Source organism: Athene noctua, chromosome Z (assembly GCF_965140245.1).
Source record: "Athene noctua chromosome Z, bAthNoc1.hap1.1, whole genome shotgun sequence".
Taxonomy (NCBI): domain Eukaryota; kingdom Metazoa; phylum Chordata; class Aves; order Strigiformes; family Strigidae; genus Athene; species Athene noctua.
Window position 1 is genome coordinate 62,808,690 of NC_134077.1, and position 288,358 is coordinate 63,097,047.

Here is a 288,358-nt window from a genome sequence, read left to right on the forward strand (position 1 = left end):
TGAACATCAAAGCAACAAGCAACTTCCACAAGACATGTATAACATCAGAATGGCTCTCACTAAAAATATCTTGAGAAAAAGTCACAAGTATTTTGAAAGAAATCTTTGAAAAGGGCTAGATTATTCTCTAATGTAACTCAAGGGTGTGTGGTGTGAGTTCGCTTGAACTGAAAGTAGTTACAGTAACAAATATGAAACAAATGTAGGAAAGTCTTTTTTTGTTTTGTTTTTTTTTTTTTTTTTTCCTCTTAAAGGACTAGGGAATTGTTTAGTATCTTAATGTTCCAGGTTCACCAACTAAAGCCACGGGCAGATTATGGCATCCAAAGGGTCCTGCCCCTGCTTCTGTTGTGGGAAAGCACATGCTGATACTCCAAGAGCCAGAAAAAGCCCAAAAGTGACTCAGAGAACAAAACTATTGTCTTGAGCTGCCTACATGTGTACATGCAAAGTGAGTATCAGTCAGATCCCATAGATGGTGTGGACTGCTTGTTTTCTGCACATGACTTCACAGTAAATTTTTGCACATGACATGTACAAGTAAGTATTTGTGATGTGGCTTTCAGCTCAGTACACTGACCCCAAGGTGGGCTCACAAGTCCACTTGCTCCTGGAGCTGCAGTATCCCAAGATCAGCTAAATAGACCTGGAGGACCCTCCACAGTGATGTATTTCAGACTGTCTAGGTGTCCATAGGCACTGGCATGAATCAAAATGCAGCATTCACACTCCTCTTCCCATTCCATCCTTTCTGCTTCATCTAAGAGCACCTCACTACTGACAGGTTGGTTTGTTATTGATATGCTGTGTGATACTCTAGGCCTCATATTCTCCATTTAGTTCTTGAGACGGTAGGACATACACTGCTGTCTGAAGTGGCTTAGACCTAATTTATGCTGCTTGGTTCCTTTTTATGTCAGTAACCTAAGTGACAGCTAAACCCAAACTCTGTTGAATTGGTATGTGGAATCACTAAATCTCATATATGTTTAAAGATCTTGGATGGTGTTTTATAAATAAGTATGGATGGCTATATATCTGAAAGTCCTTATTATTCAGTCAGGCTAGAGGAATAAAAGCTCAATGGAGAGGGAGAGTCTGCTCAGTAAATGTAATAATTTTGACCATTGCTAGTTTTATTTGGAAACGGACAAAAAAAAGACTTTGAGTGGACTTGACTGTCATTAGGGTTTCGAGGTCTTCACGTGGTGTCCAGAATAAAGGAAGATGGGCATTTGTTTTGGGAATTTTATTGTGGGTTTCCCCCATCACAGTAAGTTTGACTCAAGGAAAATGTTGCACAGCCAAGCATTTTCCCAGTAGTGGATGGTGTGAGTGGGGTACCCCCCTTCTGTAACAGGGAGTGGCGGGTGAGGTGACAGAAAGAGGTGGTGTGGAGCTCTTTTTGGATCTCAGCAAGCAATACCTACAGCAAATGGCTTAATAAAATAGCTGACAGAACGGAAAGAGGAATGTAGATAGCAAATAAATCTTGTGTCCCTTCAGATAATGGGAATCCCACGTTCATGCAGCATTGGATAGAGCCTAGATGGATTTTCCTATGGCACACTGCAGATTGCGTATGTGGAGAAAGGTTCCTCCTTTTTTGGTTGTTCGAGCTGCTATACAGTTTCCTCACAAGAAAACAACTCTATTCATAAAGGATGTTTGCATGAGAATTTCATGCAGTGCTTTAGGTAAGGGCAAGGACACGCAGGTCACATAATCGCCAATAACGAACAGGAGCTGCCTGTCGGCTCCTCAGTTACAATGCGTTGCCCGAGTTTGTCCCCAAGGGACTGTGCAGGATAACATGGGCCTGAAGGCTACGCTGGACATGTGAAGTACTGCACGATCCTGAGCCTGCTGATGTCAGCTGTCATGCGGGTCTCTGATTCCTCAATGGACAGTTGTCTCCTGGTAAAGATTGATGCATTCCACCCCTTGATCTACATGCACATTATGTTTTCCAAAGATACTATAAATTACAGATTACATTATGTGTTGGTTTAGGCCCTGCCGGGACTGGAGACCACACTGCCATTGCCCCTCCCCTACCCTCAGCCGGTCAGGCTGGAAGTGAGGCACAAACCCCGGGTTAAAATAAGAAGAAATTTAATACAATAGTGTGATAAATAACAATCTGAACAACAACAGTAGCAATGATAACAACAATAAACAGTAATAACAGTAAACAAGACAAAAGATATACGGAGAAATACCACAAGGATACAGACAGCTCGCTCGTGATGCTCCCCGCGACCAAAGCCACAAAGGAAAAAGTTCCCACACTCCAGTGCTGGACCTGACATCAGCATGGTATGAATAACCTGGCTGGAAATCTCTTCCCCTTCTCTGCTGGGGAAAACTTAACCCTATCCTAGCTGAACCAGGACATATTAATACACCTTCTCTGGCCCAAATTGTAAAGTCCAGTAGAGCAGACATGGCTTATTTGATATCACTGGCTTCTGGGATACAATATCTTCTGCAAGACTCCAAATACAGCTTGTCAGGTCCCTGCCTCACATGCTGCTGGGGCAGAGAGTGAGTCAGTCCAGAGTGTTACCACATCCAATTTTTTCCCCCACCATGATAGAGACTATTTTTGCTTGTTGCCACATAGCATTTTAGTCAACCATATTTTCTTTTTGAAGCTGCCATGTTGCAGAGCTTGCCTAGACAGGTGAAGTGTGTCTTAAGTAACATGTTGACCAAGGAAACTTCTCTAGCCATCTGTCAGCTCCCTGTTACACCTGAGAGAGGAGACCCCTGGTATGCAAATACAGTGCTACGTCTGCTATTGCCCAAATTAGCATTAGCCAAAATGGCTTTCAAATAGGTAAAAATTGTAATGACGTTTCTCAAGGGGAAAGAAGCATATAAATATTTTGATGCTGACAGTTCTGATCCTGTTTATACTGTGAAGCATGTGAGAAGCACCTCACATGAGTGGCTTCATGCTTGGCATCAAGGTGTTAGAGATATAACTTCCGTTCTCTGGATTAATTGACTCTGGTGACTAATTGCCAACACTGTTTTAAAACCCTGAGTTCTGTGCAGGTCATCTAAGGGCACTGATGTATGAGGACATAACCCAAACATTCTTATGAAGGGCTTTTGGTAGCTCCAGAGACTCAGTCCTGGCTTGAGACAAAAGGAATCCATCTCATCTCTATGGAACCATTTACTGCCCTGTGGTCCTGATCTGTTTTAAAACCTTTTTTTTCTATGCCTAGATCTCAGAAGCAGGAAAAAAGCAGAAGATATCTCTTAGTAGACATGCTTAAATTCACAGAAATTGCTTTTGATTGCCTTTCAACTTGCAAGTTTTCTAGAGCCTGGCTGTGAAACTTATATTTTCAGAAGTTTCCTCAAGTGGTGTCCCCAGCTTCCAAGGTCCTCCATTAAAGTAAAAGAAATATTGGGGAGTTATGAAGGCAGCATCAGTGCCAAAGCCATAATTGGGTTTGATTCAAAGCAGTTTATACCAGCAGCAGGTTGTTTTGCAAAATCTGCTTTCAAATTTGAAAGACGTTTGATACCTCTAGGATGTGTCTCCAACATAATTTCCTGCTGGTTTTAGTGTGTCCTGTTACACAGAAAACAATAAAAGTAGAGTTCAGTTGGCTTGAATTGGGCTGCCAAATAGGCTTACCACCCTCCCGTTCCTGCAACAAGAATTTCTACAAAGGTGAGTAAACCCATAAGAACTGCCCTGTTCACTGGCCTGTAAATTCTTGTCCAGTAGGGAAACTAGACAGGAGTTTTCTTGGCTCCGGTTAGTTTTTCTAGGACATTCTGAGTGGTTTTACCAAAGGACAGTCAGATACACTGATAATGCTCTCCAGGAAATGCCAGAGGTTCTCTTGGCAGCTTTTGTAATGTACTGTGAAGTCTCTCAGTAAAGGTTATTACCAAAATGAAAGTCATACAGTAACAGCACTGATAATGGCCTAATCTGCATATCTCATTTCTCATATGGAGTTTTATCCAAGCCAGGAAGCAATTCTAGCTTTAAAAGTGAAGGAAAGGAATAAGGAAAGTCACAGTTTAGAATATATTGCAGAAACCAGTGGCAGCAAAACCTGGTGCTATTAAAATTTATTTATTTAAAATCTCTTAAGCCTGATAATAAAATATAGTTTTAGCAAATGGGCCTGTTCAGCTATGTCTTTAGCCTTTATTGCTAAGATCAAGGCCTATTTAAAATGCATTAAACTTTTAGATGCAGCTGCTTTTACTGCAAACAGTAGTCAGCTATGAAAGACCATCATTCCACACACATAGATCTTCCATGGACTTCAACTGAAGTTCAGTGTAAGGGTAGAATTGAGCAAAATGTCCCTGATTTGCATCCTCAAAACCTGTTGACATTCATTGGAGTTGAAATTGCTTAACACTTGCCAGGGAGGGCTCTGCCACTCACAAGATTAGACGTGAAATGCCTTACTGAACCTTACTCTGCAGCAGTTCATACATAATAACTCACTCTGTATTAGTGCAGGCAGTCCACAGAATAACTAGGCTGCCTAGCTATGCTGAAGGGTAATGTAGAAAGTTTGAGACATATCTCTGGCAACAACTAATTGCTATTGCTATCACCGTTGAAGGATTTCAGTTTCCCATTGATTGTAGTGTGTGGCAGAGAGCACTGAGACACTGAGTATTAAATGCTAAATTTTTCTCTAAAAAATTAAATAATACTCAAATTTACTTTTCTTGTCATTTATTTCACCTGATTTGCTCTTTTGGCTTAACCAGTATGAATTAAAATACAATGGGTTTATGATTTTTATTTTTAGTTTCGGCATGCCTCTAAAATGAATAACAAATTACATTATTTCATCCCTTCCCTTTGGTTAGTTGTTCCAGCAAAATCTAATAAACCTTCAAGGTAGTAATACTTATGTGTAAGAGCATATTTCATGGTCCTGTGGGCAAAGAAGTGGTATTTCTTAGTTTCCAATTCCCCTTTCATGGTCACCAGGGTTTTGAGTTCATCCATCCAGTCATTATCTGATCTTACTTGGGAGCTGACTGAAAATGACCATCTACAACTGAACCACTAATATGGAGTTTTTCCAGGGTTTAAAATATTGAAGATCCACTTTTTGAAATTAAATAACTAGTTGTATTACAAGTGAAGGCTACTTAGGACCATTAGTACATTTTATGTTGAGATTGTGACATTTCCAGACACCTGATGTCTCCCACATTCCTGGATGAGGTCATGCGCTCACCCATCCTGTCCTGCCACAACATCCTATCTCCATTTACTAGATGCTGAGATATTCTATACAACACAGTTCTGCATCACTTACTGCATGCAGACTCTTACCTTTCTTGTTGCAGTTAGGGTCTCCCACACCTGCAGTTCTTTTAGTTAACAACAGGAGAAAGAACCTTATATTTTGCATAGACTGATTTAAATATGGAAAAACCCCAGAAAAAGCCCAAACTTCTTTGGAATTAATATATGTAAATTGAAAAGAATATTCAGATATCCAGTGTAACATAGTTTCTGTTTGCTAGAAGGCCAGCAATGCTAGATTTACAGTAAGAAAATAAATTTAAAACCCCATAGAATCTGACCCTGAGATGCTTATCACTGTTACCTGGATGGAGCTGAGAGTATTTCACAGTTCAAAGGGAACAGCTAAATCAGTTCAACAAAGTCTTTACGTATGACCAGGGAGCAGCCAGAGCAGAGTCCCACCACACTGAAACAAGAACAGCTGAAGAGGCTGGTGAGGGTCAACCACCGCTCAGCAGACCCTAGTGATGAGGCGTGCCTGGGAGCCAATCAGGAAGTCAAGCCTGTGGGTCAGGTTCTCGACGAGCAAGATATGAGGCCAGGCACAGACTTGGCTGCACTGTAGCTCAGGAAGGCCCTAGGTGAGGCCTGTGCTTAAGAGCAGCTCGTGAGCAAAGCAGTGAGGGCCCTCACCGAGGCCCTTTCTCACACAGCTTGTTCCCAGCAGTTGGACCCCACAGAGGGGCTTGAGCACAAACAGTCTAACCACTGGGGAGGGGGAAGAACATGGCTCATTCTACGTGGATATCTGCTCCTTTATTCCTTGGATATCGGCTTCTTTATTACTGTGATTTGCCATCAGATTTGAGTGTGCCTGAGCATTATTAAGACATCTATCTCGGAGCAATCTCTTGGTGTTTATACATTTGCTGATTTGTTAATCTGATTTTGGTTTTGGGCACATAAAAAAGAAAATTGCAAGCAGATTCAGATTGTTGAGGCGTAGCTGCAGTTGAAGAGATCCCAGGAAGCTTTTAATACCGTTCAAGTTCACTGTAAATATTCTCCTTTCTGCATTTTGAGGTCCATTATTCTTGAAAACTCTCATTTGCTTCCAGCTTTCCTGTCTGTAAAGCTGTCATTGGCTTTGGAAGCCCATGGTGGCATCTGTGAAGAGTTTGGTCCCGAAGCAATGTCCTTGTTATCTTGTAGACCACATTTTAAATATCGTAATACTCAATTGCTTTTTGAACCAAACTTGCACAGATGATTTTTCTATTAATTTCAATAAATGTCTTTAAGTAGTTGTACAAACTTTCTGATTAATGATTATGTAATAATGTCATATTTATCTTCAGGTGTTGCAATTAAAGGTACTCCTGAAGTCTGTGTAAAATCTATCTTTCTCTGTAATCTTAGAAATGCATTTGTGTATCGTGTCATCAGAACTACTATCTATGGTCTGACAGAAAAGAGCTGGAACTCTTTTCAGGTGTTATATTCTGTTTATATCAGCTCCCTCCACTATGTGGGATCAAAAGCACAGTTATGGTTCATAACTAAGGTGCAGAAGTGATATTTAATGCTAAATTTCAGAGCATTGTTCAGATAGTAGTTCAAATGTTTTTATCTTATTTCAAAGAAAGGAGAGAAGATTTGTCTATAGCTTCACATTGAAACTACAGCCAAATGAATTGAAGGTCAGAGGTTTGGATTAGTTCCACATATGTTTGATCCTGCCTGTGTGCAGATGTTTATACTAGATGATCTCCTGAAGCTCTTTGGATCCCTTCATTTCTATGATTCTATGATTAGCAGTATTCTCCTTGTGGAATATTTGGTTGTGGAGAGGGTGCAGAAATGTATTTTTCACCAGGACATAATGTGTATACTCAACATAATTTTCTCTAAAATTCACATTCAAAACTAAAAAATTGGCTGTGCTCTGGTGAGTAATTTTGCACTTACCAATGTGGCTAAGATGGAGTAGGCAGACTTGCAACTGTGAGTTCCTAGTACATTTTCAGAACAGGAGAACAATGACTGTCTGATTCCCACTGACAACACGAATTTTTAAGGCTAAATGTATATTCTTTTGAGTCTTCCCAAAGAGTAGAAATAATTTCCAACTCTGCTTACTATTCTCTAGACTGTATTCCATTAGCATGGTTTTAATTGATAGTTATGAACACCCTGTGCATATACGAATGTGTCAGAAACTGATATCCATTGCATTGCACTGACAGGCTCAAAGGTTTGTGATCTGCAGCATGATGCCTAGTTGGAGACCTGTCACTAGTGCTTTACACCAGGGGCTGACATTGGGGTCAGTACTGCCTGACATTTTTCAAGAGTGATTCAGATAACCTCAGCTACAGTCTCAAAGAGGATTTCTTGGATCAGGTTTTTAGAAACAACATTTACTCTATTTCTAAAAAGCAAGAATTCTGCTTTGAAATGAGAATAGATGTTTCATATGCATACTTACTTAAACATAAAGTTAGAATCTCGGTGTTTTTGTAACGTGGGATGATCACTGTAGCAAGATAACATGTCTTCCAGTACTCATTTGTTCTGTGTGGTGATTAATAATTATAAAAAGTCTTTATTTGAACATTGGAGTCCAAGTAGGAAATTCAGACTTGGTAAGTGACTTTCAAAAACATATTAGAACTTTGAACTGTCAAGTGTTTTCAATATATATATGCAAATCCTTGAGGCCAATTGCTGTCTACTTCTATATTCCCATCAGCTTGTGAAGTTCTCTACAGCTGTTATTTTTTAAATGATATTTCATATTATGGTAACACCTTAATCAGTAATGATCTTCTAGATTCTACATTCAAGATAAAAGATTGGCAGCTGCAGCAAAGCAAGCTGTGAGACTGGGATACAAGTAACATCAAAGAACAAACTGCTTTCTACTTTCACTTACACAGTGCAGCACAGGAGGAGTGCTGAAGGAGGATTTAAAGAATGCAATTAAAGGATGCAATTAAAGATGTGATTTAGTTTGTTTTATGTCTCAGCTCCACTTTCAAAACATAAAACTGCCTATTTATAGAAAAATAAAAACCAATTTTCTATGTAGACACATTTCAGGCTACATGAGATTAAAATTACTGACTTCATGATCCACTTGCCTCTGTGCTTGGTAGTCACCCAGTAGCCTTCAGTTCTTGAATAGCTCATCTCAGAACAATACAGCTGCACAATTCTGCCAAATGCAACTGTACAGGTATTTCGGAGAGGAGGACTGTGTTGTGTCTGCCAACATAGGCATTTCAACCATCGAAATCATGCTTTGTAATTCTTTTCAAGAGCAGCACAATCTAGCCAGTTTCTGTGGCCAAGGGTGAAGTGGTATTTATATATTATATTATATATATGAAAAATATATAATTATAAATTGTATATATAATATATATATATATATAATTTATAATTATATGTAAGAGTAAAAAAGCTTATTTTACAAAACATGTAAAGAATGGCCTTTGTTCCTGTGTGCCTGAGAAGTTTTGTTAGCTGGATTAGTTTTATGGGTAGCTTCATCTTGGGGTTTTGCTGGGCTTGTGTGGGGTTTTTTGGTAATGCAGGAGAGGGCTACAGAGGTGGTGCCCTGTGAGAAGCTTCTTGAAAGCTGCCCCAGATCTAAATCAGACCCACCTCTGGCCAAGGCCAAGCCAGTTAGTGATGGTGGCCACACCTCTGCAACAACATATTTAAGAAGGTGAATCAGGGAGGAGGGGTTGGAGTTATGAGGAATTGCGAGGAGGACACATCTGCAAATACCAAGGTCAGTGGAAGAAAGGAGTGGGAAGGGAGTGTGCCAGAGAAGAGGTCCCCCCTGTATCCTGTGGTGAAATGACAGGGCCACCCATGGTGGTCACTGGTGAAGCAGATGCAGACCTGCAGCTTGTGGAGGGCACCATGCCAGAGCAGGTGACTGCACCTGAAGAAGGATGAGACTCTGTGGGAAGAAGCTCCTGCTGTTGTAGTTTGGCACTGGGAGCATTGCAACACACATGGATCCATGCTGGAGCAGCACAAGAATATCTGCAGTCCATTGGAAGGACTCAAATGCCAGAGAAAGTTCATGGAGGACTGTCTTCTTTGAGAGGGACCCCATGCTGGAGCAGGGGAAATTCTGAGGAGTCCTGTCCCCTGAGGAGGAAGGAGTGATGGGACTGACTTGTAACCCCATTCCCTGCTCCTGCGCTGCTGGTGGGAAGAAGGTGGAGAGATCAGGAACAAAGCTGAGCCTGGGAAGAAGGGAGGGGTGGGGGGAAGGTGTTTTTAAGATTGTGGTAATGCTTCTCACTGTCCTACTCTGTCTGTTAAGTGTTGCTGTTGTTAGTGTTTGAATTAAATTGATGTTCTTTTTTTTCCCCTGACAAGTCTGTCTTTTGCCCTTGACTGTAATATTTCAGTCATCACTCCCTGTCCTTATTTTGATTCTCAGGTCTTTTACTTTATTTTCTCTTTCCCATTCCTGAGTGGGAAGGGGTGAGTGAACAGCTGCTTGTGATGCTCAGTTGCCCTCTGGGCTCAAACCATGATAGGGATCAAGGACAATACTCAGAATTCCTATGATGAGGACAAGCCCCTAGGTAAGGTTTTGTACCAAAGGCATAAAAGCAATGCTGATCTTCAAAGGCAGAGTTCCTGGGTTCTGTGCCACCATTTTTCTTCTTTTATGCAATCAGAGTGAGGGAACCGTAAAGATGGTGAGAATGTGGGTGATGCTTGGGGGACATGGGGAAACATGGATCGATCACAGTGATTAAGGTCTCCTTCGTCCTTCCAGTTAATTCATCCTTGCTGATAGATCAGCTTTCTATTAAGGATTTTCCCACAACCAACCCCCCCCACCCCCCCTCCCCCATTAGACTCTACTTTTATTTAAATGGACATTAATTAATGTCATAAAACTGCAAGAAGACTGCTCAGAAGTAATTTAAAATAGACAAACATTCCAATCATTGGTATTGGGGTTAATAAGACTACTCATTTGTTTGGATTTACTCAGTATGTGTTTGCAAGACAAGGTTTTAATTTTAATGTTCTCATTGAAATTCATTGGATTTCACCTGAACCATCAAAGAAAAAATTAAAACTAAGAGCTGATACGAGCTTTTCTTTGTCAAGTTCTGCAAGTACTTATACTTCTTTTCACATAGGCAATGCTAGTGATATGAAATGGACCAGCACTATGAGGGAAGACTAATGACATGAGTGAACTTACTGTTGAAAAATGTTCAGTGAAACATACTATTTTTTCTTATTGCTCAAGGTATTATTGAATTTCTGTCTTTTGCCTTCTTTGTGTTTTCTTTCCATCTTATATTTTTTTTACTGGCAATTACATTCTTTGGGGATCTTTTAGAGCTGTTTTTTTGTGTTTTCTGGGCTCACTGAAGTTCAATTTCCTTTGGTTCCATTTGAGACTGCATTCTGGAACCCCTGAGATTTTAATCTCATTATTAACACAATCACTTGTATTGAAACAATTTCCGGTGTTTGCAGTTTAAATGCTTCTTCTACCTGAACTTTCAATTTTTTGTTGGCCCTACAATGTATCAGTGAAATTTACAGCCACTGAAGAGAGGCTTTTAGAACAAGTAGATTTTGATCCATCTGCCTCAAAACCTGGATTCTGAAAGCAAATAATTTATCATCCAGGTACTCCTCCAAAAGACTTGCAGGCCTCTTGGCATCCATTTTCATGGGAAATGATGCCCCTTTTTACTCCAGTCACTCAAGGATTTCCTTGAGATGGGGATGCAAGTGCAGAACACTGATGAATGATAAATTGGGAAACTATTGCTCTCTCTAAATTTATGTATATAGAATATATATGTCTTACACACACACATATTTATATGTATTTTTAATCTGAAGCAGATAAAATTGATAGTTTTCATCAGTTTAAAATATGCTGTATGGAGAACAGATAAATGCGGAATGGGTAAAAAAGAAGCAGCAGACTGTCAAAAGATGGAAATTACAGTAGATCAGGACAACATGCTTTTAGCATTTGTATCTTTTGGAGAGCTGGGGAGTTTTATTTGAAATTGTGAATATATGGAAAAATATCTGGAATTAATGTCATATGGTGATGGAAAATATTCTCATAGGAAATTCATTGTGCATTGAGGGGTACCTACCATTAGGAGTGTAAATGGAGTGCAGCTGCTCTGCTGCTAATATCTATTGAATTCAGTGGACCACACAGAGCTTAAATGGAAGGGCTTCTGAAATCTGCATGGCAAGTCAGAATATGCTAGCTGAAGCTCCACTGGTCCCTCTCCAGCAGCTGGCAAAGCATTTCCACCCATCTTAATTCTGCTTTGCTCCCCTCTGTGCCTTCATAAAAATTACCTCCATATTGCTTGCAATAGCTGGCTCCCAAACATCCATATGTTGAGCAGTCTTGCTTTACAACTTTATCATGTGTGAAAATAGCTATTTTTCATTTGTATGATTTCTGTTTATATTTCTGAAATATGCCTATCTTCTGCAAATACATACATAATATATTCCTCAAACTTCGCAATGTTCTTTCAAATTCCACGTTTTTCAATGCAATTGTTGGGGACATGTGAATTTCAGTCTCTCTGTTCTCCCCTACTACATTTGCTTACATTTCCCCCCCCCCCCCCCATTTTTTTCAGGGCCAAGTTTTGTCCTCACTGGGTTTAAATGCATCTCTATTTGTTTCAATTCCCCATCCATAAAGTCAGGCTAAAACTACTTTCTGAGTCACAGTGAAGGTGTAAATATGAGTTCATTAGAGGTGAGGGTAACTATGGTCATATGAGTACTTGTCACTGATAAAGAATTCTGCTTTTCCCCATGAGGTTCTCACCAAGGTAATGCTAAGTCATTCCAGCTTCTCACTCACTTTCTGGTGGTACTGGGAATAAAGAAGGTTTGGGTGGTTCATGGTTCTTGCAACAGAAAGTGTGAAGGTAGTGTCAGGCTTTCTGATACCCCTATAACCAAGATATAGCATAAGACAAATAGTCTATGACCAAGACATACTGGCCATCTTATGCATAAACTCCTATCTTGGATAATGATCAGCTTATGTAACTAATACAGTGGACAGCACAAGAACAACAAGATGTAGAGTAAGGACAATTGCATAATTCCTTAAACTCTTTGATTGATTACCAGTGGGGAGATTTCCTGCTGGGCCAGGAACTGAGAACACTAATTTCAGTGAAGTTACTCCTTAATAGCTCCCTTGCATGTATGATCAGACTCTGTCCTGGCTATGGTGGTAGAAATCCAGAACGGGTCCTCTGAACTTGGTCATTACACAGGCCTAAATAGAGTACAGAATTTGACTGTGTTTCTTTGTCTAACAGGAGTATTTCCTCTAGGGGCTACACCACTGTGAGGAAATAAACCCCAAAATACTTCCTTGTAGGTCTCTCAACAAGATGTTATACTCTGAACAGATTTCCTTATGCAACAGTAGAGGCCTTTAAACAATTTTTTTTTTAAACTTTCTATACTGTAATATTGTGCATAGCCAAGACTCCCTTTTTGCATTTATCTTTTGTCATTACTATGTCCCTCTGAGGTAGCTGGTGGTGAGTTAAACTATTTTACATTGTTTTCTTGAACATGCATGCAGCCTTTGCTCTTAAAGATCTTTTCCACTGACTAGGGCTTTAATATGTTACCAGGTAAAGTGCTTATTTTCTATACGATTTGTGATTAGAAATGGACAAGCCAGTAAAACCTCAAAACAGGTGCACGCTTGGCCCAGGCAGCTTGGCATTTGTTCAGCCTATGGAGCTAACTCAGAAAAAGCCACTCCAGAGAGAGTATTTTGCCATTAGTTCCTGGCAGCCAGAGTGGCATTACAAAGCAGCTTATACATATTCCTTGTCTTAAGTGTAAGATCAGCTGTAGGCTCATTTTAAGTTTTGGCTCTGGTTCAGACCAACATCTTAACATTGTAATCAAAGTATCTGGCTTGAATCAGGAATGGGCTATGATTTTATATTTTGTCTGCATAAGGGAATTTAAAGATCTCAAATACAGAGAAATTCAGATTGATGATATATTTAAAATGCACTGTGGTTTCCTTTATAGCCAGTAATACTAGCTGTTTCAGCTAGCTGCCTTTTTGAAACATTTAGAAACAAGGCCTATGTAAGTCAATCCATACATTTGGGTCACAAAGTTTGAACTTCAAATGGAAATTTCAAACAGCTGTGTTTGAAACACCAAAGACAATTCAGTGTGTCCAAGTGAGCTGGGAAGCAGTCTCCTTTTTTGTGACATAAGACATATCTGCCTTGTGTAAGAAAATAAAATAGAAAAGCAGCATTCCTTTCAGCTGTGTGTGGAATCACCAACAGTATAGCTATGAAATATGGCTCTTGTTACATCAGATGCAATGTTGCACTAACATAGCTATGCTGCTTCCAGAGTTAGCAGGAATGTTGACTCATGTTTGATCTAAGGAATCTGGGAGCTGTGCATCACACTTCACAGCATGTTGTACGTATGACTGAAATTGTCTGAACACGGGGACTGGTTCCTACTGGGAAGCCTACAGCTACGTCAGTTATTTCAGCAGACATAAAATGTGCAAGTGTTTTTAGCATTGCAGTAGCTGAATACATGGTTTAGGTAGTTAAATACCTTTTAAGAACATGACCCAAATGCCTTTCTTTTTCCACCAGCTGTATAATTACTCTGTAGTAAACCCTGTTTGAGCAGTACTATATAGTACTACTAGAAAATTGCCTTCACCTTTATAACTCTGTAGTTCTTTGAGCTGAAGTCTTTCCAGTTTCATATGCACATAATTGCATCAATCTGCCGTAATGAGATCAAAGAATATTTATTTTAACTGATAATCCAAAATGTAGAAAATAGTTGCACCAGTTTGTCATTTAACCAGCTCAAGATCATTTTTTGATTCTGCCTGTCAACCAAAGATTATATTTGGAGTTTGTGAAATTGTTGGATTTTTAAATGGCTGTAATTGCATCACTACCCCTTCAGCTTGAATACAAATACTATTTTATTTTTTGTTGTTGTTTAAAAAGCAGCATTGCTTCACAACTGACATACATTAAACAACTCCCTTTTCTTTTCCAAATCTGAGCCTGAATCTTCAGATGTTTCTAAGTAATAATTACTCAACTGAGTGTCTCAGTTAAGTAGTTAAAAAGACTATTAGAATGAATAAAGTTAGGTAATAGAAGCTTTTCCAGTGTTACACTGGTGTGTGATATAAGAAAACAGTTTGTGTTGATTCAGTCCTGTTCTAAGTTAAGAGGAGAATATTTTTGTCCAAATACATAAGAAATAAAAATCAGCATAGAAGGACTCCAAGGGACTATCCATCTCCATTCCTTCCTGTAGAATCCCAAGTTAGGGAGATTAATATGGAGTGTGAGTCTATGCCAGAAAACTCACCCATTTAAGAGATTCTGGAAAACAGGATTGTCTCATTGGTATCTGTTAAGAATAAATGAATCTTCCAGTTACTGGCAACCTTATTTAATCTTATTCTCAACTGTGAAACAAGCTAGAACTATCGAAGAAAAAAAATCTCACTTCAGTTGAGGACTTCTTTTTTCTCTCTTCTTTCCTGTTTCTTCTGTGCATGAAGATTAAAAAATCCAGCAACACTAATCATACAGTGTGGCAAAGGCTAATTTTTGGACACCTCTCTTGCTAAACAGGTTCGGATATCACCAGCTGTATTAGAGCTGCTATTAAAAGCCTATTAGCTACTCTGCCTACACTGTTACCAAAACTTCTCTTTTGAAGTGGCCTGAGTATAAAAGCTGTTCTGTTCATCTACACTCTAATTCCAGTAAAACAAAAATGCCAATGATACCATAAAGTAACAGGACAACCATTAAAATGATTATAGTTTTGTGGCTTTCAGGAAAAATCCCTGAAGTTTCAGAAGGGGCTTTGGTTTCTTGACTTCAGCATAAAAGCTAGCAGGAACATAGACACAGACTTTGTGGAGACAAAAGACAGTTCTTTCACTCATCTGATTTGTTCTCTTTTGCAGTATGTACATTTGATGCTGCCAGGCCTAAAAGAACCCTTCCTTTCTCAGAAATTAGTGTATCAGGAGGAAAGAAAGAATCAAATCGTATCTTTACAGCCTTCCGAGAAAAGCAGGGCAAATAAATAAATCTATGTACAAGTATATCTTGTATAAATATATGTCATTATGACTCATAACTTGCAAAATAGTCATCATCTTTGCAGACCTTTAAGATGGAAGCACATGCTTCCACCCTTACCATGGATCCTGGCAAGTGAATGTACATTCAGGATCAGGCCCACCATGATTTCTCTTCTCTCTAACTGTAGCTATGGATCATTTGTGTTGTTACACAAAGGGAGAAATAAACCTAAGCAGGCAGAAAGGTTATAATTATATTAATGATGATTTCCAGAACAAACTTGGGAAGACTACTTCAAATCTTTGCAGAAGAAGAAAAGCTGGAATGAGGTGAAAAAGAAGTAGAAATATTCCAATTTAGAGTGATGCTTTTATTTTTTCATTTGACTACTTTGTCTGCCCGAGACAAAGTTCCTACTGAGCAAAACTGTGATGTGACTCATACATAAAAATTGTCCATACTGTTTTTTCCATTCAAATTGAGTTGAAAAAAGTGTTGTACCCTTATATGGTACCCCCACAACAGAACATAATTTTCTACACAGAAAGATGGTGTCCCTGACTTCTGCCCCAAAATAGGAAGCAAATATATTCTTCATGATGTCAAACTGGTATGTAAACAAGGAAGGAAAACACAAACAGGCCGTGAATATCTTTGAAAAGTTGTCCAGAAATGTAGACAGATACTATAAAAGGATTTACTTTCTAGTTAACAAAATGTATTGAAGACAGGAGTTCATACATAATAGCATTTTGAACCAAAGTGATTCCAATATACATTTCCTAAATTAAATACTGCCCGTACCTGAATATTTCAGGGCAGCATTCTGTAGTACTCAAGTCTTAAAATTGTGGGTACACAAAGTAAAAAAAGACTCTTAGAGTTGATACTGCAGTCACTGAATAGGAAAATAATTCCATAGACCTGTTTCAGTAATGGATCTGTATCACAGAGCATATTTCTGCTTTCTGCATAATTGCTGTCAGTAAGATAATGTGTTCAACGCATTGAAAGTATCTATGAAACTATATATGTACAAGCTCAAATACCCACTGTGGTATCTAATTTTAGCTGCCTGTCTTTGAAAATCACATAATCTTTATGGACTAAAGTAAGGTTTGCCTATTACTATTTTAAGCACATTTGTCTGGTTTTTTTTAAAGGCAGTAATAAGAAAGCAGAAATAGGCATTGTAACTGTCATATGTATCTGCCATGCTAAGCATGGAGTGGTAGCACAGTTTTGATAGCAGAGAAGCACATCTTCCATTACTTCACTGTGGATTTTACACTCAGATTGGAAGTGTAATGTGATGTTGGAATGAAGGTAATGGGGTAGAAGAAAAGAAAGACGTGTGGTTTGGTAATGATTTAAATAATCATGCCCGGTTACTACTGTAAAATCATCAGTGCTTCAAATTTACTGGAGTAAGAATCAACCAGTATTTCCAGGAGTTGCATTACTTGATAATGAAAGGTCACATACAGTTTGAAAATAAGTAAGTGCCAATAATGAAAGGCAAAATACTTTTAGTGTATATATATTTGTTATTATTGGGGACATGTTATGAACTCAACTCTGCACTAACATGGGAGAGTACCTTGTGATTAAGCACCAAAAAAATTAGTGCCTTCTGAATGGAAAACACCCTCACTGACTCAAAAACGCTTATTTGCGATGAAACCAAAGGGATATAGACAGCTAAATGCTCTTGACAATCTATTCTCCATCATTACAAGTGCCTTAAGTGACTGAACACTTGAGAAGAGCAGCTCAGTCACAGCAAAAATTCAAACTTTGTAGGAGAAATTCTGGGAATCCTCAGCCTGCAGATGCTCTGTTGGGGTGGGCCCTGACACCTGGAAGCCCACTGCAAGTGCAGGAGTGGTCCAACCTTGCTGCCCTTGCTTGCGTGCATAATCCTTGCTCTAGCAACTAGTTTTAAGGGACAAGTCCCAAGTGACTGTACTGTGAGCCCGAGCAATGCCTGGAGAGGGGAGATGAGAAGTAAGTCACGAGGAGGGGCCTGGTGTCACTTCTCTTGATTGACTAGTGTTTCAACCACTCCTGAAACTGGGACAAGAGAAGGTTCCAGAAATCCAGGAACTGGAGCCGTAAATAGGGTCACATATGAGTTTACAGGGGCCTCTACACACTGAACACCCCCATTGGCAGGTCCAACACTGGATGCAGGAGTGGTGCTCGCTCTGTCTCCTCTCTCTCCTTCACTCTCTCTCTTTCTTCCCCGCCCTTCTAAATAACCTTAAAGCTACTAAGTAACACAAGGCTGACCTTGATTTCCCAGAAAGCTTCATAGCTTAGGTAGATACAGTTGTGAAAGTGACAATGTTTACAGAATATTTGTTTCCATTGAAGTTGATACTTATGTACAGACCTTGAGTCTTAGCTCACTTTAGTCCACACATACAGGAATTTGTGAACCTGAGTCACCTACTGTTGGGATTCAAGAGGACTTTCTGCGAGAGAATGGCCATGTGAGCAATCCTGTATGAGAACAAGACTGATAAGAGCCTCAGCCAAGCAAGGATGCGATAAGGATGTGACCCTGAATGAGGGGGGAGAAACTCGACGAGACAAACAACCCCCGGAAGGGGTTGGGACGGAAGAGGAAGTTACCCAAGGCAGGAAGCCTGGCACGGCTGATGTGTCACCTTTTATCCAATCATAAGAAGGTTTAAAGCGCGGGCTAAGTTAACTGTCCAATCTTGAGGACTTGCACTGCATGTTACTCATGTGTGCGGGAGAACATTATAAAAGGGCTTTCTTAGTGGTAATAAATGGGCATTGCTTGATCACATTGGTGGTCTGCGTGCTCAGCTCTCCTGCAACCTACCCCTGCCCCAGAGGTGGGGTGTGACATTAATGTCAGTATCTTTTTTTATTTATCTTGCATGTACAAGGTTTTAAAGTTACCAGTGTGGTGGTTTGACCTTGGCTAAATGCCAGGTACCCGCCAGTTGCTCTGTCACTTCCCCCCCTTCCCCCTTTTTTTTCTCAGCAGGGCAAAAAGGGGAAAGAAAATAAGATAGGGAAAAAACCCAACCCTTGTGGGTAAAACAAAAGCAGTTTTAATGTAAGCAAAGTGAAGCAAAGGTCTGCGCGCGGAAGCAAAAAGAAAACAGATTTATTCTCTACTTCCCACGAAGAGGCGATGTCGGCCCTTCTCAGGCAGCAGGGCTCCGACACAAGTAGTGGTTGCCTCAGAGGACCAAGGGTGACCCCACCCCCTTCCTCCCGGCTTTATCCTGAGCAGACGTCATACGGTCTGGAATATCCCTTTGGTCAGTTCGGGCCAGCTGTCCTGGTTGTGTCCCCTCCCAAGATCTTGCCCACCTCGTCCCACTGCAGGGGGGAAATGTAGGAAAGAGCCTTGGTGCTGTGTAAGCACTGCTCAGCAGCAGCCACAACACCAGGGTGCCATCAACACCCAGCCAGCTCCCAACATAAAACACAGCACCGTGAGGGCTGCTATAGGGGAAAACCAATTCCGGCTCAGCCAGACCCAGTACAACCAGAATCAACTTTGACAGGTTTATGAACTCAGCAGGAGATTTCATGTATGCTAGCTTGCTGGCTAGCCCAACACAGGATTAGTAGAAGATACGTGAACTACAAGATCTGCACACTGCAATTTTGAAACATGGGTATTCATATACTTGAGGGGTTAATATTAATAAATTTCAAGCTGAACTTGAAACAAACTTGTAACTTCCGGAATGTTTACAAATTGTATTCATCCTTTTGGGTTGTTTGTACTGATTTTATTAATTAAGGCTTACAACATCTGTAAGAAAAACGAGATACAGCTCAGTAGTTTTGAAGGAATTATGAAATTATGCCAGAATTTCTATAATGTGTGTTTATCATTCCGAAGTGAAACGAGAGAAGATATAAATCGTGGATAGGTAAGAGACTTCTGGAGAGGTCAAATAAGGACATTAGCACAAGGACTCCGTGCGCCATCTCTGGGTGAAATCTGGGACGCACAGGGAGGGTGTCTCGCGGGCGTGTAATACTTCTTTTAAAAAGGATTGCTGTGTTGATTTGCAATTCACTGAGTTATAATTATCACCAGAAAAAAATATCAAAAATACGACTATAGAACAGGCAAAAATAGTTTTCAGTGTGGCAAAGATACCATGGACAATTTCGTAGATTTTGTACAATTTTGTAGCTGTCAGAAAATACTCGTCTCACGAGTGCCAGTACCGTGATTTACACGCTGACAGTAAATCAGCCCCAGATCCTCACCGGCATAGTCCTGTGGCATGAATCAGCATGTTACCTCATATAGTACGGAAGGGATATGGGAATTGTTTAGGTTAGTGACTGCCGTTTTAAAAGAGTATCAGGCCGTTAGAAATAGCAGTTAGTGCCACAAATATGCGTTAAATAACCCCGAGTGTCATTTCCTGCTTGCTGTCCATCACCACCTGTAATACCAGTGCAATTAGGACACTCCCTTCCCCACGTTGTTTTTGCAAGAGGGTTTATAGGCAGCTTTTCAGAAACGTTCGTTGGTCACGGTACCCGAGACAGAGGCTGAGGTTTGGGGAGGAAGGTCCTTCTGAGGATGAGGTTTGGGGACGAAGGTCCTTCTTTTAGCGTACCTTTGGCACAGGGAGTCCTTATACTTAATTTCGGCCGCAGATCTCTTTGAGGCAGGTCCCAGCAGCGGAAGGCGACGAGGGGCCGATCTCAGCATGTTGCTGTTTCCCAGCTGTGAGGAGTTATTCGCTCCCGCCGCTGGTAACGGCGGGTCCATACCACCGCGACCCGCGCTGTCGCTGACGGCTGGGGATGCCGCCCGCCGGCTGGCCGGCGGGGGAGACGGTTCGCGGGGGGAGCGGGGCGCGGCGCCGCGGCCGTTGGCGTGAGGAGGGGAGGCGAGAGGAGGGGAGCAAACGGCGCGCAGCGAGGAGGAGACGCCGTGCCGTGCCGTGCCGTGCCGTGCCGTGCCGTGCCGTGCCGTGCCGTGCCGTGCCGCTGAGGGGTGCGACGCTGCCGGGGACACCCTCCCCGTCCGGCCCCGCCCCGCCCCCAACCTGTTACTTTAAGGGCCGGGGGCGGGGCCGGGCGGAGGGGCTCGCGGCTGCTCCGCCGCGCGCCATTGGCTGACCGCGCCGGCCCGGTGCCCGCCCCCCGCGATGGCTGTGTCTCGGTGTCAGCCGGCGGGCGACGCGCATGCGCGGCGGGCGCTCGGTCGCCCAGCCGGCGCGGCTGCCGCGGTGCGAGGGAGGGGAGGAGGCGGGGGCAGAGTCGCGCAGCGGGAGCGGCCGGGCAGAGGATGTCCGCGGATGTCCGCCGGCCGCCCACCCGCCGCTCCGCTCCGCTGCGCGCCCCCCGTCGCCTCCACGTCTTCATGAATTAGCGCTGCGGGGTGGGGGTGGGGGACAGGAGCGAGCGTCCCAGCGGAACCGGCGCCCCAGGCATGGCCAGCTCGGTGAGTGCTCGCGGATCCGCCGGCCCCGACCCGCGCTGCCCGGCGCCGCCGGGAGGGGTTTGGCGTGACCGAGGGTTTCTGTTTGCGGGTAGCTTTCTCTGCCTCCCCGCCGCTCCCGGCTGCGGCACGGAGCGCGCGTGCAGCCGGAGGGAGGCGGCGGGTGTCGTCTCAGCCATGTTCCTGCCGCCGCACCGGAGGGCAGCAAGCGCGGAGGCGCCGGCAGGGGCGACGGTGTGTCCCTGCCCGCGCCCGCAGGACGGCACCGCGGGCCGGCGGCCGCGCTCCCCGCGTCCTCCCGGTGGCAGCGAGAGCTCTTCCACGCCCTCGCCTGTGGCGCCGTTTTTTTGCTGCGGTGGTGCCTTGCGATTTTTGTTCCTTTTGATGGGTTCGTGGTCCCGTTTTGTCCGTGTGCCCTCCTCGCCTGCGACGGGGCCGGTTCCCCCTCGGCCGCCCGCCCAGCCCGGCTTCCCCGGACGCTCACCGTCCGCTCCCCGCCTCTCCCCCCGCAGTGTGCCGTCCAGGTGAAGCTGGAGCTGGGGCACCGAGCCCAGGTCAGGAAGAAACCCACCGTGGAGGGCTTCACCCACGACTGGCTGGTGTTTGTCAGAGGGCCCGAGCACAGCAACATTCAGCACTTCGTGGAGAAAGTCGTCTTTCACCTGCACGAGAGCTTCCCCAGGCCGAAAAGAGGTAGGCAGGGTCCGCCGCGGGCCGCCCCGACGGGACCCGGCTTCCCGACTCCGCCGGCGGCGGCCTCCCCGGCGCTGGGCGGCCGGTAGCGGGCTCTCCCCGCAGGCGAGCGCTTCCCACCCGGATCGGAGCGGGCGCAGCTGACGGGTCTGTGCCGGTCTCCGTGGAGAACAAAAGCCGCCGTCAGTGCGGCTGCCGGTGGTCCATCTCCCGCCCGCCTTGGGGCTGTCTGGGGTCGGAGGGTGGGGGGGGCGTTCTTGCCCCTTCCCCTCTGCCGCACTTGCTGCCGCGGGGATCTCCATTCGCGGCTGCCCCCCCTCCCGACGCCCAGGCCAGCGGTGGGTCTGCGTCCCGACTCCTCCCGGTCTTTCACTTGTCGGTGGCGCGGGGTCGTCTGCTGTCTTGGGGTGGGTCTGCGCCGGAGGTTTTTGCTCACGTGTTGCTTTCTTCTGGCTGATGTTGCTTTCTCCCGGTGCTCTAAATGTCTGACCGGGACAGGGATGGCTGGAATTGTGTTACTGCACGGGTTTTGGTACGTGTGTTTGGGCTCCTGCATCACTTTGCTTTCTGCTTAATTCTTTAGTTCATTGTCAGGTTCACTCTTTACTAAATACATGAAAATTTATCGAAAGGTGTGTGTGTGTATGTGTGGTGTGTATGTACCCACAGAAGTTGGACTGGGAGAGGTATAAGAAGCCTTTTGTTTTCAGATCTGATTCCTGAGCCCTTACTGTTCTGATTATTGTAGTTGGGTTAGTAGAGGTAACTGTACAAATAAAAGAAGAGAGCAGGTTTATTTATCTATGCAGACACGGTGGTTAGTAGTTATCTCATTTGATCTGTAATCTTTATTGTCATCTACAACTCCTGCAGTTCATTGAACAACAGCATCATAAATCCTGTCCGTGTAGAGCTAGGTGGGGAAAAATCAAATGTTCAGGGAGCAGAATACAGGAAATTTTTCAGTGTTGAGATAAAAAAGCATTTTTTGTGTAAGGTAAAAACATGTCTTTTGACTAGTGTTTCTCAGTTTGAAAATACCAAGCTGTGACCTTTTTTTTATATCAATTGCTGTGTTTCTTCTAGAATATCTTACTTCTCTTAAGCAATGGAGTGTAAGAAGTGTAGTATTTCAACTACTGAGATTATCTTCGTAAGTATAAGATACTGATTTCTTTTCATTATCACAGAGCTGATACATTTTAAAATCTACTGCAAACCAGCACTGTACTGCACAAACAGTTTTCATTGGATTTTATGGAATACTGCAGTATTTCTGATGAATTAAATTGCCCATGTTGCAGTGTGGAGTCTTCCTCCCCTTTTCTTCTATTTCTTGTACCGAAAAGCATGATTTTAAGTCAGTCTAAACAGTTTGTCAGAGAAACTCCTGAGAACAGGTCTGGGTCTAAATAGGTGGGATAGCATTATTCGTATTCAGTGCATTAGATAGTGTATTGAAATTGGTGGTAGAAAGTGCATTGAATACTTTGAAGCTCTGCCTGCATAGGGGTGTGTTTGATGCTCTCTGCTTTTATTAGCCATGCTTTATTTATTTATTTATCATCTGGCCTTGGGGAACATGATTCTGCAGCCCAGACTTGGGTGTTGGTTGCTAGGTGTGATGTGGAGCTTGCCAATAAGGATATATTTTAATACTTTTGCAAGTGAAAGATGCATGGTTTGCCGCTGGGAGTGCTTTGTCTCCAGCTGCTGAGTTTAGTTATGCAGTCATTTAAGTCATTGTTTTAAAGTGTTTATTTTGGGATTTTATTTGTATGCATCATTTTCATGATGTGGCAATGTCTGGGAAAGATGCCAGCTTATATAGCCCGGGAGGGGACTTATACTATGATTGCACATGACTTGGATTGTAGGAGATCACCATAGCCGCTCCCGTCCAGAGAAGCGTAAACTCAGATGGCAAGCACTCCATTCACTTCTGGGCTTTGCTTAGCTTCCTGAAACTACTGCAGTGAGTGAGAAATAGATGATGAAGAAATTTCATGACCCTGAAACCACAGTGGGCAAGATGAGCATTGTGATGCTGGGAGTGGTGCATGTATGAATTACCTAGCACTTTTTCTGCTGTTCAGAAGTTTTTAATGAGTGGAGATGATATGTGCCTTGTAAATGGGAGTATTTTGTTTGTCTTTCTAATTTAGAAATACAACTAATTTTTTTTCTTTTTTTTACAAAAGTATTCTAGGTTTTCTTGGCTCATTTAATCAGTGCTGTTAGTTTCATTTGACCTCAGATGGCTTTCAGGGTGGTTTAAGTTTTGCATATTTAATGAGAATGATACATTTGCTTGTAGTATTAGTCAAACTACCTGTTTTCCATCACTTTCTCTGAAGTCGTTTATTATTTCAGTGTAGGATAACGTAATACTCGGTAAGTTCTCAAACTAATCCTGAGCCATGGGGTTTAGCAAGCTGAAGTAGGTGTACAATATTAATCAAAAGCAAGTACTAGTACACTGACTAGCCGTAATAACACTTAGTTCTCTGGTAAGTGATCTTTTTATCTCTGAATTCATGCTGTGAATGGCTGCTCTAACACATATGTTTGCCAGGAAAGGTTGTAGTTCATAAGTCTATCTGCGGAGTTCACATATCAATTTGAAAATAATAAATTAATAGGATGTCATATGTATAATTAGCACATAGTGTGTTTCTTTGGCTAAATCACTTTTTATTAGGGGCATAGTAATTCCAAACATCAAGGGGGGCAAGCGTGATGAATTATTTTCAGTGCATTTATTTTGCGTATTTATGAGATTAGGTGGATAAACAGTTTGCTGGCTACAACTCTAGCTTTGCTTATCTGTTCTGGCTGTACTAGGGACTTTGAAAATACTAGAGGCTGATAGTGAGTTTTCAAAGGTGTGTCCAAGTGTTTGTTTTACTAATAGTTGCCACATAGCAAGCAGGGTCCTGTACCCTGAAGTTGCGTCAGTTTTAAGGTGGAAACATAACTAGGGACAGTATTCAGCTGTTGGAGCACAGAGCATGTTGGTTTATCTGTGTGTAGGTAGGATGAGAAGGTGATGGTGGCTGACAGGGAACAGAGTGTAGGCAAGCTAGAGTAACCTTGTAAAATAGTCTCCTTCATCTTTCACTGTCTCACCTTAAAAACTTGAGCTTGGCAGTGGTTTTATTGTTTTCTGTTTGCCATATTGGTGACTGAGTGCTTCAGTTTATCCTTGCATGGTGGAGCATACAGGCTTTCTTAGTGACTGGTTATCTGTACTTCCTCCCATTTAATGGCCTGCTCCTGCCATCTGACTTCTGTGAGTACTAAATGGGGGTGGTTACAGGACTGCTTGTCATGTTAAAAAAGTAGACTCATGTCCAGACTTAGTTTTGAGTAGAGCTTGCAAGAAAAAAGCTCTCTAAAATCATCATGCAATCATAAATACTACTGTTTTCAAATCTTGTCTATTTCATGATGCTGATAAAAAAATTGGTTAAGAGAAGACATGGTGAATTTTTAAGATTCTAGTTTTATTTCAAAGCATTGCTTACCTTATATTACTCATGTGAAGAAAATAGTGCTGTGTGTGGAAGTGCAGTATTTTAAAGCATGCCTATAGGACAAGGTTTATCACCAGGTTATGGTTAGTTTTGATCCGCTGCCTCCAAAAGAGGAGCTGTTAATCTTCTTTGATAATGTGTCTCATTATTTTGGATGCTAAGCAGTGTAGAAATAGTTTCTTACTCTTCTTACTGAACAAATGCTGGTGTTCTGCAACAGCAGTCTGACTTGCTATTTGTCCTCCTACTTGTCTTTCAGTTGGATAAGCAAACACACCTCTGGTGTTTCAATGACTCATTATAAGTACATGTCAAAAACTAAATTGGAACTGGTATGGCCTGAATGGTTGAGTTTCTATTAATTAGTGGTGCATTTTGACAAACTTTTTTTTTTTCTTATAAAAAAAGGAGTGGGCTAATACTTCTTGCTAATAATCAATATGAAAATGGCAGTTTGGACATCAGAATGTTGTAAAAGAGTGGGAGGTGTCGCTTTCCTCTGTGGAGATGAGGGGAACAATGCCTACTGCATCTTGTAGTTCAAGAAGTTTTACAGAGATACGGCAAAGTGATGGAAGTGGAGTTGCTTGTTACTCTGCTATAGGGTGGACCAAACTGAAACATTCTTCTAGAAAGCCCACATTTCCAATATTGGTTGTTTTCATTAAGGTTGTCTGTTAGTACAGAATGAGACTTTAGTAGACCATAACACTTTGAAATACAGTTAGCTACTCTAAAAGCTGACAGTGATTTCTTCCTGGTAAACACATCCTTTCTCTTCTCATACAAAAGATTTACACTTTTTTTGTTCCTGTAATTCAGCTAGGCAATTTTTTCTGAATAGTTTTCCGTAGAAAAGTCACAAAATCTTCTCTTCTGAATCCATTGTGTTATAAGAGTTTAATAAGGAGGAAGAAACTCTGAAAGATGCAGTCTTTATTATCAGTGGCATTTTAAAAATTGTTTATTTGGGTTTTAAGATAACTTTGTCCCAGAGGCCACAGTATTTTGGGCCACGGCAAGGTAAGAATCTTTTGGCACAGGCGTGACATGAAGGTCAGGGGCAGTGTGAGGTGTGCCCTTCCTGGTGGAAGGGGCTCCCTTCGAGGCCACACAAACCCATGAGCTGACTTCAGTTCTGAGGCATCACGGTGTGTGGCGATATGTGCCGTGGGAGTAGCACCCGGTGCTGTCTCTTGCACTCTCAGTACACAGCAGAGTACTTACTTGCAGAGTGGAAGCTGCATTAAAGGCATCCTTCAGTTTGCTTATAAAGTAAAATGGGAAAACATATTTGTAGATAAACCATAATACAGTATGCAGAATTTTATTTACTAGAGGGAAACTTACTTTTGATCTGACAAAATCTCATGGCTTTTTTTGGTGCCCTATACACTACCTTGAAATGAAAAAATGCCAATTAAATTCTGCTTCTGTGAATTTGAATTCATTGTACAAAAACTGACTTAAGTTGACTACATCGCTTGCTCAACTTGTGATGGACAGATTGGTGGTTTCAAGATATAGATAGGCTTCTCCATGGAGATGTTTTGGTCTACTGCTTTAAAGGAGTGTTTAAATTTAGATGAAATTTTTTACGGTGAAAGCACACCTCATGCTATATTTTAAAACGGTGTCTAGTGATCTGTATTTTGGCTGTAAAAACACTTCTTGAAGCTCCCTAAAAGTATTAATTCATAATATGCTGACCAGGAAAATCAATGAGATGTCTTAGAATGAACTTTGATTAGGAAAAATTATGCCTTTCCCCCCCCCCTCCTTTCCCCCCCCCCTCCTTTCCCCCCCCCCTCCTTTCCCCCCCCCTCCTTCCCCCCCCCTCCTTCCCCCCCCCCTCCTTCCCCCCCCCCCCCTTTCCCCCCCTCCTTCCCCCCCCCTCCTCCCCCCCCTCCTTTCCCCCCCCCTCCTTCCCCCCCCCTCCTTTCCCCCCCCTCCTTTCCCCCCCCCTCCTTTCCCCCCCCTCCTTTCCCCCCCCCTCCTTTCCCCCCCTGCCTTCCCCCCCCCTCCTTTCCCCCTTCCTTTCCCCCCCCCCTCCTTTCCCCCCCCCTCCTTTCCCCCCCCCTCCTTTCCCCCCCCTCCTTTCCCCCCCTCCTTTCCCCCCCCCTCCTTTCCCCCCTCCTCTCCCCCCCCTCCTCACCAACCCCTCCTTCCCCCCCCTCCTTCCCCCCCACCTTTCCCCCCCCTCCTTTCCCCCCCCTCCTTTCCCCCCTCCTTTCCCCCCCCTCCTTCCCCCCCCTCCTTTCCCCCCCCCTCCTTCCCCCCCCCCTCCTTTCCCCCCCCTCCTTTCCCCCCCCCTCCTTTCCCCCCCCCTCCTTTCCCCCCCTCCTTCCCCCCCCCTCCTTTCCCCCCCCCTCCTTTCCCCCCCCCCTCCTTTCCCCCCCCTCCTTTCCCCCCCCCCCCTTCCCCCCCCCTCCTTTCCCCCCCCCTCCTTTCCCCCCCCTCCTTTCCCCCCCCCTCCTTTCCCCCCCCCTCCTTTCCCCCCCCTCCTTTTCCCCCCCCCTCCTTTCCCCCCCCCCTTTCCCCCCCCTCCTTTCCCCCCCCCCTTTCCCCCCACCTTTCCCCCCCCCCACCATTCCCCCCCCCTCCTTTCCCCCCCCTCCTTTCCCCCCCCCTCCTTCCCCCCCCCTCCTTCCCCCCCCTCCTTTCCCCCCCCCTCCTTTCCCCCCCCTCCTTTCCCCCCCCCTCCTTTCCCCCCCCTCCTTTCCCCCCCCACTCCTTTCCCCCTCCCCCCCCCCTCCTTTCCCCCCCCCTCCTTTCCCCCCCCCTCCTTTCCCCCCCCTCCTTTCCCCCCCTCCTTTCCCCCCCTCCTTTCCCCCCCCTCCTTTCCCCCCCCCTCCTTTCCCCCCCCCTCCTTTCCCCCCCCCTCCTTCCCCCCCCCTCCTTTCCCCCCCCCTCCTTTCCCCCCCCTCCTTTCCCCCCCCCTCCTTTCCCCCCCCCTCCTTTCCCCCCCCTCCTTTCCCCCCCCCTCCTTTCCCCCCCCTCCTTTCCCCCCCCTCCTTTCCCCCCCCCTCCTTTCCCCCCCCTCCTTTCCCCCCCCCTCCTTTCCCCCCCCTCCTTTCCCCCCCCCTCCTTTCCCCCCCCTCCTTTCCCCCCCCTCCTTTCCCCCCCCTCCTTTCCCCCCCCTCCTTTCCCCCCCCCTCCTTTCCCCCCCCTCCTTTCCCCCCCCCTCCTTTCCCCCCCCTCCTTTCCCCCCCCCTCCTTTCCCCCCCTCCTTTCCCCCCCCTCCTTTCCCCCCCCCTCCTTTCCCCCCCCTCCTTTCCCCCCCCCTCCTTTCCCCCCCCCTCCTTTCCCCCCCCTCCTTTCCCCCCCCCTCCTTTCCCCCCCCCTCCTTTCCCCCCCCCTCCTTTCCCCCCCCTCCTTTCCCCCCCCTCCTTTCCCCCCCCCTCCTTTCCCCCCCCCTCCTTTCCCCCCCCCTCCTTTCCCCCCCCTCCTTTCCCCCCCCCTCCTTTCCCCCCCCCTCCTTTCCCCCCCCTCCTTTCCCCCCCCCTCCTTTCCTTTCCCCCCCCCTCCTTTCCTTTCCCCCCCCCTCCTTTCCTTTCCCCCCCCTCCTTTCCTTTCCCCCCCCTCCTTTCCTTTCCCCCCCCCTCCTTTCCTTTCCCCCCCCTCCTTTCCTTTCCCCCCCCCTCCTTTCCTTTCCCCCCCCCCTCCTTTCCTTTCCCCCCCCCCTCCTTTCCTTTCCCCCCCCCCCTCCTTTCCTTTCCCCCCCCCCTCCTTTCCTTTCCCCCCCCCCCTCCTTTCCTTTCCCCCCACCCGTTACTGGAAGGGAAGGCGAAGAAGCTCCTTATCCTTTCTTTCCTTTCCTAGCCCGACTTTATTAACGCGTTGGACACCACGCAGATGCTGCTGGTTTTAATAGCTTGCGTGTTGTCTTGTAAAATTTTTGAGAAAGTGGCCAAACAGTATTATTTCACCTGCTGTTTCTTTTGCTAATTTTTAAATACTAAGTGGGAAAAAAAGAAAATTACTCTCTTCCTGCTCCATGTAAAGTGAGTGAGAGACTTACTTAACTCTTACTTTTAGCAAATTGAGGACTGTGAGGATAGGGACCCACAAACAGATTCTTAACACGTGACTTGAGTTTTCTGATTTCTGTCCAAAATGCCAGTCAATTATGACTCCAATTTCTTAACTCTTAAAAGATGAACATAGGTTATTTATTTCACATTAAGCTAACTTTGGGTAGCATTTAATTGCTGATACAGTATTTTTAGTTTTAAGAAGCTATGGTTACCTCTTTCTCTATTAAAACTATAGTATTAATGCTCTGTGGTTGTAGTCTTCTGGATTTTAGATGATGGGAAGTGAAATGTAGTTTCAGGGCTGTTGTACAGAAGATCTTATGTAAGATGAGGGGGAAGATACCTCACAATGCTTGTCAGTAGACAGTTAAATTGGTTGGCATTTATTTGAGAAAATGAAAACAGCTGGGTTGTTTGCTGTTTGTTGTTGTTACTCTGTTTACTTCTGTGCAGTTTTTATTCTTCGATCTGTAAGAAAACTTGAAGCCACGTATTTACTATTACAGGCTAGACAATTCAACCTGGAGGTACAATTATCTTTGTTAAGATTTTTCAGTGCTGCATTAGTAAGCTGCAAAATCTTGGAAATTTGATTTGTGGTACTATTCAAGTTATGAAGGCTGTTCTTGTAACAGTGCTGTACATGATGGTTAGGATTGTTTTTTGGTCTGTTGGATTTGGTGGTTTTTTGTTTTTTAAATTGAGGTTTTGGGAAGAAATGTTGGAGGGGGCTATTCTGTCCCTTGTTCTGGTAGAATCTGTGGAAAAGACTGACAACTTGATAGTCGCAACCTGTAAAGCCTGTTGATAATGCTTGTGATAGCACAGATTAATTTATAAAGGTTTGGTCCAGAGTTAAGTGTGTAGGCTGCTGCAGTTTGACTACATTAATTTTTAAGAGATTCTTATGGTGGACACCTGTACTTTCAAGAATTTAGTTCATGTGTGATTGTTCTGTTTCTTCCTTTCATGATAGTGATTGATAGGCATATATGAAAACAAAAGAACAGTCAAATTCTAGCACTTATATATGTTTATATTAAAAGTATGGTTTCTCATCTTTTCACGAAACACTTCTAGTTAAAAATGTTGTTTGCTTTTTGTATGACTTGACTTTTTGTATGACTTGACTTTTTGCTGTGCTTTCTATTACTTAAAGAAGAGGAAGAACTGGCTAGTACTTTAAATATTTGTATGCTTACTTAGACCTCTGTGTGGGAATCTATTTTAAAAATAAATGTATGATACTGCCTAGTATTAAAGAATACAGCTAAAATACTGATTTTTGCAATGTACAAAATAATTTTAAAAACTGTTCAGTGTTGGGTAAAACCTGATGTTCGGTACCTGTTAATGATACTAATTTTTTAACTCCTTTCTGGGGTGCCATTTATTTAAACAATATTAGTGGATGAGGCTGTTACTACCAGGCAGAATCAGTCGGCAGATAGTTTATCTCATCAGTATCCTTGTGATGGTGCTCATAGGCAGAGCATCAAAGCTTAACTCTCTCCCTTGCTTGCCAGCTACTAGCAGTATCATGCTGTTAATGCTGTGCTGAGTTCCTGCACTGACTCTGGCTCTTTTGAGGAGTTCAGGTTTGTTTCTTAGAGCTTCCTGGACAAGCCCAGTGGTGCTGGATGAGTTTGATTTTAAAATCTGTGGCACACCATGGTGACAGAGGTCTCAACAGCTTTAACATCATGTAAATGATAGATCAGATCAATTTCTTTTAATTACAGTTCATACTTCTTCTCAGCAGTTGATGTATATGAATTGCCTTTGTATGGCCTCAGTAACTTGTCTGGAATTCTATGTAAAAAGCATAAGCCTATACAGTAGCATGTGTATATTCTTCATATGGCATCTTGCTCATGAAAGGTAAATACCAGGATAGGTATTTCTGTTTTCAGATCATTATGATGGCAGAGATGGTAGTGCAAACTGCTTTATAATATGTAACGAAAACCAAAAGCAGAGCTGAACAAGGAGTGTGAGGTGTGTACTGTTAGAGTACTGAGTGGTTTGTATAGTAAGTCTAAATTTACTATTTGTGCTGTTCTAAAGTTTGTACAGAATTCCACTTGACTCAGTGAGACACTAATCATTTTGCTTGTTCTAGATCGAAGTGACATGAATGTGACGTGTCTTGAAATGAGGGTTGACAAACAAGGTGTTCTGCATTTGTAGGCTTGCCAGGGAAATCGAAGAAATACTTTCTTTGTGTACTTGGAGACATTGTTTTACCTTTCATGTGCTAACATTAAAGGGCAAATGATCGAGAAAGAAATAATGCAGAGATTCAGTTGAGATAGGACTGTTTGATATTGTGGGCTGGAGGCCAGCAACTGTTGTGTCTTCCATGTGGGGAAAAAGGGCTGGTTCAAAAATGTTCACTGTTCCTTAGAGCAGCCTTTCTGGTAGTGGAGAGCAGAAGTTTTCTTGAGAAATTTTGATCGGTAAGTATTAAATGGGTGAATATAATTTGAATTCCTCTTGGGATTCAGTACGAGGCTCTATAAAGAACAGAAGAAAAAAATTTTCACATTTCATCTTACATAATGTAAAATCCAAGTGAATATTTTATTGAAGCATTCAGTTAAACCATTTACAGAATGACTGTAAGTCATCACAGCACTATCATCATGCCTGACTGAAAAGCAGAAAAGATGGATTGAACTTGAAATCTTGTATGCGCTCTGAACATGGAGATGCACAAGTCTGGCATAATATCCAAGACTAGTTTTTTAACTGGATACTGCCTGATGAATTTTTTGTGGCATTTCTTGTTTCTTTGGTATGTTTTGTTTTTTCTTTTGCTTGCCCACCCTGGGGCACACCACGTATTTGGACACACTTTGTGACTCAAAATTTTTTAATATTACTCCAAGGGAAGACAAAACTATGTGAAAGAGTAAAGTATATTGAAATGTGTATGGTCATGTTAGTGGGACAGAAATCAATCTCACATCTTTTTCTATAAAAATATCTTAATAAAAATAATGTTGTCTTTAAATACCCCAAAACGTATAAAGCTGATGAGCTTTTGCTTTTAAAAGAACAGCATGCCCTTGCGACATTTTTTGAGGCAGTACTCTGGTGTTTTGCCTCTGAGAAGGTAAACTTCTACTTGGGGAAATAAGTGGACACTAATAAGCTCAGATTTGTTCTTTTTAGCCAGATCCAATGCCCAGCCAATATCCAGTTGCTGTCTTTCATTAGGGGACCACTGAAAACCTGGCGGTACTGCTCAGGGTCCAGGACCTGCACACAATGTGTGCTTGCTTGCCGTGGTCTGCGCTCTCCCTGGGCTCAGTTTTGTTTCACTGATGGACCATGTGCTGTGCTCCAGAGCTTGGCTCCAGTGTGCTGCGGGTACCATGTGAGGGACATCCAGTGACCTGTCCTCTGACAGACAGGCTGGCGAGGAGGCTGCTGAGGTGGATGTTTATGGCCAGTGGATAACCACATGAGATCCACGTCAGAGTTTTTAGGTCATGGGGAGGAAGGCTGTGGAAGAGTTTTAGTGTGTTTGAAGACTAAACACCAAAAGTATGCAAAATGTTCCCTAGATTTAGTAGCTGATCAGAGGATAGAAATAGAGTTGTACTATTGTAGTTAACTGGCCTTGCATAAAACAACAAAAAAAGCGCCAGTGAGTAAAATTCAGTCATTCAAAAATAATGAGTCATGGCATGGAATAAAGGCAGAATCTAATGATGAGGGTGATATCTAGAAAGCATATACATATGTTTTGAGAGGAAAAAAACCAGAAGGTGTCTTTCATAGCCATACTGTTTTGCTTAGTCTTTCATTTAAAATACAGTCTTAAAAGAAATTTATCTGTATGCTACACTGGAGTCAGAAAATATTGTTGTGAATTCCTCTGTAAAATGTGAAAGTTCCTTACCTATTTTGATGCTGCTACTGAGGAGGTTATGCCTCTGAGAGCTGCAAAGGTCTGCTCTCATCTGTGGTATAATGCCTCTACTGCTAAGACTTTAAAGCTTTTTGACACTCAAGCTGTTATTTGTTTGCCTGGCTGTCACTAGTTTGAAGTTTTTTAAGTGTGTGGTTTCCGAGAGGCCAAATATTGTCAATGCTCCCACTTGTATCTAGCAAATATTTAACACCAGAAAGTTCCAACTTCTTAAATTTGGTGAGGTTTTTTTCAATTGAGCCAGGTTTTAGCCCAGTTCTGTGCAATATTGCTGTGACATTTTCTCAGCAAAACATATTTTACCCATAACGTATAGTCTACCTAGTAATTCATTACAGTTAGGTTAACAGAAGCAGCAATATTGTAATACAATTGCACATCCTTATCTGAAGAATAAGGATTCTTTAGGAAGTTTGAATTCTCAGATGATAAATAATTTTTTTTTTTTTTTTTCAGACTGGTCTTAGTGTGAGAACCAGTGCACTCCCTTGCTTAATAAAAAGGCAATTACAACACATAAATGTATTCTCTATCTCATGGTCTTAGCCTCTTCTTTCTCCTCTGTGTAACTTTGGGGAGGTAGCAGCCTTTTAACCAGTCTCAGTATTTATGTAGCATCCTTTCTTATAAGGATATTGGCTTTTATTATTCTTTAGCACTATCCTCTCTATAATGCTTCCCTAGATAGTTTCCTTTATTTAAAAAAATTTCTTAGAGCTGACTGTTACAAATGCTGTGAGGTGTCTGTGTGTAAATTACTGTGAAGCAACTCTGTCCAGGTTCTTCGGGTGCCTGTGGCAGTCTTGTGTGAATAGGCCAAGACCAGTCTTTGAACCTAAATCAGGTAAGGTAGGCCAGCAACAGTAAAGTCTTCAGTTTGCTTCTGCGGGCACTGCTGTGCTGTCCTAGCACTGCTGTTCCAGCGGGTGGCTGGAAACATTGCAGGTTGCCCTGTCTGTCCTTAACAGAGGAAAGATGACATTGGAAGAGATGCTCTTGTACAGCGGTGCCCTGAAGTAGTACTTGCTTCACTTCTGGGGTGAGTCGGAGAACTCCAGGGAAGCAGCAGTGGGCTGTAGTCTTCAAACTGGACGCGGGCAGGCAGGTTGTTCTGTCTGAATCCAGGTACTGCACTTCTGTAGCTCAAACCTAATAGGAGCAAAGACCAAATGATTTTAGTGGGAGGGTAAACTTCAGAAACCCACCACAAACAAACACATATATGCATGCACACACACACACACACACACACTTTTTACAAATATTGACCGTTTCATAGACATGGAACAGCATTTTTTGTGTGGATTGTGTAGCTGTCCCACATTTTAAGTTGAAATGTTGCACTTACTGTATTTGAATATCTGGCTTTAGAAAACTGCAAGTATCTGTTGGATGTTGTATTTAATCAAAGGCTGTTCTGAAAATGGTAGTCATCAATTGTTTTAGTATTTGCTTCAATCTTTATTGTTAAATGTTAAATGTCGCCACACACTGGAAAGTTTGTTTTTCACCTGCAAAATTCTTTCCAAACAAACTAAATATGTCCATGGAGTGTACATGAGAATAAAAGTTAATATTTGACAAAAATAAGGTGGTTGAATAAACTATAAATGATTTTAATTATCCTTTCTATTGTCTGGAGACTAAATAGAAACAAAATGGTTTCTATAAAGCAGGTCTACATTAGGTTACTTCCTTGAATTTTTGATAGAGTGAAAACAAAGTTAAACAACCACTGCAGATCTTGGCAGGTTTTGTAACAAAAGTTTAGTTCTATTAGTCTATGAATCTTAGTCTTCAGGGCTATTTCCTTATAGCTCTATCTTAATGCCCAAACTAAAGTTTAACAGGAGTCGAAATACTAATAGACTACTTGCAGATTGACATCTTAAGTGTACAGTTAGAATTATCTATCTGTGTTTCAGGTGGAATATTTAAATGATTTTGGTTTCTTTTTTGTGTTTATAAGTAGCTTAAATCTGGTAGGTTGCCAATTTTATGTCTAGACAATGGAAAACTTTACATTTTGGTTTTAGTTTCTTCCTTGGTGGTCTGTCCTGAAGTCTAGGTAATAGTAATTTCCTGATTAAAATCTAAATGCATCACTAAAAAATCCATTCAAAAACCAGAGGTTCATTTGATATGTAAATATTAAGTTAAACTATACAGCTTGTAAATGTGTTTATATGTATTGTAGTTTTAGAGGCATAACAACCTTTTTTTAAAAAATTTTTTTACCTTTAACAATAAGTGATTTTGGAATCCAGTGCAGTGATAAGATCAGTGTATTTGCCTTGAGGCTTCAGTCACTTAATCTAAACTCAGAAAAATTCTGCAACATTCTTTGTTTGAAAATATTTAAAAGAAAACTGGCATCTGTATTTTTGTATGGAAGACACTGAAGCCAATTAAGGGTGGTTAAGACTAGCATGCAGTCAGGCAGCGAAGATAAAGCTTCCTCCTCTTCTTGCTCTCACTAGAAGGTTGTTTTCTTTCATACATTTTATGCAGCCTGTTGTACTGTACATTAATCTTATATAACTGGTCTCTAACCCATTCCTACAACAGTTTTCACAAAGCCAGTGCCAGGGCATAACAGTTTAACTGCAAATTAGGGATGTAGTAAGTATGGAATACCATCCAGCCATGGCCACGTATAAGATTAAAAGGGTATTTGCAACTTTTTCTTGCTAAAGTTAAGAGTAGTGGGCTTCATAAAACTTATGCAAAACTCAAAATGATCATAAGAAGCATGTTTCTTCAAAAGTGCCACAAAAGAATGGGAGGAGAGTTGAAATCGGGAAAAGGCATGGATTAAACATGACTCTTCCTTTCTTGATTTTCAGTTTGACTGATTATTTTCCTTGCTAGAGATCAGCAGCCTGATGCCTGTTTTTGAAAGGAAGAATTTAAAATGAAATTATAGATCGATTTTTTTGTTTGTTTTGTTAGGATGGTGCTGTTTTTATGTGACATCTCCAGTCTGTGAATTCATTCTGTGATGAGAAAAAATGTCACATGTGGGTATGTGCATCACAGAAATTTTAACTCTAGAATAGAGTCCATAACTGTAATTTAATATTGACTCTGTGAGTATGTGTATTTCTGTGAGCATGCTCACAGTAGGAATTACTGGTAAAATTTTTTTAGCCTTCCACCAAAATACAGCAGACACTTAAAATAAGCAAAGAGTTTAGAAGTGGTTCGTACTTTTTGAGTGTCTTTCAGCCAATGTGAATTATTTTACTCTGATAATGTTTTCCTTCGCCAACATGGAAGTTTCTTTCATGCAAATACATACAGTCACCAGACTCTAATTCCTTTGGTTTCATCTCTCTTAAATTCCAGATCACAAAGGAGGCAAAAGCATTGCTGGTGTTCTTTAAAGGGGTTATAGTGTTGTCCCCTTGCCTCTTGGAGATATTTTATGGATATCAGAAACTGTGTGGGTACAGCAAAAACTAGTTCCCCCTGCTTACATGAGGAGAGGATCCTTTCATAATACAAATAACACAAAAATAAAATATAGCAATAAGTCCTCAGGTAACTGTGATAGTTAACTTTCAATACTGTATCTGAAATTTGATACACACAGTATCAGTACCTTAAGAGGAAAGATAGTATCTTTGCTTCCTCTGCATGCTTAGGCAGTTCCACTATTTTCCTTTACTATTTATGATTATTTCCCACCCATTTCTTTGTCATCTACACAAGAAGGGGTAAAAGCTGAGTATGTAAGCAGGAACACGTGCTTCCCAACATGCAGTAAGTGTTGAGGAATCAGAGGCAGGTGTAGTATGCTCCTTGTCCTGCTTTGTCAAGTTGTCTGTATCTCAGCCTTCTGTGAGGCAGCGTTGATTTAAATTGTTGCTATACCTTACCTGTTTGTTTTTGTTCTAAGTCACTTCCCTTTCAAACATAATCATCCCAGTTCTAAGATTTTGGTATGTTCATGTTTGAACATGTGGGAATTGAAATGTTTCTCTGTGTCTTCTGGAAATTAGACTTTTAGCATTGCCCTAAGGTGTCTTTAAAGCCCTACAGACAAGCTGGGATATCAAAGGGCTACAGGAATTCAGCCATAATTGTTTTATGACTTGCCAGAAATCAGACCTGTTTGTATAGGTAGCATAGAAAATAGCTGTGATTTGACAATTTGGTGCCATTTATATCCACCATAAAAATAATAAAAAAGTTAAAGGGGTATTTTGGAAGCAGGAAATAAGTTGTAAATGCAAATTGCTTCTCCATTTTCTCAAAGCAACAAAAAGGAAACAGGGTTTAGTCAGCTTTTTATTTGAAGCAAAGTTAACAAGGACCCTATCTACTCTAAGGATTTTTAATACTGTACTTGCACTGTGAAACTGCACATTTGTTCATTTTGTACAAGATCGCATTGTCCAAAATGTACAGATTAAAAATTATTTAATTACTAGTAAGTCAGGAGGAAAATTCATGCAAAGTTATGCACAGTGTAAGTAGTCCAAGTGACCTCACTTCTGGACAACAAACAACTTTTACTAGAGTGCAGTTATGTGGTATGCCTTATTAGATCTGGGTGCAACTTGCTGCCAAAACGGACGGTTCATCTCTCCTTCTGTCTGTGTGCTGCCACAGTTTCCTATGTGAAATTGGTGTGAGCTGGGCCACCAGCCTGATTCAACAGAAAAAAACTTCCAAGCTTCTCCTACCACTTCTGACTCTGAACTCTGAGAAGTTAATTTCTGGCGGATCCCTGGGTGAACTGACTTGCTAGAGTGTCATCCATTTTAAGCAGAAGAATGGAAATCCATACCTAAGAGTGGAGGAGAAAAGTAAGACTTTCAGTGGCAGCTTGCAATCACATAAGATGAAACACCATGTTAAAACAAAACGCATCTGTAGAGTTCATGAATACTTGAAGTATTGTTTTGGCACAGCTGCTGATGTATTGGGGTCTTGTCTCTTGACACTTGTGTCTTTGTACAAGAATCTTAACTCACTGTGGAACTGTACTTACTCTCAGTGAATTTCACTTTTTTGTAAGTGTTGCAGACTTTGCAGCATGTTTGGGAAGTACAGGGCACTGAAGTATTCATTTTTAATATCCAAAGAAAACTGCAGAGCTTGGGGAAAAGTTTACATTCTGTTTGACAGAAGGTTATCTACCAAGTAGGAGCCATACCGATCTGTAATAAGGATAATGGAATGCTTTGCTTTTCACTTAAGATAAAAAATACAGTATTTTAAAAAGCTTTTTTTCTTTGGTTTTCCAATGATGGATTTTATTTTCCTTGAAGTGCCCTGTTTACTCAGTGAATAAGGAAGGCCAGTAAAGGGAGATGTCTGTCTTGTACTTCTAGAGTTCTGAAGAGTAGGGAATTCCCTCTCTTTTTGAATGCTTGTGAGGTTACCAGTATGCAAGGCATGTGGTAGTACTCCAGGGAACCACACTGCCCAAATAACCAAGGGATTTAAAGAGAGACCATCTACAGTGGTTATGAGAAAGCTAGGCTTACTCCATATATCTGTGATACCCGTGCAACCCTGTTCCTGCTTTTATGTTCTAAGTAAATCCTTGATTTTTTGCTTTTTTGTTGGCTTGTTTTTGTATGAGAGCATTTAAACTGTCTAATTGGATTCTTGACTGGTAATCTTAAACCCCCAGATAAATTAATTGGACAATTTACTGCATTTGATATTGCAGGGGGGGAGGGGAAATAACCTGATGATGTCTTTTTTCCTACAGTATTCGTCCAAAATGAGCAAGTGTTTTTATCTCCTGTCTCCAGAGACTAAATTCTCTGCCAGAGATGAAGATTACTGCAGTGATACTTGAAGATATGCTGCTTGTTTTGATGTGCTGTTTTAAGAGCCTCTGTTTGGCACAGTGATGAGTGTTCATCAGCTGAATGGCTTACTACTCATGGAGAGTACGCTGAAGTCTCTTGGTGATGTGGGAGCTGAGCTCTTGCCTGCCCAACTCCAAGAATTCTCTCTACCACAGGCTTGTAACTTGGTAGGCTTTTATCACATTTTGTTTGAAGGTGGACATGTAGTTAAAAGGGGACAGTGCTGTTGATTTGGTGTGTCTGTGATAGATTGATTTAATGGGATCCAAACTGTTAAATTTGTCTTTAAATGTTGATCTCTAAGGATAAAGAGGCCAACACTGACTCAGGCAGCTTCTCATGGTTTTGACAGTTGTATATCACAGATACTACTTAAACGCTCTCTACAGAGGAACTGATCCATACGGAAGCTGAACCCACTGTTCATTTTACCACAGGAATTCATAACTTGGAAACAGTCCTGACTTCATCGGGTGTCATTTTATTGATAATTTATCACTTCTTAACTTATACAAACACTCTGAGTTTGATGGAAATCTAAAGTTGAGAGGCTCTTGGTTGTTGTCAAGTCTTAAAAAAAACCCCAAACAACCAGCTTACTCTTCTACAGCAGAAGAAAATATCTTCCAGATCCAAGAAAGTAAAACAAATTTTTGGTCCTGAATCTGCAGGACTGTTTTGCCAATTATGAGGCCTAGCATAAAGGACACAGCCAGCATAAAGATGAACCAATAACCAAATTGTATTTGATACAAAAGGGTCAGTACATGGGCGAGCGCTGGGGGTACAAACAAGTCAGTCAGACTATACATAATCGACATCAATCCCACTGACCCCAACAACAACACTGCACGACCGACAAGGGGTGGAATAAATGGTGAAATGCGGTTTCCTGTAGAAGGAACAGGAGACAACTGAGTCAACGAGCCAAACACATAAGACCAAGGAAGCCACACACTGAATCTCTACACAGCCTGTGTTTGCAAATCCAGACCTGACTGGAGACCAGTTCCAGGGAGGCAGGAGGTCCTTCCCCAACAGGGAACTCTGCAAAGTGCATCCACCCCACAGACAGACACTGCCCCTTCCTGCAAGGGGTCCCAGCTTTTATCCCTAAGTGGGACATCTGACCCTTGTTTCCTTAATGTGGGACACCTGGGGCTCCTTTACCTCATGGCTCTCCCCCCCCCCGCAAGGCCGGCCGCACCCTGGAGGGAAGCCTAAAGGCAAACTCACCCCCACTTCGTGAAGGGCTGTGGGAATCACCCACATGTCAACCTTAATTTGGGGCTTGGGGTTGAAACCCCAGCATTTCAAAGACATAAAGGTGTAGTGCTTCCAGTGCTGATCCTGACACTTGTTACACTGTCAGAGACATCTTCTGACCCTTCCACACCATGTTAGCCGAGGAGCAGTATTGTTAGCAGTCACAGGTTGTTTTTATGTTGCTGGCAATAGTAGGGCTTGGATGGACTACAGTACCGCAAACACAGTTGCTTCACGTAAACCTGAAGACTCATGCCAATTGCTTGGCAAAAACTAAATACTCTTGTCAAATTTCAGAGCAGCAACTGGTTACTCCATTTGCTTCTGTGTCTACCAGTCCAGAAGCCTCTCCCATGTTTCCATCTACCTCAGAATGGATGATTTGATACTCATAAAATAGTATTCTTTTTTGAAAAAAGATGCGGCTTTGGTTTAGTTGCTGTGATCTTTTGGATTATGAATGCTCTTGATGCACTAGTAACAGAAGAGTAGTCTTGACTTCTGTTGCTGAGAGTAAGCACAAGTATTGGGACTGTTTTCTGTTTAGTAAGAGCAGCTGTTATCTTCAGTAAGTATTTGAACAGGTAGAATAGTCTGCTGCCTTCTCCTTTTGCTTGCTCCCTGGCTATCAGTGTTCAAAAGACAGTAATGGTGACATCAGGACAGACTTGAGCAATGGAGATTTCTGGTGACATTGGGATAGGGCTAATGTGCAGGTATGGGATGCAAAGGTGTTTCATTTAAGCAAGGTAAGCGAAGATAAAGCTTTTTAAATTGCATGTCTAAAAATTTGTCTGTCAGGATGGCCAATTTGCTTATGTTGTATCCATACTCATGATATGAGTGAGCCCAGATGCAAACATCTTCTGACAGTTTTTCAAAAAGGCCTATTTAAAGGCTGCATGCAATCCCTCTCAGGTTACAGCAAAGTAATTTGAAGTTTTAAACTTCCATTAGGCAAGTCCTTAGAGTCCACCTGTCCATAAGGCATTTTAGCAAAAAGCTTAAAACTGTATCTGACCTTCTCTGGCGGAGTTGTAGTTGTACCTTTTGAGCATAGCATATAGTTGGAAACAAATTGATTGGACTGTTCAGAAATGAAATACATGGAGTGTCAGTAAAACCGAACCACCTTACCAAGCTCTTTAACAGGTTAACTTGAGAGGGTATGGCTTTGGAATCAACAAGAGTGCAAACAAAAAAAGGTAAAGAGGTTCTTCGTTGTCCAAAACATGGATAATTGGCAGTGGTTAGCTTGTGTTGATCTTCCAGTTTTCAAATTTTTATGCTTTTTGCAGATATTTATTGACTTTTAGAGTTGTCTTAGATAAGGTGACGTAAGAGGTGGGCATTTTTATGAAGGCATGTATAGCAAATGCTTGGGCCTTCTGTATTTCCCCCTTCATTCTCTGGAGGGAAGGCATACTGTGGCCACTTGTCAAGAGCTGAACATCAGAGGTACAGTCTCATCAGTAGAGCAGGGAGACAAGGACCATTAGGATTAGCATTTTTCCTTTTTCATTAAGTGAAGCAGTCTTACCCAATTAATTGTTTCAGGACTGGTGAGTGTCCTTTGACTTACACAACTGCAGATAACGGCTCTGTATTAACTCTCCTGTGAGAAGCAGAAACTACTGTGGCTGTCTACAGGCACTGCTGTGGTTGTGAACTCTGTGCTCCTGTAACATTCCAGTGTGGCGGCAGAGAAATTTCTGAAAAATTTTAGAAATCTGTAACCTTGAAGAGGAAGAGACTGTAAAAGATGATGAGTGGAAAAACTGAAATGGAGATTTCCTTGATTAGATTCAACTGGTAGTTACTTACCCCGTAGCTTTACCTGCTGTTAAAATACCTGGCATAATGAGAACTTGTTCCTAGGACCAAGGGGAAAGACCATACCACAGCAAAATCAAGTGGTGTAAATTCCATCTTCTAAGAGGATTTGAGACAAGTGTAATGAGAAAATCCTTTTGCAAAAAAAATTTTTGAACAAGATTTAATTTGTCATTTTTTTGTGTTGTAAGTCAAGCAGATTCTTCTTTCACTTGCTTTGTTCTAGATAGGTGTGGTAATTTCATTTTTTTAATGTTTTTATACCTCATGTTAAAGAGCTTCCTACTTATTATGTTGTTTTGATTTTTTTTTTTTGTCTGCTTTGGGGAAGATCAAAACTGATTACATCTGTGTGTGATATTGGTGACAACATTGTCTCCTACATAAAACTGTGAAGCAAGTTGTTCATGCCGTGTATGTGACTAATCCTGCTTTATGATAGTTAAATTTCTGAAAAATGTGAGTCTGACTTGTCTTTACTGAGGTTATGAGCTGTTGTTGACAGCAGCTGGAGTTCAATGGTAATAGTACTTTAACACCTGGATGTTATTCTGAAAAATTAGCAGCCCCCCCTGCCTCCCACCATTTTAAAAGGCTAATACAGTAGCATTGTATTTTTTACTTGTTTTGAGAAATTTGTGAAAAATGTATTAATTCTTAAAAAATATTAGCTTACTGAAAACTTGTGTGTCTTGATTCACATAGTTAATTTGCTTTGAAACATCAGGTTTCTTTTAACTTAAAACCAGCAAAAATTACACCACCGTAGGTCCTGAAATTACAAATCCTTGAACATAGCACTAAAACTCTCCAAGGCACATGAATAAAACTGCATACTTGCTTAAGTGTTTGCAGGCCTGAAGCCTTTGTTTTAGAAGTTCAGGCATTCTCTTTTGCCCTTACCTTGCCTTAGAAAATAGATTCTACCAATAATGGCACTTAAGTTTCTTCTCACAATACACTATTTTGGAATTTATTGTTTAATTCTGTAAAATATGTAAAATAGTGCTGATTACTGTGATTGAAAGCAGTTTGTGCTTAATGTAATACCTGATTTACCTCTTTTCTTAAACCTTTTCCACTACCAAAAAACCCTCTTCAGCCTCTTTCTGAAATCTGTTTTTGGGGCCATTCTCTTTCTTCCCTTCTCCTCCCATCCAACAGTCTGATGTTAACAGGAGAGTAGTAATGTATTGTTGCTAAACTTTCATAGAGAGAAAACTGCATCACACTTCATTTTGTACTTAACAGGCAACTTTGGACTGTCTGACTTCCTCAGGTTGTTTGGGGATGATTATGATATAAATGTATTTTTTTATTTCTGAAATATTTAAGAGTTTGCACTGTTCACTTAGTTCATGGCATGGTTAATTTATTCATGAAGGCTTTTCCCAAAACAGATAGCCATTTAGTTACTATGAAATACTTATGATGATGTTTTAGACTTTGCCATTATAACACTGTAACGCAAAGACAAAAGATCCATGTGTCTTATGTTGTGGGTATGTTTTTATAAATCTAACAAATAACTTGACTTCATGGGAGGTAACTCTGCCCAGAAAGTTGAAGTATCTGTGTGTTAAGCTTTAGGTAGTGGTCTAGATGGCTGAAGGTATTGTCCTTAGCTTAACATATTTAAAACAGTTGTTGATATACAATGTATGTATTGTAACTTAGAAACACCCATCACTCAATGTATTTTAAATTTAATTGCAGAAAATGTAATAAAGGTAAGGGAGGTTAACACATGATTAACACAGAAATATTTAGGAATAGCTTCTTAGATTAATGGTAAGATCAGCACTGAGTTTTGATGAGTGTTTCAGTTTTGTTACTGTAGGTAACAAACAGGTACAAGGAAGACGAAACAAGGCTTTCCTTAGTAGTGCCGATGAATGGGACAAGAGGCAATGGGTACATACTGAAATACAGGAAATTCCATCTGAACAGATAAAACCTGTCTTTTTTTTTTTTTTTTCTAAAGTGTGCATATGGTTAAGTGCTGGACTAGGTTGCTCAGAGAGGTTATGGAGTCTCCATCCTTTGAGATACTCAAAGCTCAGCTGCCCAAGTCCTTGCTCCTTTGGACGGGGGGGTTGGTGAGGGGAAGGGATATTGAAGATGACCAGAATTCAGAACAGAGGTGCCCTCCAACTTTGACAGAATAGCAGATGATGTAAATGGAGGCCTGACATTCATGTAAAAATGATGTGTACGACACAAAGCTATCTTCCCTATTCACACCCTATCAAAAAATGCACTGTAAAACTGATGGCAGCAGTATGCTGTGAATATCACAGGCTTGCTCATTTTCAGAAAGTGATGGAAAATGTTGCTATCAGGAAAGGTGATCAAGGCATTACAGCATAGCAGTTAACGTTTATGATAAATGATTAAATGCGCAAATTTTGCCTGTTTAGATTTCATTGTAATTTTCAGTGATGCTTGATTTCAAACTGAGACAGCATATGTTTGAAGCCTCACTGTATGCTTCCTTGTTCTTACAGTTTTCTTCTCACATCCATTTTTGGCTACTGCCAGAGAAGGGATAATGAGTCATCCTATGGCCACTTGGTTTCACTAGCTGCCAGATTTTTTGAATGGGGTGTCTCACTGTATCAACAGAGATCACAGGATTCATTTTTCCTTCTCTGTGACTTTGCAGATTTTCTTAGGCTATTTTGACTTAGAAGCCACACAATGCTTATGGATTATGGCCCTGAATTTTAAGTATTGGCACTTCCCATTACAATTTATAAAAGAGACTCTCCTACTTGGCACAGGATGATTTAGGGTCTGTAAAAGGAACAGAGGATAAGTCTGCTGCTAGAGAACTAAAGGCTTTTTGACAGGTTTTATAAAGAAAAGAAAGATAGGAAGAAGTTAAATAAAAACATGGAGTGACTATTCACATCTATAAGGTACAAATTAAGAGGCACTGTCCCAGGAAATGCTTGGGAAATAGTTGCAAATGTGACAGCATCTTAATGAAATTCAAGACAAACTTCCGTTTTTCTTTCTTTCTTTTTTTTCCTTCCTTTAAGACAGTTAATTTCAGCACTGAATTGTTTCTATGATGTACTTCATGCTGAAATTCACTTTCTAGGGAATGAAAGTATTTCCTGTCTGAAAAGGAATTTTCCAACTATTTCAAAAAAACAAATCCAAACCCTTCTCACCCTTTTTTCCTGTATTCATGAGTCTAATTTGTTTTATCTTCCTGCCTGTCATGTTTAAGTGATTGACTGTATATGAAAAGCTGCCCTTGAGATTTGCAGACTGATCCCTGAAGAAGGCAAATGATGATAAATGTTGAGGGTTCCTTTACATTAAAGAAAGATCGGAGAACTGGAGGGAGTAACAGGGAATTTCATAGGAAAGCAAGTTTCTGCTTGTAAGGTACAATTCTGTGTATTTGGGAGTGAAGATGAATCCGCCCCTAAATTTTGATTTTGTGCTTCCGTGTTAGGTAACACCAGAGTAACTTCAGTAAATTAAAGAGTTATCTGGGTCTCTTGTCTCTTGCTGCTTCTCACCCAGCTCAATCAATTTATTGTTGAAATGAGCTTTTGGCTGAATTTGGGGGAGTAAAGGTGAGAGCAAAGTGCAAGTGAATTTTAAGGGAGTTCCTCAGTGCTGCTCATGTAAACTTCTATTTAAAGTTTCTATGTTTAAATTGCCAGAAGTTTAACTCATGCCTTACCCACATGGTGTGAGAAATCCTTTTATTGTATTCTGAGAATGAGATTAAAATTATACAGGACAGACTTAAGAAAGGCAAAACCCAAATGGTGTAGAACTTGGATGAATATAGTATTAGAAAATTTGATTTAATGCACAAGGCAAAAATTGTTGAATAACTCCACAAGCAAAAAGATATTGTTCATTCTCACAGTTTTGCAGTGAAAATCTGCATGTGTGACAACTTTCGAGGAGCATATTCTGACAAAATTTTTAGGTTGTTTTTGTGTCATTTATTGGTTTTCCTAAACAGTTGGAAGCTACAGCATTTTGGTTCCAAGTCTTCCAGCTGTTTCTAATGGTAATGCTGTACAGTGAAATACAGCGCTGATGTTGGCTTTTTTAGATGGATGGGATTTTTAGGTGTAGTATTAGATTGTTTAAACTTAACTTTTTATGAAAGATTTAGAAATTGATCAAATTTTTCAGTTGTCGATGATTAGCTTGACAGGTTTGGGTGTTTATTAAAGTTCCCTTTCTGTCTTGCTTTTGATGTGACTATCATTTGTAACTGTGTCCATATATATTACTGGGGGGGAAAAAAAAGAAATCCCCCCCCCTTTTGAAACTGGTAAGACATTGGTACTTAACATAGAGGCACATGATGAAACTTGGCTTTGTTTTAGACAGACATGCTTAGAGGCTGATTTTGCTGAGTTTTCTTTTCAGTTACCTCTGAAATATGAGGTGTTCTCATTCCTTGGCTTCCCATGTTAACATTATTGCAGGATACTTTAGTTTAAAATGCACACAAGAGTAAGAGAAAGTGCAAAGAGACTGTATTTCCCTCATCCCTTTTTACACTGCTTTTCATCATCCTTCAGTAATCCAGCTGCCTGTAAGCAGTTGGTGCCTGCAACAGTTGAGGCCTGTAACAATTAGTGATATAAGAAGCATTCTATTATACCTTATACAGTCATGTTGTACCCAATTGTGTATACCTGGAAGTTGACAGTATTAGCAGAATTATGCAATCTGGGTGAGACTCCCAAAGAGATCTTGCTTTGGAAGTCTCAAAGGAGGGAAATGTTGAGAAATTCTTTTACCAAACAATGTTTATATTTAACAAGGCCTGAATGATTGAAGTGTGAAGAGAAGATACCTTATCCCTGAGAACAGATACAAACAAGGTGGATAAGAAAGAACAACTTGGCCAGACAAGAGTTCGAAAACATCCAGGGGGAAGAAACTGTACTCAAAAGACTCATGACTGTAAAAGGAAAAAGGAGTAGGAGCCAAACTCTCCAAACGACTACTGACAACCACTTGAGACCCCTGTTCATGCTTCGTGTAGTTTTGCAATGTCACCATTATGTAAATGTAGTAGATAAGTGGAAAGGTGGAGACTTCTTGGAAAATATATGAATGTTCATGTCTTTAAGGTATATTAAAAATTAACTTATTTTAGTGTATGCATGTTAGGTGGAGTGATCCCCTGTGCATCCAGTGTTGCAATAGGAATGGCTGCTTTCTGAAACTTCAAACTAAGTCCTAGAGGGTTCTCTTCAGATTTATGGTAACACAGCTGGGGTGATAAAGTTGAGAAACTGAACTGAAGTAGCTGAATCCTGCTCCCATTGCGATCAAAAGTCACTTTCACAGTCATCTGTGGATCTAGAATTTGGCCTTGTAAAAGGGAAAATCTTCCTGTCAAAGAGATAATTTCCTAATGGAGTAGACATGGCCACAGTAATTGTAAAACTTCAAAATAACCTGTGCATAAATGCATTGTGGTAGAGCTGGTATTGAAAAGGTGTGAAGATAGCCTTTCCAATGACATCCTTTGAATTGGTAGTGTGAGTATATAAGAAACCTCACAGATTTAAGGATATTCTGTTGTTATCATACACTACTTAGGAAATTACAGGAAGAAAAGTGGGTGTGTGTACAGTGTTTACATTTGTGTGTTCAAAGTTGTTAATCAAGAAAAACAATGCTTCTTTTCAAACCTCTGTGTTATTGTGTAGGCTATGTGTTAGGGAAAATATTGAAACTTTTTCTGGAAGTCAGGGAGCTGTTACGGATATGGCTTGTCTTCAGGCAGTGCTGTTAGCCAGGACAAGTAAATGGAAGAAAGTGTAGGCAACTTCAGTTTCCAATTTGTGTCTTGATTTGGCAGTTAAGCTGAGAGAAGCAAGTACAATTTGAATGTAGATAGGACATAACATGCAAGGAGCCTGCCAAGCAGTGTCATCTTGCCTTTTTATGACTGTTTTTGTGTGCTGCAGATGCATGCTAGGGTCTCTTAATGTTCATGGTGAAAGAAGGTGTATAAGAACAGTGGGGCTTCTTAGTCTGGGCAGAAATTGTATGCAAGACGAATTAGACTCATTATGTATATACTTCAGCATTATAAATGTAAAAGGAAGAAAATGGCAGTGGTCCATTTTGTGCATAGTGATAAGTAGTCTATTTACTAGCATAAGCATAGCTCAAGAGTTGAAAAAGGTCTGATAATCTTCCCTTACCTGATTTGGTCTATATCCTGGAATTTATTTAATTGTACAGCAAATATAATCTTTTTTATATTTAGTATGGAGAATATATTTGGGGCATTTAGAGGAATGAGGGGTTTTATGAGTCAGTACCACATTGTGTAACTTTTGGATACTATTGCTGCGGTTGAGCAAAGTGGGAGAAATATGGAGTGTGCGAAGTTTTGTCTGGAAGCTAGAGAAATAAAATAATAGAAGTTAGGGATAGATTGGTTATGATGGCATAGAACATCTTTTTTTGTTAAGAGCATTCTGCAACGTATACTACTTGTTACTGATGTTAGATATCCTCTTTGATATGTAATGACAGTCAAGTACAAAAGCTGTAATCCTTGCTGGCAGGGATTCTTTACCTCTGCAGATTGGAGGTGTACACAGGACCTTAGCTGGAGGGGAAGTAAACCCACCAGCAGTTTGGAGACGGTGGGAAATATCCAAGACGGGGAACTACAGTCTTAGGGAATCAATCCAGAGGAAACCTGAGTTCAAATGTGAGCTTATTAATATGACTGCTGTATGCAAGCATGTGTTGTGGTCTATATGGATCCTCCTTTGAGATTCAAGAGGTGTTGAAAGTGTAATAGCAGTAATTTTAGTGCTGCTCTCCTAGACTGCATTAATTAAATTGTAAAGCAGTAGGGAATTTTACTGAAACAGAGATGCAGGCTAAGTTGCTGTGTGATCACCAGGTTACTGATGTCAGAATTTGAAGAGATCAAGTTATTCTTGGCAGTTCCTGTCTTCACTCTCATGTGTGGAGAAAACTTGAGTATGAACTCCTTAGAACTACAGTAGAGGCAAGGCATGTAGGTGCTTGGTAGTAGTTGAAATAAATCCACTTCATAGACTTAGGTGTTGATGATGGGTTAGGAAAGGGAGGACAGAAATCCCAAGGAAATACAATCATTAAGAAATGGAACTTGAACAGAGCCTGTTAATGACACTATAGATTTGCACTCCAAAATCCCAGCTGTACTTATTCTGGTGTATGTGGTAACATAGTGAGCTAGTAGAAGCTGGACAGCTATTCAGAAATGAGACCAAGATGTCCTCACTCATTCCTGAAACATGTCAACTTGCTGTCAGCAGTTTTCAGTATTGAATTGCTTGTTACTGTTCTGCCTTCATTGCAGGACTGCCAGTCTTGCTGTGTGACTTTTGCGATGTATATGGATATCTTGGGCTGCATCAAAAGAAGAGTGGCCAGCAGGTTGAGGAGGGTGATGCTCCCACTCTGCTCGGTGCTAGTAAGATCCCACCTTGAGTACTGTGTCCAGCTCTGGGGTCCCCAGTAGAGGGAAGACACGAACATGTTGGAGTGGGTCCACAGGAGGGCCATGAAGTTGACTGGGGGACTGGAGCACCTCCTCTATGAAGAAAGGCTGAGAGAGTTGGGCTTGTTTAGCCTGGAGAAGACTCCAGGGAGACCTTATAGAGGCCTTGCAATACTTAAATGGGACTTGAAAGAAAGTTGGGGACAGACTTTTAAGTAGGGTCTATAGTAGTTGAACCAAGGGATGGTGGTTTTAAACTAAAAGATCAGATTTAAGGAAGAAAGTCTTTACTGTGAGGGTGGTAAGACAACAGAACAGGCTGCCCACAGAGGTGGTAGATGTGCCATCCCTGGAAGCATTCAAGGACAGGTTGGACAGGGCTCTGAGCAACCTGATGTAGTTGAAGATGTCCCTGCTCATGGTGTGGGGGTTGGACTAGATGACCTTTAAAGGTCCCTTCCTACCCAAACTATTCTATGATCTTTTTGTCTGTCTAAAAACTTAGGTTCATAAAATTTTTCTTTGGTGATCTGAAACACTTTGAAGTCTTGGATGAAAAAGAGTTGATTCTTTATCTTAGAGTGTAAAAGGAGACAGTTACATGTTTGTGTTATTCTTTCTTGATAGAGTGGGAAAGCCAAGTAGCCTACTACTCTTACAAATAACCTTTAGACAGGTAGGTTTAAAAATCAAATTCTCAAGCGCCTTTCATATTGTTTTGGCAATAAGTTACCAGTCTCAGCATAGGCAATGGGAATAGAGTACGCTCTCTTCCCTCTGCCCCGCCCCCCAACCCCAAGACCCCCCAAAACCCAACAACTTAGGGGGAGGGCTGGTAATAGAAGCTTTTTTGGTCACTGTTACTGTTTTAAACAAAGGTAATGTTTTTTTTTTATGCAGTCTGAACCAGTAAAGAAGGGCTGTCACTTGCATATCTGTGTAATTGTATTTATTGAAGCATTGCCCTGCAATGCTAGAGAGGAATTTATTACTTCCAGTTCTGAATTGACTTTTTCTAATTGTTTTCTGAGTGAACTATATGCTCATGTAAATTGCAAAACAATTTCTGGAGCTTTCTGACTGATCTCATCCAGCAGCTTTGCCCGTCATACAGTAATCATGCCTTGTAGTACTGTAAATTTATTTTATGTTTGACCTGCCCACAAATACACGTACAGAAACCCACAGCCAGCAGCAGTAAACCTAATGCACAGATAAGCTCTGCCATGCACAACCATTGTATGTCCACATAAGTGTACAAGTTTGTCAGCTGTTGAACAGATTAAATATGGGGCATTTTAGAAGAGTGTCCATTTCCACAAAATAATTCACAAGACCATTTGTACAGTCTCCTTCACTGTAGCTAACAGGGCAGTCTGTTTGCTGTGTTCCCTTTTCCCATTCATGTGTCTGTAGTCAGTTGCATGTGGGCTGCTTCATGTTTCAGTTTACTCTGCCTTCACAACCCTTCTCACTATCATAGCAAGGAAGATGCACATGCTTATGCTGTGTGGTTAATAAAACACCAGAGTGCCACTCCCCAGATTTATGCAGGATTTCTGGCACAGCGTGTCCACTTCTCTAAACCAACACATGGAGGGTTCCTTTGGCACACTTACAGCTTTAAGAGTAACTCTCTTACAGAGAGAAACAGCTCTTACCCAGCCTTTTGTATTAAGTATGTTTAGCATGGTGAATACAGCTATTCTGCTGGCAGGTGATTACCACTGGCTGTTGCTGGCTCTTGGGAGGAAAGAAGGTGAGGGGAGGAGTAGCAGGGTATCGGCATATACCTTTTCTTTCTCATTCCTGGTCTTCATGTTTCTGACTGTGGTGTTCTGGAGATAAGGTCTTCCCTGCTACATATTCCCTTCTTAAACCCCAATTGGAAGCCTGCACCACATTGCTGGTCCTTAGAAGAGGCACTTGTTGATTTCATGTACTGTGAACAGCCTTTGTCATTTCAGCAGTGTTATACACAGTTCAAGTCCTCCCCTTGAAAAATTCTGAAGTACAGCCACTAGTTTTATTACCCTATAGCAGCCTGTGACTGAAGTGGTGAGAAGGTCTTTGTCCATATTTGTTAACAAACCTTCCACACTATGGCATGGAGAGGCAGACTTTGCACTTCATGCTGCTTGGGTATCTTTCCGGATGTGCATGTACACATAGGGGGTTAGGCACAGTATCTTGGTGACAATCCTAGACTGAAAGAAAGGAGAGAAGATCAATTCTGCTTGGTTTAGAGGTAGTCAGCTGCTCACTGGCTGCCCAGACCATGAGGTGTTCTCAGCTGTAATGTTAATGTACAGTTTCAGTGGAGTCAGTGATAGGATGGTTTCCTTAGAACAGAAAAAAATGGGAGCTTGACTTAAGCAATTGACATTGATAAAATGGTTCCCATTCTAAGAATTCTGCGGTCATGCTCAAGAAGCCACACGGCTGCTCAAGAAGCCAACTGCAAGCTAGTTGCACCAAATACAGTTTATTCCCCCTGTCTCCCTTGTTTCTTGCAATTGCCAAAATTTTGTCTTAAGTAGTTGCAGCTAAGACATCTTATTTCTGGGAGCTGTGATATCTTCTTAAGATGGAGTTCCATTGAAGACACTGGGATAGAAGTAAAATTTGTGAAGTAAACCAAGGAAGATTAGAAATAGAATCACTTTCATATAATACATTGAACACGAAAACCCTTCTGTCATTCATTTTCTTTTACATGCAACATGTATGCCAAGACTGACTGCCCTGTTCATGAGCAGTGCCAAAAATTAGTATTTTCTGAGGTTATGCATCTGTATTTAGTTTAGAGTTTACTGTTTGGTTGCTTTGTTGCCTATGTTCCAACTCTGGTAAAAGTTTAGCTGAACAGAACCAGTCAGTTTTTGTTTCTCAGGTTTTGATTTTTCAACTTTTTGAGTGCAGGCCTTCCAGTGTAGGGACTTTGAAATGCTCTTTTTTTAAAAAAAATATGCTATGGATATTTTAATAGTATGAGTGCTTTCCTTTGAAGTTGTTACTTGGCTTACTGCTGGGCTGATCAATGCAGGGTTCAACAACAAACATGATTGACTTGAGCATTTCTGCAGCTCTGTTTCAGCAGGGATATTTAGGAAGTTAGTGAGTGACAACTGGTTACAACAGGCAGGCTGGCCATGCACCAGCCACGAGAAGCTCTCTGTTACAGGGAACAGGGGCCTGCTGTGCAGTCCTGGCTGAGGAGGCTTTCAAAAGTGAACTGAAAGCTGTACTGTACAGGAAATTGGGCAGGGAAGTGGGGTTGAGGTGGTTGCAGTTATTGATGCCCCTATAATGAGGGGCCTGGAAGGAATGTTACACAGCAGCTGTGATGTGCCTCATGCAGTGCCAATTAAATAATGTGAATGTGAAATTTCAAGCAGCTAGTACTTGGACTTAAGCAGCAGGAATGGGAGGTTTCTTACAAAGCAGGGATTAATTGCCGTATCTGAGAAAATGTGGGGTGGTTGAAGTATTCCCTTGTGTAAATGGGTTCAGTAATGTTGCCTTTCATAGAAACATGGAGAATTTTGTGTCTGAAAAATAATTTTGTTGGGGAACTGACTTTGAGGGACGGGCGTTGTTGGGCCAGATAACTGTGTGGCAATTTGACTTCACTGCCCCCTGATATCATCATACAACTCTTTGGGTGTTGCTTTTATTTTCTATTTTATTACCAGTCTCTTTGTTTCATTCTAAAATGTAGGATCAAAATAATGACTGTTATAAATGCCAAACTTTGGATTGCAGGGGTATGTGTGTCTCTTCTTGGTTTGCAGTGTTCCCTTTAGTACTTACTCACATGTCCACAAACTAGTGATTATTAAGTGACTGTGGTAGGGAAAACAAAACTTCTCCAGTGGATCTAGAACTAAAGCAGTGTAATTCCAGACAACAAATAGTGCTGATATCTGCCTCCTCTCAACACCTCCCACCATAAGTTTTGAACTATACTTTTTAAATCGTTACCACGTTTAGTTCTCAATACAAATGTCTAGAAGTGTTAAATTTTTAGATTAATAAAACCAACTTGGAGTAATCCTCACTTGATCTTGAACTCTTTACCAAACAATTGCAATTCCCATTTAAACTTTTTCCTTTCTCTCTTGCTTTTGGGTTAAAATAATGTCATTCAAATAAGATCTGTTCAATTTAGAACAAGAGCTTAGTGATTGTTTTACCTTATTCACATTCCTGAATGTTATTTTGCTCATACCATGTGGCTTTTTCATATTTGAATATTACAGGAGTGTTGCAAAAGTTGGAGATGCTAGGCAGAACTGTGCTTAACAATGTCATGAAATATTGCTAAGTTAGCATAGTTGTGGTTTGTTTTTTTCGGTGTGTCATTCTCAGTTGTGGAAGTGTGTGGTGTTCCTTAAGGAACCACCTTCAGTGTCAAATTAATCTCTGGGTTCCCTTTCAGCATCAGTGCATTTGTGGAGGAATACAGGGTCTCACTGCTGCTTTAGCAGGACCCCTTTCCTACATCAGTATGCTTTGTCCCTGAGTGCAGGGGTGGAAAGGGGAATTGCAGACAAGCTTGCAACCTAATGAGAGGTGGAATTTAAATGGTAAGTATGTCTCTTCCTCACTGACTTTTTGGCTCTTAAAGAGAGTGACTTCTCATTTTGTAGTGTGTTCACAAGAAGGTGGATTTTGTTCGTAAACTGCTGACTTGTTTTTAAAATCTTCATACTAAAATCATATGTTCCTGTCCTGGTTTGAGCCCAGAGGGCAACTGAGTACCATGCAGCTGCTCGCTCACCCTTTTCCCCTTAGGCATGAGAAAGAGAAAATAAAGAAAAAGGCTCCTGAATTGAGATAAGGACAGGGAGGGAAGACTCACATGAGGCAGAAGACAGACTCATTAGGGGAAGAGAAAGAACATCAATTAAATTCAAACACTAACAACAAAAACACTTAACAGACAGAACAGGACAGTGACAAGTATTACTACATCTCAAAAACATCTTCATCCACCCCTACCTTTTTCCTGAGCTCTGCTTTGCTCCCAATTTCTCCCCTTCCTTTTTTCCGTCAGGGCAGGGGGGGCAGGGGATGGGGGGTGCAGTCAGTCCTGCTGCTTATTCCTCCTCAGGGGAGGACTCCTCACGTTCTTCCCCTGTTGCAGGGTGGTTCCCCTGTTAGGGGAGACAGTCCTCCATGAACTTTCTCTGGCATGAGTCCTTCCAACTGGCTGCAGTCCTTACTGAGCTGGCATGGATCCCTCCTGTGTGTTTCAGTCCTCCCGGCACCGAACTACGACAGTGGGATTTTTTTTTTTTTCACTACAGAGTCCCAGCCTTCTTCAGATGCAGCCACCTGCTCTGGCGTGGGGTCCTCCAGGGGCTGCAGGGCATCTACTCCACTGACTTCTATGAGTGGCAAGGGAGAACAGCCTGCCCTTCCACCACGGGGGATACAGAGGAGTCTCTGCTCCAGTGCTCCTCCCCCCCACTCCTCCTTTCTCCATTGACCTTGGTGTTCAGAGAGGTGTCCTCCTCGCAACTCCTCCTCACAACTCCAATTCCTCCTCAAAGATTCCCCTTCTTAAATATGTTACCTCGGAGGCACAGCCACCATCTCTAATTGGCCCAGCCTTGGTGCAGAGGTGGGTCTGACTTGGAGCCAGGGGAGCTTGAGAAGCTTCTCACAGGGGCTGCTGCTGTAGCCCCCTGCCTGCTACCAAAAACCCCACTACACAAACCCAGCGGAGTGTATGATATCATTATGAACTGACTTGCAGATGAACTTTTACTATATATTAAAACACTTTATACCTGAGAAATTTAGTGTGTTGATGAGTATTGGGAAAGGACTGTTTCTGGTTTTGTTTGCCTTTTTTGGTCAGTGGAAGGTTAGTTGAGATAGATGCTGTCCTGTTATGCCAAAGTTTTTGGTAGAGAGGTGAAGGTACCTTGCAATTGACCTTAGAGGTGGGTGAAACTTTGAGAAAACCTTTTCTGTTTTAAAATAAACCCTCTTTAAAAGTTATGGATTTTTTTGATTATGCAATTTCTTTTTCCACCTTTTAGTCTTCTGAAAGAATGGAGTATAATTGAATTTAAAGTTGATGTTTAGTGCTTTCAAAACCAGGGTTTTTTAAATTTTCTTCTCCCTGTCTTTGTTCTTCAGTGTATCTGGATGTATTTTGGGGGAAAATAAGAACCCTTGTTTTTCAGGCCTTGTTCTCCCAAAGCTAGAACAATTTTGAAGGGAGGGAAGGAGTGGACTGGCTGAGTTTTAAGGGGTGAGGGGGAGGCAGGGGAGGAGAAATTTTACAGGAAGACATCAAAACGCACTCTAGAAATCGTTTCTAAACTTATACGTCCAAACTAATGCTTTGTTATATTTGAACAGTTCAACTACAAATATCACCTCTATATAAAATTACTACAAAAATGATAGATGGTCTACAGGTGTCCATAGTGTTGAGCTCACTTCAGACTTGCGTGCTTGGTGCTAAAATCTCACTTTGTGCTTGGAGAAGCAAACTGTGATGTCTCACAGGAGCGAGAAGGTCCATTGTGTTAGTAACACTCAGTTCATACATTTTGTGCACGTACTTCTTGCTTGGCCTAAAAATTGGTTGAGGTCACAGCAGGGTCATTGGCACTCCCAATGATGGCTGCTCTTTTTCTGTGAACTGCACAGGTAAGAACTCTGATTGTTCTATAACCTGCCTTTTAAGAGTAGATGTAAACAGGATTTTTTTTGGTAACAGTTCTGGTCTGATCAAAGAAAGAATTATTCTTTGCTGGAAGAAGATATGGGTGCATGATCTTCCTTATCTCTGAGTTGCAAGGTGTGTCAGCACTAAGAGGTTTGTGACATTGTAATTAGGTCAGCTGCCTATCACAGAGCTTATGCGTGCACGCTTCCGTAAGCCATATGCTGAAGGTGACTGTGCCCATGTTTAAACCAATATCCTGAGAGTGTAAGGCTATGGCTGTACCTGTAATTCATACCCATAGACATGAAATTCTGCTCATACTCATTTTAACTATAGTTTTTGTATAAATCCTCTTTACTCAGGATTTTTGCTGTTGGAAACTTCCTCAATCCTTTCAGTTAATGTTTAAAAAGCAAAAAAAGACAAAGTAATCAAATTAAGAACATCACAGAAGAAAACTGTCTACAGATTCTTAATCTTCGAGACCATTGGAAATTTGAAATCAAGGTAATCATTCAGCAGACCTTATAATGCCCCCTGGAAAGAACATTATTTTTTTCTGTAAAAGAAGGCATCATTCAAAAGGTATTTGAGCTCACATGTGGTGAAAAGTATGGGAAGGCCTGATGTCACAGGGAAAGATGAAGTTTGCTAAAGCTCTGATGCATTAATACAGTATGTTTTTCTTTAGTCTTTTAGTTTAGGCTTTCTTGATGTCTTTTGGGTTCTGGAATTTTGAGACCATGGTTATATCACATGCCAGGATAACGTCAAAGTTCAGAGACTGAGACATTCCATGTCATTTTGCTATTTTCTGTCTCCCCTTCACCCTGAGTGAAAACATGCTGCATGGTGTCTGCTATTAGAGTCAGAGGGAAGAATGAATGAGCTTCAGGTATACCATCTTCTTTTGATATGACTGACAAAGATAATCAGTGTTGTAAACTTGCTTGTTTTCTGGGTTTGTAAGCTGACTCTTGCCACAAACTTATGTCATTTGACTGTTGTGGCTATAACTGGATACACATCTGCAGTAAGGTTTAAATGAAGCTTTGTGCGGATCCCTTGTCCTTTGTCTTGTTAATGGATGCTGCTTCTCTTAATTAAACGTCATTCCCCATCTCCTTTAAGAGGTTCACTAGAACATAAAGGTAGCCTGAATGTCTTCGGTTTTCTAGTTCTAATCTTCCATTAGCCTTTGTCCTTGAAACTGAGTTCAGTGCAAGATTGTGTTTTAACAGTGTAGTGAAATGAGGCAGGTTTGTAAGGAGGCCAAAGAAAATTACGCCAATGCCATGAATTGTTAGGTGTACGTTTTTGTCCTAGTTCAGCTAGGATAGGGTTCAGTTTCCCCAGCAGGGAGGGGGAACGGATCTCCAGCCGGGTTATTCGTACCATGCTGATGTCAGGTCTGGCGCAGGAGCGTGGGAATTTTTTCCTTTGTGGCTTTGGGTCGCGGGGAGCATCGCGAGTGAGCTGTCTGTAACCATTGCGGTATTTCTCTGTATATCTTTTGTCTTGTTTACTGTTATTACTGTTTATTGTTGTTATCATTGCTAGTGTTGTTGTTAAGATTGTTTATCACACTGTTGTATTAAATTTCTTCTTATATTAACCCGGGATTTGTGCGCTACTCATGTTCGAAGGTGGGGGAGGGACAACACAATGTGGTCTCTGGTCCCAGCAGGGCTTAAACCAACACAGTTTTACTTGTGGGATCTGAATAACAGATGTTAGTGCTTCTCATAATTCTTCCCTTTAAAGTGAGAGATTTGGAGTAGGGTGTGGCAGGTAGTAGACTGACCAATTTTTCTTATACTGCTGACAGTTAAACTAGTCTTTATTTGTGGTGTTCCTTTTCTGCTTAGTTTTATGCTTAGAATATATTTTCAAGCATTACTTGAAAAATAGCAAATATATTTCACAGGAATGAGGTCACAATCATGAAGTGAGGTTTGAACTTCTGAAGCTGTAGATAAGACATACCTTTTGCAAGAGGGGATGTTTCTTATGTTCATCTTGGAGAAAGTGCTATGCAGTACTTTGTGCCAGGTAGTACATAAACTGCATTAAGCAGACATGGCATCAAATGTGTAACAAGCACACTTGCTATGCTAATGCTTTATTTGTATAAGCTACACTTGGAAGACTTCTAGCTGCTACTTTTCCTTCAGAAACTTTGTTTGGATGTGCAGAAAGCAAGCCAACTCATTCTTAACAGAACAGCTTCTGAATGTGGCAGTATGACTTATAAAATATGGGGATTTTCTCTGGAATTAATCCAAACCTTCAAAATACACATTTATAATTGCTACTCATTGCAATGTTGGTTAGGAAAGTGGTATCCTAATTAAGCTTATCTGATACTTAGTTTTATACAATTTCATGGTTGTAGCATGAAAAGGTTTATTAGAGGTGCAAAACAGTTATGTACAGTATAATCTGAGAAGAGGATCAATCATCATAGCACAACAGATCTTCATTAGGATGGAGATACAAAATGTTTAAGTGGTAAGCTCTTTTTTGCCTGTGGATAACATGTATATGCAGTGCTTGGAGGGTTCTTCTTTCCGGCTGTGTCTTTTGCTTGATTGACCAATCTATTTCTTGTGAAGCTGATGAGATGTATAATAAAGACACTTAACAGGTGGAGAATAAAACAAAGAGCTGGTGGGATGTCACTGCTTAAAAAATAGCAGCTAGTTAAAAAGAGCTGATTGGCCAGTCTGCTGAGCTCTGTGAAGACTTGTAGGCTCTGTTGATTCAAAATTGTCATGAGTACTAAGTTTCATCTCCCAGCAATAGCAAAATGGGTGGGAAGTGTAGATTAGGGCAAGCATAAATCAAATTGGTTAAACTGTGGTAGCCTGAAATAGAATTAAAATTAGAAATCAAGATGAACATCAGACAGAGCAGACTCTTTGAAACAGTAAATCCTGGCATTTCTATGTTGGATCACTCCAGGAATGTAAACAAGAGGGGAGGATGTACTGAGTTTAAAATTCAGTAGTAGTACTTCTTTAGCAAAGAAGAGGATTTACAGTTTTGTTTGGAGGTAGGGGACTTCACACAACAGGTAGACATTCCCAACATCTTCCATAGGCACATGTTTATATGAGAAGCTTGCCTGCTAATTGGTTTTAACATCAACAGAATAGACACTTTCTCTCCTTGCCAGAGGTGAGTTTTTCTTGTAATTTTTTTAATTAATGTTTTAAATGTAGCTTCTGTTCACTTTCTGTTCCTTTTTGTGTGGGCAATGCATAGAACACATCATCTTCATGAAGTACCATAAAAGTACAATGGAAATAATAACTGGGGAAGCACCTGGAGTAACTGGAGAGCAAAATCTTTGTTAAATAGGAGAAGGAAGTAATAAGAACAGGAGCAAAAATGAGGTTCACTGCGAAGTGGAGGTAATCTGAAATCAAAGAAAGGAACTACCACAGTATAGCATTGTGACTTGGCTGGTGTTGGATTGGGAGGAGGGAGCTAACTCAAAGGTCACATAGTTTGTCATATGAAATCTGGTTTGTGGAAAAGGTGGAGTCAGACATAAACTTCTATAGTGATTTGGCTGTATGTTGTGGTTTTCCTCTTGTGAGTCAGATGTAGCAACAGGGACATGAGTTGTCAAGAGCATAATTATCTACCCATCTCTTGCACAGATCTAGTTAGAGGAATGGTCTCCTTTGTGCCATTCAAAATACAGTGCTAGCACATTTTGTGCATAGTTTTTTCTAAGTGGCTGTGAACTAGTTTTTTTAAATAGCAGTCTTGGAAGATAGCAGTTACACTGCAATAACAAAGGCCTACAAGGCCATAATAAAAGGCCAGTAAGGGATTTAAAATAACGCGGTGAAAAGCCTTATTGTTGCTTTAGGAAGACTGAAAATCCTCTGAAAATGTACCAAAACTGCTTTACAGAGAAAGGAGAAGAGAGAGGTATGTGTGTTTAGTGACCTTGGGACTGAACACTTGCTTTGGGGATTTGACAGGAATGGTTTGTGGATCAGAAAAATAAAAAGCATGTGTAGTAAGTATACAGTTACGTTCGTCTGGAATGAAAAACAGAACTTCAGCTCATGTTTTAAAGTTCTCTGCACCTTTTTTTAACTACAAAAATAGTGATTGTTATTTGTTTGCCAAAGTTGTTTTCCTCTTCAGTGATAAATGTGCTTTTAAGCATGTGAAAATAACTATGCAATTTGGAGAACAGATGGACATATATATGTCATGTTCTTCCTCTCCATTGGTGTCCTTACAGTGGTTTTTATTTTCTATTAGTTTTTTTTCAAGCCAGAATAATTTATATGAACTCTGCTAGTAAGCTTTTAATAATGAACTGTATACTCCATAGAGGAAACAGAGTAGGAGAGTAAGACTGGGTGTGTAGTGAGTAATGAGGAAGGGTATTTTTTCATTGGATTTGTTTACCAGTTTATGTAGACTGCTATAGTATTAAAACCTGGAAGAAACCAGCAGGTTTTTTTCTCTGGTTGTGAATGGAGGATGTGTTTAGGTGTTTCAGCACCCAATGCTTAATGTACATACTCAGCTGAACAGGGAAGAGTATTCTTCATATTTTGTCTCTGTTGCTTATTTAGCACATGACTGTGATTTAATTGCTTCATTTTCATATCCTTTCTGCCTTCTGTACACACATCTCTTGAGTGCTGTGATGTAGTTTTAGGAAAGGTACTAACAGACCAAGCTCTCTCATTCCCTCTTCCATTTGGATTTTTGATCAGTCACAGCTGGAAATGGAGCTTTCCTGCAGGCCAAGGTCTCAGTCTTGGTTGTGAACTGATTTTTATTTTCAGTTCACTTGTGTTTAGTGCTCAGATATGTTTCCAACTTCTCAGCCAAAGAGAGCTGGTGTTTAAGAATGTTGAGATACTCTCTGCTTGCTAACCATCCCAAGAACTTTTGGTAGCTCGCATTCACCTCACCGCTAGAAACAACTGTGGACAGTTAGTAGGAAATACCTAGTCATGAAAGGGACTAAGTGAGGATCTGTCTTCTGGTATGGACGGTGAGGAGAAAAGAAAGAGTTTATTTAAGATGATACTTTAAAAATTTATGGGAGGGTTTGGTTGTGTTACATATTTACTAGCAACCTCTGCTCAATAGGCTAGACTGCCTTTTATGTTCCCAAATTCAAGTTCTGCAGTGTCTTGTGACATAATCACATCAATCACTTGGAGAAAACTATTGGAAAATTTACCTTTTTTTCAGAACTGAGGATCAGGTGAAAATGTTTAATCACCTTTTGCTAGATGATATATATATAGAGAGCAATGTTTGTGTTTGTGGATATGAAAGCAGTTTCTATTTATTTTCTGTCAAGTACAAAGGTAGATTATAGAAGGTCTGGTGTCCCTGGTTTACATTTTGATCTTGAACTGGGGGGTACTGTTACTTTTTGCCAAAAAATCTCTATCATTAGAACATTCTGTTTATTGTGTATGAGAGTAAGGTAGGTAGCTATGACGGTAAAAGCACATAAAAATAGCCAGTTCTGAAAAAGGTTAGTTTTATCTTGTTCTTTAGTTAAGTTCTGATTTCTGCTTAATAAAGTAATATGGAATGTCTTGCAGGATGCTGTGACCTAGAATGTGTTGTGAAATCATTTGTTGATAAGGAGAATTTGGAAATGAAGCATTGTGCGGGAGAGGAATAGAAAAATAAAGGGAGTTTGGAATGAATTCAAGTTGCAAAAATAAAGGGGAGAAAAATTAAATCATCCTCACCAATTACTATAATGCTCTGACTACATACACTTGTATAATATTTTGCTGTGTCCACCTGATAGCTGACCTTGACTGTGAGGGTCTGCTTCTAGAGATTGACACTCTGATTGCAGTGGGTGTGGGAAGGGTGAGGGGAAGGAGAGAGTATGTGTGTGAAACCGTAGTGCCAGTCAAGATAGTTTGGGCCAAATGCATGTTAAAGGAACAGTGCTTCACCGAACATCATTGTTTTGTAGAAGGGTACAATGTGTGATAAATTCTGCATGAAGGTGAATGACCAAAAAAATCTGGGCTTGTGAAAGCAATGTAATAGGTGATTTTAAAATTTGTCCAGCAGTTACTGGTCATTGTGGCTCTAATTAGTTATAAACCATTTTGGAGTAAAATTATAAATGCATTGGCTTAAATTTTATGTCACTGGAGACCAAGTGTAAAATTTCGTGGAAGCTTTTGTTTGTACCATAAAATCAAATCAGCACCTCTATCTTCCTATGTTTTTGTAGAGTGCATTGGACTGCACAGAGATGTTGTGGGGCCTCCTCAGGCATAAGTAATATGATTTGATATCTATCTGACCTAACATCTTATTATTACTCTGTCCTTTGCAAACTGACTTTCATTTCAGTAGTTGATTACCATCAGTGTTGGTGTGAGTGCCTGTTTTGGTGGCATCATTCTGCCTTAGAGAGCATTTATCCCAAAAATGTGTTGTCCCGGTTTGAGCCCAGAGGACAACTGAGCACCATGAAGCCCCTCCCTTCCTCCCTCCCTCCTTCCTCTTCAGGAATGGAAAGGTGAAAAATACAGCAAAAGGTTCAGCAATAGAGATGAGGACAGAGAGGGATGACTCACCTGTTATGGTCAAGGGAAAAAAAGGCAGACTCATTAGGGGAAGGAAAAAGAATGTCACTTTAATTCAAACATTAGCAAAAATGACACTTAACACACAGAGTAGGACAGCGAGAAGTATAGCCACATCTTAATAACACCCTACCCATCCCTCACTTCTTCCTGGGCTCAGCTTTGCTCCCTATTTCTCTACCTCCTCTGCCCCAGTACTTCAGGAGGCAAGGGAACAGGGCATGTAGTCAGTCCCACCACTCCTTTCTCCTCAGGGGGAGGAATCCTCACATTCTTGCTGTTGTCCAGCATACAGGAAATGGTCCTCCATGAACTTTACCTGGTGTGAGTCCTTCCCACAGGCCACAGCCCTTCCTGAGCTGCTCTGGTGGATCCCTCCCATGTGTTTCAATCATCCCAATGACTAACTGCCCCAGCACAGGCTACCTTCAGAGTCCCAGCTGCCCTTGGTACAGCCACCTGCTCTGAGGTGGGGTCCTCCATGGGCTGCAGGTGGCCATCTGCTCCACTAGTGACCTCCATGGGTGGCACAGGGGCGGGGGCAGCCCTGCTGTCTCATTATAAGATGCAGGGGGGAGGTGTCTCTGCTCTGGTGCACCTCCCCTCCTTCCTCCTCCTTTCTCACACTGACCTCAGTGTTCACAGAGGTGCCCTTCTCACAACCCCTCCTCACAACTCCAACTCCTCCCAGCTTCCCCTTCTTAAATATGTTATTGCAGAGGCGCAGCCACCATCACGAATTGACTTGAGCTTAGCCAGAGGCGGGTCTGACTTGGATCTGGGGGGCTTTGAGAAGCTTCTCACAGGGGGCCACCTCTGTAGCCCCCTCCCCTACTACCAAAAATCTCTGCCGCACACATAAACCCAACACAGGTGTCCAGTGGGCAAAATCTATGGGTAGTGGTTCACAGAATCAGCTGACATCCTTAGAGAAAAATGGCTAAGATTTTAGGCAGATGTAGTGAGTGGCCATCCTAATACTAGTAGTTGGTAACCTAGCACATGCATCTGACTATACTCAGAGAATACCATTTAATGTAATTGCAAAGATCAAATTGATAGGTGGTGAGGGAAGGGGGTGAGAAAAAAGAATATTCTCCATCAGGATTTGTCATGAAGTGAAGAATGTGACTGAGTAGTGTTTGGTACTTTTTCTTAAAATGCTATGAAACAATTTGCATCGTGCAAATGATGACCCTGAGAGTTTGCCTTCTGCAGTCTTCCCTAGAAATGGAAAATGGGTTGCTCTGGATGCATATCAAGATGGTTGTCATTAGCACCTCTACAAAGGAGACATAGATTACGCTATATGGCAAATAGAAGGTGGAAGAAAAATTGGAAAGCCGTGAATGCTTTTGGGTAGGCAAAAGCAAATTTTTTTATTGTTGAGCTACACCTAAGCTGTAGTAAATTTTTTTCTTCTCCTTGCCTTTTAGATATAAAAGTTAGACTATCACAATCATGAAATAATATCGAACTCCAGCATAGTATGCTATTCACATGCCAGACCTACACTTCCATAACCATGAAGATACCTTCCTTCACTGTGCACAGTAGCATATGCACATATGATGGCAAAAAATGAGAAAATACTGTAAAAAACCATTCAAACATCTGTTTTACTTTGAAGTGTGAGAGGAGATAGTGAAAGTTTGGAATATTTATGGAAGTGAGTGAGGGAAGGAAGGGTTAGAGATGCTTTAACAGAATCGTAATTTTACAAGTGAGCCAGCAGTGAATTCATAGCAATATTTGTGGCACATACAGACTAGCCAAATTCCAACAGTAAAACTAAAGAATCAGAAATATGTCAGCAAAGCTGTAGGATGGGAAATGGGGTGGAAACTACTTCCTTTTTTTACCAGTCTTTTGCTGCAGGCTGGAACTGAGGGAAAGAAAACATATACCTTGACCTTATTGTATTTTGCTGCAGCTTGTTCAATTTCTCTTATCAATGTTGATGTCTTAATTGAAAAATGGATAATTTTTGAATGTGTTGTAATCATCTAAACTATGAATGCAGCTGTTAAATAAGACAATGAAGTGTGTGGTCCTTTCCTAAAGGAGATACTTTTCTGTTTGTGATTGTGCTTTGCTTTTAGAATCATTGTTCAGTTGTGCTATTTTCCACACCTTGTAATAGAAGCTATTAAAAACAATTACACCGACCCACTTACTGTCTTTAGTGTTGGGTGCAATAAGTGGAAATTGATGGCAACATGCAAATCTTCCTACTTGTCTGATCTGTTCTTGTCACAGATGATTGCTTTGTTGATAGACATTAACCCCCTTAAAGTATAAATTGCAAATTGCATGGAACTGTTTTAAATAGCAAGAAAAGGCTTCTTGAGTGTGACTACTTTTATAAAATAGACTAAGAGAAAATTATTAACTGATACTTCAGCTTTCACTTAATCATGATAGCTTTCTCCTTGCATATCCTGATTACAGACTGCTTCCCAAAATATATTTTTTCTTGCACATCTCCTTACTAGTTGTTCCAAAGAACAAATGTAAAGTTGAATCAGGATGATTTTATCCTATGCAAATGCAATTCACCCCAGCAAAGGGAACTATGCAAAATACTGTTTCTCCCTTGAAAGCCTTGAGCTCCCATCAATGGCAGCCAAGCAGTACTGTAGCTTCTTGACTTTTAGTGGAGCTGAAACAATCACAGCAAGCTTTTGCCTCTGCGTTGAGCTGAATTAGAGTTTTTAAATGAAATGTTTCATAGGAAAGGGCATAACTGAAGCACCTATTGCCATTGCTTAGGATTCTGGCTTCCCTTTTAAAACTTGTATCAAAAGCTTGAAAGTTTCTTTACTTATAGGAAAACATACTTTACCATATAAAAATACTTGAGTAAATGGCTTTTTAGGGAAACAGTTTACTAGTGTAAATCTTGCAAATAATTTTTTTACTTAGTAACAAAACTGTCGCTCTTTGATACATTGCTTAAACAAACCAGGTAGAAAACAGGTTAGTAATCTCTAGTGCTGTCACATTGTGGAGAAAGCTAAGTGCTCCCTACCATTTAACCTTGTTTAATGTGTATAAACATACCTAACTGTAGTATCTATTGAGTATCTCCTCATTCCATTGCTGCTAATATTTTGGTGATAATTACAGGTCTTGTGCTGTGATTTAAGAACATGTTGGATTTGCAATGGTATACCTCTTAATGCTTCATTATCTTTCATTCATTGTTTTAGTAATGATAAATTGTGTGCTGTTCAGAGAAAGCATGCTGTAAACATTTTGTTATTTTTAAAGTGCTCCCCCTTAACACTTTGGGTTTAAGAAAATAACCCATATCTTGCTGGGAGAAGAGGTTTGTTGTCTTTTAATTGAGAAAATTGTCTCTCTCAAATCTGCTATGTCCAAAATTAGTTGGGTTTGTCACTGATGATTAATAATGCTAAGACTGACAAAATATATGCATGTGGTTGTATGATACATTCCCAAGCATTAGCTCAGAATTTGAAGCTCACTTTGAAAGGAGTGGTAGAAAATGTCAGGTAATTGCTGCCTAGAAGGCATGTTACAGTCAAAGCAGCTTAGGGGCAGGTGTGTGTGAAAGATATATTTGTTTGCGTTGATTTACTTTTGTACCTTTTGGCAATGTTGAATGTGAGGCCAGGTTCTGGTTCAACTTTGTAAAGTCTAACAAAATGTAAGGTTTTTTTATGGATAGATGCATGTGTTAATAGTAGTCAGCAGCCTTTGCATCTGTTCTCGACTCTGCCACTGATTTGGTGGATGACTTAGAACAAGGTGTTTCATCCTCCAAATCCTCTTTTAAGTTCGTGCCAATAATACTAGTTTCCTTGGTCAAACACTTTGAGGTAAACAGCATTACTACTGTACTTGTCTTCAAGTGGTTTAAAATTGGTGCTCATTTCGTGTTCAGCTGAATACAAATGTGATGAGATTCCACATTAATGTCATCCTTACGGTGAAAGACTGCTCCTGTGTAGTTCCTCTTTCAAACTGGTGTTGCTGTATACTTTTTTAAAATTAGAGGACCTTTTATCTTTTTTTTCTTTAAAAAAAAAAGGTCCCTCTTCAGTGATCTGCAACTTTTTTTGGGGGTAGGTTGAAGGACTGTGGGTACTAACATGTGCCCAGCATGCAATAAACAAAATAATATTTTACAAAATAGTCACTGGACTAATTAGCAAACAGTAATTAATGAAATTAAAATTTGATAATTGATGTAAAAGAAAATAGCAAGACTTGGACTGTGCTTGCCTAAAGGCACTAAAACATGTTAATGACCTGTTCATCGGTGCTGATGGTATGAAAATAAAGTGAAACCTAATATTTCTTTGCTTGTCTTGGGTTTTCCTCAGTTTTAGTTCACTTGTAAGGGTAGAATTTCATATGACTGCAAACCTTTTTTAATGTGTCTTTTTTTTTTTAAAGCACTTTCTGGTGTCTTTTGAACCACAGGTTCAACAGCAATTTTAGAGTTGTTTCTCATTGATTGTCCACCATCTTTCCATATTTTTCTCCCCAATATTAAGATGCTTAGCACATGTGCCAGCTGTATGTTGTATTTTTCATAAGTGGTGTTAGGTAAGCATGTAATGGGAGAGTTGTGCTGTTTAACTCTGCCATTAATTTTGGTGGCTTGACTCTAGTATGAAGGAGGCAGAGAAAATTACTCTTCTTCAGAAGACAGTTCAGGAAAACAAAATTAGTTACTAACCTCTCTTCATTTTCAGATATGCCCACAATAGATGTCTGCAGCTACAATATTTCAGAGAAAGTAAGGATCCTTAGTGCAAAGCACTTAGTCTGAATGAGCCACAGACACAAGTTCTGTATATATTGAGAAACTTATGAAGAGAGGGGCTCTGTTGTACTTAGGATCCTATAAAATAGGGCAGTGATAGCTCTGAATTCAATGGGTTATCTGCAGATGAGAAATGATGATGTGTGTATGTCCTGGTTTTGGCTAGGATAGAGTTAATTTTCTTTTAGCAGCTGGTACAGTGTGTTTTGTATTTAGTGTGTGTATGATACTGATAACATAACTGATGTTTTAGTTGTTCCTGAGTAGCACTTACCCCGAGTTAAGGATTTTTCAGTTTCCTATCCTCTGCCAGCAAGCAGGTGCACAAGAAGCTGGGAGGGAGCATGGCCAGGACAGCTGACCTGAACTAGCCAAGGTATGGTATTCCATACCATAGAACATCATACTCAATATATGAACTGGGGGAACTTTGCTGTGGGTCCAAATGGCTCCTTGGGCACTGGATATTGGTCAGCAGATAGTGAGCAATTGCATTGTGCATCACTTTTTTCTTCTCCAGTTTTATTTCTGTCTTTGTGTTATATCCCTTTTCATTACTGTTGTTAAAATTTATTTTCGTTATTAAACTGTTCTTATCTCAATCCATGAGTTTTACTATACTTCTGCTTCTCTTACTCATCCGACTAGGAGAGGGAAGAAGTGACTGAATGGCTGTGTGGTGCTTAATTGCTGGTTGGGCCAAAACCACAATAGTGTATTATATAGAAGAAGGATAATATAAAGAGCAGCACATACTGTCATGGGAAGTCCTCAAGCTGCACAAATTGCTGCTCATAGTTTGCTTCCAAAACCACAAAAGTAAGTATTTGAGATATTGTATTATTCTTAAGTGTCTAGGGTATTGTAGACTTAATATACTGTGTTAGGGAAAACAAAACACATGGAATTCCGTAGAGTGGCATATTTCACCAGGGGAGGAAGTAGTTTCATAGTTTCCCAAAAGGAGTTTGTTAATCTCTTCTAAATAATAACTTCCTGTTTAAAGCTTCTGTTAGCTTAAGTTGGAAAGAAGCTTTCTTTTTACTCTTAATCATGTTATTATGAGAGGATGAAAGAATAAACTTTTTAAAAGATTGGAATTACTGTGGTCTGGGATAACACACTGAATAAGATACATAACTTCTTTTCATGTCATGTGCCGTAATATCACTTTTGTTTCTGCAGTTACTCATACAAAGTAGTAGTATAAGATGTCAGCCAGTGAGTGAAATTTTCACTTGAAGTGTATTTGAGCAACAAAAACAATCAGTGCCCATGTGACTTTCTACAGAGGCATTTTTCTAGCCTTCAAGGTCCAAGGGTTAAATGTATTTTTAATACTGCATTTACTGCAACAGCTGATGCAGCCAAGGAAAAACGTGTAGGTGCCAAGGATACTCACAAGCTGAACAAGCTATTAGCCTCTGCGAATTTCATCCTGATACACATGGTACATATTAGGGGCTCTTGTGGGAAAACAATTTTACAGAATGTGAAGGAAAAACCAGTATAATTCACAAGATGATCAGAATACAAATGCTTTGTTAAAGGAATTTTAACTGTAAGCAAAGAGCAGACAAGCAGGGGATCAAATTCAGTGGGAACGGATGAATTAAAATTTAGGTTATACTATAAACAATGCATAATTGAATCTTAACCAGCATGGCTGGCTAGAAGAAACATGTAAGTCTTACAGCTTTCCTGAAGGACCAAGGGGTTTTTTCTCATTTTTGCATATCCCCATGAAAGCCAGCCAGTTTCAGCCAAACTTGACAAAAGAGCTGAGAGTATTGAGGATGTTAAGTTTCTCCATATTTCATGAAAACTGGTAACTTGTTGACGGGAGGATAGACCCAAATTACTGCCACCAGTGAAGGACAGGCAACACAGAGGTTGATATTCGCCTTTTCCACTGGCTCTTTTCCTGACCTGTCAGTCTGGATACACATCAGCGCTTGCTAACTTCTGCTCAGGAATGTGGGAGGCTGACTGGTTATCCTGCCAGATGAGAAGCTGGAAGATACTGCTGGAGAGGAGCCTTGGGAACAGGTGAAAATGCCCTGGGCACATGGGCCACACACCTGTACAAAATCTGGGTGAAGTAACTCTGTTGTTTTGAGAACTGTTTGTTGCAGTTAGTCCAAGCAGAAGACCTTTCTTCTCTCTCCTTCATGTAAAGCACTTAAGCTTTAATGGCTTTGTTGCCTTTTTCCCGTTGTCCTCCTGTTGTGTAGCCAGTCTGACAATGTGATGGAAGAAACAGTCTTACAGATCTGTTACCTTGTGTGAAACGTCTGAGTCTAAGACATTGTAGATTTTTTCCACAGCTTCCAAAAAATCATGCTGCTTTCTTGTAATGTTGGTTTTCTCAGCATAGGCCTCAGCAGATCTAGAGAAGGATGAACAGACTATGCTTTCTCTATAGTTCTTTTCCTAACCCCCTCATAGTCAGAAGAGTAAATTTTGAATCCTGTTCTGAATTTCTGCTCTCAGGGTGGTGAGAAGGAGTGGGGAACAAAAGTGTGAGCACTGTTTGTCTATCTGTCTTTGCTTTCTGACAAAGCCCCTTAACTTCTGCTGAGAGTAAGAGGATAAATGAGCCCCTTTTATAGAGAACGTCATCTTGAACTTGTGTCACATGTTCAAAATGTCAATATTAGTAACATCCACAGGGAGGCAAACAAAGCAAGATCTTCTCTATGGGTAAGAACGATCACAGTCAATTAATATTGTGAGGTAGAAAGAATTGTTGGTTACTCTGTATCCACATGTTGTTCACAAGTGAAAAACTACCTAGAAGTATTATAGCCAAAAAACTCTGGGTGAACTTAATTTGGTAACAGATTCCCAGTCATAACTTTTCGTATTAATTATTTACCCATAGCTTGATGGGTGCCAAACTATAACTGGCTCCACCATTTTTCTTTTGTAGTATTCTCATGTAAAAGTGTGGTGAAAAAGATCCTTCTTTGTGCGTCTTAGGAGCAGACAATATGAAGTGAATGGTGTGTTTTAGTTCAAAACATTAAAGTAGAAAGAGAAAGGGTTTATTTAGAAATCTGTAATAAGCAACTTCTATTTCCTTCAGTTATTAAATTAAATAATTTCCAGGGGAGGAAGAGGGAAAAACACTGTTCCCAAAGAGCTGGGGTTTTAGTCACTACCTCTGTTCTAGGAGAGACGACTAGAATAGAGTTTATTCTGTGCCCCCTGAACTCCCAGCCACAAACTAAGGGACCACAATGCTGAAAACAGTATACATACAAAACAGGTGTTTCAGGGATTTGGGGGACCCTGCCTGGAAGAAGATAGAGACAAATCAAAGGTTGTTTAGCCACAGATTGAAGGCCTTAATGCAGGTTTAGTGTCGTGGATGAATTGGATGGATTGACTTGGAGTCCAGACATCACATGTCCTACACTAAATGCATATGCTTTTAAAGTATAGAATGTTACTGGCAGCCATTAAATGTTTGGTGTGAAATGATGAGCATTATCTGAACACCTGGAAGGGTCATAGCTGTATTTTTCATTGTATTTCCGTGCTGTATTTCCTACAAGAAACAGCAGTGGCAGAAGCAGAAGTATGGATTCTTGTACATACTTGTATACTTATCTGGGAGCACAGTTGCTTGAGGGATTAGAAAACAGGAGAGCAGAAAGTGTTTGGTATGGTCAATATACAACTGTAAGGTGTTTTTTTTCTGGACTTCTGTGGAAATTATCCATTTAATTGTGTTAAAGCCATACCCCAAAGTCTGTGTCAAATGCTTAGGTCACTGGCAGACAAAGCTTGGGGATTTCCTGAAAAACTGTACTGTGAAAGCAGTCAGTAAGGATACAAAAGTGAAAATTGCATGGTTCAATAGTTATGATATTTAGATTAACATAACAAAGGAGATCTCTCTACTTAACAAGCACATTTATTTTCTACAAGTAAGGAATAGGCTTGAACAGAAACATTTTTGCAAGCTGTTTTCTGTAATTCATATGCAAAATGGTGCTGTTAAATATAGAAAGATATTGGGCCTGGAGTGTTGTTTAACAGAGATATCAAGGAGGTTTTTGTTGAACAGCATCTTACTTAAAATATCCTCCTTAACCATGTCAGAGGTGTAAGCAGATTGCTAATAAAGTATCAAATGTTGCTATATAGAGAGGCATTATTAGCAGAAGAAATAATATTAGAGGGATGTGAAGTTTAAAGGGAGGGGGAAAGATTAAAATAACAAAATAAGGCTTACCTTGGATTAATGAGCTAATACCTAAACTCACAGTGGCAAGATTTAATTGTAGGGAGATACCAAGAAAATAAATCCAGGAAGGAGTGGGGCAGGCTGAGAAGCTTCTAGTGAACAGCAAATATATTGGTTTGTGTTGGGTATATGTAGAAACAGAAACAGCTTCTGCAGTTTCTTTAAGAAAAGTCACCACAGAATACAGTGAGGAAAAAAAAGTCACTCCAGCCTCGCAGCAAGGGGATACAGGCAGTTATTTCTCCTTCAGGGCTCTGCTGCATGAGACTATGGGAGGAAACTTGTAGAAGAGCAAGGAATTGCCTCGTGGAGGGAGATCACAACTTTAGAAGTTTGTTCTGAGACCATTATTAAAATGAAACAGTTTGCCTTGTGGATTATATTACTTTTAGATGGACTCATCTAGTGAGGCCTGGCTTCATTACTCTGCATTAGATATTACCTGAACATTTTCAGAGTTTTCTCTTGCTTTCCTTTGTAGCCAGAGAGCATTGCCCAAGAAAGTTAAGGTTATTAGTCTTTTCTAAAATAAAACATACAGCTTGATGGTATATGTTGCTTTCTGGCATTAAAATTGAGGCTAGGTAACAAGAATCTCTCTGATAGACCTATACAAACTGCTATGAAGAAATTTAACACTATTCCCACCAAAACCAGTACAGAAGTGCTATACCTCTGTTGCCTATAGGCTTTTTTATTTCCTATGAAGGAGAACTCTTACACTGCTGCTGTATGTTCAAACCTAACTCAATTCTGGGATGTCATAAATCTGAAGTGCAGTGTGTTTAGTGCCACAAGGACTACTGCTGTGAAGTATCTTAGAAAGATGGGACTAAAATCAGACGCTGAAGCTGATACCATTCTTCTTCTGAAAGTGGCATAATTCCAGTGGCATTAAATTATCTTTGTCATATTCTTGCACTTTTATACGTTTCCTACAGCTACTGTATGTCTTTGTAGGGGCTTTACTATGTCTCTGAAATTAATTACAGATTTGAAATATGTCAGTGCTCTGTGTTCATGTGCAAGTATGGTAAATAGAGTTTAAATGGGTTAGGTGGTTTAAAGGATTGACAGTTGCAAGGCAGTATTTACTAGCACATAATGCTCAGTGTCCTCTTAAGATAACTGCTGTGTTCTGAAGTCACAGTAATTGGTACTTATTATTGGGAAGCGTTGTGGGAATCTTTTTGGTGAAAGACAGTTTGGACTAAAAATTCAGATAAATTGGTTTTGTCTGTTGCTGTAAGGCTTCAGCGAGAGCATTGTGAAAGGGCATGCATATCTGATTGTCTTAAATGGTTAGTTTTTGCATGTATGTTGCCTTGTTGGTGGCACTTATGAGCACATGATTGAGCTTGCTGTTTACATTATCTGAGTAAAGTGTTTCACGGATTTATTTTAACATTTTGGTGATGTTGCAGTTCTTGGGATTTAACATTCTGTCCTGGTTTGAGCCCAGGAGGAAACTAAGCACTACGCAGCCAGTTACTTACCCCATCCCCTTCAGGAATGGGAAGGAGAAAATAAAGCAAGGGTTCGAGAATAGAGGTAAGGATAGAGGGGGATGATTTACCCATTACTGTCAAGGGCAAAAGACACACTCTTTAGGGGAAGAAAAAGAACATCAGTTAAAATCAAACACTAACAACAACACTTAACAGAGTAGGTCAGTGAGAAGCATTACCACATCTTAAAAACACCTTCTCCCTACCCCTTCCTTCTTCTCAGGCTCAGCTTTGTTCCTGATCTTTATACCTCCTCCTGCTCTAAGAAGTGAGGGGGAGAAGAGGGGCAGGGGAAGTGGTGCGGGGTGTGCAGTCAGTCCCTCATACTCCAGTGCTCCTTCCCCCTCAGGGGGAGGACTCCTCACATTTTTTCCTCTGCTCCAGCGTGGGGTCCCTCTCATGGGAGACAGTCTGACATGAGTCCCTCCCAGTGGCCACCGCTCCTGCATGTTGCAGTCTTCCCAGCACTAAACCACAACAGCAGGAGCTTCTTCCCACAGAGTCCTGGCCCTCTTCAGGCACAGACAGCTGCTCCAGTGTGGTGTCCTCCGGGGGCTGCAGGGGGGCATCTGCTCAACCATTGACCTCCATGGGTGGCAGAGGGACAGCCTGCCCTCTCACCATGGGCTGCAGGGGGGTCTCTGCTCCAGCACAACTCCCCCTCCCTCTCCTTTCTTCTGCTGACCTCAGTGTTCAACAGAGGTGTTCTCCTCACAGCTCCACCTCACTATTCCAACAACTCCTTCCGGATTCCCCTTCCTGTTATTGCAGAGGCGTGGCAACTATTGCTAATTGGCCAGGCCTTGGTGCAGAAGTGCATCCGACTTGCAGCCCAGAGGGCTTCAAGAACAGCCCAAACCCAACACACACTCCGTTGAGGTTTCTCAGCATTTCCTGTTCTGTTTTTTAAGGGATGGGGAGGAGAAAAGAAAACCTCATGAGTATTACAGCAGTTCAGTTACCCAGAGTAATTATGGTACACTGCAGAAAAGCAGATATATAATTACTGAAATAGCCCATCATCCAGTTTACAGGATTCATATTGAGATAGCCTTGACTTCTTACGTTCATAAGTAGGTTATAGTACTGATAGGTACTTAAAATGGGATTACACTTTAAACGGTGTCTTTATAAAATTAATATTGTAGGTTTGTTTCTACATTAATTACCATTTGTTATTACCTTGTTAAGTGTAGGAAGTTATGTTAAATCACCTGGTTTTCTTCATTATGCTCAGTTGGAGCTTAACCTAATTTTCTTTTATCAAGATTTTTTTTTTTCCCAGTAGTCTACCTGTCTTGCATCCAGTCATTAATACATGTTGCGAATAGCACTCCTGTTTTGAAAAATATCTCATTAAGGATCATGAATATAGAAACAATCTGCCTGTTTGTTAAATGCTGTCTGGTTTGAGTGGTCAGTATTTTTTTCAGTTTCATGGGATTTTTTTCCTGCAGTACATTATGCCTATCTATGTGTTACTTCTTCAGCCCACCCTGATATCTTTCTTGGTTCTGGAGTCTTCAAGTAAGAGATGGTTGTATCATCATGATTCTGCATTGAGTTTTAGACTTGTTTTTAGACTTTGACATGTATTTTCTGTATTACTGTGCAGTTCTCTTCCTGTGTTTATGTCACTTCTCTACCTGTGAAGTGGGCATCCCTACTATCCTTCACTCTTGTTTCTGGTGTCTTAAATACCTCAACTTGCTCTGTCTGTGGGAAAGCTTAAGAGTTTCTGGTGCTTGTGATTGTTCCTGAAATTGAAACTGAATTAGATAGGTCACTCTTTCCTCAGAGTGTTATTTTCAGTCTGTCTGTCTTTTACTTTTGCTATTAACTAAGGCAAAATGTTTCCAACAAGGAAAAGATGCTGTTAATTTCTCCTTTCCCCAGAGTCTACTCTTGAGCAGATGGTGGTTTAATCTTTTGTTCTGTCCCAAGAGGAATGTAAGCAGTTGGAGAGAATCAAAAATGTTCAGTTCCTACTCTCATGTGGACCATAAAACAGCTTATTTGTTTTGTATCCTGCTGTCTTTTGTGTACATAAGTAAGTATTCTTCATTAAGTAATTTCAGGACATTTTGGAAGGTAGTAGTTAGTCCTAAAAATAGGGGTTTTGCTATGTATGTTTTCAGTATCTCTTTTGTTGCTTCTCAATCCTCCTTTTAATTACATTAACAAGGTTTTGCTTGGAGGACTCTTAAAAGTGAATCATTACTAAATCTGAGTGTATCTTCTCTCTCAAAACCTGCAGAAAGCCTATTTATCCATTCCTACAGGTGACACCATGTGTCTGATTTGTTCCATCTCCTACAGTGTTTCCTGTAATCTTAGTCTGTCTAAATGGCACTGTGTATTAACGTGTGGTATCCTGGCAAACTGCCATGAAAACATTTCTGGTTTTTCAAGCACATGGCTGAAGTTTGGCTGTTGACAGCAGTTGTTTCTTGAAGATGGGATTGGAGGTAGGGTGCTGGAACAAAAGCCATCTGCTCCATCTCTTGGTTCTTTGAACCCTTCAGCTGCAGGGCTTGTACTGGTGCATGTTACTGGCTTCGCTTCAGGTTTTTGTACCTATGAACACTGAGAGCCTTCACAGCTTCTATTTGATTATTGATAGTGTTTTCTTTATAGTATATTGGATTGTGGGTGTGGGGATGGTTCTTCAATGCTTGCTCAGCATGAGGCTGTGGATGGGCACATTTCTGACACTGTGACCTTGTTACTGAAGAAAAAGGGGTTTTTTTTCATTTCTCTCAGATGACAGAATAATTACAAGTAGCCCATAATATGGCTGGTGGCAGGGAAGTGATGGAGAGTGCAGGAGTGCTGCTGGGTGGTACAGAGCAAGGAGGAGGTCCTGGGTGTGGGCTCAGGCTGGGTGGAGGCTGCGTATTTTTACTGCTGCAGGAGAGGATGTGGGGCAGCAAAGGTTTAGCTCTTGCTTGCTATGAGCTCTGCCTTAAATGAGAAGTACTAGGGCTTATTCAGGTGTACAGCAGATAAGGGAGCTCCCTGAAGAGGATAGACAGGGGAGAGCAGCATCTGCACAGGGGAACCCCCTTTCAGCATCGGTACCCTCAAACCCAGAGTCTGCAGCTTGTGATGCTGCTTGGCCAACTTTTGGGCCAAATTTAGCTTTTTTGACATTGTCTGTTCCACCTTCCTCTTGTGTTTGTCCTGAATCCTAACACGTGCTTTTTACGCACAAGTTGTAGCTTCCTTACCATTCATATGAAGAGGCAGAGGTTTTAACTTGGTAACTGCGCTTGCAGGTTGCTGTCCTTGGGTCTAGGTGCTCGCTTGACAGCTGCATCCCTTACAAGTCTCCAAAAGTGCCCAAAGGCTCCTGTGTAACTTACCTGCAGTGGATCTGTGGTAAATAGCAGCTGAACACCATGTTAAAACAACAACAGATAAAAGAGGGTAAGGGAGATGTTTTAGGAGGCAATTTTCCCAATACATTGTCTATCTTGTGAGATCTAGCTCAGGTTGAAAGGCAGTTTTAAAGAAAGACAAAAACAAGCAGATGCTATAATAATGCTGCAAACTTGTGCCTGCTATTTGGTCCTGTTTTATGCTTACCTGTTTGAAATTAAACTAATAGGAATATCTTGAATTTAAAAACAAATGTCACCTGTCTTCTATATAGCATGATATTTTTAAAACACCTGATTGGTGGAAAGACTTGTCCTTCTGAAAACACAGAAAAAAAGAGTGGGGAAGCTTGCTTAGAGTTTTGCTTTGATTTGGCTACATTTCTGTAAGTGCTTTCTTTTCTCTTTTTGTTTCTTAATGTAACAGTGGATTGTGTGCATGCTGTGCTTAGGGATCTTCTTTCTTCAAACCTATGAAGATCAGACTGAGAATAAAATCTATTATAAGATGTATCAATATCTATTCAGACAATTTCCTGGGGCAATTTCTAGTTTAAAAAAAAACAAAAAAATCCAAACAAAACAAAATAAGAAAGCTAAGGAACCCACAGAATTAAACATGCTAGATTTTGAAAACCCTTCTTGTATAGTTAGTTACTGTTAATCAGATCTATGGGAAATAATGTTTTGGATAAATTTTGTCCAGGAAAGGAAGTCTGCTTTGATATAGGAAAGTGTTGAGAATGACTCCTTTGAAAGCCCTATGCTAGTATGAAATACTGATTTCCATTTTGGCTAATCTAATGTTCTCTAGACAATATGTCCTCTAATTCCAGAAAGAATTATAAATGGGTGTTAACTGGGGGATATTCTGTTAGATTGAAGCAAATTATTGTCAAGCAAATAATTGCATTTCCTTCATCAAAACTGAAGAGAAGTGTAAAGTTTTCTATTCCTCTGCAGTCTTTTTAAGTCCTGACCACTAATGAAACAATAGTGGTATAAGATAGTTTCCTGCATGTCTGACTGGTGTCCTGCACTTTAGTTTTGTTCACGATGTTTACACTGAATTATTTATATTTTCTCTTTTTCAAGCTGTTATTTAAACGAATAAAATACACGGGGAAAACATGCCAAAGGAGTACCAAGAGAAGAGAAATACACTGCAATGAGCAAAGGAAAAGATTAAGAGTTGAAGTGATTGAGAGTTCAGATTCAGAAGGTTAAGACTCAGAAGGTTGAATAAGCTTAGCTTGCAGATGACCCCAAGTTGGGTGGGAGTGTTGATCTGCTCGAGGGTAGGGAGGCTCTGCAGAGAGACCTGGACAGGCTGGAGCCATGGGCTGAGGCCAACTGTGTGAGTTTCAATAAGGCCAAATGCCGGGGGCTGCCCTTGGGCCACAACAAACCCCAGCAGCGCTACAGGCTTGGGGAGGAGTGGCTGGAGAGCTGCCAGTCAGAGAGGGACCTGGGGGTGTTGATTGACAGCCGGCTGAACGGGAGCCAGCAGTGTGCCCAGGGGGCCAAGAAGGCCAATGGCATCCTGGCTTGTGTCAGCAATAGCGTGGCCAGCAGGGACAGGGAAGGGATCTTACCCCTGTACTGGCACTGGGGAGGCCGCACCTCGATTCCTGTGTTCAGTTTTGGGCCCCTCACTCCAGAAAGGACATTGAATGACTCGAGTGTGTCCAGAGAAGGGCAACGAAGCTGGTGCAGGGTCTGGAGCACAGGTTGTAGGAGGAGCGGCTGAGGGAACTGGGGGTGTTTAGTCTGGAGGAGGCTGAGGGGAGACCTCATCACCCTCTACAGCTCCCTGAAAGGAGGCTGCAGAGAGCTGGGGATGAGTCTCTTTAACCTCATAGTAAGCAACAGGACAAGAGGGAATGGCCTCAAGTTGCACCAGGAAAGTTTTAGACTGGATATTAGGGAGCATTTCTTTCCAGGAGGGGTTGTTAGGTGTTGGAATGGGCTGCCCAGGGCAGCGGTGGAGTCCCCATCCCTGGAGGTGTTTGGGTCGGGTTGACATAGCGCTGAGGGATGTGGTGTAGTTGGGAACTGTCAGGGCTAGGTGAATGGTTGGACTGGATGATCTTCAAGGTCTTTTCCAACCTAGATGATTTTGTGATTCCGTGAATTGCAAAAACTGTTCCAAATTCTTTGTCTGGTTAGGATTTCTCTGAATGTGTAATTATATTGTTGAATAGGTTTGAAGTCCAATTGGATTGATATGAGTGAGAACACAGTTCAGTATGAAACTGTATATCATTAATTCAGTTTCCTTATGTTAGTTGCAATTTAAACCTGGCAAGGAATAACCTGTGTTGAAATTGAAAAGAATTTTCATGTTTTGCTTTAAACTTCAGAATTTAGCTGATCTAGTGCAACTGGAATAAAGTAAACAAGGCCTGATTTGTTTTGAGAGAACAAAATCTCATCTAGAAAATCTGTCAAGGGTAATTTTAATTCTTATTTTAACATGTAATGTCCAAGCAACTACCTCATGTTTGGCCCTTTTCTTATTTCTAATCCTGGAAAATTAAATCATGTGAGTAGTGATTGAAGGAGCTGGGACAGTTTAGTTTGAGGAGGAGAAGGCTGAGGGGAGACCTCATCACTCTACCTGAAAGGACATTGTAGAGAGGCTGGTGCTGATCTCTTCTCACAGGTAATTAGTGACAGACCAAGGGGGAACAGCATTAAACTGCAACAGGGGAGGTTCAGGCTGGACATTAGGAAAAAATTTTTCACAGAAAGAGTGGTCAGGCTGTGGAATAGGCTGCCCAGGGAGGTGGTGGAGTCACCATCCCTGGGTGTGTTTAAGGGTCACTGAGACGAGACGAGATGAGATGGGGGATATGCTGTAGGGGAGAACTCTGTAGAGTAGGGCTGATGGTTGGACTCGATGATCCCAAGGTGATTTTCCAACCTGAATGATTCTGTGACACATCATTTAATGAGGTGAATTCAAGAGATGTTTAAGAAATACAGGGAGGCAAGAGTTTTCTCCTGAAATATTTTAAATACCTGCCATATATGTAATGTCCTAGTCAAAGTCCAAAGACATGGACTTTCCTCTTCAAGCATACTATCAAACTTCAGAGATTCTCAGCAGTTCTTTGAGACTGGTACAGTGTGATTGAATTTCCTGTTTGAATACTTTGAAGGTGGAATGACAACCAAAATTCAAATCATTTGTGTTGGGAAGACTGACAAAAAAATGTAAGGTCATTCCATCATGAAAATTAAGCAATAACAACCTTTAATACCTTGTAATGAATGCTAACAGGAGAAGAAATGAAAAACTGTTTCGAGGAATGAGATACAAAAAGCAGAGACTATAGATTTTTGAAGTGCATTAAGTGCCACCTCTTAATCCTTAAAAGATTAACTCAGATGTTTTTATTTATATAGCTCATTTGTTTTTACATGGCTTTAAACATACTAGCATACTATGCAGTCATACAAAATCTGTTTATTATATACCCTTTAGTTTTGCGAAATACATTTTTCCACAGGATAACCTTGTAATGACTTTTGTCACTTTGAAACACTTTTGGAACACTCTTCTGTTTCATTGACATATTCTTTGAAGTTTTTTTCTATAAAAATGGTTCTGTAGAAGCAGATCACTTTACAGATTAGGAGTATAACTGAATTTGCCTTGGCCGGTGATTCTAAAAATATTTTTCATGTGATAAAGCTGTCTAAACACTGAAGCAAAAGTTTGGGATATTTGGTAGCAAAAATGAATGTTAGCAGTTTGCATATGTTAAGGTCTGTTAGGAAGCACTTCTTTATCCAGATCTGCAGAACTAAAATATTTCAGAGCCCCAAAAAATGTTCTTCCATAATTATCAATAAAATTAGTAACTTATTACTCAATGCTTGCAACTCAACAGTGGAATTATAAAAATGTCAGTGATGGGAAAACTGAAAGAAATGCTGCATGTTTCTTCTCTCAGAAGCAACTCTAGGCTAGGGTTTACAGTTGAAATGTTATAGAATATTATAGAATAATAATAAATAAACATTGGTCATGTTTCATAGAATCATAGAATGGTTTGAGGTGGAAGGGACCTTAAAGATCATCTAGTTCTAATGCCCCATCCAACCTGGCCTAGCCCTCTCCCTGAAGTGTTCATCCACCACTTCTCTGGGCAGCCTGTTCCAGTGTCTCACCACCCTCACAGTACAGACTTTCTTCCTTAGTCTAATCTAAATCTATCCTCTTTCAGTTTGAAATTATTACCCCTTATACTATCACTAACCTCCCTGATAAAGAGTCCCTCCCCATCTTTCCTGTAGATTCCCTTTAGGTACTGGAAGCCTGCTATAGGATCTCCCTGGAGTTGCCTTCTCTCCTAGGCTGAACAACTCCAACTCTTCAGCCTGTCCTCATAAGGGATGTCCTCCAGCCCCCCGATCATCTTTGTGGCCTCCTTTGGACCTGCTTGAGCAGGTCTATATTCTTCTTACGTTGGGGGGCCCAGAACTAGATGCAGTACTCTAGGTGGGGTCTCACAAGAGCAGAGTAGAGAGAGAGAATCCCCTCCCTCAACCTGCTGGCCACACTTCTCTTGATGCAGCTCAGGATACAGTTGGCTTTGTGGGCTGTGAGGGCACACTGCTGGCTCATAATCAGTTTTCCATCTGCTACTGCTCCCAAGTCCTTGTCCGCAGGGTTGTTCTCAATCCACTCCTCACCCAGCCTGGATTTGTGTATGGGATTGCCTTGATCCTGGTGCAGGACCTTGCATGTGATTTTGTTGAACTTCATGAGGTTTGCATGGGCCCACCTCTTAAGCCTGTCAAGGTCCATCTGGATGGCACATCCCTTCCTTCCAGTGTGTCAACTGCACCACACAGCTTGGTGTTATCGGTGAACTTGCTGAGGTGCACTCAATCCCACTGACCATGTCACCAAAAAGATGTTAAACAGTACTAGTCCCTATACCAACACCTGAGGAACACCACTCGTCACTGTTCTCCACCCAGACATCAAGCTGTTGACTGCAGCTTCTTGAGTGTGACTATCCAGCCAATTCCTTATCCACCGAATGGTCCTTCCATCAAATCTATGTCTCTCCAATTTAGAGACAACAGTGATGTATGGAATAATGTCAAATGTTTTGCACAAGCCAGGTAGATGACATCAGTTGCTTTTCACTTGTCCACCAATTCTGTAACCCTGTGTTGTGGTTTGAACCCAGCCGGCAGCCAGTCACCACATGGCCAGCTGTTCAACACCCCCCACCCCCCGTGAAATAGGGGAGGGAAAAAAAGAAAAAAATTCATGGGTTGACTTAAAAAAAGGGAATTTACTAGTAGTAACAAGAGAAACAACAATGACAAAATGTAAATCCAAAACAGGTAAAGTGCAGCAGTAGCTCACTGAGCGCGGTGACAGGTTGCAGCCCATCCCCCCACAGCAGTGATCCAGCTGCACCAGAAAATCCTGCCACGACGCCCTGGAAATGAAGACGGTGTGAGAGAGAGCTCAGTCCGCCTGTATACTGAGCGTGGTGTCACATGGTAGGGAGTGCTCCAATGATCGATTGAGCCTGGCCCTCTAGCTGGGCTCCCTCTCAGCCCAAGGGAAGTTAACTCTATCCTGGCCGAAACCAGGACACGCAGTTGTAGAAGGCCACCAAACTTGTCAGGCACTATTTGCTCTTGGTGAAGCCATATTGGCTGTCAGCAATCACCTCTTTATTTTCCATGTGTCCTAACATAGTTACCAGGAGGATCTGTTCCATGGTCTTGCTGGGCACAGAGGTGAGACTGACTGGCCTGTAGTTCCCCGGGTCTTCCTTTTATGTTTCCCCTTGTCCAGTCAGCAGGAACTTCACTGGACTGCCACAACTTCTCAAATATGATGGATAGTAGCTTAACCACTTTCATCTGTCAGTTCCTTCAGGATCCACAGATGTATCTCATCAGTTCCCATGGAGTTGTGCACCATCAGTTTCCTTAGATGGTCTCAAACAGGATCTTCTCTTGCAGTGGGCAGTTCTTCATTCTCCCAGTCCCTGCCTTTGCCTTCTGCATCTTTGGTGGTGTCGCTGGAGCACTTGCCAGTGAAGACTGAGGCAAAAAAGTCATTGAGTACCTCAGCTTTTTCCATGTCCTGAGTAACCAGGTGTCCTGTTTACTTCCAGAAAGGGCCCACATTTTCCCTAGTCTTCATTTTATCACTCATGTACCTACGGAAGCTTTTTTTGCTGTTGATGCCCCTGGACAGATTTAATTCTACTAGGGCCTTGGCCTTCCTAATGTGATCCCTGGCTGCTTGGACAATTTCTGTATATTCCTCTTAGGCTATCTGTTCGTGCTTCCATCCTCTGTAGGCTTCATTTTTATGTTTGAGCTTGTCCAGGAGCTACATGTTCATCCATGCAGGCTCCTGGTATTTTTACCTGACTTCCTTCTTGTAAGATTGCATTGTTCCTGAGCTTGGAGGAGGTGATCCTTGAATATTAACCAGGTTTCTTGGGCCCCTCTTCTCTCCAGGGCTTTACCCCATGGGACTCTGCCAAGCAGCTCTCCTGAAGAGGCCAAAGTCTGCTCTTTTAAAGTCCAGGGTAGCAAGCTTACTGTGTTCCCTTCTCACTTCCCTAAGGGTCTTGAACTTTACCATTTCATGGTAACCGCAGCCAGGACTGCCCTTGAGCTTCACATTCCCCCTTCCAGCCCCTCCTTCCTCCTTGGTGACAATAAGGTCCAGTATAGCACTTTTCCTCGTTGGCTCCTCTATCACTTGTAGAAGGAAGTTATCATCAATGCATTTTGTGTGTGTGTAGCAGGGGAGGGGGCTACAGCAGTGGTCTGCTGTGAGCAGCTTCTCAAAGCTCCCCTGGCTTCAAATAAGACTCACCTCTGGCCAAGGCTGAGCTAATTAGTGATGGTGGCTGCACCTCCGTGATAACATATTTAAAAGGGGGAACATGGGAAGAGGACTCAGCATTCTGAGGAGAAGTTTTGAGGGAGACACCTCTGCAAACACCAAGGTCAGTAGAAGAGAGGAGGAGGAAGGGTGGGAGGTGTGCCACAGCAGAGACCACCCTGCAGCCTGTGGTGAGAGAGCAAGCTCTGCCCCTGCAGCCCATGGAGGTCCATGATAGAGCAGATTCTGTCCTGTGGCCTGTGAAGGACCCCATGCTGGAGCAGGTGGCTGCACCCAAAGAAAGCCACAACTCCAAGGGAAGCCTGCACTGAGGCAGTTTGTCTCTGGGAGGGTTGAACACGTGGGAGGGACCCACGCTGGAGCAGTTCATGAAGAGCTGAAGCCTGTAGGAAGGCCTCACGTTGAATAAAATTTGTGGAGGATTGTCTCCTGTGAGAGGGACCCCACATTGGAGCAGGGGAAGACCACAAAAGTCCTCCCCCTGAGGAGGAAGGAGCAGTGGAACTGACTGCACCCCCCATTCCCTGCCACCTGTGCTGCTGAGAAGGAGGTGGTATAGAAATCTGGAACAAAACTGAGCCCAGGTAGGGTGAGGTGAAGGTGTTTTTAAGATGTGGTTATACTTCTCCCTGTCCCACTCTGTCTGTTGAGTGTCGTTGTTACTGTCTGAATTTAACTGATGTTCTTTTTGTTTCCCTAATGATTCTGTCTCTTGCCTGTAACCATAATGGGTGAGTCATCCCTCCCTATCCTTATCTCAGTTCCTGAACCTTTTGCTGTATTTTTTTCCTTCCCATTCCTGGGGAGGAAGGAGTGAGGGAGCGGCTGCATGATGTTCAGTTGCCCTCTGGGTTCAAACCACAACAGGACCTGATGGGATTCATCCTAGAGTACTAAAGGAGCTAGCTTATGTTATGGCAGGGCTCCTTTTGATCATCTGTCAAAGGTCTTGAGACTTCTGGGGAGGTCCCTAGTGACTGGAAGCTAGTCAACGTTATTGCAATCTGCCAAAAGGATAAGAGGGAAGACCATAGAAGCTGCAAACCTGTTAGTCTAACTTCAGTTCCTGGAGAAATTATGGAGGAGATTATACTGGGTACTTTTGAATGTTGTTTAAAGGAAAATACAATCGTCAGGCACAGTCAACATGGATTCACAAAGTAATAGTCCTGGTTAACTAATCTGGTATCCTTCTATGATAAGATCGCCTGCCTAGTGGATGAAGGGGAGGAGGTGGGTATAGTCTGGACAAGTAGTCCAGCTGTGGTATGAGTGGGTTCACAGTGCACTGGGTGAAGAACTGGCGGAAGGGCAGAGATCAAAGGGTTGTAGTGAATGGGGTTACATCTCTCTGGTGACCAGCATGTTTCTCAGGGCTCTATTCTAGGGTCAGTTCTGTTCAATATCAATGATCTGGAGGCAGGAATTCAATGCATGATTTGCAAGACTGCTGATGATACCATACTGGGAGGTGCTGTTCACTCTCTTAAGGACAAGAGGCCTTGCAGAGGGATCTAGATAGACTGGAGCACTGGGCTATGACTAGTGGGATGATATTTAACAAATTGAAATGCCAGACTTGGCGCCTAGGATGAACATTGGGCGCAAGTATAAATTGGGAGAGGAGTGGCTACAGCACAGCCCTGCAGAAAGGGAGCTGGGGGTGCTGGTTGACTTTGAAGCTCAACATGAGCCAGCAGTGTGCCCTGGCAGCCAAGAGGGCAAACTGCATCCTGCAGTATAACCAGACGGTCAAAAGAGCTGATTATCCCACTGTATTCAGCATTGGTGTGGCCTCAGCTTGAGGCACTTCATGCAGTTTTGGGCCTCACAATTTAAGAAGGATCTGAAAGTCCTTGAATGCATCTGGAGGAGGGCAACAAAGCTGGTGACAGGGCTGGAAGGAATGTCCTGTGAGGAGTGGCTGAGACTTCTGGGTGTTTAGTCTGGAGAAGAGGAGGCTGAGGGGAGACCTCATCGCCCTCTACAGCTCCCTGAAAGGAGGCTGCAGAGAGCTGGGGATGAGCCTCTTTAACCAAGTAGTAAGTGATAGGACAAGAGGGAATGGCCTCAAGTTGCACCAGGTAAGGTTTAGACTAGATATTAGGAAGCATTTCTTTCCAGAAGGGGTTGTTGGGTGTTGGAATGGGCTGCCCAGGGTGGTGGTGGAGTCCCCATCCCTGGAGGTGTTAAAGAGTCGGGTTGATATGGCGCTGAGGGATCTGGTGTAGTTGGGAACTGTCGATGTTAGGTTAATGGTTGGACTGGATGATTTTCAAGGTCTTTTCCAACCTAGATGATTCTGTGACGTTAGGAAGCATTTCTTTAGTGCCAGGGTGGTCAAACACTGGAACAGTCTTCCTAGAGAGGTGATTGATTTGGATAATGCTCATAATAACATGCTTTAACTTGGTCAGCCCTGAAATGGTCAAGCAGTTGGACTAGATGATCATTGTAGGTTCCTTCTGACTGAAATAATTTATTCTAGTCTACCTCTCCGAGGCAGAAAAATGAAGCTGTAGGGGTACCGTAGTGGTCAGAAACAGCATTGCAATTTTGGTTATTTCTGTTTGAAGAAAATCTTAGTTTTCTATGACCCCTCTTTAGAAATCACTCATCATTAGCCTCACTTGGCTACCTGTTCTGTTCTCTTCCTCAAAATGTCAAGCAGCTGAATAGTATAATTGTTGTGATTGTTACATGCATGCCAACATATACAACATCTGCATTACCTTCACACAAACAAGCTCTTAATCTATTTTTAATGCCTGGAGCATTCATTTATATCATATTCATTATAAATGTTTTTGCAGACAGACTTCAAATCTCTGTACTTTGAGATATTTTTGGTTTTAGAGTTTTGTAGTGGACATAAGTAAAGCTAAGTGAAGGCCAGGAAGAGCAGGCACAGTCTGTGTAAATAATTGTTCCTGCCTTACCAGTACTCTTCTATAGTTTTAAGCTCATATCTTATATGTCAATGTTTTGCTAAAATTAGGAAATCATACTTTTCTTTTCCCCTTTGCTAGTGAATGGTATTAATAAAATGTGTTTGAAGAGGTATATTTCTTTTCCTTCTTTTAGTCTTACTCTCCAATTGCTAAAGTAACTGTGGAATGTAGACTAGCATTCATAATCTTATATGCAGCTGCTCTGAACAGCATCAGGAATACTATCAGACAGATGACAGAAGCAAAATTGATTATGTTTTCCAGTATATTAAATAGGAAGAAAGAGATATTGCAATTAATATTGAAATAGTTTCTTAAGAAGCAATTTCCTGCTGACCCAAGTTAAAATATAGTGCAGTCTGTCTGCAGGCTTCAAAGGGCAATAAAGATACACAACGGTTATTGTTCCTCTATGTGCAGAATGGTATTGCAAAAGATAAGTAATGAGGATGTGCCAATTCTATTGAATTACTGTCTTGCTCTTAGATACTAGTTAATATTATTTCAAATACAAACTTTTTATTGTGAACAGTAACTGAATTATGCTGCTTTCATGGTGATGTACTCTAATCTCTTAGTTTTAAATATTTCATGTCATCTTCTGTGAAGAAAAGTTCTCTGTTACTTGGCTTTTGCTGGAGAGTGCTGACGCAGTCCAGAAGCTGTTCTAGCCGTTCAGAAATCCACTTGCTTTTGCTACTGGAACTACTTATGGGTTTCTTTTTAATTGTCATGTAAAAAGTCAGCTACATCTATGATGACTAGTCATAATGATGAATGGTGAGTGCAGTAGAAGATTTTGTTCTTTGCTACTGAATTTTCACAGAAGTTCTACCAAACAGCATGATAGACATGGATTCTCAGCATTAGGCAGCAGCCAGTTTTTCTGGTTTTAAGCATTCCCAGATGGGAAACCTTACCTTCTTAAGGCTAATGCAAACACAGATTTCATATGACACTGTTCTTTACAAGAGAAATGTTCTGATATTTTTCTAAGTTACTATATGTACTCCATAGAATTAAAAGCCTTATAAATACATTATATTTACTTGATTGTTAATGAAGTAAAATAACCACAAAGAACTGAGAGGTGTGATGGAAAAATTCTTAGCCTTGGCTTGCGATTTAACAGAAAAAGTTTAACACAGGTATGGCATCACTGGAATACAGAGTAGTTTTGATAGCTCTGAAAATATTTGTTTCCAATTTGATCTTTGCATAGGATAATGAAGTTAAAATAAGAACTAAGTAGCTATTTATTTGACTTTCTGAAGTGTCTGGAAGTTAAGATAAAAGATTCTCTATGAAAAGTATTTTTATTGAGCAGGGAGAAGTATATAGTTAATAACCAAGATAGAAATTATTTCAAATCCTGAAATTGTGGGACCTGTTTTTCTCAGTAAAAGAGAAAATTGCAAGGTTGTATTTTGTATACAAATATGAAGATGCATTAATGCACAATTTCGTGGAATTTTTATTACTTTTAAAATAATAATAGTATCTACAGAAGAAATTGATGTTTATAGTCAGAGGTTTTAATGTTATAGCTAATGTTTTTTCCACCAAAAATAATGGTCTGGTTTATTATAGTATTATCCAGACAGCCTTAGCTGCAGTTCAGTTGCTAAGGATCTCTCCTTTTCAAGGATTTTTCTTTTTCTTCAGTGGCATGGTTTTCTAAGGAAGACTTAGACCAGGTACTTTCCTGAAGTCATTTACTCCAATCCACTGATACCTGAGTTACATTTTCTTCTAATGGTCTTTTTTTGTGAACCACTTCATGTTGGAAAGAAAAACTAGAAAGAAAAGGTGAAATATAGTGTAGGAATAACTAGTTTTAAAATACTGTTTTATTTTCTCTCTCTTGTTCCTGTCTTATCTGGAGGAAACCTAAGGGAGTAGATGGGAGGCATGAACTACGAATGGTCCTAGACATCTCCAGTAACTTTTGTGGGTCTTATTAAGGATTGTTGCTTGTGTGTGCAGTGCAGAATATAGCTAAATAGCTTTGTGTATCTTTGAGTCAAGAGGAGGGCCTTCTGTACCATCTGGGACGTGTACTGAAGTTAGAAAGCTTGCCTTAGGATATTTGATGTCTGGGTATGGTGAGCCAGTCAAGAAAGCTGTTCCTCCTGCTGGAAGTCCTGAAAGGGATGGGAAAACACAGTTTAATACGGCATTCCATGGTCAGGTAGGTGATTTGTTGCCACCGGTATTGTTCCAGAGTATGACACATGAAGTGAAGCTTATAAATCCTTTCCCTTTCTTCTTCCATTTCAGCAAAGCTGAACTAGACAAGTAAGTTGTGTGAATTTCAACAGTATAACTTCAATGAGAGAGGGAACTTCCAAGTTAAGGTAGCCCTTGCCTGTCTTCTGCGGGTACAGATTGCTTCATCCTTTACTGTTAATGAGTGAAATGCATTCTTTCCCATCTGCAGCATGTGTACATTAAATGGGCTTGGACAGCATTATGAAATAGTGAGGATACCTTAGGTCCCCCTTTCAATCTCAAACAGTTTATGTCAAAACACTTGGTAATTGTACTTTCAAAGGCCAGGGGGTGTTTTATATGTGCTGCAGAAAAAAATTGAAATTAGGATTTCCTGGATCTGTTCAATTTACAGCCTCATGTTCTCAAAGGTTTCTAGGACTTGCGGACCTAGGTTGCATATGTGCTCTGAGAATTAATGTAAAAAACACTTACATAACAGAAAACCACCTTTAAAGTTATCTAAATTATTGATGACATTATAAATACAAAACTGCAGATTGCTCTGTGAATCAGAGGGTGTAGGAAGCTCACTGCTGTATTTTAGAAAATCAAAATTGTGTGTTCAAGGCCTACTGCTGTCTTTGTGTGCTACTAGAAAGAGTTAGGGTGGCATATGTGGCCTTTTAACCATGTAAAAAAACAAACAAAAAGCAACCAACTTCCCCACACCCCCCCCCCCACCCCTCCAAGCCAAAAAACCCACCCCAATCTTTGTTAGTGTCATTTTTTTGCCATGGTAAGAAATCTGATTGTGAGAGAATGGCTGTTTACTACTCTCTCTGCTGGTCTTTTAGCAATGTTTAAAGGACAGTGCTGAGTTAAGTACTCCAGCAAGACCTGGATTTGGAAGATCTTTTTGGGTGTGATGGAGTCTTTTTCACTTTCCCTGCTCTCCTGTCTTGTGTATCAGTTTGATCTCAATTGACAAATAAGCTATCCAGTGGTCAGGGAGTAGACCTTAAATACAGAAAATGTCACACCGAAAGTTGGTTAGGGTTCACTTTATTTAAGGGCTTAGAAATTGTATCTTGCTATACTATCCAGCTAGTAGAAGTGGTGGGAATCTGGACATTCAGTATATAGGGCAGGGAACTTAGTATGATTGTAAATGCAATACTGAAAACTCAGTTCTCTCTGTGCTTTCACTTCAGGGTTGTATCTGTCTCATGAAATATTTGTCAGCATAAGGTGTTAAGCAAATGGGAATTTCTTGTTCCTAGTGTATAAGGTACCATTTAACTCACACTCAACTGGATAAATTTTGCTAGCTTTTGTTTGTACCTGCCCAGCAATTTGTTGGTATTATTGGCTGAGATGTGCCTGAAGGCAGGGCATGATGGACCTGTTCTCTTCTTCCATCTTTTTGTATAGAGTCCAAGTACTGGAGCTCACCAGCTGGGAAGGTGAGCTACTGAGCAGCAGAGTCAAAGAACTTTTATAGAAATTACAGTTAAATGTTTAAGGCTGACTTCTTACTGAAGGAGGGATTCGGTACCACAGTCTGTTCCTCGGAAAGTGAATGCTGCTCCTTTGTTGTGAGACTTCTTTTAACTGAGATGGTGATGGATGGAGGGAAAAGTTGGTTGAAGGGTGAGAAAATGATAGGCAAGAGTCTATAAAATACCAGTACAAAAAAGTTACCATTAAACCAGTTCTCTATCAGAAGACTTTAGTTCCTCCAAGAACCCACTTGGTGTATCCTGCAGGGTGCACAAAATGTATGTGAATTGTTACAGTCACTATTCTGCATCATCCTGATGTTGTGTCAGTATCTGCCTAAAAGAAACTTCTGCCTTTCCTTACTAATTCTGATTGCATTGTTAATAAAGGAAAGATCTATTCACAATGAAGTGTTTGACAGTGTTCGGTGGTAAATGAATCTCATGCTATCCTTTTTAAAAGCTTTAACTCTTAATAGAATTTTGTTACTGTTACCTCCAAAGGCCTCAGTGTGGTGACTGTTAGTAAAATGCATCATCATGGCTTGATTTGCATCGGTTCCTTAGGTGTCAGTTAATGTCTGATGCAACACATGGGAATGCATGCCTGAACACAACAAATGAAAAAGCAGTGCTTCAGCTGCGGAATAAAGAAGCAAAACGTTTGAGATAAATGGTTTAAGTCATTTATCTGAGCTGTAGAGAAGTCATATCTCCCCACATAAATAGGGGACAGATAGTCTACAATTCATAAATTCCTGTCCTGGCTTGCTGTGATCTTGGTAACTAATTATGCTGGCATTATCAGGTTATAGAATGCATTGAATGAGAACTGAACACTGACGTATCTCTTTCTTATATACAGAATGAATATAATAGGCATTTTTACCAAAACAGATACTGAGATCGTATGGAAAAGAAATAATTGTTAATAACACTATATATTAGCAATGATAATGTTGTTACTGAGCTTTCATTTAAAGATGCACATTGATGTCTTGCAGTGATCTCTGGAAGGTGCGTTTTATTTGTATTGAGTATTTCAGTAATCTTTATCAGCTGCAGATTACTGCACATGCATGTATGGGAAGGATGGTCAAAAGTAATAGGTCGTACAACCAATATGCTTCTATTTCTGTTGTTTGTGAAGTGTTTGCAATACAGCTAGGATTGCAGCTGAGGGCCTAAATAGTTTCCCTCAAGGGAAATTAAGTGACAGTATACTGTACATGAGCACCTGAGGTCTGCAGAGTACTGGAGATCAGTACCTGTGCAGTTGCATGTGTGTGTATGTGTATGCTTCCCTAACATTATGGAAAAATGACATTCCACCTGTGAGAACTACCTCTTGTCATAGGGCCTGAGCCTTCTTGCTCTAGTTTCTACACCTTCCCCTCTTCCCTCCATCATTTAACAGCTGGTGGAGTCCTTTAGTTTCACATAAGTTCAAGTTCTTTTGCAGTATTTGAACAGCTTCTGCTATAGTTACAGCCCTGTTTGATCTAAGTTCCCTTCTGTGGCCTCAAACTTACCAGTGTTGTACTTACTATAGCAGTGTTCACCCCAAAATACAATGAAACATGATAAACAGAAGTGATGGACTTTGCCTGTGTAATTGTGTTGCATAAACTCCTATTTTTATTTCAAAATTACACCTGAAATTGCTTTAGGAGACTCGTCTGTGTTTAGCAAATGCATTTGCAAATACCAAAGATTAAAGCTTTCATTTATGGAAGAAAAAAAATGATCCTGCATTCTGACAAAGGCATAATAACAGTATGTCATGCTTATCTTGTCTTACACAGACAACAAAAAACCCCAGCTTATTCTGTGACTGGTGGGCTTAAAAGAAATCTGCATAGTTTTGCTTTTCTCTTTACTTCTCTACTCCTGGCCCTACAGTTCTTGTAAGAAGAGACACTGTGTTAAAACTGGTTTGTAATTCTGCATACTGCTGGCTGCTTCTCCCTGCATCTCACTGAAGATGTTCTCTGCAACTGCCTTCTTAGTGCAGGCAATAATTTTTAACTGGATCTGTAGGAATCGATAGGGCCTTAATTGTTGTGGAGACTGGCTTGAAGTTGGACCACCTAGTCAAAAGATAGAGCAGAGAGGGAGGAAATGCATTGTGATCATACAAGCTGTTTCCATAAGAAGAAGACCTGACCCAAATAATTAAGTCTTAGTGATAATGTTATGCAAGAGACTTTGTTTATCTCTTGCTTGAAATGCATCTGTAGGTCCTCCTTCAAAGGAGGGAAGCGGTCATTGGGAAGATGATTCTGTCCCCTGAGGAGGAAATTAATTGCTTGTCTGTAGAAGGGGATAGCGTTTTCTGCTTATTGAACTGGTCTAGCATAGCTGCTTTTTTGACAAGCTTTGAGAAGCCTATTAGGGTTTCCGGGTATTTCCTCTTCAAAATCACTCCTTTCTAGTTTCTGTTGTTGGTTTTCTATTGGTCTAGACTTGTAACTTGCTTTTGTTTCTCTTTCTCCAGTACAGGGTGGGTTTTTTTTCCTCTCCTGTTGTTTTTTTCTACCTACCTTTTCTGTGATTTACTATTGTGACTTCTTTTTCTCCACTCAACAAACCTTGCTAGAATGGTTGCCTGTTGGCTGAGCTAAACCACACAGGTCACTGCAGCCCCTGTTGCTACTTGTGGCAGTGTTGCAGTTTAACTCCAGCCCGCAACTGAGACCTACCTAGCTGCTTGCTCACTCCCCTCTAGTGGGATGGAGGAGAAAATTGGAAGGATAAATGTGAGAAAACTCATGGATAAAGATAGTTTAATAGGTAAAGCAAAAGCCATGCACACAAGCAAGGCAAAACAAGGAATTCATTCACCACTTCCCATCAACAGGCAGGTGTTGAGCCATCTCCAGGAAAGCAGGGCTCCATCACACATAACAGTTACTTGGGAAGACAAACACCATAACTCTGAACGTCCCCCCTTCCTCCTTCCCCCAGCTTTTATTGCTCGGCATGATGTCATATGGTCTGGGATATCCCTTTGGTCAGTTGGGGTCAGCTGTCCTGGCTGTGTCACCTCCCAGCTTTTTGTCCACCCCCAGCCTACTCACTGGTGGAGTGGTTTTGAGAAGCTAGGAAGGCCTTGACACTGTGTAATCACTGCTCAGCAATAATGAAAATATCCCTGTCTTACCAATACTGTTTTCTGCAAAAATCCAAAACAGACCCCCATACTAGCTACTGTGGAGAAAATTAACTCTACCCCAGCCAAAACCAGCACAGACAGTTCAACAAACCAAAAAGAGTTTATGCCAGTGAGTGCTGGTTCAGGGTGCACAGAGATGCTGTTTCTGCTAGTACAGATAGTAGTGGCTTCAAAAAGAATGGTGAGGAAAGTTTTCATTTTAGTTGTAGTCTGAATGTATGCAGTAGCATGGAGCTTTGCTCAGTCACTTATTTTCAGGAAGGCTTCTTTCACAAGTCTATATAATTTTCCTTCTATTAAAAGCCCATCTTTCAGTTTGGGAAGTCACCCAAAGTGGTTTCTTTGTGATTAAGTGTTTTGTAACACATCACCCAAGTTTCATCAAAGCCTAAAAGTGTAACAGACTTTGTTTTCAGAACTGTAATGTGACACTTTGACAAGGTACTATTCAGCATGGCTAACAGCTGTGTAAATCTGAAAGGCTAGACATTTGAGGAAGAGAATGAGAAATATTTCATACTGACAGTGTTTTCTGCACTAATTAAGTGCTCGGAAGTTGACATGATAGTTATTTAAAAAGAAGCGATTTGTGACTTGTCACATAATGAAGCTAGAAATTGCTGTTACAGTTAATTTATTAGTATCGTTTCTAAAGTTTCTGTGTTTTCATCTGGATAAATACCTGCTGCATAATCTTTCCCTGTTTTTATATAAGTGGATTTCATACTTCTGAACCTTGTATGGTCATTTAAATAATACTAAGAAGGCTTTCTCCTCAAGTTGTCTTCTGAAGGCAGAGGAGGAGCAGGAAGGTTTCTTTATTTTTGGCTGAAAAAGTTGCCAGTATGTATTCCTGTAAACCTGCCACTGTCCTTAACTAGGACTATTATATTTGCATTTTTCAAATGCTGGTAAGCCCTCCTAAGGGAAGACGTCAGTATAAAGTGAAATACTATTTCTGTGAGGTTCTAACACGAAATGCTTAGTTTCCAACTTAAAAGCTTTGTATGTCTGAAACAACCTCTCAGATTTGACCTATCGTAACACTTTCCTTCAAAATCTTTGAAATCCCACTTTTTCAACTATAGGGCCTCTTTTTTCCTGCCAAGAGAAGCAAACTGAGTTCTGTAGCTGCAGTAGGACAGTGTTGCAGAAAAGTCTGGAAATGAGGTTATTCTTGCTCTGGTTTTGTCATCATTTTGCCTTTCCATTGATTGCGTTAAGTGAACTGAGTAGTGATAGCCAGCTGCTGTAGGTGAGCAAGGACTTGGAATCTTTTTCATTGTTGAAGTCTCTGTGTGGGTCTGGTGCTAGCAGAGCAGGAGGAGAATGGCAAGCTAGTAGGAGAAAATTCTGCTGTATTCATTTACTTGGGGATTTACCAAGTTTTCGTGTCCTCAGAAAGCTGATATACTGACCATAATGTAGCAGCAGTTATATTCCAGGGTGTGTCTGATGGGCCTTGTCATGTTTTCAGGATGTTAGAGGGTGGTAAATGCCCATCTGTGGTGCTTTGCTAAAAATAATAATTTTGGTATTCAGGCCCTTCAGAGTTGATGGCAAGGCATGTTTTGTAAAGTATAGTTTAAGTTGCACCTGATACAGTACAGTGAGCAGCTACCAGGCAGTTCTGAAAAAAGTGTACATCTTAAAAACAATGATCCATTTGGGAGTCTGAATTAATTTTTTTTGTCAGCAAGATTGATAGAGCTTGAGCAGTGTTTCTGAAGAAGTCAGCCTTTTGTGTATGACTTGCATCATACTTCCAATCTACAGTAGAGAAACTGTCACTGTCCTGTGATGACATTGAGATGGTAGTGCACATGGCATGAGTTGTCACGCATATAAATGCAGCATTTGGAAGCATCTGAGTTGATGCTTCAGGAGATGTGTGGTTTCTCAAGCTTAGCTTACCTTTGTGCTTATGTGTTACATGGACATGAATTCTATCATGAGGTTGTCACGCAGCCAAACAGGAGAAGGAAGGGGTGGCTTCTGGTCCAAGTTCTCTAACAACCTGCTTTTGGTCACTGGCTGGAGCTGACGTAGTGCCAGTCTCTTCAGAGAGTTCATGTTCAATGCTACTGAAAACTTGAATGAAAAGATTGTATATTGGAGCTAGTAATACTCACTGTCATGTTAAAGAAATCTGAATCCTATAGGGTAAATCTGGGTACTGTTTCAACATAACACAATAGTTAACCTTCCTGAGGTTCTTCACTATATGCTGGAAAGTTGTGTTGTGTGCCCCCCCCACCCCCCCCGTAATGCAGATTCCAGTTTTGTTAGTATTAGTTCTAATTCAATTAACTGATTTTTTTCAAATATTTATTATAATTAGGATTTTATTAATATCAGGTTACGAATACATGAATGATCCTTCTTCTGACCTCTATGTAACTATCTCAGGGTGGGATCCTATGTATTTTCTGTTCCTAGAGCAAGCCTTGGGTGCATTGCTTGTGTAGCCAGTGTGGGTACTCAGTGGGTCCACCTGGTGTTGAAGTTCCTAGTGGTTCTGCTTTAGCAGTTTGAAGGGATTGGGGGGAAAAAAATAGAATTGCTGTCCCTAAACTGTAGGTTGTATACAGGCAGGAACGATTTGCTTGCAAAATTCACATTGAGTTGTGCACAGCTATGTCCTACTTTGTGTGTGCAGTTTTGCAATAGTGCTGCCACAGATTGTAGCAGATTATTTGCTCATGTGTTTTGCTTGTGCATTTAAAACTTTTTTTTTTTAGTGCTGAATACAGGTTTTTCTCTTTGTTTCAGTGTGCAAGGATCCACCCTACAAAGTTGAAGAATCTGGGTATGCTGGTTTCATTTTACCGATTGAGGTTTACTTCAAAAACAAGGTATGGAATCACATACTTTTCATTTTAAAAAACCCCAACTAATTTAAATAATAATGTGGAAATCAGGGGTTTTTAAAGATTTACAGTTTAATTCATAAAATTAGGTTTAAAGCTATCTTTGTAAGCGCTGTTCTTCAATTCAAAGTCACTATAAATTTTAGCAATGCATAATTGTATTTAGTATATAACTATGAAATAAGGATTACCTAGTAAAATAAATTGAATGTAATTATTCAGAAGAATTTGTAGCCCTACTCAGAAGTGGACAGACCTTAAATAATGCTTCAGGAAGTTCAAGGGCCACTTAAACTTTAAGAAAGGAAACTGATCTTGATTATGTTTATTTCATAATGAACTTGTTCTATTTTAGTGTTGCTGACCTTTTTAATTTATTCAGGTTTTGATCTTTGAAAACAGTATTTATTTTTTTTTAATCCTGCATCCTCAGCCTGAAAAAACATTCTTTCAGACTGCATGTGAATATTGATTCTATTCAACATTACCAGGGGGCACAGTTTAAAAACAAACCCAGTGCTGTTCTACAAAGCTTGCGTTATTGTGGTATCTCAAATTCTGAGTCTAAGTAAATGCTTAGTAAATTACTGTAGGTCTCTTATATAGCAAATACAGAGATTTCCTTTAATGTATGTAACAGGGTCTGTATTGTTAATAAGTTGTTCAGCTAAAAAGAACTGGATTCAGGTGGAATTAGAGCAAAAAGCTTGCAAGGTTTCATGTACGCTGCCTTAACAACTGCAATATTTTAGGTTCCTTTGGTATGTTGTGTGCCTTAGTGGAGCTGTTATACTTCATACGCACTTCTAAGATACCTGTGTGTTTATTTTATGTTACCAAGATGTGGCTTAACATAATTACTTTAATCAAGTCAGAGTTACATCTTTAACCTGTTGCATGTTTGATGGAAAACTAAATCTGAAATAAAATCGAAATGCATAGTAAAAGACTTTTGTTCGAACCCTGGTAACTTAAAATTTATGAGTACAACTTTGTTAGCTGTATATGCCTTCAAATAGATGTTCCAGTATTCTTTTGTCTTTCACAGAAAGATGACAAGGTGTGAGGTGTGGATAGTTCTGCTCAGGCACTTTCTAAGTTGTAAATTTTGAACAGGTAATTCTGAAATGTTCCCTGTATCAATCTGTGAAGAGCAGGGCTTAGGCTACACTGTTTGCTGTTGGAAAAGGAAACAGAACTGCTTCAGTGAGTTGATTGGCCTTTTTAGTATGCTTTTTAGCTCTGTCTCCATTAGGGAAGCAGTTTTGATTCATTCAGGAAACCTAATGGAAAGCAACCCCTTCTCTTTAACTCCTCTGTTAAGAGCTCATCCCAAAACTGGGCAGACAAAAGTGAGAAGACAGTGAGTCAATCTTTGAAGCATCTCTATAGAAAGCTTCCTGCCCGACTTTTCTTTTTTTGTTTTTCACTCAGACTTTTGGCTGCCTTTGCTGACTGTGGAGACCTGCAAATCTCAGGAGTTCTCCAGCAGGAGTTGTGGCTTAGACTGAGATCAAGAGGGCAGCAGTGATTACAACTCACCTCACCCTCAAGCAGCATGTGGAATTAGGAAGTTTGCAAACATGCTTCACCCCTATTTTGGTGTCATGGAATACGACTCACACAGCTGCAGCAGCATGCCCTTCCCCTGGGTTGGTACAATATAAAGGAAAAATGACACAAAAATTGAGCTGGCATTCCTGAGGCAAATTACTGCTTTCTCCTGGCTCAGCTACTCTTCCTCCCTAAGCCACTTCACAGTTATTCCATTACAGAAAAAGAGGAGATAGAAAGAGGAAGAGGAGACAGACCATCATCACTTATCAAGGTAGACAACTTTTCAATTTCCGATTCAGAAAGTACCCTAATGAATAGAGAAGGCAAGCATGCAGGAAGCCACCTGGACCATGGAGAATTAAAGGGTGCCTCTTCCCAAGACTAAGCAGAAAATGGCAGCAAATCTAATTGGCAATTCACCCTGATGGAAAATATTCTAACCTTTAAAGGATTAGGGAAATGACAGACAATCCCCCTCCAAAATTCAGCAGCAGCAAGACTATAGCTGTTAGCCATTGAGACAAAGTCCTTGGAAAAAATGCTTTTAGGTCAAAGGACTCCACTCTGGAAGATGTAGACCATTTAGGATAAGGCTTATGAACTGCAGTGTATAGTGCCTTCACTGCCACACCATTTTGAAACAATAGCAGTGGTACTGGGAGTCCTTTGTGTAGTAAAAGTTTGCTTTGAAATCGCTGGTTATGTTAAACTTTCAACAGAATTCTCTGAAGAGTCACATTTATAATTTTTTATAACATTGCTTTTATGACAAAGCTGGTGGTACAAACTGCCTGTAGCAACATGAGCTTTCTAAGCAGATCGGGAAGTAAATCACTTCCATTTTTTTTCTGCAAGAAATCATGTGTTAATCTTTCTAACAGTAAGAAATATCTTCATCCATGATTGCCTTTGAAAGTGGTCTGTCAAGAAAATAATTCTGAGGGGACTGCTCTCTTCTGTCTTCAGAAACAGACTACTGCAGGCCTTTTATTTCAGGTCCCCTTCTGTTGTCTCTGCTCCAAGTCTAGAGATGGGATGATGAGGATGTCCCTTGGCTGTGTTTGAATCCTCTGATTTACTTTCAGAATAACTGAGATTTCTATGCTTTCTATGCTTTCTATTCTTCATATCCTTCAAATTCTGAATCAAACTGTACATTTTTTAAACGTGAATTTTTAAAGCATCTGTCGCACACATTTTGACTACATCCAGTATTGGATATGTGCTAAGGTTTTGTTCTATCTCTTCCTCCTCTTCCCTCATGGTTCCCCTTTTACTGAAGCTTTTCTAGAGTTTGACCTTTTACTTCTGTTCTGACTTAATACTGACATTGGTTTGATGGCCTCTACTGCACATCAGGACCTCTGGAGGAAGAGCTACTTAATATTGCCTTAAAAGAGCATTTAACTTATGTACAGCTTCTAGAAAGGACTGTGTAAATGTGTAACACAAAACATACTTAGTATCTTTTCTCTGGTATTATAAACAGAAGTCTGTTGAATGCCACTAGTGTCCTTTTTTCAGCTGAGCCTTTCTTAGGGCAGTAGAGCACCGATGATTTCTTCCAAGATAAATTTGCCTTTCCCGTTCTTTCTCTCTCCATATTGGTACAGGGAACATTGAGTTTAATTTTTTCACTGCAGTGACTGAGGATTTTAATTGCTTGGAACCTGTGGTGGAGCACTTGAAATCTAGCTGGCCACACTCATTCAAGGCAATGAAGTTTCGTTAGTGAATAAGCAGACCCAGTAGATAGGAAATCGGATATAATGGTCTGCAGCAGTTTCATTATTATGCCTTTCTACAACTCGTGAAGAAAACAATAATGTTTGGCTTCAATTGAGATATTTGCATTCAAAACATACCGCAGTGTCTTCAGTACTGTCTAGGACTCAGAAACATGACTGTGTTGGTGGCAGAGTTACCTTGTGTCAGCTGAATCATAATACTTGCCTATGTGTATGTCTGTAGCCTGTGCTAAACATGACCTAACACTTTCAATTAAGCCTTGTCAGGATAGCATGAAGTTTGTGAAGTTCATTCATTTTACCGTGTGTTACCATGGGCTGATGGGAGCTTCTCTGATTTACTGTAGCTCAGCATGTGTCTGAGAACACAGAGAATGGTTAAAAATGACAAAATTTTCATTTTAATTGACAGTCTTTATATAGCCCTTGTTTTCAACCTTATTTTTGGTGCTAGATGTTTCTCTCTGCTTATTTTCACCCTTAGGAAGAACCTAAGAAAGTTCGATTTGACTATGACTTATTCCTGCACCTTGAAGGTCACCCACCTGTAAATCACCTCCGCTGTGAAAAGCTCACATTCAACAACCCAACAGAGGAATTCAGAAGAAAGCTGCTAAAGGCAGGAGGGGTGAGTCCTGCACCCATGTCAAAAGCCATCACAATAAAGATGTTGCTGCTTACTGCTGGTACATGATTAGAATAATAAAGATTGACCTGACAGTGAAACAAAGTGAAGTGTTTTTGTGATTAACTTTGTATAAGAGCTCAGTGCTTGTTGTCTTTAAGTGGAATGGGTGAGCAAATGAGCATGTGCCTACCTTAAATACATGATTAGATATCAGTCTTCACATCCAAGTGATTTATGTTTACTTCTGCAAAAGCAGAACTTGGACCTTATACATGAAGCATTGCTTGCTTGACTTTACAGAGATGAAATGCAGGTGGGCTACTGTGATGGGAGGAACCAGTAAGAAAATAAAATGTCTCTTATTTAAGGAGAAACAATTCTATATTAAGTAGAATAAATTCAGTAGTTATAAGGTAGAACAAGTGAGAAACTGTAAGTATAAACAAACTTACTTAAAGTTATATATGTTGCACAGTCTGAACCAGAAAATCTACGAAGATTTCTTTATGTGTTGGTAGAATTAATTGGTATGAAAAAGCCCAAAGGAAGTTTGCCCATTTGGAGGGAAGAGAGGGCTAAACCTTTAGGTTTACACTTTGTTAGTGGAAACATTGCTGTGTTTTGCACAATGCAGAATCATTCATGCTGGCAGGGACCACCAGAGGCTCAGCTATTGGGTCAGCCTAGACTGCTCAGGACTTCACCCCTTCTCGTCTGGGTGTGAAACCTTCCCTGGCCAAAGGTGGCCTAACCTCCCTGGGCACCGGCTCCACCATTGGGCTGTCTTAATGGGGAAAATGCTTCTCCTTATCACCAGCCCAGTCCTCTTGTGTGTCAGCCTGTGGTGTGGCCTCTCACCCTCCTGCCATACATCACTGTGAAGAGCCTGACTGTGTCTCCTCCATTCCCTCCTATTGGTGCCAGGCATGCTGTTGCGTGCCCCCAAAGCTGTACCTCCTCCAAGCTGAACCAGCCCTGGTCCTGCAGCCTCTCTTTGCCTCACTGCCTCAGTGGACTTCTCTCACCATTTTGTTGGTGGTGTTCCTGTGTTGGGCACCCAAACTGAAGGCAGTACCCAGATGGGTTCTGACAAGCACAAAGCAGAGAGTACAGTGCTTGCCCTCACCTGTCTCTTGGCTGGTCCTTGTTGCTGCTCAGGCACATGGGTGGCCCTGGCTCAGCTTGCTGCCCTCCAGTGCCCAGGGCCAACCCCCCCCTGCTGTTTTCCAGCCCTAGCCTCACGGCTGCAGGGCTCTGCTTGCTGGGAAAGGGCTTAACATTTGGCATTTGCGTGACACTGTTTCATGAGGCTGCTGTTAGAGTGTCTGGGTCCCTCCTGGTGGCAGCCCTGCTCCTGAATGTCAGCTGCTTCCCTTCCCCAGTTAGTTGTCGTCTGCAAACCTCATGAATAAGAGCGTGTTCTGTCTCCTCATCCAGGTCAGTGATAGAGATATTAAGCAAGCCTTCATATTGTGGGTTTACTAATGTAAATGCTCATGCTTATCTTGATATTTTTGAACAGTCGTAACAAAAATCGGTAGCCCTGTTTGGCACAATTAGATGATAGTAAGTTCTGGGCTTCAGATAAGAGGGTGCTAGTGAGTGAATATTCACTCTGCTGAAGAGGATATTTGAAAACAAAGCAAAAATAAGGAGTGAGTATAGTCTGAAAGACCTTGTTATCCTCCTAGAGAAGAGAACTGTTGCAACTATAGTTGTATTGAAATAGAAGCATGAGCTGTGTTTTGTGTTTGCATTTATTAGGTGCAAGAGGGTATCCATGTCTGGACAATGTATTGACTCTTTAGTGTGTTTGCAAATAAAACATCAAGATTGTATTCTGGAAAACTTCATGAGCCACTGATTTAATATTAATCATATCAGGTCAGTTGTCTATGGGCAAGTTTTACCCGCAAGTGTAATAAATCTAAATGATGCCAGGAGGGACTTTGGGGGATGGTGGGAGTGATTAAAAAAGGTAAAAATAGGAAGTGTTCTTTTTATTGCTCATTTTCTGTGCCTTAAAATTTTAGGTTTCTTGAGTTAACAAAAGTAAACATGTTGTCTAATTGTAAACAATGAAATGTGGGGTGTTTTGATCAAATTCTTTCCCTGAATATGTCAGCGTAGTCATTCTTAAAATGCCTTGTGTCATTGTCTTTTCTGGAGGCTACAAACTGCTTGGGTTTTAAAAAAAGTTTTCTTCTTCATTTCGCCAATTTCCTTCCAAGAAATGGGTCAAATTTTTTGAAACTGTTGGTGTTTTGTGCTTCCTCTCTATAGGCTTTCTGACCTAGGAGTTTAGTCAGCTTGGCAGAGATGATGTAATAGCCTTGTCTGTCTTGTTACTAAAAGTCTCTGTGAAGGGTTTACATCTCTCAGCGTTGAAAGGTCCGTTACAGTTTTATGAAATGCTGTATACTGACTTTTCTTTGACTGTTGTAGAAACCCTGAAAAGCTGGCTCTCACTTCCAAGTATAAGTAGAACAGACAACTGGATGAATTAATGAAACATTAACACACTTGCAACTTCCATGCTTTAGGCTGAGAAAAGCATTTACAGTATACGAGATGGGGTTTGCACTTATTTATAGGTCAAAACAATTAATACTTCTAGTTTATGACTGTCTTCAAGAAAAAGTAAAAGTAACAAGTAACTGAACTTCCTTGACAGACCACAAGTCAGGCAAAGTGAAGTTAATGCCCTTCAAAATGAATGAGATAACCATAGTAATGTAAAATGCTGAGTGGTAGTTTTAAGCAAAGTAGTCTTAAGATAGTGGACTTATGCTTATGTGCTTTTAAATAATGGTGTAACTCACTTGATTTCTGTGCACCTTAAAACCCAGATCTCTCATTAGTTTTTCTCCAAACAAAAGTCATGTGTCGTTCCACTGATGTAAACTACTAAACAGGATTCTTTATTTCTCATTTGCTTAAAATATGTATATTACAAATAGTATGTTCTTCTGAAGGAAAAAATGCAAGTTCACCCGGCATCTGCATGCAGCCATATTCAGTATAAACTTGTCTACGTGTTTGTCTCTTGCTGCAGATTCCTTGTATTTTTGCTGGGATGCTCGCAACTCCCCTTTTCCCTCACACATACATCTTGTGAATCCCAAATGCAAACTAGTCAGGGATACTTGCTACAGCCAATGTTCTTCTGTCTTTCAGGCTAAGAACCTATTTTTTTGTTTGTTTTAAAATGAAGTTCTAGTGGTCTGCTAGTGTATTTCTCATGGTTAGCCTTCCCCATATGCATTCCATCCTTCATGTGCCAAAGGTCCGACTGGTTATCCTGCAGCTCACTGGGAGAGAATAAGAGTAACATGCAGATATCCAGAATAATTAAACAAACGAGCAAACAACTGTAGCACAGCCTTGCAGTGCCACTGTGGCAAACAGTTAAGGCAAACAGGACATAATAGGGTGGTGCCAGTCATGTAGATTAACTCTATGGAATATTTCCCTCTTAATATTTTTTTTTATATCACCAGAATTGAAGCTTAAATGTGCAGTCCGTCGTCATTAGGAGAAGGTCACCAAATTGTTCTTTTCTCTTCCAAACTGGGAATTACTTTTCCAGCCCCTACAAGAAGAAGGATTTGGTTTGGCTTCACAGGTTGTATTTCTGTAGCCAGGAAGGTAAATAGGAACCTTTGATTCAATCTTACAAAGGCCATATCTAATTTACAGAATTCTTTGTTGAAGTTTTCCACCTTCAGAAACATATTTTTCTGTACTGAACTTCACCCCCACCCCTGAAAAGATTGTTATGCTTAAGTCCATCTCTACAATTTATCTACTTTCAGAACATTTATGAGAGCAAAATGATGACCTTCTTCTCATAAATGTAAAAAGAAATGTTTACAGAGGAAGTAAAATATTTTCAAGAGTATGCTGGGCAACTTCAATCAAACTCTTCTGTGTAATTATTGATGTTATATCTTTTTGTATATATATTCTAAATGACACTTCTTTGAGAAAAGTTTGCTGTGGAAATGATGCCACTGAACTTTTTGCACCATTTACTCAGTGTAGTACCTAATGATGTGAAGCTAACATGTATACAGATATGACATGTGAATTAGCAGCATGTACTATAATCCAACCTGTTGCTTGAAATCCCCAAAGACACCCTGTTTACACATGATGACTTTTAGTTAATCCATTTCTTATCAAGCAAATTGTGAAGCTACTGGTAGTGACAGAACTATATACATGTAGTCTTCTACAAAGCTCATTGTCTAGACACAGCACAAAATTATGCATAAGTGGGTACAGTAGGATTGAAGTTTTTATCAAGTAAACACCAATAAGCATTGATCCTTACCTGGTCATTCCTTTCTGGATTTACCAGTTACCTTTTCTGATTAGTTTCAGCCTCTGAACATGAAAGAGCCTGAGGGAAGAGAGGCGGCACTGTGATTCCTGCATTATAAATATGGGAAGAGATGACGCTGGGAAGTTACAGTAATTAAAAAATAATCTTCAAATCTGAAGTAGATTTGAATGTTGATTCCCACTAAAGCCATTTATAAACAGGGTCTGACTCTACCGATGTATTTTGTCAGTGGTGTTGTATCTATTGCTTTTTTGGCTGTATGTTTTTCAATTTCAAGAAAAATTGAAAATTACACCTCATCTGCTTATTGAGCCAGTAGAAATAAATTAATTTTGAAGATGCTGAATGACAGTTACCTAACAGTTAAATTCGATTTTCCTTCTGAATAGACTTGCTCAGGCATCACTTGTTTGACTGTGATAATAGGAATAACTTAATTTTGATTCTTGCAGGAAAAAGTGGTGAAAATATTTTCAGTCCATGTTAAATAGCAATTTAATACAGCCCTGTCTCCCATAGCTGCAAATATATAAATAAAAATGTGTGTACTGTGTGATAAATACTCCTGCCTTTTTGGAAGGAGACTCAATATTAGTTGTTTAATCCAGGGGTACACAGGCAACATTGAATAGTTGAATTTTCTTTCATAAAAGGAAAAGCCTTATAGATGCCCCTTAGAGAGTAGGTACCATTCTGAACAAAAACAGTGAAAAATCATATAATTATTTCAAATGCATATGGCTATTATGATACAGTTTGAAGCTTCAGATTTAGAAGATGCAAGGAATAGGTCATTTTTAGAGGAGGAATAATTCTTTCTAGCAACAGAGGTATCTTTTTTGTCTATTTTCTGTAAAATTAATCTGGAAATACAAGCAGCTCTGCTTATGTAATAAGGCATCTCTTTCCTCAAAGACAGTTAATTGAGTCAAGAGAGAGAAAGAATCATTCTGATTGGGTGCAATTTTTAGAAAAAAATATCAAGGTAAAAATACAGGTTTTGCTAAAACCCACTGCATTCCATTGTTTGAGGTTTTTTCAAATCTTTGTGCTTTTACCGTTTAACAGTTGAGAAATTTCTTTTCAGTTATTTGAGATGCCTGCAATAATACCTTTTCTGAAATTTACATTCCTAATCCATGTAATGAAGATGAAATCACAGGGATTTTCTTCTTTTCTCTACTCCCCCTTTGTCCTTGCAATTTCTCTGTGTCAGTTGCAATTGTTGGCTTCTGCGTAGAGCCACCCTCAGGTATAATACTGTTCTAGGGAAGGGATTATCTTTAATCTTGTGCTTTTCATAATTAAGTAATTGAATTTTCTTAAAATTTATATAACTTTTAAGAAAATAACTTAAAAGAATTATAAAAGTTTTTGTATTGCCATGTGAGTTTTTTAATTTAAATAGGAATAATTGTTCAGGACAACTGGATTTTTGTTGTTTTTCTTAGTGCTTTCAGTGGTGAATGAACCTGTTCTTCACTGTAAAACGATGTGTGATGGGGTAGCCCAGGACCACACAAAGTCTGTCTGCTCTGATGCACAGTGAGTGTAATTCACCTGCAGTGCTGCAGAAACATTGTAGTAATGGTTCATTTTTCCTAGAATTCTAACATATCTCATAGCTCTTACTGAAAGTACTATTTTCATTTTTCTGCAGCACATTGTGGGGAAGCTCACCAAGCTGTTAGGAGGCTGCTGTATGAAGGTGTTCTTAGATTACCAGCTAAGTAAATGAAATTACAACAGGTAGCTTGGTGTGGTTCTGTTTGAGGCAAGATTATTCCAGCTTTGTTGATAGCCTCCTTTTATTCAGGAAAATGAAGAAGTAGAAGAAAGACAACAGCTTTTTGATAGTGGTTCATTCCCCTGCAGAAACTCTAATGTGCATTAATAAGGAGATTGCGTTGATCTGGAGCAACTGTGACAGGTCATGCAGTTTCTAACTGTGTAAGTATGTATGTGGGGTGGTAGATCTATGACTCCTAGATATCATGTACATTTGTAGAAACTGGCAATAAGAGAAGACCAGCTTCCATAGCACATTTTGAGACTGTTTCTCGTGCTTTCTGTACTGGGATCTGAAAAGCAAAGTTTTGTATTTTGAAAGTGGGTGATTCTTGATGGGTACCTGAGTACTCTTAAGCTGCCAAATGTGTTGGTAGGTAAGTGTTGTTTTCGACAAGTCAGTTTTTCGTAAGGAGACTTCTGAATCAGTTGTTATTAGGTTTATGTACGGGTACTACAATTTCATATTTTTTCCCAAATTGCTGGAAAAGGCATAATGGAAAAGGTTTCCCAATTATATAAGGTTATTAGTGGTGCACAGTTGTTGTCCTCTGATCTCTTCCTCTGTTCAGCAGTGAATGGAACTACATAAATTAAATACATGGCAGTTTTTCATTCCATAGCACTCAGTTGTCTTGAGTAGCAATTTGGAATGCCCTTAGAAGGTGTCTGCAACTCAGGTATAATGGAGACTGGTCACTTCAGTTAGACCAAGCAGATAGGATCATTCCTACCCAATAATGTGAATGCCAATGGATTCCTTCTACCCACTCTTGGGTTTTTTTGTTTTCCTTTGCCATTGCCCAGGAAGCTGTCTTTTATTTAAAGCAACTGGTAGACAAAGGTTTTAAATACAAGCGCCATAGCTGCAGGCTGGTGAAGTGGGTGAACTAGAGGCAAGATACCACTACCAGCAGATCAGTTTGAATGCTTATATGTGTAATGCTTTATTGGTACATGTGACAAAAGGAGAAAAATCTTTCTCTAGGGGTGAACTGGTGAGAAAAGATGGTGGGGACGGGATGGGGAGGTGAGAAGCTGTGTTATGCATCTGTCCATAACAGCAATGGAAGTAAAAGATAGTTTATGTACACTTGTTCTTTTCCTTTGTGGTAGGAGTTGTTTACCATAGTAGATAACACTGGGATGATATTCATATGATATTTGTATGCTCCAATATGATGTTGTCTTTCATTGTTTTAATAAATTTTTCTTAGATACATTATAATCTCTTCCCTAAGTTGAGCTAAAGGCTGTATGGAAAGGGCTTATTAGTGGTAATGTAGGAAACCTCTCAGTTAAAGTGTAAACCAGAAGAAAGCAAAATTAAGAAAAGTAATTTTCTCTTGACCAGGTTTAGTGTTGCGTGTTAAGTAGCTGCCCACACTGATGCTCCAGCTTTCCTTTCACAGAAAAAGTGAAATGGAGTGTGGCTCCTTCTCTCTCCAACATGTTATTAAAATAACTCTTCTCCAAAAACTGTTAAAAAACTGCCATCTTTGGTGTCACTGGAACAGATGAGCTTTGGAGCAGACGCGGAAAAACATCAATGGGGGCATCTACATTTTCTTCTGGTTTTGTCCAGTCACATCAAGTTCCATTATTCAGTGCTGCTATTGGTCTTTCTTCTCGTTTCTTGACTGGCATCCTCTGCCATGTCGACATCTCTCCATCTTCACTAGGTTGCAAGCTGGCTTTCTCAGGAGATCTCTTCACCTGCTGACTGAGTTTCTATATGCCTTGTGGAACAGCTCATCTAACCATTTATCTTCTCTTCCTGGAACATATTCTAACCCAACAATCATATTTGTATGGTGGAGCTACTTCTGGACAGCACAGGGTATCTTTGAAAAATAGTTACCTGTGTATCATCTGTGAACTTGCTGAGAGTTCACTCAATCCCACTGAATTGTTAATCAAAATGTTAAACAGTTGTGGACTAAGTGTTGATCCTGAAGCGGCACCAGTAGTTCACTGGCCTCTAACTGAACCTCACACAGCTGAAGAGAACCATTTGGGTCCAGCAGTCCGGACAGTTCTCCACCCATCTCATCATTCAGTCCATATCTCATAGATCTGGCTGTAAATTGGGCAGGATTGTTCATAGTAAACCTATGCTTACTCCTCTCAGTCACATTCTTGTCCCTCCAGTGGCTGGAGGTAACTTCCAGGAGAATTTTCTTCATCTTCTTCCCAGGGACTAAAGTGAGAGTGATGGGACTGTTATTCAAGGAGGATCCAGGGAACAGTAGTGTAATGTTTGCCTTTCTCTAGTCACCAGGAAGCTTCCCTGATCACCACAACCTTTGATAGAGAACTGCTTTGCAGTGGTACTGACCAACTCCTTCAGTATCCCTGCTTGTATCCAGTCTGGTCACATGAACCTGTGTCCCTGTGGAGGAAGTGCACCCTAACTAAATCCTCCTCTCCTATGGGCACTGACTCACTGATTCTGTGAGGATGCTTGAGTACCTTGGTGTCCTGAGGAAATAAGACCTTACTAGTGAAAACAGAGGCTGAAAGAGCATTGAGTATGTAAGCCAAGTTCTTTGTCAAAAGGTCTTTTGCCCCATTGAGCAGTGGGCCCACACTTTATTTAGCCTTCCTTTTATGGTCTGCCTGGTTTTAGAAGTATTTATTATTGTCATTCATATCATGTAATATTAGCTGCATCCTATAAGTGCAAAGAATTTCCATTCATGAGGATTATGAAGTTCCCACCAACAGCTAATAGCTAAAATACATATTTTTAAAATTTAATTTTAAACAAAACAAAAAGAAAATAACATGGATACATAGAATCATAGAATGTCTCTGGTGGTAAGGAACCCATAAGGGTCTTTGAGCCCAACTCCCTGCTCCTTGCAAGACTAACTAAAAACTAAACATAGCATTGTCCAGGCACTCCTTGAACTCTTGACAGGCTTGGTGCCATGACCACTTCCCTGGTGACCCTGTTCCAGTGTCCAGCCACTCTCTGTGAAGAACATTTTCCTAATGACCAGTCTGAACTTCCCTGACGTGGCTTCATTCCATTTCCTCGTGTCCTGTCACTGGTCACCAGAGAGAGGAGATCAAGACCTCCCCTTTTGCTGCCCCCCTTGAGGAAGCTGTAGACTGTGATGAGGTCAACCCTCAGCCTTCTCTTCTCCAAGCTGAGCAAACCAAGTGACCCCAGCAGCTCATCCTAAGACTTGCCCTTGAGGTCTTTCACCATCTTGGCTGTTCTCCTCTGGACACACTCTAATAGTTCCATGTCCTTATATCGAAGCACCCAAAACTGCACACAGTACATGAGGTGGGTCTGCACCAGTGCAGCACAGAGTGGAACAGTCACCTCCCTCGACATGTTTCCTAGTACAATCTATTCAATAATTCCCGTATCATTTGTACCCTGTTATTAAACTGTGAAACTAACTGTTTGACCATGTTTCTAATGCTTATACTGTACCAGATACTCCAATCCACCAAACTGATTTTTTAAAACCTTTTAACATTTGTGAACAAGAACGTCTACCTGCCTACTTCTGCATGGCCTGCTACTGTCCCCATTGACCACATCAAAGACAGGCTGTGAGATTAGCTAGACTTCTGCTCTGCTTAAATATAGTCAAGCTAAATCTTTGAGGGAACAGCAAAACTTTAACTAGAACTTTGTGCTTTACACACTGGTGAGTTCAGACTGTGATTATATGGCTGTTTAAACAAACATTTAAAGCCCAGTTGTTGTCTCACGTTGCTTCATTAACACCACCACCAGTGTCTTATTCCACCAGCTTGTCTGATCCCACTGAGCCGTTGACTTGTTGAAAGGGCGGATGAGAGTAGTTAATAATGTTCCTCATTTTTGTCAGTGAAATGATTCATTGTGGGAGCAGACAGGTACCAGCCACAGATGGGTGCCTGGCTTAAGCATGGGTTATGGCAGTGTCATCCACCTATTAGCAGGTACTTGTTTTTGCAACTGTAAGCTAGCAGGAAACTTAGAGCGCAGAAAGGAGGCTGACTTTGTCTTGTTTAGGGACCTGCTTGAAAGGATCCCCTGGGAGATGATCCTGAAGGGTACAGGGGTCCAGGAAAGCCGGGTGCTCTTTAAGAAGGAAGTGTTAATGGCACAGGAGCAGGCTGTCCCCAGGTGCTGTAAGAGAAGCCAGTGGCAGAGAAGAGCACCCTGGCTGAACAGGGAGGTTTGGCTGCAACTCAGGGAGAAAAGGAGAGTTTGCAGCCTTTGGAAGAAGGGGCTAGGCACTCACAGTGATTACAAAGATGCTGTGAGGCTATGCAGGGTGGAAAACAGGAGGGCTAAAGCCCAATTGGAAATTAATTTGGCCTCAGCAATCAAGGATAACAAGAAATGTTTCTGTAAGTGTGTCAGTAGCAAAAGAAAGTCCAGGGAGAGTCTCCATCCCCTGCTAGACGCAGGAGGAAACATGGTAACAAGGGATGAGGAAAAGGCTGAGGTGCTTAATGCCTTCTTCACCTCAGTCTTTAATAACAAGACTAGTTGTACTGAGGGAATCCAGCCAGAAGACAGACTGGGAGAACGACCCCCCTGTGATCCAGGAGGAGACAGTCAGTGACCTGCTGCATCACACAGACACACACCAGTCCATGGGACTGGATGGGATACACCCGAGGGTGCTGAAGGAGCTGGCTGGGGTGCTCGCCAAGCCACTTTCCATCGTTTACCAGCAGTCCTGGCTGACCGGGGAGGTCCCAACTGATTGGAAATTGGCCAGTGTGATGCCCGTCTATAAGAAGGGTCAGAAGGGTGATTCAGGAAATTACAGGCCTGTCAGCTTGACTTCAGTACCTGGGAAGCTGATGGAGCAGCTCATCCTGAGTACCATCACACAACACATGCGGGACAACCGGATGCTCAGGCCCAGTCAGCATGGGTTTATGAAAGGCAGGTCCTGCTTGACAAACCTCATCTCCTTCTACGACAGGGTGACCTGCTTATTGGATGAGGGAAAGGCTGTGGATGTTGTCTACCTTGACTTTAGTAAGTCCTTTGACACCATTTCCCACAGCATTCTCCTGGCAAAAATGGCTCCTCAAGGCTTGGACAATCGTACACTTTGCTGGGTAAAAAACTGTCTGGAGGCCAGGCCCAAAGAGTTGTGGTGAACGGAGTTAAATCCAGTTGGCAGCCGGTCACGAGTGGTGTCCCCCAGGGCTCGGTTTTGGAGCCACTCCTGTTTAACATCTTTACTGATGATCTAGACGAGGAGATCGAGTGTACCCTCAGTCATGACAGATGCAGGTGACACCCAGTTGGGTGGGAGTGTTGATGTGCTCGAGGGTAGGGATGCTCTGCAGAGAGACCTGGACAGGCTGGAGCCATGGGCTGAGGCCAACTGGAGGAGTTTCCATAAGGCCAAATGCCGGGGGCTGCCCTTGGGCCACAACAACCCCCAGCAGCGCTACAGGCTTGGGAAGGAGTGGCTGGAGAGCTGCCAGTCAGAGAGGGACCTGGGGGTGTTGATTGACAGCTGGCTGAACAGGAGCCAGCAGTGTGCCCAGGTGGCCAAGAAGGCCAGTGGCATCCTGGCTTGTGTCAGCAATAGCGTGGCCAGCAGGGACAGGGAAGGGATCTGACCCCTGTACTGGCACTGGTGAGGCCACCCCTCAATTCCTGTGTTCAGTTTTGGGCCCCTCACTACAAAAAGGACATTGAATGACTCGAGCGTGTCCAGAGAAGGGCAACGAAGCTGGTGCAGGGTCTGGAGCACAGGTTGTAGGAGGAGCGGCTGAGGGAACTGGGGGTGTTTATTCTGGAGGAGGCTGAGGGGGAGACCTCATTGCCCTCTACAGCTCCCTGAAAGGAGGGTGCAGAGAGCTGGGGATGAGTCTCTTTAACCTCATAGTAGGCAACAGGACAAGAGGGAATGGCCTCAAGTTGCACCAGGGAAAGTTTAGACTAGATGTCAGGAAGTATTTCTTTCCAGAAGGGGTTGCTGGGCATTGGAATGGGCTGTCCAGGGAGGTTGTGGAGTCCCCATCCCTGGAGGTGTTTAAGAGTCGGGTTGACATAGCGCTGAGGGATGTGGTGTAGTTGGGAACTGTCAGGGCTAGGTGAACGGTTGGACTGGATGATCTTCAAGGTCTTTTCCAACCTAGATGATTTTGTGAGGCAACAAGTGAAAAAGTACCTATAGCATGGCTGTACTGGAGAGCTCTTGCTATGCTTTTGATGAGCTTGCATGCTTGCTGTAGAATTAGTGCTTTGCTGTGATACACTCATTCCCACCTTTTGCTTTGTTTGTGTAGTCTTAACTTAATATAGCCATATGCATACACACACATACACACAAGCAGTATATGCTGCCAGTGTGATAGGGGCAATGTAAAAGTAGGGAATTGCTCTGAAAGCTCGTTGAAGTACATGTGCCAGGATGTGTGTTTCTGGTTTTGACTAATGGGAGGACAAAGGGCAGTTACCCACTGCAGAAGTTGCTATAATTTTGTCAGTAAACTTAAACTGGATGTATAGCTGACTCTTTCCTAAATGTAGCCAAAAGGGAAATACATCTCAATTCCAAAAATTGTTTGCACTGGAGGGGCTTTTAACATAAATAATTTTGACTGTCATGGTTTAAGCCCAGAGGGAAACAGAGAGCCACACTCTCACTCCTTCCCCCTCAGGAATGGGAAGGAGAAAATACAACAAAAGGCTCACAGAGGTAAGGACAAGAAGGCATGACTCACCCATTACTGTCAAGGGTAACAGACAGAAAGGGAAAGAAAAAAGAATTATCAGTTTAATTCAAATACTAAAAATAATAACATTTATCATCAGACAGATAGGACAGTGAGAAGCATTACATCTTAAAAACACATTCCCCCAACCCCTCCCTTCTTCTGGGGATCAGCTTTGCTCCCAATTTCTTTAGCTCCTTCCCACCAGTGGTGCAGGGAGACAAGGCATGGGGGCATTCAGTCAGTCCCACCGCTTCTTCCTCAGGGGAGGATTCCTCACAGTCTTCCCCTGCTTCAGCATGGGGTCCCTCTCATGGGAGACAGTCCTCCATGAACTTTCTCCAACATGAGTCCTTCTCATAGACCACAGCCCTTCCCAAGCTGCTGCAGCATGGATTCCTCCTGTGTGTTGCAGTCATCCCAGCACTGAACTACAACAGTGGGGGCTTCTTCCCACAGAGTCCCAGCCTTCCTTGGATGCAGCCACCTGCTCTGGTGTGGTGTTCTCCAGGGGCTGCAGAGGGGCATCTGCTCCCCTGGTGACCTCCATGGGTGGCAGAGGGACAGCCTCCCTCTCACCATGGGCTAAGGGGGTCTCTGATTGGGCACGCTGCCCCCTCCCTTTCTCCCATTGACTTCAGTGTTCCCATCAGTGTTCCTCTCACAACTCCTCCTTACAACTCCAATTCCTCCTCCCAGATTCCCCTTCTTAAATACGTTATCTCAGGGGCGCAGCCACTGTCACTAACTGGCTCAGCCTTGGCCAGAGGCAGATGTGACTTGGAGCCAGGGGAGCATGTCGGGAAGCTACTCACAGGGGACCACTAATGTAGCCCCCTCCCCCACTACCAAAACCCCCCACCACTCACTCAAACCCAGCACATTAGCAAAGAAAACAAACATTTTAGAAGAGTTCCTGAAGAGTTATTTAATATTAGCTTTATTCTTTGAGTGGAAGGAGAAGGCAAGTGATATTTTTTTCTGATATAGGGGACTTTAATGAGGACAGTACCCTTTTTCAGACAGAGATCAGGTTGGAAGACAGGTGTGTTTTTTATCATAGGTGCCAAAACATTAATTTTACCTGAGATTTTTGTTCGTCTCTTGTCATCCTTACAGATGTAATCTGTAGTATGTAGTCTGAAGTTCTGTTTTACTGCAAATGTTGTTAATCACATTAAAATTTTGAATCTATTCATATAAACCCATTTTGATAGGGTTTATAATGAAATAACAGGCTGCAGTATTCAATACACTGAAATTTTTAGGGTGCTCAATTTAGAATGTCCAGATTTTGTCTTCTAAAAACTGTATGGGATTTATTTTCTCTATGTGGAGCTAGATCTGACAAATCTGCCAGAGCTCAGGTGTTACTAATGCTGTTCATCCCAGCACTGTAAATCTTTCTGTAGACTATCATCTTGTTTCTAAACACAGTCTGTAATACTGATACTGTTAATGGTCCAAATAATTGCCCAGAAATTGAGATATCTCAAAAGTCCATACACTTTTTTAAAATGTCAGCTTTCTAAGAGTGTCTGTATATAATGTTGACTATATAAACATTTCTAAACTGGAATGTTTCTGAATTTTAAAAAGAAAATTTATGCAGTGATTGAACCTCAGTTTATTTTAGTGAGTCAGACTTTTATGCTTCAGGGAGAAAATGGCAGCTTCCAACCCTAGGAGAAAGAATCCTTGGCACATTTTTTTTGTTTCTTTCCTTTCAATTTCAAGGTAGGGCAAACCCTGATCCTGCTGACTATATTTCTTTTCCACATGGATGTGCATTTTTTTGTCATGTGACTGTATGAACAAAACTACTGTGTCAATAAAATACCTGCTTAAACTCTATAACTAATGTGTAACCTTATGTCTACTTTTTCTGTAAGATGATTTTAATGCTGTTGGTATTTTCTATGAAGTCTGTGGATTTAAAACATTGCATTGAGTTTAAATTAAAGGAGAACAATCTTATTTAACCATCCATTTGACTTAGTCTGTGAGATGAAATAGTAATAGAAACATGCGTTTTCTCTACCTGTTGCATAGGTTTATGGTATGCACATGTGGCTACAGATTTTCCTTGTCCTTTTTGCTGATTATTCTTTGTTAGCTTGTGCATTTTCTTGTATTCAACTGGGCAAAACCCTTGGCAAGTTGAAGTTAAAAAGTATTTGTTAGGCTAAAGGAAATCACTTACTGTGATTCACAATAGCTAACTGCTGTTGACATTATAATGATTAGAAGAAAGATAGCACTGGTTTTGCCCAGCTGATTTTTGAGAGTTCCGGCTCCTGGCAGGCTTTGGTTTAGATATCTCGGAAATGGAAATGAGGTTGTGGGGAGAAAATTTGTTACATGCCCTGTGTGGAATCTTGCTTCACAAAATGTTTGAATACATAAATAACTTTTAAAGACTTTCTGTTGTTACATGAACCTATGGTCAAGAAAGGAGAACAACTCTATTGCCTTCTTCCTCTACCTTTGGATCCTAGCAGCAGTGTTGAAAAGCAATGCTCAACTTACAGGCCAATGAAAGTCATCTTTATTACCTAGACATGTCCCTTAATATTCTATCACATGACCTTTTGATCAAAGTTGTCTGGAACAAGATTCTTTTGGAGTGGTGTTTAAATAAAAGTTAAAAAAAAAAATTGAATTCCTGTCTTGAAGAAACTGTATGCAGTAAGTATCATCTTGACATGGAGAGGTAGAATGTGCACTATACATATCTACATCCTAGATGTCCCAATTTTGCACTTCCTATTCAATGTGCACAAGACATGATGGGTCGGTCTCTTCCTGTCCCCAATATCAGAGAGTGTTTTGGTCATGTGAAGAGGCAAGGGTGACCATACAGAGCACCCACAAAACCAAATGTTATTTTGTGCATGAGAACCTGTGGAAAGAGATATGTTTCCTTTCAGCTGCACAGCTCTGCAGCTGCTCTCCAGCTTTGCAGGGCTTGTCAGACAGCAGGTAAGCTGTCTCTGGCATTTAGGGTTTTAAAACAATAGATAAATGAAGAGCTGTGCTAGGAAGCAGTAAAATCCAGTTACAGCAGCGCTGGAGCTGAAGACAGGAGCTAGCTGTTTCTCTCAGATGCAAGGCATAATCTTTACCTGTCTGGTAACTGCTTTATGACGACTCATTTCTCTGTGGTCTCTGGAAATGATCTGTTTGTACTTAAGACTCTTTAAAATCAAGAAATAGAGCTAGACCCTTGTTATAGCAAAAACGCTGCTTGCTCACCAGCCATACAGTTTACTCCAGATACAGCAGAAGCTTAAGTTAGAAGTTGAAGTTAGAGGTGTAATGTTTTCACTTTTTACTGTGTATTTTTTGTGGTTTTAACGTTGAACTCCCACCCAGATGTTTGGTCACTCACTCTGGCTCCTCAGCAGGTCTGGGGGAGAAGATAGGATGAGAAAGCTCCTGGGTCAAGACAGACAGGGAGATTGCTTACCAGTTAATGTTGCGGGGAAACCAGACTTGATTTGGGGAAAGTTAATTTAGTTTAATTTTTACTCAAATCTGTTTTAATTTGCAAATGAGAAACAAGAAAACAAAAAAGAAAACACCACCACCCCCCAACACCACCTTCCCATGCTCCATTTCACTATTCATTCAGGACATGTCTATCTCTTCCATCTCACTGAGCAGTGCACAGGGATGCAGAATGGTGTTTGCAGTCAATCTATAACAGTTACTCTCTGCCACTCCTCCCTTCTCACATTTTCCCCCACTCCAGCATGGGGCCTCTCTATGGGCTGTAGTCCTTCAAGAACTGCTCCAGTATGGACTCTCTGTGGGCTTAAATACCTTTTCCTGCACCTGAAGCATCTCTTACTCTCCTCCTTTGACCTTGGTGTCCACACTCAGTTTCTCAGAGTTGGTTTTTTTTTCTTTTTTCCTCACATCCGCTGCCTGTGCAGTGTTTTGCCCTTTCTAGAGCCTGTTTTCTGTGAAGCACCACCATCTTGCCTGAGAGGCTCAGATGTGGCCTGCAGTGGGTCCATTGGAGCCAGCTGGATTCAGCTGTGTACAGCATGGGCGAGTCCCTGGCCTCTCCTCACAGAAGCTACCCCTGCCACCCAAACCTTGCCACCTTGTCCTGGTTCAGCTAGGATAGGGTTAAGTTTCCTGTGTTGGGGGAAGGGATCTCCAGGCGGGTTATTCATACCATGATGAGGTCAGGTCTGGGCGTGGCAGCGCAGGAAGCTTTTCCTTTGTGGCTTTGGTCGCGGGAAGCACACGCGGTGGGCTGGCTGTATCCTTGCGGTATTTCTCTGTATATCTTTTGTCTTGTTTACTTTTTATTACTGTTTGTTATTATCGCTATTGTTGTTGTTCAGATTGTTTATTACACTGTTGTATAAAATTTCTTCTCATTTTAACCCGGGGTTTGTGCCCTACTTGTGTCTGAGGGTGGGGGAGGGACAACGGCCATGTGGTTTCTGGTCCCGGCAGGGCTTAAAACTGTCACACACCTATACCTATTAGAGTCTTCCTTCACTTCACTTTAGTTGAAAGTGAAAACTGCTGCACATACATATTTATGGTATGTCAGCAACCTGCAGAACCTTTTACTGCAGATGGGATGATCTTTCAAGTGTACTAGACATTACTCTGGACAGGATAAAGACTACTAAGGACTCCGGTGCCATGGCATGTAAGCAGCCATAACGGGGCAAGTTATGCCATTTTCTGAGTGTCTTGCATTGTATTTTGCATGGAAATTGAAATGCTATTTGCTCATTAAATACAGGATGGCAGTGTGGTTTCATTAAACCATCCCTTGTTGAGAAGACACTTGGATACTCTTTGTTGGAGAAGTTTTATTCTTCTACAGTGTGATTTGTTAGTTCTTAGCAGGTAAGACTGTTGGTAATGTTTGGCTGACATGTTTTCCCCTCTTATAACAGATCATGGTAATGTCAGATGGCACATCGTTCTCTTCAGGACAGAGCCTTTATCTCCCCAACCTTTCCAGTAACTCCCTGTCTTTTTCTGAAGTGAAGAAGAAGTCATCTCATGGGCCAAAGGTGAGACTTAATTTGCTAGAATATACTTGAGCCAGTGGTGCTTTCCCTGGGAATTAACTTGAGAAAGAAAGTATTTCAAAGTATTTTTGCAATCTCATGGCACAGTCTAGTGATAATAGGTCTCAACATTTCTTTGTTGTGAACTTACTGTTCACCACATGAAAATAATGCAAAACAGGGATGGTTGTGAGAATAGGTGCCAGTAAAGGTCTTGCACAATTGTTTTCTTCCTTTCCGAGAAGGAATTCTAGTGGTCTGTTGTAGTATTAAGGGTGCTGCTAATGAAAGTGTGATTTACAGAAATGTAAAAAATATGAACAAATACTATAATAATTGTTTCATTTATTAATTATTTTAGAATACTTTTAAAGATAATTGTGTAAAGTGGAAGTAAGTTGTATTCTTTAGGATTTTTATTTTTGTTTAAATTTCAGGGGTTAATTCTTACTCGGTGTTTCAAAAACATCAATGTATTATTAGTCTGTAGGACATCAAACTGCATCTCTAACATAGAACGTGGTAAAAAGGTATAGTCCAATGAACCTTCTGAGTAATAAAAATGGACCTTTCCAAAACAGCAGAAAATTACTTCAGTTTCACAAAATGAATTAATGGTGTGGGAGAAAAAAGAGCATCTTGCGTTTATTCAAATAATAAATGCAACACAATGACTTGCTTTGCAAATGAATGAACATACCTACCTTTTACCCAGTCTGTTAAATTGTTTGTGGTTTGATTTTCTTTCTTAGCAGCTTGTGAATTTGAAATATGTTACTTAGTCTTGTATGCACATACTGCAAGGGGCAATACCCAATTTTATCAATGACTTCCATGTTCTCTGGCAGTGACAAATCTTGTAAGAACTGTCAGGTAATGAATTACAGGTATGCCTAAGTGTGTCCATTGGTAAGAACATATCACAGCAGTAAGGAGAGGGAAAAGTAAGGAGAAAGGGGGAAAGAAAAAAGAGTTCTTTGACATGCTTCTGCCTGGTTTGCATTGTTGCTTCACAATCTCTAATGCAGGTTTTCTTGTGACATTTAAAGGATATATGGGCGTATGATTATTTTTATTTTCCTAAAGAGAAGCTGAAGTAGATTGACTCTGATGAAGATTAGACAGAAGGTGCTTACTTTGGCATGCTAAAATGACTGTTTAATGCCTAAAAGGAAGGTACCTGACTACACCAAGTATTACAGTAAGGTGCTGAAGGTAACTGTCTGCTTAAACTAGGATGTATCTCCATCTGCTTGGATTCTGAAGATGAGTTACAGAATCACAGAATCATCAAGGTTGGAAAAGACCTTGAAGATCATCCAGTCCAACCATTCACCTAGCCCTGACAGTTCCCAACTACACCACATCCCTCAGCGCTATGTCAACCCAACTCTTAAACACCTCCAGGGATGGGGACTCGACCACTTCCCTGGGTAGCCCATTCCAACACCTAACAACCCCTTCTGGAAAGAAATGCTTCCTAATATCCAGTCTAAACCTTCCCTGGTGCAACTTGTGGCCATTCCCTCTTGTCCTGTCACTTCCTCTTGGTTAAAGAGACTCATCCCCAGCTCTCTGCAACCTCCTTTCAGGTAGCTGTAGAGGGCGATGAGGTCTCCCCTCAGCCTCCTCTTCTCCAGACTAAACACCCCCAGTTCCCTCAGCCGCTCCTCGTACGACCTGTGCTCCAGACCCTGCACCAGCTCCGTTGCCCTTCTCTGGACACGCTCGAGTCATTCAATGTCGTTTTTAGAGTGAGGGGCCCAAAACTGAACACAGGAATCGAGGTGTGGCCTCACCAGTGCTGAGTACAGGGGTAAGATCCCTTCCCTGTCCCTGCTGGCCACGCTATTGCTGACACAAGCCAGGATGCCATTGGCCTTCTTGGCCACCTGGGCACACTGCTGGCTCCTGTTCAGCCGGCTGTCAATCAACACCCCCAGGTCCCTCTCTGACTGGCAGCTCTCCAGCCACTCCTTCCCAAGCCTGTAGCGCTGCTGGGGGTTGTTGTGGCCCAAGGGCAGCCCCCGGCATTTGGCCTTATGGAAACTCCTCCAGTTGGCCTCAGCCCATGGCTCCAGCCTGTCCAGGTCTCTCTGCAGAGCCTCCCTATCCTCGAGCACATCAACACTCCCACCCAACTTGGGGTCATCTGCAAGCTGACTGAGGGTGCACTCGATCCCCTCGTCTAGATCATCAATAAAGGTGTTAAACAGGAGTGGCCCCAAAACCGAGCCCTGGGGGGCACCACTCATGACTGGCCGCCAACTGGATTTAACTCCGTTCACCACAACTTTTCGGGCCCGGCCATCCAGACAGTTTTTTACCCAGCAAAGCGTGTGCCCATCCAAGCCGCAAGCAGCCAGTTTCACCAGGAGAATGCTGTGGGAAATGGTGTCAAAGGCCTTGCTAAAGTCAAGGTAGACAACATCCACAGCCTTTCCCTCATGCAATAAGCAGGTTGAGCTGTTGTAGAAGGAGATCAGGTTTGTCAAGCAGGACCTGCCTTTCACAAACCCATGCTGACTGGGCCTGAACATCTGGTTGTCCCTCATGTGTTGTGTGATGGTACTCAGGATGAGCTGCTCCATCAGCTTCCTGGGTACTGATGTCAAGCTGACAGGCCTGTAATTTTCTGGATCATCCTTCTGACCCTTCTTATATATAGGCGTCACATTGGCCAATTTCTAATCTGTTGGGACCTCCCCGGTCAGCCAGGACTGCTGGTAAATGATGGAAAGCGGCTTGGCGAGCACCCCAGCCAGCTCCTTCAGCACCCTCGGGTGTATCCCATCTGTGTCCATAGACTGGTGTATCTCTGTGTGATGCGGTAGGTCACTGACTATCTCCTGGACTGTGGGGGGGTTGGTCTCCCAATCCCTGTCTTCTGGCTGAGGAGGCTGGATTCCCTCAGTACAACTAGTCTTGTTATTAAAGACTGAGGTGATGAAGTCATTAAGTACTTCAGCCTTTTCTTCATCCCTTTTTACCATGTTTCCTCCTGTGTCTAGCGGGGGATGGAGGCTCTCCCTGGTCTTTCTTTGGCTGTTGACATTCTTACAGAAACATTTCCTGTTATCCTTGACTGCTGAAGCCAGATTAATTTCCAGCTGGGCTTTAGACCTCCTGATTTCTGCCCTGCACAACCTCAGAGCATCTTTGTAATTGTTGTAGTCACTAGTCCCTTCTTCCAAAGCCTGTAAACTCTCCTTTTCTCCCTGAGTTGCAACCAAAGCTCCGTGGGTGGTCTTCTCTGCCACTGGCTTCTCTTACAGCACCTGGGGACATCCTGCTCCTGTGCCATTAAGTCTTCCTTCTTGAAGAGCACCCAGCCTTCCTGGACCCTTATACCCTTCAGGACCATCTCCCAAGGGATCCTTTCAAGCAGGTCCCTAAACAAGACAAAGTCAGCCCTTTTGAAGTCCAGGGTGGCAGTTCTGCTGCCCCTCTCCTGTCCTCTCTAAGAATAGAGAACTCTATTATTTCATGATCGCTGTGCCCTAGTCGGCCTCCAGCCGCCACATCATCCACCAGTCCTTCTCTGTTTACAAACGGGAGATCCAATAGGGCACCTTCTCTGGTCGGTTCAGTCACCAGCTGTGTCAGGAATTTCTCCCACACATTCCAGGAATCTCCAGGACTGATCCTACTCTGCTGTGTTGTATTTGCAGCAGATGTCTGGGAAGTTAAAGTCTCCCACAAGAACAAGGGCATGTGATTGTGAGAATTCTCCTAAGTGCCTGTACAATATTTCATCCACCTCTCTATCCTGGCTGGGTGGCCTGTAGTAGACTCCCACTACATCTGCCCTGTTGGCCTTCCCCCTGATTCTAACACAAAGACACTCCACTCTGTCTTCCCTATACTTGTTACTTCGACATTCTGCTATCTATAACAGGGATTCTTGTGAGGGTGGGTAGCTTTCTAGATTTCAGTTTCCAATCATTTCTTCAGGTTTGTCTGTAATCTTGATTCACCCACGTCTTGCATTGTATGCCAAAGCAGGCATACTGTGGCTCGGTCTATATAAGCAAGCCAAACACCTGCTGAAGGACTTCAGGAAGATAGAGACAGGATACCGTGTCCTTCATAATGCTCCATCTACCATTGACCATGGTATGTCTTTTATCTCCAGTGTAAATTTTTTCATGAGCAAATACTAACTTGGTATGTCATTTTCTGAACTGTGTTCAGACAGTTTTGTCTGGTATAGAAACCTAACAAGTGTGAACTGTGGTTGGGGTGAAGCAAGGTGAAAGGAGTGTTGCATGTTTGCTGCACACATCCTTATCAATGAACATTTGAAATCTTTCATTTTTGCTGAAACAACACAACCACCTGCAGTGAGTTTAACCCATAGCAGGAAGTTAGGGAGTCAGTAGGGGCTTAGGTGTGTATCACATCTCAATATTTTATTCAATATCTGTAAAATTTTTACCTAGGAAGGCTTTTTTAACTATTTGGTTTCAGAATAGGGATGTTTAGCAGAAATGGTCTCTGTTTGAAATGATTCTTTTTTCAAACATTATGCTGTTTACTGGAGTTTTTAATAGTGGGTAGAGATGTTACATCAATACACTGTTTCTTGCCAGTTAGTGTGAGTATTCAAGTTTTCCCCTCCTCCCCAACAATCTGTCTCCTCCTGTCCAAATTAAAACACACACTAATGAGCAACTGTTCTTGTATCTCATAAAGAAAGAGTTGTAAATACCTGCCTTACCAAGAATCATCAGCTGGTTTTGAGAAATGGAAACATGAAGTAACCTTGGGTTTAGTACAACAAAAAAGTTTGGGGTTTTTTATTATAAATCCTGGGAGCTGAGAACTCTTGGATTTTTGTAGTTAGTATTTTTTTTTATTTGGGGAGCAGGAGAGTTATAGAAGAGTTCTAACCTTCTAGTTAGAGGAGAATTGCAGTAAAAACAGTAAAACCGGTGCAACGAAGTCATATTGTTGGTTTAGCATTCACATATTAAAAAATACAATGCCATATGAAGAGAGAACTGGCAAGTTTGCTTTCTGTCACATGTCTTCTGAAATCTATACTAAAAAAATACAGATGTTTGTATTTCTGAAGTCCCATGATTTTGTGTTTAATGGAGATGGTCTTAGTGAGCCTCAGTATTGTGATTCTAAAACAAAGCTTTAGTCTTGGAAATACAGAAGATGGGCAGAAATGCATGAAAGCTTACTTTATGCATTTTTTTCAGAATATAAAAAAAGCTGCAGGCTAGCTACAGATACTTGTGTTGCTTTTAAATCAGTTGTATTACTGTGTCTGTTTGTATTGTATAAATACTACATGCACAGAATACAGAGAAACAGCTTGATTAGTTTTGTTGAGATTATTATGTCTTTTGGAATGAGCTGTAGTGTCAGCTGCACTGAAATGAGGTTTAATATATGAACAGAAAAACAAAAGCTCTTAATTCCCATGTGTGATGACAAAAAAACCCCAGTTGTTTTATGCTACCCCTTTTGGCTTTCTCTGTTAAACCAGTGAGCCTTGTAATTCTCCACCTGCTTCTAACTCTTCTGATGTCATTGGTCATTTGGTGGGCTGGACAAACTTGTAAATATGTAATACAACAATAATCTGTAAGAAGAACTAGAAGCAGATAAATTAATCTCCAGTACACATCTAACAAGTGGAAGAATACTGCAGTATTTGTGGAAGCTTTCAAAATGTGTAGGGTTTTTTTTCCCCAAATCAGTTAGTGTTTGTATTCAATAATAAACGTATTTATATGCAACAGAAATCTTAATTTCTTGAGCAAGTAATTCCTTTTAGATATCTTCCTCCTTTTTTCCTCTAAAAGCAAGAGACATAATTGAGACTAATTCCAGTCTGTTGGCTTAAAATGGACACATTATTTCAGTAAGCATAATGTATGAAGAAATGCTTTCTTACTACAAATGAAAATAATACATGTTTTTATGATCACTAATACTAAATCTGTAGACTAAAGCCAGAGTACAGTGGACTGGTATGGCCATGCCAATGTGCTCAGTTTAATAACTTAATAAAATTTAACGAACCACGCCTTCCCTCCCCCCAACTGCTTCATTTGCTAATTAGCTTCCTAATGTCTGTCAGCAGCTGGAGAGGTTTGAAATTATTTTCAGAGGATTCTGCTATTCAAACTTAGGTTCAACCAAATTGGGAATGATGTTTTGTGGCGTGAAATCAGATTCTGACCCTACAAGATGTACAGATTGTTCAATACTATTTTTTGCCTTGTAGTTATAGACTTGTTTTAATCTGCAAATGTGTTATCTGTCGAGCAGCTTTCACGGTCTGTTTGGATCTCTCAAATTTACAGGACAACGTAGTCTGTGATTTAAACTTTCTTTCATGAGCTCATTAAGAAATAGAGCAAAAAAACAAGGCAAACAGGACTCAGTCCCCTTTGCCCAGCCTTGTCTATGACATGAATTCACTTATTCACCACTCAAGTCATAAGGTTTCATAATTTATGACCTGTAACTCTTAATCCACGCATTTAGGAGCAAAAAATAATTTAGTTAGCTAACGGAGGGTGAGTGTGCTCAGCCGTCCTCTGTCACGGTGTGGATGTCCCCTGTATGAGGGGCATGAAAACCTCAACAGTCTAGCTACTGATGGATCCACTGGATGGATCCACTTCTAAAACTTTTTTTTTTTTTTTTGCAAACTGATGTTTTATACCTTCCCGTTTGGAGATTTGGTGTATTTTATTTCCAGAAATTAGCAGATTCTGACAAAACTACCAGACAAAGATGATCGCTGCCGGATACAGCAATTTGCAAGTGATCATGGCTGCATAATGGCCCTTTACCTCTTTCTGGCCACTTGTTCTGCCTACTTGATGCTCTCCCTGTTTCCAGCATACATCAGGCTTTAGCATGAGCTGTGTTACCCAATATCTGAGTAGAAATTGAGTGCAACAGTCACAGTACTAGAGTTTTTCTTTGTTGGATTTTTATCATGCTTTCTGAAATATTTATTTGTAGAGATCTGTTAGTACTGTTCTATGAAAGGTGTTTTATATCTTGAAGTACTATACATACATGGTGTTACTTGGCTTAAGAAAAGAAAACATCTGCAGATATTTTAACATGCATATAATTCTCCATATTCTTTTGTTATGCAGTGTATCAAAATTTAGCATTCACTTGGGTTGCTTCAATATTTGATTAATACACAGATGTAAGCTATGATGTGTAAATATATTACCTGTCAAAACCCCATGATTCCATTTTACACTTGAACTTGAGAAAAGACTGTTTTATTTGTCTCTTAGAAATACACAATTTGCTCTTATTTCTTACTGTACTTCTTAAGATGGGAAGGAACAGAAACTTCTAAACACACTGTTAGATTTTGATAAATAAGAAAACAGATTGCAAGTACATTCTGATTTTTTGTAAGGTCTATGCTGGATGTGAATATTTAGCTGCATTTCATCCCCATCAACCTTCCACGTTCGTCATTAGGTTTGATATAGTTTTACCAATCAATATATTTGGAGTTTTTTCCATCTTACAAATTTTATGTTCCTCTTTCTGTTTCCTCAAAGTCATTGTTGGCTTCTGTTAGGGTCATTGCAGAAGCTTAGGAAATAAGGTAATACACTTTTTTTTCTTTTTTTTTTTTTTACTTAGAGAATGAATGCAGATATAAAAGCAATAAGTTGGCTGTCTTAATGAAAGAGTAGCTCTCAAATAACATGGCAGGGGTGTGTATATATATGTCTATATCATAAGTACGTCATATACTTGTATTCTGATTTCTGTGAAAACATCAGCTTCCATGTTGTAAAAAGAGGAAAGAAGGATTTTAAAATTGAAAAGACAAAAAAGATCTCAAGTCCCTATTGGTTTTAATACTAGTGCATCCCAGGACCTATTTCACATCTCTTATCTGTTGGAAAACCACTAAAATGAGCCTCTCCTTTTGGAGCAATTTAAAATTTGTGGTAAGGAGACCAATAAGAAACATAAGGACTCCATCTAGTTTCTTAGTGGCACATATTTTATTCCTCCCCAAGGCAACAGTGTTCTGGCATGATAGAACAAGATGTGAAGATAAAAGCATTAATAATTAGTTCATATGTCAACCTTTGGGGCTGGTGTTGCATCAAACAAAATATGGAGTGCTTGTTTTTAATTTAAAAAAACCCCAAAACCTCACACCAGGAAAGGAGTTTTAACTAAAGTAAAACATCCCAAGGCATGATTATTGGGTTTTTATTTTTTAATTACTGGCCTGGGAAATGAGGAAGTGCCTTACTTTCAGATATTCAGATGTCATCATAAGATTGTTCAGTGTTGGTACTTCTGCCTATGTTAATGGTGATGCATATATATTATATATATTGTTAGATTTCTGAATCTGACTCAAAGATACATTTGCACTACTGATGCAAGAAATATGTGAACAAAAAGCACAGCTGAATAATTTGTGCAGCACTGTGTGAAGATTCAGTGTTTCATTAATTAGTTAAGATAATGAGAAGGGAGAAACAGTTCAAAGTAATTATTTTTAATTAATATTTTACACCTGTTGCTACAGAGAAAAATGGAGATACTGCTCTTTTTCCACAAGATATGTATAAATTGTTCATCTCCTACAGATTAATGCGTAATGCATCCTGACTGGACAAGTTGTAAGTAGTAATCTACCAACAGGGAGCACGCAAGTGGATGTATTATTCTCAGTCTTAATTTCTCCTCTTGTTGACACAATTTTCATTAAACAATCTAATTCTGCTTTATATTATTTCAGTGGTTTTTTTTCAGAGTAGTTCTATTGATTGTATTTTAAAAATTAGTCACCCCACATGGCTGGCCATGTTCTGCTTTGGTCCTTCAGTTGCCAGCACACTGCTGCTATCCCATCTATGTAAAACAGGTAAAACAGTGGTTAAGTAAGGCAGAAGAAAAGCTAAATATGTTTTCCCCTCTGCATTTGTGTAAATCTGTGACAGTGTTAGACACTGTGGTGGTTTGACCTTGGCTAAATGCCAGGTACCCACCAGGTCTCTCTATCACTTCCCCCTGTTCCCCTTGTTTTCTCAAAAGGACAACGAGGGGAAAGAAAATAAGATAGACCAACCCTTGTGGGTAAAACAAAAGCAGTTTTAATGTAAGCAAAGTGAAGCAAAGGTCCACGCGTGGAAGTAAAGAAAAAAATCAGATTTATTCTCTACTTCCCATGAAGAGGCGATGTCGGCCCTTCTCAGGCAGCAGGGCTCCGACACAAGTAGTGGTTGCCTCGGAGGACCAAGGGTGACCCCACCCCCTTCCTCCTTTCTCCCAGCTTTATCCTGAGCAGACGTCATATGGTCTGGAATATCCCTTTGGTCAGTTCGGGTCAGCTGTCCTGGCTGTGTCCCCTCCCAAGATCTTGCCCACCCTGTCCCACTGCAGGGGGGAAATGTCGGAAAGAGCCTTGGTGCTGTGTAAGCACTGCTCAGCAGTAGCCACAACACCAGGGTGCCATCAACACCCAGCCAGCTCCCAACATAAAACACAGCACCGTGAGGGCTGCTATAGGGGAAAACCAATTCCAGCTCAGCTAGACCCAGTACAGACACTCAGACATACCGCATCTACTTATATACTACAGGATTGCTGTGCTTTAGCCCTTGCGGGCAGCGGAGCCCCACACAGCTGCTCGCTTGCTCCTCCCCAGTGGAACGGGGGAGAAAATTGCAAGGGTAAGCATGAGAAAACTTGTGGGTTGAGGTAAAGACAGTTTAATAGGTAAAGCAAAAGTTGTGCATGCAAGCAAAGCAAAACAAGGAATTCATTTACCACTTCCCATTGGCAGGCAGGCATTGAGCTGTCTCTGGAAAAGCAGGGCTCCATCACATATAATGGTGACTTGGGAAGACAAATGCCATCACTCTGAATGTCCCCCTTTCCTCCTCCTTCCTCCAGCTTTTTATTACTGAGTACAACATCATATGGTCTGGAATATCCCTTTGGTCTCTTGGGGTCAGCTGTCCTTGCTGTGTCCCCTCCCAACTTCTTGTGTAACCTCCAGACTACTCACTGGCAGGGCAGCATGATAAACAGAGAAGGCCTTGATGCTGTGTAAGCACTGCTCAGCAGTATCCCTGTCTTGTCAACACTGTTTTCAGCACAAATCCAAAACAGAGCCCTATATTAGCTAGTATGAAGAAAATTAACTCTGTCCCAGCCAAAATCAGTACAGGAGCCAGAAGAGAAAAGCATATTCTTAGCAGTGTAGAATACTAGATGTGGATTGCTGGAAAATAAAACAGAGCTAGGGATTTGTACATGAATTTTATACAGATGAAAGCATATCCAGTCTTACACAGATGAGAGGATTTTGGGCACCACTTTGATCTGCAGCTTACGAAGGACTTGGATGAATAAGCAACTAAATTATTGAAAGTCAAACCCAGAAGTACACTTGTAATATTTATACTGACTAGCACCCTTTTTGAGACTGACTAGCACCTATTTTTGAGATGCTGTGTGCCCACTGCCAGCAGTTACAGTGAAAGTGGGCAGTGCTGAAACTATCCTCATCTTTTGAAAACTGGGTGTTAATTCTCAGAAGAAAGGATCCCATACAACCCATTCTGGACGGTTTGGTTCCCTTATTGATAATTCTTGCTGCAGATCACTACTTTCCTTGCCACTTTGACTTTTTAGATTCAACTGAGTGAGAAATGGTACTGATCTGCTCCTTCTGCTTTTGCCTATCTTATAGGACCTCTGAGTTATCACCCTATCAGAAACCCTTCACATTTACAACTGAATTTTAAAAAATGCAATGAAATACTCAGCAGAGACAACAGAAATAAATACAAAGAAGAAAGCATTTTTGGTAAAGGAGGTTTTCCATAAAAAGACATTGACTACTGAGATGCTGTGTATCTCACATCAAGTCTTCCATAGCCAGGCTGGACCCAGGGTTGTTATGAGGAAAAGGATCTGGCAAGAGCTGGAGACAGGATCACAGTAGAGAAGTTAAACTTTGCCTGAAATATCATCAGGAGCACATGTTTTGCACTGATCCTGAATTAATTCTGTTGACACTATATGGTTCATATCCTGATCACAGAATCATTCAGGTTGGAAAAGACCCTTGGGATCATCAAGTCCAACCATCAGCCCTACTCTACAAAGTTCTCCCCTACACCATATCCCCCAGCATCTCATCTAAACGGCCCTTAAACACATGCAGGGATGGTGACTCCACCACCTCCCTGGGCAGCCTATTCCACTGTCTGACCCCTCCTTCTGTGAAAATTTTTTTCCTAATGTCCAGTCTAAACCTCCCCCGTTGCAGTTTAAAGCCATTTCCTCTTGTTCTATTGCTAATTACCTGTGAGACCAGCACCAACTGCTCTGTCCTTTCAGGGAGTTGTAGAGAGTGATGAGGTCTCCCCTCAGCCTTCTCCTCCTCACACTAAACAGTCCCAGCTCCTTCAATTGCTCCTCACAGGATCTGTTCTCCAGGCCCTTCACCAGCTTCGTTGCCCTCCTCTGCACTCGCTCCAGCACCTCGAGATCTCTCTCGTATTGAGGTTCCCAAAACTGGACACAACGCTCCAGGTGTGGCCTCACCAGTGCAGAGCACAGGGGGACTGTCACCTCCCTGTTTCTGCTGGTCACACTATTTCTGACACAAGCCAGGATGCTGTGGGCTTTCTTGGCCAGCTGGGTACACTGCTGGCTCATGTTCAGCTGCTTGTCAATTATCTTTCCTTATGTTTTTTTGTGGTTGTTTGTTTGGGTTGTTGGTTGTTGGGTTGGTTTTTTTTTTTTCCTGATAGCTAATACTCATGGTTAACATATCTTAAACTGTCTTTATGTTCATCTTATGATGTTTCTTAAAAAACTTATCTAATTTTTAAGATAAAAACTAATTTGTCTTGCAGATACTGACAAGCAGTGGTAACTGCTTATGTTCCACCACTTTGCAGCAGATAAATTGACCAAAATGATGGAGTTTTTATCTGTTCTTATAGAATTATTTGCAGTTTCTGTTTTCAACCTGCAGTACCAAGTTTTTAATATGAAATCTGTATCCATATTGTATCTGTCTTTTGGGGCTTTAAGAGTTTTTAGGGTTTTGGGGTTTTTTTTAATAAAATTTTGCATCTGCTTTTTGCAGGACCCAACGAGGATTCTAAACACAAATAGCAGCAGCAGCAGTAGTAACAGTTTTTCAAAGACTCAGAAGTTAACAAAGGAGCACAAGGAAAAAACCTCTAAAAACTCAAAAGAACATAAAAGTGCCTTCAAAGAACCTTCCAGGGAACCCAACAAATTTTCCAAAGAATCCTCAAAGAAACCCAAAGAAAACAAACCAGTAAAAGATGAAAAAGTAGTTCCCAAAATGGCCTTCAAGGAACCCAAACCCATGTCCAAGGAGCCAAAATCTGAAAACAACCCCATCCTTACCATAACAGGTGGGCAGCAGCAAGAAAAGAAGACCCCCACAAAAAGGCCCTCTGTTCTAGAGTCTGATGAACCTTCTGCAAAAAAAAGAAAGAAAAGTAGCTCGGAATCATTATTTAAAAGTATCTCTAGTGCCCAACCACTGATTCTTACTTGTTCAGCTGACAAAAACCAGACAAAGGATAGATCTCAACTCAAGGTGGGGAGGGTCAAAATTGAAAACGATGCACTGGAAAAGAAGACACCTACTCTGCCACCATTTGATGATATTGTAGATCCCAATGATTCTGACATGGAGGAAAACTTATCCTCCAAATCTGAAGTAAGTGGTGTTTGGTTTTGCTTCATACATGTTGAGTATTCCCAGTTTGTGGGATTGTGCACCATATTTGTATTTTTCCTCTTCGTTTCTCCTGTCTATTGGCGGATTGTTCAGACCGAAGGGTGTTGACTGCCAGCTGTTCAAACTTATGCATGTTGTAGTTGAATTGTATTGTCTGTTCAAGTCTACTCAATTTATAAATGCATGAACATTATGACAGATGAGCATATGGGAGATGACTATAAATAATATCGCTCTTTTGGTCTTGTTTGAATTTCGTGCTGCTTGTGAGAGAAAATTATATTGGTTTTACATGCTTGTATTTTACACCGTAAGTCTTCGTGTTCAGGGGTTAGAGAATTCGGTACGTTCAGGAAAGGGTTGCAGTAAATCAGAGTGTTATTTGTTATTTTTCTGCTAAAAAGGCCAGTTGTGTGAATGATGCCAGTTTTGTGGAGGAGGAGGAGTTCCTAGAGTCCTTGCTCTTCTGAGGAAAATTTGTCCAAAGTAATAGACATCCAAGAACAAAGAGTATTTCTATGGAAGTTTGCTTTCCTGAAAGTATTTGTCTACCATGTCTGCCCAAAAATATTTGTCTGCCATGCCTGCTCATCTGTTTCAAGCATCATTTACTCCTGATGATTAGGATTTCAATCATTCTCCTAGCAGACTTTTCAAAAGCATCTTTTATAGAGAGATGAATAGAGGAGGAAGGTGTGGGTTCCTTTCTGGAACAGACAATAAATACCCTGCTGTGGGGAGGAGGTGTCAACATTAGGTTTTTACTTCATAGAAACTTGAGATGAGGGAGAAAGTAATTTATTTCTGAAGTGGACTTTTAATGACTAGTCCCTTAGGGCATGCAAAGGCTTAAAATTTAGCAGGTGTGGAATAGGACAGGCTCTGCTTTACAGCGTGGCACTGGTGATGCTGTGTTTGGGGTGGCATTCTTGTTCTGGCTTAGAATTTATGAATTTTTCTTTGTCATGGTTTAACCCCAGCTGGCAATTAAGTACCAGGCAGCCACTTGCATCCCTCCCAGTGGGATGGGGAGGAGAATTGAAAAAAAAAAAAGTAGAACTTGTAGGTTGAGGTAAGAACAGTTTAATAACTAAAATATAATAAAATATAATAAAACCAACAATAAATAATAGTATTAATAATTGTAATGAAAATTACAAGAAAAGACAAGTGATGCACAATGCAATTACTCACCAGTGACTGATGCCCAAGGAGTGATCTGCCCCAGCTGTCCAACTGCCCCCGGTTTGTGTACCGAGCATGATGTCCTATGGTATGGAATATCCCTGTGGCTAGTTCAGGTCCTCTGTCCTGGCCATGCTCCTTCCCAGATTCTTGTGCACCTGTTTGCTGGCAGAGCACAGGAAACTGAAAGATCTCCTTACCTTAGGGTAGGTGCTACTTAGTAACAGCTGAAACATCAGTGTGTAATCAAAGTTATTACCACACCAAATCCAAAACACTCTATCAGCTACTAGGAAGAAAATGAACTCTAGCACAGCCAAAACCAAGACAATCTTGAAATCTGAAATTGTTCACACTTGTCAGACTTGGTGTGAATTAAGTTTCAATGTCTTCAGAAGAAGCTGAATCTTCTATTTTAATTTATGTCAGTACCCTTAAGACTCGCTACCTACCCTCAGTATAGACAGGTAATTAGCATAGATTCTGCTTTCAGATTTTCTATTCATTCAAATAGGTGCCGTGTAGTGACACATACACTTTTGGCACACACACTGGCAACGGTTCAAAAACAAAGAAATTGAGAGGAGCAACTGCAGCATGACTGGAATTTTACAAATCCAGGCACTACAGGGGTGTGCTGCATAGCAACTTGCAGATAGCTGATATTAAGGATGTGGATGGTGCTTAAAACCAATCCTTTTTAATTGTTGTCATGTGTTTGCCTCTTTGTTGTCTTGCAGCCTCTAACCCACAATGATATAATGGGTACACCCTTGTGTTTTCCATAGAATGACACAAATCCATTTGCACTTGTTTGTCATCCATCTGCAGCTGACCTGCAGGACCTGAGGAGTTCCTTAATGTTGTACTAAATCAAAAAAGCAGATTCAGGGTTTTCTAGTTATGCAAACCAGTTACTGAGAGGGTAAACTACTGGAGTCTGCTCAAAGAGAAGCAGATCCTGCTGCTCTGGGCTCTGGTGTATTTTAGCATTGACGTCCTGGATCATGAAACAGATAGGTCTTCAGTGAGAGGGCCAGTGTGGTCCACATTTGTATCGGTGAAAAGGATGTCTGCCACTTTAAGGCTGTGCTCATTTATAAATCAGGCTGAGTATGGTTCCAGTCAGTGACTGGATACTATTTAGAATGTCAACACTATACTTTTAGAAAAGGTATCTAGAAAACCCAGAATAATTCCCTAAAATGCCTGTGGATTCATGCAATTGTTAGTGCTGTGGGAGACAGAGCTGGGCAGCCTGGTTAATGAGTGTCTGCAGAATTTCACAGAGTTGATCTTCCTACATTTCATTAGTTTTAACGAGGGAGCCTAACAGAAGATAACAGAAGGTGAGCAGTGTAATAGAGGTATTTATTGTCATAAATGTTGTAATAATTGTTTTAAAAAATAGTTTGAACTTTTTGTATGTGTTGGTGGGTTTCTAAGCATTTCAGGAAAAGAAGTAGATTTTTCAGCTAGACCGCTAAAGGGTATATCCTATAAATATAGTCATATTAAAAAAAAATAGTGAAACAATCCAATGTTGTATAGCGAGTAACAGAAGTGAAAATAGAATAATGCTTTTGCTATACAGGAACCATTATTTCAGGTCTGTTAATGCTTCATGATACTAACTGACATAGTTGCCTGAAGCTGGGGAGACACTTCTTCAGTGGCATGTTCTGACATAATCACATGCTATAAAATTCAGTCAAATGATATTTCTGTCACAGTTATAGTGGTGGACAGAGTAGCATTGATGATCGCAGAATGTATCAGTATTTAGGAGTATATTTGGTGGTAAAGTGTCCAGGATTTATTCTCAAAGTGGCTTTAGAAAAGCAAAACCACAAAACCCAACTCAGCAAATTTGGGTTAGATATAACAAATCAGATTACAAATCAATACCTAAAAGAAAATTTTTAGGATACCACTAAAAAATAAAGTTAACTTTGAGTCAGGTGCATTTTTGTTAGTTTAAGTTAGATTTACAACATAATGCAAACCTAATACTGTATGAGTTGTTGTAATGAAATTTGGTAAGAATTTTGTGAGGACAGTATTTTCTTCATTCCATGAAGTAAGAGATGTTCTCATTCTCAAACACACATGTCCTGAAATGGTGACTGTTCACTTTCCTGGTATTAGCTGTTATACATAACTATGCATATCAAGCATGGTAAATATGTAATAAAGGGTGTAATGTAACAGAGCTGTCTGTAACTGCACTGTAGCTAAGGTTGTATTTCTTCACCTAGAATTATTTTGGTTTTGCTTCTGTATTTTTCGTAGAGTTTGGTTTGTCATTAGGTGCACAAAAACAAGTAGGTTTTGTGTGCATTTCTATTAAAAAAAAAATAAAAAGGCAGAGAGTCTTCCTATGGTAAATGTTTATTGCTTCTGAATTTTGCCTATTAACTCATTTCTTAATAATATGTAAGAAGCAAGCTAAGAAGTGGGACATCAGCACAGTGCTGACATTATTTCTGGAAATTTGTCCAACAAGCCACAAAGAAGTAGATGAACTCATATTGCTTTTATCAAATGTATCTCCCAGAATCTAGAACTTCCTGCAAAAGTAAGTTTCTTCCTATTGCTGGTCACACCAAAAACTGTTTTCAAAGCTACGGGTAGTCCATGATCAATTCTCAATTGCAAAGGCTGGGTTTGGGTTTTTAAATTAAGGATAATATTCTGAGAAGTCCTCATGATAAAGGAAGCTGACAAGTGTCATTAAACAGAGGTGCTGTTTCACTGGGTAGGTGCTACAGGAAGACAGTGCTGCTGCTCCCCTAATTTCTTCAGATACAGCCTGATTCAGTGAATCAAGGTGTGATGTAACCTTTCAACTCATAAGCTTTCATTTCAGACAGAAAAGCAGGGTGTGTTCAACCCTTCTCAGTATCTACCTAGTTCTGGGCATTCAGACTTGAAATACTGGCCTTCACTTTCATGATGTGGAGGATGTAGAGGTTTAGCACCCTTTGAGGAAAGTGGATTGTTTTTCTTGTGGTAGAGCATGTCTGCCAATGGCTAATTCACCTCTGAGATGTCCCTTAAAATTCAGGTCTAAGAAGGAAGCCAGGTTAGCATACTGTTGCTGCAGGGGCATTTCAGAAAGCCATGCACTGTATTCTGATGCCCTGCTGTCAATCCCTGTTTTGAGCTTCAAATACTGTTGTAAAATTACAGTGGGAAATAAATCACATCCCTGCTTAGTGATAAACTTTCTGCCCTTTTTTAATAGCCTTTCTGTGCATGACTTGTAGAATAAGAACATGTATGGTCATTTCTATGTGGTCTATTTGGCATATGCTATAGTGTGGTGCACTGCTGTATTTATTTTAGCTCTGTTTTTCTGTTGCCGTTGAGCTGGTGTCAAGTGAAATGCATGTCTCCACTTCTCTTCACACCACTTTGCTGAGTATCACATTTCAAATACATCCATGATTTAAAGTGTTTTGGGCTTCAATGTTAGTGATAGACTTGATATCCAAAACATTGCAGGTCTTTTTAGAGTCATATGAGCTCGCAAAACTATTTGGAAGTGACCTGCATATTCAGTTAGAAATTACACATGAAGGCTGAAGAATTATTTTACTGGCTTTGGTATGAAGTATGTAAAGTAGGATATGGAGTGAAAGCATGTCAGATTTATGATTTTATAGAGGCATAGGAATATTAGCAAAGTCCCCTTGAAAACTCTGACGATTCTGCTTTTAAATTCAATGGCAGGATGTTTTAGTTAAAGAAAACTCCGTTTGCTTCCTATGTGGGACAGTGCAGCAACATGGTTTAAAAAAAAAAAAAAAAAAAATACTTGACACCCTTGATTTTGCTACCTGTTGGATCATGAAATACGCTGAAGTTCTCATAACATCCGTATGAGCTGCAAACTGGTGTGTGAGATAGGAAAATACAGTTTCGGATCTGAGGGGTGTTTTCCGTGGCCAGAGCTGCCCTTTCTGAGCTGTGGAGTCACTGCAGGAAGGATGCTCTGATACTTCTTGTTTGATTATTAGCAGTTTTGCTGGGCTAAGTAGGGAGGAAAAGGTTGTGCATACCACCAAGTGAAGTTGCTGCAACAGAAAGACACAAAGTAAATCAGGAAGATCATACATACATGTTTAGGGGTTAATAAATGTTCTCGAGTGTGTCTCTGGTGGCGGTGATCAAAATAAAAACTCTTAAATTTGTTGTGCATTAAAGTGATTTGTTGGTGGATTTTTTAGAGAATGCATGTGGTTCTGTTGGATTAATTTCTTCTGCTCATGGTGTGATTATTTTGCTGTGTGATGTGTATTGTTTTTTCCCTTCCTGCTTGTATATGTCCCTGCAATTGTAGCATTGCCATAATAGTAGCAGCCTTTTGGATTGTTGAAGCCTATGGAAAGACAAACGGAGCAGAAATGCATGCTAGCGATTTGTGACAGCTCAGGACTGAAGAGTTTCAGTTATTAAAAGCAGAGTACTTTAGCTGGTCTTTTGCCTTTGGAAAAAGATGCCAACTACTTCTCCCTTACAGAACAATGAAAATATAGAAGTGATCACATGGACTGTGGATTTGCACTTAATTAACTACTTGCATATCTTAAAACAGTCTGAAAGTTACAACATGAGTACCTTTTTAAAGTAATCTATAAAATGCCACTTTGGATCTGGCACATGATATTAATTTGATTGTTACAAAAGTGGAAGAATATTTTCAAACCCCCCATGGTCTTGTAAAACCTCCAGGCCCTTGTTAGCTGAAAAATCATGCTTTCTGACAGGGCTGGGAGCCAGATTAAGATCTCTTTCAGATGGTATTTAAAGTTTGAAATAACAATAGTGATAATAGAACTCGGTGTGGAATTTTCATGTAGTTACCCAGGGGAAAAAAGGAAGCTAGTTTTGTGAAACTGTGACTCTGTTAAGGTCTTTGATGATGTAGAAGGGGATTGGTACTGATTAAACCCTTCATTGCAGGCTGGGCACCATGGGTTTGCAACCTGTTGTATTCTTAAAATCTTTACTCTTTACTTGACATTTTAATGCATTGTTTCCTCATTTGGTTGCTTTTCGTCCAGGTGTGAATGGTGCTCTTAAAACCCTGGCAGCCACTCTTGTGGGATTGTTTGCCCATAGTACTCCTGTGTGGAGGAGGTAATTCAGTAGTCACAAACAGGTGGGTGTTAGCAGGTCATGTATAAATACTGTACAGTCCAAAGTGTTTCCTTCCAGATATGTGCTCAGAGAGAAATAGTTGTCTAAGATAATCAGACCTCCTTAGAGAAATGATAGTAGGCACAAATATTATCTGTGGCCATCAGCATCTACAGTAGTATGGCACCATTCAGCTGCTATGGTAAGCCTACTTTTATTAGCTGTTACTATGAAGGAAGAGATACTTTGTCTTTGCTCACAGAGTTTAGGTGCATATTAGGTGCTGGATGAGGAAGCAGGAAGACTGACAGGTAGAGATTCCTCTGCAGTAGCAAGCTCAGATGTTAAACAGAGATAGTTTTGTTACCACCCTGTGTTAGGAAATCACTGGCTTACAAAAATGTTAAGCATTTAGAAATAAAACTGTGGGGAGAAACTATGTAAAGACGATTAAATGTCCAGGTTGCAAATGTAGTCTTGTGAGTGAGGAGATTTTGCATTCTTGAGGCAAAGTCATGGGTATTGAGTTGTTTTTTTCAATTTTAGGCAATGTCATATTTTGACTACAGAAATAACATCATACGTTGTTAGGCTACTAGTTCAGACTTCAGTATTTTATTTGATTCACAAGTGTTTGCTACATCTGTTTCAGTGGGAACTACTTGTGGATTAACTCAGTCATTTGATGCATAAATGCATTTTTGGATTGGGGCCTTATTTTCTATGTTTCAAGCCTGGAAAATTATATTCCCCTGTTAGGGTGCAGAAATTAAGGCTTCTAACTGGGTACATGCAGTACCAATATTTTAATTATACTCTTTCTTCTGTGGCAAAAAGAGACTTTGTTCCTGGTCCAGTAAAGTCATGACAGTTTTGCAAGGCTGAGATGATTGCTGTCAGAATGCTGAAGATAGAATATTTTATTTTAATCATGATCAGATGAGATCTTTTCGATACAGGTTTCATTCTTTTGAGGTTGCTTTATCTACTCCGATACATTATGTTGTGATCCAGAGAAATGGCTCCATAGAATTAAAAGAAAATCCAACACCTATCAGTTATCAGCTGAAATAGTTTAACAATGTCTATAATAGTTAGACCTATCCAAGTGTTTTATGCCCTTTTATTTTTTTATGTGGAACAATCAAATTCACAGTTGTTTCCTTTGGCAAAAATGGCATATTTTACTCATGTACTTTTGAAGGTTTTCTGCCAAACTCCCCATGAAATTCATTAGATAATTTTCATAAATCTTCCCATTCAGAAGCTTGTAATATAGTGATGACTGATGTGAATTCTCCAGGACACATTATAAACTTTTTACATTTTAAAGAATAAGTAATCCCCTGAAGTTTAACTTTCATCAAGGCAGGATAAAGCCTGCTTGAACTTACTGCTACTCTGAGTGTATCATGTTATCATGCCTGTGTAGAATTTGTGACAATTCACTGCCTGCTTATGAGGCTCTGCCGTTCAGCTCTCCATGCTGTGGAGTCCTGGGATTGTGCTGGGTGTCGGCACTCGATGCCACACTGCGGGGGGGGGATGTTGGGGGGCCCTTTTGGAATGAGCAGGAGATTCTCTGGATGAACATCATGTGCCTACTCCAAACTCAAGGGTGATACTACCTGTGTGTCACTGTTCTTCCAGTATTGAAATGTGCATGTAACCCTGGTACAGGGAATAAGTGAAAGCAGATGTAATCCAGCTCTTTCTTGCTCTCTGTGTGGTTGCCTGTTCCCTCACAGCAAGTGTCCACTCATTCGTTGCAAAATCAAGGCATACCAGGCAGCAGTTACTGTTTAGAGAAAATCTCATGCCTCCAACTAACTTTAACAATAATTTGGGTGTTTGCTGAAGTGGTCCTACATCACTGTAACAGCCATAGTAAAACTGTCATTTACTTTAAGAAGTGTTCATGTGAATTTGTTTTAACTCACTGTGTCATCATTCAGTAGTTCTGTCTTACTTGGCTTAGTCAATACTTCAGTACAGCTGATGTTTTTGTTAGAAAAAGATGTTGAGTAAAACATTCAGCTGTGTTGTTAGTAATTCCTGTAAACCCCAACATTTTCTATTAAAAGTCTCTAAGCAGTCTTGCATCTTCCCTTGAAAACAGAAATCCTTCTGTGCCCAGATGAAATGTGCAGTTTGCGCTTCCTCTGCCCTTCAGCACATTAGTGGGGTTTCTAATATTCCTCTCCAAGCAGCAGTATCTCATGCCATGCATTTCCGTTTGGGACTGAAAACAAGAAGGTGCATATAGGTTTGGTGATCAGACTTTTTGTTATAAGACTGTGTGGCTATGAAGGGACCAAGAAATCTGCTAATATCACATTGAAAAGAATAGTCCTTGCACACATGTGTAGCACAGCAAGACAGGACTGCCTGATTCTAGGACAATGTACATAGGGGTTTTTAGATTATGTTGAGACATGTTACCTGTTCTTGTCCTGGGTGTCTGAACCTCCATGAGGAATTGCTTACTGTGTGCTAACTGTACTGCAAGCCATCTGGCAAAGTGAAGGAAGTTGTTCTGTGTTGTAAGAATTAATGCTTCAGACAGCAGTTAGAAGGATAAATGGAGCTATTTGCACTTGTCTGAAAGTGTTAAATATCCACAAAATTTGTATCATGACTTCAGAGTAACATCAGAGGAGAATGTTTAAAGGTGACTGATAATATATATCCCAGCACCAGCACAGCTGTGTTTCGTAGCTGATGTTAACAGGCAGCTCTACTGGTGCCCAAGCAAGAGATTACTTATGTATCCAGGGATAATGGATATCCAGGGACAGCAGTGACTGGATTGGTGGCCTCAACATTTATTACCCCCATCCGAAAGCCATTATAAAATTTATGCGTTTTAGTATCATTGTTGGTGAGCAGTTGCAATCAGGACAGAAGTCAATCAAGTAACTTTGCTACTTTGTGTGAGGTCATTTTAGGGATTACCTAAGTAGTGCGAGGAGATTACATATGAGTCAAACCTGTGTGTTTTTAATGATTCAAATTATCTACTGCAAAAGTATTATGGTTTAAACCATGACAAGAAAAGAGTAGGTGTATGCTGTGAGAATTGTAATTTCTTTCACTGCATAAACTCTTACCATTGCCAGTGCTGTTTTAATGCAGTTTAGTTATTACACTGTAACTTTATTCTATAGATGAAAGGATGTGGTTTCAAGACAGTGCTGATTGTGTTGCATCTTCCACAAGGAGAGTAAAATACCATGAGTGGGCAGGAATATCAAGAAAAGAACCATGGTCTGAATATTCTGGACAACAGCAAAAGGAAAAAGCCACTCTTGGTGTTCTTGGTGACCTAAATTTGCCCATTAGGAGTAGATAAAATTTTGTTAGCTAAAGAAAACAGTCTGTAGATGTGATGGTTCAACTTGATTTATTTGTGCCATATGCACCCTTTTTGATCCTTTGAACACTGTAAAACTCAGGACTGTTCAGGGTTGTACAACGTACATGAGATCTTAATTTAGCCAATACTTTTAATAATAATAATTTGCCGATATTTTTAATAACTTCACTTACCTGTATCATTTACATTACAAATATATTACATTACATTATAACAGTTTGAGTGAAATGTAAATATAGACAAGTATTAGATACTTATTTTTTAAGGAAATTATCTTTATTTTGTGTTAGTAACTTACTACACCTTATGAAACAGTTGCAAAACTCTTTCTACTAATGTGAAGCTGAGATCACACTATCAAAAACCTAGTCTCCAAAGCAGGGACAAGGAGATTTAAATGAGTATTATTCTTTGTAGTAATTAGTAACAGTACATGAGTAGAAAAATTTATAGCACACAGATGTGTCAGCCATAAATGGTAAAGTACCATTAAGAAGACAGCAAATCTGTTCTGTATTTTTTTTCTTAGAGAATCAGCATTCTATAGATCTCTGTGTTTATAATATGCATGATCTTTTGTGAAAACTGCTAGACAAATACATGATAATATTATCATAGAGCAAGTGCTTAGGAACCATACTGACAGATGCCTCAGAAATACCTATAGAGAAAAATGTCTGTAGAGCATACTGTTGCCAACCATGACATCTAAGAATCATTGGCCAAAAATTATGACATTTTGAAAAATAGTTTGAGGGGCTTTATTTTGGTTTAGGGACTTGAGAATTTTTTAGGGTAAAACATAGCTTTTTGTATTTCTCTCTCTACAACTTTTCACTGAAACTAGAATGTATAGAAATGAAAGCTGAGATTTGCACATAATCTATAGTCTACAGTGAAATTTCAGACATTTTATTTTTTGGGACATGGGTTCAGGAGCCTATAGTCTACAATAGCAAAGACAGTGCACAGGGACTTTGCAGCATCACTTCAGAAGAAAAGCTGTCGTTTTAAATATATTTAGGTCTGTATTTACTTGATGTGTATGACCTTGACAAGATTTCTGCATAGTAAAAGTTTAGTGTAGGGTCATGCTGGGAGCACTCTACAGAGTTTGAGCTACATAAGAAGGGAGAGGAACTACAGTGAATTTGCAAAGTCTGTGAATACTTGCTGAGAAGACCAGATCTCTAACGGTGTGGAAATGTACTGTAGTGCAGAATGACATCCATAAAAGAAGTTTTACGTGTAGTGAGATTGTTCTCGAGCTGCTTCTTTGTGAATAGGAGTGCATGAATTTCTAACATCAGAACCTCAGATCTGGGCGAATGTAGGTGGACAGCCTTCTTACCACAAACAGTGACAGCAAACTGTCTGCTCAGTTTCCCAAACAGTGAACTGGGACTGCATCAACATCTGCCCTTCTCAGTGCTGATATGTAAAGTATGGCACAGGAGAGAAAACAGGGCAAGAAAAGAGAATTAGGAAGTGTTGGCTTCTGATACAGCAGCTGTCGGGGCTGGCCAGAACAGCTACCACCAACCTTCTACCATTGCTATTAGTCCCAGTAGAGCAGAAAATGTAGATCAGCTGAACAAAACTCTCATGCTGGCTTTAATACCGAAGCTGAATTTTCCCAGTTTGTATCTAGTACTAAAATTGAGAGTTAGACTTTCTAAAACACATTTTTCTCCTTTGCTGGCTCATGAGAGCTTTGCATATAGAATATGTGAAGGTTCTCAAAAGGAAAGTTTAAAAATTGTAAACTCCCAGAAAATCAGTATCTGAGTATTGTTTGTCGCTTAATTTGGCCTTTCCACACTTACAGAGTGAGTACAGAGGGGCAGTCACCATTCTCTCATCACAGGGCTTTCATGCCACTGAACTTACAAGATAAGCAATATTCTTAAAACAAGTGGCTTATTTAGAGGGTCTTCATCTTCCATCAATGGGCCTCATTTTTGTGTTTTTTTTTTTCCTCCCATAATTCAGACTTTGAATAGAATATACAGCTATTAACTTCCCACATTGTGCTGTTCATACTATATTAATTGTTCAAATACTGATGTATTTTCACACACTTCTGGGGAAATGTGGTCCAGTTAACATGGTCTTTAGAGCCAATTTTGAAAAGCCCGAGACTATACAACCCTGGATTTGCCAGCATTACCTACATATCCAGAACAGATTTTTCATCCTTTCTGCTTGGGATTATCCAACAAGAACCTCCATCAGTTTGTACTCTGCCTCTTTTAGTTTGTTAAGGACCATGTTCATACTCCTATGACCATACGTATTTTTAGTTTATTTTACCTTTTACCTTTTGTTTATTCATTATCTTGTAGGCATGACATTCATGGAAGCTGTAGTATTCAGCTGCTCTACATGAAGAAAACATAATCCTCTCTCTTGTGCCTGCTTTACTGTGTGTCTTCCACTCTTACCAGTAAGATTTCTTCAAAACTATTCCTACAGGCGACAGCTTTTACTAGTTTCACCTTTCGACTGTATTGTGCAGTGTACTGCAAAAGAAGTTTTTATCCACATTTTAGCTCAGTCTCCTGTGTATGCGTCTTCTCAAAGTCTTATGCTAGCTTGACTATTTCTGAATTTTTATGTTAGCAGTGTCTCAAATTTATTTTTTATTTATAAAGCTGAGACAAAATATGTATACAAATATAGAAGGAAAAGGATTTTCTTTCAAAACTAGATACATGTTTCAGTAGGATGCTCTCTAAAGAAATGCAAATCCTGCTTCATCCAGTGCAATTGTTGAGATGAAACAGTTGCAACGTTTGGCTTAAGGTGTTTTCTGGATACTAATTGTTAAATGAAAGATGTCTTTCGGATTCACAGAATCACAGACTGGTTGAGGTTGGAAGGGATCTCCAATGGTCGTCTGGTTCAATTCCCCTGCTCAGCTAGGGCCATTTGAAGCTGGTTGCTTAGGACCACATCTAGATTGGTTTTTAATATCTCTAAGGAGGGAGTCTCCACAACCTCCATAGGCAACCTGTGCTCGATCACCCTCACATCACAAAAGTGTATCCTGATGTTCAGATGGAACCTTCTTTGTTGCAGTTTGAGCCCATTGCTTCTGGACCTGTCACTGGGCCCCACTGAAAAGACCCTGGCTCTATCCTCTTTGCACACTCCCTTCAGATATTTATATACATTAATAAGATACACAAGGACCCCCAGGTCCTTTTTTACCAAGCTGCTTTCCAGCTGGATAGCCCCCAGAATATGATGGTGCATGGGACTGTTCTTCCCCAGGTACAGGACTTCACACTTCTTGTTGAACTTCATGGTGTTCCTGTTGGCCTGTTCCACCAGCCTGTCAAGGTGTCTCTGTGTGGCAGAACGACACTTTGGCATATCAGCCACTCCTCCAGTTTTGTGTAATCAGCAAACTTGCTGAGAGCACATTCTGCCCCATCAACCAGATGAAGATGTTAAACAGGACTGGACCCAGTATTGACCTCTGTGGTATACTGCTAGCTCCTGGCCTCCAAATAGACTTTGCACCACTGACCACCCTCTGGGCCTGACTATTCAGCCAGTTTTCAGTCTACATCACTATCTGTTCATCTAGCCCATGCATCGACAGCTTGTCTTTGAGGATCAAAAAAACAGTGTCAAAGACCTTACTGAAGTCCAGGTAGACAATATCCACTGCTCTCTCCTCATCTATCAGGCCAGTCATTTCATCACAGAAGTTGATATCAAGTTGCTCTTGGTGAAGCCATGCTGACTACTTGACTACTCCTGATGATTTTCTCATTCTTAAGTGCCTGGTTAGCTGCTTCATCACCTTCCCAGGGATTGAGGTGAGGCTGACCAGCCTGTAGTACCCAGGATCCTTCTTCCTGCTCTTCTTGAAGACAGGAGTGACATTTATTTTCCTCTAATGTTTGGGGACTTCTCCCAGTCACCATGATCAGTCAAAGATTATTAAGATAATTACCTGCCAGCTCCCTCAGCACTCATGGGTGCATCCCATCGGGGCCCATGGACTTGCTCAGGTGACAGGTACAGAGTCGACTTAATTAACAAATAACCTCATCTCCCTCAGTGATAAGGAATTTTTGTTTGAAATGACTATAAATAATTAAGGCAGCTAATTGGATCAATACTTTAGGTTATATTCTCTGCCAGATTATTGTCTCTGCTTCCTCTCAAAAATCAATAATCTGACATTTTCTGTCTAAATTTTACACCTCTTTAATCTTAAATTACTTCTCTAAATTGTTTAGTGCCTCAAATGCCATAGTTATGAATAAATATTTCCATTTCTATAAGAAAATAATTAATTCCACTTCCCACTCCATACCCCTCTTCTTCCATCTTCCCTGTGTGAGCTTGCAATCTGCAAGCTAACTTTTGTGAATGCTTAAAAAGGAACAGTTTTACCCTGCCTTGGAGGTTGGTTGGTGAAGGTGTGGTGGTACGGAATTTGGGCAGGGTGCAGGTAGCTCAGTTCAGGATTATGGTATCGCGGACACTCAAATAGTGTTGGCAGCAACAGAATTGGACACTTGGTGGATGAGTTGTTCTGTCCTTTGGATTACACATGAGTTGGATTAGTTTTACTAAAAACAGTCAGTGGTTAGTGGCAGGGTGCTTAAGAGGCAGTAGAATTTAAGTACAGGAATCCTGTTAAGAGAAAAAGGCTTGTCCTAGGGGGATCATGTTGCTTTTCCCTGAGAAGCTAACTTCAGACAAAGTGGAAATGGAAGTAATACTCAGCTATAAGCAGTTTTAAGTGGATAGACTTTTTCAGTACATATGGCACACGGAAACACAAATCTTTAGATTTATGTAAAAATAGGAAGTATGTAGACTGGCTGATATGAAATGGAATATTACTACAGCACTTGATTCCAGGAAACAAAATATAAGCTTCCCTTAACGATTCAGGGGAAGGCAAGAAAAGCTATTGTCACCCACATACAGATGTTTTATAGTTTTTAATGTAAATAAGGAGCTTGAAACGATGGGGTTTATTTTTAGAAGAAGTTATATGAATCCAGATAACGAAGAAATATTATAGAAACATCTCTAATATATCCTGTGTCATGAACAGATGAGTTTCCCTGAAAACTGGTAGCAGCTCTGGAGTAAATTGTTGTACTACTTGTAAAAACAGACAGGAGTTTGGAAATGACAGAGCCAAATGATTTAGAGCTGGTGAAAAAGTTGCCTTTTCAGGAAAAACTTGAGCCAAAGAAAAGTCCCTTTTCTTGCTGAACAGTTTCAAAGCTGAATCCCTCAACCAGGCCTAATAAAGAAGCAAGTGTCTCCTGTGCATTGGTGTGAGAGCACTAAAACGAAATAGACTGTCTAAGAATGCAATAAATCATACTGGGTCCTTGCACTAATGAACAGTTTGAGCCTGAACTCTCATTAGCTTGTCTGCAGGAAGAGAAAACTAGTAAAACAGGAAAGGCCATATGAGAGAGGCTCTTTGCTGATACTGTCTTAAGCTTTTATTGTTGAAGGACACCCTTTAGCTAATTTCAGACCCATAAAAAAGAAAAAAAATCTGTTTGATTAGTAACCAGTGGATAAAAGGAGAAAGCCCAAGTGAATAAAGCCATAAATTCCAAAGCCCTTGGGATAACAGCCTGTAAAACTGTCAAAAAGCATTGCTTAAGTGACAAAAGATGGTAACTAGAAGCATCAGTGCTGTTGGCACTAATCCATATTCATATATGGAAGGCATATTTTTAGTTCATTCTAAAAAGGCAAGTATTTTCTGTTAATAACGTTCATTCTTATGTTAAATGCAGCTGTTCCCTTTAGGTGTGTTCCCCAGATTTCTCAAAGTCAAAAAAGGTCGGTTTAATTTCAGTTTCATTAACAATTTTACCATTTATGTTAATCTATATTTCTTGGAATAAGTTTTCAGACGGGGCCGCTTAAGGAAATAATGTAAATTGTTTCAAGAGGCATTAAGAACCCTTTTTGAAGAGTATGGGTGATGATTTGTTTCACTGGGACTTTCTGTGGTCTGGCTTCTCAAAGTGATCTTGCTAAAGCAGAGAAAATTTTTTACCAGGAAGATATTACAACAACTTCATATTTATTCATATCCATTCCTTCTTTGTGATCCTGTCTCAGTTAATGCTGGGAGAGAATTTTGACACGGAGGAATTTCACTGGTGTTTGCATGCCTTATAATGTGAATAAAACCAGGCCTTTTCCCTCTCTTTATTTCCAGTAAACTGGTTCAAAAAGAAAGTAGTGAAGTTTCGATAGTGACCACACCTGTTTGATTTTTTTCCTTCAGTTTTAGCATGTCTTCAGGTATTTTAAAATGAATATGATAGTCTTTTGATGTTTTTTTACTTTTTTAAAGGAGTGGATTTTGCATAAGTTAATGTTCATGTTGAAATTAATAAAGGAAAAATACGGTCAATGGAAATCTGGAAACCAGTTGTCAGCTAGTAATTTTGCTGCAAAAAGCAGAAAGTGACAGATAAACCAGATGTTTAAAGAGTAACCTGAAACTGGAAGCCTGAAATTAGTTTCCAGAAGGGTGATGTCTTTAAAGTTTGCATTGACTGTTGTTCTTCATCAGTGCAGTCTGTTTCACATGATCATAATTAAGTTACAGCTAAAAATCCTGTATGGTTTTGCAGTTGTCAGTAAAAACAAAAACCAAACAACAACAAAACAAACAAAAATATTTTTTTAGAATTACTTGATTTTTGGAGCAGTGTCTTCCAAAAAGGTCTGCTGCAGGGGACTCTGTACAAATCTCTCTTGGTACTCAGAAATGGGTTGTTGTTGGTTGAGTTGGGTTTTCTTGCACAGCGTTGGTTCACCTGTATACAAAAGCTGGATATACCCATACAGGCAGGTCCAGAGTTTGTATTTTGACTATGTCAGAACAGGAGCTGGTGTTGGTTTGAGGAGAGCAGATGTTAACGGTGTTTTTCTCAAGCATTCTGTTGCCCAAATAGGCATCTCTCCTTGTGAGAAAGGGCGGTAAAAGGCTGTAAAGCTGCCTGCTCATTCTGAAAAGCAACAGTACATTGATTTATGGAGAAAAAGCAACTGCTAGGCTTAGGAAGCCTGTGTGCATGAAAACTGAATTTTACAGTGACTGGATATTACTACTCTTATTTTTGAGAACAATTTAGTTCTAATTTAACCACAAGGGATATTGTAGAAGCAAGGAGAGTCAGAAAACTTTCTCAGTAATTTAATAGAATTTTAGAGAGAAATGTATACATCTAAAACAATAGAGGAGAAACAATGTCTGTTAAATAATGTAAAGTGATTTAAACAACTCTGTTCTAAAAACCTTGTTGTATAGCCTTCCAAACAAGGTGGTGGGAACTTCTTGTTAGGATATTGGCTTTAGTAAAGAACTAGACATGATGTAGTAGTGTGTACAAAGCGCGTAGCAATTTCCACAATGTTTGCCTCACTGACACACAAAATAAAGATCTTTGAGTATTATTCTGTTCTGTAGGTTGTTTTTTTTTTTCTTGACATGCATGCCTTAGGCAGTGACAAATAGTAAGAATTTTAGGCAAAAATGTTTCTTGCAATGTTATTTATTTTCTTTTTTTTTTTTCCCTTTTAAGTCTGAACAGCCCAGTCCTGCCAGTTCCAGCTCCAGTTCCAGTTCCAGTTTTACACCATCTCAAAACAGCAGACAACAAGGTACCAACAAAGGAAAAGAAATTGAAAGGAACCTGTGAAATAAAGGGGCCAATAAAAACAGAACTGATGACATCTCATTACCACTTTTCTGCTGCCTCTCATAGCCTGAACTGGCCACAGTTTTGCTTTAGAGACTTCCTGGGGTCTTTTGAGATGTGGCTGTAAGCACAAAATGAAAGGGGAGAAAATGTGTATCTGAGGAAAGGGTGTAAAGTGTATTTGTTTGGAGCACTAAATACATGCCAGTCACTTAACAAATGCTAAACTCAAAAGAGCTTCTGTTCCTCAGGTTGTCCTTTTGCAGGGTCAGGTAGCGTGGCACCTGACTGTGTGAAGCCCTGCTCAGGAAGGTGTGGTTTCCCGTGGGAAGTACTAAAAATGTGTTTGTGGATGTTTTAAGAGCATAATATTTACTTTAGATAAATGGCAGGGGAAGATGATGATTAGACTTAAAATTTAAGTTTGCATTTTTGTTTTCTGGCTAATAATTATGGGTTTTTTTGGAACTCAGTAAAGAAATGCATTTTCTTCCCAGAGAACATGCCAAGTATTTACAGGTTTTCTCTAATTAAGTTGAGATTCATTCTACATCATCTGTTAAAATACTTTGTATTCCTCAATCCTAGACTTGATTTAAAGTTATGGAAATACATTAGTGCCTCTGCAGTTTGTTTTTAAATAGATCTACTCGTGATGCATATCTGTCCTACTGCCTTTGTAGGTGACTGGTACTGATTTTCTAATGTGTTCTGGCAGCATTACTCCTGGGGAAAGAAAGCGAGAACTGAAGAGAACTGTGATTGATGACTGGCTTCAGGCACTTGATTTTTACCTAAGGCAAAACATAACCCGTTCTTGCTGAAACCCCGTTTTTGCTCTAATGAAAACCTCATTAGTGGTGTGAACTGTCCATTTCAAGCTAAAAGACTTAGATATCCATTCCTGGATCTGTTGTGTTGGGCAAAAACCTGTTGACTCAGTATTTTCTTCTGAGCAGACTGGATCCGTTCATCTCTTTGGGTCATATACGAGACCTACCACAGTCTGTTTTTCTTTTTTTTGTACCTTCTCAAGAATAGACGGGAGATTTTCCTCTGATGTGAACAACTCTGAAGTGCAAGTGTTACATAGTCTCCTCTTCTTGCCACGGTAAATAGTGATTACTGCTTCTTTCTGGGAGTTCCAGTTAGCTAAATGCATTCATTGTCCAGGCCGTGCATTTGTGTACCAAAGGAATGGAGCACCAGGCATATAGTGGCATGTTCACACTGTATGTGTCAGAGCCCATGCTTTTTTCCCTAACTAGAAGTTACTTGACAGGGCCATTGCTCTTTTTCTGTTGTGTTCAAACTCGAGTGCTCACTCAAGTGAAGTGCAGAAAACCACAGCATGAACTTTTTTTCACCTCCTTTTGCATAAGCAGTGGGCTAACCTAAAATTCTTTCAAGTTCTTCTGCCCTTGGGACTTACTCTAATATTTCTGTTTACTTACCAAGAGTGCTTGCTCTTGGGCAGCTCCTCGTTTTCAGTTTCTCCTTAACTATTCTGACCTTTTAGGAGATAACTTCCCAAAACCCTTAAAAAGGCTGTCATGGAATTTTAAATTAAGTGTTAGCAAGACGTTTAAGATTAACAGTGACATCACTATCAGTGCTAGAAACAAAAGACCTAAAATTTAATGCTTTGCTGATTGTTAGGGAAATTACTGAAAAAGTTAGCTAGCTGGGTACAAAATGCCTGTTCAGAGTCTCAGACATGGTCCTACATTAAGTGAAAACTTGTCTGAATGACAGGTTGGCAACTTGAGACAGGACTGTCTGATTGTCCGAGAACACAGCAAGGGAGTATGAGGGGATAAAATGCCCCTCTGCTATACTTGGAAAAAGAACATAGGCAAGAATGAGTTAGCTTAAGCCTAGGAGAGCAGACTGTATAGGGATCATGAGGAATGTGTGCTAGCTTTCTTTCTACTTCCATTTAAAAATAAAATAAAGGACTGATGTTTTGCGTGTCTTGCAAGCTTAGCTACCAGTTGCCATGTTGTGGAGTTACATGCTGGTGTTTTATGCAAGATCCGCTATTCTTATGTCATACTAAATTTCATTAGGTTATTTTACCTTTCCTTCAACTGACCTTTCCTTCTCCTCTTTCATCAAGAATATGATGATGCTTTCCTTTCACCTGTCCTTCACCAAGTCTTTTCTATCATTTTCTTTCTGCTGTATGTTGTGGAGAGCAGACAGATGTGTCCCGAGAAGCTGACTTTAGCCTATGGAGCGGAGTGAGATTCTTCTGCTCTCAGTGCAGACAAAGACAGCCTGTTCTAGTAGGACTTTGATGGTGTATGTTAGTGTCTTCTCACAGTAAGGTGTAAGGAAACAAGCCTTTCTAGGCTAAGCCTAGCCTTTGGAAATAGCCCTGTGTTCTACTGTTGTATCTCACCTGAAACATGGAATCCTTCTTTGTGTATTTATAATTTAATTCTCTTTTCTAGCCCTTTACCTCAGTGAATTTAGCTCCCTATGCTATGTGTCTCATTCACCCACCTCAACAGTCAAGCCAGCTAATAAGGACATTTTTCAAAAGATGAAAATGGGCAAATTCTTCATTTATCCCTGTGCTGATGCTGCTGACAGTGCCTTCTCACTACCCTTTTAAAGAGACTGTGTTTATTACTGCTCTTATTAAAAACTGAGGAAGGAGTCCTTTCCCTCTTTCAGGGGTCAGATGATTAGATACTCAGACTGCAAGTTACCATTTGCAAATAGCTTAGTGTTGTCTACCTGAGACCCAAGTAGGAACAGAAAATGGAGCATTGGTCATCTGCTGCTACAGATCAGCAGTGGTTGCATGGGCAAGGTGCGCTTCAGTACAGCAGCTTGTTGCCTGTACAGGTGTCCGGTCTACCAGGAATTTGCCTGTCGACACCATCTGTGCTTCTTCCCAGTCACCTATCACCTTAGGGTGTAAAAACAGAGAAGAGAAACCACTGATCTCAACCTGCCCACACTACAACAACTTATAGAAGGTCCAGTGCAGCCTTAGTGGTAAATCATTCTCAACACTGCCTTTGAGGTGGCTTGCACAAAACTAGTCATAACGCCTGTGACCTGAGCCTTGCTAGGTCTGGAATAATCCATAAAGCTGTTCCTCCCATGAAGGGAACACCACTCCTTGACTGTGTTTCCCCATTAACAGATGGAGAGTTGCAAGCTTCATGTCAGTTTGAAGAACACTTTGGGGCTCACTTTGTTCACGTTAGTACTTTTGTGTTTCCTGGGCTGAGGGAATTACAGAACCCCAATAGTAAATGTTCCTGCACCCATCACCGTTGCTTTTACCTGCTGCTTGGTGTTAGGCTGCACTTCAGAGTTAAATGCCCTGTGGCATCAGTATTGCTTCCTTCCCTCTTCTAAGCTGCTTTTGCCCACATTCTTATTTCAAGCAGCTGTAGTTTCGCATTTTGCAGATAGGATAAACATAATCCTCTCCTCTTTCTGTAACTGTCAAACTGTAACAGCAAAATAAATAGAGTAAAATCAGCCCAAAATCCCAAACTGAGTTTAATACAGTTTTATGAGCAAGTCAAACTTTGTACCTTCTGTTAGTTCAGAAAAATAGTGTAGTGTTGCTTAGTATTGATGCACTTTTTACATATGAACATTGGCAAAGTGCTTACTTGACCTGAAATTGACTCTGAAATAAAAGGAGTAGTTAAAGCTAAATATATAAAAAACAAGAAGACAGAGACTGTCTTGATCAGTACAAGTTAGTCAGAGTTTGTTAGACTCTGCTTGTCAATATACGGATTAACCTAACAAATGTACTTTTAGTAATCAGTATGCCCCTGTAGACCTTTACTCACATGTAGATTCCTTTGAGAAAGCAAAATATGCTAAAAGCCAGCAGTGCAAAATTATCTTGATGCTGATAATAACAATACATTAATTTTCAATTTCTCCTGGCATGACAATATTTTACTTACCTCAGCTGTGGTCCAGGGGGCCAATCGTGCAAACACTGGAACATATGAGTCACTTCACTGTCATTAGCAAGTCTGTTGAAGCTGGGTTGCTCCTATGAGTAAACGATTCATGGATAAGCCCCTGCAGCATAAGTGCCCAATACATTACTTCATTTTTTAATGTTTAAGTCTCTGCTCTCCCATCACTGTGTGGGGAGGGTAGTTTTCTGTCATCTACAAAGCTGGGTGAATTGCCTGGAACTCTGCAAAGTGAACTTCATTTGTGTATTTTATTGTCTCTGTTGTTTCAGGTCCTTTGAGGTCTATAATGAAAGATCTGCATTCAGATGATAATGAAGATGAATCAGATGAAGCAGATGAAAACGACAATGATTCTGAGTTGGAACGAACTGTAAATACACGGGGTGGAAGCAGGAGTCACAGGTGAGTGTTGTGATTGCCTGTAGCTTGGTGGCTACTAGCGTGTTTGTTAGTAATGAGGTGAGGTCTAATGTTCTCAAAGAGTGCAAATGAGCAGAGAACTCAAACTCTCTTTTTTAAAGCATATGCGTGTAAAAGTGCCCCTTTATAAAAACTAACGGAATTTGCCATTCCCAGTACAAACTATATCTGTACTAATCTGTATAGTTATGATGATCCTCATTCATTTGGCTTTCCTTGATTTCATGCCATTGTGACTTCAGAGGAGTAGTCATAATTATTCTCTGGCATAAATGAGATAAAATTAAGTCCTTCAATTGCCAAATGAGCTATTCTCTACATAGTATCTCATTTTCTGGATGTCTCCTGAAACCAGTTTTAGATTAGGTGTGTTAAATTGGATGAGAAGCAATGAAATTTGAATTTCAAGTAATTTCTGCACTACGTGCAGTAGGTAATGTGTAAGAGTGCAGACAGAAGGGAAAACCTGAAATAGTCTCTCTCTTAGAACCTTTTCATAGTAGGTTCTTTATCTGATCCAGAGGGTTTTGCTGTGAGTGCACAGCACCGGAGGCCACTGTCAGCTACTGCTCAAATGGGAAGGTAATAGGCAAACAGTGAATGTCGGCTGCTTCTCTGGTGCAAATTAGCAGCTGGAATCAAGGAGAAAAAGACCAAGATGACTATCAGTTTGAGATTTTGTTTGTGTCAGTGATTTCGTAAAGGGTTGTCTCAGGCTCAACTTGTCTCCAAGTGTGGAGATTTTGTTTCAGTTTTTTAACAAAACCCTAAGGTTAATGTTTCTCTACCTTCTTTTTATCCCAAATAACTTTTTTTTTTTCTTCCAACAAATAAATACTTCCTGTTATTCCTAAGTAAATGAAGGGTGAGGCTGACTAGGAGCTAGCTGAGATTTTTCATGTGGCCTCTCCTGAGATACTAAGTTTTTGAATTTTAGCCAGGAAAAAGTGTTATTTATAACGAGAAACAAGGTTCAGTTAAACACTTGTCTGGGTGAGTACAGCTGTTTAGAAAGCTCTTTAGAAGAGCAGAAAAGTATCTCTAAAAAACATTTTCTTCTTCCATGCTGCTATGAACCGAGATACGGACTCGCTCCAGCAACGCTGGAAACAGCAGTGTAATGTTCTAAATATTTAACCATTTCTGTAATGTTAGCTTCTGTTAAGCAGACTTGTCATCTTAGCCAAGTCCAGGCAGACAGCCTCTTTCTCCATGCTGCGCAGAGCTGCTTCCAGAGTGTGACTCTGCTCAGATGCTTCTCTTCCACGTGACCTTGATTAATGATGTCTTGCTTAGTGATGGGTCATTCTTAGTGTCTTACCTCAAAGTGCAAGCTTGGTTCACCCCTGTTAACAGCCCTTTGTCTGGAGGTGTTGTAATCTCTTGACTCTGTTCTTCCGTAGGGTAAGTCTGAGTGATGGCAGTGACAGTGACAGCAGTTCAGCTTCCTCACCACTGCATCATGAACCAGCCCAATCTTTACTGAAAACCAACAACAACCAGGTAAAGTCTCGGAATTTGTAAATGCAGTCCTAGAGAGCTGGTAATGACATTCTGATTACTTCAGTGCAGCTAATTAGTCGGTGAACTGACATGAGAGCTATTTTTTTTCAGAAAGAGAAGTTATTTGGTTTAGCAAATACTATAGGCCAAAGTAATGTTTTTATCAGTACTTTAAGAAATGTGTCCTTTCTGTATGACTTGGCTTTGTAAGGTAAACAATGCAAACTTGCTTTGCAGCAGTTTGCATTAGTAGTAGACACAGATTGCATCAATAGGCTTATTCTCAGGAGTTTATTCATTCCTCTCTTCTCCTCTTCCCCACCAGTGTTTATCTGGAAGATACAATATTTTTTACTTCACTAGAAGACACAGTAGTTTTTACTTCACTATCAGAATACTTGGTCCATATCTGTAAAAGCTGATGTTATTATTTTTGAGTAGGAAAGTAGGGTCATTCTGTTTTTCAGAGAAAATAAATAACCTAGAGATACAAAATACATCAGGGACAAATTAGAACTAGAGTTTGGGAGTTATCTTACCCCCAGTCACCAATCAAGTAAGGCTCTCAAAATATAAAAATTAAACATAAAACCTGATATCCTTTTTAAAAAAGTAATAATTTATAAAATACATCATTTGTCATTGATTTTTAGGGAGCCATAATTCGATCACAATGTCAGTTGAATCACCCACAAAGCAGTCATGAAATTTACTGACTGGCAGTAAGTGGCTGCTTACAGTATTGATATAGTTAAAATAGTGCTTAATGTATTAACAAAAGTTTGTGGTTTAGATGGTGAGTTTTATGGATGAGTCTTTCCTATATCTCTTAGGTTAACTGCTTCAATTACCTGGCAGAAATTATCCACTTGTCTATATTTTGCTAATAACATTTCCAATACAAGCTTACTGATAGTGCAGAAGTCCCCATTATTATTCATATCAGTTAAGTTCCAATACACTGTGGAGGAAAAACCCCTAGGAAGTAGTTTGTACACAGATAGAAGAAGATTTCATGTCCAGAAAGCATTCTTATTGACCAGAAAGTATGTAGCCTTTTCTAAGTTGATCTGTACAAAAGTTTTTAAGAGTTTTTTTGGAAAAAAAAAAAAAAAAACTATAACAATGAAGAATATTGCATTTACTGGTGACATAAGGACAAGAAAAATAAAACACCTGTCTATGTCTTGTTGTTTAATGAAGACTAACTTCTACAGAGGCAATGTAATTGTTAAGTAATTGTATCAGTATTGGCAGCCCACTCAGTCACACCTTTCATGTTCTCCCCCCCTTTGGTGATCTAACAGAAGGTCTTCCTGCACATTTAGACACTCCAAACAATAGCAGTGTGCCAGCTAAATTTGAATGTCATATGCCTTCTTCTGTTTTTATAATTGAGCTGAATTTTTATAATTGAGCTGAAAATTAGAAATTTAGGGAAGCATTATGAGAATTCAAATTCTATGGACTGTAGCCACATTTGAATTCGCTGCTTTGTAGCATAGTGTTGCTTGCCAGGATGATGCTTTTGACTGATTAAATCAGGCTTGTGTTGACCAAGTCCATTCATAGAATAAGGAGCTAAGACAGAGTTAATATTTCTAGAAGCCTCCTCAGATGTGATTAGTGCTGTGTATCATCTAAACAAGAGTGCTTACAATGTTAGATTTCAACTACACATTAAGAGCACTTTTCAAATATAACTTTTTCAAATATACTGTGTCTTTGCTAAGGCCCTATTTGAAACCAAGAATTTTCTTTCTTTAAAAACAAGAAAAGCATCAAAAAGGTACTGGAGCCATGCCTAGATGTGTGTTTTTTTTCAAAACAAGACTTTTTACTGGCCTACACAGCAGTAACCCCAGGGGGTGTTGCATCAAAGAACTGGGATTTTTCTTTGAAAAAGTGTGTTTTGCTTTCTGGACATGCATCAGTCTTGGCTAAGTAAATCCTTACATAAAGTTAATTCAGATCTGCAGTCACTTTATATAGGGAAGTAGCTGCCTGCCTGCTGCATTCTTATGGTGCTGGTCACCCTGGGGAGCGCATATATAATTTTAGTCATCTTTACCAAGGGAAGTAGAAATGGGAGGGAACTTAGAACAAGCTGGCAGTGAGGCTTTTTACTAGTCTAGAAGACTCGCTTTTACAGGACTTGTTGCCTTGTTTTATTTGGTGAGGTTTATCCGGTGTTGTGACTGTCCAGTGTGGTTTTGGAGATAATCATGCTAGTGATGTTAGTCTTACTGACAATGAAGTGTGAAACAAAATCTCCCATAATCTGTGATCATTTATTTTCATTTGATGTTGTTCAGAAGAACTGATCATATTTGATTTTAGGAATTACATGGGATTTTTTTTTTTTTTAATTCTATTTTTAACTTCAGAGAATGTGTGTCATGTGTGGAAAAATTGGAAGAACATTCAACAGTTCTGTTTCCCTAACTTCCTCACCTCAGTCTGAAAATTTTCATATTAAGTATGGTGTTCTGATGCTTGTTGACATGCTTTTCTTGACTGTGGTTCAATGCTCATCCAGTATTCTTGGTCTGTAGAAGTGGTAGTACATGGCTTTGTATGGCATTGAAGGAAGGATACCATATAAGTGCAAGAGAAATTCTATTAGACACTTGTTCTTTCAGTTACAACTCGTGTGGTCATTTCAAAAACTATGTTTCAAAATCTCTGTTGTAGAAGAAAAAAGACAACACTGGGGAAAAAAAGCAGGAAAAATAAACTGATCATGTGACATTTCAAAGGCATTAGAGCGTACTCAGCATCATTTTGTATTTGCAAAATCAGACCTCTTATCCTACCAGCAGGCAAAAGATACAAAAAAGTGTTGAAGAGGCTTTCTGTGACATGAAATTAGTTATTTTAAGGATTAATACTATCGATATCACTTAATTCCAGCAACTCGGCATTTTCTGCTGTAAACTGCTTTTTTTCTGACAAATATGAGTAGGTTGTATGGATTAAAGAATGAAAAGCTCAGTTTTGATTTTGACTACATTTTCTCCATATGCTAGATTCTTTGTGTTATTAACTGATTTTTCAGTTAATTTTTTCTCAGTAATTGTATCCACTTACGCATTTAATTTTTACAGGATTTTCTTTCTTTTCCAGATTTTAGAAGTGAAAAGTCCAATAAAGCAAAACAAATCAGAAAAACAAATAAAGAATGGGGATTGTGATAAGGTAAATGAGAATGAGGTAACAGTAAACTAGTCCAGAATGTGATATTAATGTATTTATTAAACACCAACCTTTGTTACACAATGAAGATCTTAGTAATTAGTATGTCTTTGCTTTGGGTTCCTTTAGGTGCAGATCTTTCTCTCCTTTTTTTCTGTAATTCTTTCTTCTTCTATGCTATTTTGAAAGTGTTTTCCTTCTCTTCAATACATGGGGTAATTTGGCAAATGTCACCAGTTGGGAATCTGTCATCTATTATTTATTTTATCTACTCTCCACCATGAGTTTGCATTGTCTTCACAGTGAAGTGGTACTTTTTGACAAGGAGAATTCACAGCTGTATCCCTAGCCAATAAATGAATCAGTTAAAAATATATATATGTTTTCCAAAATCCTTTCCGAAGGCTGTATATTAGGAAGTGGCAGTGTGATTTAGCATGTTAACTAGAATGACAAGAAGCAACAGTTACCATTTAGCACTGAGAAAGACAGTTTTGTTTAAAATCATGCCCGCTGGCCAAGGGTAAGAGATCGAAGTCCTTGTGTAAGTGAACATAGCACAATTTCACAGTGTCGACAGGTTCCTGAGAGGGTTCATCATTTACAGGTATTAGTGTCGACATTGTGATAACATGAGGCAGGAACCAAAGTTTCAGTATCTGTTGCTAGATTTTCAGTGGCCTGATCCATATGCTTTTTGGTTTCTTAAGCTAGATGCTGTATCTCTCTCTGCTTAAGAGAAAAAAAGATTTCTGATGGCTCAGACTGAAGGAGAAAGTTGGTAATTGGGTGGAGAGGTAGGACATGTTTGACATCCTGAGAAGGATGACCGTGGAATTTACCATTGGATTAATCTTGCTTGATTGTTTTCCCCTTACATCTGCTTGTCGATACAGAAAATTAATTATGTAGCTTTAGAGAGAAAGAGGGATTTGATCGTGAGTGTTTGGGGTTTATGTGGAAAGGTGGAAGATGTTTTCTGAAGATGCTGCTTTGACACTTCTTGCCACAGTTGAGATATAGCGATGATCTTCTACAGTAAAGGACCACCTAATAAGATTTTCATTGGCATGAAGTATCTAAAAACCCACGTATTTGGTTTTATTTAGCAAGAGAAAGCCAAACTACTAAATAAGAAAATTCAGCTCAAAGGAGATTTAAAAGTAAAATTACTATTTGTATTGTTTTTGAAGACATCTGAAGTTTTTGAAATACATAGCTATGACTTAATTAACAAGTTGTTGTTGGGGGGGGGGGGGGGATTTGTTTCTAGGCATATCTCGATGAACTAGTAGAGCTCCACAGAAGATTAATGACACTGAGAGAGAGACATGTACTGCAGCAGGTGAGGAGCACTCTCATGCAATATCACAGTGTGCTCATTGAAATTGTGAAGTCACATCTATTTTTTTTTTCTTCATCTAAAACTCTGTAATCAGGTTTAAAAGCTTTCAAGCCTGTATAATCCATATACAGCCCATTACCACTTTCAGTGCAGCCTAGGGAATTTCTACGCATACTTTAAATTGAGTTGTCACCATAAAAGATAAATTTAAAAAAAAATAAAAATGACTGAGCTAAGTTTTTCACCAATTCATGTTATGTTTCTCAACATACTGTATCAATAATTTGAAAACAGGGTGAGAGAATGGGTACAGCTGTGCACCATGACTTGATAAAAATCGTGTTGCTTTTTCCAAAAAATGACAGGCGTTTACTCAGAAACAATTAAAGATGTTTTCTATGGCAAACAGAAAAATGGAATTCAAAGCAAAACTCACTTTGGGGAAAAACACAATATATTCATTGAGTCTTATGAAGTCATGGAATGAGTAAAATATGAAAATGTGCAAAAAGAAGGGTTCAAATTTATTGAAAGGTTATGCAATAGTAAGAACAAAGAATAGCATTCTTTGTTTTGGGCACCATTGTCAGGTACTATTGAATTACAAATTGTGAAGATTAAACAATAAGTGCTGTTAACAAATCAGATGCAATTGTAGTAAAGATTGTTTTATTATGTTTAGTGCAATTATGTGCCAGTATGGACATGTTGCAAAGAGGGAAATTTTACCATTTGTAAATTTCTCGAACTTGGAGAAGTGTGTTAAAAATGTTTTGTAAGCCCCAGCATTAGTCTGTTTATTAGTTCAGGCTCAGTATTGTGAGTAAAGACAAGAAAATAATTGAAAGGTCAGTGAGAAGGAAGACCTTGGTTAAGCATACTCTTAAAGAGAAATTCTGAATTGTCAGATTTCATAAGTTACAATACACAATGATGCATATTGGTTATTCCTGTTATTCAACATACTGTTGTTTCCCAAGTTCCATTTCGTCTACAAAGGGAACCAAATCACACTTTCAGAATAGTGGCAAAGGCAAATTTTTATCTACATCGGGAAATTACTGTGCAGGAGACTAAAAGGTGGGAATTGCAACCACCTCTCCACTTTACATTATTCATTAATTCTTAGAGAGTGCACATATAAAAAGTCAATCTGAAAAAGCCTTGGAAATTCACATTCTAGCTTTGCTTCCTGAGCACGCACTTCCCCAGTTATCCAAGACATAGCTTTTGAATGGTTTCACTTCTGGTAGACCTCTGTAGCCAGTATTGCACAGTTACCACCTATCAGTACAGAACTGCATTACTGTCCTAGCCTGCACAGTGTGGCCATAAATCCAGATTTCACTGGCGCTGTATTGACAGCTTGCAGAACATAGGGTTTAGGTGACTTCGTGTGAAATTCTGAAAAATAAAAACATCTTCAAAACTTTTTATGCAAAGCAAAGATAAAAATAAACAAGGAATGTTTTTACCCATGAGGGTGATCTAGCAGTGGAATTACAGTCCTGAAGAGGCTGTGCTGTCTCTATCCATAGAGCTTTTAAAATCCTCACTGGATAAGCCTGGAGCAGTCTGATCTGACCTCACAGCTGAGCCTGCTCTGGGCAGGGTCTGGGACTAGCAAAATCCCTTCCAGCTGGAATAATTCTGTCATCCTAAGAGATATTTTCCAAGCAAATAAGATGGTTCAAACTGAATCCATAATCCTCTTTCTCATCAAGGAGTATTTAAGTGTATTATCTTTGTTAGGAAAATGATGGATTCATCCACTAGAGCTTCTTCAGTCTGATATTAGAGTACCGTTGTAATCTGCTTCATGGGGTTACTAATACAAGGGAAAACTGTGTGAAAAGATACATAACGGAGCTGGAAATTTAGAGTACCCTGTTCTGAGTAAATGGAAAAAGAACAGTATATTCTTGTGCATTTTAAACTATAGATTTTTTTCTTTTCTCCTGAATGTATTTATAGACAGAAGAAAACATTCATTCACTTGACCTTCTCCTCACAACTACTGTGAAGAGTGTAATTTTAATACTGTAGTCCATGACTTCTCATAACATAGTGTTTATTTAGTTATAATATTATAAAACTTAAGTTGATGTAGAATCCATGTTGTCTTGTTACCTGGGGGACTGGTTTGGAGTGTGTGCAGGCTGTCAGTACAGCCCTAGTGAAAGCCACTAAGTGTTACGGCCAGAGTGTGCCAGCTAGGACAGTGGTGCAATTCTGTACGTTCTGCAGTTCTGCAGTCCAGTTGATGGCTGGTAACTGCTTAAGACTGACTACAGAGGTCTACCAGAATTCAATGGAAGAGCAAGTTATTTGCCAGTGTGTGTTAGCCAGTCTGCACTAGCAGATGGTCTATGCTGTTATAAAACAAATAATTCAGTTTAGTTTTAAAGCCTTTGATCCCTTAATATTCTGTAATTCACTAATTCACATGATTTTATCCGTTTACAGAAATAATGAGTGGCTAACTTGCAGAGCCAGTGCTTCTCTGCATTACAACTAAACTGTCATCCCATCTTATATGTACTTACTGCTTTGCAGATATGTAAGTAATGGAAAATACCACCAGTTAGCAGAGAAAGCTTTTAGGAGTGAATATGAAATTAATAATTAATATGAATATTAAGAAAGGTTTTAGGAGTGAATATGAAACTCCTAGACCAAGAAACGCAAGTATATAGAGACTACCGGAAGTACAAAGGTCAGGAGAGCAAGGAGTAAAACTGCAGGAAGGATTGGTAGTTACTACATGAGGAGAGGGATTGAGTGCAAAAACATGCAGCAGAAAACTGTAAATAGCTGCAGCAGTTTAGATGCAGTGGCTGTGTTGAAGTGGAGTGGTGGTGGAGTTGTGTGTTTTGAGTGGTGATTGTAATCTCTTTAGTCTATGTCAGGGCAGGCAAAATCTCTTGCACATGTTAAAGTCTGCTACCCACAGACTTTTAGGGAATTTTTTAGAGAAGAGACTTGCAATAGAAGAATTAAGACATTGATCTTTCAGAAGTGCTGGCTTTTGAAGCTTACGCTAAGGGATGTGAAAAGGAGAGGACAGGTTTTTGCAATCTCAGTTGTTACCAAGTCCATAGGCATGACAGCAAACAGGAACGCAGCCAAGCTGGAAATGAGAAAAATATCTCTGAGAATGTGGCTCTTGCCCAAGAGAGGCATTTCTCTTTGAGACACTTCGCTAAAGGAAGCCAAAATAAATCTGAAAAAAATGAGAGAGAAGGCAGGAGAGGTGTGATACTGAACTACAAGTGCCTGGATATATAACTAAGTAATCCTGATGTAAAAGGATACTTATATAAGAATTGCCCAAGAGGGAGAAGGCAGGTGAAAAAGAACATATGATCAAGAAATAAGTCCTGGGAGAATCACCTGAGCAATTTTTATGTGAATATTGGACATGGCTAGATAGAAACTGGTCTGAAATTACATTTAGAAATCTCTCTCCCACCTCTTTCACTGTAGAGAAAGCACTTGGGATTTACAGTGATGAGGCTTTTTTTTAAAAAAAAAACCCTCTGTGGTTTCCTGTGAAATAGTAGGGATAACTTTGTTTGCAATCACATTTTAATGCTGCATGTCTCTTATATTCAAATTTGGCTGGCTAAAACTAGGTTCCTAACTCTGCATTTTCAGTGCAGATGATGTTAACATGACCCTGTGAAAGGCAAGATTTCTGGTAAGACTTTGCGTCTTATTTTGAGGCATCAGAAGTCATATCTTCAGCTGGTGAAAAATCTCCTTAAAACCAGTGCACTAGACAGCACAGGCATAAGGAGGAAATTGAGGGCACTGCTGAAAGTTATATTTCTTATTTCCACAAGGTGCTTAACTTCAGATGGCAACTATCTTCTGAGAATTTTCTGCAAGGGGCAGCTTGCAGGTCTGGAAACTATCACATGGCCTATAACCCTCCATAAACTGAAAAATGACTATGTCATTAGTTGCACTTTGGCTTCCTTAAACACACTCATTTGCTTGTTTAAAGGCAGACAAATAGTTTTACTGTGATGGATAATGATGAAACTGAGCTGGAGAGACATTATGTAAACAGAGATGTACATTACAGCAGAAAAGCAAAGCTTACTACAGCAGAAAAAAATAAAAAAAGAGGTATTTTTGGATTTTGCAGCCTGAACTCTCAGAATAAAACATTTTAATGCTGTGTTTTTAATATTATGACTGTCAGATTTCCTGGCAACTATCTCAACCTTTTATTCTTTTTCAAGTATTTCTGAATCGCATAAGGATGTGTATGCTAATACTGTATGTCATGAATCCCTCATTGACTGGAACATGGGCAGGTGTTTTTCATAGAGCTGTCTGGGTTTATCTTGATATATTTTTGTACATCCATTAAAACTTCTGGGTTTCACTTCAGTCTGATTTACCAGGTGCCCTGATATTGTGGCTATATTTCTTGAAGGCTGAATGAGGGATATGTTTAAAATGTTTATACTTCCCTTGACCTAGAGATTAAAAAGCCCAGAGCAGAACCTGATCAATAAAAGTGCTTATCAGGTGGTTTTTTTTTAAATACACAGTGCTGTTTAAAAATACACATGTTAACATTTCTATGTAATCTAAAATCAGGTATATCGCTGTGGAGGTTATAAGGGTTAGTATTCTTCCACCATAATGCAAGGAAGCATTAGACAGAATTGTTCAGCATAGCTACATCTTCATGGCCTTGACTCCTGTAAACTTTTTGTGCAGTCATTTTATCACACAGTGGATATTTGGAGATCAAGCCTGGGATTAGATTCCTAACTTGAAAAAAAGGGGGCTGGATTGACTCCTTAGCTTCTCTCTTAGATGAGGCTCAAAGAGTGCCAAAAATGAGAATGACAGATAATACATATCAGAGTTTCCTTCTGGTAACAATCTGGTTTGTCCTATTTGATTTTTTTTTCTCGTGTTAATTGTAGACTAGTGGGAGATGAAAAAGTGTTACAAGACTCTGTGAATCAACAAGCGGACAAATTAAATTGGCAATTTTAGATTAAAAATTCCCATATAGAAAAAAATTAAAACCAAGAGGCACAGATTTTAAATGAAGTATTAATAAGAGCAGGATTGTTCCTAAGTACTTTCAGAATTTTGGACAGGTACAAACCAAATTAAGCAGAATTTACTTTTATTTTTTTCCAACCTGTAAAATGGGAAGTGATTGTAAAGGGGAATTTTTATTGTAACAGGCATTTCCCTCTTATTATTTTATCTTGTTTCCATTATGTTTAATCCACCCTGGTCTGTGTCGTTCCATGCCTGACAATACACATGAAGGTATTTAATTTCTCATCAACATAGTATTTTCTTCTGTGATCTTAGGAGAAAAAAACATACGTTTATGTAATGAAATGGGGAGCATAAAGTTACAAAAGATTAGTTTAAATTTGTTGTTCTTTTTCAAGTTGGTTTGTCATTTTAAGGTATGCTCTGTAAGCCACGTGCGCATACACCTGTATCTCCATCAGCTGTGGAAAAGGAATTAGTCAGAACAATAAGCTCAAACATGCAAGCAATATCTAGCAGCAGCGTTTCAGTGGAGGTGTATGTGGAAGCCCTAGAACTAAACAGGTTTCAAATTGAAGGATGCAAACAGGACATTGAGCCTAGCCCTAGTGCCACAGAGGGGGTGGTTGGAAAGACTGAGGAGAAGAGCAATGTTTTGTCAGTCCATGACACTACCTATAGGCCTGCTTCGGGATGGAGTGCTTCCTTGAGGGCTCACTTAGGATGTCTGCCTCTTGGAATGAAATTGCGTAAGAGATTTATAGCCATAGTGTGTTGGCACTATGTTAGCCCTATCTGACATAATGCTTTGTCTTTCCAAGATTCTGAATGTTTTTTTTAGGTAGGTGCACATCCCAGAACTTAATGTATCTGGAGTTACTTGTTACAGCAATTCACTGTTGAGTATGACCACTCTTTAAAAATGTAGACTACAATTCAGAAACTAAAAATGTCAGAACTGCAGAAAGGCACAAGTAATGTATGTATTGTTGATTTCACAGAATCATAGAATGATTGGTTGGAAGGGACCTCTGGAGGTCATCTGGTCTGACCCTGCCCTGCTCAAGCAGGGACACGTAGAGCCAGTTGCCCAGGACTGTGTCAGATGGCATTTGAATGTCTCCCAACAGTGGAGACCCCCACAACACCCTATGCCCGTGCTTGGTCAGCCTCACAGGACAAAAGTGTTTCCTGATGTTCAGAGAGAACCTCCTGTGTTTCAGTTTGTGCCCATTGCCTCTGGTCCTGTCACTGGACACCACTGAAAAGAGCCTGGCTCCATCTTCTTTACACGCTCCCTTCAGATATTTGTACATGTTGGTAAGATCTTCTATGAGCTTTCTCTGCTCCAGGCTGAAGAGTCAAAGCTCTCTCAGCCTTTCCTCACAGGAGATGTGTTTTAGTGCCTATTCTTCTCAAGAACTCCTAACACCTCTTCTGTTTCCTGTTTGAATGAAAGCTATGATTATAGATTAAATAGTCACCAGAAGTGATCTTATGCCACTGATAGGAAACTTTCATGTTTGATTTGGTTTAAAAAAATTGATTTAAGTCTGTTACTCAAGAAATAACTGCTAGTACATGAAGTAATAGTTGATGTGAGAGCTCTTGAATAGATTTTTTGTTTGATATGGACTAGGTTCTGTAATGATTTATTTCCTTCCCTTGCTTGCAGACTCATGCCAATTATTTTCTAAAGTAACCTGCTTAGAAACTATGCACACAGTAAATATTCCAGAGATCTACCAGGGTTTTTTAATTTGCTTGGGGCTGAGGGGTGGGGGGATGTGCTGCCTTTTTTTCTTTTCTTTTAAAGATTGACTTAGAAAATATGCAGATTGTTTTTTAACTTTTGAAAAACATATTCTCAATGGTAGTGTTTGCTGAAACAGCAGATGGGTAGGGTGGCATTATGGCTCATGATGATGTAAAAAACCCAACCAAGGTACTGTAGTCTGGACCATAGTTCATGTTATAAAGGAAGTGAGTGATAAGGACAGTGATTTAAACTGCAAGTATTGGGGCAGTGGGCTTCCTTTATGTTATTTATCTGGTACTTAGTGACATGTTAATAAGTTCAGTGGGCATTTAAAACTGCTGAAGTTTTCAATGCCATCTTTTCTTTCCTTTCAGATAGTAAATCTTATAGAAGAAACTGGACACTTTCATATCACAAATACAACCTTTGACTTTGATCTTTGCTCACTGGACAAAACCACAGTCCGTAAACTGCAGAGTTACCTGGAAACGTCTGGAACTTCATGAGGATTCAGCATAAAAAACTGTTCTTTAAATGAAACATTCAGAATGATGCAACCAAAATGGGGTGAAAAAGCAAAACAACCCTCTTCAGCTTTATTTTTCCTTAAAGCCAGTCATCATCTCTTGATAAGGGAGAAGAAAAGTGACAGGATTCAAGAGGACTGCTCTTCCCAAGAAGAAAATGCTCTGGAACAGTTTGCCTGGATAGCCTTGAAAAACAAACACACAAAAACAAACAAAAATACTTGGTCTTAATGAATGTGTATGGTATCATGTATCTCTCTGTGGTGTTCCTGTCCACAGGATGAATGCATGTTCAACACACTGCCTTATTACATAACTGATCTATTTATTATTGCATACATGTATTCTACAGTCAGTGAGTCACTGAATGACACTACCAGATGAGCAAGTAGTAGGGTCCAATGTGTGCTCTTTTGATGCAGTACTATCACAAGCCTAGTAACCTTATTCATGTTAAAATGCCACTTCCTGCTATCTTTCTCTAGTCACTTTGAAACACTACGGTCTTGTTTCCACTTCTGCAGTTCCAGGAAACAAAGTACAAAGTTGGAGACCAGACAATGGTCCTATATTTTGTTTCCTGTGTGCCACAGTGGGTTGGACCACAGCATGTTGGATCACGGGTCCTTGGTTCTATCCATTTGTTGATCCTGACCATGGCAGAAAATGCACCAGATTATAGGATCATATGACTTGCTGTCTAGCCTTAGTGAATAAACCAGTAAGACTTTAACAGAAAATGTTATGTATACTGTTCTGAATCCATCATCTTTTGCAATCTGCATTCTTGTGTCTGTTTTAATGTTATAAAATTAAATATATATGAGTGAAATATTCTGTAGGATCATGAGAGGAGAAACACTGGTCCTTCTTCTAAGGAAATGTTGTAGAAAATTCTTAATTTGGAGCTATTTATTACTACAAATTTCAACACTCCTCTGCTGTCAGTGTGTGACTCACTTTTAACATAAAACTGCATAACATTTTTGTTTGTTCATTATAGTATATGGTCTGCTTAGTTTGTTTGGGTGGTTTGTTTCTGGGGTTTTTGGGGATATTTACAACTGCTAAATTAAAACCCTTTATTTGAAAAAAAATATGTCGTTATACAGTTACATGTTGGAATAAATACATCATATATATGTGTGTGTATATACACATATACACACAGCTGTGTGTGTATATATACACACACATGCATATATGCTTTTTACACTTTTCAGATTTTGATATCTGTTCAATAACATATTGTGTTTCCAGAAGGATTTCTTGTCTATAAAACTGAGTATTCTTTCATGCCATCCATTATTCCTTAGAATCAGGATCCTTGTTTGTGCATGATCAAATAAGAGGATGTTTACTCAGTTTCACATCAGAGCTTTGTGATGTCATATTGCTGATTTCTTCATGAAATCATAACTCTTCTATTAGAAGTTCAAATCTTCCAATGAAAAAAATTTTAAAATACTTCTGGATGCAAAGGTTTATTCAAGTTTACCAGCCTTAAAATATGTTATCTTGTTTCTGGACAGGCCAGTATGTCATGTGTATGCTTATATGCCACATGTAGTCTGTATGTGTAGAACTGAACAGTAGTATCTGTATGACTTACTGTTTCATGCACACAGCTTGTGCAGCACTGTAAAACTAAATTCTTATTGGGGTTATTTCTTATTCAATGGTAAATCTTAATACTGTTTCTTTAAGTCCAAAGAAAATTTTACACTTTGCTCTTTTTGAGAGGGCGAGATATGGATTACATTGGGGATCTTATTTAAAGTCTTTGACCACACTCCACAGGAAGTCCTTCTCAGGCTTTCCAAGAATAAGTGTACTTTTTCAGTAATGTTATGACTCTTATTGACGATTGGCATGAAGCATACTTGAAGCGTTATGTTGTTCTTTTAAGTCCATGTCTTAATGTGCAATTGGGGAGTGGGGGGAGGAGTGGGAGTGTAATTTTGTTACTTTTGACATAAATCAGGTGATGTGAGGAGGGGGAAGGGGTGCATGTGAAGGGGATAAACTTCTTTTTTTATTGATTATTTTATATAAAAATGTTTGGAAATCTAAAAGCAACCTTAAAAACATTTGGTCTACTAGTGTGTATTCAACTTCCTATCATGTAGTTATACCAGATACATATGGACTTTGTCCATTTTTGACTTTTATAACTAAGTTCTGTGCTAAAAACTCATTGAGTTTCAGGAGTGGAAGAATCCCATTATACTTCTAGTATGACTATTGCACTGTTTTGTTGGAAATGGTGAAATGAATAATTTTACTCTTAAAATACCAGATAAGCTTTATTATACACTGAGAACAGGGGTGGAAGAAAACAGCAAATAGGAGAATAGGCATAAAAGGGAGATGACAGCAATTGCAGTATCATGTTAGTGCTGAATTTCATGCAAATTGTGGATCATCCTTAAATTTTCTAATTTAGTGGGAGGGGAAAGAAAATAGACTGCAGTTTTGTGTGTGTGTTGACTTTTTCACAAAATTCTGATAGTATAATAGAGTTAATAAGTGTTGATCTAAATAAAGAAAAATTAGCTATTTTAATCTAATTTTGTATGCAGAAATAAAATAAATCCTTGTTCACTTAATTTCAGACATTCATATTTGTCTTCAAGATAAAAATATGTTACACTTCCAAGTCTTTAACTTATATGAGCATTGATCTTTGGGATGGGTTAAAGTGTTTTGTCAATAAACGTTTTGGAGCTTTACTTAACATCAAGCTGTTTAAAACAAAGTTATATGTGAGAATTTGGATTAATTCACAGAGCTGACCAGAGGGAGGTTAGCAGTAAGTTGCAGTAACTAAAAAATCATCTGCAGCATACTAGAACAGTGGTTGTATCCAATAGTAAGGACAGTTTTTATCTCGCCATTAGCTTTTCACCTCAGAAAGTGGATGTCCAGTTGAGTAGACAAGTTTTAATGTTTTTAGAAGTTTGAATCCACTGAGAGGCTTTACAAAATTTTCAATGTCATCTAGATTTGAAGGCCATCTTAGTCCATGCTGAAGAAAGAGCAAGAAAGTAAGGAGGCTCATACACTGAAGTGAGGAGAGTCTTCCAAGGTAAAATAAAACCCATGCTCAGTCTTCAGCCTTTGGATTGTAAGAAATGGTTGATCATTTGTCTCTCATCTTTTCATTGGTTGGTTAGGTTAAGTGTATACTTCCAATTCCAGAAGCAGAGTACACACAGTACAGTGCATTTGGCGAGCCCAGTATATTTCTATTAAAGTTTATTTTAGTCAGAAGGAAATTACAAATTCTTGGGTTTTGCGTGAGCTGTTGTCCTTCTTTCCCATTCTCACAGTGAAATAAGGTATGTTCACAATCTGGTTTGGGTCCTTGGTCCTTACCTGGTAAGTATCGTCTTGTTTTCTTAGAAGCTATACTAGTCTTTTGGGGTTTCTTAAATGACCCGTTGATGTCAAGACCTGTTATTTAGTTTGCAGAATTAATGATCTGAAGAGAAAACTGCACTGTTCAGTTGCTGAATGCATTATCTTAGTCCAGACACTGTTCCGATGGTAGGATATTTGATTTGCTTCACACAGTTTTTGTTGATACATATCATATCCCATCTTTTACCACTTGCAGTTTAATGGCAAACTATCTTTTAGCAAACTCATTTCAGTCTATAGAGGGACATGGTATTTCGAGTTTGCTCATTGGTCCGTTGATTTACAGTTTGCTGTAGTGCAATGCACTGAAACTGAGACAGAAAAAACTTATCAGACTTTCAGCCATAGCAGGAGCTAGCAGGAACTGCAGAAATAAGCAGTGCAAAACGTGCTGAAGTTTAACAAGTGCAAGGCATGTGTTTTTATGAGCCTCAATAGTTTTCTTAATTGTTAAGCAGTATACAGTACAAGGTAGTGTACACCAGCAAGCTTTACTGTTAGACATAAAAGGCTTATGAACAGATGATGGGGACTAAAACTCATACATCTGCAGTGCTTTTGTGTGTGCTTGGTAGTTAATCAGTGCATTAACACAGCTAAACCAATGACATTTACAAGGCTGGCTCTGTGTCTGAGTGAGCAGATAAATTAACATCAAAGCACAATCCCATAAGGGCCTTGCATTTACTTGAGCAGCAAGAAATGCCACTGTGACTAGACAGGACAGAGAAGTATTGCCACAGGGAGAACAATACCCTTTGGGGAGGAAACTAAAAAAAAAAAAAGAGTAAAGAAGAGATCCCTTAGTAGCTGGATGTGGTTCCTTACATTAACAGAGAACACAGGTTGCTGGTCAGCAGTTCTGTCTGCTGTAAGATAGGGTGACAGCTTGCAGAGTGGCAGCTGCTTTGGTTCATTGCTGCGTTGTTGCTGACTTGATAAAAGACAGATGTATTGCAGCATCATACAAAAATCTAAGTTGTTTTATGGTTTGAGATGCTAATGTCTGTTTAGCATTTGTTTCAATATTGCATCTTACTTATGCTCTATGTTTTACCTCAGTCAGATTTATTCTACTGCAAAGTAATAATCTTGCATTTTTCATCCTTCATTAACTTTTAATTTTTCCAATCTGGAAATTTCAGCAAAGTCAAACAGATCTGTGAATAGAGCAGAATTATTTTCATCATCATTCAGTATAATTCTGACTGGAAGTAACGCTTTGTTGAACGTTACATCAAATGGGTCATGCATTTTCCTATGTTCCTTCAGAGAACTGAGGCTGTAAAGCTGGAATTTCTGTTACTACCCTTTTCATCAGAGTGAGGAATAAATTATCACCTTTTATCATAGCTCACAGGGACACAGAATTCAAGGTCCAGGCTCTGTTTAGGAAATAGTAGGTTTGTGAAGTTGTCAGTTACATCTTCTTAGTAAGACCTAGAAATAAAGCCTGTCTCTTTAGAGGAGAAAAGGAGAGGAAAAATCCACCAGAAATATTTTCCCTCTGATAATAGTAGTTTTTTTCCAACTTCATTCTCCTTTCAAAAGCATCTAATGTCAGTAGAGAGACTACATACAAACCATTAAGGAATCAAAGGTACTGAAAAGATAAAACAAGTTGTATTAAAAGCCTGGCTGCAAAAGTAATAAGGTCATAATGCTGATATTGCTTTCAGTGTCGGGCAGACATTCCTAGCACATGTGGTTTGTGTATCCACATCTGAGTGGGTGGTCTAGGAAACAGTGCAAAATGCCACAGGAGGGCTTAGTTTCTGAGCAGTGCAGAGGAGACATTCAGCATAGGCTCAGCCAGCATCACCCAGGCTATCCAAGATAAAGCAGTTTTATTTCAGCTTTCATAAGCAGCTAAGTTTTCACTTTGCCTGTTCATCTAAATATTTGAATTCTTCTTTGCAACTACATGAGTTCCCACTCAGCGGTTTCATGCTTGCTAGGGACCTGGTTAGCTTTTGTGGTGGGGTTATTTTGATGTGGTTGTTACTTTCTTTGGGCAGGGCATGAGAAGATAGAAGTGGAATGTGGTAATGACTTCTTTTTTATTATTTTCCACTTCTGCCCAACAAATAACTGAAATATTTTCCCTCAAAAAATCTGTTATGTGTGGGAAGAAGTTAATACTGCTTTTATTAATGTCACTTTTTGTTAGCACAGTATATTAATAAGAGAATGAATTAAGGTGAAGCTTCTGTGAAAATGTACACATCTAAGATTAGGATGTGGCTTGATGGAGCACTTGATAGTCTGTTGAACCTCTGCACTCAGGGTGGCCTAGCAATGCTTATTATTATTATTATCATTCTTATTGAAATTTGTGAATCTCAGCTTGTGTGGCAAGTGATGTAAGTGATTAAGATAGTCAGTTTTTTACTGTCTCTTGCCTAAGCTCCCTTGGATGTCTGCACACTACCTATGTAAAAAATGAATTGAGTGTCTGCTGGGGTTTTTCTGTGCTGAACAGCCTTTTCTCTTTGCATTATCACAGGTAACATGAGTGGGTGGCTAGAATAGGCACTTTCTACGGTCTTGCAAATATGGAACAGAATTCTGCAGTGCCTTGCTATAAATTATGTTTGTGATTAGCAATGATGTTGATAAATTTACTTTATCCTTTATTCTTTTGCAATTACAGATTTATTTTTTGGAGAGAGAGTTGTCCTCACTCTATACAATATCTTCCTTCCTTCCTGGTTCACACTCTTAAAACAGTTAATAAAACATCAACATCTTCCCTTGACGATGCAATGCATTAGACTGGCTAAACCTTTGATGACCTAAATCAACACTATATCTACAGTTTCTCCTTCAAAAGGAGACGAAGCAAGGAAAGCAACATTCATTCTGTTTCACAAAGTTGTTGAGGTTGGAAGGGACCTTTAGAGGTCATCTGGTCCAGCCCCATGGTTTCTCCATGCAAGTCCCATTGTGCTTTTGCCAGACACTTTGGGAAGCTCTTCGTATTGGGCCTTTCTCATGCACTGAATGTCCAAGTAAACTAATGTTGCTTTGAGCATCCAGGCACATGCTTATAAACCTCATGTCACTGTTCCTTTAAGAACAGGCTTTTCTTCTTCATGGATAAGGAGGATTTTTCCAGGGACCAAAGCTGGTACAGATCTCCCTCTTATTAACAGTAAATGGACATAATGTCCAATCTAAATCCTATCCTCTTTCAGTTCAAAACCATTGGTCCTTGTCTGATCATTAAGGCCCTGGTAAAATGTCATTCTCTGTCTTTCATATAAGGCCCTTTTATCTATTGAAAGGCCACAATAAGGTCTCCCTTGGAGCCTTGTCTTCTTCAGGATAAACTATCTCATTCTTTCTTCACAGGAGAGGTGTTACAGCCCTCTGACCATTTTCATGTCCTTCCTCTGGACCTGCTCTAACATGTCTGTCTTGTGCTGGGGACTCCAGAGCTGGATGTAGTACTCCAGGTGGGGTTTCACAAGAGCAGAGGGGTAGAAACACCTCTCTCAACCTTCTTCTCAATTTCTTTTTGTGTAGCCCAGGATATGGTTGGCTTTATGGGCTGTGAGGGCACATGCTGGGTTATGTCCAGCTTTTTGTCTCTCAGTGTCCCCAAGTCATTCTCCACAGGGCTGTTCTCAATCAATTAACATCTCCATCTGTATTGATATGGCGTATTGCCCTGACCTATGAGCAGAATCTTGCATTTGGCCTTGCTGAACCTCGTAAGGATCACATGGGCCCACTCGTCAAGTGTGTCCTTGTTCCTCTGGATGGCATCACTTCCCTCAAGTGGAATCTACTGCATCACTCATCTTGGTGTCATCTGCAAACTTGCTGAGGGTGCACTCAGTCCCACTGTCTATGTTGTTGATGTAGATATTAAATCGTGTTTGTCCCAGTACAACCCTTGAGGTACATCAATCATTACTGGTTTTCACTTGGACGTTGAGCTACTAACTATAATTCTTCAGATGTGGCCCTCCAGCCAATTCTTTATTCACATAACAGTCCATCCAGCAAACCCGTATCTGAATGGCAATTTAATGCCAAGAATGTTGTGGGAGACTGTATCAGAGGCCTTACGGAAGTCTAGGTAAGTGACATCTATAGCTCTTTCCTTCTCCACTGGTACAGTCACTCAATTGCAGAAGGCCATTAGCTTAGTCAGGCATGATTTGCCCTTATTGAAACCATGTTGCCTCTAATCACCTCCCAGTCTTCTATTTGCATTGACATAACTTCCAGGAGATGTCTTTCATGATTTTACCATGCACAGAGGTGAGGCTGATTGATTGTTGGTTCCCATGGTCTGCCTGTTTTCCCTTTTTAAAAATAGGTGTAATGTTTACCTTCTTCCAGTTTCTGGGGACTTCGCCTGACTGCCATGACTTCTCAAATATGGTGGAGAGTGCTGTGGCTTGGCAGTACATCAATCAATTCCCTCAGGAACTTGGGATACATCTCATTGGGTCCCATGGATTTATGTACGTTCACATTCCTCGGTTGGTCTTGAACCTGCTCTTCACTTACTATGGGAGGGACTTGATTCCCCCAGTTCCTGCCTTGAGGTTCAGAGGCTTCAGAGGTATGGGAAGAAAGATTATCTTTGAAAACTAAGGAAAAAAAATGCTGAATACCTCAGCCCTCTCAGATGTCACTGTATTATCCCTGTATTATCCATGAAGGCCTGGCAGGTACATTTTCTTTCATTTTCCTTTTCTGACCAACATACCTGCAGAAACCCTTATTATTCTTTATATTTCTTGCCAAATTCAGCTCCAACTTTACCTTAGCTTTCCTGATTCTATCCCTACACATCCAGACAGCGTCCCTATATTCTTCCCAGGATATATGTCCCTGTTCCACTGCATCGACATTTTCTTCTCATACTTTCATTTCACTAGGATATCCATACTCAGCCATGCTGGTCTTCTGCCTTCCTTTCCTGATTACTTACACATGAGAATTGAGAGGTTTTGCGCTCTAAGAAAAATATGCTTAAAATATTGCCAGATCTGTTCAGCAATTCTGTCCCTGAGGGCAGTTTCCCAGGTGGTGGCATCCACTTATTTCTTAAACAACTGGAAGTTTCCTCTCCTGCAATTCAGTGTTCTGAGATCTACTCTCACCTGGCCCATATACCTCAAGACTGTGAATTCCACTAGAGCATGATCGCTGGACCCAAAGCTGTCACCAGTCTTGATGTCTTTAATTAGTTCATCTGTGTTGGTAAGCAACAAGTCTAATAACAATTCTCCTCTGTTCGCACTGTCTGTCACCTGGATTAAGAAATTATACTCAATGTACTCCAAGAGCCTCCTGGACTGCTTATAGCTTGCTGTGCCTCATTTCCAGCAGATGTCAGGGTGATTGAAGTCCCCCAGCAGGATCAGAGCCTGTGAGCATGATGCTTCCTGAAGGAAGAATGCTTTGTCAGCAAGCTCCCCTTGGTTGGGAGCCTGTAGTAAACACCAACCACAAGGTTTCCCTTGTTGGCTTGGCCCCTAAATGTTACCCATAAATTCTCAGTCTGTTCATTGCTGATTTTCTCTGTGCAGTCAAGGCTGCTGGTTTTGTTGGGTGGGGTTGTGTTTTGTTTTTTTTTTTTTTTTTGTTTTTTTTTTTTTTGTTGTTGTTGTTTTTGTTTTTGTTTTTCCATAAAGAATAACCACTCCACCCCTTCTTTCTTGCTTTATCCCTTCTGAACAGTTTATAGCCATCCATTGCAGGACTCATTGTGTGATTCATCCCACCATGTTTCAGTGGTAATGATAAGATGGTAGCTTTCTAGCTGCACAGAGGCTTCCAACTTCTCCAATTTGTTACCCATGCTGAGTGCATTGGTATAGATGCACTTCAGCTGGGCAAATGACTGTGATCCCTTTGTAGAGGAACATGCCCTAATTCCTTTGAGGAATTTCACACGTGTTTCCCTGTTGGTTCTTAATACATCAGCAGTCCATGGCTCTTCTCTGTTGCTCAAAACTCCATCCTCTTCCCCCACTATATCATTCTCTGACTGAAGAAATTTGGCAAAGTACTCTGTGCTATTTCAATATTGGATCTCTCCTTGGAACTTGTGAAAATCTTGCTCATACTGTTTTGTCAACTCAGCTTGGGGAACCAACTTCATAGAGAGTTATCCTGGTCTTAAACACACTATAGTATTTTTCTGGTAGGAATTTCTTACAGTCAGCCCATTTGCAAGGTTATAGAAACAGAAAAACACTTCTGTTTCTGGAGGAAATATCTAAAATACTTTCTTCACTCCATGACATAGTCTTATGGGTTTTTTTTCTATACTTTGGAAAAGACAACAGTGTATGCCAACATAATCTCAACTTGGCATAGGATAGATTAACTTTGATATTTCAGAATAATCTTTCTCTTCTACCTGGATCAAATGTCCTTGAAAGGGACATCCTTGCTGGTGGATGAAAAAAAAAGTCAAGCACACCAACACAGATAGGAGTTCTGATGAACCTGCAGGGAAGTTTGGAAAAGCTTGTTTTACTGTCATTTGTCAGCAAGCCTCTTCATCTTTCTTTGCTTCGGTTTCCATTAGGAATCTTCACCATACAGCTGTGGAATTGTAGGTCAGTTTTATTGTAGTGTTTTGGAAAAAAAGGGCTCCTTTGATTAATTTATGGCTGATGTAATCTGATCATACTAGCCACAAGGTTTCTAAAAGGAATTAAATGAAGTGTCTTACCAGATACCAAATACCTCTCTTACATTATTAGTGGATAGGCTGGTGATGCCCCCATTAAGAGACTGTAGCCTTTGCTCTTGTTTGGTGAAAAATGCCTTTCTGGTAGTCATCACCTGGAAGACTGAAGAGATCAGTGTTAAGGGAGTGTCCTATAAATACAATTTTTTTTGCTGAGAATCACTTGTCCTTAAATCTCACTCAAACTTGTATCTGATGACAGCCTCCCATTTTTACACGGGTGGTGTTAGTGACGTTCTTTGCAGAACTTAATTCTACTTCAGATGTAGTGAAACTGTAGTGTCACTGCCTAGTTGCCTTTTTTATCAGCTTGGACAGAATCTAGCCTTTTCAGGTGTATGCCTGCATTCCTTGTTGTGTTTCCTAGCAGAAATAGCATACTGCTCCAGAAATTATCTCAGATTGGCTTTTTTATTTCTGACAGTCATGTCATGGTATAGTCACCTATCTTCAATAGTCTACCTGTGCTACTATTCAGAAACTTGCATTTTCAAAGATTTTTATTGTCAAAGAGGATGGCTGCCTTGTGACTTTAACTGCCATGCTACACAATGTCAGAAAGTTGCTGAGAGACAAGCAAACTTGCTGGTATGCTTTCATGCATATATATGCGTGTGCCTTATGAATGGACCACATATCTCAAGGAACTTCATTACTATGAAGCAAACAACTGGTTAGTTTCACCATATATATCCTGTGTGATTTTCAACAAGGCATTACGCCACTTTGCCTCTTCAGTTCTTTTGCTGTAGTAAGAGACTAGCACAATTTTGACATTCCCCTCTCAAAACGTGTATCTGCAAGATACCACTTTATAGATGAATGGTATCTAGCAGAATGGATGTCACAGAGTCACAGAGTGGTTGAGGTTGGAAGGGACCTCTGTGGGTCGTCTGGCCCATGCTCAAGCAGGGATACCAAAGAGACAGTTGCCCAGGACCATGTCCATACAGCTTTTGAATATCTCCAAGGGTGGAAAAACTGCAACCTCCCTGGGCAACCTGGGCCAGTGCTCAATCAACCTCACAGTGAAAAAGCATTTACTGATGTTCAGAGGGCTGTCCTGTGCTTCCATTTTTGCTCACTGCCTCTTGCCACTGGGCACCACTGGAATGAGCCTGACTGTCATTTTTACACCCTCCCTTCAGGTATTTGTATGCATGAGATCACCCTTGATTGTTATCTTTTCTAGGCTGAACAGTCCCAGCTCAGCAGAATGCTTCACTGAGTTCATGTATCTCTGTCATTATTGTATGATGATTGATCTTAAAATATCTATTGAAAAGTTGATGAAGCTATGTAATCTTCCAAATTTGTGAAAATAGATATATGCTCCTGAATGCTTTTTGTTTCAGCAAGGCCTGATCGTTTTAATTTCTTTCTAATCCAAGACTGTAATCTGTCTAAGTGAAGAAATAAAGGGATAGCATGTAGGTTAGCAGAAAAACAGACTAGTAGAATATTTTAAACAGGAGGAGACCTAGGGAGGTCTCCAGTTCCTGCCCCTGCCCAGAGCAGGCTCAAACTGGAGGGCCCAGACCAGGCTGCTCAGGGCTTTACCCAGTCAGTGTGAGAAATTCCAAGGGTGGAGACAGCCCAACCATCCTGGACCTTGGCTCCGCCACTAGGCTGTCCTCACAGGGAAAAGGCTACTCCTTATCTCCAGCCTGAGCCTCTTCTGGTTCATCTTCTGCTGCTGCCTCTTTCCCTCCCACCATGCACTACAGTGAAGAGCCCGGCTGGGCTGTGTCTCCTCCATCCCCTCCTGTCAGTGCCTGCAATGCTTTCGTCTACCCCCAAAACTGTCTCACCTTCCAGTTGAACAAGTTATGGTCCCACAGTCTCTCCTTGCAGGACAAGGGCTCCAGTCTCATGATCTTGGTGGCCTCCCCTCAACTGCGCTGTGTAACATAAGGGATCAGAGAGGACTGTAGTCTTCTTTGAACTTCTCCAGAAAGATTAAGGAGTCTCAGAGATGGTACAGAAAAATTCCTGGGCAATATTTTTCTTATGCTAGGAAGTTCTCTCAATAGAGAGAATTTTTGCTTTTACCATAAAAGGTGAAATGTAAAACTGGAGTGAAGCTATAGGAAGCCTTGAAGAAATCTAGGCTGATGATATGATAAGTAAAATACTTTAAAAATAAGGGAAGTATCTGTTTGGCTCTAGGAGATATACTGAATGAATTTTAATGTCCAACATGTCATTAGTGATCATTTACTTTGATTATCTCCGTAACATAATGCTGAATTTCTCCTTGTAGTTGTTCCCAATTGTGTGTAGCTGAACTACAGCCTCATGTCTGAATGACATTTGGTTTTAACCTGAGAAAGGTACATGACAGAAAATTGTCTGTGGTTCCCTGTCCATAAAATCACTAACCTTCCCTTCATTATAAGTGTCCAGTTTGGGCTATTTAAAATATATACTTTTAATTACTTTAATACCTAACTTTTATCCTCTGTATCAGACCCTACTTTTCCTTCAGTACTTTCAGGGCATGGTTTTATTTTTTCCATTAACTGCAACTTAAGTTTCTGTCTATTCTGTGCTTAATCTAGGAGCATAAAGTATGGAGTATGGGTATAGTCTCCTTTTTTCTAGTGTGACATTGTTTATCTTATCAAAGTAGGTTGTCAGGAAGCATAGAGTATCTCAGGTTGGAAGGGACCCGTAAGGATCATGGAGTCCAACTCCCTGCTCCTCACAGGACTACCCAACACTAAACTATACGAGCACCGTCCAGGCACTCCTTGAACCCTGACAGGCTTTACTTTCGTTAGAAGAAAAAAAATCAAAGGGCTGGTGGGGATGAAGGCCTGTTAATTTACTAGTGGGAAGGAGAAAGAGAAAGATGTGAACTAAGGAAATGGGACTTTGAGGGTTAATCTTCAGAGAGTATTTTTAAGTGGAAGAATATCAGGCATAGTTTTGTAGACACTTTCAAAATCCCAGTACAGGGGCTTTAAATGTGAAACTACCACAACTTTTTCTGGTGTTCAAAAGCTGAAACACACCTGCAGCCTGTACCCTAGGAAAACGAATAAATATAGAAAACTGACAGTATTTCTTCACTTGGTGAATGATGGCTGTATGGAATATATTTCTGAGAAAAGCAAGTTAAACAGTCATTTAATGAGATCAGGATATACTGATTTGTTCCAGGGGAGGTGAAGATGCCAAAGGAGCAAGGTGAAAAAGTTCAAAAGTGAGTGTTTGATATATTTCAGGAGGTTTAATATATTTTCCTGTCCCTAAATTTTAGTATGCTCTTACCTCTGATTAACCTTTTGCCCCTGTTGCATGGCAGAACAATAGGGTCTTTGTTAAACTTTCAGTAGAGCTTCTGATTCATTGTGTCCTACTTAATGTCTACTGGTAACACTCCAGTTTATCTGTGTTGGGGTTTTTTTCTTTTCCTTATCAAAACAACAGAAACAAAAAATAGCACTCAGACCATTCTGCCTTGTGTTTCAATCTCAAATGCTGAAACATGAGACAAATAATTTCTTTTTAACCAATCTAACATATTCTGTATTGTACATTAGCTTTAAAAGCAGCAAAGTCAGGGCTGCATTGTTTTCTGAGAAGAAAGAAAATCACTAGGGGTTTTATATCTCACTGTTCTGCCGTCTCTGGAAGAGCACAGGAATAACAACCATTTGAAGATTTTTGCCAAAACAACATGGTAAAATTTTCCACAGTATATGAGCGACATTAGTATCACTTTTCAAAAGGGTCCTACAGTCACTGAGGCTTTTACTCTGTTCTGTTCTTCATGTGCATAAGTATTTTATGTATTTGTCATTGTAGTGGATATTATCCTGTATTGCCCAAGTTGTATATCATAGTATGGGACCTATAGAATAATCCTCATGTGCCTCCTATTGAATGTAAGAGTAGCCTGAGTATATAGCAATATTGGACCATGAGCTTTGGCTCAGGCAACAAAGATACAGCAGTAGGTCTATACATTTGATCTATAATCTTCACAACTGTCCCCAGAGAGGTCTGATAAACTGTGAAATGAAGAGTAAGGAAGTATCTCAATGTTTATTTTTTATGGATCAACAGTGAGACTATACAGAGAACTCGTTCAATTTGCTACACTTTCTGCACAGCCAGCATACTGGATTTACAATACTAGTCTGAAAGGTAATGCACCTGAAAATATTTAAGTGTTTTGTCTGCTATGTTTGCCTAAAGGCTTGGGGTGTTTGGCTTTCTTATTAAATTTTCTTATCACACAAAGCCCAACCACTATCCTTTGTTAGTGACACTTGGAGCTTTGAGGTTGTGTTTTCTTACTGTTGCTGAAAGCATTAACTGTTGATTGCATAGAAATAAATCTTTTAATGAAAATTTAAGGGTTATTAGTAGTTAAATTAATGGTTAATAATGCAATCTCTTTACAGCATCTGAAACTTTCAGGAGAATTTTTTTCATGTCTAAATTTAAGTAACTAAACACATGAGTTTTTATGGATCTGAAGAGAGCCTCAGTAGCTGAAATAGGTTTTGCAGGCGAGATGTTTACTATATAGCCTACAGTCTTAACTGAAATACTTAATAAATCGCTTACTGTAGCTCATTGTAAATCACTTCTATAATACTTTAGAGATCAAAGTATTGCTCAGACAGTGTGGTGAGTAGACACAGTACTCCACAGCTGTCTGAACATCATGGAGCAGTTTACCATCTAAATAAGATATAATTCAGCTAGTAAAAACAAAACCAAACCAAAAAAAAAAAAAAAAAAAAAAAAGAGATGGGCAGGAGCAATTGCACTGAACTTGTTGTAGACAATGCACCAGTTTCAAAAGCACTATTGTACCAGGGAAAGTTAGCAACTTCAACCTATTCAATCTGTGGGCTGTGCTTTTGGAAACAAATAGATCAAATGATTGAAACAGAATCAAATACTATTCTCTTTCAATGAGTCTCCATTAGCTCATTGTTTGTTGGCTAGACAGCCCAGGTCTGATTCCAGACAGTGACAAAGTGCATTCATCGAAAAGATCTACAAGGTAAATGATTTTATGTCTGAGATTGAAAGTTGAGGATAGTTAGTGATCTTATAATGAAGAAATTCAGATTGTCTTTTCTGACATCTTCTCTTGTCACCCATCTGGAAAGGATTATCTCACATGTGATCAAAATAATCCTTTTCTTTTGTACATGGGCCATAACCCTTTCTCATATCTCATAGCAAGTCCTCATCAGAGTAGGAGATCTGCTTGGGTTTTGAAGTATGCAGGGTCCACGATCAGCTACTACAAACTGGATGCTACAAACATGTGCTATAGCAAAAATATAGCTATCATGGGAAGGTTTTTGGATTTTTGTACCCTTTCCCTTATGGTACCATATGGGACCAAAGTCATGGAACAATTATGTAGTCAATTTAGGTTAAATTTTTTAAAGGGTTTTGAAACCTTAGGAGTGAAACTACTCTATCCTTGCTGACTGCTTGCCACCAAGTTACCAGCCCTGCTGAGCTGACAGTGTGTTCCCAGCTCACTGCACGTTTGGTGAAGAGACACAAATTTATGCACAGCAGCACTGGGCGGGAAGAATTGTTGGAACATAATGTTGCTTCCACAAAGTACTTCTCTCTGGCTGTCATCAAACTCTTGCTTTTCCAATACTAGTTTTAGTATGGTGAAGTGGGAATATTCCTTTATTTCACAGGGGACTTCTTAAGATGGTTTTATTATTAATTTACAGTCAGGGGCTTTTTTATTGCTTCGCAGTTAAATAGAGTGAGTTCAGAGGTATTAGGTGTGCTCAGAAAAGCTCAAATATGCCACCAACTCTTCAGTAGCTGTTGGGCTAGCTGTTTTATCCCATGATGCCCAGACACTTACTGCAACTGCAGGTCTTTTTAGCTCTTGCAGCTGCCTAGTGTGACTGTTGCATAAGATGCAGATAGTCTGACCTCCTAATTAGCAACATAAGAATGTAGAAGGCATGTGGTGCTATAAAATGTTGAGTACCTTTAAAGATTATATGTTGCTAACCCCAAAAGAAAATTCCTGCTGAAATTCCCTAAAGTATTGCAAGATGAAGACTAAAGAAAAAAAGATTGAAAAAATAAAGAACTTCCAGAAGTTGGAACCTGTGTGTAAGCATAAGCATTTATTTGTTTATGGTACTGCAGAAATATGAATATAAATCACATCTGCTAATCATTTGAGGGATTTTTTGTGTGCCTCTTCTTTATCCTCTCTTCTTCAGAAGCATGCACACTGTGTTTTTTGAGGTGTTTTGTGACTGAAAATGGGAAGTGATAAATATTTTTCAAAGTATGTATTTCTGGGTCTAGAAGATATTTTGTGGACGTACATTATGATGGGATTTGTACATCCCATTCCTCTTCTGTAAAAATCAATGGCAGCATGATACACAGACACAATCCTTAAAAGAAAAACAGAGCTTTACAAACAGAGCTTTAAAACTACTAAACGTTGAGGGTTTTTTCCATCTGTGTACTATCCAAAAGCACACAGTACCTCTGGTGCCAATTAATCTAATTGGTTCGCTTATTTGGGCAATGTTTTCAAGTGCCACTAAACTCTCTGAGGCCTTGGCACGCAATTAAAGGAGATGGTTTCGGCAGTTAAAAAAAAAAAAAAAAGAAGAAGAAGAAGAAAAAAGGAACAATTAAATCATATTTAAATGTCTTTGTGAGAGCTGGTGAGTAAATGTGTGTATTGTTTATAAAGATGCATGTGCAAACATGAGTCTGTTACTGATTTGAAATATTAACTAGTTTCAAGACTTTTGTCTTTCATTAAAATTTCTTTGAAACATTAATCATGTACTGGCTTTTTAAAAAGTTAAGAGAGTTCTAGAATGCTTTCTTTTTCCAGTCTTGATTCCTTTCTCTTCCCTTTTCCTTTGATTTTTGTCTTTACTGCTATGTCTTGCTCCTGGTTCAAAGATCATCGTGGAAGCTGTCAAGTAGCAGAGTAATAACAAGGTGGAACAGGATGTGTGGCTTTTTAGGTCAGCTTGGCATTTGCAATGCTCCTTCAGCAGCAGTGGGCTGTTGACATAAAATGAGCAACAAGAGTTCTATTTTCATCACACTGTTTTTTTAAATCATGTTTAAAGAAAGTACTTGCCTACAGAAAAATGAAAATACTGTGTTACAGTGACCCAGATAGTGAATTTATGCAAAACAAATGCCACCACCCTTGAGACTGTTAATGGTGCTTGAGTGTAGACCTGAAGGTCGCTCAGACTTTGAAGAGATTTTGTCCTTGGATAGCTGTGGTCTCCAGCCTGCTCTCTCCTCTGTGTAGTGGTGCTTCGCACGGACCAGAGAACCCCCAGTCATGCATGACTGACCCCTGGCAGCAGGTGTCCAAATTGCTGTTTGGAGAATTAGTGTCACCTTCCAGTACTGTGCCCTGGTGTCCTCAGGTCTGCAGCTCCTAACAGCAAGATTGCTTTGCTGCGTCTGACATTGTGACCCTATCTGTAATTTGAGGAGTGCTCTCATGCGTTGCTCATTCTCCTTCCCTCTCCTTATGTCCCCCAGCCCCCGCAGGATCTGTGTTTCCTCCATGCCATCACATATATCTAAAAACCAAAAGATACAAATAGCAGGTTTTAAATTAGATTAGAGGCAGTGGTTTGGTAGGGGAGGAAATGTTTCTCTTGCGCTGCCACTGACTGTCAAGGATGTAGAAATTTACTAGTGGCTAATAATTATGACCCTACTCTTTCAAAGAGTAATAAAATACAGTTGCAGTAGGAAACTAGGAGGGTGGTCGGCTGAGTGAAATTTGATTTTAAAAACAAATGATGCATAAATATGCAGAGCATAAAAGAAAGTTAACTCAGCTGTTTACATTTTTTTTATTGTCCTCTAAGGTTGTTTTACTGGACAATCTTGCTATGAATATTGTATCAACACTGTGAAATGTGGAGAATCAAGATGTTTGAAGTTAATGGCGCTAAATACGTTAATTTACTTAGAGGCAGTTTGAATAGTGTGAGTAATTCTATACCAGCAAGTGTCTTATGTTCCTGTGTTACTCCCTTCAGAGCAAGTAAGAGTTCACAGTCTTAGGTTTCCTGAAATGGAATTAGAGACCTAGAAGCCTGCAGTTTGTTTAGGTTTATCTTCGAACTAATGGAACAACGTGGTTGCATTCAATTTAACTTTTTCTTCCAGTCTTTGCAATCTTCCAAACATCTTAGTATTTTTTGATCTCCATGTAGTCGCATTATACTCTGGTATATAAATGCTAAAGTAAACAACCACTTGAATTTTGCTATTTGCTGCTGCCCCCATGGCAATCTTGAAAGCAAGATAGTGCTACAGGTTTTTTGTGTATATATATGTGTAAACATGTATTATATTTTGTTTGGTTACACACCAATTTTCACCACAGCCTCTTAAAAATAATGTGAAGTGAAAGTGTCCCATTTCTTGCTTACAGGGAATAGGAGGTTTAGTATGTGAGACCCCAGAGAGTATATAATGCTTATGATACTGAACCCGCTGTCAGGCTGAAGTGTTTATACTCTAATGCTTTTTTTCTCACAGAAGCCACTGAAAATCCTTGAAAGGAAGTTAGAGGAAACTGCACAGCTGATGAAAAATGTTTAACTAGTTTTTATGGATGTCCATTGCCTTACGAATACCAGGCTTCAGGACATAGTCTTTGTTTTTACTCTATAGCCTAGGTGTTTGTTCTCCTCAGCCATTAACAATCCGCAGGAACAGCTTGTTGAGTAATTTGGGGAGTGGGGAATAAGGCTAAAATGAAGAAAAAATGAGAAAATGAGTCTGTCTTTATTTTGTTGTTGTAGTTAGTGAACAAGATGGAGTAAAACAAACGGAAAATTTTCCACCTATTTGGTTTCTGCTTTCCTTTGTTGAAAGAACTCTATGAAGAACAATGAAATACACAAAAAACACTCATGAAAAGTGGCTGTCATGGATCACTTTTGTGTCCAGGAGCCAGTGGGCCTCTATCTCTGTCGAAAGACTGGTTGATCAGTTTGCATGGGTCAGGCTCTTACTCCTATAAAACCAAATGTCAAAGTTCTCAAGTTTTTGGCAATGTTCCCCATTAGATACACCTGCACTGGGTTGTTTGTTGTGTTTAGCATCTATCTTCACATGTATTATTTTTGCTGTTTTTAAAGGCAAAGGAATCTCTTTTGCTATGGATCATAATGCCAATAATTAGATGAAATAGACATCTGCACAGTGAATAACGTTGCTCAGATTTTAAATCCCCCTTGACTTATTCTCAGCTACCTCATATTTAATGGAAATGGAAGAGATTGCAGACATCTGGACAGGTCTTTTTCCCAAAGAACTGTAGAGTTGATTTGCCTTTTGAAAACTTCACTTTTTTTTTTTCTTTATTTTTTTTAGTAAAAAACCTTGAGAGGTGCTTTCACTTTCTTTGATTTATTAATATTTTATTGTCTAGTTCAGGAGGATGGGAGGAGATGGGGATCCTGAAGATAAAATCTTAACCAAAGTCTGACTTCTATAAATATTTTTTTTTTTAAACAGTCAAAGAGCTGTTAATGCAGAGATATGGGAAATGTGTGTCCTGAATTTTAAATCCCATGTATTTAGAGGCACTTCTTGTTTCAGAGTTAAAAGCAAGTGTTTCTAGTGTTAGTGGCTAAGAACTAAAACGATGCTTCATGCGTGGCTTAGGAGTCACAAAAGTTAGCTACAAAAGCAGAGGTTGCAGGACATGAGGGGAGATGTTTCAGGAGGAACTCAACTTTCTTCTGTCAGTGGGAGTTTACACTAGTAAATGAGTATTACGAGCATTTATGGATCTGGCCACCTGTAACTGGCAATGCAGAAGAGGCATTGGTCAATCATCCAAACAGAAGCTTATCTGGAGGCTGAAGCAGCTGATGCAATAGTGGATTTGTCCTGCAGAAAGCCTCTCTCATGTCTGATGTAAGCTATGAGTTGCAGTCAAAGTCTGCAAGCTCAAGCCTGCAAAGGAACACTTCCCTCATTGCCCTGGGAGTTCCTCACATTCAACCAGCCTTCACAGCCTTCCCATGCCACAGGCAGAGGTGTCATCCTTGTGCAGCTCTCTGCTTTTCTGAACAGAGTCCCAGAAATGCCACCTTTTCACAGATGATTCCTCTTCCTCAGCAAGGTCTTAGATGTTACTTGTGCAGGAAGTAAGGCAGAGTATTTACACAGATGGCACGATCATCTAAGCCCTTTTTCCTAAGAGTGGTAAAAAGGCATAATGTAGGCTTGCATCAGATCCTGATAATGCATAGGTTTCTTATCTGGTCTCTAGCATACTCTGCTGTTTAATCAGATAACACATTTTTCATGTCAACTGACTTGTATACTACAGACATGCTGGTGAAACTTGCTTAAGTTCTACATAATACTTAAAAAAAATTTATTATTTATTGTAGTTTATTTTACTAGCACTTTTACAGTTTTGATAGCGTCACCAAGAATTCTGGAAGAAGCATAAAAAAAAGAAAGAAAAGTTGCTTCGTGACATTTCTGCTGTAAGCAGAAAGCTACTGTAATCTGGTCTGGCATGGTTTATGCCCCTGTACTGTTAGAAAAGCTGTGATAGTCATTTAAGACCACAGGAGAGTGATGCATCTTTCAGATACCAAGAGTGTGAAAACCCAGGAAGAAAACGGTTAAATGGCACATCACTGCTATGGTTTATTATATTATTTCATTACATCATTGCATAGAGAAAAAAGATTTAACCATGTTAGGTGGGTGTTTTTGCACTGATACATATATAACCCAAGACTAACAAATTCATCCATGGAACTGTTTTATAGACATGTAATGAAATTCAGCTGGGACCACCATGGAGTCTATTATGCCTTGCTGAAATCATGGCACGCTGAGGAGCATGTGATAGTTACATAACTGCTTGGCAATCACCACCCCCAACCCCCAACAGAAATTCAAAAACCTGTGAAAAAACAACTAGAAAGACCACAGAAAATTATCTCCAAAGAAACATGGAATGGTATAATTAATAAACCCCCTGTGAATAGTTTTGGTGTTTCTACCGTAAGTGTTGGCCTCAAAGCATTTGGTCATAAACTCAGTGAAAATAATTCCAACATTTTCATGGCTTTCCATCATTTTTGGATAGAGTACAAAGTTCTGTTCAGCTCAAGAAACAGGTTTCATTACCTCAGTTTTAAACAGGTGTAAGATGTAATATCATGTTAGAATTAGATCTTCCAATATTGTTCATGAACTTAACTTTGGTTGCTGTAGTAAATTTTCAGCATATCTGAAAATCAAGCTTTACATAGCCAATGTGTCTGTAAAAATAGCAGAGTGAAGATCATGTAGACAGGTAGGTAGCAGTGATAACAAGGAGAAAAGCCAGGGACTTATGCCCTATGGAGTATCTCCACCAGATCAGAGTGTGAAGAGTGTCTACTATAAGCAGTTTTGTCAGTACTTGGCTCATGTACTCACTGCCTTCTCATAAATCCATTCCTGATAGACTTTCTATTTGCAAATTAAGAAATCCATAAATGTTTATTGAAATGTGGGAACAGTCTGAATGGCTTAAAATTTCATGCTAGGAAACAGAATATAATAAATCAAGGTCAGTAGGCTATAGCCTGCTGCTGTAAATGCTCTAGTCTTGAAAAGAATGTTTACCTTGTCACTTAAGACATCTTTGGGGTTATTATTCATTGAGCTACTATCTTATGGTAAGTGTAAAGTATAGATTCAGCAGGCCAAGTGGATGTTATAATCAAACAGTAATCAAAATGTAGATCAAAATTTGGAAGTGAGAGACAGTAATGTTCTAACTCCCTCTTTTTTTCACTGTTATCATAAAACCCATTCTTTAAAGTTCGATTGCTTTTCTAAAGGAATTAATAGAAATGATCACTGTTTCTATTGTGTTAAGTGTCTTGCAGACTTAGTACCACAAGCTCTGGTTTAAAAAATGCATCTTAAACCACATTTCTTCAGTCTTTGATATGCAATGTAAAGATGATAATGATGTCTTGACCTTAAAACATCAAAGGCCTGTGTTACAAATAATTTTATTTTATTATAGGATATTAGTTACAAGTGTTTGGACAGTCTTTTTGTCATTATTAAAGATTTTTTTGTATGTTCTCTATATAGGAAGCTACTTTCCATATAACTTTCCAGATGATTGTTTGTGGCTGTAGTACAGACAGACACATTTCACAAGTTTAAAGTGATTCTTATTTCTTCAACGTGGCAACACCATGTGCTGTCTAGAAATGACTCTCAGTATTTCAGTTAGTGTCCTCTCCTTAGCAGAGGTCTTACATGCTAGCTGAATGGTTTGTCAGTCCATTTGTAGAACCAGAAGTTATTGAACCACTGAATCTGATCTCCTGGTGATCAGAGGATGAAAGTTTTGTCTGGGTAATAGTAAACAGAATCTAACAGAGAACACAGTACCACATTTGCTGGTAAAGCACAGAGCTATCTTTCAGCTTCTTGATTTGTGCTCATCTGTTTTAGAAAGTGAAAATGAAAAGCAAGAATATGCAATGTGCTCTACAAAATACAGGCAAGGTGGATTGATATGACTTGAAGAATGCTTTCCTATTTTATGTAAATCCATCCTGTTTTAAAAATAAGCACAAGCTTATTGATGAAACAAGTACAAGTGCTAAACTTGGGGATTTTCAGAAAGGCCTTTCATAGTTTCTAAATCCTTGTTAATTTAGCTCTTGGAGTTTTTTTCTGAAATCTCTCTTTTAAAGGTCACTTGTGGTATTATGTCATGCCATTTGCTTCCTGCTTAGGTGCAGACTGTGTTGGCTGAAACCGTTTCTATAAATGAGTGCACTGCATGTTATTTTATTTCATGTGAGTGCAGTGCTTTCTTTGGCAGAACTACAAGACAGAAGTAACGTGCAAAATACATTGTACTGCATGGATTTCTGTTTATACATGTTTAATAGGAACGGTAGTATATGTTGCCTCTGCCATTGAGAGAATGCATCAGATACCATCCAATGACATGGAAATGGCCAGGCATGATGAACCAGCATATCTTTAGTTATTGCTGAACATCTTTTCCTACAAAAATTATACTCAAACTTTTCCAGATGGCAATTCAAAATGGATCTCTCTAGACATACTGGAAAAGTCCATACTTAAGTCCAGCATGCATCATCTCCACTCTGCAACATTTTTGACCCTTACTGATGCTGGATATCCTTTCTTCCTGGCAGAAGGCCCTGCAAGGCTCTTCCATGACTCATCCAGCCCACACGCATCCTGCAAATCAAACCTTTACCTTTAATACCTTAGATAGTACAATCTAGCAATAAATCGGATATTCTCTTTTGCATGTGGAAAGTATAGTCATCATGCAGCAATAACCATTAGAATGGGCTATGCCAAAGAACTAGAGTTTAACTACAGGCCAAAAGCAAGTGCTGCTTCATTTACTTCTTGGATTCTCATCATATACAATCCACATAAACATATTTTTCCAGTTGATGAGATGTGCAGTGAAACCTAGTCTTGGACATCAGTCATAACTGAAGGCTGCGTTTGGATCTTTGTGTCAAATACGGCTCTCAGATTATCTATGTTCTGCCTATACAATTTCCTACTGTACTTCAAGGGGAAATTATATGCTATGCTTTTCTCTGATGCTATGCATTGTTCAGCTGTTGAAATTCTGCATCCCAGACTTGGTCACGTTCACATGCTGGATGAAATTACTTAAAATGAAAGCACGCTAATGTGTCTGGTACCAAGACAATGGCAAATGAGTGCAGCTCTTATTAGCATTTACTCAGACATCTTGGGAAACAGGAGAAATTGGTAAGGCATTTTGAAACTACTAGACCAAACTGAATAAATTACCTACCAACTGGTGTCAGTACTAGAGTCAGAGCAAGACATGGGTAGAATTAGAATGACTTGCTCATGAGCTGCATAAAACCTTGTGAGACTGCTTGCTACCATTCTGTCTGTCAGCTACATACAGAGTTCTGGTTTGGGATATCTGGTTCTTATACTGAATATGCCAGTTCTGATTTTTCTGCAGCCTACAGCTTCCACAGGATGACTTCTGGGATCTCAATGGAGCTGTGGTGAAGAAAACATTAGATTAAAAAGCTACTGTGTTGGCTTACTGTGTTCAAATTGGGATATAATAAGTAGCAATGTTTTTATAATATCTTTTGAATATAATTGCTCTTTTAAGAAGCTGAAATTTTTTGATGAAAAATTTTAATCTAGGTGTAGTCTCTTAAAGACATTACAGTTCAAAGCATATCAAAAAAAGAAAGTATGATCTTTGTTTTCCAGTTACCTTATGAAAAACTAATGATTATTATTATTACTTCTTAAAAATAAGATTAAAAATTCAAGAGGCCAGACTTCAACCTTGTGATCTCTGGAACACTCCTCAGGACTCATGTTCTCATTTGTTGAGCTTTGTCCTACAAGTCTTTTTTTAAAACTGGTCATGTAAGTAAAGGTGACATCATTTTTCCATAATGTACATGCTGCAACTCCTGCAATAACAGGAAATACAGAAATTCAGCAGTTTATAAAAAGACATTGCATTAACTTTAGCTAACCAGATATTAGCCTTACACTTAGTAACTCTCATGACCTATTGCATAATAAACATGATGAACTGAATAAATGTTTCTAAAGATCTGACAGCAGTCCATTGAAAACAGCCTGGGAACACTATTTGCTTCATTGAAATGAATTGATGAAAATCTAATAATTTCTGACTTTGGCAACAGTTTTCCTCTCCACACTGTGCCTTGGTTCAAGTGGATGAAGCATACAAGTCAGTCAGCTCTTTGGGTCAGTAAAAGTGAGAAGGGCTGTAAACTCAGCTCAGCTGTACAAGCAAACCTGCTGTCTGGCATCAATTCCACTTGGTGTAAGTAGGAAATCTGAAACAACTGCAGCCCTCATGGTAGAATACTCATGCAGTAGGGGCAGTCGAACGACCAGATTCCTTATTTAAACTCAAAAAATTTTAATACTGTTAACCAGCAGTGGTTCGCTTTTGAAAAAGGGATCCCTGATACCATGCTCATCTTCACACTGTAATCTAATAATTGTAAGGAATTTTATATATCACATCTCTTAATTTAGCTGAAGAATTTTCTTCTACTTTGTTGCCAGTGTTTTTGCAGTCTCAGCTTCCTAGTATGGGGGGAGATGTTTTCACCTTGATACTTTATTCTATCTCCTTAATCTATGAAAAAAACCTTGGTAAACCTCATTAGAAAAAGTTAGGACAGACTTGAGGACCTAGGTCTTCATTTTGTTCATGGAATGGAAAGTTGTTCTTGAATGTCCTGTCCTCTGGACTAGTACTGAAGCACATACAAATTTGTGCAGACCATTTTATAAATGCAGGTACCTTTTGGGCTAAACTTTTTTATGATCAGAATAAACTGAAGCATAAAATATGTTCTGAGCTCTCTCTTTGAAATAATTGACAAGGAGCTTTACTTAAGTAACTGAAACATCTGTGTGCCTCAGCAGCAGATGGGTATGCTTGGGATGTTACATAGCTGAAATCTCATTTAATGTGCTTACCATAAAAGTGAGCACACTGAAGTGTTGCTACCAGTTTTAAATGCTTAAATGTTGCATGTCAGAGTTTAGTCTTATACTGCATCACTGTCAAAAGTTATGAGAAGGAGAATGGTCTCTACCTTTTATTTCTGCGTGGAGCTATCCTGAGCTGCGAATGCAATAGGGCTGGAAAGCCTAAATTGGTTGTTGTAACCCAAGTTTCTGCCGTGCCAGATGCAAGAGACTGCGTTATATGACCTTCTTCTTCACTGCAAGGGATAGGGATAAACAGAAAGATATTCCTTGAAAATATGGCAATAGCAATGTAGATTGTTTTATTTTTTATTGTTACGCCAAAGCCAATACCAACTATTGTAGTAACAATTAATTAAAAAATCCATGTAGAAACATGTTTCCTCTCTCAGGGTGAATTTAGAGCTTCTCTCACAGGCATGACGGAAATACTTTCATTACTCATAGGTAGTGAGGAATTAGTATCTCTAAATTTTGACTCATTGAGCAAGAGAACACAAAGAAAGGACTGTTTCAATTCACCTCAATTTTTTCATCTCTTCCATGATACTACTGACATAGACTAGCTTAACAAGTGAGCCACAGCCAGAAATCTCTTTGCTCCAGTATCTTGATTTCTAGATATTTTCCCAACTGGAAAAGGAATATGATTCTTTTTAATCCATGTGGGACAGCTCTCTTCAGCTGCATCAAGGCAGGAATGGGCATGGTGAGAGAGATTTGTCTTGAGGAGTCATTAAACTGGCTACTGTTTTTTTGGAACCATGTTAAAAAATATACTGGAAGACATTACAGACCTATGTTAGTGCTGGAGTACCTGAACCCACATTAAAAATCCTCTCAGCATAGTCTTTTGTCTTTGTCTCAAAAGTGGTGCTATGTCATGCAAGTTCTATGCAGTGGGGAAAACACATGGGCACTTTTCATGACCAAGGCGGGGAATCATCCCATGTCCCTGACAGCTGGATGTGGCAGTGCCAGTCATGTAGATGAGTCAGGCTCGGCAAACAGCAGGTGAACACAGGTGCCTGTGCATGATACATGTCTATCTGTGATAGAAATAATGTAATTGTACTAGCTATCAGAGGTTTAACAATTTTCATTTTGGTTCATCATTGACAAAAAAGTGCTTTTTTGTCCATGTTTAATCATCTGGAAAAAAACCCCAAATGAAACAAACATCAAACTGCAGACCAGAATAGCTATTCCAAAAACAGCAAAACTGGGTTTTGCTTTTGTAAGTTTTCTGCTACAAATTTTGAGAAAACTTACCACTAACTAACATATCTGCTACTACTTTTCAAGGCTAATCTCAACATGTACAGAATCACAGAATAGCTGAGGCTGGAAGGGTTCTCTTAAGATCATCTAGCCCACATGGTCCTGCTCAGAGCAGGTTTAAGTGCAGCAGATTGCTCAGGTCATTGTCCAGTCAGGTTGTGAGAATCTCCAAGGATGGAGACTTTACAACCTCACTTTGCAGCCTGGTCCAGTATATGACCAGCCTCACCACAACCAAGTGTTCTCTGGCATTTAGGTGGAATTTAATGAAATTCAGTTTGTGCTACTTGCCCTTTCTCTGGGCATTACTGAGAAGAATCTGGACCTGTCTTCTTTACACCCTTCCATGAGATAGTTATACACATTAATAAGGTCCCTCTCAGATTTCTGTCCCCCTAGGCTGAACAGTCACAGCTCTCTCAGCTTCTCCTTGTATGAGAGATGCTCTGGTCCCTTAATCATCTTCATAGCCTTGACTGGGCTTGGTATATTATGTCCATGTCTCCCTTATACTGGGGAGGCCAGAACTGGACCTAGAACCCAGATGTGTCTCACCAGTGCTGAGCAGATGGGAGGGATCAAATCCCTCCGTCTGCTGGCACCTTCCTAACACAACACAGGAGGCTGTTGACCTTTGCTGTAAGGCCACATTGCTGACTCATGGTAAGAAGTCATCCACAAGGACACTCCAGGACCTTCTCTGCAGACTTTCTTTCCAGCCAGTCAGCACCAAGTATGTGCTGGTGCATAGGCTAATTCCTCTTCAGGTGCAGGGTTTGCCATTTCCTTATGTCAAATTTTATGTGATTTCAGTCAGCCCACTTCTCCAGCCTGTCCAGGTCTCTCTGGACGGCTAAACCACCCAGCTGGTGTAGCAGCCACTCCTGCCAGTTTTTTGTCATCTGAAAACTTGCTAAAGATGCCCTCTGCCCCATTGTTCAGGACATTCAGAAAGATATTAAATAGTATTGGCCTCAGTATCCACCCCTGGGGCACATTGCTGGTGACTGACATGCATCTGGACTTTGAGCTGCTGACCAGACCCCTTTAAGTCTGTCATTTCAGCCAGCTTTCAGTACACCTCATTGTCCGTCTGTCTGACCTGAACTTCAATAGTGTGTCTACATGGTTGTTGTAGGAGACTGTGTCAAAAGTGTTATTAAAGTCAACGGCAAACAAGATGTGCCAATCTCCCTCATCCACTGAGCCACTCACCTTGTAGAAAGCTATCAGACTGGTTAAGCGTGACTTTGCCTTCATAATATTACTAGTCCTTACTGCATTACAGAGGAACATCTTCAAATCTTTGGAGAACCCCTACCTTGAAGTTAGTCTGTGAGAGAGACTGGCTCTTGATTACAGAATAACAGAAATTTAGAATTATTTGCTTCAGGTCATGTGAAAGGTCAGTGGCAGAAAAGGAACCAAAATGCAGTTTTAATGACCAAGACTTCTTCAGTGGCTTCTTTACTGCTTCCTAAAACCAGGAAATGAATGATAGTCACCATATTAAAGAAAAAAACCCAAGCAGCCCTGGAAACATTGATCTCAAGTTCTTTTGCCTTTATAAGAGTTTATAGTTAACTTTAATAGTTATAGAAGCTTGTTATTCTTGTCTTTTTCATTGGCTCAAGTAGAGAAAGTCATCATTCTTGCAAGCACCCCTTTACTCTGTTTTTGTCTGTTTCTCTTTATACAAAGCACATAGTATTGTCATGAGGTAGCAACTTGGTATCAGGCCACTGAATGCTTGAAAAATTATAATTAATGAGACTTTGAAAATGTATGGGATCCTTTCCATTCATCTGCAGACACTTGGGTTATGCATTGGAGCAGACTACTGCAGTTGCATGTGGTAAAGGCAGAGAGCCTGCATTGAGTCAGTCTCACACACAGTATTGTATCAATACCTATGATAGCAGTGTGTCTCTTGTAGGCCATATGCAATCTGAGTGCTGCATTCTTACTGCTACAGCAGTTCTAATGACAACTTTAAAGTAGTGCTGAGGGGAAGAAAAGACATGGGCTGTGGAGAAAAGTTGCAGCAATTCTACAGGAATGTGTTTCTCTCTAACTAGAAGTGTCCTATGTTCTTGTTTGTTCATTGCTAATTTTTCCATAGGGAGAAAAGACAAAATCCTTGTCCATCACGTCTGATTCTACTTTAGAAACAGCAACTGCACAACAGCAGCAGAGGGAAACAAAACATTAGCAATGTCCTTCAGAATAGGCCAGCAGGGCAGTTTAAAGGAAAAGTTTTGCAGGAATTCAGTCTGAGTGATAAGGCATTGTTGTGTCATTCATATATTCAGATTTGAATGTAGTGGATGATTACAGGAAATACGAAGTAGGTAAATGCCACCTGTGCTTTAGTGGATATAATGGTAACACATTGTGAAGCGTGTAGGAGTTGTGATTTAAAAGTCATTTTCTGAGCCTTCTCAAACAACAGTGTCTGAGATAATGTTACTGGGAAATCAGAGCCACATCTTAGGTAAAAAGTTTTACAAACTCCTTTGTAACCAGTGTTTTAACATTGGTCTCTATAAATCTTTTTATGATTTTAATGAGTCACTCAGTTCTGTTAAGCCAATGGAGTTAGCTGCAGTCAGCTGAGCAGAATTCAACATACAGAATCACAGAATCATCAAGGTTGGAAAAGACCTTGAACATCACCTGTCCAAGCCCTAACCTAGCACTGACTGTTCTCAACTACACCATATCCCTAAGTGCTATGTCAACACCTCCAGGGATGGGGAGTCCATCACCTCCCTGGGCAGCCCATTCCAACACCTAACAACCCCTTCTGGAAAGAAATGCTTCCTAATATCCAGTCTAAACCTTCCCTGGTGCAACTTGAGGCCATTCCCTCTTGTCCTATCATTTATTACTTGGTTGAAGAGACCCATCCCCAGCTCTCTGCAGCCTCCTTTCAGGTAGCTGTAGAGGGCGATGAGGTCTCCCCTCAGCCTCCTCTTCTCCAGACTAAACACCCCCAGTTCCCTCAGCCGCTCCCCGTACGACCTGTGCTCCAGAGCCTGCACCAGCTTCGTTGCCCTTCTCTGGACACGCTCGAGTCATTCAATGTCCTTTTTGTAGTGAGGGGCCCAAAACTGAACACAGGAATCGAGGGGCGGCCTCACCAGTGCCAGTACAGGGGTAAGATCCCTTCCCTGTCCCTGCTGGCCACGCTATTGCTGACACAAGCCAGGATGCCATTGGCCTTCTTGGCCACCTGGGCACACTGCTGGCTCCTGTTCAGCCGGCTGTCAATCAACACCCCCAGGTCCCTCTCTGACTGGCAGCTCTCCAGCCACTCCTCCCCAAGCCTGTAGCGCTGCTGGGGGTTGTTGTGGCCCAAGGGCAGCCCCCAGCATTTGGCCTTATTGACACGCACACAGTTGGCCTCAGCCCATGGCTCCAGCCTGTCCAGGTCTCTCTGCAGAGCCTCCCTACCCTCGAGCACATCAACACTCCCACCCAACTTGGGGTCACCTGCAAACTGACTGAGCGTGCACTCGATTCCCTCGTCTAGATCATCAGTAAAGATGTTAAACAGGAGTGGCCCCAACACCGAGACCTGGGGGACAACACTCATGACTGGCCACCAACTGGATTTAACTCCGTTCACCACAACTCTTTGGGCCCGGCCATCCAGACAGTTTTTTACCCAGCAAAGCGTGTGCCCATCCAAGCCACAAGCAGCCAGTTTCACGAGGAGAATTCTGTGGGAAATGGTGTCAAAGGCCTTGCTAAAGTCAAGGTAGACAACATCCACAGCTTTTCCCTCATCCAATAAGCAGGTTGCCCTGTCGTAGAAGGAGATCAGGTTTGTCAATCAGGACCTGCCTTTCATAAACCCATGCTGACGGGGCCTGAACATCTGGTTGTCCCACATGTGTTGTGTGATGGTACTCAGGATGAGCTGCTCCATCAGCTTCCCGGGTACTGATGTCAAGCTGACAGGCCTGTAATTTCCTGGATCAGCCTTCTGACCCTTCTTATAGATGGGTGTCACATTGGCCAATTTCTAATCTGTTGGGACCTCCCCGGTCAGCCAGGACTGCTGGTAAATTATGGAAAGTGGCTTGGCGAGCACCCCAGCCAGCTCCTTCAGCACCCTCAGGTGTATCCCGTCTGGGCCCATGGACTGGTGTGTGTCTGTGTGATGCAGCAGGTCACTGACTGTCTCCTCCTGGATCACAGGGGGGTCGTTCTCCCAGTCTCTGTCTTCTGGCTGAGGAGGCTGGATTCCCTCAGTACAACTAGTCTTGTTATTAAAGACTGAGGCAAAGAAGGCATTAAGCACCTCAGCCTTTTTCTCATCCCTTGTTACCATGTTTCCTCCTGTGTCTAGCATGGGATGGAGGCTCTCCCTGGTCTTTCTTTTACTGTTGACATACTTACAGAAATATTTCTTGTTATCCTTGACTGCTGAAGCCAGATTAATGTCCAGCTGGGCTTTAGACCTCTTGATTTCTGCCCTGTGTAGCCTCACAGCATCTTTGTAATTGTTGTAGTTGCTAGCCCTTTCTTCCAAAGGCTGTAAACTCCTTTTCTCCCTGAGTTGCAGCCAAAGCTGCCTGTTCAGCCAGAGTGGTCTTCTCTGCCACTGGCTTCTCTTACAGCACCTGGGGACAGCCTGCTCCTGTGCCATTAAGTCTTCCTTCTTAAAGAGTGTCCAGCCTACCCTTCAGGATCATCTGCCAAGGGATCTTTTCAAGCAGGTCCCTAAAAAAGTCAAAGTCAGCCCTTTGGAAGTCCCGGATGGATATGTATAAACACATTCCTGCAAAAGAAATTCCACTGTACAGCAGAGTTCTCTTTTCTTGGCTGTTGGGGTCTAAGACTTGAAATGATTTTTTAAAATTAGTTGATCATAGCTGATCATATTTGATCAAGGGATAAGTCTATGCAGCATTCTTCAACTGTAAATTGTCAATGTGCTCAGCACAGAAAGACGAAATGTTTTCAAAATCTGTATCTTTTGTTGGTGTATAGGAATTGATTTTTTCCCCATTAATATAAACTGAGTTACTTCTTTCCTCTAAAGGCCTGCAGAGATCTGAATGTCTGGCTTGAGTGGTGGTGGGAAGGGAGGTAAAGCTGTACTAGCACCTGGAAAGCTCCAGAAGAATAAGAAGTATGTGACCCAGGATTACCTGATGACTCATGCACCTATAGTGGGAAACTCCAGAGAGTGTCTCAGGGCATACCAGCAATTTGCAACTCATTTCCATATGAATTTTTAAAACTGTTGTACCTAACTATTACATGTATACAGACAGTTGTTACAGGCAAATACTGAGCATATTTCTTATCCTTCTGTGGGCAGTGCAGTTCAAACCAAAGGTTTTGTGTGTGCTCTCACTCAGGTACTCTGTGCATGCACTTTCACCCAGCCACTAAAACTGGTGCTCATGTAAACACCTATGCATGTATGAGCATCCATGTTGCACTTGAACTGAAAAATAATCCCACTAAAAAAGGGAAGGGATGATAATGACCTTTTGCTATGTTAATAGGATTGCTAATGGTTGAAATGGTGCTTTTGCACAGGGATATAGGGAATAATGCTGAACAGGGACCTGTGGATACATCTAAATTTCCTTTTCAGTGCTGAATGTAGCCACAAGTCAGTGGACTGGTCATCACCATACTTATATGGTTATAAAGGGAACAAATCTTTATCCATTATATTGTTTGGTAGTGGAAGATAAATAGCAGATGTTTTGCATGGCAATGAAGGTGAAAGATGTTTGCACCATTCAGCTGCGTATCTCCTGAACATTTTTGCCATCTTCCATTCTTCATCAGGAGTTATTTCATGCTCAGTGAGCACAGCATGGAGATATGCCTGTGTACGCATGATATTTCTTACCTAGATTTCCCAGGCAGCTGGGTCTTGAATCTAGTGAGATGACTCTGAGTTTTGATCCTGAGACAAGCAGTTCATTCCACCTTGACTGTGACAGGAAAGTGGCTATATTCTGTGCTGCCTTAAATCCTCATTACCTTCCCAAGTGGAAAATGGAATATATGTATATTTCCAAGCTCTTTAATTAACTGTAGCCATTGCATCTAATGACTCCAGTGCTCTTTTCATAATAAAAAATAAAAATGGAGGTCAGAAAAGTGTAACTAATGGTGTGTGGAAATAAAACAGTAAAGAAACCAGAAGAAAGATGGAAGCCGCCTTGTTCTGGGCTCTCCCTGGTCTGAAACCCAAATGTAGGTAGCTCCTGAAGCATCTGCATCTGCTAGCACATGACCTCCTTGTGGTCAAGCAAGAAGAAAATCTTAGAGTGATTCAAACATGCAGATATTAATGTTGATGCTGTTTGGGTTTTCTCTTCTTCAGCAAGCTGTTCAGTGTGAGATCCTTATTATAAGATGTGATGCTGTTCAACTACCCTGGAAGCTGGTCTGGATTTCAGAGACCCATATGCCTGGATGGAGAGCAGCTTATGCTCTAATACAGATGCTGCCTCTTGGGCCATCTCTCACATTATTTGTACCAGTATTGCTGCCCTCCTTTCCCAGTCACAGTTTTACAGTGTCTCCATGGAAACTATAGTAGCTGTACATTTGCTAAAAAATTACTCCTGTTGAAGTGTTTTCATTTGTGTCAGTGCTGAAATAGAAAATCCAGGACTGTCAGCATCACATGGACAGTCAAGTGTCTGCAAATCGCAGCGAGTCCCATTCTGTGGGTGGGAGAAACTCATGACTAATAGAAGGCTCTTTGTCCTGTTAATTTGCTGTTCCTGCCTGGGCACCTAGCTGTGACTGTGAAATGCAGCTGTTCTCCAAGTGTGTACATGGGAAACAGCTAGTCTTACAGTGTCTGTGAGCATTGTCCAAGGTCTCAGTTTTGCAACATGTTTCAGAACTGGCCAAAGCCTGCCCATTAAACCTCTCTGGATTGATGAACCTTCCCTTTTATTCTTATTTTGGCTTTTTAAACTCTGCAGGATGTAAGGATAGAGAGGTCAAGTAATTGTGTATCTGACCTTTTTTTTTTTTTTTCTTTTTCTACTGAGAATTCTACATTTGTCCATGTTGTTAGGTTTCACCTCTACAAAGTATGGACGTTAATTGTGCATGCATTTCTGTCTTTCCTGTAGTAGCCAGCTTGAAATCCATTGAACAACATAGGAAGCAAGACAGCACTCATTGATTTTGGTGAAGTCTTCAGCAAAAGTACCATTTTACTTTTGAAGTTTGTGTCTCTTTCAGATATTGGACTTACAGTTTCACATAACAATAACTGACTGACTGCATGGTGAATGTTGGTCTCACAAAACTTCTGAGGGATTGCTGCTGCCTCTAGGAGAGGCACACCAAACCTATTATTGTGGTGTGCTTTCTTTGGCGTGCTGCCACTGTCATCATGTGTTATCCAGAATAGTTAGGCCAGGACACTGGCTGCTGTTATGGGTCTGAGGAAGGCTGGTGCTCCCCACCAATTTTGCTGTGGTCTCAATGTGACCAGTTTTGGGCCAGTGGTTGAACCTCTGTTTGGTGCAGTGCTCTCCTGATGAGGGACTGGATAACAGCTGGGAGACTGCAAAGGATTTATCATTTATAGTTTGTCAGCTTTTACTACACATACAATAGTAGCTCAGTAAACAGAAGTGAATTGGTAAATATGACACTATGTTTACAAATAATTGCTGATGGCAAGAGTAAGGAAACTTTATTCATAATAAGGAGATATACCATAATTTACCTAAAATGGCCTAAGATAACTATTGCCTATATCAGCAGGATATATAGAAAAATTATTACGTATTTGAAAAGCCTTTCTGTAAAGATGTGTAAGAGCTTGACAAAGTTGTATATAGTATATTTTCTAATGCAGTGCTCTGTTCTTTGCTCTCTCTGATAAAAACCATGGACAATACAAATATACTTGCTAACTGCTGTTCATGCATAACAACCATACCATTTTTCTGTGAGATGATACTATTCAAAACCCATAGAAGCTGAACTAAGTTCTGATAAACCAAATATTATGTGTTTTTTAACCTGCTGACATGTTGTTCACTGAACCAGGGATTAGAAATATTAAAAACCTGAATGAGAATTATTAGACTAAAATCTGCTTGTGTGTGATTTTGCATACCTGCTCAACCACTTACTTTCATGGAGCATTTTATATAATTGCCTGGGGGACTGAATCATAATCAGTTTGAAAAGCTCTGTCTGTGGATAATGGATATATTGAGATATATGTTACTTTCTAGCTGGCTTATTATCCAGAAGAACTGCCTCCCTAGAGCTGCCTGTTAAGGCGGCATCCCTCTGAGGTTTTTGAGGAAAAAAGCTAAAGAAGAAATCTGCAGCCTAGTCTCACTGGATTAACTTAAGCCATCTTGCATCACTGGCACAGCCGATGAAACGGAGTCTTTCACAGCCTGGGACACCAGCAGGACATCCTGTTTCAGTTTAGAAATCACCCCCATGGTCCCCCGCCTCCCCACTAATAAAATAAAGGAACCCAAGGAATAATCTCTGGCCGAAGAGGCTGCTCAGGCACTGATTGTCACCCTGGCATCCAGCCAAGCCCAGCGTGCCACAGAAATGGGCCCAGGAGGGGAGCAACTGGAAAGCAGTCAAAGAGCACCAAAAAGGGAAGTCATTAAACTACCACCAACAACAAAACTCTCATTTGTTCAGTTTTCCTTTCTTCTTGTTCTCCCCCCACTTCTTATTTTTTCTTTTACTTTTTTAAAAGAATGAATTCAATACAAAACTTTCCTCCAGGCTGTAATGAAAGCCCAAATCCGCTTATTTCTATCACCCCAGTGCTGGTGCTGTTGCTCTTTTGTTTTGGTCACATTTTTTACAAACTTCTGCATAACTTGACTTCCTTATTTAAAAAATAATAATAAATAATGACTAGACTGTGAGTTCTGGCAGAATGAAAGGAAAGGTTTTGTAAGCAGCATGAGTCTTGTAAGTGCCTTTGTGATGATACCCTTACAGTTGCAGAATGGTTTATTTGTTCTTTTTTGGAATTTAATGGGGAAAGGAAAGAATGAAAATTTTTACTGTTTGAGAGCTGGATTCCTGCTGGTGGAACTGATGTCAATACACAGAAGAGAGAGAAATTAGGTTGATTTATTCTAGCTGAGAGTCTGATTTTTTATTTTTTTTTTTAATTCAGAAGAATGTAAATACTTTCAAGAAAGTAATGTTGAGCTATAAATAAGTAGAGTGTGTGTACACTGGGAACTTGCAAGGGATGCTATTATAATGAAGATTTCACCTCATAAGATTAAGGAAGGATTAGACAATGTTGAAACCTGCACTCAATGGAGCTCTGTCTTTTCAGACAATAAAGAAAAAAACTGATCAAAAAAACAATGGTTTGTGTGAGAAAGAAAAAAAAAAAAACCAACAGGCGGAATAACACACAGTCTGATTAGCAAAATAGGTGACTTGCATATATATTGTAACAATAACCAGACCACATGATAGTAATGGCTGGACAGTGGGGGCCTAGCAAGCAGAACTACTGAAACAAGTAATCAATGTTTTGGCAGATGGTGGAGGGAGATGTTAGATAATATTTACTTTTCCTTTTCTTAAATGCTGTTTTTAATTAACACCAGGATGGTTCCTCTGTAGCCATTTGAAGTGCAGCATTAGGATGGCTCCTTTGATACAACACAACACTTCGGGTGGCTGTTCACTTGTCAGCACTTGACATTGTGGAAGAAAGATGCAACTTGAAACATTTCCTAACACATGGCCCAAGAGGAAAAGCTTTTAGGAAGGGAAAGAAACTGTGGGTGTGACTGATCAAAAGTATTGTAGTGAATCTAAAAATACCCTTCTGGGAGTAGGCTTTCGCCTGGCTGGCACAGACGTGTTGTTTATGACAATCTGGTGGTAAGTCTTCTGAACAGTTGAGGAACACCCCTTCAGTGCAGCAAAACCTTGGGCTTTTTGAGAGTGGCTGTATTTCTACATGCCACAAATGTGGCATTTGTACATGTGCCTGAAGGGTGGGGAGAAGAGAGGAGGAAAAGGGGGGGGGGGGGGGGGGGCTTTCCTCATGAAGGGAAAACTATAGCTACCAACTGTAGGTGTGTACCTGAAGCGCCTCCTATCTTCATAGGTTTTTGTGATTCGTACTTTAGTGTAGATGAGATTTTTTATAGAAAGTGGAACTTTGCAAACTAAATCTGAACTTGCCTCTGCAGAGAATTCTTGTTTATAACACATTTGCTTACTGTGTCCAAAAAACTTTAACTTATGCTAAGGGGCAACACAAAGTTGAGCCATTTGAAAGACAGAAGTATATCTAACTGCAGTGCCTTTTTACTGAATTATCTTTTCACATATAGAGAGATTTCTCAAATCAGCTTCAGATCAGTTCTTCGGCCTTCTTGTTCCCTCTGAGTGCACAGCCCTTCATGTAACAATTTAGTAGTAAATGCTCTTCTAATTAATTATCTCAAAATACAGCTATTTAAATTCATTAGCTGAATGTGTACGATATGCATAAAAATGTATTTGGGTAAATGTATTATGGACACCCAGCTTGCCCTATCCACTCACATTTATCCACCTGCTGGTGCGCTATATACTTGTTGGCTTTTTGGCAGCAACTGGGGTCACAGTGTGAGTGACTACAGCTGGGGCTTTAAAAAGTTTCCCTTGTTACCTTCATTGCAAACTTTCAAACTGGTCTGCTGCGTGTAGCCATTTTGTGTATTTTTAATTGGTTTTGGATGTTCTAACATACTTAATCATCAAAATAAGGGAGAATTAAGGCTATTGCCTTTTCAAAAGAATGTGTGTGCAATCATGTGGACATCAGTTCATGTGAGGAAGCAGAGATGTGGTATTTCCTGCAGACAGGCATTCTTACAGAACACATGATTTCCAAAATATTACAGTCCTACCCACCTATTGACTTGAACTGTAGCTGGAGGGCAGTACTGCTGAAAGTCTGGTGCACAACTGGCTTATAAAGAAGCATCTAAATCTGCCAGAGGAGATATGGGCCTTGCAACTGGATACCCAGAAAACACCTTCAGGTTAAGTTTCATAGCCGAGTGCAACATTACTTAACAATCTCCAAAAGAATTTGCAGGACTAGATTTTAGATCCTTATAAATAAATTTCTGGTTATAAAATTGGTGCATTTACAGGGACCACCTAGTAGCACATACCTCCAGGAACGGTGTAAACTCACACACTGCTGGCATTAAGCCTTGTCTTTCAAGTGGAATCCTTTCGTGTCTTCATCAGTTTTGTTTTTCACAACCCCTTTGGCAGAAAGCTCAGCCAGGTTCAACGTTCAGCTATTGCACAAAGAAAAGTGATTCCTTTCAGAAAAAGCTGGATTTGGTGGGTAAGGATTTACCTGTGGTCAGGGAAGGTGGAGGTTACAAACTCTCAGAGTCTGTAAATTATGGCATTGCAACACACATCAATGTGCTCACATATTATTCAATATTTACAGAGCCTATCACCTCAAAATACAGTTCATTTCTTTCGTGTTGGCTCAGATCTGCCTCTGAGGATCAACAGCAAAGAGAGCTGACTGTAGGCATTTACCTCTAGGTACAGTATAAGGTGTTTTCCACAGCAACTTTCTTAGCTTCAGTGCTGTAAATATGGAAAGATGTATCATGGAACGTCTCCAAAACAGGCCTACCAGAATGTGTGCTTAAAACTGTGCCTGAACTGATGGTGTCTAATTCCAATCAAAGGCCACTGACTCTTGCATGTGTTGCTTAAGGTGGCTGGATACAGTCCTCCTTGCAAAACCTCCATAGCTGCCATCAACATTTGTTCACACCAAACACTGGTGGCCACTCTTGTCTACAGGACTTTGCGACAAAACTAGTTTCAAAGGCCACCATAGATTAGTGTAGCTTCAGCTAAGAAAGCATATGAGGCTGCAGGTAGTCAGGTAAATGACATCTACAGTCTAGTCTGGAGTCAACACAACTTTAGTCTCCTTGTAGAGTAACAAGCGAGAATTGACAGGAGACTGAGGAATAAGGCATGTTTTTCTCCCAGTTATCTTAAGGCTAAGCTAGTGGACTTCTAATGCTGTACTTTCTTCTGATTAGACCAGTACTCTTCATATGTGGCCTCCTTCTTTTCCTCACAACAATGAAAAATGACATGCCTATCTGGTAGGCAACTCACATTGCAGATCAGAATTTTTAAGTCTAGTGTCCTAGATGCTGAAACATATCAAGCACCAGTAAGAGAACTGAAATTCCCTTTCTTCAAAAAAGTCAACAAGATGCATAATGAAACTTTTCTGGAAGAAATGAAAGAGAGAAGGTTAAAGGGCTAAGGACACGTTTGCAGTATATAGACACCTGTTCAGTGTGTTAACCACAGACAGGGCTTTACAGAGTCAGATTCTCCTCTTAAAGCTATTCCGCAAATTTCTACCGAAAAATCTGTCTTAGACTGGGAAAGTCTTCAACAGGAAAGTTTTCATAAACCAAGGCAAGTCCACAAAATATTTCCATTTCTGAGGCCCAGTATTTTTCTACATGAAACAACCTTGCTTATTTTGCGCTGTTTTGTTGTTACTTTTCCGAAGCACTCTTGGTTAGCCCTTAACCACCAGAAGGACCTGAAAACATCCCAGTTCTAACATCAGCAGCCCAAATGCTCTTGTCAGGCAGTTTAGAAGACTGAAGCAGAAGATTAAACATTAGCTGAAGCAACATGAAATAAATGAAAGGGGCAGTGGTAGAAACAGAAGAAGGAGGGGGGAAATAGCTGCCCAGCCTTTCCATCTGGTAGGAAACAGAAGAGTTCTGAGTGCATATTTACTCTTCCCTTTACTGCAGTTGCTTTTTCCTTGGCTTGCCATGTTTCCTTGCTCCCTAACCTTGCTCAGACTGCCTTACTGTGAGTCAGAAGAATTTTCTCTCTCTCTCCACTGCTCTCCAGGGCCATCTGTTGTTTCTTTTTCAGGTCCTTTTTATTCTGCTCTTCTTGTGCCCCCTTGAGCCAGCACTGAAAAGACCATTGAGAGCAGGGACTCCCACACAGGAGAAGGAGGGACAGGGGAAGTAAGACAATCTGGTAGCGGCATCTCTGATGGCTCTTCAGAAGATGGGGGTAGGGTGAAGCAATAAGGAAAACCCATGTAAGACCCTCCTGTTGTCCCTTTAAAAATATCTCTTTCCAGTGTACCTTCTTGAGGATTTATGCCTTTTGTTTTGTTTTTTTCTTTTATATTTTCTTTTAAAAAAGGTATTTATCATATCTGTACCCAAAAGAAAATATTAGGGGAGAAAGCTCAGCCCAGGTTTCTGGAGTCAAACAGACCTGGAGATCCAGACAGTGCGTTTCCTAGAACACTTCAGGACATAGTTTAGACATCCAAGCATGAAAGTGTCACACCGGGGCCATAATGCTGTGGACAACTGGAAGGAGTAATGCCTAGGAAAGGGTGATTGCTGGGGTGAAAGATACAGGAAACACTGCTTCGTCATGGCCTCTGAAGTGAGGGGGCAATGGTGGCATTTCCAAGGATCTGGCCTGGCAGCACCCAAATTCATGGGACTCAAGAGGCATGTCATAGTGGACTGCAGTAATGAATCCAAACATCAGGAGAGAAGAGGCTGAGGTGACCAAAACTGGTTTTGAGGGGTGCTTGGGAACCCCAGTGGTAGTGAAATAAGCAGGCTGTCTTTGGGTAGGAGGCAAAAGCACTTCTATTGAGACCTTGAGTTTTACAGAGAGACCACCAAAGGGGAAGCCAATTAATGTTGTGAATGATTTATTCTGTGATCCCATCACAGTTTCAGATAAATAGTGCTCATGTGTTGGAATCTACCAAATGGATACTGTATGTCTTCCTTGTGTTGGCTAAAATCTGGACCAATTCTAAGTTCCCAGCAACTCTTTCTTCCTCACCCCTCTCCCTGAGTGTTGGCTAATGATTCTATTTCTTTTCTTGTACTTTCTTACCATACTTGGCCCAAAGAAGCAGGTAGTCCAGCTCTACATGGCATCATGTACCCATCAGGCAACTCTGGCCCAAATGTCTCTTCTGGAGACAAAAATCTGCTGGATTTTTCTTTTATTAAGGTTAAATGTACCCATGTTCCCTTTTGGCCTCAGCTATTCTGCAGTAGAAAGGAGCTTTTTTCTCAACAGTTTCTTACTCTGGAAAATATTTGGCACTGTTCGGGATACTTCTCGGCTTACCTCCATAACAAACTCATTTGCTTCTAGAAGCGAAGAGGCATATGGGAATGTTTGTCTAGTTCTAGTTTACGCTGGCTTTGGACTAATAGACCTCTTCCAAAACTCTTGAACCATTTGTCAGATAATCCATCAGTTATTGCTGTGAGCTACCTCTAGCATTAGCCTTGCTGTAGAGGAATAAAAGTGGAAGGAGACTAAATAAATATTCTTTATAGTATTTTACTACTTCATAGTCATCAGGGGCTTGACACTAACAGTGGTCTTTCAAAGAGCAAATATAGGTCAGGTACAGATTTCATAGATCTTTATAAACTAACCGAATTGATTCCAAAACAGAATTTCTTCCAGCTTTAACCTTTTGTGTTTGTTTTTGCATCCAGACTTCTGCAAGCAGCAAAGCTCTCCAATTATTACAGATGTGCTCAGAACCTTCCCAGACTCTGGTGCCCTCCACATTACAGGATACATGCATGCTTCCTGTTGCATGAGGATGATGGTTTAAAAGCTGGAGTGTGAACCATGACATCACTATCCAATGCAGTCACTTGCAACGAGATGCTAGAGACTGGCTATATTTTGCTAGCAATCAAGTAACTGAAAAAAGATTTACTAAAAAAAACATGCCCACCACATGACCAGGGAGTTGTGCATAGCACTGAAAGTGACTGAGGCTGTAGTTTGATGGCAGAGAGAAGTAATATTAACATAAAGATGTCCTCCCTCCTACTAGTGACTGCTCCTCAGCTCTACCAGTGCAATGCCCTGGATTTGAAATTAAGAAATATTTTGGTTAGTTTTATCTCAATCCATTCCTTCCCTGATCTAGTTCATGATAATGAGACTGGAGTTATCTGCAAATGCCTCACTGAGAGGACTCTGCTAGGGCGAGAGGAGGTGTAAGCAGCCACGAGCACCACTGCATCACTGCTGCAAAGGCATGCTAGTATAATGGGCCTGTGGTATAGGAGCCAATGTGCAAATCAGTTGAGCAATGCTACATCTGTGCTGATGAATCAGCTCAATAAACTGCAAACAAGTATCCTTTCAGTCTTCCACATGAACCCATCTTGGCTGGGCATGTGCTGCTGCAGGACCACCCTTCCTGGCCTAGTGCATGAGGCAAGTGGCTGGACTCATCACCAACACAGACCGTTCTGCTGAATTCAGCCATGTAACACACTTTGTGTGAGTATGCTGTGTGATATCAAATATCACAAGTACACTGTTTTGTTAAGACTGGAATGTGTGTTGTCCAGCCTCAAGAAAGATCTTTAAATATGTGAAATAAACCACTTGCAAATAGGCTGCAATTCAAAACTCTGTGTAGGTATATGTAACTTAATGAAACTACTTCACATTACAATTACAGTGGGGAAAACTTTGTCTCACAGATGACAGTTTAGAACGAGGAGAGTCTGAATGAATATTATTATGCATTAGTCAATTTGGTTTATTGCAAATAGATACATATAGTGGTTAGAAATAGAAGACGATGTGGCATTGTACTTACACAGCAGTATCTTGAAATAACTCCTAACACATCAGCTTTAATGCTGCCAATATGAAACTTAACTCCAACTCATTTCCAAAAATATTGGTCAGTGCATGATCTTGTTTGTGTAAGCCACACAACATACTTCTAATAAGTACCGTGGGCAACAAAGGTGATTTCATCATGATCTACAGATTGACAAACATTCTTCATGACTCTAACTGAAGAAAATGGAGATGATTTATAGGGATACTTCCATGTGCCCTGTGTGTCATCTACATGTGTCAGCATATCAGCAACCTTCTTGGAGCCTTAAATAATTGTAGACAGACACCACCTGAAGTGCAGTGCAAGCAAATACTTCCCTTGCTGCATTGAGTCAGTGCACAGCATTTTGCTTCCATGTTTGGGGGGTTTAAACCCAACCAGTAAGTAAGCCTCACACAGCTGCTCCCTCAGTCTCCCCAGTGGGATGAGGGAGAGAATCAGAAGAGTAAAAGTGAAAAAACTTGTGGGTTGAGGTAAAGACAGTTTAACAGGTAAAGTAAAAGCTGTGTGTGTAAGCAAAACAAAACAAGGAATTAATTCACCATTGTCCATCATCAGGCAGGTATTAGCCATCTCCAGGAAACTGGACTCCATTACAAGTAATGGTGTCTTGGGAAGATCACTCCAAACCATCCTCCATCACTCCAAACCAACCACACCATCACTCCAAACCTCCCTCCTTCCTTCTGCTTCTCTCAGCTTTTATTGCTCAGCATGATGTCATATGGTCTGGGATATCCCTTTGGTCAGCTGGGGTCAGCTGTCCTGGCTGTGTCTCTCTGCAACTTCTTGTGCATCCTCATTCTACTCATTGGTGGGTTGATGTGAGAAGCAGAAAAGTATTTGACTCTGTGTAAACAGTAATGAAAATATCCCTGTATATTTTCAGGGGAACTGTTTTCAGCACTGTTTTCAGTATTTCCAAAACAGAGCCCCATACTAGCTACTATAAAGACAATTAACTCTAACCCAGCCAAAACCATCACAGGGGGAAACCCTGACCTAAACACAATACACTAATCTTACAGAGAGTTTTTTTCTGCCTGCAGCCTGCTGTGAGATCCCTGCAGAGGCCAAATCTGAAACACTCCTACTTGGCAGCATCTTCAGGAGAGAATGTAATGAATATTGCCAAAGATGTCTCTTTTCAAAAACATCCTTGCATAGATAAAGAGGACCCATGAATTCTGGAGAAGCATGCTAGCTTTAGAGATGCTACTAAATATAAAGGTATAATGAGAGATTTTGAGCATGCAACATGGCCCATAGTACTTGCTGACCTGGGCAACAAATGCTGTTTTAAAATAGTTTTTCCTCTCAGTCAGGTCTGAAAAGCTCTATCAATGGTAGCAACATTGGGAGCTCATTGAAAGCTCACTAGTGTTGGCTATTTTCAGTGTTTTAGTATCTGGTAGCTAAAAGGTTTCAACAAGAAATTTTGTTGTGTGTCTTGTGATTCCTAGAACTGAAATAAATAAAGCCAGCTGCAGAAGAAAACCTTCTTCTCGTTTTAGCTGTTAATTAGTTAAAAAAAATTTGTAGAGCTAGGTGAAACAAATTTGTTCATGAGCAGAAATATTTGTTACTCAGTTGCTGAATGAGAAGATCTGAAACACTCTCATGGACATGAATAACACTTGTGACAATTTAGGGACTGTTTCTTCCCATTTTAAGCAAAGTAAAATCTCTTTGAGTGAACAAAGTCTAGACTGCAAAGCAAGCCACCACTCTTAGACAAAGTGTGAAAGGAGAAAATCATGATCTTTAATGTAAAAAAAAAAAATAAATGTGGCTTATGTTTGTTGTTGTCTAGTTTAAGTTTGAGACTGATTACATATTTGTTCTTGTACATCATTTTAACTGACGAGGCTGAAGTTTATATGCTGGCCTGTGTAGCAGTAGTAGGTCAGTCAGATGGTTTGCTGAAAAGCATGTGAAAATTGTAATTGAGCAAGCATTCTCTTTCATGAGTAATAAATAAGCAGTTCCCACCAGTAACAGCATTAAAATTCACCGTGTGCAGCTAGAAGGAAACACAATATTTCCAGCAAAGTATTACACCTGTAGTGCTTTTTAAGAGTTATGGTTTCATGGTTTAGTGAAAACAGTCTATGAGAGAAGTGAAGGGAGGACAGAGGAGTCTTCTGACCTCTGGGCAGCTGAACAACTACAGATACTCCTCATTGTCTGTTTGAAGAAAATATATGCATAACCACCACAAATTATTTTCATCTGCCTTTTTCACGACATGACTTGAAGGAAGTCTACTACTGTTGCTTTTCTTTAAAGCAAGGAGAACTGAGCCAAAATTAGTCCTGAAGTCAGGTCTTAAACAGTGGAGGCTGAGGCAAAGCAGGAGGAGGACCATCACCATCTCTAGCTTGAGTTTGTGAATAAAGACATGGCTGCACCCTCCACCCAGGGGGAGCTGACCCTGCCAGCCACCACACCTGAGCCTGTATCCCAACAGCTTAGCTCCAAGAATGTGTCCACAGGCACTGAGAGACACCTGCTGTGAACTGCCTCCCATACAAAGGCTGCGTGATCCTATCCCACCAGTGGGCAAGACCAAGATGCTTGCCTGCAAGTGCTGGCAGCATTGAGGGACAGGCCAGCAGGCAGCTGGAACCCTCTCTCTGTGGCTATTCCATGTACCATGGCTGAGCCCTGAGCACAGCAGCAGGTGTGCTCGTTCCTGATGGATTTTCTGGGGAGAGATGTCCACTGGGAGGCTGTGATCTTAGAGAGGACTGTTTTCGCAGACAGGCTCTGGTTTTGGCTGGGAAATAGCTGTTTAAGGCTTGGGTACAATGAAGCTGCTGCACAGTTCAGGCTCAGCTTCTCGGCTATGTTGTCCAGACCCGAGCAGCAGGGTACAACGGGCTGATTTTGAGAGCTTAGTGCCATGCATATTAGGCTCAATAAAGCTGGACATGAGTTGTGGCTGCATATGCAGTGCAGGCACGATGGGTGGTGCAGGCTGAGGAGGCCCTGCTAGTAAATTGGGCTGTTCCCATGAGAGTCTTTGAGTGTTGAGCTGGTGAGAGAGCTGTGAGGAAGGTCTCTTCATGGTCTTACTACAGAGTAGAAACCTTACTATCATTTAAAACCTTGGGGGAATTTCCTACCTACCTACGGGGAAATGCAGCAACCAACGGAAATTGCCTAATATCTCTATTGACAGGGATGAAGCTAAAGCCAACAAGAAGGGGTGGTGTGTTCTCAAGAGCAGTCCTGGGGAAGGTGCTTCTCACTTAGAGGAGGCCATGTAGATCCTGAGCACTGGGCCAGCTGAGGGCAGAAGCTTTCATGGCAGCGTTATGTGAGAAATGATGAGCTTTGCAGAGTGCTGTGCTTTCCCATCAGCATCAGTTCAATCTCATGATGATTCAGCTTAGTCAGGGATCTCTGTATCTGGGAATGGTACAATGCCAGAAACAGTGCTGCTGCTAGGCAAAATAAAGCTAATAAAACACAGGCATTGTCTGAACAGATCAGACTTCAGGTCCATTTATTCCAGACTCCTCTCTCTCGCATTAATGAGACCATTCAAAGACAGTGGTGGAAAATAACAGCAAGCAGATGTGGACTAAGCTACACTGTTCCTTCCTTGACACTCTATTAAGTCTCATTTTGGCCCATAATAAATATTGCTTGAGCCTTAAAGTATGACTTTTAATATCCTTTCCAAAATATTTTCCACTGATTATAGCTCTGGTTGTTGTTATTATTTCTTTACAATAGTCCACTCTTCTGTTTAAGGCTAAATTAGATTCTTCTAGGTGATTTCAAAACAAAATTCACAGTGATCATCCTAGAAGCAATTTCTTTTAAATTTTTTTGTAACTTTTTGCCAAAATCCCATAGGTGGCCTTGACAATAGCTAGTATTCATGAAAACCTTTCTAGTGTCCCCACCAAATTAGTTTTGAATCCAAATTATGGACTGCAGACAATACCAGCAGAAGTAGGGAGGTGACAGTCCCCCTGTACTCTGCACTGGTGAGGCCACACCTGGAGTGTTGTGTCCAGTTTTGGGCACCTCAAATACGAGAGAGATATCGAGGTGCTGGAGCGAGTGCAGAGGAGGGCAACGAAGCTGGTGAAGGGATAAATCCTGTGAGGAGCAATTGAAGGAGCTGGGACTGTTCAGTTTGAGGAGGAGAAGGCTGAGGAGAGACCTCATCACTCTCTACAACTCCCTGAAAGGACATTGTAGAGGGGCTGGTGCTGGTCTCCTCTCTCAGGTGATTAGTGACAGAACAAGAGGGAATGGCTTTAAACTGAAACAGGGGAGGTTCAGACTGGACATTAGGAAAAAATTTTTCACAGAAAGAGTGGTCAGGCTGTGGAATAGGCTGCCCAGGGAGGTGGTGGAGTCCCCATCCCTGGATGTGTTTAAGGGCCATTTAGATGAGATGCTAGAGGATATGGTGTAGGGGAGAACTTTATAGAGTAGGGCTGATGGTTGGTCTTGATGATCCCAAGGGTCTTTTCCAACCTGAATGATTCTATGGTTCAATACAAAAATGTAACAGCAAAACAGAATGAACAGAAGTCATTAACTTCATGAGGCAGACAAACTTCTAGGTCACATTTTGTTTCCACTTTCAAGTCATAGCTTACATTTTTGTTGTTTTGCTTTTCCAAGTCCCTGAGTGTTTCATGGTTCTGTGGGACTTTTTAGTGTCCTGTTGGTGGATACCATAGTGTGAAAGGTATAGAATATTTTGAGAAGTACGGAAATCTAAGGGAAGTATGATTTTTAGTTGTTCTTTGTGGCTTTCCCTCTCCCTTTGCTCTACATATCCAAACATGTTCATATTTGTGTCTGTAACAACCTGGCAGACTTGACAGCTTGGGGTTTTTTGCTTTGGTTTTTCCCTTCCTTCCTTCCTTCCTTCCTTCCTTCCTTCCTTCCTTCCTTCCTTCCTTCCTTCCTTCCTTCCTTCCTTCCTTCCTTCCTTCCTTCCTTCCTTCCTTCCTTCCTTCCTTCCTTCCTTCCTTCCTTCCTTCCTTCCTTCCGTATTCCTTCTACCCCCAACATTCCAACCACACCAACTCACAAAATCTGTCTCTATCCCTACAGTAAATTCATTCTCCCTGCCAGTAAACTCTCATACAGAATTCTGGGTGGCAGGTTATGTCCAGGGTTGCATACAAATTAGCTTCTGGAATATGGCATCAAGTTAGGTAAAGAACAAAAGCAAACTCACTTCAAAGGGAATGAACCAAGTGGATTCTACAGTTACTATACACCAGGGGTTTAACAGAGCCTGTGTTAACAAAAAAAGAAACCACCTACAAAACAAGCAGTAATCAGACCCTCTCTTCTTTCTTTCTGTCATACATAGGAATTGCTTTTAGAACAAAACATGATAAAAAAGTAGCTCTTTGATACACGTTTGGGTTGCAAACACTGCTCACAGCACTTTGTTCTTCCTGGTATTCCACAGCAATTCACTGTGGCTCCCTGACTCACCATGTCTGAACCAGCTTACAGACACAGAGAGGGAGAGTCTCAGCTGGCAAATCTGAATTGGCTGGCTATAAATGAAATCTGGCTAGCTTCCCAAAGATTAGACGCCTGAACATGCTTCCTTTTGCTACTTTTTTTTTCCTTTCCCCTTTCTAGTTAGTCACTGATGTGTGTATATCTAGCAAAGACACAGTGAATCCACAAACTGTCTACCATGTTCTGATGCCTGTTCTCCTTACTTCTTTTTTTTCCCTTTCTTTTGAGAAGGTGCAAAGGAGTTTCAAAACAAAGGGGAGGTTAACAGGACTTTTAAAAAGTCTATTTTTCCTCTTCTGCTCATGAGCTCAGCAGATTACAATAAGAAAGATCTTATGAAAACCATGTCTGCTCTGCTTTATGAGATGCCATCTATTAAAATGCCATTGCCCTTTACTTAGGTCTGTCTACTTATGGGTCATTTTATAGTTTATAAGATTCTTCCCTTTTGAAGGCAAAATTACTTTACAGACTGGGATTCAGAGGCAACCATTACTTGTGTGTGTGTCTTGCTGGCTGTATTTAACTAGAGGGGCCATGCACAGCAATTCTTAAACCTATGTCAGAAAACAGGAAAGCACCTACTCTTGCATACTGAAAGTTCTGGGAGGGAAACAAGAGGAGGTGGAGGACACAAAAGGGGATAGAAAGACTACTTATATCCTAAATGTAGAAAAAAGTTAGTTTACAGCATGTGCCTTAGCTCTGAAAAAGGCAAACATCCAGTAAGTTTGGACTTGTGCACCTGAGCTCTATCATAGCCACTTCACCTTATTTTACTTTTAGGTACTCTTCTGTGTGCAGAGTACGAAGCCAAATTGCTAATATGTTAATCACAGATTTTATAAGGTCATACAAGGGAAACTTCTTTTCCCTCTTCCTCATTCTTTACTCCCTAAAAAACTCCATTAAAATAGCTGATTGTCCCTGATTTTTCAGATGCAAAAGAAAGGAGTTGCGTTGCTCCTGGAGATGAAAGTTCCCCAATTGTTTGATGTAGAGCTCTGGGAGGGGTACCCCACTGTCTACATGAGGTACAAATACAGAACATTGTTCCCAAAAGAGGTTTAATATCTGTTTTGTGCCTGCTTGCAGCACATGACATTTTTTTAGACTCCTGCTTGTAGTGTGGTGATGTAATAGAGCATATGTGCACTGCAAAAATCCTCTCATATAAGTATGTAACCACAGGAATATAAAATAATTCCCTCTTTGTCCACAGACTGCCTTTTTCAGCTATCCCAGATGAGTCTGCTAGACTTGGCTTTGGGATACTTTTTAAAGAGTACAGAGTAAGAAGCGAGAAAAGATTAAAGGAAGAATACAATCTGTGTGAAACAGTGGCCCTGACTCTAAAGAAACAGATGATCTAAGGGAAGGAAGAGCTTCCCTTTAAACAAGAGACTCCGCATGCAATGCAAATGATCCCATATGCAGCTGCCACTGGCAGCCAGCCACCCGCCTACAGAAGAATAAAGTCAAAGCAACAATTCCCCTGAACACTGAAGCTCAGTGACTTCAAACAAGAGAAAAAGAAGTGACATGATTTTTTTCCAGTGAACTCTTTCCATCTCTAAACTGTATTGATGACCTCATCAGCTACAGCTGTCAACTTGGAGCTTAGTTTCTTTCTGTCCAATGGACAACATCTGGTACTATCTGTTTATTTGTACCTTGGATGGGAAACATGTGGAACACAGTGCCTCAAAAATACATAATGAGGGCCTTAAAGATGAACTGCAGCTTTTGCTTACATTGGCAAGTACATGCAAATCCATTAATTTGTTGGGAACTACATATGGGGGGGACATTGACATAGATAATTCACAAACTATTGGCTTGTTAGGCGAATTTTACTGACAACTAGCTGTGACCATCTCAGTTTTAAGTATCTGTGTGATCCTTACACATAGCCACAGTGGTATGAAGTCTCTCAATTAGCACGGTAAGCTTGACATCTCTACTGAATGCATATATCCTCTAAATAAGGCCGAGGGGTCTTGGTAATGCATCTAGATATTTTCATGCCACTGCTATCGTGCGCAGGTCAGAAGTGTGACCCTTGACTTCCTTTGGAGGCAAATTTTCAAATGCAACCATGTACTCCAGTTTGCAACGTCTCTTACTCTCCAGACAGGAAGATGCAGACGCTTGGAATGTGCTGGAACATAGCATGTCTGATGTTGGGACCATGGTACGCTTCAGGGTGCCTTCTTTCTACCATATACCACTCTACCAAATGTGTAATTTTAGTCTTTGTGACTCCCCAGGGAATCTCTTCAATGTATAAAGACATAATGTATTTTCGCTTAGTTCCATGTGGCTGTCAAACTATGAAAGTTGACAGCTGCTGTCACTTTGATTGCTGTTCACTGAGTAGCACCTGAAAGTGTCTGTACAGGCTTAAGTCTTCATGCTAAGTACTTTGCAAATGCATGGGAAGAGTGGTGCCTACAGAGAAAACTTAGAATTCAAGGCCCTAATTCAGCAAAACGCATTTTGCTGAGCACTCACACATGTGTATGTCTGTGGTGGGGAGGAGGCCACCTGAATGAGCATTAAAAACACAGTTTAAAGTCAACAGCAAGCTTCAGTGCTTTGCTGAATCAGAGCTTACTGGGAGACAAGAAAAGGAAAAAGAGAGGGAAGATAAGAGGCTATGGCGTGAATTTAAAAGCTGGTTGTGCTTTGTTTCTTGCTAACATACAGTTAGAAGGCACAATTCATGACAACTTCCTGCTAGGTGCTTAGATTTTATAGTATATGAAGATGTATTTAGTGGCAGGATTTGAGGAATAGAGAGTTGTGGAGATGTGGACATTTCTGGAAAAAGCGCTTCATGTGGGAGTAGCTGACTCACAGATGAGACTGCCTCAGAGTGGAGGAGTGGAAATTGACTCCTGAAAATACAGAAGTGGATAAGAAAGGCACACAGAGAGCTGTGGAAGAAGCTTAGGAATGAAACCACTGCTGGTTTTGTCTCTCCATCTGTTTTGGGAAATGTGCTCCTATCTTCCAGAAAAGTGCAGCCTTTGGAAGACTCTTTGCACATGAGCTTTTAAATGTTATCACATTAGTTAGTGTATTTAGCTGTGAATGCCACCCTATTTCCCTGCTCTTGTCTTTTCAAAGGTCTAGATTTCATATGTTTCAGCTAAGTGAAGAATTAGCACTAAAAATAAGTGAGACAAACAATAGTGCAAAGTGAAGGGAGGACACCTGATAACTTTGTGGCCACTTAATCTCAAAAATCTGTCAATTTAAGTTGAGAATGGGGTCTTCAATTTGTGGGGATGAGATTTGTTTAAAACAGTGAAACAGAATGGCTGAAAATGGTCATATCAAATTTTGCTCATGGAAGGAGTTTTTCTCTACCCTTTGTCCACTATTGTGGACCATCTGTTACATCACTGAAAAAAGCAGAAACAGGAATAGATAAAACCCAACCCCCCAAATCTCTAATAGCTATGCCTAGTTACAAAGAATGAAACTGAAATGTGAGCACAGATCATCTCAGAGCTTCTGGGTTGCATTTTTGCTGACAGCCCTGAATTTGGACATCAACAGATTTCAGCGGGTATAGATGAAGGGCTTTCTATTGTCTATGAGACTATTTCACTGCTGTCCACAAATAGATCCAATGCATTGAGGTTGGGGAGTGAAGGGAATTCATGAATGCTACTGAAGGCAGAATTTGGCCCAAAGACCAAAAGTTTAAGTCTGGAATCGGTTTTGCTTACTCTTGCTCATTTTCAGATATTACAACTAAAAGAAGAAAAGTAGGTGCCTTATATAAAGAAAAACTGAATGCTGAGAGCACCGTTATCTGTTTGTGCACTATCTATAAATTATGTATCTGGTCTTAAATTTTGTAAGATATTAGTCTAGATGACAAATAGCTATGGCATAATATCTCAGTTGAATTTAACAGAACAGACATGACCCTAGAGGTGTCTAAATTACAGGAATTTTTGTAGAAAATATTCCTATTTTGTCTTAGTTTTTTAGGATTTTCTAGATATACTGGAAGTAGGGGTAAGGTTACAGTTGCTACTCACACTATAAGCCACATGCTAAGTATGCCTTCTGTGCTGTAACTAAAACACCCCACTGATCTTTTTTCTTCAGCAATGTTAAGTAGTACTTAGCTTTGAAGTTGTTCACTACATGTATATGTTCTTGTTACTCTATATAAACCCTGGTTGGATAAATTAAATCTAAATTAGGTCCCTGTATATGTTTTCAGTGTCAGAAATTCATACATAAACAGTGAGTATGATCTGCTATCTTATATATAAATGCAAGTTCCATGCGTTTACTTTATGTATGTGATACACCTTGGGAAAGTGTGCAGCGATACTGTGAAATTTAGACTAAGGACACAGTTACCATTTGCTCTCACAGCTTTGCCAAAAAACTCTCATAGTTTTGTCAAAGAGGAAATTTTAATTTTTCCATTAAATCTAGGTCCGAGAGCTCATCTTAAGTCTTTTTCAGGTGAAAAATAGTAACTTCCGCTAGAATTGTGTGTTTATCATAGAGATCTGTGTTTAAAACAAAGACACGCTAATACATTTATCAAGAATGATGTCAATTGCTTTTGTCCAAATCTTCATACTTGCCTACAGTGCCTTGGTTGAAATGTCATTCTGCCCCTGCTATCCCTTTCTATTCATAACATTGTCACAAAGAACCTGCTTGCTGGTGTGTCTGTAGACTTCCAGCTAGAATTTCAGGATCAATATTGGAAACATATACCATAGGAGCTGTGTTTTCTAGGAGAAACAGATGAGATACAAAGACCGTCTGCAGACCTTCACAAACTGAGATAGCTGTGAGCAAGTTATGATTTGAGGTGACAAGGGAAATAAAAAATCCAGCTTTTTTTTTTTTTTTCCCTCTAGATGGGAAAGGATGTAGATTTTGTTTTATATTCTAAGAATGAACAGACATTTCAGACATGAAAACCAGTATTTCTTCCTTAGTGAATTTTTTACTGGAAACTCTGGAAAATTTGGCTATACATTATCCCAGCCTGGCAGAGAAAATACAGTGTTAATCACCTATATGGGAAGTGCTCCTTAATGCCACCCTTGCCAAGAAGAAAGCATTCTGCAAAGAGGAGCTAGAAATATACATATGTAAGTGCATGTTATCTGGTAGTGATATAGCATAATCTAGCTTCATACACCAGGCTTTTGAATTTCAAGAATGCTTTAGGAAGAAAGGGAACTGTTCATTGAAATGTAAAAATAATTTTAATCATGCTGATTTGGTCAAAAGACCAAATGTGCTGGGGGTTTTGGGTGTGGTTTTTGGTAGCAGGGGAGGGTGCTACAGCAGTGGCCCCTGTGAGAAGCTTCTCAAAAGCTTCCCCGGCTCCAAGTCAGACCTGCCTCTGGCCAAGGCTGGGCCAATTAGAAAGTGTCAGCACCTCTGCGATAATGTACATAAGAAGGGGAACCTGGGAGGAGGAATTGGAGGTGTGAGGAAGAGTTGCGAGGAGGACACCTCTGTGAACAAAAGAGGGAGAGAGGTGCATAAGTGCAGAGACTCCTCTGCAGCCCATGGTGAGAGGGCAGACTGTTCCCCTGTCACCATGGAGGTTACTGGAGGAGCAGATGCTGACCTGCAGCCTGTGGTGGACTACACGCCAAAGCAGGTGGAACCAAGGAAGGCCAGGACTCTGTGGGAGGAAACCCCCACTGCTGTAGTTTAGTGCTGGAAGGACTGCAACATGCAGGAAGGATCCATGCTGGAGCATCATGGGAACAGCTGTGTAGCAGGGTCTCATGGTGGAGAAAGCTTGTGAAGGACTGTCTCCTGTGAGAGGGACACCATGCTGGAGCAGGGAAAGTATGTGAGGAGTCCTCCCCACAAGGTGGAAGAAGTGGCAGGACTGACTGCACCCCCTATTCCCTGCCACCTGTGCCACTGAAGGGACCAGGTAGAGATATTGGGAACAAAGCTGAGCCCCGGGAAGAAGAGAGGGGTTGGGTGAAGGTGTTTTTAAGATTTGATAATGCTTCTCACTGTTCTACTCTGTCTGTTAAGTGTTGTTGTTACTATCTGAGCTTAATTGATGTTCTTTTTCTTCCCCTAAGGAGTCTGTCTTTTGCCCATGACCATAATGGGTGAATCATCCCTTTCTGTCCTTATCTTTACTCCGAGCCTTTTACTTTATTTTTTTCCTTCCCATTCCTGAGGGGGGAGTAGTGAGCAAGCAGTTGTGTGGTACTCAGTCACCCTCTAGGCTCAAACCATGACACCAAAGTACTACTCTTTCCACAAGGTGTGTCATGCTTCAGTGCTGTCTTGATATAGACAGTACCTTGACACAAATGTTATATAAATATGATGTGAATTTACAAGCCAAGTCCATAGTTTTAGGGCTGACATGCACTAGTTTGTGCTATAGTCTTCCTTGAACCTATTTTTGGTTTACAGCAAAACAGAGTCTAGTAAACAATGTAATAAAGTGTAATCCCATACTAATACCCTAAATCACAAGAGAGCAAATCTCTTTTTCTTTCTGAAAATGCATTTGAATTCCTGCCTGGATATTATTTATTGCCATATTTATTTGTTGTTACTTATTCTGTTTATCAGGAAACATCAGTTTTTCTTCATCCTTCCACAAGCTTATAGGTTGTTGTGTGCTACCAGTTAATTGCATTTCTTCCTTCAGTGGAGATGCTCAGCAGACAATGGAGATAGAGGGTGGTAGCACAGTGCATTTGGACACTACAGTCTACACTGTCCCTCTGGACCAGCATCAAGACCATATACTGCTGGAAGCCCATTTGTGTGGTAATTCTTCTGGAGCAGTAAAAGTATATTTCAACCCTTCTCTCTAGCTGTATGACCTAGTCACAACAACTGTAGAATCTGCAAGTCATGCAAATGACATATTTAAGAGCTGTAACCAAGTTATAAAAACATGAGTGAGGTAAACTATTTATAAGCACCGTGTGGTGAGCAAAGCTCTTTCTGCTTCTCAGTGTGTGACCTCTGAATGGTCTCATTAGGATGATGAAAGCTGTTAGTCATGCACCAGAGGAGAAAGGAATGGATTTCCCATAAGTCTTTCTAGACTAAATGCCTACTATCCCACACTGTGGCAGTCACTCTATGATTCAAGAGAGGTTGCTAGGAGTTCCTCCAAGTTTTGCTTCTCCTGCATGTTAACATTCATTTGTGTGGGTGAGAATGACTCTGAGAAAGGTGGGGTCTGATTCTGATCTCCCTTAGTAAAGTGGACTAATCACACTCAGAAACATTGGAGTTAAAGCAGCGTAAGGTGATGTGCCCACAGTGATGGCTAGTGATATGTAAATTAATTTCCTTCCCTGCATGAGATCTGATGCTGGATATACTGTGGCTTAGCACAGCTGTGAGCCATCAGAAGATCTCACGGGAAGTTGTGTGGCTGTGAAATGTGTTAACCTGTATCACTGCTGCACAGCGGGGCCTGTGATTAAGCTGTAATTCCTACCAGATAGTTTCATACTTCTTCTTTTGCAACCATCACTAATTCTAAACTGTAGCTCTTCTGACCTTAACCCTCTCCAAACCCACAGAGACGCCTCTGGGTAGGATTGCTCATTTGGATAATATTCTAAAGAACCCAACATTTTCTCCTTTTCCTGGTCAATCAGTTCTTACTGGGACACAAATTTAGGTGAAAACTGAGCATAGCGCTTGCATTGAAACTAAAAAGGAGTTTTTAGGAGTATGTCACTTGTATCAAAATCTGAACTCTGTAGCAGCTGTACTTGGAAAGATAAAAGAGGTTTTGGCTTTGAGTGCTAACAGGACTATGTAGTATTCAAACTCTTTAGGACTCTGGTCAAGCTCATTGTTAGCTATCCAAAGGAAGTACCATGTTATGCTAAATGTAAAGCCTTTAAAAGCTTTCCTTTTGATGAGATCTTTCAAAATGAATAGCTCAAACAATCCATAAGATTAATAATGTCAAATTAATTTCATGGTAGAGATAGATCTAACATTGCTTTTTAAGGCTTCTCCATAAACCAACACTAGTGAAAAGTTCTGAAGTTCTCATGGGAGGGCACTGACTTGTATTTGTATCTTTTTTTCAAACAGTTGTGCCCTAGGATTTCTTTTTTACCCTGGATTGCTATGACTGATGAGCCTTGTTGTCAAGATCCAGAAGCCCGAAACTGTTGACTTACTTCATAACAATAGATGACATCTTTATTGTTGGTATGGGAGTTTTGGTCTTCTCAGAATAACTAGGGTCTGAGAGTACAAAGATTGCACTGGAAAGCATAGACAAGTCTCAAATAACAATGTATTTTAAAAAATAATTTAACTTTAAAGTTCAGAATAAGTGGGCTGTGCATGGCAAGATCTTCTAGTTTAAGAACTTAAAGGACGAAATACGAGGTTTTCCTGTCTCATCAAACCTCGCAAGTATTCTTCAGTCTTTAAAGGTTGATCAATAGGCATCATTTTTGTAATCCATACATTTTCTTTCCTACTCTGAGTCCTCTACCGGGGTTGTTTTCCACACCTGCTGAGGTCTCTATCTCATGTGGGACCCGGAACGACACCACACACCAATATGATGATCAAATTGTTCCTGTTTATTCTCTGATTCTGGTTACAGTTTATAGTATTCTAAGTTCCGTACACACGTGGTTATCTGTCTCCTAATAGGCTGCATGCATTGTTCAGGCATGTATACAAGCATTTACATTGGTTAATTATATTTGCATAAATAAAGCCCCAAACTTGCCCAAACTTCTTTTATCTATATCTGTTCTGCACAAACTGATACACTTCTGCTGACCACACCTACTCCTTCTTTGCTGACCACAGGTGCTCATTCTTTTGCTATCTGTTGCTAACTTTGTCTTCAGCCCTGTACTTTATCATCCACATTCTTTTTCACTGACTTCTCCTTCGGCCTTGTATGTTTCAATCTACATTCTCTTCCCATCGGCTGTGTATTCCTATCTGCATGCTTTCTGCATTAGCTTCCACCTAATGAAGCCCAGACCCCTACAGTCCTCCTTCTCATTTATTTAGGTAACCAAAGGTCAAAAATTTCAGATAAAGGCAAAAGAAATGAATCTGATATGCCAGATGGAGATACTTGTCCTCTAAAACTATCCCCACAGTGTAATTATTGATAACTTCGAAAACATAGCTGAACAGACCTTTTCTTCTTCCTAACAATTATGTTTCTGAATTTTTGTCCAGCAAATTCATATGAAACTGTATGTCACTATCACCTCAGTTCTAGGCTGCTCAGAATTCTGAATCTATGTGGACATCAAAATTACTGCAGGTTTCAGTGATGACTTCGCACTTCCTGTAAAAAATGTGGTGGCAAGCACCTCTGTTTGCTACTTTAATGAAATAATAGATCTCTGAGACTTTCTCTCTTTCTCTGTGCAGTAGAAATTTTTCTGAGCACTCAAAGGTTTCATTCCTGTTCTTCAATATTCAGATGGAAAGCGTAAATGTGTAAGGGAGTAGGAAGGCTGCAGTGCCAGCACTATCAGTGTACCAAGCCTACATTCAGCTGAATGCTGTCTGTTTTGACAAATAGCTTGCGACAGGACATCTCTACTCTGAGCAGACCTCTGCTCTGCATAGTCACAGTTACACCACTGTTATCACCAGAAAAGCTCCCTTTTCTTCTTCATGAAGAGGTCAGATGCTCATTAGGGTCTGATTATTTATTTTGATGATCATCTAGGAGATCATTAAGTAGCTGCACACATTAGAACAGGTAGCAATTTAAGCTTTTTCTGCTGGTACAGTAGACATATGAAGCAGTCTTAATGCAAGCATTGGTGCTCTCCGTAGCAGGTCTGAACACAGCAGTGTGTTTTCTGAAGTGGTAGATTACCAATATTTCCACAGCCTGGCTCACTGCAGTGATGCCTAAATTCAGATACCTGCTGCTAATAAACTACTGTTTTTCACTGCAGTAATCCAGACTGCAGGATTAAATCCAGACTCAGTGACAGGTTGTTTGTCACATAATTGCCAGAAGAGAGTAATAGTTGCCTTGGTAAGGTAATTATAGCCATTTTTCAGTGGCATGAGTCTTGATATCTGTATGTTCTTGAAACATTTTCTGATTTTACCTTCAAGTATAATTTAGTAAATCAACTGTTGTTCATGCACAGTGAAAGACATGTTTTCTTGCTCTGCTAGTAATAAGAGATCCTCCTTCAATGCCATGAGTTTTCAGGCTTTCACAGGACCATACGCTGTTTAACTATCCCTCAGAAAGAAAGGCAATCCTCCCCAGGGCAAGCCACACAGAGAAGTTTGCACTTGCATTATCTGTGAGACTAGGCGCTAAAAAGTTGAATATAAATTACAGCTTGTGGTTGTTTGTCTTTTTTACCTCTTTCCGTGTGCTAGGAGTCAAGCAGTCACAGGTGGTGCTGGGAGCCTTGCAATGAGCTCACTTGACTGTGATCTCTCCCAGTCACCTAGATAATCATGCTGTTCAAAGGTGAAGCCTTGCCCAGCTTCACTCACTAGATCAGTGGATCCCATGGACACGGAAATGGGCAAATGAGGAAAGAGGAGAATTTATGTTGTACAGACAATAATTAGCTAGGCTAAGCTGAGAAGTTTTTCCACAGTAAATATTGTTAATCTCATCTCTTCACTGGATCACTGGTTATCAAGATATCCTCAATAATTTGCTGAAAATTTTGCCCAGGTATTTGAAATAAGAAAAGTATTTTCAACAATATGAACACTTACATGGATTATTTGAAAGTATTTGATATATTTTCAAGTTTTCAGTGAAGTGGAAAATTCAGCTGGATCTAAAATGTTTTGACTGAAACATTCAGACAGTGGGCAGAAGAGAAGAATGGCATTCTTATGCCTTTCTGGCAATAAGAAACGTAAGTTTGCAGATGTCTCAGTACAATGTAGAGACTAGAGACAGAAACAGAAGGACCTTTGGTACTCAGGGATTGCAGGAAGCAGCTGAGAGAATTGTACAGAAACCCAATCCATGAAAACACCTGATGATGATAAGAACCAAAAAAATGTAGTTAATTTTATGAAAATTACTGGAAGTGTACAGGGGTACCTGTATATTTTTTGAACATTATCCTGAAGTTTTACTCTATAGTCTTATTCCAGACACTGTGCTGGAGAGAAAGGCAGTAGGATTCTTCTCTCTACCAGAAATAATCAGGAAAAAAACTACTTGCCGTTCCATAAGATAGAAGATTACACAGAGGCAAAGATTTCCAGGTTGTCAACTAAGTCAATTTTACCATGTGAAATCCCTGTAAAGAGTATAGTGTCCTCTCACAATTTACCTCTTGCACACTGGGTTCACCACATGTAAATCCAGCAGGGAACATATGTTTGGAGATCAATCTGTGAGGATTTAATATGCCAGTGATGACTGGACAGGACCTGAAATCCAAAATAAATTTTCTGCAGGGTGCTTTGAGTTGTTCCAGGACCTGTTTTCCGAAGGTATTTGGGCTAAATTCTCTGGCCCCTTTATCTGTGTAAGTAGAATGAGAATGATTATATAGTCAGCTTTATCAAGCAGTGTCAATAATACTTACCTATTGCTTTTCTTCCAATTGCTTTTCAGTCTCAGACAGAAGAACCGATTTCCCCAAAGAATAATTTGTTTCTTCAAGACAGGGTGCTTTTTAGATGCCTGTGCTTGGACTTCTATAAGCACCAAAATTTTATTTCTGCTACCTGCCTGGGGTCTTTATGTGGAGGCAGCAAGACCAGTTCACATCGAGCTTCCTCAGACATTTCTACTGGCATAACTCAAGTTTGGTAACTGAAGGATCAGATTAGTAGATAAGGAGGGGAAAGCAATGAAAGAGTGAGGGAGAAATATTTTGTTAAATTTGCCATGAAAAGAAATTAATCTGAAACAGAGAATATAGGATTTGGGGAATTCTATCCTATGTTCCATGGTTTTGATTGAATAGTTTAGCTCTTCGTCTTTGTATACATATGAGAACCAAACACTATTACATGAGAAGAAACTAACAGTAACTTCATTCCTTCAGTCAGTTTTCTAGAAACTAGTTACACTGTAATCTTAAATATCTCGTATAAGAACTCTGCATAACTGGACATATTTTATGATTTGAACTGTGCCAGTTTGAACTGCCTTTCACTGTCTTACAGACTGATGTCACATTATAGCTGGTGTCAGCAATGTGGAGACAGTCTTTTAACTAATAACTTACTAATGATCTCTTATTCTTATAATTTTTATCTTTTGTATTTTTTCTTGCAAATACCGCTTTTTCAGTCTACATCTTTCCTTCTGTGTTATTTCAGGACTGAATATTATTAGTTAAGTGTAGCTAGTCTCACTTGGTGATGGCCCTGAAAACGAACTGAAATGTAAAAGAACATTCAGATAATAAGACTGATAGACTAATAAAGAGGGAACAGGATAACATACTTTGCGCTTTTGTACTTTTTTTTTTTTGACAACCACAGCAATCTGAGTATCCTTTTTGTTTTAATGAAAAAACTGTCAAAAGGTGTTTTTAATGCAGCTAATGCACCTACTTTTAACATTTCTTTTAACAGTACTTTTAACAGTCTATTTGTACTCAGCTAGCAGCAGAGATTGTGGGGATTTCCTTTTTTTGCAAGCTACAAATTAATAGTGTTTTAGTATTTCTCCTTTATTTTCACCTACTTGGTGGTGTTTTCATCAAACTATTTACCGACTATAACAATAAAACTGCTATTGAAGTGTTTCCTGAAATGTTCATTGATGCCTTCAGCCTAATCAGAATTTTATTTTCAATATGAAAATGTTTTATAACATTCTTTAGGAGTTGAATGTTTTCTATGTTCTGAAAGTGGAATCCAGAAAGTGTTTTTCTATCCCTTTAGATAATTTCTTCTTCTCCAGATCTCTTATTTGTCAGATTCTGTATGCAGTTGATGCATTTGCTGAAGTTTCTAACAATCTAAACTGGGATTTACATAGCCCTAGCTAGGGATGGGATCTATGTGTAAGATGTGTTAGACTAGACAGAACAGCAGTGGACATTGTTGTTTTAATCCACAGTCATTTAAACCTGCTGAGTTCTAGTTTTTGTAACAAATATCCTTCCTGAGCATAACTGCAAATTACAGAAGTCTGGATTTTTTCTGTTACCCACTTTTGAATTTAGGGTAGTTGCCTGGTGAGTGAAAAGCCTGTTCTTCATATTCTGGAGGTCCAGAAGAAGTTTTCTGTGACCCTTCCATCATTGTTTTGTGTTTCCTTTACAGTCAGATTTTAGAAACTGGATTATTTGTGTGTGTGTTTTGAAAGCTGCCAAACCAAATAGATGCAGGTGCACTGTGATTGCATCACTAGGCCCCAGATGTCTATGTACCTGATTTGGAGGTGGAGTCAGACAATTAAATCACTGTGTTACCTTAACTGTGTTCAGATGTATCAGGGAGGGAATACCCATTATAAAGATTAGTTCTGACATGGTTTAACCCTGGATGGCAGCTGAGCCCCACACAGCCGCTCGCTCACTCCCCCGCAGTGGGATGGGGAGAAAATCAGAAGGGTGAAAGTGAGACACCTCACAGGTTGAGATAAAGAGAGTTTAACAGATAAAGCAAAAGCCGTGTATGCAAGCAAAGAAAAATAAGGAATTCATTCACTACCCCACATCAGCAGATGTGTGATTGGCCATCTCCAGGAATGAAAAAAGCAACAAACCAAACTAAATGATTCCTGGTGCAAACATAAAAGTAGATTTATTTCTTGCATGGATTATTAGTTTCATTAGGGATTTGTGAGATACATCAGCTGGGTATTTTAGAGCAATCATTCTCATAACATGAAATCATAACAAATACTCCAAATTAAACATTACATGTGGGGAATAAATGGCATTTCTTTTCTCACAAACACCCACTAAAGCAACAGTAATTTATTTCAGGAAGACATACTGAATCTTACTAGAGGCAACTAACTTAGCTCTTCATTAATGTGCTGCCTGTTATTGTTATGAAATGGCATTTGTGTGCTTTTTGTCTTCATAGGTATGTGCATATATATATACATATATATATATATATATGTGTGTTTGCTACAGAGGACTATAGTAATATTCCATTACTAAAATGGAAAATGTTAATAGTCTGATTTGGATGTTTCTATACAGCCTGTGCTGTCTCAGCAAAACCCTTGCATGTTAGGGCTTTCTGTCTAAATACCATAGCACTGTGAAGAAGGCTACCATATCCTTTCTGGGAAACCAGCATGGCTGGGTGCCTGTCAGAAATGCCTGTCCCCCACTTAACCTGAGGGACACACAGGTAGAAATAAAGGCCTGTCTGCATCTGTAGGCTTATGGTCTCACTGGGATCAAGGAGATGTGATGGGATAGTCCACATGACAGGAGTGCTGCGTGCTGCTGTGGGTGAATACAGGCTTTTTAGAGGAACAAGGCAGGGAGGTGAGGAGGAGGAGTTTATGTGAGCCCTTTCTGTGAGAGCCCTGCCTTGAGATGAGTGGCGAGCCAGCTGAGAGCTTGTGGGTCACTTTTAGTAAGCTACGTTGTAGTAGGTGCCTGCTGCAGATTGCCTGTGTGGGTAGCTGAGTCCTTCTCAGACACCAGCAAGAAGCCTCACATTAGCAGATCTTGCTCCTCACAGAGGACATCAGGTACCCTGATAACTTTTGGAGGGACAACCCAGCAATCCAGGAAATCTCTGGAGTGCACTGATGTTAACTTCCTCACAGATAATCAAGGAGTGATGAAGGGAGATCCTTTGCCTGGCAGTTGACCTTCTCCCAGTGTGTCCTTCCATCTCAACATCACATTGGTTGTCATTGCCATTCTGCCTGGTGGGGACATCAGTGTCCAGCTATTGGATTTTACCTCAGAACACATTCCTTGGTATGGTGACAATAAGTGCCACAGCTACAACATGCACAAAACCATTTCCTTACAGTCTTTCCTTAGCAGTCACTCATATTTTCTTCCTGTCCCATACCCTTGTAACTAGAGCAGATTGTAGTTTGTATTACCACTTAAGGAGCCATCTTATGACATTGCCTTTCTAGGTAGCTGGAGTTCTCAACTACCCACGATGAGTTCCCTACTGAGATGACCGGTGTCATCTCAGTTGTGTCAGGAGTACAGTGACATCTCATTTCTGTTCTTCCAGAAGGTATCAGGAAAAAGAAATAATTGTGCAATGAGCAATATCTCTTCATCAGGCTTCATTATGCTTCTTCTGTAGTAAAAGTGATTCACAGTAGTAACTCTGTAGTAACACAGATTCAAAAATGCTTTAGTCAAGAGCCAAGGAACTTCCCTTCTCAATTCAAATCCATTTCTTGTAACCATGTGTATGTTTTCCAATTACCTGTGCATTTAAATTCACCTATTTTTAATTTCTGTGTAGTAGCAGCCACAGATGTTACTAGAAATCAGTTTCTACTGGACTTAGTAATAGCTCATAAGACTCTCCAATTGGAGCATCTGCATGGAAAATAGGTTTCTGTCTTACAATGCTTGTATAAACAAAGCTACAACTGATTATTCTCATTTCCTTTATAATGCTCTGCTGTGTGTTCTATGAAACAGATACAATATATGCAGAAACATTGTTTTTATTTACTAAAAATTCTGGACTTCCAGCTGAGCAGTGTCGTTACATGCTGTTCTTGACAGCCTCTACTGCTTAGCTGAGTTTAAAGGCTGGATGTGTATCTCATATGGTAAACTGAATAATATGTCAGGTTTGCAAAGTACAGATTCTCCCCTGTGCCTCATTAAAATGAGGATACTGAATTAAAATGCTCAATAAAGACATTGCCTTTGCTAGTATGCTTCATATAATTCCTGTCAGGCCCTGTGACTGCAAGTAGAAACTACACCCTCTAAGGTCTCCAACCTGCCAACACATGCTGCTGTTTGTGACACCATCCTGCTATATTATCTACATTATCCTTGGAGAAAGAACTCTGCCTATTGTATTTAAAAAGGAAACCAAAAATCCCATCAGAATTGAAACTTAGGAAGGTTTTTAAGTAGGTCAGGTAAATACTGTGAGAGGAAAGATGTGCAGAGGAACAAGGTTTCAGGCTATGCTGTTACACTTAAGTTTCATGACATTAGTGACACAGGAGGTTCTGTTCTGCTCATCCCTGCTCGAGCAAACAGATTGCTTTATTTGTCTTGTTTTGACACTTCATTGTTTAGGATTTCTGTTCCACATAATGAAAGACAAAATTATTACTGAAAGTGTAAATTCCCTCAGCAGCTGGGCTTGTTCATTCTATGAAGCTATTTGGAGGAAGAAGCTCTGGCAGTGTGTTTGTTGTGTTCAGTCTTTGGTAAAAGGTGTCTTTAGAAGACAAACAAAAATACCCCTCATCCCCTGTTTGGCCTCCATCCTGTGGTGAGGTGGACTTATGCAGATGGCTGTTCTAAAGCATTGTCCAAGTTTGGAAAAGGCCCACACAGGGTCTGTATTATTCCAGCATGTTTTATGGAAAGATGGATTCAGGTCATTTGTGCCGTAAGTCAGCACCATATGCAAAACTTTGAGAAGCTGCTGGCTAGCTACCTAGAGAATTTTGCCCAGGGATTTCAGCTATTCAGAGGGAGTTAATCATCTCCCTCATCTCCCTGTAGCACAGGCAAAAGTAGTTATAATGAAATTGGACTACAGCAATAAAGAGGATTTCTTTCCTCAGCACTTTCCAAGTGCCTGCATTTCACTTGGTACATAATGGTGTGGGACTAGCTGTGATTTCCAAGTCTGTGTTCAGGCAACATTTTAAACTTGCTTCTCTTTTTGACACCATGATTTGTTGTGACAAATGTACACTAGACTGGAAACAATAATAAAATTAATTGATCTAGTATTTCTTAAATTAAGCTTGTGACAGATCTCTTGCTTGAAGGAAAAGCACATTGAAGTCCCCAGGGCGATCACATTTCTAGCGTCTTGAACATCAGAGGGGTTTTAACTGCAAGGCCAGTCCCTGCTTGTCTCCCTTGGATGCAGTTCTGCATGAAATCCTGCAAGCCATCCCCTGACTTGCACAGCACAGCCCCCAGGAGCGGAGCTAGCCTCAGGCATGCATGAAACTCCACTTTGGAGACTCCAGGTCTCCTGTGGGCAAAAGACCAAAGCAGCACCAGGCAAACCTGCTTCTTCTGGGCCTAGATTTTTATTGCCCTTTCTGTGGGGTACTAGTATGTAACTTTCAGTCAAATGCAAACAGTTGAAAGACCAGTTCTTTCTGGAAATCTCAAGCAAATAGCTTTTCCCTAAAAAAACCTAGTCTGAAATAAAACAAGCTGTATTCGGGAGAGTCTAATGGTGAGAGCCAAGTCCCTGGACGGGGAGTCACGAGCCTGCTGTGGGAAGGCTGTTGCAGAGCAAAGCACCTGGACATTACCTGCTCCTGCTCATGTGAATGGACAATCAAGTGGGAAGTGGTCACTTCCCAGCAGAACATTGGGTCCCATGGCCATGCTGGTGTGTAGTGCGGCACTGCCTGTCCTCTGAGAGAATCGAGCACAGGGAGCCAGTGTGCTTTGCTGGGCTCTCAGCCTGTGTCCTGGGAGGTCTGGGCAGCAGGGAGCCATGCACAAGTGCAGGGAATAGTGTTTTTCTTTAGAAGACCTCTAGGAGCCCATTTGTCACTTGCATGCCTGGATAAAAAGTTTTCTGTCACTGAGGTGGGGAAGGGTCTCACTGGTTTCAGGAACAGAAATTTTCCATTCACTGAAATGCTACATTTGTATTATTGCTTGGTTTTCTTTGGAATATACTTCATCTGGGACAGTTAACAAATATGTAAGAGATTATATCTGTGTTGATTCAACCGGTCTCTTTTATAAAGTGCTCAAGACAGCTTTAGTAACTGAAAATGCAGCTGTTTCTCTTCAAATACAGATGGTATTATAGCTGGTAAGTCAAATTAAACCTGAACAATCAACCCTAGACTACATCTCAGCTAGTTTAAAAATCAATTTTTGAGATTTATATTACAACAGTGCGTACTGTTATGTATTAACTTGATGTTCAACGATTTACACATTTACCAGCTACTTACCATTAATAACATAGACACAGAAAATCTAAGTTAGTGAAGTACAAAGCATGCTACTGAACAAAGTTCTCAGCAGTTCCATGGGACCTCCACGTAGAAAGGAAAGAAACTCTGAAAAAACTGGTTTTGCATGTCTGTAACTCTATGTATTGGCATCCATTCCTTTTGTTTGCTTTGACTTTTTTTTTTTTTTTTTAATATAATATAATAGGTTTCTGGTATGGAGTCATGAGTATGACAAGGGACAAGCTCAGATAAAGAGAATTTGCCTGTGTTTAATATGTCAACTTCTCAGCTACTTTCATTCTACAGTTCACATCAGAAGTATTACCATGTGGGCTTACCTGCTTTTCTACTCCTGGCAGACTGTTTTGTTGCCTATGAACACAAGAAAACTGTGTTTGATGCATTGATAAGCTGAAATTTAGGATGTCTTAAGCTTTATTCATGATAAATAGATGACTATACAAAGAGACACATTTCTACAGGTTGTATAGTTAAGCTGCAAAACTGTATGTTGCCTCAAGAAAGTCAGGTACTCTCCACAAATCTAACCTTCTTTGTTTTCCCTGTCAATTTTGGTATATTTTGCTATCTGCTACATGTCTGGCCTCAGCACTGAAGTGTCTGTGAACATCATACACCTTAACTGGTCTGGAGTTGCCAGCTTCACTCCCTGTCAACACTTCTTCAAAGAAATTTCTTGAACAGTGGCATTAAGGAGAGGGACCGAATGCCCTCAAACTACATTTGTATGTTTTCATGTTCACGAGAGGAAATACCTAACTTGGACAGGTCACAGAACACCTGAAAAACGGTGGTGGGGATTGTTTTTTGTGTTGATAGCAGTCAGATGCTCTGGCTTCCTGAAAGCTGGCAGCATGCAGTATATCCACAGCTTTGGTTGGGGTTGGAGGCATGCAGCTGTGCTAGGGAGGCAGAGGTGGTGACTGGGATCAGGGCTCAGTACCTGGAGGCCTGCCTTCACCTTTCAGATCTGCCCCAGACTTCAGCCCCCTTCTTCCACTTCATAAAACAATAACCACTCTCTGTCCATCAGTCTGTATTTACTTGTCCTTTGGGGACTCATTATCTGTGAGCCACACCTATTTCTGTCATCCAAGGCCAGCAACTAACTCGAGCAGTGACAGCCTAGAAGAAACAGAGCAAAGCTTGAATATGACAGAAATTTTACACAAGTCCATTTACTGCCCTGGTTGCTGTTGTAGCAGAAGCAGACACTCCTGTATATTGCGGTGAGAAGGACTGACTTACTGAGAGAGCTGCCTCAGGAGCACCATCAGACACACACAGACTCACAGGGGAAACCCATCTCAGAATTTTGGAGCTCAATTCTTTGCATGACAAAATGTTCAGAGAAAGGAAATAAGTGCTCTTCCTCTTGTTGTCTCCTTCCCTCCCACAAGTGAGCCTCACAATTTTTTGAAACTATTTAAAGAATTATTACCCTTAAATGAGGGGGAGGGAGAAGGACTTTTATTGGTCACATTAATTGTATATTTTTATCTATTACTTGATACACTGGACAGCTATAACTTTTGAATTAGGTTTTCAGTACAAATGTACACTTCCATTTTCATAGTTTGCTTTCCAAATACTTTCTTACAACTAGAAAAAATTGCCTCTATGACATAAATGTGTTCACTATTATGCCGTTATGCAGTTGTTTACTGTAATCCTGCAAGACACAATCCATCAAAGGTTTTAAAGGTTCTAAACTCAATTCCAGAGGGATATAAAAGGAGAAATCCCCACCACCCCAACAACTTACAACACATAGGTGAGATGGAGAATGTCCACAGGAGGACATCCACAGTGGAGCAGAGCACAGCAGGGCTCAAAGAGAGATGGTGCAGCCACATGCTCCAGATGTGCTTGCCTGGGTCCTAACAGCATGAAAACTGTCTGTCATGGTTATGAAACTGCTGTAGGCTTCTTTACAGCAGGTTCTTGAGATTATGGTTTATGCTGACTTAATGGCCTGTGAAGATCTGTAGTATTCATTCCTAAATGGTCCCAATGTGGGGTTTTGCCTGGCCTTATTAGGCCTACCATCAGTTAGCTCAGGTGCAGCAGCACCTTCATAAGTTTATATGCTTTCTGTTTCTGGGACTGGACATATACCATACTTTGGTAGCATTTGGAGAGTCATAGCTGAAGGCAGATATAGGTACAAGTAAAGATTTCCCATTTGTTGTCTGAGAAAGGAGTCACACTGAAGTAAAATCTAGTTATTCTACCAGAGGCAGACAAGATAGGCTGAGCTGTTAAAACTTTATTTTATGAGACTTTTTAGCTTACAGTTCCCTCAGCAGGTTGCACAAATACCTGAGGAAACAGTTGTCAGCTTTTTCACCAGTGCTGTTCAGTACTTTTAAATCTCATCATTTGTATTAATCTTACATTGTCTCTTCTTCCCCCAGCACCATCTCTGCCAAAATATGTAATAACACTTGCTTTGCAGATTCTCTTTGACCCCAAGACTGCCCCTTGTTCAAAAAGGTTTTCAGCAGCTGGTGAAGTCCCCTGAATATGGAAGGAGTTGCAGAACACAGTGTGTAAGCCTAACTATTAGCTAGGACACCTTTCTCTCCAGGAGTCTGTTTGTGCTGTAGTCTTGCCCCTGGAAAATTTACGGTAATATTACTTATCCACAGACCTAGTGGCCTGGGAATGCTTAATGCGAGAGGTGGGAGCTGAATAGCAGTAATACAACTCTTGGGCATGATCAGTTGCTCCTCAGTTAATGAGGAGTCCAGCGAAACAAAATAGTTTTTTAATATGCAGAGATAGGCCAATTTTATGAGAGAGGTGTTCAACAAAGGCTGAATGCTATTATAAACTAACAGCATGCTGTTCACAAACCAAATAACTGCATTAATTTACATAAAGGGATAAGGAACAAATGACACTCCAGGGGCATGCAAATAACTTATATGAGGCAAGACAGTCCATTGAGAGATTTCAACCCAGCATGGCACAGACATGGCAATTGTACCTAGCTTGTCCCTTTGCATTTTAATTTTCTCTTATTTCTTCATCAGTTGTGATGAGGAAAATAAAATAAAAGAAGTTGGCGGCTTGATCTAGAGACGAAAGTATACTTGTCACACTAAGCTGTAACTAATTGCCTATTAAATACAAGCCATGTCTGGTCATGGTTATGAAACTGCTGTAAGCTTCTTTACAGCAGGTTCTTGACATTATGGCTTACGCTAACTTAATGGCCTGTGAAGCTCTGTAGTATTCATCCGTAAATGGTCCCAAACCATTCTACAGCATTCCTCAATTGTTTGCTAAATCTACTGAAATTTATTTTTAATTTCTTTCTGCTGTTGTTTAATCCAAGCCCACAACATTCCCCCTCTCATTTTATACTTTTAACAATGCTTTAGAAAATAACTGATCATTACCTTGATTCATTTATTTTAGTAAATACATGTGATTTCAGAATAACTTTTTAAGTTGCCCATCAAGATATAGGCCTGCAGTGTTTCTTTGTCCTAGGCAAGCTTGGGTTGTTCACTCTCACTGAACATTAACAATCTTATTTATGTGTTTTGTTTAAACTGTCAAGTGATAGAGAAATAAATGAGTTGACCTGTTCCTTTACAAGCTGCTGTTCAGCAATGCATGGAAGGTTTTCAGAGATCCTGTACTGCAAGTTCTAGTATGTATACTCTTTGTTCTAGCCCCACATTGAAACCTGGTTAACTTACAATGAAAGGTGCTTGAGTACAGAGTGGAGCAGTTGCTCCTAAAAAAATACTAAGTGACACGTGAGTGATTAAAGTGGCCTCTTTATCCTTTCATATCAACCATCCTGAACTTCACATCATGTGCTCCTTCCTCTGTAAATCTATTCCCTTTTACAATCCACGAACCTCTTTGATTACCAGAATGAGAACAATGAAGAGGAAGGCCTCCTGGCATGTGAGATCAAGTAGCCATCAAAGGGATGAGGTGAATTTTTATGAATTTTATATAACAGGGAAGATGGAACAAAACCAGTTTTGTTTCCATACCTAGTGCTGATTTTAAAACCAAATTCTCTTATTCAGAGGTGTGTTAATTTCACCCAGCTCTGTCATAAAACCCCCTTTTTTTGGTAGATCTACCAAGTACTTTCCTTTTTATTTTTCATGCTTGCTGTTAGTTGTGGAAGGTGAATATTTCTATGAGATTAAACTTCTTTTTTTTTTTTTTTTTTTTTTTCTTAGCAAAGAGAAAACTATAGAAAGCCCAATTTTTTCTTTTCTGTAGAATTAACTAAATATTCCCTAACAATCACACAAAGCCACATCAGAACAAAGATAAGTACAGATGCTGAAAATCCTTTCCAAACTTTTCTTTGCTCAATTAAATTTGTAAAAGTTATTTTCCATTAGTCATACTCAAGCTCTGAATCAAGCTTCTGACCACTGCAGAAGGAAGAAAATGCTCTTTTTTATAGCAGTGTGCAAGGAAGTGAGGGAGGTGGGGAATAAGATGGGGAAGCTATAGCAGAAATATGAAATTAGAGACCCGAGAAAAGAAGAAATCAAATGAAAATCAATCTGTTCTTAATTTGTGTCAATTGGCAAGTAACAACCATGAAAGCTATTTTGAGGATGGATATTCCCTCTGTAACTCAAGTAACTGGAATCAATCCAGCATGCTTTTCCTTATCCTAAATTCAAAAAACGTGTTGTACCTTGTGGGCAGAAACAACAAGAAAGATTATTTTTCTGCCTTTACTTTTTTTCTCCTCCATTAAGGTCAAATTTAATTAGAAGAAGGACAGCTTAAAAAAACCCTGAAATCTGCCCCATATCTGTCCTGAAAACTTACTTGCTAATGGGAGAAAAATGTGGTTGGTGGGACACAAAACAATTCCAAAACATTGCGTCTGATTTTGCTGGTGTGCCATGAATAGCTGAAATCAGTGTCGAGGAAATCATGAGGGTGGGTAATCATATGATTGTGATTGGCCTTTCCTGCATAAAGCCAATCTGTTTAATAAATAAAGACAGATGGAGACATTAGCCTGGATCAGTCAAAGTCTATTCTCACCCATTGAATGAAACTGGGACAATTTTATCATTTAAATGCAAGAGGCAATTTATGTGTTACTCTCTCAACCTTTTGAACTCAAGTATTCAACAAATCTTAGTATGAAAATCCTACCTCATCAAGTTCAGGTGTGAAATGAAAAGTAATCCTTAATGAAAAGAATTTAAAGGGGTACGATTATAATTTTGGTATCTGTTTTGGAGCAGAAAACCCCAGCTTTGCTTGATGTAATTTCACTGAAAAGATATAGTACAAGCAGCACCACACATATATGCCTGCCACAATATTGAAACATATATAACATTAAATTTGAATAAAAATGAAGATTATAAATACAACTGGATAACACTTCACCACTTTTTATCTTTCAAAACAAAACCAAATTTATATGAATACTTTATGGCATCCTTGAGTCCAGAGAGTTTTGATAGTGTCATTAAATTTCATAAACACAACTAGCTAAAAATCACTTTTACAAAATCTCACAACTCTGTTTCTTCCTTTGCCCAACTAGTGTAGCACATATTGGCAAGCAGTAATAGATTTTTTTATTAATTTCAGGTTGCTGAATGAGTGTTTGTCACCTTATGTGTTAGTGACTGGCAACATCAGACCTTAAAAAAGTTGTGACATTAGCAAAATGTCCTGATAACTGCATGTCATCCATTGCTTTCTGTGCTTTGCTTAGTTGTAACAGCATCAGACAAGGCTGCTTAGCCATCATAGAAGTCCAGTGACTTGTGATCCCTTCTAGAGGTGGGCACCTTGATACAGAGTGTTTCCTGTGTTTCGTGTTTTTTGCAATGTATATGGTTGTTACAGACTGATGCTGGAGGTAATAATGACCCCTCCAACCTTAAAAAAAAACACCCCATGAGGCTAAAAAAGTTATGTCTGAGTGAACAGCTGTCAGCATCTAAACCTGGATCTTGTTCCTTAGCCACAGGATGTCAATTGCCATCCACTACAGATTTGGAGTTACTGGTGCTCTCTCGATTGTGTCAAATGTAGGAAAAATATCTTAGTGCCCATTCCTGTGCATTAGTGTCTCTTCTAGACCACCTCTTGAAATACTTCAGATTCTCCGTATTGACATAACACACAGCAAAAACAGCAGAGTCTGTCTAGCAAGAAGCAGACATTTCAAAGGGGTGGGTACTTGTATTAACAGTGTGTTTACAGTTTCTTGTGAGAGCGCAAGTACCTCTCTTTTATTACAAGGAATTTGGGTGGGGAAAAAAGGCCTCTTCACTACTTGTGAGAAAGTGCAATGCAAGTTTCGGGGTGGGGGGAAGTCTAACACTTGTCAAGTGCCTTTCAGTAACTATGAAAAATTAATTTCTCTGCAGAAAGCCTGATCTCAGGACTCATTTCATCTGATACATAAAGAACAGCATAATGCAATGTTAACATTGTATTATCAAAGCACACACAAACTGTAATATTAACTTGAGGGGAAAAATGTAAATTTCTTTTTCAGGAAAATTTACTCTTAATTTTACAAGAGAACAGACCCCCTCCCCCTGACAAATGCACATTTTTACCTTGTATACATATGGTGACTGTTTGTCTAACCAGCTAAGTTGGGCTCTGTCAAGCTTTGACCGACATCAAAGAATCTGAATCTATTACTTCTCATCAGGCACGTGTGTCAGAGTTGTTAGGTCATCTTTTGCCTTACTCCAGTCTTTTCAAACTGCAATACTAATGATCTGCATCAGACCTGCTGGTCACCACACAGAAGCAAATCAACAAGCTCCAGGCTTGCGTTATGTTGGTATCTGCTGTGTGTTTATGGGTTCGGAATAATTTTAATGCCATAAGCACTGTGGACCTTAGCTGAAGGCAGTGATTTGGTGTCCTGGTTCAGCTAGGATAGGGTTGAGTTTCCCCAGCAGAGAGGGGGAAGGGATCTCCAGCTGGGTTATTCATACCATGCTGACCTCAGGTCCGGCGGGAGAGTGCAGGAAGCTTTTCCTTTGTGACTTTTGTCACGGGAAACATGGGGCTGTCTGTAACCATTGCGGTATTTCTCTGTATATCTTTTGTCTCATTTACTGTTTATTGTTGTTATCATTGCTACTGTTGTTGTTCAAATTGTTATTTATCACACTGTTGTATTAAATTTCTTCTTATTTTAACCCGGGGTTTGTGCCTCACTTCCAGCCTGACCAGCTGAGGGTGGGGGAGGGACAACAGCAACGTGGTCTCTGGTCCCGTCAGGGCTTAAACCACCACAGCCTTTTTGGCGCAACAACGTGGGGCACAAGAGGGTTGAAATAAGAATCAAAAAGGGACAGACCCTGACCAGAGTGTGTTAGAGCAATCTGTTGGGTGTAATTTTTCTGTTTGTACTGTTTGATAAGAAAATGTTTGCAATGCTGGCCCACTTGCTTTCGTGGTGGGGCTGGATTAATCCTTATATCCAGTATATGATCCCAGTGCTGATGTTTGTTATCGGTGGAAAATGTATAAAGGGTCTTATTTTGATGTACTGGCTACTGACTGCTTATGATGTGTTTGTATTGCTGGGGGGGGGGGGGGGGGGAGGGGGGAGGGGGGGGTCGGGCCGGTACCCATTTGCTGCCTGGGCTTTTGTTAGGGGTCTCACCCCCTCTATGGGTGAGCCAGGGGAAGAGAACCTCTCAGTTTTGGGGAGTTTCAATTATCCTTGGAGCCTGTAGGCCAGTGTGACTGTGGCACAATGCTTTCTGAATGTCTGCCTGATTTCGGTTTTGGCCATGTGGTGTTTTTCTAACAATAGCAGTGCCTGGAAACCTGCCCCGAGGTCAGATAATGGTGAGTGGCAAGGGGTGTGGGAAAAGATGGACAAAGGCCTGAGTCAGTGGGCACCTCCAATGCTTTCAAATTTCACTCCTGAACAAACGCAGAGCCCCACTAAGCTGATGGAGTGCTTAGAAAGGGTGTGTTACCAAGCTGGCAAAACCCAGGAGACACAACTCGCTGCAATGTGTTGGGGACTTGCCCATGCATACCGTGTCCTCTTTAATACTCACTGCCCTCAAGGGGGAGAAAGGGCTGCAGGACCTGAGAGTGAACTTATGGTACAGCAGCTGGGCCGGGGGAACAGGCAGAGCCAGTATCAGTTGCCTCCACCAGCACAGCAGCTGAGCCAGAGAGCCAGCCAGTGCCGGTATCAGTCGCCCGATATAGAAAACAAAATATACCAGAAAGTCAGCTCTCAAAGTGGGGGATGGGGATGAGCCAGGCCCAGCACGGGAACAGGAGGAAGGGCCAGAGGTGATCGTCCGATCTCTATCCCCAACTGAGTTGAGAGATATGCGGAGAGATTTCGGCCACCTGGGAGTCGAGCAGATTTGCCCCTGGCTGCTCCAATGCTGGGACAATGGAGCCAGTGCTTTTGAAATGGAGGGGGGAGAGGCCAAGCAGCTGGGATCTTTGGCCAAGGATGCTGGCACTGATAGGGAAATAGGGAAACAGAATGAAACCCTCAGCCTTTGGAGGCGACTCCTGCTCAGTGTAAGGGAGCGGCACCCCTACAAGGATGATATCCGATGTCAGCTAAGCCAATGGACCAGCATTGAGAAAGGCATCCAGAACCTCAGGGAACTGGCTGTGTTTGAGATGATCTATGGTGATCTGAATGATGAGCAGTCACCCATGGACCCAGATCAGGCCCCTTGCACACACCTGATGTGGTGAAAGTTCCTGAAGAGCGCACCAGAAGCACACTCGAAAGCATTGGCAATAGTGTCCTGGTGGACAGACACCCACACTCTAACAGTGGATGGAGTGGTTGGCAAGCTCCGGCAATATGAGGGAAATCTCCCTTCATCTCAACATTCCTGGGTCTCAGCTGTGGAGGAACTGTCTCAGAGGGTCCAGAAAATGGAAGAGGACGTGTCCTACATTCCACCTACACGGGCTGATGTCTCAGCCATTACAAGTAAATGTTTCTCCACCCAAGACAAAGGCAGGAGAAGGCACACACCACGAGGCACCCTGTGGTTTGTCCTCCACAACCATGGAGAAAACATGAGGAGGTGGGATGGACAGCCCACTCCTGCCCTAGCTGCACGAGTAGAGCAGCTGAAAGGGAAGACCATCACAAAAGGGGAGTCCTCCAAGAAAAGCGCAGCTCCAGTGTCCAGTCAGAAATCCCCCATAGAATAGAATGGCCAACGTTATGTCTGACCCTCTTGAGGGGACCAGTAAATCATTCTTGCAAGAAGTGAGTGATGCTGAGCAGGATTAGAGGGGCCCTGCCTCCAGCCAGGTGGAGGAAAGGGATAATCGGATTTACTGGACAGTGTGGATCCGATGGCCTGGCACGTCAGACCCACAACAGTATAAGGCTTTGGTGGACACTGGCGCACAGTGCACCCTGATGCCATCGAGCTACAGTGGGGTTGAATCCATCTGCATCTCCGGAGTGACAGGGGGATCCCAACAGCAGACCCTACTGGAAGCTGAAGTGAGCCTGACTGGGAAGGACTGGCACAAGCACCCCATTGGGACTGGCCCAGATGCCCCGTGCATCCTGGGCATGGACTATCTCAGGAGAGGTACTTCACAGACCCAAAAAGGTACCGGTGGGCTTTTGGTGTAGCTGCCCTGGAGGAGGTTGAACAGTTGTCCACCTTACCCGGCCTCTCAGAGGATCCCTCAGTGGTGGGGCGGCTTAAGGTTGAGGAGCAGCGAGTGCCAATTGCTACCAGGATGGTGCACAGGCGGCAGTACCGCACCAACCGAGATTCCCTGGTCCCCACCCATCAGCTGATCCATCAACTAGAAAGCCAGAAGGTGATCAGCAAAACTCACTCACCCTTCAACAGCCCTATATGGCCAGTGAGAAAGTCTAATGGTGAATAGAGGCTAACTGTGGACTACCGTGGCCTGAATGAAGTTACGCCAGCAATGAGTGCTGCAGTGCCGGACATGCTAGAGCTCCAGTATGAACTGGAGTCGAAGGCAGCCAAGTGGTACGCCATGACTGACATTGCTAACGCGTTCTTCTCCATTCCGATAGCACCTGAGTGCAGGCCACAGTTTGCGTTCACTTGGAGAGGCATCCAGTACACCTGGAATCGATTGCCCCAGGGGTGGAACCACAGCTCCACCATTTGCCATGGACTAGTCCATACTGCACTGGAGAAAGGTGGGGCTCCAGAACACCTGCAGTACATTGATGACATCATTGTATGGGGGCACACAGCCGAGGAAGTCTTTGAGAAAGGAAATAAGATAATTGAAATCCTCCTGAAGGCTGGTTTTGCCATTAAGCAAAAGAAAGTTAAGGGGCCCATGAGACCTCGGGCCACCAAGGTAGAGATGTAACATACAGGTGGGCTCGAGATCGAGGGGTGGACCTCACCATTGACACCATTGCAGAGATCATCCACGGATGTGAGACGTGTGCTGCAATCAAACATGCCAAGCTGGTGAAGCCTCGGCGGAATGGAGAGCGATGGCTGAAATAGAGATATGGAGAGGCCTGGCAGATCGACTACATCACACTGCCACAGACCCGCCACAGGAAGCGCCACGTATTCGCAATGGTGGAAGTAACCACTGGATGTTTGGGAACTTGCCCAGTGCCCCATGCCACCGCCCGGAACACCATCCTGGGCCTTGAAACCCAAGTCCTGTGGTGACACGGCACCCCAGAGAAAATTGAGTCAGACAACGGGACCCACTTCCGAAACAACCTCATAAATGCCTGGGCAGAAGAACACGGCATCGAGTGGGTCTACCATATCCCCTACCACGCACCAGCCTCTGGGAAGATCGAGCGCTACAATGGACTGTTTAAAACCACATTGAAAGCACTGGGAGGTGGGACCTTCAAAGACTGGGACATGCGTCTAGCAAAGGCCACCTGGCTAGTCAACACAAGAGGATCTGCCAGTCAACCTGGCCCAGCTCAGTCAAAACCTCCACGTGCTGTAGATGGGGATAAAGTCCCTGTGGTGCGCATGAGGAATATATTGGGAAAAATGATCTGGTTTAGTCCTGCGCCAGGCAAAGGCAAAGGCAAACCCATCCAAGGCATTGCTTTTGCCCAAGGACCTGGGTGTACCTGGTGGGTGATGCAGGACAATGGAGAGGTCTGATGTGTACCGCAGGGGGACTTGATTTTGGGTGAGAACATGCCGTGAATTATGCTGTGCCTTTGTGAATTGTTATTTTGTTATTGTTAACTGCTAAATGGCAGCTGGACATTGCGGGAGAGCTGAGCACGCAGACCACCAATGTGATCAAGCAATGCCTGTTTATTACAACTAAGAAAGCCCTTTTATAATGTTCTCCTGCACACGTGAGTAACATGCAGTGCAAGTCCTCAAGATTGGACAGTTAACTTAGCCCGCGCTTTAAACCTTCTTATGATTGGATAAAAGTGCCACATCAGCCTTGCCAGGCTTGTAACTTCCGTCCCAACCCCTTCCGGGGGTTGTTTGTCTCGTCGAGTTTCTCCCCCCTCATTCAGGGTCACATCCTTATCGCATTCTTGCTCGGCTGAGGCTCTTATCACTCTTGTTCTCACGCAGGGTTGCTCACATGGCCATTCTCTCGCAGAAGGTCCTCTAGAATCCCAACAGGACATGACGCAGATGGTATAGAATAAAGGGGTGGATTATGTCCTGGTTCAGCTAGGATAGGGTTAAGTTTTCCCCAGCAGAGAAGGGGGAAGGGATCTCCAACCGGGTTATTCATACCATGCTGACGTCAGGTCCGGCGTGGGAGCGCAGGAAGCTTTTCCTTTGTGGCTTCGGTCGCGGGGAGCACGGGGCTGTCAGTATCCATTGTGGTATTTCTCTGTATATTTTTTGTCTTGTTTACTGTTATTACTGTTTATTGTTGTTACCACTGCTACTGTTGTTGTTCAGATTGTTTATCACACTGTTGTATTAAACTTCTTATTTTAACCCAGGGTTTGTGCCTCACTTCCAGCCTGACCGGCTGATGGTGGGGGACGGGCAACAGCAACATGGTCTCCAGTCCCGGCAGGGCTTAAACCACCACATTTAGCAACAACAGCTTAGTCACATGAGCTTCCTTGAACTTGCCAGCAGTGTTTAATGAGCATGGGTTAAGAATTACCTGGTCTTTCCTCCTAGGTAAAGGTCAAGGGAGAGTAACTTCTGTAGTGCAGCTGATAACTCAGTATTATCAACTGGATTATCAGAGTTAGTGAAATCTTCTGTATGCATCTGTTTGTTTTCACCAATGCATTCAGTTCTTTAGAAAGCTGTTATTTCCTTTTCTGCTGCTTATTATCCAGTGTGAGCCCTTGCGAAGGTAAAAGCATATGGTGGCACCAAGCCAGGCATCTTCCACTGTACACATGTCGGGATTCTAGAGGGCTTTCTGCGAGAGAATGGCCATGTGAACAATCCTGTATGAGAACAAGACTGATAAGAGCCTCAGCCAAGCAAGAATGCGATAAGGATGTGACCCTGAATGAGGGGGGAGAAACTCGACGAGACAAACAACCCCCGGAAGGGGTTGGGACGGAAGAGGAAGTTACCCAAGGCAGGAAGCCTGGCAAGGCTGATGTGGCACTTTTATCCAATCATAAGAAGGTTTAAAGCGCGGGCTAAGTTAACTGTCCAATCTTGAGGACTTGCACTGCATGTTACTCATGAGTGTGGGAGAACATTATAAAAGGGCTTTCTTAGTGGTAATAAATGGGCATTGCTTGATCACATTGGTCGTGTGCGTGCTCAGCTCTCCCGCATACACATGCATTTCCATGTGTCAGTTATACAGACACACACACCCTCACCCTTCACTGACAATAGCAGTCAGAGTGCTTCCTTTGTGATTTTGACAAACTGGCTTCAAAGTCAGAGTGACTTCCATCATGAATTTCAGAGGACAATTCACGTCACCCTGCAGTTATGAGTGAACTCCTTTGGCACATGCAGCTTTGCTTTTTGTTAACTGTTGCTTTGGGCTGCAAGTGGCATCAGGAAGAATCTGTGCCTTACAGTGACTGTTGCCTCATGGCTGAAATTAACAATAATGCTCATAGAAACATGATTTTTGCTACAGCAACACTAGACTACTTATTTTTGCAAAGCACTGTGAAGGTGACAGTGGCTATCTGGAACTGCCATGAGAGAAAATCAGTGCAGAAAGATGCCCTACAGCTGTCCTTTCTGCTGCCTTAATTCAGTCATTTATTTCTAAAGTAGGAAAGTTTGTGGTATACTATTTCTCAGGCATAAACATGAGCCCATGTGAATTGGTGATAATCAGCAAGTGCTGCTGGGCCAGGGAAGACAAGCAAGGCTTAAAAATGAAGTCACCAACCGCTCCTGATCTGCCAGAGCTGCTGCTGTCCTGTAACCAGAGACTCTCATGCCCTTGAAGCCCTGAGTTGAGACTGAGGGAATCCCAATTCTGATATCCCTGTCTGAGCCCCGCTTGCTCACTGTGCCCCCTGGGTTTTCAGATTCCCAAACTGGTAAATAACATTAAAGACGGCAGTTGTTCTGTTATTTCAATCCAAAATCTAATCTGGTCTCACAGCTCTTTTGTTGTTTTGTGCCACTTTCTCATGAGAGAAATTCATGTCAGTCCAGTTCAAACATGGTTCCTTGTCTTTCTGTATGTCTTGTCCTCATCTCCAATAAAGATCAAATTCTATTGGTTTACCCACTTTTAAAACCTTGACTGTCTGCTGATCCTGAACTAAGAATCTGAACTTTATTCATTGCCAAGACTTGGCAAAACATTTTTCTCTTTTGATTTCATTTTTGCAGTTCTATCTGCAAAATTTTAATTTTTCTGCTTTTAATTGGGTTTGTGGGATCAAAATAATGTTCTGCCTGCTGGCCTGGATTTCCTTCTCAGGTCTGCTCTTCTGCAGAGCTGAGAGGAGATAAAAAAGCTTAAATGATGGAAATTCATGGAAATTAAAGAAAATAGCATCAGGTTTTCCTGCATACAAAAAGCAATCCTGCTTCCCCCTTGCACCAGATGGTATTTTAAAGGCTATTTATTTTATTTCCTTTAACCTAAAATAACTTTCCATGAACCAGTTTAGTATCTTTTCTGTATTAACCCGATTTCACAAAATGGCAGCAGTGTCAGCTGCTGAACATATTCTTTAGTACACAGAGACCTGGTAATCACAGGTGTTTCAAACAGGTAAACATTTTGGAGGAGATCCCAACATAAGGGGCAATGTAAATATCCTCCTCTCCCTCTAATTAATTCAGCCATAAACCACTAATGATTTTGTAACCCTGGGCCAAATGCCATAACATTTGTTTGGTAAAAACAACTGTGATTTCACTGGGAGATGTGATTGAGTTTGAAGTGCAAGATTTGGGATGGAAGACAACTTACATCAGTTAGGAAGTGGACTGCTCTCATGGTGGGCTGGTTGGGGAAAGCACAGTGGATGGGACTGTTACAGTCTTTTCTTATTATGTGTTTTTTCACAAACTCTCACTGGCTAGAATTATGTGCAGATAAGTTACAAGTCACGGAAAGAATAGATGTAATTAGATTTCTTACATTTGGTAAGCAATTAAAAGTAATGTAATATCGTAAGCCTGAAGCTCTCAAAATTAAACTTACTTCTTAATGAGTTGACCAAATACAGTTAAGATGGGAAACAGAGCTTCCATAGTATCAGGGACTGATGTGCTGTCAGTATTTCAGCTGTACTGGCTCTAATCTGTGCTGACAGTATTTAACATAAAACAAAGGTGGTCAATAAAAGACAAGGAAGGAGGCTTTGCCACTTAACAAACAGACTTCTGAGAATGAATGTTTGTCCTTTGCTCTTGGAAAGCAGTGGTGGCTAGACCTGCATAGCTTGAAATAGGTAAGAGAGAGTGGACACGGCTGGGGAGCAGAGAGGAGGGACTAGCACTGAGAATTCAGGACTTCTGTTCATTTTGGGAAGTTCTGCCAATTAACAAATCTTCGGTTTAAGTTTCTGTGAGTCACTGGGCCAGACTATTCAGTGAGCTAGCAATGGCAGCCGCCATGTCATGGGTATGGCCTGGGGTGTTGGGATTAGCACAGCTGTATTTTCTGCGGAGAAGAGTCCTTTCTGCCCACAAATGGCTGTGTCACCCCTCCACCTCTTATAGTGCAGGCTCAGCTGTAAAGGGCTGCTGTTTCACAGATGTCAACAGGCAGGGATAGTGCAGCCTCACATAGGACTGAGGTGCAGCCCTTAACTGAGTGTTTGTCTTCTGCACCTTGATCCTTGGACTGAGTGAAATCCACCATGTTCGTGGGAAACAGAAGAAAATTGTTCATTACTCCGGGTTAGGTGGCTGAAAATGTTCCTGCTTATTCTGAGGAAAAATCTTACTAGACTTTGCCTCAAGACACAGGCAGTTGGTGAGTTAAAGATACATGTATCTGGAACACTTTGTACTTATCCTAAGAAGTCAGCATACTTTAAAATCTGACAGTCGAGAAATGTATCTATCATTAGACAGCCTGGTAAGAAAACATTTATGTTTCAAGTTTCCCATCTATAACCACTGCTGAGGTCAAGTCCTACCTTTTTGTTCTTGTACCTCAAGAAATATATATGGTGAAATCTTTCCTCCCACTCACAGAGGCATTTTGATAGTGTGCAGTTTTGGTGCTGACCCTCTTGCTAGCAATAAATTCTCTTGTGGAGCATAAATAATAGATTTCTTAAAGAAAGATCTGAAACACTTTAACAGCAAGTGATAATTCTTACATTAGTTGGCAGCTTTTGAGAAAAATTATGTGCACTTCCAGCACCCGCATCAGTTTTGGGGACAGTGGGAGGAATCTTGTTCTTGTAACTGAAGCATTGTATTGTTTGGAGATTTGTGTTCAAAAGACTTTCTCTGTGACCTTGAGCAACCCTTTGCCTTCTCTGTTCTTTGCTTCCATTCTGTTAATGGATTAAAGACTGTATTCTCGACAGTGTATAACTGTTTTTCTAAAAAGCAAATTTTTTTAAAGCACATTTACACCCATCATTTACAATCAAATATTCAACAGGAAGAGTTTTGAAGTGCTGATCTTACTGGTTCTTTCCGATGAGAGAAAAAGACAGATGGACCTGAATCAAAAACTTGATATTTTCTTTCGGAAAACATAGCTTTCTTTACCACTGTATTTCACGAAAGGTTTTATTTTTATGCTAATTAATAAAAATAGCTTTTGAAATTTGGCAACTTACAGAGAAAAAAAAATTGTCATTCTCTAAACCATTCTTAATATGGTATTTTTTTCCACTTAGTCTATCTTCATAATCTGGAGTGGGAATTCTTCTCCCCAGACAGTCCCTATCTTTTACGATAGTCCAGATTCTGATAGTCAGCATGACCATTTACACATCTCTTATGGTAATCCCATTTCCTTCAGCTTTCTCCGTACTCTTTCAGAGACAGATTGTTTAACATGACTGAAAATGTTTGGAAATACACTTCTGCTGTGTACATGGATCTGAGGGTAGTGTTATAATAAAACTCATAAAATTTTAACAGTGTTTGAATAGAATTTGGTTTTAAACCTGGCTGCTTTTCCTTGAAGCAAGTAACTATATTTTTATACTATTTTAAAAATTACTTTTATTTGCTTTCCAGCCTGCATTGTTATTTGCCAACACTTCTTCCTTTCGCTGTGTGTTTACAAAACACACAGTCATTATGTTAGGTCATCTTTAATGCTTCCCTTTAAACTCCAGGAAATATGACATCAAAATTAAAAACACATTTCTGAAAAAAAAATCAAACCAGAGTGACTATTTTGAGAGAAGTATTTCTAGAGATCCAGCATCTGTTATGAATGCAAAGGAAAAGGAAGCAATAGAAGTCACATATGGTTTATGTTTAGAACTTGAAGAAAAGATGGTGTTGTGAGATAGATAGTGCCCTCTCCTTCTGATTTTTTATTAGAACACTGTGAGAGAAAAACTGTCAGGAGTTTTCAGCTAAGAAGCTCTGCAGAGTAGATGAATGTTCTTTACATCCTTTTTGCTTGAGGTGGTACAGATGGATGTTTACATGAGGATGCAGAAGCAGTGTAAGTGAATAGTTCTCTTCTCTTACAGGTTGTTCACTTATGTGGAAAGGACTTTGAAACGTAAGAGAAGCTGTGAGTTGCAAAACCTGATTTGGATAGTAAAGGCTTTGGTTTTGGTTTGTTTGGTTTTTGTTTTTGTTTTTTTTTTTTTTTCTCAGAAGTTTCTTATGGGGAAAAAAAAGAATTTATCCACCTTGTCCATCCATATTGGAATGTATTTCCAGAAACTGTATGTTTCATTTTGTTTTTAGAAACTGTCTTCCAAAGTGGTTGCTGAAATAACAGCTCTGAAGTTTATCCATGTGTCTATTCTGCAGATAGACAATAAAAGGGCACACACACACACCGAGATTTGTTTTAGGAAGAGATCTGTAGTGTTTCTGTTTCTTTGATGACTGGTAAAGTAATCTCTCTGAAGGGCCCTATTTCCCTGTGTTTCTGGAATACCCAGTGCAGGTTTTTAGATCACAGAAAAATCCTTTATTTTTCTTCTTAATGATAAAGTTTTCAGCTCACTGGATGACAATGTTTATACCATGTGCATGAAAACACTACTACCAGTCTATATTCAGGGGTGCTGAAGTCCCGAAACATTTACACTGCCTAAAAACAAAGCCAGGGCTGAAAAATGGACAAACAGCTCCTCTGGATGATGGACTTGTTCTGTGCTTGGTAGAGGGCATGCAAAAATGTAAGCAGGGCTTGAGAGCCACCTAAAACCATACATAGTTACTGAAAAATCTATGAAATATCAGAGTGAGCCCAACTGGTGTAATGCTCATGTGCTATCTCTCAACCTGACCAACTGCATTTTTATGTTTGTGTGGTCAGGATACACTTTTAAATTATATATGCCACTAATTGACTGAAGCTGGAGGTACTTTGCTCAGCACCTTTGAAAGTCAGATCATTTTTTTTGATGCCTAAATATAATCTTGAGTGACTGAGGCATATGGGTTTTCACAAACTTTCCCAATTGTTTGAAAATCGTAATTAGAGCTCAGGTTGTGTGTATACTTCTGCCAGTGAAGACAGTGCTTTATACAGCATAGCTCCTACCAAGAACCCTCATGTCTGATTTAGTTGAACACACAGTATAGGTGACAATATTAGTGATGCATTCCTGGCCAAATTGTCCTATTAACATGTAATTTTTTTCCCTGTGATCAGTTTCAGTGGGAAAGTGATTGCATTTCCAGTCTCAATTTCTCTACAAAAATTACTGTATAATGTTACTTCATCAGAACCATACTTCAAATCTAGTTTATTGCTCTGTTGATGGGTATTTGAATTATGGTTCTCTCCACTTGTGAAATTCTTACACAGCACAGTCTAGACATGTGAAATTCCTATCCTCTGTAATGTAGGCTTACAAAAGCAGCTTTGCTGTTGGAGTGGAGCTTAAAGAAGAGTCAGACTTTTCTGCTGAGGCCTTATACTATTAAAAGATTAAAATAATGTAATTAAATCCATTTGCATAGAAATAGCAAGATGATTCTCATTTGCCAGTGAAGCAGTCTGCACTGAGAAGTGCTACCACAGTATTCACAGTTTCATATGAAGGAAGGGAACTTTAAAGCAATAACACAAAGTTGAGCTACTGTTTGGAACAAACTCAGATCAGTTACTGGGGTATTGGGAGAGAGAGTTTTGTTCTCCATGTGCTTCACCCAGTGGTCAGGCTTCACCTATCTGTGGCCTCTGCACTGGAAGAAACCTTGTTCAAAAAATTCTTGATGTACAGTGCAAGAGACGTGCTCAGAGAAGGGAGCATGGAAACTCCCCAAGGATATTTGCTGGCTCTCAATCTGGGACCCAGCTGGCAGCTAAAAATTTCAGTGGAAATGAATAATAAATAAATTCAAACAAACACCCCCACCCCCCCCACCCCCGATAAATAGCATCATAAACCTCTGTTCTCCCTCAGCCTACTTACATAGGCGGTTCATGATGCTGTGCAGTGAGGAACACATTTCAAACAGGGCAGGCAGGTTGTAAGTGCCCCAAGGAGCTTGCATTCAAAGGAATGATGTGAAGACAGGTAAGATGAATGCTAGCAGTAACAAGCAGCCATGATATATATTTGTGAGATCAACTTGACTTCCAGGCTATGTGGGCAGATGATTTTGGCAGAAAATCTCGGGGATGAGAGGGAAAGACCTTCTGTTTTGTCTCAGGAAGTGCATATCAGACTTAGAGGCTGGATTGAGGTAGACAGGATGATGGCTGTGTGAGAAGGTGACGGGAGAAGCAGGCATTGCTGAGCACCATATCCCACACACGTGACCGGAACAAGCCTGCCTCAGCTGAATGTGGCTCTGAGTCTTACACAGCCTTCTCCCCTGCTCTTGTCCTTCCCCATTCTTGGGCAGGTAGGGATAACAAAAAAAGGACTGATGGACAGAGCACTAGTTCCAGGAAGAAACTACGTTTCCACCCCATTCCCCCAAAAGATCATGATGTCAGAGGTTCAGAGAAAACCTCTGTTGAAAGAATAGTAGACATAGCACATCTCCTCCTTAACCACAAGGGAGCGATGGGAATGAAGTTCTTGCTTAAAGATCTCAGGCAGCTGGGCATAAGTGCCAGCCTCGTGAGTGGTCAGCGTGCACCCCCTAGCACGTCTGCTGGCAGGGTCTGGGGGGTGCCACCAGCTGCCGAAACCTGGTCTCACAACCTCTCCACTGGTTAGTGAACAGAACAAAACTACACTGTAAAAATCCTTTGTGGTGCAGTGGGAAATTACTATGGTCAAACCTGAGATCATCCCACATGGGACCTGGCAGTACCATTTATACAAACAGATTTGGGAGCTAGTATACCATGGGAATTGCTTTTATATATCCTGACATTTTAAAAAGCTGACGTTTTTTTTCCTATTGTAGCACCATTTCTGCCACAGGGATGATTGAATGCGTTTGCTCATTATCAAGAAAATCAGACTGAAGATTCATTGTAACAGGGTTAACAGGTAACTAAGAAAGAAAGGAAATTATTTCTGCATCATAGCAAATATTTGAATAGTGTCACTCTCTTTAAGGAATACAACCACCCATTACCATGTGTGAACAAAACCCTTCCCAATCAAAGGGGACATAATGACAGTCTGAGCTACTCAATATTCAGTTCTCAATAGAGTCCAAATTAGTGAGCGCCAATTTATTTGATGCCTTAATGCACAGCAAGATGCTCTTAAATGGAAAAATGCTAAAGGAACAATCACAACCATCATCTTTTGCAGGAGATTACCACTCTTCTTTCTTCACAAGTCTCAGCAAGTATGAGTTTAATAATAATTTGAATGCATACCATAAAACCATTGACATATTCCCAAGTTACACTTGCAGACTTTGTGAGATTTGAATGAATTACAATTTTGCTGTTAATGCATCTATAATCCTACATTAGAGAAGAATAATATAAAGAGCAGCCTAGAGCAAAGTCTTCTGGTAAGAAATAATGTTCTCACCCTGTGTTTTCTGCTGTCATTTCCCAGAAGGGTCATGATTTATGCTCTATGTCTCCTGAATGAAATTCTTATCTCTAAGTAAATCAACAGTAGCTATTTGGTGGCAGTCTCTGCCTTAATCCCTCTATAGAATCCTCTTTTGTTTATGAGTCATTAGCTACAGTTCTGAATGGCCATACTATGTTTTTCTGGGCCTGCCTAGGTTGATGCTGTGGGTGCTACATGACGGAATTTGTAGGTACAGTGTTAATGGTGACATTGGTTGAAAGCTGTGAAATCAGGAAGAAACTGATTTTTAGGACATTTTTCCCCTGTATCCAAATCACTTAGCCACAGTTACATTAACATTAGCAAGTGATCTGACTTAAGAGTTTCTTTTAGACCACTAATGGTGATTCCCACCCTCTACACTGCCAGATCAGATAAAAATGTTCAAGATGACTTGGGGGATAAAATGAAAATAGATTTGACTGTTGATCCCAGTCTCCTTCTGCCCCACCTAAATCCTTCTTCCTTTTGTTCTTCTTCCCTTCCCCATCTCTACATACCAAGAACACTTAAGAAGAGACAGAGGCCAAATATTTGTATTTCAATTGGGAGCTGTATGCAGTGTCTCTGAAGGAATGACCCTAAATCACTGATGAACATCTAACACGCTCTGAATATCAAACATATCCTTTGGCATGCCAGCAGTTAGTTCAAAGGCGAAGCCATCCAGCTCTGAGTATCTATCCATTAAAGGGTTTGATGTTGTAGATGGATAATATGTGAAAGGAAAATATCTCCAAAGCCCATGCCCTTTCTTGGGTTATGCCTCCTGATGAAGAGCAAAGTGCAAGGCAATGGAAGTATATGTGCTGAAACCTGAATTATGTTGTCAGTGGGGCTTTCAGTGCTGACAGAAAGAAGCCTGCAGCATCTTGTCTGGAATGTGTTTGTGGCTCCAGCTCACAACGCAGCTCCAGAGAAACCTTGCTGAGAAAACGGTGTAAATGCAAATGAACACTGACAGAGAGATGAGCAATCCCAACGCATTCAGATTTGGTCAGTCTGACTTCTTCCTCCTCACAACTACCCTAGTGTGACTTTCTTTCCTGTCCAGGGCTTCCTCCATACAGGAATTTCCTGGCTGATGGTCCTTCTAAGCAGTTGTGTCTTTACAACTGCCTTTACATGCAACGCTACCAAGAGAAGCTGCAAAGCAATTGGTGCATTCTCAGCCCGTATGACAGATAGTTTTTCACTGTGTAGATCTGACATAGAATTCCTCTGATAACTAAACAGCAGCCATTCACAACTCACCCATAATGACCTAGTTAGTTGCTGTAATGCTGATTAGGATGTGACAGGAACAGTGTTCTTGAAAAACCAACCTACTTTACGGATTCAGTCTTCTTCCTGTGAGAGGTGGGTGGAAAATAAGTGTTAGTCTTGGGAGAGAGTTGGGTTCAAGCTCTCTTAGTAAGGTACAGATCAAACATGTAGAAGTGGACTGTAGCTATGTATAACCATAGTCAGAAAGATAATTTCAGCCCTCACAGCCCTAGCTTTCCTTGTTTTTCTATGAGCAGAATGTATTGCACAGCACCAGAGATATCAGTGGAAGCTAGTAATATAAATAACCACTCTTAGTCTATAGCTGACCTGCACTGCCTTTGCTAAAGTTCATACTGGTGTTCCTAGACTCCTGAACTAGACTAAAGTGAATCTGGGTGTTCTGCTGCAATCTTACCTTTGATTGCAAAGCACCCTGAGTAACTTGTCTCTAGGGACTTGGAGGCCCAGCCAGGAGAATATATTGTGACTTGGGGCATGTTACTGTATCTCTCTGTCTTTACTTCTGTGATTAGGGGAATACTAAAACTGCTTCCCTGATTCTTCGGAGAGCTGTAAGGTAAATGCTTGTGAGATGCTCAGAAAAGGTTTGAGGGTGCATATAAATATAATAAAAATTATATGCCAGTAGTATGGAAATAAGAATTCCAGACAAAATTCTCTTTGAGAGTAAGTACCAAAGCAATAATGATGCATTGATGTAGTCAGTCCAAGCACTACTGAAGGAAATTGATAGCTGAATAAAATGACACTGGTTTTGATTGCATTTTCCTAAGTGGAAGGATCATGTTGTATCTGATTTATCAAGACAGGCACCCTGAGAAACCTCTGTGTGCCAAGGATCTTCTCTGCAGTTGGTATTCTTCCTGAGCTGTATTAGTCAGTCCAATAAAAGATGCTACCATTTGTCTGTAAATCATGCCTTATTATGATGACAGAGTATGTTATTTTAGCAGAAAGACAAAAGGGACTCCAGTGATCTTTGTGCTGTTAGAATGCTTGAAAGAATCAAGGGAGTTTCGTAAGTAAGAATATTGCACAGAACCTTTATACAAGACAAATTTTGTGGGTCTTAGAATGAGTAACATCCATGGCTATTAGACAAAAAAATAGGCAGCTTTAGCGCCACAGTCTGAAGGAAGATTTTGAGGCACAGAAGATGGAGAAAGGCTTTTTTTCAATGATATCAGTTAGTCTCGCAAAACACTTACCTAAAAACCTTGTTTTGCATGATTCTTTAGATCATTAAGGCTACAGTACAGCTATCATTGACGTTTATTCTCATTACTGATTATACCATTGGGATTGAGTTAGTCAGTGTTAATTGCCATGACTGTCTTCATTTTGTGCGCTGTCCTTGCAATTGTGGTAGGTGCAACAGGTAATCACCTATTGTAAGAAGGAGGCTTGTTAAAAATACTATACTGGTCTGTACTCAATAGCATTTTGGGGCTTTCTTTAAGAAAACACTGAACTGGAATATCCTACCTGCCTTGACCTGAACTCCTGGATGTACTACTTAAAGCATGAGTCACTTGAAACAATGCAGCAGACTGCTGAGGCAGCAGCAATCCTTTGGTGGGACGGATTCTTTCCGGACAAAGTAACTGAGGTGGGTCTAAATGTCTGCACACTCTTTTCAACACAAGTCTGTCCTTTCAGGGTGGAAAGTGCATCCTGTTGCAGAGGCCAGCTTAAGCAAAAGAAAAGCTGGCAAGTCAGAGGTCACAAAAAACCAGGCACAGGAGGTTGTAAACCAATTTCACCTCAGGCATGATCACCTCAAGTGCTGTCATTATCTGACACCAGAAGTTTTTTTATGAAAGTAATAACAAGATGTACATTTTTTTTCCATTGAAATAATAGAATTAAATGTAAAGCCTCCACATCAAAGATCATAAAATATAATAATAAATTATATGTCTGTGTGTGTTTCTGTGATGTTTTATGGCACTTCTTTGATTTCTTATCTGCCTATCTCCTTAATACTTTGTCTAAGTTAGCATTCCCACTTATCTATTAATTTTATATTGCTATTTTAAGCAGCTGGCACCAGATCCCCTAGAAGAAAGCGAGACAGGTGTAGGAGTTGGACACCTTGGCAGTCTGCCTATGGATACAGATAAATAAAAATTTATATTGTTTGGCAAGATGAGGTATACTTCTTCATTTATATAAAATAAAACTCCTCCAAGGGTGGTGAAAAGCCTCTGGGTTTGAAGCCTTCCAAAGAGGCTATTTCTACTAGCAGTTGTGGAGCAAAGCAAGCACCCTTTAAAGGCACAATGTGAGTGTTTTTCTAGAGTATTATCAAGAAGAACGTTAGGTCTTAGCAGAACATCAGCACACAACTGTGCTTATACAGCATGTACATACTGAAACTTTGCTGTCATTTGATTTCCAAACTAAGTAATTACATTTGAGTGATGTTTTTGTCTGTCAAGTCTGTTTTATCACTACTGTGCTGAGTTTTTCCATACTACTATCCATGTGCCTATGAAATCATGTAATTCTCACTGTGGTGAATAAACAGAAAGGTTTGTATTAGTTAGGCTCCACACAGAAATTTTCTCCTTCCCCACTAAAATTTGTAGCTCCTTTTTCACTGTTATATCCATCTGGATCTTTTTTGGAATCATATTGGTCTCTTTCAGTATTGTTATGTGGGATGTTGATCCAAAGCTGATTCAATTAGATAATTTTCAAAAATAGTCAAAACTTATTTTGTGAGATCACTTAGCTGGGGACTGGTTGCAAAAAAAAAAAAAAAAAAAAATCATTCTACTATTTCTGGCATGTAAATATGATCTCTTTATTCATTGTATACTCAGATGAACCCAGGCAAGGCAGCTCAAAATCGCATCCATGTAACCTCATATTCTTCAAGAGAAAGAACAAAATTTGCATCCTATTCATCCCTTTGTTCTCATACACTGTGTTTGGATTCAGAAACCCTTCTGTTCTATTTCTCCAAGAAGTTTGCTCATCAGAGAAAAAACCAAAAATGTCTACTCTACAGATGCAGGCATAGAAGTGATTTATGTTTCTTAAATTTCCAAAGATATTTAGAAGGGAAAACTCTTGTACAAACCTACCATAGAGCTACTCTGCGGAAGCAGTTTAACTTAGAAATCCTTAGGTTTAGCAGTATCCACACAGCTAAACAAGAATGAAATACTAAGTCTGCCTCTTGGGGAGCGTCATCAGCAACTGTCCCATTCAGACAACAACCTTCTCCCTTCCAGTGTTCTTTCTATATACTTGCCAGGTATTTTAACATGCCTTTGTAGTTATATTACATACTTGCCATTCTTAATCCTGTTTTGTTCAGGTCATATGTTCCTTAATGAACTTTTTTCATACCATTCTTAAACTGACATCTGGACATTGTGAATTCTTAGTCCAATTATTGTCAATGTCTTTTAATCCTGTTGAAGTTATTTGACGCATTACTAGAATCTTGTCTTGGAAATGCTTTTTTGCTTGGACAGATTTAAAAGAGGGCATGTGCAAAACTTGGAATGCCAGATTCATCAGCTGGCTAAGGAAAAACAGTCTCTCTCCTTACAAACATTGCATCATGGAAGCACCCCTATTGACTTCAGCAGTACACCATTAGTGAACGTAAGCTACCCATATGAATGGTGTGGAACTAGGTCTTCAGTATGGCAATGGCATTTGTAAATAATTTCTACAAGTCTCTTAATGCTATCTTGAATTAATTACAATGATGATGTTTTGAAGAAAGTATAGTCTCTTTGGCTAGTGCTGCTTTTCTTTCTTAAATATTGATTTGGTGGGATATCCTTTCCTTGGGGTCAAATCCAGGACTGAGGTATGTAGAAAAATGTTTGTGCCCCTTCAGGTCCTATACCTCTAAGATTTATGTTTCTTCTCTGTTGCATCCTGTATCACTCAGGTATAGGCTGATATCCTGCATTCTGACATCTTACACTAGCCAGAGATGTACTTCCCTGAAACTTAGGTTGTATTATTATACTAGATTCAGCTTTGTAGGAACAAATCCAACTGGCTTTTTTGTTCTATAGTTAAGTTTTATTTTTGAACTTTCCTTTTGCTTTTTTGTCCTGTGGTATGTGTTTCCATAAGGGAGGTGTGTGTGTTCTTGACAGAGCACAGACTTCTATGAATTTTATTTAACCTCCCTTTGTGGGGTTTGAATCTCTGGCACTCTCAAAAATATTTGTTCAAAAGCCAAGAGCTAATTGTTTTTCAGATATCACTAGAGGCACCAATGAGACCTCTTTCTCTGAGAAAAAAAGGAAAATATACATAGGATGACAGAATTCCCTCAAACTGTGCTTTTCTAAAGCGTAGGATTGTAGAGAGAACAGTTGAAAGGTCAAGTGTCACAGCAAGTCTGTCAGCTGTTTAGCAGTTGAACACAAGAAATATGCGTGCACTTTAAACAAACATCTTGATCTGTTTTTTTCTGCCTTTTATGTACTCTTTCCTTGTCTTGCAAAACTTCTTATTCACTCCCTAGAAAAAGCCTTTTTTATAAAGATGCACTGGAAAGCAGGTAGTCTTTCTTAGATCTGTCAGCACCTGCAACTCCAAAACCAGAGTTGAGATTCAAGGGAAATAGTAATGGAAACTACTGGAACCCTAGGAACAATTTAATCTGAAATAATCTTGTTTCTTTAAAGCTTGGTTGGGCAAAGCTGATTTTTTTTTTTTTTTCCCCTCAGGAAAACACAGTATTTCCAACTGTGATTCATGCATTATTTCTCACTGTACACAGGTTTATTTATTTCCCTTTTCTTCAAGGATACATGTCCCATGTTTCTTCTTCCCTCACCTTCACCTGCAATTCCACCCAGCTGGGAACACAGCCTGAGGGACATTGCAGCCTCCCTTACCTGCTCACTTGCTAGCACCGTCAATGATTCTCAAAAGGCAAAACATTTTTTTTCCTTCTCCTTCTGGTCTCCTAGGGAATAATGTATCAATTTGAAGAAGGATTTCTGCCCTATGTGTATTTATCAAAAAACACACAGCAGAGAGCCAAGATGAGTTGTCACATGTGTGGTGTTTCTGTGATGTGAGAAAGGAGAGGGCTGGATGTCAGTGTGCAGGCTGGTCACTGCTCCCTACTCCCATTGTCTCTGTCTCTCCCAGGTATTGAGGAGGTGTTCCAATGTGTCATAAATATGACACAGGTCAGGTGAGAGCAGGGTGCTGCACATGGTCAGAATTTTGCATAAGTGTATGGCTTGGTTGGATAAATCCATCCCCAATCTGGTTAGAGCTCCAGATGCTCTTATTTTTGGCCATGGCTCTCCTGGTACCTTTGAGCTGCAGTGAAGTGTGATCTTACAATGAAAACTTACTGTGGCTTTTACTTAGAGGCTGAACTACGCAGGCCTGATGGGCTTTTTGTGGCCTTTAAAGCCATGATAAAAAGATGTTTCCACCATTATTTTGGAAAGACATACCTGATGTCCTCAATGGCTTTGCAATATGAGGATATTTTCTGTATTCTCTCTTTACGGGATGGATCTTCTTAGGGAAGAATCCCCAGTGAGTCCTGAAGCTGGATGAACTCAGGGACAAACTGGCCTCGAAATATGATGTAGGTAAGATAGGTGCTGAGACACCCTGCTGGAAAAATAAATCACTGAGACATATTATTCAGGGATTTAATTGCATTTGCATTGGTTGACAAGTCTTCAGTATGCATTGCACATGAAACAAACGGAACAGGGCAGAAAGCACAAGAGTCCAAGCTGACTGTGGCACTACAACTTGTCATACAGCATGTTTTAAAACTTTTTTTTTTTTTTCCTACAGTGCTCCTATGTATGAAACTTAGTATTTTAAAAGAGCACAAACTGTTACCTGTGAAAGTTTAATTTCCTTGGAAAGGTCACGATCCATTTTAGGAAATCGTGTTGAATGGATACGCTTTATATTAGGGACAAGTAATCTAGTAAGTCTACGTGAATGCACATTTACATACATGCAAGGTGTGTGCACAAATACTGGATATATCCATACTCCATGTATTGGGACATGCTGCATAAGCTTTCAAGACCTGACAGGGGTGTGTTTGTTGGAACAACACAAAAACATCCTGCTATAGTAGACAGGATACAAGATGCCCATGTACTCAAGCTGACATAGTACTATGTAGGCATGGGGCTTCTCTGCAAGCTTATATCAGCTTCAGAGGCTGCTGTTTCAAGACCACAGCAATGTAGATTCAAGACCACAGCAATATATTTTCTCTGTCTGAGAAAGCTTGCAGTTAAGGCTCCTCTCAGTGTGTTCAATAATATATACTGGTTATTCCATATGTGGTATTTCCCCCTATTTAAAGTGAGCCCAGTATACAAGTATGTATTTAATATTGATACTGAGAAACCATGCACGGCTAGGAATATTTGAACTTTAAACTAAACTTCCTTCTGACAGAACTAGATTATCTCACATATTTCTAACAGGTCTGGGTTTTTTGCTGTTAGATGGAAAAAGTACTCTTTTGGGCTCTTGTTATTTTACTGGTAAAACAGCTGAAACTCTCTGCATGTGATTATTCTCTTGCTGACTTTGGAGGATGCCAGGAATAACAGTGCTGAAGTCAGAAAAACTACAACTACAGTGTAAAATCAAGTCTTTTTTCTCTTGATTTCTGTAACACCTGCCACAGTACTGATCCAGCCTTGGCACACTCTAATTAGGTATAGTTATTACTAAATATAAAAAGTACCAAGAACAGCATTTCACATCTCCCAGACTCATGCATTTAATTAGATTTATAGGAGAAAGAAAATACAGCTCCTCAAGCTCTTGCTATGTTGCTTGCCTTCCTGTGCTGGGCCAGACATATTGCTGAAACAACAAAGAGGAATTCTTGTTTCAACATTTTGATAGAATTTGGTAGATCTCCATCTCAGGAAAGAAATAATGTACTATCGTACTTGGTTGTTAAGTTAAAAAAAAAAAAAAAAAGTCAGTAAGTTTTAAAACTGTAGTCCAGTTCTCATCTTGTGTCTCTTTTCCTTAGGCTGCATGGATATATGATGGATTGTACACTACCATCTGGCTCCTATGGGTCTGCTTTATGGCTTCTAGGACAGTAACTGATTGCTAACATTACAAGGTAGAGGAAAATAGGGGAAGGTTTGCAAGTCTACTTTACAGATTTAAACAGATATTGAGAACTCACTGACAACCTTCAAAACTGTCTCCAAATAGGCACTGCATGCTTGCTACATGCCTAAGTGATAATGGTAAAAGGAAGATGAGGAGATGAACTTTTATTTATTCTTTGGAACGGTATCATTCTTTTTTTAAAATCCATCTTTTCATAATAATAGTGAGTGAGGAGCGAAAGATAGCACACAGACCAACAGCTTTTACATTTTGCCTATCTGGATCCGGTGTCAGAAATACAGAAAAATAGGATCAAAGAGCTTGGAAGAAGGCTATGGTGTACAACTGTGGATGTTGTTTTTCAGTTCAATTGATGTGTTATTCTCAGCCAATGTACACTGGATAGAAAATGCACACATCTGCACACCCCAAACTGATCTCCAAGTATAGTAGTTGAGGTTTGCACTGCACAGCCTATATATCCTCAGAAACTGCTTAAGACTGAGTACAGATTTCAGTGCAGTGTTTTTATAGAGTCATTTAACTTCAGTTACTTCAGCACTAATGCCTGTTTTTTACAGGCATATAGGAAAGCAGAACCGGTGCTTTCTTCTCTAACTCTTCATCTCTTTTCTATATAGAGAGGGTAAAACACCCTTAGTAGTCTTAAAGGGGTGTTTTAAGGCACAAGTCATACTTGCACCTTGCTCCAGAATATTCTCCAGAGATGTGACCAAGAGCCATTAAAATTAGCATTAAAGTCCTTATCACTTGAGAACCAAGCAGGAGAAGGACAGCAGGTGTAGAAAGGACTAATTTGATGGTGTCCAGTCACAGACAACGCAAGTGCAGGGAGAACTCTCTGTTTGTTTTTTAGCTGTGCAATCTTTTGTTTACAATTTCTAACATGCAAAGTATAGGAGAACCGATAGCGGATGTGCATGTAAGCATATTTCAGTTAGCCCAGTCCACCATTTTATACAAAATAATAAGTCCAATAGAGGATTTTGAATGCAAGGAGATTAAAAGAATAAATTAAAAAAAAAAAAATCACTCAAAAAGCAATTTAATCACTCGAATCCACCATTTAAGTGTGCTCTTTTGCCTTCACTTATGGTGTTTTTACCCTATGTATCTTGGAAGCAACTGAGCCTGTGCCTACCTGCAAAATGACTGTGAGAAGGTCGGCCTTGGTTTAGGTTTGGGTGAGCTGCAGCCCTATGGACGAATGCAGAAAGGCCAGTTCCCACCTCTTGAAACTGCATTGGCAAACCTGGGTTTCCTCCCTCCTCCAGTCTTGCCTAATCAGCAAACAATTTATGTTTTGGTTTTCCTTTAAGAATTACCCATTCTTCTGAAGAGCAATCTAGTAAATTCCACTCTTCATTTTTACTTCAGGATTTGGGGGGTTTTTTTGAGCTAATACTTGTGCTGAAAATTTGCAATAACATGGGTTGAGAAATTGCAAAGGGACTCTGTAAAGCTAAACAGTTATTTTATTTTGTTTTTCATTAAACAAACAGTTTTCTCAATATTCAGCAATGGGATGTCACTTCTACCTGTGCTAAAATGGGAAGAAAAATTTTTCTTATTTGCTTCATCTTCTCACATACAATTCTCCTAGATTTCAGTCTTTTAAATTGTTTATTTAAACATAGGGGTTTTTTTCCTCCTGAAATTGAGGTTTATTTCCTACTGATCCTGGAGGAAAGAAGGAAGGATTGCTTACATGTTAATTTGCTTCATTTAATACATAAATTGGGATTCACTTCAGATATGCAAGTTCACTGCTGTCAAAAAAGATGTAGGTCTCTTTCTGTCCTTGCTGTTTAAGCGATGAGAAAATAATGGCAAGCTTTCTCCCACAATAAGAAATGGAAAACAATCCATGTCCTTAAACTTCTGTCCAGTGTCCAACAATTAATGCAATCCAAAGGCTACAATTATTCACAGAATTTTAATTGAGTCACATTGTTCTCACATCAAGTTTTTCTGTTTCTATTTACCTTTCTGCATGTAAAGCCAGGTTGTCTATTGTGTCCTGCCAGTCAAGCAGTGCAAAATGTCTGGAAAACAGCCAGTCATCAAATGGAAAGCTTTCATCCTAATCCCACGACCTGTACTTGGCCCCGGTGCAGGAGCAAGTTGTGGTAGTAGAGTCAGCAATCTGCTCATGTAACACACAGGCAATTACCAGTTGTGTGCTGCCATGCAGTGTGCCAGGTAATGGGAAAGTGGCACACAGGTGGCACAGAGGCTGGAAGTTCCCAGATGAAGCACAGAGTAAAATGCAATAAAAATGTGTTTAACAAAGCATGTGCTTTGCGGGTAGAGAGATCTCTCTTAACATATGACAGGAAATCAGTCTGTGCAGGGAACGTTTGAAGGAATGAGGAAATTTTTGCATTTTCCTAACCTTGTTCTTTCCTTCTTTTAATTGTTATTCTGAGTTGGTTGGATGAAAATTCAGACATGTGAATCTTTCTCATGCAGAGGATGTTCTTAAAGAAAACACTTCAGAAGAGCTATATTGGGATTCATTGTTGATTTTCTGTTTCAACTTTCCTGGGGTCCCCAGCAATCTACAGAAGTAATCAGAAAACTAGAGCCTGCAGTCCCCATTATATTTCTTGCAGATTGCTTGGATTCCGTAATATCAGAAGCCCTGCCAACCCCTCCTCAGACATAGCCCACCAGGTAGTCTGCTGAGAGCCTGGGAGCATAGAAAGATGTGCTCTTAAAAGTAGACTGACAAACTTGATTTCTAGCACCACACAATGAACAAATAGCTACAATGGAAATAGCTAGAAGATTTTCATACAGATTCTTGTCTCTTCCCATATATCTTGGGTAATGGCAGAGCTATCCTTTCCTGAGAGTGAAACACAATATGCTAACAGCTTTGTTCAGACTTGAGACCGTAGACTTTCTTTGTGTCTCTAGAACAGCTGTTTCAAAGTGTTTTAAACCACTGGGCTGCTGCCAGACCTCAATGTTTTTCTGGTTTCCAATACACTTTTTTTCCAAATTTTTAACTGAAAACTGTTCAATATACTTCTGCAAACAGCTCACCATGACCTTACACCAGTGTTTTAGTGGAAATGTAGAACAGGAAATGATTGTACTCTATGGATCTCTGCATTTAAATGTTTTTGGTAAATAAGTACAACAGGAAAAAAAATTATTTGCGTAACTGTCCCACTTATCCTTTATAGGAGAGGCAGGCTGGATTGCAGCTTGTTCTGTGTAACTGTGATAGTGGCAGCTGATTAATTTAGTAAAATTAGTATGAATACTGCTGATTTACATGAATGCAAAAATACCATTGATCAATACACTGTGTGTTCCATGAGTTCCTCTTAAGTATTCAGGGCAATGATTAAATTTTAGCAAACAGCTTTTAATTACTTTGTCCAAGAAAGGTAAGTCTCCAGCACCTGGATGGCCAGCATATTGCAGGAAGGCAGTGTCTTTAGAGAGTGTCTGCATTATTTCACACTTTTTAAGAATGTAGAAGAGTTCAGACTTGGTGCTAGTTCTCCTGCAGATAGTTAAAATCAAGAGCTAAATGTGTTTTTCTTTGCAGATGCCTGAATTCATTAGTGAAGAGTGAACTACGAAAAGGTGTGGCATTTCAGCTCTTACCCTTAACAGCATCTGTGTTTCCAAGTTGTTAGAACTGAATCCTATTGGCACATGCCCCAAACTGCTGAAAGGAAAGTGTCTATCTTATGCGTTGGAGCAGTTTGAGATGCATTTTAGATGGGATGTCTAAAAACTGCCAGTATAAGTAAGCAGTGCTAATTGCACGGGGGGGTTGCCAAGGTTGCAGGGAAACTCCCAGTGCGTGTTACAGCAAATACAACTGAGACAATCGATCAATGACTGGATCACAGGCACAAATAGGGCAACATTGTGTTATGTTAGTAATGCCTTTTGCTGGAACTAAAGTGGCTTGCTTGCTGCTCTTTGTTCTTGTGTAGACCATCTACGCTGATTGTGGAAAACAGATAGCAAATTTGTATCAGAAAGAAACAGTGTTCACCACTGGTATGTTTGTGTGCAATCCCTGCCGTTCTTACTTTGCTTTTTCAGCTTCTGCTTCCATGCTTTCTGCTCTCCTTTCACTGTCTCCAGTGACAGAAAATACACATCCATGCAGCTCTGTATGAAGTGCAAGTATGACATGTAACTGCTTTTCTGATAAAAAGAACGCAGTGTGAAAGCAGTTTAGGGAGGTAAATCAAAAAAACCCTGAAACATTTGCCATCCCTCTCAGAAGTGGCAAATTCAGCTTTGCCATCATTGCCAGGGATTGCAGCCCCGTGTATAACAAAGTTCATGAATTGTTTGCCTAGACTATGGGCAAGTAACTTGCTTTACTTTAGACTGAGTTTCTTTCTCTGTAAAACTAACTCATCCAGTGGATCGGCAACAGTGAATCTTTTTGGTCACTATGACTGGAGGACAATAATTTCAAGTAATGAGTCATTCCTCCAGTGTTAAGCTTAATCACTGTGATATATCAATGCAAATAGAAGCAGTAAAGCAATACAAAAAGTTTAATTAAAAATATGAAAACCTAACAGATGTGCAATATTAAATATTCCACAGTAATCCTGTTACCTGAATTATATTACCTTCAGGTCTTCTTCAATTTCTCATACTAGTTGTCTATCGATATCTCCTCTATGCCTCATTTGAGTCTAACTGCAAAATGTGTGTCTCTCTTGTTTATCTGTGTACCATCATCTGTGGCACTTCATGAAGAATAGTGTTGTTCAGCATTTTTGTAGTTATATTATTTCCAGCGATTAATGTTTTGCTTTGCTTACAGATTAACTGTTTTGTCTCAGTGTTTCTGGTTTTGGAATTCTTTACTATGTGTAATCCCTCTAATGATTTTAAATAAAGTGAATCAAAATAGCCTTATTCTATCCTTTCCTAAGTGACAGACACAATAACTGAAAAGTAGCCAAGTAATTATCATTTCAAATAACAAAATCTGCTAATTTTTATCTTTTGTGATTATTATTACTTACCATCAGCCCACCTCACTTTCATTGTACTCCTTCTGTTCCCATGGAGACATCCTCTAGAGAGGTAGTAAGAATTCCAAGAAAGGGAAAAAGGGGAAAAAAAAATAAAACAAGACAAAATTATGCTTAATGCATTTATTTACGCTATCCAAAGATGCTGTTGACTTTTTTTTTTTTTTTTTCTTTTTCTGTAACACCACCAAGATTATCAGATGGATTGATTTCTGAGCCCCTAATCTCTGCCTTACATTGGTGTGCCCTTCTTCTCAGAGTTTGAGAATCAGGTACCCTGTCGTTTGGATTTACATAAAGTATAAATGCCAGTCATTTGACTTTGCTTCATCTGATGGATATTTCCCCTGCTTAAGAGTATAAAATGAGTATTTTCTCTTTAGTGAAAATCTGATTTAATCCAATTTTTATTGTGGCCACTGTTGTAACATAATAATGTTTTCTCTTAGTGTTTTCTGTAAAGAACCTCTTTACTTGCCATGTATGATAGCTCAAACAAGCATTGAACTCAGTCCTGATTTTGATGCAATCAAGAGGGAACATAGAACATCTATTGACATTGCCAGAGCAGTGATTTTATTGGAGCTGTTTACTACTGACTTAATTCAGAGGAAGATCTTGCCAAGGATCTCCAGCATATACTTTGCAGGTGTTTCTCTGGATGCCTGGAATTTCAAAGTTGTTCTTGGCAGAAATTAATATGACCGGGAAACCAGCTTTTCAAGAAGAAAAAAAAAAGAGTATTTTTAAAAATAAATTGACAAATTAAGTGTGTCAGTCCAAAAGAAAGCATTTGCATTGACCCCTTAGGAGGCTATAAGACAAGATCTGGAGCTGTGTCTGAGCAATACAAACCATGGCTGAGCAATAGACCTCCCAAGGCAGCTCCCCCAGTTCTTGATCACAAGATTGCTTGTTCATGGACAGTTCTATAAATCTAGGGCCATACAATGGCTGATACTCTGCCTTTTTGTTCCAGGAACCTCCCAGTGCTGCAGAAGTCATCCTCTGGTAGATCGTGCTCACTTTGTCATCTCTGTGATCACTGCCTTGCCCAAAGGGCACACTGCAGATGTGGTGAAAAGATTTACTAGGGCATGAGAAGCAAGGGGATGTACAAAGGTTAGGAGGTACAAAAAGCCAGATCAGGGGAGGTGTGAGGAATATCGGTCTAGGTTCTGCTTTTGTACTTGATGGTCTCCTGAACTCCCCCTCCCTTCCTGTATTTCCATGTATAGCTATGAACCTGGTTCTGGTCACATGTTGTCTCTGGCCCATGTTTTTTCTATTGACAGTCTTGTTCATGCTTTCTAGAAACTGGTTAGGGCAACTATAATGACTACATAATCATGCACAAACATTTCCTTCATGACAAAGGTGATCAAAGGCACCAGACTGCACTGCAGCTTTGCTGTTGTGATAATCCAGGGCTGGCCTTCCACAACCTTTTGTGAAGACTTGTCTTTACCCAGTCTTTCATTAAGTGGATTATCCAAAAGCAGGACAAGGCAAATAGGATTGGGAGCACGTATAACTTCAGGGCTATTCTGTCCCCAAATCCACACTTGTGGAGGCAGGGACCAGCTCCGATATTCCCATGCAGTGACTTCTCCAGTGCTGCAGTTGACTCATACAGAACCAGTTAGAGGATGCAGATCCCCCAGGCCTGTATTTGCATAGGGTTCCTCAGCACATCCTCTCTGACTGTGAGACCAGATCCATTCCCACTTCACCCAGCACAGGCACTGACTGTGATGACATATAGCAACTCCTTAACTGTAGCAGATTCTCTTTCTGCATGAATTCATCAGGCTAATGTTGATTATACTTCACACCTAAACAGAGTTTTCCACCTGTGTGTGACAAAGTACATCACCACAAAAGACAGTGATCACCATCTAACAAAGAAAACTGAGGCAAAGACAGATGGTGTGACACATCTCACTGTCAGTCAAGGTGACCATGTCTCCTATGTCATAAGTAGGCTAAATATGGTCTTATTCTTGGTACAGGTTTGTTCACTTTGGGCAGAGATAGACACTCCAGTCTGTGCTTTGGTGTAGCACATACTGTAGGTCTGATCACAAGCCAGCTGGAAATTGATGGAAAAACCATCCATTGATTTTCAGGACTTCTGAGCAAGTCATAGCAGGCAAGGGGTGAAAATGAACCTACTATACATGCAGCTCTACCTTGTTTCATCAGGAAGGGCAGGATTGTATTGGAGAGTGGAGTTTGACAGATAGCATCAACACTGCAGCAATGTTTATTTTTCTATGTCAATATAAAATTCACTGCTCCATTTCGAGAATAAAGTGGGCACTGCTTGATGGCTGATTCCAATCCTACAGCTTTCCATTGCTTTGTATTACATGGAGGACAGGGGTTAGCATATTTTATTACCTCTCCCCATACGGTCTGCTTAAACCAAGCAGTTGATTTAAGCTTTGTTTTGAAGTCTTTCTCCGGAGCTTACAGACATGAAATAACTCCTCTTTGTGGGACATTCTGTGTCAAGAAAAAACATTCAGTGCTCTTTCTTGTTCAATGGTGACAAATTGCCCCTGAATTTAATTAAAACCAAATGCATCTTCACCACAGTCAATGGACTGACTGCATCTAAGTGTGAGAGAGTTACTAGTTATCATTAGACTGTTACAGTACTCCTGTTACACCTGTATGTGTGCAAGACAGTAGCAGAGACAAATCAGAGTGTAAAATGTCTTCTATTGCTTTTTCTGTGCTTGTGAAAGAGTCAGGTATCTGTGCAATGTCTGTGCTGATAGCACAACTTAATCCTCAAAAAAGGACAGCTTTTTTTTCCCACCCTCACTGATAAGGTATTATTAGCTTGTATTACTCAGTGCAGCAAGATATCACTAAGAGTAGGCACTTTAATAGGATCGCAGAAGGATTAAATCTTTCAGGGGATAATGGCAAAGTCTCCAGTTTCAGAAGATAGGAAATGCATGTATGTATATATGTGTTAAGAGGGAGAGAGAAATCCCCCTGCTTTCACTGATAAATTTTAGGAGAAAATGTTACCCATGAACAGGTTGTGCTACAAAGTGCTTTCTGTCTGCCTCCAGGATAGCCACTGCCACTTGCAATCAGAAATAGTCTATAGGAGAGTGAATATATGATGTAGTCCTCTGTATTATGTTTAACATGGAAATAAGAAAAAAATGTGGTCCTAATAAAATGAGTCCAGAAAAAAAAAGTGCTATGAATACTTTATTATTTAGCACTGTAACTATGCTAATTGTGGGCTAAATTAAACAGACTTAACTTGCAGTACAGAAAATCAGAAAGCTGATATGACAACTGAAATAGAATATGGGCCAAATCAACCCAAATCTCTAGAGAGAAGATACAATTTCAGCAGATTGCTTTGCATGCAGTATAAGGGTAAGTGACACGCAGTTCCACAGAATGATATAGTTAAAGAAGAAATTGAGGCAGAGGAGACTGAAAAAGGAGAGGAATGTAAAATGGAAGAGTTGAGGATGGTGCAGGTGTCACCATGCAAGAGTAGCTTATAGTGAATGCATGCAATGGAGGCAGAGGGCAAGAGGATGTGTGAGGATCCAAGCAAGGGTAAACTGAGAGCTGGGTTGTTCCTGGCTCTTAAAACATGAGTCACAGATCAAAGTTATGAAGAAGATTCTTTTCCACACCACTTCTTTCCCTTCACGCCTCCCCATAATTGTACTGTGGGGCCACCTATGCCATTGCAATACCCAGCTGCTGGACAGAAGGCTGTACTCATACAGACTTCTCACTCAGTTTCATTGCTTCTTAAGCAACAGCTGTTGGCAGCTCAAATTTTCTCCCTCCTCTTTCTTTCTTTTAAATCACAGACTTCAGGCAGAGGTATAGTTCTGCAAAAATGTGGAAATAGCCATATTCTCTGTACAAGGTCTGTTTTGCCTCAGTTTTATTCACTTCTATTTATCACGCTGGAGTTCAGAGGCTCCAGCTGGGAGTGGCTTATCTCTGACTCCTGTGAGATTTACTAGGTCTGTGGAGCCATACGTGACTAAAGTCTTCAGGATTAAACCTTTGAAGGAGAAACCCCTTTGCCTCAGATGGCATAAACAAGACAAGACAAGCTTGCCAAAAGCATGCTTAGAGATTTTTATTTCCTTTTGTCAAGTATGGGACGTAAAGATATCCTGGCACCGGCCTTGGAACATCAGGCCTGTACCACAGAGATGTCTGACAGTGTAACTGGATCAACAAAGAGGTCTGTTAGGGACAGCTGCATGCTGATAGATCCTCTGCTTGACAAGGTGGGACAAAACTTTGCTCCTATTTCAAAAAGTCTCAGAAAAACATCCCATGAGTGACCTCTACCAGCCAGGGTAAAGTTTCTGCAGGAAATCATGCTTATCCTGTCTTAGTTTGGAAGCTTTTATGTAGCAGACATGGGTCAGCCAATATTACTGCCTGTTTAACATTGCGTGTAGGATGCAATGTCAGCAATGCTCCTGTTAGGAAGAATTGAGCAGACATATAAATCTATTTAGACCACATTATTCTAGTATACTACCACCAGTTGATTTAGTCTTTTGGAGCTTGATGACAGTAAAATGAAATATGTAGTTTACCCTGACTTTACTTCAAAGTATTTATTACAAAGCATTAGACATTCTGGGTCATTCCCCATATATCAGATCGTTACTACGCAGATCACAGAACTAACATAATTCTCTGGGCTGCCCTAAAAGACATACCAATTGCCTAAGAATGTAATTACTACTGAAGTCTCTTGCCTGTGTTTTTAGTGTATAAAAAAATCATGCCTAAGAAGACTACAGACAACCAGTCAACAGATCAAAGATTGATCGTGGCATTTCACATGAAAGTCACAAACTGATAGGGGCTATTTTCAGGTTACAGGTATATACCGTGTTAGTGTTTCCTGAAAGTTCTGGGTCTGTAGTGATCAGTGGTACGTACCTAATTATTGCTGGACATCTAAAGATGGTGAGGGTGACTTGATGTGGGAGAAAGGGTAGGGTATTTTGATTCTTATTTATTTTTATATTGTTATTTATTTCTCTTTTTACCTTCAACTGTTGTGAAGGACTACCTCTAACCAGACTGGACCCCCTGTTGCAGTTAATTGAATCCCTCTCTTGCTGGTGGTAGGTTACATGGCTGGCTATAGGTTACAAATGTAATTTCTGAGGTCATGGAGGAGCAGTGCCATAACTGTTAAACAAAAATGATAGTCAATCACTATTTAAAAGCAAATGTTTTCAGCTTGCCACCAACAAAGATCAAGAACATTAAATATAAATTCACAGTTGGAAAGTAACTGGAAAAGATTTGGGGGGCTTGGAGGGCTTTTTCTTCTGCCTGAAAATTAAGAATGGAAATGAGGAAATAAGTGTAAATTAACCTTTAAATAAAGCACAAATATTTTTAATCCTATGTTTATAATATAGGCTTCATAATCTGATTTGTAACAAATGGTCTTACATGATAGATCTTGCTATGTAATTTTGAAGACACCAGGAAAGATGGTGCATGATTGGGTAGTTTAAAAATAACTTAATTCATGCCAGTTTAGGGCTACCAGATAAGCAGATCAGTGGAATATTGTTCTCATAAGGCCCCATCTAGTAGGATATCATGTAATGTGAATATAGACCCAAAAGCTGGAAGGAGATAGAATGTAAAAACATCACACGTTGGCTTGCAGCCATTGGGGCTGATGGGATTTTTGCCCTAAATTTAAGGGCTACAGAAACAACTGCTCAGTAAAAACTTAACATCTATCTCTTCGGTGCCTTTGACAGTTAAGATGAGCACTGAGAGCAATTAGAAAACGTAATTTCATTTTACATTTGTGTCCGCTTCCCCTAACAATTATCTGCTGCCTTGGAAACAAGATGTGTATTTCACAGCTGTATGGAAATGTAGACCTTTGCTAAACATTGTTTCAATGGGAAATTTGGGATGCAGAGTTTTAAACTTAGACAGAAAACCAAGGCAACTTGACTGTTTGGAAAACTACTTCTGGTCCCAGTGGCTTTACTGACATTAACTGTTTCCACGTGGCTTTCCTCAGGTGAAAGGCTGTCAGTAGCTGTGACCTAGAGGTGGCGAATAGAGGTGATGTCCCAGCTAAGTGTATACTCTGAGACAGAAGGATGGTCAAGTGACTAGGGCATAGGCGAGGGCTCTACACCTGCTTTCTCCTTGGTCAAAACCTTACATGCAGAAAATGTCACCAGAAACCAGCTCTGGATTTCAGTGGGACTCACAGGCCCAGTTCCTCAAATCTGAGCTCTGGTCTCTCCAGCTCCGTTGTGTAATGCAGGTTGGTGTGGAGATTTGCTGTGACGCTGATTAAGCATTTAACTTCCAAGAGAGATTTCTGGACATTGAGATGAGGTACAAATGGCTGAATTCAGAGAACTCTGGCAATGCTTAAGTCCTAGTAGCAGAGAATATGATCTCCTATCTTCAAATATGCAAATGAGGATTTTGTTTCAGTACAGGTACAGCTGCAAAGTACTGATAGGAGAAAATGCTTTTGCTGTGTTTTATAATTTAGCCCAAGCAGCGTCTTGGGTTTCTTCAAAATATAGAAAATTTCAGTCTTTATTAAAAGCCCAAATTTAATCTTTGAGTGAGCCTGTGGATAACCAAATGCCTCGATTTGCTCAGCCAAGTGCCTATTTAACTTTCTTGGGACATCTCAGTAAAATGTGAATTCATTTGGCCAGAGAATCACACAAAAAGATGTGTTATTTCGTTACTATTTCCCCCATATTTTATCACAGAACCTTATTGGCATTAAAAAGATTATCCTGAGTCCCGCAAAAAAGTTATTCTCAGTAACGTTTGTGGTAGTTACTACCATTACATCCTTCTTTAAAGCACTCCCTTTCCCATCCCAGCTACCAGTCTTGAGTAAAATGTGGCCCATACCAGCTCCATGCTTGGTATAAACTGAAGCTCGGAATACAGGGAAATTGGGATTTTAATTTTTGCCTTCAATGACAATGAGAGATTTCTGAAAATGAGGATTGGGAAAGATTGTCAAAATTTTGAAACCTTGCCAGAGTTCAGGGGGTGAAGAGTCATCTTGAGCTCATCTTTAAAGAAAACTCATAAAATCACAGAATCATTTAGGTTGGAAAAGACTTTTAAGATCATCATATCATCAAAGCTGTCTTCAGTCCATCCCTTACTCCTCATTCATTAAATAAGTAATTAAAAGTCCATTACTGATTTCTGCAGGGAACTGAACAAGAACTGAAGGAGAACTTAAAATTTAAATAAAAACAAACTGTCATTGGATTGTGGAGAAAGCAGCAAGATCTCAACATGACCAAGAGTTATGGGGAGAAAGAGAGGAGTTTCAGCTCTACTAGGAAGCCTGCTGAGGAGGAGTATTGGGGTTTTCGTGCTGCTAGTTGTCTGTCCTCTGCAATTGCTGCAGCAACATTTTTAAGGCTGTGCAAGCTGGCCCCTTCATCAAAAAACAGAAGCACTTTACTAGCAGTTGCCTCTGCTTCTGCTGCACTCAGGCAGAGGCCTTTTCTCTGGTCCTGCTTCCACAGGGTTTGTAGAAGGCAGTTATGTTGTTTGAGTGTTTGTTTCCACTATGCAGCTTAAACATCTGCAAATTTTTTTAGAACTTTTCAGATGAGATCACTAAATTTGGAATAGACATGTCTGATATCTGAGGAAGAAGAAAGTGAAGCAGGGTTGACTGATACGTACTTACAATTGACATGTACGCATGATATGCCCCTAATATCTGCTGTGTGCAGAATTTGGTGGAACAGTTGTGATTCCATTCAAACAGGGTGACACACTAAAGGAAAAGCAGACATGGTTGGATTTCAAGGGAGTTTGCCAGAGCAGAAAAAACACTGAATGCCTTTGTTAAGGACCATACTAAATCACATTGAGGCATAGTAACATTTTTCAGTATTAGAACAGATATCTCACTGACTGCAGAAAATCCCTTAAGGCTTTTCTGCATATAGAGCAACAGTATTTGACTCTTACCCTCCATGTACTAACATTGTGTTAGCAACAGAAAGGAGCCTAGACTGATTTTATGTATCTGAAAAAGGAAAAGGCTGAACTGTTGCACTGTAAATCATAATTTTCTAGTATAACTAAATTCTCAATAGGCATTGTCAGGGCAAAACTATATGAACACCAGGAACACTGTATACTTGCCACAATAAGTTTAGTTCTTCTGCAGGCTTCCTTTGACCTCACAGGTCCTACTTCTTCTACTATGGCCAGTTCCTTTGCCCATGCCCTCTGCACTGAATGCTGAGTAAGTGCCCTGATAGTGTGGGCCAGCGTGACTGCGCTGCAGCCTTTCCCGCCAAAGTGCAGGCATTTGGTAGATTCTTTCTCATTTTAATAGCTGCTGATCTTCATGGTATTGGCAAATACTTCATGAGCCTAGTATCCTTCTATCATGTTGGCCAATGGACTCATAAGAAGAAGAAAGCATAACTGTACATACCTCATTTTCTAAGAAAATCTGGTTGAAAAACTATACTTCACAGCAATAAAATGTTGAATTGTAGACCAAGACTTTGGAAGACTTCCTGGTACTATATTCTAATTTCTCATCAAATACTTCTGGTGCATTCCATTTTTCCTAATCACTCACCATTATATCACCTGTTTGAATTTGTAATAGAGTGATGTAAGAATAATCCATTCCTGAAATAAAATAATAATGAAACAAAACGTTTTGATTTCCCCCCCTCCCTGCAGCAGAGAAAATAAATACTGACAGGTAACTAATGAGAAGAAATTATTGCTTGGCACTACCTATACAGGGAAAATCTCCTGTTTGTAATTAAAAGCACAGCATCAAACTTTTCAGTATGATACTAGAAAAAACAATCCTATCTCTACTTTTATAGTATAATTTCATATTCCTGTAACTGCAGCCTCAGATGTAGTTATTTAGTAATTCTCTTCCATAAGTGATCAAAGTATTTCACATAGTACACAATATTTTCCTTCTGCTCAGTGATGGGAAGAAGTCACTAGAAGTTACAGAACTATAAACGCTTTGGTTTTGATATTGTGAAATATCTGAGTTCGAGTTTGATTCTCCCTTCCTTTCACTTTTTCCATCTTCAAGAGTATAAATTAAATACAGATACATATTTTTTTATGTAGTACTAAATTTATCAAGTCAGAATGAGTGGCAAAATAATGCAGGTGAACTTCCTAGTGGTGAGTATCTGGTTTTAAAAGAAACATTGGTAAGACAGAAGTATGTGTAGTCAAGCAAGTTAATACTTCACAGTATACAGTACCCATATTACCCCTGTGGCAAATTTCTACCAAAATGTTTCTTTTGTTTCTGTTTTTTGATCAAGGGCAGAAAGAGGTAGTGAATTTTGCTCTTATTGGAATGGATTAAAATATCCAGGAATGCTTTCATCACTTTTCTCTTGCTCAGACCTTGTCTTGAGCATGTCAGCTTTCTTTCCTCATCTCCTGTCATATCACTTCCTATTCACATGTGATCCTCCCCCCCTTGTCTAGTTATCAGTCAAGCATAACACGGCCAGCTGGTTTTATCCATGCTGCAAACAATGGTACCAAGCTCTGCTAAATGATATTCTGCCAATGCTAGCCATGGTTCCCTGTGTCTTTAGTTGGTTTCAAGTTGTAACACACTTTTCTTTCCATATTTAAATACTGTGTTTATTGGGGGTTAAAATCTGTGAATGAGTGGGGATGGGGGCAGGGGGAAGAGGAGGTCATTCTGGGCCTAAAGAGAATCAACATTGTCTCTTTGAAAATGTCCATGTCTGCTTCCTAGACTGACCATCTGGGACACTGCATGGCACTAAATCAAGTACAAAGACAAAAAGGGAAACAGGGAAAAGTAATTAAATTAGAAAAAGGAAAACTTTTCCAGGAGCTCCTGTCCAATGAACCTCATCAAAGAGAGAAAGTGGTGTGTATAGGTTTCAGGATAGTGGAAACACTAACAGAACTCCACTCCCATCAGTAAACAGATATTCCTTTAGTGGTGAATGCACCTCTTCCTTCCTTTCTAATTACTGATCTGTTTTAAAGCACTTCCCAATGCCCACAATGTTGGAAGTAATATGCCTACAAACACAGAAAATAGGGGAAATACACTAGATTCAATGTCTCTTCTTGAATTCCTGGCAAACCCTAACATTTGAGGTGTGTTGGGCAGTCATTTAAGAACATCAGGATTTTTTGGTCTGGTGTTTATCATGGCTGTGAGTGTAATGGCAGACTCACAGGATGGGTTGCCTGAGACACTCAGGTTTAAATCTATATGGAATTCTGGGTTCTGCATTTGGAACCCAGCAGAATGATACATTTCCTTCTTCAAGTGACAACAAAATCCTTCCATTTCCAGCACTAATCCAGGAGGATATTCAACAGCAACCTCTGAAGTTAAACACTTTATGTCTGCAGGAACAAAGCAGTTTACTCCCATGAGTTTCAAAGGAATGCTTCTAAGGAGCTGTCTAATCCACTGAAGATGCAGTGTAACACATCTTCAATCATTAGGGAAGATTCAGAGAATACGGGGAAAAAAGGCAAATGTTGCACTAGTATGTGTTTTACAGTCTTGCGTAAAATGATGAAAAACCTCAGACAGGACTCTGACTCAAAATGAATTTCCATTTTGTGCAATTACTGAGTGTAATAAAATAATTTTATGAAAAGTAGGTGTTATCTGACAACCTTGAAATTTGGATGAGAGTGCATTCTTGGTTGCAAAAATAAGCTTGCTCTAATGCATACACAAGATCATGTCATGATATTACATGAGGTTTATCAAAATAGAAGAATTATGCCAAGTGAATGTAGTATATTACACAGATCAAAAAAAAAATAATCTATTGATAAATTAAAAAAATATATATTTGGAAATGTTTTGTCATTTACCACTTTTCTCATGGAAGAAAATGCAAAAAGTGTCACTCTTAAATTTTGAAGATCACACCAATATGAAGCTTGTTATCATAAAGCCAATTCCCTGCAACTCTTTTTTCTTACTAATTTCTTTTTCATAAATTTATCAAGCTTCAGATGTTAGGTTTTTGGCCTCCACAGCTCTAACGGGTATGCTGTTCCCAGAGGCTTGCTGATCTGATTATTAGGACTATTGTAATTCCCAGATGACATCTGTGAAATGACTGGCTCATAGCATTTTTTTTTTTTCCCTGAGCTAGTTATTCTCTAGAAATAATGCTTCTGTTCTCCCTCAGATTATGTATAGACGAGTTACATCCCTCTCAGCCTTGCTCTGATATTCTTGTTTAGCTCTGTTAGAGCCCTTTTCTCTGAACCTTTTCCAGTGTCAGCAGATTCAGATTGCTTACAAAATTCTACACAAGCTTTTATCGATGCTTACCGCTGTAAACTATGTCTCATGAGCAACCTATACTGCAGCACAGAAAACATACCAAGGACCAAGTTATTTTGTTGTAGAAGTAAGGAGTAAATGCCAGAGGAATAAAGGGGTTTTAGCAACACAGTTTGGAGGCTAGGAGTGCAGACAGAGCCACTGAGTGCATGACCGGGAGGAGAGGCTAGTCTGGTGAGGGCAGGAGCTGCCAGCAGCTGGTGTACCTCATTTTTGGAATACTTCAAGAGTAAACTTACCTTGACTAAAACAGGTCTGGTCTGAGGGGCTGCAAATTTTCAGTTTCCTCATAGATACATGTATTTGCTTAGCACTACAGTGGTCATTTTAGATAAAAGTTTGTAAAGCATGCTCTATAGTAAAAGCCTTTGCATTCTCCTTCTTTGTCCCCACCTTTTCCCTCCCACTCTCTTCCACTCAGCTTTGTATCAACAGAGGTGATATCTGCCTCATGGCAGGGAGGCATATTGGTGGTAGTAGTAACAACTGTATTGCTTTGGTCCGGGTATCATCCACTCAGTATTGATGGAAAATCATTCCCTGACTATACCGTCCATGCTTAATATTAAAATCTGCCCCTCCCACTAACTCTCTTCCAGCTTTCACCGTACCCTTCTGTATTTTTCACCCTGCCCACTCTGTTTCAGCCTAAATTTTTGTCCCTCTCTACCCCTTTCTACCACAATTCTTTTCAAGCAGAGCAACTCAAAAACGTTTGAACCTAAGTCCACCTTTCAAATGCCTGACTTGTAAGAAGCTTTTAATATTTAGACAAAGCAAACTCATCTATCCTCAAGTGCAATTACCAACAGGAATAATCAGACCAGGTTTCATAAGCTGTTGCCTGCAGGGTATGAAAGGAAAGCGTTCTCCACACAAATTATTAGGTAAGCATCAAAGCAAGCTCACAGACTTTTTGTGTCAGAGTGAAAGTACAATCTAGTTGTAGAGAATGGAGTGGAGAAGAAATGGCCTCGGGGGGTAAAGAGAGCCATCTCTGAGTAGAGGAACTGATCTGTTTAGAAAGCTCAGTCAGAGAAAAGACAGCTTGCTTCCTTCACAGCTCCATCAGTGTGTATCCTGCCAGCACTTCCAGGTGTGGAGGGCAGGCCACATCATGTCAGGTAAGGTGGTTGGCTGGCAAGCTGCCCCACAGACAAATGCTTTACCTGCGCCCTGGATACCAGGAAAGTGCTGACCTATAGCAAAATAAAGTTATGAGTTTATGCATTAAGGGATAGACTACAACATTTGAGGCTCTTATTCCACTTTCACATCCTTTCTTGTGACATCACTGTCACATCAATATGCCGACCAATGCTCCTTGCTAGATTTTGTCAGAAAGGTAATTTTGGTAAAAACACAAAGAACCTTAGAATTGTGGCTCCTGTAGCTAACATTCCTAATGTCCAGTTAGCACTGGGAAAACTCAGAGCTGAATGTCTCATTGAGTGAAAAACTCCCTACAGACAAATAATAGATATATCTGTCCTTGATGTTTTAAAAGTTTTGTTTCAGGTTGTGCTAATTTTGATTTTCCAAGTGACTTTTCATCATTTTAGCATGTTGCCCCTACTGACCTTTTCTAATCAAGGATAAAACGTCATTCTCACTCCTTGAAAATGCTGAAAATAATTCGAATTGTTGCATCTTTTTTTTAAAAAAAAAAGCTAAATGTCATCTGTCTGCTGATGGTAACTTTCCTCAGAAACTTCATTCTGAACTAGAATCGCTGCTGACAAAGAAGAAATGATGCAATATACTCCAAAACTAAATAAAACATTGGCCAGTGTTTTTTCCTTTTGGTAACATTATTAAGGAAACTAAAAAGCAATAAGACTATAGTACAAGGATAGGTGTTCTCCTTATGAGCACACAACTTTCCTGCATAGAACATGAATACAAATGCCTTGCTGAATCAGGCTAGAGAAGCCTAATGCTCACTTCATTTTGAGTATTACACAAATGTTATCTGTTTATCTTGCCTTTTAAATGTCTACATGACTGATGGACTTGTACCGTTATGAAACTGCAGATGGAGGAACCTGACATGAGCGAGGCCTGGAACAGAAAAGGTCCATTTAATAAAAACTATTGGATTTTTAAGAAAAACAGAATGAACTCACCACAGGGTATCTCTATTCCTCAAGGTTAACAGCAAAAAAGCCTATGCTACTTACTGGGCTTGGAAACATTTAAGGTGTGTAAAACATACAGGTTCATGAGTTTTGTTTTTCATGAGGTGGTCAAACATCCCAGTTAATGTCAGATTGTCCAGGCTCATTGAAACAGAGCTATAACTAAAACAGCAAGACTTTAAAGGCATTGTAAATATAATGAATATTTCTCGATTTTCCTAAGGTAATATTCATGCCTCGGGATAGCTGCTGTCCATAACAAGAAACTATTTGATGCGTAACTATTTGATACAGAGTTAGGCTTCCCTCAAGCACCAGTACAGTCATCCCAGCCTCCAAATCTCTTATCTTTCTCCTGCTCCATTCCCCCATGCTTACCTTCCCCTTACCATGGCAGCAATGTCCCAGTCTTTCTTTCCAGGACCAACAAATTTTGGTATTTTCTATACTGCTAAGTCTGGAATGGCCTGATTTCTCAAGTGGCCTGATTTTCTATTACCCAAAGGCAGTATTTCTGTTGGCTTTGAAGAGGAGATGGCATCATTGCTTTTTTAATCAGCCCTATAAATATCTCCTTCACCTTTCAGTTGGCCTCTATCAGCCAAGCTGAACACAGCTCACACTGTACCTCCATCAGCAATGCTAACTTGAATCCAGGTAGAAAAACTTCATGTTTCACAAATACAGGCCAGCTATCACAGACAACTCAGTCACGGCTGGAATGCCTTTTTTTTTTTTTTTTTTTTTCCCCATCTGTAAATTTACTTGAAAACTCTCAGTGTGAGAAATATTGAAATCTCTCCATACCAATTTCAAACAATAGTGACTGGCAAGGAGCCACATCTCTCATTATAACACCATCTGTGAGGCTCTTCAGTTGTGTGGATTGTATGAGGATCTGGACTTGTTCTCACCACCATTGTTCAGTGTTTCTGAGTTTTCAGTATGATTGTTCATCCTTAGAATCCATCCATGACTGCTTAATTTGTTTTTATTACAGAGGAGGGAGCAATTCTAACAAGTCCTTTTATGGTTTTACAGTGAGAGTATTAGACACCTCATAGAAAGGATTCCGCTAATACTTGGCCACTGAACCACCTGTAATGATATAGAGTTTTAAGAAGAAACTGATGACTGCCTAACTTAATATTATTTAAACTCTGCTCATTAAAATAGTTTCCATGTTTAATAATTGCAATGCTAGTTGCCAAATCTCACACATTTTACAGATCTGTATTTTGGTAATTATATTATAAAAATAAAAAGCCCACAACAAATTGTGGTGGGGTACTGTGATGACCTGTGTTTTAGAAGAAAATTGCAAGCTAAGGAGCTAGGCAATAGTGCCATGCATCTTTTTATTTGTAGGTTTGAATCCTCTCCAGGAAAGTTGCTGTGTTTTGATGCCTATAAAATTCCCTACACGAAAGCTGTTTGATCTCAGTCCCATTCCCAGTGGAAAAACATGTTTGTCACAGAAAACCACTACAAGTCTCACTAATTGGTGCTTTTGTTACTAGTTTCTGGAAACTGAACAGACCCTGAATGGACTTGGATGTTCTCCCCAGACCAGCACTGAAGTGAATTAAAACTGTGAAAACAAAGCCCTTATTTCTGTTTGTATTTGGTACATAGGTAAAGTGAAACTCTGGGCCTATAAATCCAGTAGCTTTTATAAACACATGGAAAACACATATAAATGGAAAGACAATGTGATTTTTATTTTATGTTATTGCAGAGGCCCAATCTGCATTATTTATTCAATAAATAAGTCTTAGTACCATTGATAGGAGTAATGGGGACAGAAAGAATTCCAAGGAGCTCTGAGTTTGTAAAATTATTTTAAATGCATCTATCTCAGTAGCTTTCCTTGCACATGATATGTAATATATTCCCATACTGTATCATGTGGTTTGATTGCCTAGGGCAACTTGTACGTATCAGGCAATTACTAAAGAAATTGGGATAGCTTTATTTGGGATAGTTTGGGATAGCTCAGTGATTAAGCCTTGGGCTGGGACTCAAGAAACCTCAGGCTGACTGTCAGCAGCATGACGAACTTCCTGTGGGATGCTGGACAAAGCAGTTATGGTAGGATTAATGATGCCTATTGTATGTGTTTGAAAGTGAAATGTCTGATTTGAGTGAGCTCTCTTGGTTTGATTTTCAGTGGAGAGAGAGTGAGAAGCAGCTTCAGAGGGGAATTACTTCTACAGTACAAATGCTTCCTATCATTAGGATGAATTGTCACCTCAAAAAGAGAGTGTCACTTTCACTGAAGTAGGGCAACCCTAAATTTTGAACAGTTCATGTAAGGTGAATCCTATCTTTAGTTCTGCCTGAGTCAGCTCCCGGGTGAGAATAAGAGTACATGGTTCACATGTGTGGGCTAAGAAGCATGTCAAATACATAAATATGAGCCATATATCTATGGCAGGCTGAGAATGATCGTCTGAGTGCAAACTAGATGGACAAAGTGATGTATACATGCACAATACAAAGCACTGCCCAATAACTCTTCATGTGATATAATTGCTCCTATTTCGGTTGAGATCCCAGCTCCCATAGTAGTTCATCCAAGTGCTTCCTCAGAACTGGACCTTAACCCACAGACTTTATGGTCCATGTCACTGGTCTTCTGCAGAGAGAGAGATCAACCTCCATGCTGCCTAGTATCCCTTCATGCACTAAATTCACAAAGGAAAACCTTGCATGGAATAAAGAAAGCCCTCTAAAAATAAACAAACAAATAAATAAAGTAAGTAATTAAGTTTATGGGCCAAGATCCCTGTGTCACCACACATGATCCCACAGTTGCTCTGTGGGAGTTTTGCGTGCTCTAGGTATTGAGGAGCTGGGCAGTCCAGCAGCTGTGTGACATCCACACTGTATGTGACTGAATGCAGCAGAAGTGATATGAATCTTTCTGCATTTTTTTCTCTTGAACCTCTAGAAAACAGAGCAAGTACCACTGGTTTGCTAGGGAAACCTTAGTGATTGCCACAGCAGTGAGTCTCATTTAAGCAGATGAGGTACCGTCCTCTGCTGGCAAAAGGAGGCAATATTTGGTTGGCTTTTTATGCTATTCAATGAAAAGCCTGGAAACAGTGGGAACCTCATCTTCTGTTTTACTGATTCTACATATACATAATCTCATACTGAGGTCACTGAGAAGAGTAGCTTTGCATAGCTAATTTTTGAAAGAAAAGGCAAGCCACCATCAGTTGGGGGACAAAAGTCCAAATGCAAGGTTACAGGAGAATGTAATGGTTTCCACAGTTTTCATTTACTTCAGTGCTGGTCTGGGAAGAACATCTAAGTCCACTCAGGGTCTGCTGAGTCTCCAGAAACCAGCAGCAAAGGCACCAATGAATGGGAATTATAGTAGGGGGGTTTTCTGAAAAATATATTTGTCCACTGGGCATGGGACTGACATTGGTGATACAGTTATCTCTGTGCAGCGTATCATCACTAGTTTGTTTTGCATGTGTGGTTGCATTGTTTAACGTCAGAGTGGTACATGGGTTTTTGATATCTAACACTTACTGTCTTGATAGAGAACAGCTTGTACTAGGCTTTGCTTAATTACCATGCCACACCAAGCTTTGTGGAAATCAGCTGGGCAAGTGAGGATCTGAAGTCTAGTACTGCTAGGGCATCTCAGCATAGAGCTGGGTGAGGTATTGCTTTTTTCTGTTTTCTATCCAAAATAATGAATCTGTCTTTTAGCCTCCCTTGTTTTGTTTGTATTTGTTCAACTGTTAAGTCACCCTGGCTGGAGTTTCTCATCTGTTAAAATTTCAGCAAGAGACAAGTATTTGCTTGGGCTTATTTTGGCAGAAAATATTCTGTGTTAGAATTTATATGTTTATCAACAAAGCAGCTGTCACATGTAAGTGTATGGTTGTATCGTGTGCATACAGTCATCATAGTGAAGTATTTGGAAGTGTAGCCTCATGGGCTTTTTATAGCAGAGAATATAAAATACTTTGGCAAAAATATAAGGCTATGGCATTGTTTAATATAATTTCTAATAACCATGCTTACAGTATTCAGAACCAGAAGAAGAGAATTTCAGCCCTCAACTTCAGGAGATAATTTATCAAAGACAGATGATGGAGCATTCAGGTCTTGTAATGTGGCATAAGGTGCCTGACAAGCATTGTACATGTCAGTTCAGAACTATGTGGAGCTGTGGAATTTTTATTGTGTCCCTTACGTTTGCAGTCACAAATCTTGATGTTGGTATTGTTGAGGTTGAAAAAAATCCATCACTGATGCCACCTTATACCATAAGAACCTTCACGAGTTGTGGAAAAATGCCTATGCTTTTTAGAGGTCTTGGACCACGGTCACAGATATATGCATTCAGACATTGACATTACTGACTGCCTTTCACCTTGCTTCCAGCTTTGTACTGGAAATTATACTTAGTGGTTTCTACCCCTGAATTTGAAACACTGATTTGAAAATAAAGTTATGCTTATAACACTGAGTTATAGTGAAAGAGAAACAAACACACAAAAGAGCAATGTGGGGCACGTTAAATATGTGTGTGCCACAGTAGATTAATAAACTGCATTCTGTCTGGTTACAAACCTTAGTGTCATGTTTCCCAGAGAATGGGTGAACTGTTCACTTCTTGATGATTTTTCCAGTGCTCAAAAGTTATTTCCTAAAAATATGTCCAAAATACCAAGCCTCAAATCTTGACATAATTGTTCTGTGTTCTGGAAAACTGCATTTTTCAGCTTGTTATGCAACAACACTGGAAGGATGCCTGTTGAAGCAAAAAAGCCCTTTTTCATTTAATTATTCAATGTTCAGATTATTCTTAGAAGGTTCAGAAATAATTTAGAGTTGAGAAGGTGTGACAAAACATTTTTTTACAGGTAGGCTGGATGGATCACCATAAGTTGTTCATGGGGTTAATTTAGATTCATTCTAGAATTTAGGTTAATTTTATAATGTAGATTTATTTTAGATTATTGCAGAGGCCCAATCTGCATTCTTTATTCAGAAATAAGTCTTAGTACCATTGATAGGAGTAATGAGGACAGAAAGAATTCCAAGGAATTCTTAGAAACAGTGATAGGATGCTAGAAGAACTTAATATTCATGAAGCTTGGACATTACAAATTATCCAGTCATGCTATGCTAACAAACCTGTTCTAAAATTGTTAAAGGCCACCTTGGCACTATACGAGGGTCCAAGACTGGAGAGAACAAATTTCATTCTGTAGAGGTCAGATCTATCTTGTTCAGCCTTGGATATCTGCTTTCTAGTATGTCACCCCATACTCCCTTCATAGACTTGAGAGAAACAGATATCATTAAAACACCATTTATCACCTATCAGAACAGTTAACACAAAATAAAAAATAATAAAATAATTCATTTTCTGCAAGAGTATTTGCATCTACCTTTCTGACTACTTTTTCAAACGAGGAAGCTTGAACTGTTGGAAGTGGAGATGTGAGCAATGCATGTTTCATTGGGTTAATCCCACCTAGGGAAAGTAGGTCACTATCACCTACAAGTTGAAGAGAACAGAAGAATAATGTGTCTTGAAGGCAGAGAACTAAGAATTCTCCCAGAACACCATCACTTTAATTGAAACGTATGTAGACATTTCAGCTCTTCAAGGAGCAATATGAATGGATCATTCTTATTTTCTGACAACTCACCCTCACAGAAATACTGCTATGACTTGCTCTATTTTTATTTTTGAATAAAATGTTTCCTTCCTTCTTTCCTTTTACAAAAGAAAAAATATTGTCAGCTATTCAAAGAAATTGGAAGCAAAATCATTCTGACCTTGCTTTGCAATTTACTGTTCCTCTTGTTTCTTTCTGACTCAAGCATACTCTACTGAACAAAATGTATCTCTGGTGGTGCTCTGATTCTTTAAGTTAAAGAAAAGTAGCTTGGGAAAAGAGCATTAATTGTATGTCTCCCTTTCTCCAAAATGTGCTTCTTTTCTACATCTTAAACATTGATTTTAAATTCACATATGAAAAGATACTGCAAAAGCTCAGAAGAAACTGAACCAAGATATGCTGTGTCATTCTGTCTGTATTCTCTCTATGATACATGTATTTGTGTCTAGGACATTTATCATTCTAAAATAGTTTATTCATAAAACACAACAAATGTGAAGATCCATATGTCTATTGCTTACACTACTGTTCCCTCCAACACTGATTCTTTCCTCCTTGTTTTTCCTCTTGTTTCTAACCCCCTACTGACATTCCAAACACATAATGGTCTGCCATCAGAAGGGTGATTTACTCTAGCTAGATGTATATGTAATATGCACATCAACCATTATTCCTCAGGGTGAGGAAAAAAAAAAAAAAGGCCTTCTCTTGGTCTGCATCCCTACTTTTTTCTCCATTTAAAATGAGAAAGTTTTTATGAGATAGTAAATACTTTCGGTTTTGATATAGCTTCCTTCTATCAGTGCTCCAAAAGTAGGCTCAAAGTTGTACTGGGAGCCAGTGGTATCCAAATAGTCTCACCCTGTGCACAGACACAGAGACAGGGTTAACAAAAACCTTTGATGACCTCCAAATAGTCCTAATTTTTCACAACAAAAAGTCTGCCAGAACTGTCTTAACCTACAGCAGATGAGTACCATGTGCACATGCACTTCCCTTTTGCTTGGAAACTCCTCAGCTGTGTCTCCTGGCAAGGTCCTAGAAACTGGTTTTTTTAAAGCGTAGTCCAGATTTTCCCTCTGTCATTCTGTGGTTTGGCCTCTCTCACTCATAATTCCCTCACCCTTGCTGCATCTCAGCAGACCATGATTTACCTTGTCAGAGAGTAATCCCAAATATTTCAAAATGTTATGTGACTGATCAGGAAACAGCAAGCATTGGTCCTTGTAATGTGTTGAGAAATAAACAAAAGAAGCAAAGAAAAAATGTCAAGTCAATAGATCTAACAAATATAAAATGGCTTGGACACTCCCTTGTTCCTGTTACTGTTATTGCTGAAGATGATGGAAACTTTAGCTTAGCAGCTCCCTAAAAAAACCCACAGAAAATACAAATCAATGCACTGCATTTTCTTGTCATACTAAGTCTGGATCCTAGAAAAGATAATGAGCAGGTTCCAAGATTTGTTGGATGCTTCTTTGACTATTATTGATTATAAAAGGGCTTTTGCATGAGACTGAAGGACTGGCTTATGAGCTGGTACCGACTTAAATGTTTTTTAAAGAGATCACACATATCACAGGAAAAATCGAAATTATCAAAATATGGGGCAATGTCTGGTGAGATCAAATTGTGAATCTGAAAACTTGAGTTCAATTTCCTATTCTGTATATTGCTTGAGTCAGTTTTTGCAACATCTTGTAATTCTCCCTTGGACTCAGTTTCACTGTGAAAAATGGCAACAAAACTATTCCAGTAGCTAGTACTTCAGGATATATGGATGGAAAGTGGATTGGACATACTCCAAAGCACCATAAAGCAAAAAGGAGGGTCTCCATTTCCTTGCATGCTAAACATTTCTGTTTTCATTGCACTGCTTCAATACATATATTATTACATGTACATACATCAATTGATCTTAAATATCCAGTATTATTCCAAACACAGGGAAAAGAAAGAGAGATTTCATTCCTTGCATATCCAGCTGAGTTAGTCAAGAGTTTTCACAGCCAGCCTTACTGCATTGCTATACAAGAAAGTCCCAAAGAGTTTTCTGGCAGGAATAGTTTTTATAAAACGGATAGAATAAACTCAGCTGGATTCACAGCTCATAAGATAGTACTTATATTCACAAACATATTGAGAATATGCATATTTCTGGGGGCCTGTGCCAACTTTGATTTGGAAGCAGAAAGCAAGAAACATCTGGAAATGAGGGATGGTGGGAGTTTTCATCACTGTGTCAGTGACAAACTGCCTCTTCTGAAGGTGTTGCATCAAAATAAGCAGTGACAAAAGAGGAATGGCAGTAGAAGAGGAGGCTGAAAGAAAGCTTTAGTTTTTGCCTTGGTGGATCAGTTGTGTTCTAAGCATTAATTTCAAATGCCCTTTTATGTGTTCCTGAAGTCAAATAAAATCTGGGTGGGCAAAATTCTTCCCCCATTGAGGAGACTGTATAGCCTCTTAAGGTTTTTATGGGGCTTAATATTCTGTTCCCCTTTAGAGAATGGCATTTTATCTTTCCTCCTCCA

At 40.4% G+C, this 288,358-nt stretch overlaps 1 protein-coding gene across 2 annotated transcripts; it reads left to right on the plus strand.

The window, feature by feature from the left end:
• Positions 1–20,678: 20,678 nt before the first annotated feature.
• On the plus strand, positions 20,679–168,756 carry MLLT3 (MLLT3 super elongation complex subunit). 2 transcript variants are annotated; one of them, XM_074932595.1, is made up of 12 exons: positions 20,679–20,902; positions 21,412–21,592; positions 96,307–96,389; positions 100,194–100,337; positions 118,104–118,223; positions 130,357–130,965; positions 148,291–148,369; positions 152,645–152,777; positions 154,199–154,298; positions 157,425–157,496; positions 158,767–158,838; positions 166,009–168,756. In XM_074932595.1, exons 1-12 carry the CDS (start codon positions 20,891–20,893, stop codon positions 166,138–166,140), a joined length of 1,737 nt encoding a protein of 578 aa, XP_074788696.1. In that variant the 5' UTR covers positions 20,679–20,890; the 3' UTR covers positions 166,141–168,756. The 2 variants fall into 2 exon arrangements, with proteins under 2 accessions (XP_074788696.1, XP_074788697.1); XM_074932596.1 differs by lacking the exon at positions 158,767–158,838.
• Positions 168,757–288,358: the final 119,602 nt, after the last annotated feature.

Excerpts from the sequence above, each read along its gene's own strand:
- MLLT3 (XM_074932595.1), top strand. Across the intron at positions 21,593-96,306 it reads CTTCCCCAGGCCGAAAAGAG|TGTGCAAGGATCCACCCTAC; the intron begins GTAGGCAGGGTC and ends TCTTTGTTTCAG. Across the intron at positions 130,966-148,290 it reads ACTTATCCTCCAAATCTGAA|TCTGAACAGCCCAGTCCTGC; the intron begins GTAAGTGGTGTT and ends TTCCCTTTTAAG.